Source organism: Caloenas nicobarica, chromosome 20 (genome assembly GCF_036013445.1).
Source record: "Caloenas nicobarica isolate bCalNic1 chromosome 20, bCalNic1.hap1, whole genome shotgun sequence".
Lineage (NCBI taxonomy): Eukaryota > Metazoa > Chordata > Aves > Columbiformes > Columbidae > Caloenas > Caloenas nicobarica.
In genome coordinates, this window is record NC_088264.1 from 3,354,168 (window position 1) to 3,564,365 (window position 210,198).

At 47.5% G+C, this 210,198-nt stretch overlaps 5 protein-coding genes across 13 annotated transcripts; 3 read left to right on the forward strand and 2 right to left on the reverse strand.

The window, feature by feature from the left end:
* Positions 1-19,827: 19,827 nt before the first annotated feature.
* LAMC1 (laminin subunit gamma 1) lies at positions 19,828-86,562 on the forward strand. Its single transcript, XM_065649120.1, has 28 exons — positions 19,828-20,310; positions 60,597-60,901; positions 62,599-62,729; positions 64,146-64,312; positions 66,129-66,317; positions 68,265-68,382; positions 68,483-68,581; positions 68,686-68,822; positions 69,667-69,789; positions 69,877-70,066; positions 70,911-71,023; positions 72,076-72,297; positions 72,389-72,577; positions 74,457-74,702; positions 75,018-75,171; positions 75,615-75,757; positions 76,663-76,841; positions 76,986-77,142; positions 78,970-79,175; positions 79,604-79,683; positions 80,114-80,251; positions 80,447-80,591; positions 81,169-81,318; positions 81,737-81,851; positions 82,149-82,348; positions 82,544-82,702; positions 83,222-83,321; positions 83,675-86,562. Exons 1-28 carry the CDS (start codon positions 19,926-19,928, stop codon positions 83,929-83,931), a joined length of 4,797 nt encoding a protein of 1,598 aa, XP_065505192.1. The 5' UTR covers positions 19,828-19,925; the 3' UTR covers positions 83,932-86,562.
* A 4,497-nt stretch (positions 86,563-91,059) lies between these two features.
* Positions 91,060-111,093, forward strand: LAMC2 (laminin subunit gamma 2). Its single transcript, XM_065649121.1, has 24 exons — positions 91,060-91,141; positions 95,294-95,299; positions 96,156-96,344; positions 98,381-98,510; positions 99,482-99,580; positions 99,810-99,946; positions 100,336-100,458; positions 100,589-100,778; positions 101,379-101,491; positions 101,801-102,019; positions 102,837-103,016; positions 103,902-104,135; positions 104,332-104,468; positions 105,030-105,183; positions 105,285-105,490; positions 105,767-105,846; positions 106,306-106,443; positions 107,497-107,641; positions 108,154-108,303; positions 108,656-108,770; positions 108,853-109,052; positions 109,645-109,803; positions 109,892-109,991; positions 110,673-111,093. The coding sequence occupies exons 1-24, from the start codon at positions 91,060-91,062 to the stop codon at positions 110,921-110,923; spliced, it is 3,537 nt and encodes a 1,178-aa protein (XP_065505193.1). The 3' UTR covers positions 110,924-111,093.
* Positions 111,094-115,496: 4,403 nt separating this feature from the next.
* On the reverse strand, positions 115,497-135,315 carry NMNAT2 (nicotinamide nucleotide adenylyltransferase 2). The gene is made up of 11 exons (XM_065649117.1): positions 135,231-135,315; positions 121,357-121,445; positions 120,572-120,639; positions 119,807-119,885; positions 119,214-119,346; positions 118,482-118,562; positions 118,335-118,379; positions 117,119-117,195; positions 116,027-116,128; positions 115,729-115,796; positions 115,497-115,599 (listed from the first exon to the last, which is right to left on the reverse strand). Exons 1-11 carry the CDS (start codon positions 135,313-135,315, stop codon positions 115,497-115,499), a joined length of 930 nt encoding a protein of 309 aa, XP_065505189.1.
* Positions 135,316-145,889: 10,574 nt separating this feature from the next.
* On the forward strand, positions 145,890-199,125 carry SMG7 (SMG7 nonsense mediated mRNA decay factor). 6 transcript variants are annotated; one of them, XM_065648959.1, is made up of 24 exons: positions 145,890-146,236; positions 167,098-167,129; positions 168,458-168,575; positions 169,510-169,642; positions 172,683-172,854; positions 173,690-173,761; positions 174,473-174,623; positions 174,973-175,108; positions 177,542-177,704; positions 178,770-178,926; positions 181,847-181,917; positions 182,250-182,310; positions 182,978-183,097; positions 183,344-183,779; positions 187,442-187,586; positions 188,640-188,780; positions 188,898-189,028; positions 189,728-190,093; positions 191,578-191,727; positions 193,836-193,916; positions 194,576-194,735; positions 196,068-196,238; positions 196,324-196,475; positions 196,988-199,125. In XM_065648959.1, exons 1-24 carry the CDS (start codon positions 146,208-146,210, stop codon positions 197,099-197,101), a joined length of 3,462 nt encoding a protein of 1,153 aa, XP_065505031.1. In that variant the 5' UTR covers positions 145,890-146,207; the 3' UTR covers positions 197,102-199,125. The 6 variants fall into 6 exon arrangements, with proteins under 6 accessions (XP_065505031.1, XP_065505028.1, XP_065505030.1 ...); XM_065648956.1 differs by having other exon boundaries at positions 188,640-189,028; XM_065648958.1 differs by having other exon boundaries at positions 178,770-178,923; positions 188,640-189,028.
* A 759-nt stretch (positions 199,126-199,884) lies between these two features.
* NCF2 (neutrophil cytosolic factor 2) lies at positions 199,885-209,774 on the reverse strand. Of its 4 annotated transcripts, XM_065649026.1 has the most exons (14): positions 209,601-209,774; positions 209,045-209,127; positions 208,604-208,712; positions 208,267-208,401; positions 207,528-207,635; positions 206,954-207,013; positions 205,835-205,878; positions 205,478-205,619; positions 204,947-204,989; positions 204,453-204,562; positions 202,634-202,785; positions 202,451-202,562; positions 202,044-202,206; positions 199,885-200,003 (listed from the first exon to the last, which is right to left on the reverse strand). In XM_065649026.1, exons 1-14 carry the CDS (start codon positions 209,772-209,774, stop codon positions 199,906-199,908), a joined length of 1,533 nt encoding a protein of 510 aa, XP_065505098.1. In that variant the 3' UTR covers positions 199,885-199,905. The 4 variants fall into 4 exon arrangements, with proteins under 4 accessions (XP_065505098.1, XP_065505100.1, XP_065505099.1 ...); XM_065649028.1 differs by lacking the exon at positions 208,267-208,401; XM_065649027.1 differs by lacking the exon at positions 207,528-207,635.
* Between the last annotated feature and the right edge of the window lie 424 nt (positions 209,775-210,198).

Below are 210,198 nucleotides of genomic sequence, written 5' to 3' on the forward strand. Positions count from 1 at the left end.
GAAATTGCAGCCTGTGGATTCCAGACACTCCAAGCCTGGTGCTTGCAGAAGAAAATTGACAGAGAGGGAAGAAGGAGCCTGCAGTGAGGTGTGGTTCCCTCTGCGCTGCTCCCAGCGGCACAAGGGAGTGACCAGGAGCAGGGGGGTGTGACACGGGGTACCCGCAGGTACAGATCTACTCTCAGGGCAGTTGGGCTGTGCTGTGCACGGCGCCGGGGTGAACAAGGTGGGCGAAGCGCTCCAGTTGATGATAAATGTGCACGTACGAACAGTTTTTGGGGTTTTTTTTTGGCCAAAACTCCCTTACCTCTCTTACAGCGTGGCCAGCAAACCAGGTGAGTGAAGTTTAAAGCAACTCTGATGGTTTTTGTATTTCTAATGAAGAGTTCTTAAAAGGAAGGTAAGAGTGAAGCACTGTTTCTTTAGTCAAAACTGCTAAAAGCCAAATGCCACATCAAGCTTAGATGTCCAGCTATGAGTTACAGAGCTATATTTGATATCAAGTGTATCATTATTCATCTCCAAACTTAAACCTAGGATTAACCTGGAGTGTATATCTGCTTCTGCGTCGCCTGATGCAGTGAACTCCACAGTCCTTTCTGCTGATGTAGACTTGCTTGTAGATGGAATAATGGTCACTCTGTGCCATCATTACTGAATATAGGATTATTTTTCTTCTCCGGGAACAACCTGTTACAGAATCAGAAGGGATGGACCCTGACAGATGTGCTGTAATGTTAGCCACTGCCCCTTTCCACAGCTGGATTTATTGCATCCAGATGAAACTTGCTTTCCTTGGCTTGCCCCTCAAACTTTGCCTTATCCCACTTGTTACTAACACAAAACTGGAGACACGAAGCAGACAGAATTACCATTAGCTTTTTCCTGCTTCTAATTTAGTAAGTTCTAGCCGGTAGACTAGGATACCATGGGTTGTCAAGTATATGGATAATATTCTATGATACTGCCTAAAAATGGTTTTACTGGGGGTGCTTTGATGTTAAATCCTAGCTAGAGAAACTCCCTGTTTAGCGTGAAGTTGCTCTTTCTCAGGTTAATTTACAAAAATGATTCTGATTTGTACCTGTAAAGCTGAAAAAAGACCAAAAAACATTAATGCCACCCAGGCTATGATGGGAGATCTCGCTGGTTCTGGTACTATTGCAGTGATTAAGTTTGTAACTCTGAGGTGTCAGCGCTTCTCGGATACAGCTCAACACCAGTGCCCTGTTCACGCACACTAAGATTAAACCTGATTTCGTGTTGGTGTAAGAATTGTTAAAAAAATTAACGAGCGTTCAAGGGTACAGCCAGATGTAATAACATATGAAATTGTGTAGGTCACACACCTACATCGGGAGTTGCTGCTGGGATGGATCTTGCAAGAAGAACCCATCCTGAGGTTGGTCAGCTGGCACGTTGTGGTGGGGGAAGGCGCCACAGACTATTTAGCATCTACAAATGACAGCTGAGTTGGTTTTATCGACGTGCTAGTGTTTTACATAGCGTCATGCATGAAAATACTGCTTAACAATGTTCAGTCTGGTTTTTAATATCCATCAGGACCAGCTAAGTGGGAAAGCAATAATCCTTGCCTACATTTCCCGTGCCAGAGATGAACAGCGCAGTCTAAACAAGGATTGAGATGCCAATGAGGAGCTTAAACAGCCTGGGTACAGAAAACTGAAAATTAACCTGAAATGACACGTACATTTTCACAGTAAAAACTGAGCTTGTGCTGAGTTTACCGTGCCAGTAGATTGATCTGTGCTTTGTTTCAGAAAGGCAGCTTGTCAGAGCGCTCGTCCAACAAACATAATGATCTGAAATCCCGGCAGGACGAACTGCCTGAGCTCCAGCAGCCGCACGGTCTGCAATGGTCACGGACGCCGGTTCCTTCGCTCCTTCCTACACAATTTGCTGTAGCCACCTGGAGACATTTAGCAGCCGTGACACCCCCAACCTCCGCTGTGCCAACCGAAGGTGCGTTGGAATTTTTTCTCTGTCTTTTGGTAGCACCAAGCTCTCATGAGGGGGTTTGGAAACAATGACGGATTTTTCTGGTTTTCCAGTTCCCAGTGGAAAAGGAGAAGAGTAATATCGACATTAGTGTCAGGACCGTAATATGGAGGATAGTACTTGTCGGTTGGTTGCTTTAATTTTTATCTTGCTTGTTTTAAAATGTCTTGCGTAAATACTAACGACGCTACCAACAAATTACAAAGTTGCCATTAAACACGCTTTTTATCTTAATTTCTGGCCGTGGCGCTTGCCCGCCTGGCTGCTGCATTAAACACAACGTGAACACTCAGTGTCAGCAGCTGGGTGAGCAGAACAGGTCGGGGTTGGAAGGGACCTCTGGAGATCATGCAGTCCAACCCACCCGCTAAAGGAGGGTCACCTAGAGCAGATCGCACAGTCTTGCAGACGTTTTTATCAAATTAGATAAATCTGAATGTGAATCTTATCCAGCATTACTGGCCATACACAGATATAGATGAAGATTCTTTAACCAGTTTATTTAGTTGTTGCTCATTAGGGTACTGATCTGCTTTTATGGTAAATATCGATATTCCAGCACCTTTATTCCTTTATTCTCTGGTATTATAAACTCTGTTCACAAATACTAACTTTCCAAATTTGAAAAAAATATTAAATATATCAACATTAAACCCCTTAGCTCTACAGATATTTTAAGCTTTTCCTTTTCCTGTTTGTTATGCCTTGTTATTTATCATGAAATTGCATTATCCATGTTCATACTGTTTCAGTCTCCTTTTTTTTTTTTTTTAGCAGTGGAAAACATTTCTTTATATAAATGTTTTATGCGAATAATCATAGAATCATTTTGGTTGGAAGAGACCCTCAGGATCATCAAGTCCAACCATAACCTAGCTCTAGTACTAAACCATGTCCCTAAGAACCTCATCTAAACACCTTTTAAAGATGTAAAAAGGATGTAATAATTGCTTTATATTATTTTCCTGCTGCTCTGCGGGGAAAATAATAAATGTCCATATACTTTAAAGAAAATTAAAAGTCTAAATCAAGATGAATAATATCAAAATCTCCGTATCTCCTTTCCATTCTCAGCTCTGCAGTCTTTCCGAGTAACATCTTTAGGTTTAGCACGGGCTAAGTATACAACCAGAAATTCACCTTTTCAGGTTTCATGTTTCAGTTTATACAAAACTCATTACTTCATCACCTGCAATTTTTTTTCTTGACTGTCAGATTTTATTTCAATGGACAAATCTCTGAAGATTAATCTCTATTAAGACTATAATACTGAAGTTGTATCGTCAGAAATTATAAAGGTGTAGGTTGCATGTCTCAGCACGAGGGAGATGAGGAACAGGCCGTTCCCTTTGTGTTTGAGGTGATATCCAGAGTCAGCCGCTGAGGAAGAGTCTTTCTCTGGAGTTACTTAGAAACATTTGTTCTTGATCTGTAGAACAAGTGTTAAAAGTGTGCCCATACTGAATTTGTTCCTGGTTTTTGGAAGGAGGTTGGGTCTAGCAGGAGGAGGAGGTCATTTAAAGAAGGAAGAGATGCTGCCTTAGTGTTGGCGATGCACGTGCATCTTAAGTGTGTCTCGGCAGAAAAGGGGGAGGACTAAAAGCCCGCGGTGCAAGAAATAGCTTCAGTTTACCTGTATTTCTGCTGGGAGCTTTATGCTGCTTTAAAATACATACACTTTTTATAGATGTATGTTTTATGAAACTGATTTTTTCACAGAATTCCTGCTATGCAGTATACCAGTCGCACAGTATTTTTTCCCTAGGTAGTAGCTAACAAATAATACTCTGCTGTTTATGTTCACACTGGAAGTTTTTAATCCCATTAAATCTCTGGGAAATGTAGTTTTCCCTACCATATGCTAAGAACCATTAACCAGGACTGCTTTTGAGCTATGGTTCGTAAAGACAGAGGTGAATTATAGGAGAACACAACACTAAAGTCCAATAACAATGTCTTCAGTTAACAGGGGTAAGTTTACAGGCTCGTATTCTCCTGGGAAAGTGGCCGCTTCGTTTCCACTGTGCTGACTTTCTAAAGCCAAGTTCAAATTATCACATTGCTGAAACGGAGTGTCCATAGAAAAACCTCTCACCCGCATGGGAAAGAGCGAGCGCCGCTTCCTACATTTGAGCAAGCTGGGGCAAAAAAAAGGCAAAAAGTAAAGTTTCAAATTTAAGAGCAATTTAAAAATCTTTTGGCCCATCCTGTTTCCTGTCAGTTGGTTTTGCAAAGAACTTTTTAGATACCAGGACTGTAGTTTGGAATTCCAAGTTTTCCTCCCACGCTGCTGTCTGCAAAGAGACATTCAGAAACACTATACTGGAAAATACATGAAAAATTGCCTTTTTTTCCCTAGCTACTGGTTTTTTGCACATCTAAGCTCCTGACCTATAGTCAGTGTCTGGTGTGTAACTCCCCACCGTTCCTCTTGCTTCCTACTAAAGGAATTAGTTGCTCAATGTAGCCGACTCTTTTCTGGGAAGAAAGGGAAGTAAGGGTTGTCTCAACTGCATCAGCATGCTTTCCAAGGAAGGAAATGGCAAGAAAAAGAAAACTCTCAACTACGGTGGGCAGAAAGAATAATAATGTTTGGTCATACAGCTCTGGGCCACCTTCCACTATTCCTGTAATCTTGGCCCAAAATTCTCACCTACAGATGGCAAACGAGAAGTTGAAGGTCCAGTCCTGAAAAGACATGTAGTAGGTGGTACCCAGGAGTGTAGGGAGACATCCAAGGAAGAAGAAAAGACACCTCAACTCTGTGGGGCTTTGTGGATGATGGTATTTATTGTGAAGTATCTTAAAAAAGAATTCCTCTTTCAACCAATTGCCCGTTTCCAGGCTGCGCTCTGGATAATTCCAGCGTGATAATGACTTCAGTCGGTTATTCCTTTTGTGCTCAGCTGCTCAGACCACCTGCTTGCCACATCCAGGTCCTCAAAATAAACTCTGTCTTCCTGAAATGTCAAGGCTCTGGGCTTTGGCTTGTGTTTGAAAACAAGCGTTGAAGTCTAAACACGGCTCTTCCAGCAACACCGCCTTTATACCGCTTGTTTGACAAACCCACACAGACAGGCCCAAAACTGCTTTGATGGAGTTTAAGTATCACGTAACCTAGATCACCATTTCACAGTGGATTTATCGTAGTTTTAATTAGGTTTAACTCTATGATTTTGTACATAGGAACTCTGCTCGATTCCATGCACTGCTAAGTGACATTTTCTGCTTGGCCTCTGCTCTTCACCCCTTTGCTCTGCACGTCTGATCAATTCTGGGCTCTGGTGGCAAGAAAGAATTGGAGGATTTGGGATGATCCAAACTCTGCACAGTGGGAACTGTGTCAGCGTGGCCAGCCAGATGCTCTCAGAGCAGAAAACTTCTGTGAGAACCTCCCAGAGATGTCAGATTTTCCAAGGCACCATTATAAACTTTTTTTTTTTTTTTTTTTTTAAATGATCAAGTGACTCAGAAATCTGGCACTGTGCAAAGTATGAGCTTTGCTGGTGTGATATGAGCATCTGTGCTGGGAGGAAGGGTAAACTTTGATGTTAGGAGTTCTCCTATTCCAACTGAATTTAAGGAACCGAGGTGGAAGAAAGAATCCATAAATACCAGGCATAAATACCAGGTGCTAATCAGAGCTCAAAAGCTTCAGAACAACCAAAGAGTATGGATATAAGAGAATTAAAACACAGTACGTTATCTAATACAAGGATACATTACGATAAAAAGCAAAAAAACCCACCATTATTCGTTATTATACTGTACCAGATACCACATAGAACATTTTGCCCAATATACTTCTGCACCACTACTCGTCTTAAAATATAAAATGTTTGTTTGTGAGTACTTCTGGTACATAATCACTCAAGTCATAATTAAAGAATTAATATGTTCATTTACATGAGGAAATAACTTTTCTCCCTGACACTGCCAGATTTCCCATGTCTTTCCAGACAGAAGATTTAATCCAATTTCACATTAATTGTACCTTCTTTATATTGTGTGCAATTTTCAAAGCATCTGCATGTTAGCTGTGGATACGCAGGCAATGAAAGCTGCAATTTCAAACTACTTACAAATGGGTAGATAACCTGGAAAACAAGCCCCAGATTGTTTAACCAAAACAATCTTTTTTTTTTTATTTATTCACTGAACAATTTTTACCTTAATTGTTACCTCTAATGTGGTCACTAAAGAACTCTGCTCCCTAAAGCAGTGGAATAATACATTCATTGGTTTTCTTCCTGAACCACTGTACCTTCCCCTGAAGACTATAAGGAGATTGTTAGTTCCTAAATAATTTTAAAATCTTAACCTCATTTATGTAGCCTCTTTAGAGCATGAATCTACACCCACACTCTCCTGAGATGCAGCGTAGTCCTGCAGCGGCTAATTCATTATCACAGACCAGTCCTTCACCAAACTGTAACTAAAACAGAACTGCTAGAGATTTAAATTTTACCTTTTTAGTCGCCCTACAGGAGAGGGCAACATTCAGGTGTTTTATTTCTTTGTAATAATGCCATTTTAAGTGTTACAAGCATCAGGCATAAAACGTACAAATTTTGTAATTTACAACCGTGGCACTTGTTAACAAAAAGTAATTTTTAAAAGATAATGAGCGACAAATGTACCTTGGAATAGTTTTTTAATGTTTTTTCTATTTTTTTTCTCCTAATTTTTCAGGTAGCTCATGACTGCGAAGGGTTACCGGAGATGTAGGTCCCCTATATCTTCAGCAGTTCATATAGCACAGGATATTTTCCAGTATTCATCAGCTTTTCCGGCTGCTGGTTCTTCTTTAACACTGTTTTGATAATGAGTCAGTTCCAAGCACATGATTTAATATGTTTCCAGATGTTTTTTTAAATAGTTCCTCAGCCAGAGCTGCCTGTTTCTCACAGTTTTCATCATCATCCCAGCCTCTCCAAATGATGTCACTGAAGAACGTAAATGGGATCTTAACATTATGGTATATAAGTACATACAGCAGCAATAGAGAGCAGGAAAAGGTTGTCTTTTTCTTTTTCAAACTGACCTGTAAAAAGTTTGCAAATGATTTTTGTAATATGGAAAGACTGAAAAAATAGATGAGAGAATTCTGGCATAACTATCATTTATGGGGGGGAAGGGGAAGAGTAGGAAGCATTCCAGGACAATAAAACTTATCTGTTCCTCTGCAAAATATACTTGGTAGCTTACAAACTAAGCAAAACCTTCTTTAAGACAAGAATTTGAGACCAGTAGCATTATTGGATGTTTCAAGGCATCTCCCAAATCCATCCCTGCAGAGAGATAAGGCTGAAGGAAACGAGAACATGTAAACACATTGCAAAACCACCGATGGAAGGAGCAGGAATAATCACAACAAGGGACACTGTTTGGTTCTGTTCTTAAGAGAAGCCAAATTAGTAGATTACTAGTACATCCCTGACTGTGAAACAACCTTAGACTTTTAGATATTTATAATCTCTTGGAATGCCCCTGCCCTTATAAACAAACCAACAAAGCCAAAAAGCCCCAGACCTTGGACAGATTTATGCTGGAAAAGCAAAATGTGTGTTTTAAGACAAAGGTTTGCAAGTGCTATGGGTCTTGAGACCCATCCCATTGGAACGATACTCATACTAGCTAGAACAACCCCAAATCAATCAGCTGAGTTTTGCTAATTCTCTAGGTTGTAACCTGAATCTCAAAGAGCCAAGAGAGAGCTTTGAGCTGCTTACTCACATGCGTACTACACCCCGCCAAAGTACTTGGAGCAGTTGGGACACCAGATGAGCGGTAGCGCTGGTGTTTACCGTGTGACCTTTTACAGCTGCCATAAAAATGGTTCATCTTCCTCCCTGAGGGCTCGTGCAGACGTTTGGTTTGGCTGGTGGAGCTGGCAGGCTGCTCGTGGGACCGGCCAGAGACTCCGCAACGCTTCTGGGAGAAGAGAAAGAGGAGAGGGGTTTAAAAAATCTCCCGCCTTTGTCTGTAGAGGCCAATTCTTCTTCTTCAGGAGAGGTGCACCTGTATTAGTCCAAGAAAAGTTGGGCGGCTCTGCTACGTTGGTAAAGATGAGCAAAGGCAATGGAACAACAGATGGGTCAAGCCACAGCAACCAAAAAGAACAGACTGTCCTTTCCACAGTGGAGAGAACGAGTGCCTGTCAAAGAGCTCGCTAAGGAACATCTAAATTTTCAGCCCAGGAGAGGCCGTCAGCCTCGGGAGCATCTCTGGTGCAGCAGTTACCTCTGAAGTTTGCTTCCAAAAAGCTTTTCTGGTTTTCCACAGAAGCGCCTGTGTTCACGTGGTTACAGTGGTAATGGATCGCAAAGAACGTGGAAATTAGGTAGAAGTTGAAGGTGCAACACACATCGATCTTGGTTGTATGTAAATTAGGATAAATCACGCAGAAAGATGTTCCTCTGCATATGCTAATGACTGGTAAAAAAAAAGATCGCCATCCTCATCAGACAGTGGGAGAATCAGAACTAGACTCTAGCTTTGATATCAGTTTATTCCGAGAACTCATAGTAAACAGGCCCCAAAACAGCAACCACGGTACTCACTAACATTAAGCATGTTAATAAAGCTGAAAGAGGCAACTTTGTGTTGGATGAAAAGCCAGCAGCTACTGCGTTCGTTTGGAAGCAGATCCTGCGTGCTCGCTCTTGGTAATCACACGAGAATCTTTTTACATCCTGGAGCGATTTATGCATATGATACTTTTAATACTATTAACAAAAAAGACTTCACCAGACATGAAACCCACTGTGCAAACGGCTGTTGCTGATCTCAGCTGGGAACCATCCATTCGCTCCTATGGCCTTTGCCTACCCTGCTCTTAAGGGTCTTTGCAATTTTTGAAGTAGGTCGCGATATATAAAGTGAGGAAAACAAACCATTAGGAGAAGAGTCTGCTTACAAATTACAGACTCCCATTTGATAATCTTTATTTGAAGGGCGAGGCACCAAAAACGAAGCAAAACAACAGCTGCACGTGAAAGCATTTTCATGTTTGCAGGCTCTCAAGAGCTTCAGATTAAGATTTTTTTTTTCTTCACTCAGGACAAAGTCCAAGACTAAATTTTTCAAAACTCGGAAAGAGTTTTGTCTTGTAGTGTTCCAAATTGCATTTACTCAACAAAGTTTTCAATTTACTCTTGATTTTTTTTCCAAAGAAAAATCTCTGAGATTGAAACTGATTGCTTTAGAAGTGTCACTTTAAATTGATCATTGGGAACAAAGACAGCATTGCCACATCCTTATCTCCGGGGTGGTTCCCAATCACAAAAGTCATCAGGATCCATAATATTTCCTACCTATGATTCCTTTTCTACTGTTACCAAAACAAAATAAGCTTTAAGATATTTCTGCTATGGATACAGCTCCTCTGTTAATGTTGTATCACCTGTGAATGGCAAAATCGTGCAAAAAGCTAAATGCCTCACAACTTGCACCGCCTGGGCAATTCAAACCTGGTGTCACCCCGTCCTGCTCCGGGCTAGCCTTCCAGCAATGTTGCGCAAAGCTCCAGTTCCTCCAGAACGTTATCAACCAGTTCCCTTGGTGTATTTTCAAAATTAGAGGAAAACAGTTCAGCAAAACGTACGGAGGCTTTGAGCTGCCATGATGAACTCCGAGGTGGTTTGCAAGTAACCTAATTTAGAGCAAAGGCTCCATGTGTCAGTACCTCTTTACATTAGCACCGTCATACACACAAGGAGCTAGAGGGACAGACGTAGCTGTATGTTCTTGTCGTTCAACTCACAAAGCCACTTAAATAAATTGTGTGTAATATCAAACTAAAAATCAGTATTTGTGAGAACAGCATCTTATCTTCCTGTAATTCTTCCCAGGCAAGAATATTTTTGAGTCTATGTGCTATATACATTAAAAATAACAGCTACATCAAATAGCTATAGTAACCAACATGTACAAGTGAGCAACAAAGCATATTTAAGCTGTCCCAAACGCTGGTTTCTGAATTTACATTTTTGAAGGATGGTTCCTTCCCTCATTCCCTGTGACTCATGTATTCAAAGTTGTCTAAACAACGCAAGTAGCTTATTTAGCTTTCCCACACTATGTGACTTATCTGGAGTTGCTTCCAGCTTCGATGGAGCCTTTGTTTTTCAGCCTGAGACTTTCCAGATTGAGGCTCTGTAAAGGTGACCTTCAAACTCTGAGTGGAGACTCTCCAAACCAGACCAAAAGAGGAGGAGTTACGGTAAACTTAAAATACAAACTCAGGTCTGGTTTGTTTTGTTCCCAGTAAATGATCTTTGTCGGGAAAGCAAGTTTAGTAAAACCAGAGCTGCACAGCTGACTATGTAGAAAGCTATTTCTGAAAAGGAGTTAAAAATCACTGTAAATAAATAAGTGAACAAAAAGATGTGAACACATGGTGGCTGCAAAGACGTGCACATAAAAACATTTATGTTATTTCTGCATATACTAAGGGCAAGATTACTTCTCAAATGTACTCAATTCTCACGTGCAGCATTTTTGCTGTGTTAAAAATTTGGAGAGAGTTCAAAGTGATCACAAAGTGTCCAAGGCCAAAAATAGGTCTAATGAAAAGGCTTCAGCCTAGTTAGCTTATCATAGAGAAGGCTGGGAACTTAATCTTGAGCTGAAAGTGTTTACATAACAGAAGTCTTAAAAGAGAACATTAGTTGTCTTCTAAGAAACAAAAATCTCGAATCACAACACACTGTGCTCAGTAATGCTCATTTTATCCCACGGAAAGATTACTTCCTCCCCTGAGAAAGGCCCTTGGTGGAATTCTGTTAAAGACACTACATAGATCATTAACCTACTGATTTTGACATGAGTTTTCATGGATCATCAGGATGTGTATCATCGTGGATAGCAGCAAGGATACATAAGATAGATAGATAGATAGATAGATAGATAGATAGATAGATAGATAGATAGATAGATAGATAGGTAGATAGATAGATAGATAGATAGATAGATAGATAGATAGTTACCCCAACAAGTATTCCAACAGCAGGTGTAATTAAATCTGAACTGATGACAAAACGCTCTGGTTTAGTCTTGCAGATCCCAAGGCAGTTGTTTTCTTTCCTCTTCAGTTTCTCCAAAAGGGATTTGGCCATTGCGTCGCTGGCACTCTCTGCCTATGGCCTGTCTGTCTTCTGCTGCTCTGCTCTGGTACTAACCAGCTGGTATCTCACTATTTCAAGACTGCTACAGAGGTGGGTTCTGCCTCTTGACAGCTCCAGGATGGCATATACCTAACAGGGGTGCTTGTTCCGTGCCACCCCTGGTAATCTTTCTTCTAACCAGCCATTTACTGGAGAATTCCAACTCCACAAGCTGCAGGAAATGTGAAAAATGCAGGAAGTTATGGTGTACAGCTACAGAAACCATAACGTGCTCAGAAGAGTCTTCCTATTAAAATGGATTTGTAATGTGTCAGGATAAACCTGTACGTGTCTTGTCTGTCATTTTATAGAGATCTAGCATCGATGAGTCCCTAAATGCCCTGAATATACAGGGGAAAAAAAATACTGGCATGTTACTGACCTAACAATGAGTACGAAATGTTTTTTTCCAGTGCGCTCCCAGCCATGCAAGAGCCGTCCTTACCCAGAGCAACTGCTTGGTGCCACCAGCTCTGCTCCTCACCCCTTCACATTTCAGTCCCCCTGGAGCAGGAATCCAAGAAAAGCCAACAAAATGATCTTGCATAATTCATAAGCAGGCTGAACAATTGCCTCATTGAGCTAACTCCTGTTTATATTCCGGAACCTGAATAAATTGGCAATCCCAACCGCAGGATGCGAGGAGAGTAACACGCTGGGAGAACATCTGCCATCCCAACTGCGACCTGGAAGGAAACTTGACCGTGAGTACTTGGGTTCAGAATGAGAAAAATGCTAACTGCCCGTTGTACACTTCGGGGGACTAATGAATTCTGTGTCATCTGTGCAGCCTCGTTCATTTTTTTTTTCTCTCTCTGTTTGGAAAGCCAGATGTTGCTAAACCCAGCCCTGGCCATGGGGCTTCCAGCGACTGAAGAGTTGTTATTGCCTCTTGCCCTGAGAGATGGGATTTGTTAAGACTGTGGGCACCTGTACTTGTCTGCAGTGGAGCTGGAGATGAGGTGAACACAAGGAAAACCTTTCAAGCCTGACTTCTTCGATAAATTACATTTATATTTGCATAAAGGAGCTGGAAGGGGTTACCCTGGAGGGATGCTCATCTGGCAAAACTCATTAAATCCAGTTCACCCATTATGCAACCAGCTTCATTGTAAGAAAAAAAGACAGGTGGTCCGGCAAAATGAAAGAGAAGCTGAATGTGTCTGTGGGTTTGTAGAGCAAACAAGGGTATAAAATTTATAAAAATGGTATTCAGTGGTGTCTGATAAAACCTTAACATTCAATAAGGCAGCCTGCCCTACTAATATACATATCCAGGGACACTTCTTAGCTTTAAATACAGGAAAATGCGGAAGCAAACAAACCTGTTTAACATTTCAGATGCCATTTTAGAGCTTTGGGAGCTGCACCGAAGCGTTGATGAAAGTGGTATGCTAGGTATGTATTACTATGTAAAGATGTTTATGTTCTGGAGCCTTTTTGTTTTCTTAACCTTTGAAGTTAAACAGTTCGGGTGGCAAAAACTGGGTTGCCACCAGCCGGTGGCTGATGGGGAGGTGTGAAATGTGCTGAGAACAACTCAAGCCCAAAAATGGACCAACAAAAACTACATTCTGGGTTAAAAAAAACACTGAGCAGTCACAATGAGGTGCTATTTTAAAGAACATTCCATGAGTTCGAATTGTATAAGAAATAACTTTGGAGAAGCATGTTCTGGTATCTAAATCTCTAATGTCATTTCAATGCTAATTAAAAGATACCTTAAAAAATCCGAATCTGAGAGAAAACAGGAGCAGGAGGGATTGACATTACCATCCTATAGAGATGTGGCCTCTCCTCTGTACCCTCTCCTGGTGCTTATTTTAAGTTAAACCCATCACAAACAATTACAATTCACTGTTTAATAAATCAACACACTAAATCTTGATTTTAGCTTCTTTGTATGGTTTTAAAATAACATTCTTATAGCTGGAGGCAAATTATCATATCAAAAATGAATTGTCAGATAAACGTTCCAGTTGAACTACTGGATAAATGCTTTTAATGTAATTAAATTCTCTGATGTAATAATTTTCCTGAGCTCCAAAATTTAATAAATTAATAGCAGTTGAAGAGACTACAGATTTCCTATTCTTGAAGGATTTGACAAGTAAAAACTCAGGATATAGGTCTTAGAATTTCCCATCCCTTCACAGTCACTGCATTTTTCAGAATACTTGATTGTCTTTCTGATATTTCCATGGACTGAGTGTCAGGGATGAAAATGTGGGTAGTATGTTGAGATTCCCAGCAAGCAAAATGCAGCTTACAGCCATGAAAACTATGTTTTTTCTTGCCTACTGAGTTCTTATTCTAATACATTTTCAAATCTCCTCCATAGGTAGCTTGCTACTGCTACTTCAAAAAACAAAACAAAAAAAAAAGGAGACATTTAGCAGGAAATAGTCTATTTATAAGGCATTTTAGACATTTTCCCGTTGTTTATGGTATCAACTGACGAGTTTTAAAATGTCATTTCATTCCCTAACAAACTTAATTTTTCTCTTTGCTTTGATAATCCCTAAGTAGCAGTGTGAGTGTTTACACAGCATTTTGCATGCTTCAACCCAGGAGGATGAATTCTCTTATTATTCAAAAACTATGGACATGGAAGGAAATGGCAATTCAGTTGCTCCCAATGAATGAGGTTCCAACACTCTGCTGTGTGGATTGAGATTAATTCCCAGTCCCTGCAAAGTCGGAGTATCCTCCAGTCCTGTGATACCTATGGATGAGCAAAAAACCAGGTGGTACAGGTCTCGTTATCACTATGGTTGTTGAGTTTTTATGTTCATTTTCAGTTGAGAGCAATTTGGATCAAACAAAAACGTTAGGGAATCCATTAGTGCGCAACATACCTCAAAGCCACTGCCTGTATTTCACTGTGACACTGTTCTTTCTGAACAGCAGATCAAGGGATCGACGTTTGCTGGGGGAATAGTCTTGATGTCAAAACCAAGCTTTCAGTGTTCTTGCAAACATCTACCTAAAGACGGCTGAGTTAACAAACCTCTGAAAATTGCAGTTCATGTGTGCTTTGCAGCTTTGCAGAGGCCTGGTAGAGCTTAATTGCTGTATTTTCAGAAGATTCTGCTCATTCCAAGTATTTATTTTGCTGCAGGGGCTGAACAGATTTTCCCTGAGTTGCTTCTTTTGTCTGGCAGGAGGGCTCTGGGTACAGAGAATGTCTCTTCCCTCCTCCCAGCTGGTCATCGTCTGTCCATCAACAGACACGGAGGGGAGAACACAGTGAGATGGGGGTACCAAGAGTAGAGATGGGGCACGCGTGAGTGTCCCAAAGGCAGCTCTCCAGGTCAGAGTCCCTGCAGCTCCTCACCCTTCACTTGTCCTCCCCGTCACGCGATGGGGAAGCAGCTCTGCCCCAACCTGGTTCCATGTGAGAGCAGAGACGAGTTGCTGAGGATCTTTAGGAGGAGGAACAAGCAGTTGGGGGAGATTGGTGAACCTCCAGATCCCAAAATGACGTGCTAGTGTTGCCATCCTCCAGCTGGGCATCCAGGTATGACTCGTCTGGCAAAAACAACAGATGAGACCGCAGCTTGCTGGTCGAGACAAACGATTTATCGCTCTCAGTGGCCATCTTTATGAGGAAAAGGGGTTTACTAATGATACAAAACAGCAATGTGACTAACTATTAATAAAATAATAATCATGGCAGACTGTGCTATAAAAAAACAGGTTATGACCATAAATTAATAGTTAAGAATTAACTGGGAAGAAAATTTTAGTCCTGTTGGCACCGGGCAAAAGCAGTTATCCTACTTTCTGTTGAAAACAATCTATCTAGGGAATTCTGCTGGAAGTTCAGGAAAGATATTTGTTAGGCAACTTCATTGTGGTCACACAGGTCAACACCCTTCACGGTGAGATACCTCTGCCCACCCCCAACGCACGCGCTTCTTTCTGGGACTGTTTTATGTGGCTTGGAAGACACTTCTCCTGGGAATGTTTCGCAGTTGGTGTCAACAGCCCCAGCTCACAACGCGTGTGAAGGATTTGCATAGCTATGCACATCGGTGAAGAACAGGACTCAGACATTATCCAAATGGATCTGGGTAAACAAGCCTTGCCCTTTACAGAGAGAACTTCATCAGCGCGTTGGAAACCTAAATATTGCTGGGATTTTTCGGTGGCAGAGCATCCATCAGTGGGCTCTGTGGTGCAAGGATGAAGGCAGCACCGAGCTGGAGACCATTCTCGGTGAATTTAGTGTCCTGATGCTACTGCAAGATGTGGTTGGTTAAATTCAGGGGCTGTGTTTGAATCCACAACAGGAAGATGAAAAGCTGCACGGTCCTTTCATGTTTTATTTTTGTGTCAGCTCCTTTCTTCCCAGCCTTAGAGTCCTAAGGAGAGAAAATGAGGATACATCCCAGGCCCACTTGAGAAAGGAGAGAAAATAATCAGCTTTTGTCTTTCGTTTCTCCTGTGTTTGCAGAAACTTGTAAGAAGCGGATTATCTCTCACGAGCAGGTTCAGATACACTTTTTTATTCACCTACCAGTAGTTGCCATATAGGATTATTTAGGATAATCTGCAAGAGCCACTAAGAAAATAAAATAAACCATTTTATGAAACATCTGCTTGCCTTTCTAGTAGCTCTCTTTTTCAGTTCCATTTATAAAATTGCAGAAACTTCCTGCTTCCATAAAACCGTGATAGGTATGACTACTTTGTAGCTAGTATGGTTCTCTGATTTATTCTGTGCTTTTACTGATAGTGTGTTACCGAAACCTCAGACATTTCCCAAATTAATTCACACTCTCTACACACCTATCCTTGACTGCAGAAGAACTTCTCTAAACAGGATGGCTTTAAACTGTTTTAGCACAGAATTGCGTTTCTTATGCATTTGCAGCCAGTCCTAAGCTGAATTTGTTGCACTAAATGCAGAAATAAATCATTCAATCTTTAACCTCATTCCACCATCTGCAGTTTCTGCCATGCTTGTTGTAATAAAGTGTGAGAAGCTTTAACTCTGTACAGCTGTTCTCTCCTGTTTTAGACACACCTGTAGGCCATTGCCTGGATCAGTCAAGCTTTTTTGTCATGGGCACTGAGACTGAAGCAGAGCCCAGCTGGTAAGAGCAGAGTCAGAATCCCACCTTGCACATGGGTGCTTTGATCTTTCACTTTGGGCACTAGAATGATGTGACGGATTGCTTGATGAAATTTGCAGTAATTTATATGCTTCAGTGGTGTCACAGAGATTATCCCAGCTGGGACTGAGTCAAAATATTTAATCCAACTTGGTAAAATAAAGTTTTCAACCAAGACAGAAAAACAAGCCTAAAGCTTGTCTTTTATCTTCATAAAAATAAACGGTTTAGAGCAGGTTTATTTCTCTGTTCCCCAATGTGCTACTGGAGACTGCAGTGTGGTTTATTTTTGTATACACCTTTAAAAGCATCTGAATTCTGTCACCCAGCCATTCTAAGCTCTGATGCTTTTGCACCGACTCTTGGGTGAATCTGCTGACTCGCTCACTTTCTTTTATGTGTTTTTGGTGATTTGGTGGCTGGGGAGTGGATGTCCGCTGCGATTACTGTTGTTTTCACTGTGTCCACTGAGAAAAGCGGTGGGGACCATGGGAAGCCCCTGCGTGATGAAGGGCAGGAAACTTCTGGAAACTGTTTCTTCTGTTGCCCAAAACAGCCAGATTGTGACAAGTGACATCTCGTTAGGTTCCTCAGGTGCCTCCTCCAGTGGCTGATAACTGTGTAAGGCTGAGAGCAAGCACAGGGCTTTTCTCTCCCTCATTTTTTTGTGTGAACTGACAAGTAAGTACTGGGAATGAAACGTGTGGGTGTGCAGCACTTTTCATTTAGGGGTCCTCAAGCTACCTGTTTACATTTATTAGCAAATGCAGGTTGTTTTTCTCTGGGGGGGGTTACTTTTATCAACCTGCTTTAATAATTGAGACCCACGGAACACCAAGCTCTGCCATCACAGTCTGAAACTTCTGAGCAGTTTTCCTGAGCACGTGCACTCAAATTTTGACCGTGAGCAAATGCTGGTGCTAAATCGGTACAGGAAGACTGAAAATTAAAGTGTTTGCTGCTCTGTGATGGTTTCTAAAACCATTCTGGACTTCATGAGCCCCAAATGGGTCAAATGTCTCCGTGCTGATGAGGTGTGTTAGTGCTTGGTTGGAGCTGCTGTAGAAGGACAGAGACTAACCGTGCTAGTCAATTATTATTTCGAATCGCTTGTGAGTGCACACTACATCGTTGCAATTTTATTTTGATCAAAAGGAAAGAAAATACTGCTTCTTTTTATTTTTTCTTCATGCTAAAAGAGCTCTGTTTGAAGACTGAGACTGCCAACTTTGGGAGTTCTGGCCTTCCAAAAAATGACAGAATTTCCTGTAAGAGTTGTCTTTATAAAGGCTGTTTCCTCTTAGATTTTTATGTTGCCTTTTGGTTTTTTTTGCATTTCTTTGTTCTTACTCTCTCCCCGCTTGTTCTCATTCATTTGATCTTGTGTACTTCAAAAAAGAATCGAGCTAATAATGTGCTGGTTTGTACAGTTAACTTTTAATATTTAAATTCTTCCCTGACCACTTCATTATTAAATAGAGAGCAAATTTTCTTGAGACTTGATATCATTGTGATCAGCCCAATTTGGGGCAGCAAGTGCTTGAAGACTTGCGCCTGAAGCAGCAGCCATGTCATTTTTTCCACTTTTGTTTCATTATGCCCATGCTGCTTAAGCCCAGCACAGTCACAAACCTTACCCACAAATATTATTCTTATTTTACAGATGGGTAACTGTAAGTTTCATTGTGGTACCCATCCTATCTATCAAACAGTCCTTCCTTCCTTTCAGGCCGCTCCTGCCATGCAGGATGACTCACTCTGCTTTGTGGGACTTTCCAGTCATAAGAATTTATGGACTGAGGTATTTTTACTATTTTTCACCCCTGTAAGCATTGCAAAGTTGGAAAAGTTAGCCAGGTTCTGTGCTTTTAAGACATGGTTATTTTAAGTAAGGATGCTTTTTTTTCTGTATTGGAAAGGAAATGGGTTTATGCGGAATAGGCTGCAATGGTTTGACAGAGTATTTCAGCGGGTGAAACATCAAAAGGAAAGCACAGGTCATGTATTTATAGAGATCCGAGATTTAATTGTGGTTTTAGTTTGATGAGTGCAGGTTTACCAAATGAAATACGACTGCATTGCCTGATAAGTCCCATACTTTAACTACGTATGTCAAAGATGAAATTGCCGTTACCAGTATGAAGTGGATTTTGATGGCAAATATCAGCAGATATCTCCTCCTCAGGATTTCTTTATTAGAATCCATAACCTGGAAATGACGCGTTGCCTACCTTGCCACGTCCACTCTCAACTGCAGGCATCGCGGAGGCTGCTACTGAACCCCAGAAGCTCCACCAGCGCGGTTTCCAGAGCTTCAGCCTCGACGGCATCAGCTCGGCATCGATTTCACAGCAGAAACAGAGGAAAAGAGGGGTGAGGCGACGGAAATCAAACTTTCCGCTGGAGATGCGCGATTCCAGCCCAAACAACAGTGATGATTCTGTAACGCACCTTTTGCTGGTGTCGGGGGGACTCTTGGCACAGGGGCCAGCTCGTCATGGCCAGGTTAATTAACACTCTCTTGGGGAGGCAGAGAGAGGAATCGCCGCCCCGATGCATAGCGCCAAATGCAATAATAAAATCTACCAGCAGCAGGAACATTTCCAGGCTCGCTTACAAGTACATGCTGTGTGGAGCTGATGGATATGCCAGAAGCGAAGGGCTGGCTTCTGTAGGATACGTGTGTTTGCTTTAAACCAAGAAAGTGTATCTTTTTCCCAGAACGGACTGTATTTTTTCTGTTCTTTCCGCCACAGGCTGCATTCAGGTTTTCTCAGAATGCAACCGAGTTTACCAAGCCTTTCCTTGACTCCCCTATCGATTTCTATCTCGAGGAGCAGTTTCCTGTTTCCTGAGCAGGCTTTTGGAGGCACTTTCTCCTATAAAAGCAGTTTTGGCCTTATACAATTTCCTGGATTTTACACGATGAATCTTTTAAACGATGAATCTTTTACACAATTCCTTGACCTGCAAAGGCACGGGGAGAGCTTAGGGCGATAGCTAAAAACCATAACCCGGCCTTTGGCTACGTCTGGCAGAGCTGATCCCTCTAAGCAGCGCAGAGATCTGGATTTAGACGCGAAAATTGCTGGAAGTTCATTAAAATTTAAAGAAGCTGAGGGGGCAACACGGGTCCAGTCAGATTCACTTCGAGGAGACCGACCAGATTCAGAACGGCCTGCGTGGAAAAGCACAATTTTCTCAGATTTCTTGAGAAACTTTTTTTTTTTTTTCCTTTGAAATAATGAAACGGGGCGGCTTCTGAGGAGGCAGAGGCGGCGACTGGGCCCGGCGCCATGGCTGGGGGGGGGTGACAATCCCGCCCGCTCGGCGACGGGCGACGCCGCTGCGGGGGCGATCCCTGTCACACACGGGGTGTCCCCCGGCAGCGGGGCCGAAAGGCGGGAAAGGCGTTTCTCCTCAGGACCGGCCCCGCCGCCATCGCCCCTTTAAGCCCGCGCATTCCGGGAGGAGGGGACCCGCTCCCGGCCTGCCCCGCGCTGCAGCCCCGCCCGGGCCGGGCCCATCCCAGCCCCACGGCCAGGCGGGGAGCGGCGGTACGAGCAGCAGCCAGCGAGCCCCTCCGCCGGCTCCGCGCCCGCTCGGCCAGCCCAGCGCCATGGGTGGCGAGCGCCGGGCGCTGTGGCTGGCGGTGCTGTGGCTGTGGCTGGCGGGGCGGTGCGGCGGCGCCATGGACGAGTGCACGGAGGAGCGGAGCGGCCGGCCGCAGCGCTGCATGCCCGAGTTCGTCAACGCCGCCTTCAACGCCACCGTGCTGGCCACCCACACGTGCGGGGCGCCGGCCGAGGAGTACTGCGTGCAGACCGGCGTCACCGGCGTCACCCAGTCCTGCCACCTCTGCGACGCCGCCCAGCCGCACCTGAGCCACGGCGCCGCCTTCCTCACCGACTACAACAGCCCGGCCGATGCCACCTGGTGGCAGAGCCGCACCATGCTGGCCGGCGTGCAGCACCCCGCCGCCGTGAACCTCACCCTGCACCTGGGTAAGGGCCCCCCCGGGCAGAACCGCGCCAGCGGGGAGGCCGCGCGGGGAGGGGCTGAGGGGCCGCCCCGGGTCCTAGCGCCGCCGCTCGGGCTCAGGTTGGTTAAAGGCGGTGATTAGGCGCCGGGGCGGGGGCGCCGAAGCGGGGTTTGGGGGGGTGCGAACAGATCCCGGCTCGGTTTGTCACGGTGAAACGCTCTGGGGTGGCCTCAGCCGAGGGTTGGGTCGTGCGGGGCTGTTCTGAAGAGAAACCGCTAAATTAACGTGCGCCGCGATTAAGTTACGGAAGGCGCGCCCGTCGTTAAGCAGTCGGCGCGGTGAATGCGTTCTGAGCACCTGCAGAACGAGGGGGTGTTTTTCAAGTTTTAGATCCTCCTGCATGACGACAGACAGAAGATTAATACACTGTTTAGAAGCAAAGTGCTTAGCTTATATTTGACTAGTAATTAATAGATACATTGTAAGTAAGAAACTAATCAATTACAACTTAATCAATTATTTCTTGGTGTAGATGTATCCTATGTTAAAAATTTTCAGGGATTGTAATGAATACGTAATAATTACGTGACTATAAGCAACGCAAGAGCATCTAGGCATTGGAGCACTTATGGAGGATGATCCGCAGTGTTCTAATGAAGAATGCCTGCTTAACAGTATAATTGACTTTGCTGTTTTCTTTGTTTCACTTCACCCCAGGCTGCTGGCGTTGTCCTTGGGGACAATCACGGCTGCAAAACGGTGCTTTGTAAACGGGAATTTCAGCCTTCCGCACAGAGGCGAAGCGAGAATGAGTGTTGGAAGGGGTCGCTTGGGGTTGAAACAAAGAAATAAACTTAACATCAAAGTCATTTATACCGTTGAGCAGGCATTCTTCATTAGAACACTGCGGATCATCCTCCATAAGTGCTCCAGCAACTGGCTGCTCTCGCGTTGCTTACATTCGCGCAATTATGACATATTCATTACAATTTCTGGAAGTTTTTAACGTAGGATACATCTATACCAAGAAATAATTGATGAAGTTAGTTATAATTGATTAGTTTCTTACTTACAATGTATCTATTAGTTACTATTCAAATATAAGCTAAGCACTTTGCTTCTAAACAGCGTATTACTTAATATTCTGTCTGTCGTCATGCAGAAGGATCTAAAACTTGAAAAACATCCCCTCGTTTTGCAGGTGGTCAGAACGCATTCATCATGTGAATTGGTTAATGATAGGTGCGTCTTTTGTAACTTAATCACAGTAGACATTAATTTGGCAGCTTCTCTTCAGGGCGCGATGAACCCCAAATTGCGAAGCCCCCAGACTCTGGTTTGGGTGGTGGGAAGGCAGCAAGCGCTGCAGAGAAACGCGTGTGTGCAGATGCACATCTGCCCGCTCTGTGTTCTCTTACACCAGGGCGGCATCGTCTTTTAAATACTAAATACCGTGCGAATTAGGTTTCTCAGGGGCCAGTCAGCGTTACTGCAGGACACGTAACGTTGAGTCAAAAAAGGAAAAGGAGAGTTGTCTCGCTGGCCGGCATTCCCAGGGGTTCCTTTGGGATAAACTATTTTAGCCCTCACTTTGGTTTGTGGACGAGGTTTTGCTTTGCTCTGCTCATCCGCTTATCTAAGCTGTCGTGACATGGAGGAAGGGTGGTTGTTTAGAACTGGAAGACGAGGCATCTAAGGGAAAGTTGTAACCCCAGCTTATATTCTCACATCATTAAATAAAAACTAAAAAACTCGGTGTAACCGGTCATGGTTTCTGTTCAAGAGCTGCTCTTGAACCTGAAGTTTTAGCATCAATAATACATCTTGGGGACATGGTTTAGAGGTGGACTTGCCAGTGTTGGGTTAACGGTTGGACTCTGATCTTAAAGGTCTTTCCCAACCAAAATGATTCTGAGATTCTATCTTGCTTTTGGTGTGATTTAGAGGGTTGTTAGGGGTTGGGGAGCTGGATGTTGGGTTTCACAGCCTGAGGACAGGTGGTGTGAAAGCTCCTGTCTGCCTTTGTGAGATAGAGATGATGGTGCCGAGTCCTGTACGAGGGGTTACCTACTGACAGCATCCACCTGCCCCAGCTCCCGGAGCATCTCACTGACCTAAAAATTTTTATTTGCGTTAGGAATCTTGAAAGAAATACACCGTGTAAGCATCTGTAATCGTTTGCATAAGAAGAGGTAGTTACTAAGGCCTCTTTATCTTTTCTTTGTATGTTGGGGATTTGTATTCAGGACTGGTGGGCTGAGATTTGATCTCAACTTCTTTTGCAATAGAACATCATCGTAATTCTTCGTTATCAAGGTAAAACTTAGTTTATAGGCACGTCTGTATTGGTGCTGCCCTTGAGTCTGTACATCTGTATGTATATGGGTGTTCTTTGAAAAATGATGTTTTTCTGGCATACTGGAGCAAACAGTGCGTTGGGTCCTGGGCTTTGAAGAACTGCGCGCGTTTCTTTGATGAAAACAACCGCATCTTTAAAATACTGTAGCATTGCAACATGATTGTCATTATCACTTGGCTTTCAGGTTTGTTCACAAGCTCCTGTAGCTTTGTGAGTTTGCTCTGGCATATTTTTAGACTAAAGCCTTTTAAGAAGCAGCTGCCTGGCTGACATGCAGATATTTGAGTGTGGCTTTTATTTATTTTTCTTTTTTTTTTCCAGTTAGGTTTTTGGGTGGGGTGTTTCTAGTATAAAGCCTTTTAAGAATCAGAAGCTTGTTACGGGCATGATGGTGGTGGTGGCAGGAGTTAAAGAACACTCATAGTGAAGCATTAAGCTATCGGTGCACGTGCTGTGCGAGCAGCAAATATTCCTGTGAGACTTCGTGTGCGTCGCTGAGGTCATTGCAGGTTGAAGAAGTACCAAAAAGTGCCATTTCAGTCTCAAATGCCCCAAACTCCTCTGCCGCATTGCTCCCGCTGTCTCGCGAAGACTTTAAGCCGTTTTTCTTTGTGTGAGCTTGGATTCTGCATGCCCCCGGCACACCATGGTCTGCAGGACACTTAATTATCAGTATCGGTAAGAAGCAAAGGGGTTGACAAGTATTTGCGTACTTGGTCGGATGTGAACGCGTTCTGGGACACAGGGCTCTTTTATGCAGTTAGTTCTGTGTGATTTTTTTTTTTTTTTGAAGATTAGGCTGTGTGCTCAAACCCGTGTCCTTGTTTGATGCTGCAGTTGCCTTTATTTCTAAGAGCACTGGTTATCCTCAATGGTTAGCGCTGGTTTGCAACGGTTTGGGACTGGCAGTGTCACCTCTGAGCTTCCAGCGTGCAAATGCTGCCCTGCACTGAGCTTTTGGCAGTTTGGGATGTCTTGATTAACATCCAGCAATGTCTGTGTAAATCAGTGTAACATTTTGGAGGAGCCTTCGAAAGGTCAGTAACAGCTGCAGAACTGTGGCCAACACGTGAGCCTGGGTTTCTTTCCAATCTTCTTGCAGTTTACAGCTCAAAACGAGTTTAAAAATGTTTAGTTTTGGGGCTAGATGTTAGCGAAGAGCCTGAGGTAGAAAAGAATACAGCCAGATCGCTATGACTGAGTTAAAGGCTGGGATCCTGGGAGCGTTTAGAAAAGAAATCTGTGCCCAGAAGTCAGGGTGCTCCCTGGGGAGAGTGGGATTGGGGTAATTACCAGTCCCTGCACAAGGAGCATTTGGAGTTATAAAAGCTGCTTCTCTTTGTGTGAGAGGGTATTAAGACCCCCTGAGTAAAGAGTCCTCCCCCATGAGGCCTGGAGACATGAGTTCGCAGCTGTAAATCAGGAGGGGGGAGAGTTGTGGTGTCTGGGTAATGAGGTTAGTGGGCGAGAGGAGGGGGGAGCGCTGCCGTGTCCTTTCTTCCGCTTTTCTCAAAAGTATCCCTCTCCTTTCCCCATTTTTCTAGTTCCTCAGGTTGAATTATTTCTAATTTAGACTTGACCCAACCAGTCTTTCTTTCCCAACGCTGCCCTCCCCCCGCGTTCCCATATATTCCAGGAAGAAGGACTTTGGAGCAGTGGTGCCAGCTTTTAAATAGAAGATGAACGCTGCGGCGTTACGGTACGTAGTTAGTTGACTGCTTTTTCTGAAGCCAGAGCATCGCGTTATTTTTACAGTCTGTGCTGTTTGCTTCTGCCGGGAGCGTTGGGATCGCTCTGGCATCTCCCCGGCGCTTTGTGTGTGTACATTTTAACCGGGCTTTGCTATTTAGACCCCTAACACACCAAAGCAAAGCCATGTGTTAGAGCTGTTCATCTGAACACTGGAAGAAGGGGAAAAGAAATAACACAGAGTATTTTTGGTGCTAGGCAGTGTTGCTGGGCAAAAGGCTGGTATCATTTCGGATGTATCTTTTTTCAGATTGGATTCTTGCTTCTTCCTTCATCAGCTCCAAGTTCTCTGTGCTTTCTGTTGTTTCTACACCTTTTTTATCCACTTTTTCGCATCTGCCTCCCCGTTCCAAATCATCCCTGCTGGAGCCACCTCTCATTTTTTTTCCCCCACCGCTTTTACTCTCTGCTCGGATCTGCTCGATTTCAGCTATCGTGATCCTGGCGTTTTGTTCCTCGGACAAAGGGGCAGCGTCCTCAGCACTGAGAGCGGCTGTGCTTTCATCAACAAGCCTGCGAGGTGGGAGCGGGCCGGGCTGGCCGCCCCTGTCCCCGCGTCTCAGCAGGGACGGTACCCAAGAGATGTGCTGGACCGATGACACCGGTGGGTTCAGCGCTGTCTGGTAGATGGGAAGAGCCGATTCTCACCTCTTCTCTCGCTGCCTGGGAAGAGGAGCCCTGATTCCAAGAAGAAAAATTAAGCCGCTGGTCGCCTTCATTGAAAACCCATTGGCTGTGTTTGTGGGCTTGGACTGCGGTTAGAGCTGGGTATTCCTGCTTTTGAATTATTCTGAAATCCCAGCTGCAGACCAGCTTAGGAACACTTGTCACCAAGCCAGAGGGTCTTATCTGTATAAAATAAAGAAAAACTTGTAAAAAAAATGCTGGTTGTTAGGAGAAACGGATTGCCCATCTCCTTCACCTCCTCCTTTTCTAACCGCTCCGTCCTTTATTTGGCTTTGAGGAGAGCGATGATGCTTGGTTATATATACTTTGTCTGCAAAGCATAGTTTGGGGTATGACTGCCATTTGAAGGCATTTACAAGGAAACCCAGGCAAGGTGCCAGTTCTTTTGCTCAGCTACGGCTTGATTTGCCAGTTGTTTGTAGCAGATTAGATTTTTCTTTTCTTTAGTACGAAAAAGCAGTGCTTGCTGCTTTTTTTTTTTTTTTTTTTTTTTTAAAGGGAGGGCTATAAACTGCGCCTTAAATTAAGCACGTAGTTTCTGCCACTGGGATGCAATCAGTTGCTTTGTTTTATTTAGCACAGCGATGCTGTTAGTTTGCTGGGTTACCTTATTAAAACTTTACGAGGCTGCGGTTCGCTGCCTTCCTGGGGACCCGGCGAGGACACGCGCGGGTGTGAAGTTCTGCGTAGCCACGCCGCAATTTAAAAACTCTGAGAAATGGTGATTACGGTGTTGGGAGCGAGCGTTTCCGACACATTGGCCGGCGTCTCGGGGCACGTTGGGAAGCCCTGGCAGATGTGCCGAGCCCGGGCCGGCCCCGCGCCGCTGCAGCTTCGCCGTGGTATTTGCAGAGCCCTGGGGGGACTCTATTTTAGTTGGTCTGGCAAAGGCTTGATTTACTTTTTGCAGGTTTCGACAGGAGTAGTTGGGAGATCAGGGCTTTTAATGGCCAGCAGTTGTTCGGTGTGGTTATATAAAGTCGCTTTAAAGCTCTTTGTCGCTTCCTGCATGCCCTTTAAATTCCCAGGTTTTCTCCAATTCCTCCATCCTGCGTCTGTCTTGAGACGCCAATGTCACTGCGTGATGCCTTTGGGAATACTATACACAGCAGAGCGCTTATTTTGGGGGATGGAGAGAGCTGGGATTGCGTGGCATTCCGCTGCAAAAACAGCTGCTATTTGTGGTGCTCACCCTGAGTTGCTAGAAGGATTAATCACTGGTTTTGACACAGTCAAATAGTTGCTTTTGTAGGTTCGAAACTTGGGTTCGCTGCTCAGAATTGTCAGCTCGCCGCAAAATTTCTGGCTTATTTGGTAGCGTTTTCTCTTACAGCCCAAAGCTTTGGGAGGTTCTCCCGGCCTCTCTGAGTCTGCAAGTGAAATTCCCTGGCTGCTGCTTCCCCCAGAAATGAAAAATGGGCTTGCTCTGCAAAGAACACGTAGAGAAAATAATTTCCAGCGCAGATGGATGGGAAACTTGGGTCTCCAGTTCACTGTAATTCTTAGCCCGGTGGGGTAAGCTGAGATGTGAGGTCTGGATTGTTAAACTGGACTAGTCGCGTTAAACGTCACCATGGCTGGTTCGTAATAACCTTTGGAAGCTCAGCCTGGGGCTGCGGCCCCTTTGAAGCTCCTGCCCAAGACGGACTGTTTCAGCCCGCTTTTACAAATCTCTTAACCGTGAGATTTTGCTTATTGGTGGCCACCACAGTGCGTTTTTATCAGAAAATATTAGCTTCGTAGTTCACCAATAAATTGCAGAAACCTCGCCAGGTCTGTTGTCCTGCTGCACAAACAGGATTATATTGGGTTTCCCCACGGCCCGTGTGTGTCAAATCGAGCTTTCCAGGCTCTAAGTGAGTAATAAACGCTGGTGCTGGTGTTGAGGACCTGAGGCATCACTATCTGTGTTTAAAACTCCTTGTAATATTAGGACGAGCTCTTAATGTTGAGCCATTTGCCAAGGATGTACTTGAGTTTGCTCTTGTAGTCTGCAGCATCCCGCGAGTAACATTGGGTTTTTAGCAGCGTGCTGGTATGTTGGCGATGTTGGCTGTCACATCAGCGTTGGTAAAAATTCAACTGTAAAAAGGAACAGAAATGGCAGGGTAATTTTATTTAAATGAAAAAAAAAAAAAAAATCAGCCGTAGTCTGTCTTTTTCTACCAGTCCAGCCCTTTTTGGGAGATCGCTTACCGTAAACCCCCCACCCACCAACCAACCCCTTATATATTATTCAGTGATCTTGAGCGTTTTGTTGTGAAACTGGGTGGCAAAGCGCTCCTTGTTTCCATGCTTCTACTTGTTTTAGAGATTCCGGTGCGATAGTCATCAAAGAGCTGTTTCCAGCCTTAATCACGCCCGTGGTTCTGACACAACACAGCTGTGTTCAGTAACGGAGAATTGCAAAATTTCCTCTTTTAGAAATAGTATCCAAAAACGTTTATTGGATTTTTTGTTTTGTTTTCCCCCTGGTAGGTAAGCTAGTACCATCTTGTACGTGGGATGTAGACTTCCAGAAGGCTTGAGGGCTTATTTGCACAGTTGGTTTGAAGGGTTTGTTGGTTTTGTGGGGGAAGGAGATGATGATTTTTTCTTTTCTTTTTTTTTTTTTTTTTTTGCAGCATTTGTAGAGATGGTAGGTTGAGATCTTTCAAAGACCCAGGGCTTGTAGGTTCCCGGGCCAGCTTTCTGTAATGTTCTCGTCTCCATTGTGAACTTGGGTGAGAGAGAAAATCGCTTATCTGACTTGGCTTTGTAGCAGGTCCCGTGTTTTACAGGAGGTCACCAGCCCCATGGCAGTGGAGACAATCCTCAAACTCATTCTTGGAGGCTTGAGATGCCGATCAGGGTGCAGAATTGTTAAACGGCTTTAGGTGAGGCACCTGGGGCTGAAGCGGAACAGAGGAAGACTTGACCCTTGCATTGCTCTTAAACCTTTGAAAAGGAAAGATCGGCTGTGCCCGAGAAGTCTCTTATTATAAATAAAATGTTTAAAAAGCATATAATAAAAATAACATTAAAATAATAATAAAACCGAACAAACCAGCTCAAAAAAAACCTAACCAACCAACCAAAAACCCTAAAGCCTACCAGACATCGCAACCCGCTTGATGGCGGGTTGTTCTTCCCCGGTCCATGTGTGTTGGAGGGGGCAGCGGCTGACCACACATGGTAGCGCTTGGATTACCGACGGCTTGCCCAAAATACTCGTTCCCTCGGCCGAGGGAGCTCTGCGGACTTCGGGGTTGGCAGCAGCCCAGTTCTAAGCACTCTGCTCTTTCGTCTTGCAATTATTTTTTCGAGGTCTGTTTTATAGCTCAACCTGCTTGGCGTTGGAAAAGACCTTGTTCCCACCTCGGTGAGCTGGGGCTCGTACAGCACGTTGTGTTTGGGCTGGTTTGTGGGGGTTTTTTTTGGTGGTGGAGGGAAAAAATATCAAGAATCCTGAACAAACTTTAAAAAGTAAATACATAAATTCTTTTCTTGTTTTTTCAGAAAAATGAATCTTTCTAACCTTCTTTGAGTTAAACATTTAAAAGTCTCAGTCTTTAAGCAAATGGTTGTATTGAACCTCTTCAAGAGGGGTAAACCGGCAGTTTTCTTGGTACTTTCTTAGGCTGTACGTACACGGTTGTGGAGTAGAAGCTGCGTGGCCTGAAAGATACTGTTTGTGTTGGGAATATCTCTTACCGAGGTCAGTGGAATGAAAAACCAGTCCCTTCTGGAAAAACTACCATTAGATACTTCTTGGTATCACAGCATTCAGTGGGGCCGCTTGTCCAAGCGAAAAGAAAACGTTCTCACCCTAGGACTTCTGTGGTCTGCTTCTGATGATGGTGATTATTTATAGTCCTTTCATCTGCGGTTCTTTACGTGCTCCCATCCGGTGGGATTTCGCAGGGGGATGTTCTTCCCGGCAGCTCGCGGGGCTGGTCCCCGGGGAGGCTTCCCAGCTTCTGGAAGAAAAAAAAAGTGCTTTATTTGCGGGGCTGTGGCGTCTCCCTCTGCCCTGCCTCCTGCCCGCGGTTGTGGGGGTGCAGGGCTTGGCCCAGAAACCTCCTTTTATTTTGTTAAAAAGCTGGCTGCCTTCACAGGTCTCGTGGGTCCTGGTCGGACTGACGTAGGACGAGCAGTTTCTCGATGCTGAATCAGCTGCTCAATGAACTAGTGAAGAAGCTGATACTTAACGCTGTGGTTGCTCTAAGCTTGGTGTTTGCTTTACGCTGTGTCCCCAAAAGTAAGACGGGGTCTTATATTAATTTTTGCTCCAAAAGATGCGCTAGGGCTTGTTTTCAGGGGATGTCTTATTTTTCCCTGAACAACAATCTACATTTATTCTTTAACAAAAAAATGAACATTTGTTGAAATACAGTAATGTCATCACATTCTGGAACATCTGTCACATCTGTCCTACTGCATTCTATTGCCAATTAATTTTACTTTTTTACATGTATAGCTGCCTGGACACAATTTAAATAGACTTTTTAAAATGAACTGTAACTAGGGCTTATTTTTGGAGTAGGGCTTATATTTCGAGCATCCTGAAAAATCATGCTAGGGCTTATTTTTGGGCTAGGGCTTATTTTCAGGGAAACAGAGTACTTGTGTTTTCTGGCCCCTCTCCCTTCCTTCTCTGTTCTGAAGCTCCTCGCAGCCTCCCTGGGTTTCATCTCCCTCCTGCTCCTGTTTCCCTGGTACTGAGATGTTCCTGAGGGGGTTTCCCCATCCTGGGGATGTTCTGCAAGATCTCCCGGTGCTTCTGGTCCCAGGAGCAGCCTCTCAGCCCATGTGCCAGCTCCTTTATACACATCTTCAGGCAAGAGGCTGACAGGTCTCATTTTGATCAGACTCGGATGAGAGAGGTACAATGCAAATTCAGAATTGATAAAAGCTTAGTATTATTCTGTAGTTTCCCTCTTGCACGTGGTAGGGTTTGGGAAGGTAGGAAGCCCCTCATTGAAGGACAGGTATAAGTTTTCCAGAGTTGAAGCCTTTATTTTGTCATTAAAAACTAACACTTCTCGCTACTGATTCCCCAGCAGGGTTATGAAGAAAATGCACAAAGCACGGAGTAAAGAGACTTGGGGATGGGGCAGCTGTTGCAGGGGCCGTTCTCAGGGTGAAACATGAACTCTAAGTAAAGCAATGTCCTGCCATCATCATGCAGTGTCTATTTAATGAAATCTCACGTTTTCCCTTTGTTGCCTCCCAGCCTGCTCCCTCCCCTGTCCCCAGCTCACTGGGATTGCTGGTGGAACTGGGACGGCTCTTTGATTCCCCTCCATCTCTGCTCTGCAGGCATGAGTTAACTGATTAGATTAGCGTCATTACACGAGTCACCGCTCTCGTGCTCTCTAAGCGGAGCGGCTCTGCATACATCGTACGTACACCCTCCGTCCCGCGGTCCCCGGGCAGGGGGACGAGCAGGGACATCCCCGGTGCCTCCAGCACAGAGGCAGCTAAACCCGGGTTCCTCACGTGCTGATACAGACACGAGCTTTCTCAGGAGATTCGTAGGACTTTCAAGAAATAAAGGCCTTTTTTGCTTTTATCGTCACTGTTACAAGGAAGTGTATTTAGCGCCGTCCGTTTCTTTTTGGCAGTTTGTCTGAATACACCGCAAGTAGGTGGTTGTGGTGCCAGAGTCCCTGGATTCTGGTTAGGAAGGGAAGCTTGTGGTTTTTTGTGAAGGGCTGATATTTCAAATCATGGTAAATACCTCTAGGAAATGACTAATTGACTGACAGAGCTACAGCTCTGAAACCGGAGTTCTCTTGCAAGTGACCTTAGTTATTCTCGTCTGTCAGTATCTCAAAAAAGCAGGAATAAACGGCGCCTTTTTGCTTTTCCAGAATTACATTTCTGTAAAAAGTTGAGGCCATTGGGTGACGAAAAAGTTGCTAGAAGTTGGCAACGTAGACGATGAGTGAGCATCTGGCTGCAAGTCTGCAGGACGAGACTCTGGAGAGCAGGCAGGAATAGCAGTTACGGGTTTTGGGCAACTTAAGGTGCATTTTCCCCACAACAGATACCATCGTAGCCTTATTTTTCTGTACTTCCTCTCCTTGTGATGCGTAGGAGCCGCATCAGGAGAAGCCCATACCTCTTGCAAGCTGCTGGGAAGACAGTAAATCCTGAAATTGGGGCACCCCTTGCACCCCAGGTGGGTTCTGTCTGTCCCCCGGCAGAGTGCTGCCAGTCTTTGAGTACGGAGCACACAATTTCATGAAAAGTTACCTAGGAAGCATTCTTGAAGGACCTTTAGTTTGGTATCCACCGATACGTTTGGAAATCTCTAGGAAAAGGCGTTTGCTACTCTGAAAGTACATGGGCAGGACACTGGAAGATTCCCAAAGTTGAGTTTGTTGCCTTTCTGTGCTTTATTTCTCTGCAAATTCAAGCAAAAACATGGCAGTAACAATACCGATGGTGGTGGTTGGGGTGTTTTTTGTTGTGTTTCACTTATTTATTTTTTTTAAATGACAAATCATGTTTTACTCCTAATTCGTAGCACCTACCCTGATGCAGCTGCAGCAATGGTCACTTGCGAGTCCCGCAAAGCTTGAGAGCTTTGGTTACAGCCCCCCGTAAAGCTCCTGTTTGTGTCGGGAAAGGAACTGGACTGGCTTTCTGGTGCACTTGAAGTAGTCGGTTCTGGCTGCTTTGCGCTTTCTTATTCACCAAATTAGCGGTTAATTAGCTGGATGTGCAGTTACAGCAGTGCTATGGTCTCGGCTGCTGACGCTGATCTTTGCCTGGATGGTGTTGCTAGCTGTTATGTAGAAGAGGCTACAAGTATTTTGTAGGAATCTCAGTTCTTCCTGTTGCAAAACCTCATACCAAATATATCTCCTTGTTAATTTGGCTGTGAATTGATGGCCTTTTTCATGCCATCCATTCAGTCTGTGGCACGTTCTTCTGTGAACTGCATGGTAAAAAATTAACATGCTGCTCTGGTGGCTGGGAGGGACCCTGTCTGCCAGCCTTTCTGTCCTCTGGATCCTGCTTTTTTAAAAAATTTTAATTGCGTTGCTTCCACCCTTAAAGTCGATGTTAACTTGAGAACAGTGGGAGGGAACGACCTGTGTTTGGGAAGGGTGATCGCATCGGTGGGAGTGGTATCAAGTGCTTATACAGGGTATAGAGAGGGCTTAGGAGAAGAGAGGTGGCTCAGCAAAATGAATAGGGTCTGGAGTCGTTAATCTGCGTCGTTTCCCAGAAAATTTAAACTGTGCCTGGCTAAATTGTGTGAGTCTTTGAACCTCACAGCGGTGCTGGCGGCCCCGCTGGCTTTTGTCCTTCCTGCGAAAACGCAGCTGCCTGGTCCGGGCATCCCCACGTGCTCAGCATCCCCGCTGCCTCCTCCATCCTGCCGCAGAAAGCTGCTCACGGCTTTGGGGAAACTGCAGGAAAATGGAAGAAACCTCAAAAAAAACCCCAAGTTGGTGCTGCCGTTCGCATCCTCCACAGGACCAAAGTGTAGGGTGTTCGGTTCACGTCTTTGCTCCCTGTGCGTAATCAGCGTAACACGGGAAAACTTGCTTTATCATCCCCCTCTGAGGAGTGACGCGTGTCCAGACTTGCTGAAGAAATTTGCTGGTAACAGTCCAAAATGCAAGAGGGGCATGTGCTCCCGTAGCCGTATGTGGTCTGCAGAAACGCTTGCTTTATTCAGGTAGCTGTGCTGGCTGCTCCAGGGAAGCTTGTCTTGAAACATATAGCTATCTATCAGCTTTTGCTTTTTTTTCCTTGCTGATGTTTTCAAGTCAGCTTTCAGCACAGGTAACTCGGCAGAAAAAGTAATGGATTGCGAAAGGTTTTGGTTGGGAAGTAGGCATGGAGGCTGTGAAAGGTGTTTTACATGGAGCAGTTGCTTCAGGTGATGCTACGAGGTGTCTTGCGGGGTCTAAACCAAGGACAGCCTCACTGTGCTTTAAAAATAATAATAAAAAAAATAATCCATGGTGATTTTCTGACTGTCCTCTGTCCTGCTGCTTGAGGTGGATGCTAACACCACTTCTTTCTTCTTGCATCTGCCTTCTGAGCTGTGAGAAGGGATGGGAAAGGCAAGAGCCTCCAGGGCGAGTCATGATGGTTTTGCATATTGTGGAGTGGAACGTCATACTCTTTATATCCTAGAGTTAATGATTTTTTAATTAAGTTCTAGTAGCAGAGACTTGCTTTAAAGTGTAAGCAAGCATTTGTAGTTGGAAGAGCTCTAGCTCTGCATGGTTTTCTCACATCCTTGGGAAAGGCAGGTTTAAAGATTTCTGAAGGGGAGGAAAAGATTACTGCTCATTCTAAATCAGCAATTAAAACGGGATTAATAAGTAATTGGTAAGGCACTCCTGGAGTGTCTTCCAACAACCGCGCCTAGAGGACACATGCCATTTTGTTTCTTTGAAGGATGCTACCAAGGTAAAACAACCAAATCGACATTAAACATCTTCCTTTCAGTACAGGGTGTTAAAAGAAGGGAGATTCAGACTAAGATACAAGGAAGGAATTTTTAGCTCCTGAGGGTGGTGAGAGCCTGGCCCAGGTTGGCCAGAGAGGCGGTGGATGAACCATCCCTGGAGACATCCCAGGCCAGGCTGGACGGGGCTCTGAGCAACCTGAGCTGGTGCAGATGTCCCTGCTCAGGGCAGGGGGGGCACTGGGGGAGCTTTGAAGATCCCTTCCAACCTGAACTGTTCTGTGATTTTTCCAAAATGAAGTATAAGCCATAAGGATGAGCTGTAGGAAGCTCAGGCTTTTGTTCTGGGTGCTCAAATACTTGCCGCGAGTCTCTATGCTTCTGTCTTGTGCATCTGCTTCATCCCCTCCTTCCTCTTCCGCCAGCCCCCAGGCTTTCAGGCTGACAGTCCTGTGGCTTGTGTCCCGTTGCTGTGACAACAGGTTACAAGGCAGAAGGAGAAGACTGTCGGTGTCCTGGTGTCCCTGCAGAACAGCTGTCCCGCGGCTCGGCGGGGTGCTAGCAATTTGGGGGGCAAGGAATGAAAGGGTGGTGGCTTCACGTCTCCCAAGGTACGCTGGCTTCTCTGAGCCCTGCCCAACTCACCGCAGCTGGGGGCAAGGAATCACATCAGCTCGCTTGATTAAGTCCCAGCGGCTAATTTGATGGAAAGATAACCTTTTGGTGGCCTTGGTGGGGACGTGCCTGAGGCCACCGGAGTGCTGGGTGGTGGGGAGGAGGCACCGAGGATGCACAGCCTGGGGATGGGCGTCAGGCTGACACCAGTCGCAGATTTTGAAAACGCCTTAGAACTTTTCTTTTTCAGAAGGATTGTTGTGATAAGGTGAACTCAAAGCGAGGGCTTTGGATTCTGGGAAGCTACTGTGAGCTTTAAAAGCCCGAACTTTTGTGAAAGGAAGGAAATGAGCAATCTGAAATTTCCACTTTTGTGCCTTGCACATGGATCAGCTCATTAGTTGAAGTAAGAAACCTGAGGAAAAGATCCAGAGAGAGATTAGAGAGCATTTTTGGGGAAGAATTGTCAAAGACATTACATTCTAACTTAAAACACTGAATTCTTGTAGAGTTTAACTTTATGCCTTTATTTGGAGATTCAGCTGTCCTATCTTGTTTTAGCTGACTTTGTGTGAGCAGAAATAATGAGACTTGTTTGTTTTGGTTTGTTGGGGTTTTTTTTGTTGTTTTGGTTTTTTCGTGTGTGTGTTTTTGTGTTTGTTTTTTGTTTGTTTGTGTTTTGTTTTTTAAATAACCCATTAAAATAAGTGGGCAAACTGATATTTATGCAGCTGCCTGACTATCCTGGAAGCAGATTCAAGGGCAACAGATTGATCTATAGTGGAAAATGACTTGATAAACAGTCCGCCTGTTTGTGTTTTTCAAAGCTATTCATCACAAAGAATTATTTTAAAAAGACTAATGTGAGACTAAACCTAATTTTCATAAATGATGCTGAACATTGAGGTGGTGCATCCCAATGCAATTAAATTTATAGGCTTACTCAGAATTAATAACGCCGTAATTACTTGCTTCTCTCTTTATGGGCTTGGAGTTCCCATAGTGATGGATGGCGTAGGGCCCGTAAATGACTTTTGTGCCACTGATACTCGTTGCATATCTAAGAGTTAAACATGCGGCTGAAGGAGAGAAGGGGGCTGGATCGTCTCAGCGATTTGGGTTAATTACTAGAACAGCTTGTGCGGAATTATTGTTCTTTATGTGTCAGACTGGCTGGGCTGATGTTGCGTCAGCGTTTCTTTTGTTAAAAGGCTTCCTAAGAGATGAAAAGTTGGCATACACCTCTCCTAGGAGGAGGTTTTCCTGCAGGTCATCTGCCACCTGTGCAGAGCTGCTCGTCCAGCCAACGGGGTCAACCAAGGAACAGCGAGAAATCCTTGTAGAATGTAGCTATAAAGATGGTTACGCCTTGTGTTGTAGGGACAAAAATAAACGCCTTTTGCCCCTGCAAATGAACTCATTAATCCTAAAATGAGGTTTTTTCTTTTTTTTTTTTTTTTTTTTTAATGCAACTTTCACCTACTTGCTTAATCCTCAGTGCCTGGAGGAATGGCAAACGAGTTTAGCATACCTGAGGGCTTTTCTTACTTTACACAGGTCTCCCTTTAGTAGGTGTCCTGTGCCCACACAGATAAAGCTGAGCGAGCAAACCCCCGGAGGGATGCATTTTTGCACCGGAGGGATGCATTTTTGCACCGGTACGCAGCAGTTCCTGCCCAGGCGCCTCTTGCTGGCAGGATCCAGCCGGGAGGTGCCTCTGATGTGCTCGGAAGAGGTGGGGTGATCACATTTTGGGGGTGCTTGGGCACAGGTCGTTACTATTTTATCCCTGCAAGGGATGTTTTGGTGGTGATGCCTGACGGCAGAGCACGAGGAGGGATGCTCGTCCGTCACATCACCGAAAGCTGCTTTGCGAGCGCAGGCACAGTTTTGTCGTGCAGCTTCATCCCTCCCATTTGGGGGGAAAGGCATTGAATAGTCAGCTCTCTCCACGCCAGGTAATGCTTGAAAACGGTCCAAAACGGGCTTGGTTTGAAAAGCAGCGTGAAGTCACTGCGGTACATAAGCCGCAGAGTCCTGCTGGGAGTTCTGGAGCGCTCAGCCCTTCCTTCCTGCTGGGAGAAAGACTGGAAAACCTCCGGGTCGTTTTATTTTTTTTTTACGCTAAATGCGTAGTTTCCTTCCAGCGCCGCGAGTTGGTGGCTGTTTTGGAGCAGGGGTGTCTTCAGCCCGAGCACAAGCGGAATCCTGCAAGCAAAGGCATGTTCGCCAAGACAGCGTGCGCACATGTACGTAGTCCAGCGGGTTGTTAAGGCGCTTTGTGGACGCTCAAGATTTACAGCACGATCCCAAGGAAAGTTAAAGGGATTAGATACATCTAACGAATAACGGGCTGTTTAAGGTCAGCCGTATCCTGTATAGCGCCTGTTATCTGCGGCAGCTGTAGCAGATGATGCCTATTCCATCACACGAGCGTATCGCTCCTTGGCCTTTGCATCGGATTCGACTCCGTCATGTCCTGTCGTGCTCCCAGGTGATCGAGCACCAGTTTTTAGCATCTCTCCTGCCTCTGAGGCCGGTGTACGTTTGCAGCTCAGTAACCCCTGCAACGCATTTGGGCTGCTGAAGGTTACAGCTTGTGCTCGTGGTAATCCAGACGGCCCGGAAAAAAAAGCTTTGTTTGATTCTTTTAGTTGTGCTTCCTCTAGATTTATTAAATAGTTGTCCTTTGCGTGGATGGAAAATGTTAAAAATAGAAGTGCTCAAGGCAGGGCTATTGTGTTGGCGTTGACAGGTTTGCTGGACGCTGGAGCACTCCTTGTATTTTAAGAAGCCCCGGGTTTTGGACGGAGTTGCTCTCTGATGTCGTCGTGACCCCGCACTGAGGAGCTGCTTTTGTGAGCTAAGAAAAGATGATCTTTTAGATAAATTAGTTTTTTTAGTGTGCTACCATTCACTAGGTAGTGCGATTATTGCAAATAATAGACTCAAGCTTGGGATTTTTGAAGAATTGTTGCCTTTTGTAATTAAGAGGCACCAACTGCAAAGCTAGTCGGTGAAAAACAACCTGAAATAATAGCTGATAGACCATTTGCTTTTTGGTACAACTCTTTCCTCTACTAAAAATCTTTTTTCCTGTCCCATTGCTGTGCAGGCAAGCCCATATGTGTAAGGGAATACAGCACAAGTGATGATACAGGGGAAATAATGACTCTGTACTGATCTCTACCGTGCACCAAATAAGTAAATTTCTGCCATTTCCTTCCCCCTAGTAGCTGTAACCACTACAAAAACTGATTTTTTTTTTTTTTTTTTTTTTTTTTCCCGGACCCCTAACTTTTGCTGTGCTTGCCCCATAGGACAAACATAAATGTAAAAAGCTGTGGTGTGTGTGTGTTTGTTTGGGTTTTTTTAGTTGGCTTTCCCAAAATGGTAGGAATAAGGGAGGGTTTTGCTGAAGTTCAGGTTTTAGTTTCAGGTTTTCTCCCTTGACGCTGCACAGGTTTTATTTTTTCCCTCCTCATGTGATTAGGATTCCCTCTGATTCAGTAGAATCGTCTAATCTTCAAGGCCCCAGCCCAGCTGGGGAATGTGTATTTTGATAAGGAGCAATTAAACGGTGCTTCCTCACCCAGACTTGGAATGATCCCAAAAATCAGATCACACGGGAGGATGCTCCTCGACTTGTGCAACAGATGGTTGTACTAATATAAAGAGGTGCTAAGAAGTGCATATTAAAAAAAAAACAAAAAAAAACCCCAAAAAAACCTGCTTCATGAAAATAACCGCGTTACTTCATGCCACTTACTGGTTGTGCTTTTATTCCAAGCGTGCGAAACTTTCGTTTTCTGGACGTGGTAGGTGCGTGGCGTGGAACACCGTTCCCTGACTTCACACGGTAAAATGGGTTCAGAGTGAGTGCATACGTGTACTTTCCGCCTTCAGAAATTAAGTGTAAATGCTGGAAAATTATTTTAATATTTCTGGAGGTTTTTACTTGAAGAACAGGAGTCATTTTCGACTGCCGTTAAAAAGTAACGGAGAGAGACTCTAAATTGTGTTTTTGGGGGTGAGAAAATGCTGTTGTGGTCTGAGGCTTTTTTGGAGTTCAGATGAGTAGTTTGCTTCTATAAGCCTCTTTTTTTTTAAGTTTCTATTTATCCTTGTGGTTGTGAGTTATGAAATATTCGCTGTCATAGGTCACAATACTTCTGTGCTAAATTTGGGAATATAGCTGGCAGCTTGCTTTTTCCCTGGGAACCTTCTTGTCTGGTTGGTACAGAAAACTTTAGCGACTTAGCTGGTGGGGGAAAGAAGTTCTTAGTTTCATTCTTTTTTTTTAAATTATTTTTTTCTCTTCTTTTTTTGCTTCCACTGCTTTTGCATCCTCCACTGCCATGGAAGAAATCAAGACTCGAAGCCACTGAGCTGTCACAGCTACTTTTGATTTTCAGTGTCGTGTTTGTCTTGCCTCTGCTGCGCGAGGCTCTTTTCCTCTCTGTGGTTTCTCATGGTTTTCTGCCAAACCTCCGTATTTCGGCGCTGCCCGCAGCTTCGCACCAGCTTGGGAATCTCCACACAGTTGTTCTTTGCTTTTCGTGTGCAACAGAGGCACAACTGCGCAGGGTGTGAAATTGTAGAAAGTGATGAAAAAATCTGTGAAAGAGACTTAGGGCTTTTCTGTGCTTCTTCCCAGCTTTTTGCGTATAACTATTTTGCATTTTTTTAAAAAAATCATACTTTTTTTTTTTTTTTTTCCCCCTATGGTATTATAGCTAGTCAAACTTTTTATTTAAGAAAAGAAAAAAGGCATACCCAGAGATTAGTGATCTTAACCTGGCTGCTTGTGCCTGGACCTTGATTACCTTGTCAAATGACGTGGCTTCTCTTCCAGAGGCAGCAGGAAAAACCAAGCTACTCTTCATGCCTTTCATTAAAACTTCTCTCCAAAAGCAGGTGGGGAAACATTTGGTGGTAGAACACAAAAAAGGAACCTGGCTGATCCTATTGTTTCTGGGGCTTTCCTGTCTAGTCAGGCTGGCTTTCAAGTATTTGTCCTGCTCCTTACCAGGACAGTGCTCTTGCACTCAGCTGCAGGGTTCTCGCCTGTCCCTCTGTGTCCGATCTGTGATTTGCCTTCTGTTTTTGAAAATATTCACATCAGTTTTGAAGGATCAGAGGGAAACCTCTCTGCCCCTGCCTTCGAGCAGCAGCCCATTAAAAAAGACAAATCAAACCAAAGAACAAAAAAGGGTATTTAGTTCTTGTTCCTGGCGATTCCTGGCTTTGTCCTTTCACGCAGCTCCATAGCACCCTGCTCCTTTTTGCTCTCCCTGGGTCCACCTGAAACCTGGAGATGTCCTTTTGTGTGTGTGAACCTTATGGAAAAATAAAATAAAATCTTCCCGTTGTTACGGGTTGCTCTGGGTTTGGCTTTTGGGCTTCAAGTGAAGACTTCTTTATTCCTCCCAAAGTGGTGCGTGCAGCATCATTTGCAGCGCTGCTTGCTCTGAAAGCAAACTTCTTCCAGGGAGCTGGGGGCTCTCAGCTGGATGCTTCCTTCCTAACCTCTTGAGAAGAGCAGAGTACTCTCAGCTAAACCAAGTTTTGCCAAAATAAGCATTCTGCCTTAAACCAGTAATGTCACCAGGAGCGCTTCTGGCTTTAAAGCTGTAGGAAGGGAAGCTGCAGCTTGATTATATTTTCTTTTTTTTTTTTTTTTTTTTCTTTAAAGCACAGGCCTGGATTGCGGAGATAAGGTTTCAAGTTCCTGATCCAAAGTGAACTGGTAGGCAAGACGCCAAATCATTTTTCTTGAGCGTGGCGTATTTTTGTGTGTCTCCCCAGCCTACCCGGAGGGTGATGCCAGTGTCCTACAGACAAGGTGGTGATCTCCAGCGTGGAAAACTCACGGTTTTGTTCCTGCAAAACGTCAGGGCCGCTTTGTTTCTGTCCCCAAAAAAGAACAGAAACAAACTGCAAAACCTTGGAGGTTGCTATGAAACAGAACCGTCTTCCCCTTGGCTCTGTTAATAAAGCGTTTAAATACGCTCTCTGCTGAGTTCCCTTGCTGCTGCTGGTGGGGCGCAGTATGTGTATGTCTGATTTAGTAACTTCCCTGCAGAAAACACGATGCTGTTTGCAGAAGGACCACGTACTGGGTCCCTTCGAGGCCCGAGTTTGGCTGCTGCTGCCCCCGTGTCCGCCAGGCTCAGCCTTTCAGGTCTGGCTTTGCAGAGCGGAGCTCAGCGGAAGGACGTGGAGCCAGTGCAGAGAACTGCGGCATCTGGTTCCACCTGTGCTGCTCGGCAGCAGTCCCCTTCATTTCAGATAATTTGTGTAAAAAAAAAAAAAAAAAAAAAAAAAAAAAAAAAAAAAAAAAAAATTAAAAAAATTGGACTTGAACAAATCTGTGCTATGAAGGGAAACAGCCCAAATGAGGAAAGCTCTCTGCGTGCTTCTCAGCCCTTTTGGATCCCTGCGCGTACCATGAAGTGCCAGAGGAGGTTTAAATTAGATATTAGGAAAAATTTATTCCTGGAAAGGGTTGTTGGGCATTGGAACAGGCTGCCCAGGGCAGTGGTGGAGTCACCATCCCTGGAGGGGTTTAAAAGATGCAGAGATGAGATTCTCAAGGACATGGGTTGGAGGTGGACTTGGCAGCGTGTGGTTAACGGTTGGACTCGATGATCTTAAAGGTCGTTTCCAACGAAAATGATCCGATGTTTCATGACAATCTTGATTTTTCAGGTAGCGATCATAAAGTGGACTGCTGGTTGTTAAGCATCAAATATAAGGTAACTTCTCAGAAAACACTGGTTTGAGTGGTTACATCTGTTTAACATGGAGAATAGTGCCTTAAGGAAAAACACTAAGTGACTTGAAAGAAGAAAAAGGAGAGGCAGAATCAGCGAGGTTTTTGCCAGCTCACTCATTTTCTGTAGCTGGCAACTTGGGAACATCTCCGTGGTGGTGCAGAGAGGACGCTGGGCAGGATCAAGGGATGTCCTGTTGCCCGTGCTCTTCCTTGTGGTGGGACGTGCTTGCAGGGTCTGTGGACTTGGTGCTTCTCTACCTGTACGCTTTCTTGTTAATTGATACTTTCTGCAGACCTTTGTACTTGCTTTCAGGAAGCAAAACCTAATAGACGAGATTACAAAGCCGCGTTAAGAAATGACCAGCGGGTGCTGTGCAAACCTCTGTTGCAGTAACCGTAGCAGTGACTGGAAGGTGTGAATTGTCCTGTTCTCCAAAATGGGTTGTTAAAACCCAAATCTGAAAGGTGCCAGTGTTGTTTATGCCCTAGAGCAAGGGACTGATTCTGACATGCGGTAGAGACGAATGTGCAAGATGAATTCGGCACAATGAGTGTTAAGAATATAAGGAGTTGGCCTCTTGCGGGTTGGTGTGATGGAACAGCTATTGCATCCTCTACAGGAGCTCGGAAAGGACCTGGAAAGCCTTACTTCTGTGTCTTTCTTCAGGGCTTTGAAGTTTTAAAATAGTGGAAAGTAAAAGGAGGTGGGTAGGAAAAAACCCTCAAATGAGATTTTTCCCTTCAGACAATTGTGAAGCCCTCTCCCCTCTTCATCTTCCCTGGGCCGGTTTTTACTAATGTTGGTGGCAAGCTTAGCTCTGAATTTGGGTTTTGCTGTTGTTTTGTAAAGCAGGAGTTGTAGTAGAAATGCATCTCAAGAAAAGCAGGCTGGAGGGGTTGCATGTGGGCGCTGGATGCCTGTGGATTTTTATATAAATTGACACATCCTTTTTTCTGTCTTGTTACCTCCTGACCTAATAGCTGCAGTTTCTGGTTATATTCAAGATCTGAAGACTGCTAGATTTATTTGTTTCAATCCTCCATTGTTCAGGATGCCAACACATTGAAAATCAAGAATGGGTTTGACACACAGCTGAGGTTTCCATGGGTGATTTTTTTTTTTTTTTTTTAATTATAGTGGTGTTTCCCACACAGTACCTGTGGTTCTGCATCAGTTTGGGCAACGCAGCAAGCTGAAATCCCACCAGCAACGGACGGTCATCAGCACGTCCAAGGGTTGCACGGAGATTGCAACGTCTCGGGCTCACCCGTGAGGTGTATTTGGGGCTGGAAATGGGGGAGCTGCTCGCGTGGGCCCGTTTTGATCCATTTACCCCTGCAGATGGGATGCGTACGGCGCTGAAGCGCGGTTCAAAGGGCTGGAAGGCTGGGCAGGGGCAGTCGGGAGGAACAGATGCTGCTTATTTCTGGAGTTACAGTGTTTTCTGTCCTACCGCCACCCCCTGCGGACAGATGAAATGATTTATCTTATTAATTCCAGAGACTTCTGTAAACAGAATGTGTAAATACGTATAAACATACGCTCGAAGTGCATGTCTGGGAGCAGTGGTTTACAAAACTTGGTTCCAGCCTCCGGGCAGAGGAGGAGAAGTGGGAGAAGGAGCTCAAGCACCAGTTGCTGCTTGTCTTTGCTGGAGTCCCTCTTCTGGAGCAGCACCCTGAGCCTTCGCTACCCAGGGCAGGGTCACCCCAGCTTTTTCTGCTGGGCTGGGAGGCTTAAAGCTCATCTTGGGAGCCTGGAACAGAATGAGCTGTTGTGTCGGGGTGGGAATGAATCCTGGTCATGGTTTCATCTGCCTTTTCCATCCTTGGGAGGCTTACCTCGTGCCAGTCTCCCTTTCCAGGGCAGCATCCCTGTTTTTACTGATATTTTTGTTTATAGCTGGTGTTGACGAACTCACGAAGGGTTGATGTTGTCAGTGAAGTGGCTTTATGCCACTCTGCACTGGGAGTGATGGGAGGAGCCCTGCCAGGCGTGGTGTTTGGGGTACTTTGACCATCTAGTTGGAGGTTTGACCTTGGCAGAGCAAGTGATGTGAAAGCCGTTTTCTGCCCTTCGTTGCTGAGCTTCGGGTAGTAAATTCTGCCGAATGCCAGGAGGGCGCTCACTGTTTTTTCTAGTAAGTTTAACGGGGTTTGGATGGAGTTGCCCGTCCCAGGACAGCTGTGAAAACCGCAGTGTCACCTCAAAGTGAGGGCAACGTATTAATGTGGGAGCTCAGCTGTGGGGTGGCTGCGCTACTATTAATATTCAAGCTCTGAAGTTGTTATCCCAGATGTCTTTTAAAATGCAAGGAAAAGAAGAAAAAAAAAAAAAACCCAACCCTGTTCATATTCCTCACCTGCAGCCAAGAGGGTATTTTGATGCTTGGTGGGTTTTCTGGGAGAGGGAAGAAAGAGGCTCTTGGCCGCATTGAACTGAGAGTAGGGTATAGGACACAGCAGTGCAGTGATGCTCCTAAACTCAACTTGCCCCTTTTCAGCGAAGGAAAAAAACAAAACAAACAAGCAGCTGTCTAAGATGCATTCCTGGGATTAAAAATGAGAGCACTTGTTGGAGTATGGGGTAGGCTTGGAAAGGTTTTAGGCTTCAAGATTTGCTTGCGGTGAGGAGGGAAAAACAAGTGCAGTCACTTTTCATCAGAGGTTAGAAAAAGGATTTCTCGAGAAGCTCTGTTGGCATCTGTGGTTTTTAATCTCTTTTAAGAAGTGAAGAGCTAATATTTTCGGATGACACAGCCGCTCAAGTTAGTGCTAATGAAGTCGGTTACCTGGTTTCTGAGGAATTTCAAAAGGCTGCAGCAAGATCAGGTTATTCAGCAGCGCCTCGGCAGATGAAATCCCCCAGGGATGTGTTTAGTGTTGCACAATAAAGGGGAAATGTTTGAGCTATGTGTTTATATTGATGAGATCTGAATTAACCCTGGGAAAAACACTTAGGCGCGTGTTATTGGGTGCGCCTCCGCTGGCAGGTGGGATTAATTGCGTCTTGGCTCTTGTTTTAGTAATGGAAGATATAACCAAGTGAGAACAGGAATGTCCAGCGGCTACTACATCGTTATCGCTGTGACTGCTCCGCAAACCTCGTGCGAACTCTGTGACTCTTGAGACCTCTCTGCTGGTTGGAGTTGGCGGTCGAATTTAAGAAGTTATCGGAGAAATGAGGGGGTTGACAGCATGGACTGAACTTCAGGAAGCTGCAGAAGGGGAGGAAAAATTTTGGAGGTGGAAAGACTTGAGATGGAAAAAATCAGTGTAGGAAATGGCATCCTTTGCTGTAGTGTAGACAACACCGCCGCAGGGTAATTTGGGGAATACCATAGTGAAGTTGGGGATCGCTGCAGCCCCACTGGGCTCTAGCAGGAGCACCTGGTGCAAAATAATCTAATTCAGCATGAACTTATGCTGTACATGATTCATGACTTTACGCTGAGTAACAGTTAAAGCTCTTTGGATTGTGTGTGTGTTTGTTTGTTTGAGTATACAGGCTCAACACCCCTCCCTACCATTTTCTGAAACTGGGATGGGGTGAGTGGTAATCTCAATACTTACTAAAAGGAGCAAAGTATTCTAAAACACTGAAGAATGCTAACGATTAAGCCAGCAGCACAATGCTTTAATTTAATGCTGAATAATACCCTAATAAATTTTAAATATTAAGTGCTCAAATGAATTTTAAAAGTCTTCCATTTATGGGTTTTGTTGGAGATGGAAGGTGAAAGGTCAACTCCTCCACCCCATACAAACCCTCTTCCATCAAAGGAGTTGGACATTAATCATCAAGGGCAAGGGCAGAAATTTCTCTTGGCCGTCCTGCCACCAATCTCACCAACATGCAATCCCGAATCGTACTTTTATTTTACCGCACTGGGCATTTTCTTTCCCTTGCTCCACAGCCTGAAACTGCTGCAGCTCCTGCATGTTTGGTGAGGACCTGCAAGCCGGAGCAAGAGGCGGAGAGAAGCAGCAGGTGCTTCTCATGGGCAGGGAAGGGATGGGACACGTCCTCTGTGCTGACATTTGTTTCATTTAATCCCCGAACAGGCTCTTTTGAAGCACCGGTGATTTATTTATTGCAGACCGTGACTGATACTTGCCCTGCGAGATGCCGTCCCCTGCAGCCAGGATGGGTCCTGGGCGCTGGCGTGGGAAGCTCTGGACTGGACGGCTCGGCGAGACGGGTCAGACGTGGGTTTGGAGCTCCTCAGCGCGGCGTCCCACGCGTGGGGATGGAGGAGCTGGCTTCGCTCTACGCGTTGTTCCGCAGCTCGTGGCCCGGTGGGGCTTCTGTGATGAGAGGCTTCCCGCCGCAGCTGCAAGTTCTTAAGGGGTCAGCAGGAGGAAAAACAAAAATATTAGTACAGTTTGTGCTCGGTTGAGCTGTCCAGACCCTGAGCGATCAAAAGGGAGCAGATGGAGTGGATCTGGCAGTTCTTGTCGCACGCTCGGCTGGGTGCCGGACACTACATGCTCCCCCTTTTCCATTTCGCCCCAGACCTGAGTTTTATTCATGTCGTCTTCCTTTCTTAATGCTTTTGCTTTGGTAGAGAGAGAGTGGTGACTGTCTTGAGCAACGGTGTTGGTTTATCTGAGCAGTTTTCAGAAGGATAAACACTTGCATGTAACCAAAAAGAAAACCCCACCACCCTAACGCCCCCGTCCCCAAAGCTGTGCGGGTATCAGCATGAGATTGTCGACTTCAGATATAGTACGAGTATTAACACTTTTCTCTCTTTTTTGAGTATTTGAGCAGTTACCAAGACTAATGCTGATGCTGAAGATGTTCGTAGTCGTGCAGCCTGTGGGGGAATGGGGGAAGAAGTCTCAAAAACGTCTTGTCAGGGTGTGCTGGTGTCTCATTTTGGAAAAGAAACTTGAAACTTAATTTTGAGTTGGAATTGAAGCGTGAGGGTAGTATCAGTGCTGTTGGTGACACACATAACAGAATCACTGAAGAAAGAGGGATTCCTTAAAGTCTTTTAATACCTTGACTTTAGCTGGGAGATATTTAGTCCTTTAGTCCTTTTTCCTTTAGTCCTTTTTCCTTTTTCCGTGTAGACAAAGAAATAGATTCGGTCGAGGATAATCCAGCCCTTTGCCTACAGGTTTGATACCACGCTTTCGCTAGTTCATCATTTTCTTTTGCATAGATTGGAAGGTGGTTCTTTTTTTTTCTTTTTTTCTTTTTTTTTCCCTGCATGATGTTTTGTTTGAATACACTCTTTAAGATTTGCAGTTAATGGTGGGTATTGAGATTGAGAGATTATCCGGGGAGTTGTTGTAGCGTTTCATTGTTAGACTTGGAAGTGGGAACTGGGTGAATTAAAGGGGTTTAAAGCAGTGTGGGAAAAGGGAGAACTGTAAATCTTCTGCGTGCTGGTGCTGAGCATCCACCCAGGCTTGGAGTATAAACACGAAGGTCTCAAAACCAGGATTTAATGTTATTTATTTTAATTTTTTTAAATTTCTTTTTAGATCAGTGCTCATTTAAACACTACGTGGAGACTACCCTGTATACAAATAGACTTGGCACAGCTTGTTTGCTATAGAGACACAAATATTTGGGGGAACTTTGCTTAGTAAATACGTGAGTAAATCCACCTTTTTCAGCTGTAAAAATGTTTGTGTCAGAGGGACCTTGAAATATTTGAGAGCTCTGTATTTGGAGGGAGTTGAATCTTGAGAGGAATTGATCACAAAAAAAGATATTTTCCTCATAGCAATGTAATATATGACTGCAACTGGACAGCACAATGCTTTTCTTCTTCTGCATCTTCGTGCTTGCAGCTTTACCCACTGAAGTTCATCTTATTTCCAAAGCTTATTGGTATGTCCATGAAAAGGCTGGGAACAGCCTGGCTTTGTTTTCCCATGGGCTGGGGGAAAATAGATTATTCTTCAACCAGCCAGTCTGGGGGAGGATATGCTCATGTTAGGCAATGTGGCTTGAATTTGAAGGCCATTACTATCTGGTCACTTGGTTAATGAAGCGGTGAATAATTTGCGTACTTAATGTTCCTGGGAGATTGAAATGCCCTTAAAAAGCCAATTTGTCCGACTGCCCCGTCTCTCTACTACATAAATTAAAATAAGTAGTAACCAGACCTGGTTAGGTGATCGACTCGGCACTACTTGAGGAAAATGAAGTGGTATCCGATCCATGTAGTGACTATTTCTGTAGCAGTGATCTTTGCCTGGGTAAAAACTACTGTGAACATACACATTTTTAGCTGCACTCTTTCCTTTTTTTGTTGTTTGTTTTTTTTTTTTTAATTCTGCTCACATTTACTTACCTTCAGTACTTAGGGGTTCTAGATAAATTAAGCTCCGCTTGCTCTAGCAGCATTTTACCAGAGTAATACTGCACTTGGAAGCACAGGGAAAACTGCTCCCTTTATTCTCAGCAAAATCAGCTATTCCAGGAAAATCCTCCCCCCTGTCAGCACTATTGACTTCTTGTCCAGGATTTTACCCTTCCCCATCGTCATCACTGCGTTTCAGAGTTCAGCAGCACAGATCTGGCTTTCTTCACACACTGGTTAGAAGAAATGCACCTTGCTGTTTTTTCATCAACTGAAAATTAACTTTTCACTGCTGTCCTGAGCCTTGCAAAAAGTAATAGAGATTAAAAAGTTCAAATAACTTCTTGCAGAAGTGTCCCAGAGTGATCTGGAAGTGATTATGCTATTGCTGGTATTGATTTGAGGTTCTCTTCTTGTCATCTGCGTGAAATCTGGTGTGTCTAATCATGGGCTGGCAAAGTTTTTATAGCAGCGCTTTTCTTTGCAGTGGCTTGTGTAAGGAGACCTGAAATTAAACTATACTATGTGTAATTGAGCTTTTTTTTTTTCTTGTGTTATGAAAATTCAGCAAGTATCTGTTAGAATGCCAATAGTGGAAGTGTTGAATGAGCTTAAAAATTACTTTTTCTGTCTTTAAAGGAAATACAATGTATTTTCTTAAAAAGGCTGTTTCAGAGAAGATTTTCATAGTGATGTAAATAATCTACAGCAAAATATAGAGTCATGAGACGTCGGTGAAAGGAAACCTGAGCGTTTGTGCAACTTGTCCACACGTTTGAAGTGCTTCAAGTGTTCTTGAGGGTAGAAGCTGGTAACGAAACCATTTACTAAGTCTGCTCTCCAAGTCTTTGAAGAAATGAAGGTCGTCACCATCCCTCCAGAGGGAAGTTGTTATATCTGATATTGCTCCATTAATCTTGTACGTAAAACCTTTTTTTTTTTTTTTCTGACAGTGTCGTGAGAGGCTCATGGAGTTCTTGCGGTGACTCGGGAAGGAAGGGCTGTTAATTTTCTCTTTGCAAGTTTCTCTTGCTGGAATGCATCGTCCTATGAAAGCAAAACTCACCTAAGAATTTGGTCTGTGCCCTGTCTTGTCCCACATAGTTTCTGAACCCTTTGCTCTCCTTCTGCTTGGATGGGTAGAAGGAGGAAGCTCTTGACAATAATGACGGTTCTTGTTATGGAAAAGATCAAGCAAAGAGGGCACCTAGTTTCAAACGTACGTCTCCACCTCTCACAGTTTCTTGATTCTGCCATCAGATGTATCTCTGGAGGGATCCCTGTCAAGGAGTTCAGACAATGCAAAACTTCGCTTCTAAAACTCAACCGAGATGCTCACATATAGGAAACCGTATGTTGTTAATTCCTCTGCTCACAAGGCTCCTTCCGTCCCACCTCTCCTGTTTTACCAATACCAGGAATTGTGTGTCTTTCTGGGGAAAGTGGCTTCAAATCTCTCACTTTGCCTGAGCAGATCCAGGTTTTTGTCCTTCCGCTTGTCTTGTGTTCATCTGCTGCTCTATGGTAACAAAAGGCCTTGCGTTTAAGACCAGCCATGAAGTCCTTGGTAAGCTTTCAATCTCTAGAATCCCTTATTTTCAAACTAAAACCACTGCAGAACGGGACTTTTCACTTTGAATTTGGTGTGAAGTTTCATAAGGAAGAGTTTGAGTGGGTCTGAAGGTAGAAGGCAATGTTGATTTTCTTGTGTTTCTGGTGAATGAAGATCCTCCTCCCACTGCTCCACTGCATTTGCAGCATTTCCTTAACACGGGCAGATCCTGGATTTGACTTTTTTCTCCTTTCAGAGGCTCGTGCGACTGCTGAATGTCCTTTGGCAAAATGTTTTTTCTCTAAATTTTATGTCTTTGAAGTAGGGACCCAGTGCGATGTGCTTTGTGCCAGAAGATACCTGCTATCCACTATGGCTGATGAGTGCTGCTATTGAGGGTTAAAAACTAGGGTTTATTTTGTTTGTTTATTTATGAGTGGACCTATTAATTATTTTAAAGATAAGGACTAATGCCTTCATTTGATATCAGAAGTTTACTGGGAAATGGTAGGCTTAAAAATAATTATCTGGCCAGGCCATCAAGGAAGCAAGCCTCTAGAATTTGTACCATTCAGTATCTTCTGGGTTCTTCTCCATTTCTGTTGTGCTGAGTTACACAATTCTTTCTTGAAGTGATGAATGTATTGATTGCTTTAGCTGGATCCTTGCTCAGGAAGGAGTGATGACAATTTTTAAGAGGACAGAGGAGAGAGACATCTCCTCCTGGATGAGGCTGAGCAGAGCTCAAGGGCTTCATGGCGTTTTGGTGAAGGTGGGCTGCACACCTCCTGTGAAAAATGAAATCCTAGCTCTCAGATGATGCCATTTTCCAACTGAAGTAGCTTTGGTTTTCCGTGAGCTGTCTATGCTTCGTCCAAATTTTGGTCTTTCACGGGCACCTTGACACTTTGGTAACGGGTCACGTCAGTGAAGATCAACATTTGGGGTTGGGTGGTGGTGGCCGTCCTTGACCTCTGAACGAGGTACCTGTCTGGGCAACAGAGAAACATGGGGATACCGTGGGGTCTTCAAAGTCCAAGCCTTTGTTGCTGTAACTTAATGGTAGTTTGAAGATCCTGATGCCCTTCAGGTCTTTTCAGTTGTCTGGAGACTGAAGGAGCCAGAGGTAGGTTGGTTTGGGTTTAACCTGTTGCTAAACATAAGGATTTATTGAAACCAAAGTCTTGGGAGTGCTGTGTTGTTTGAGACTTCACAAAGGCAGCCGCTTTACAGATGGATTTAAGTGGCTGTTTCTTCTCCATTCTCCCCAAAAATACTGTCAAGAGAGTCAGTATACATACTAAAGACCCTGAAAGCAGAGGGAGGAAGAAATCTCTTTGCCCCTACTTCATGGTCAACAAGTTACTTTAAGTTTTAATCTGTGGTAGTTTATGCTACTAACTGAGCTGTGAGTGTTATCTTCTGACTTCAAAAAACACTTTATCAATTAGATATTCAACATTTTTAAAGGAATTTCACTGCCTTAGCAGTACTAGTTGGAAAAGGAATTTTTAATAGCCTCTCTCCTGAGAAAAATATCTTCTGGTAGAGTTTATTTAGGCTTTGTAGTGGTGTAGTATGCCTGAAAGAAAATCTCGTCGTCTGGCATTCGGTGCAAATGGTTAAACTGATTTTCTGTGCAATCACCCTCTTTTAGGCAGTGCTGTTACCTAAGGAGACGTTGAGCTATTCTTACACTGCCGAAGAACCCGCGTGCAGCCGGGGAGGACGTGGTCTGATCTGACAAGTCGTAGTCTCAACGTGGAGCTTGGGAACAGTAGGGTTTTGTCGTCTGCTGTGCAAGATGTTTCTTAAACACTTGCTGGAAGGCGGCTCGTCCTTTCCTGCAGTGACCTGGCTGGAAATGTCCTCTGCAGCGGTCCAGGGGCTGACGAACCCACGTCTTATGCAGCGAGTGGGTTTTTCTGTTGCGTTGTCTGGGCTCTGTGTTTCTGCAGCTGTGCCTAATCCGCGCTTTCTGTACATAAATGTAGGTCTGAGTTCTTGAGCACCGTGACCTCCGACCATCTGGGAATAAAATGTATTTCTTTTTTTTTTCTTCTTTTCCTCCGGACAATTTGGGCAGTTCTTCACAAAACAGCTGCCCCGCTGCTCTGCCGCTAACAGGGTGAATTAATTGCACACCCAGAATTTATGAGGGTTCAATTGCATTCCTGCCATTGGGAACCAGGCACTGTATGGCCCCTGTTTCAAGATAAGCTCGACAAATCCCTGTGTAAGGTCTTTTAAACATGTTAACTTTTTGTTGTTGTTGTTTCCGCCAGGGCTGTTGTAGGAAAACATGCTTTGTAGGAAACTGGTTTTATGTTCTAGTGTTTCAGCGGTATCCCAGGTGGTGTTCAGTCCACCTTCAGCGACTATGTCAGTAGCCGCTTTTACATCTTTCCTTTGTGAAGGAGCAGCAAAGTGATGCTGTCTCAGTCTGGAAATCTCCCTCTTACACAAAATGGTAAGGAAAGCTGGTGCACACATCTATTTTATTCCTTTCACAAACTCTTCTCCATTCCTGGATGGACATCCTTTAGGAATTTCGATCTAAAGACACCTTTGTGTGCAGGTCCGGTGTGGATAAATTAAGGTATTTTGGAGCCTGATGTCAAGCAAGTTTGGCTCTATTCTGGTCTGTGAATTAAACTAAGGGCTTCAGATTTTGCAGCTGCAAGTATTGAGAAGCCTGGAGTTTAGTGTTCTCTTTGAAGGGTCAGCAGAGAGCATCCAGTTTAATTTTCTGTGTTTGTGGTGTTACAAAACAACCTTGTGGAGTTGGGAAACCAGTTGCTCTAAGCCATGCTCCCTTCTTGAGTAGGTGTAGTTTTCTGCTAAGCTCTTTCTCTAGAATTAACCGCTGCATTTCTTAGTTCTCTGTCCTTCATGTGTCTCCAGGCAGAACATGTGGATGGACATGAACGTGCACCGTTGTGTGTTTAACGCACCTTTGCAACTTCCACAAGCGTTTGCAGTTTGTGCAGTTTGTTCTCTGCAGGCAGAGTTGAAGGCACAGCGTTGCTTGCGAGTCGAGAACTGGAGCCCAATTCCCTCTCTGCTTCAAGAAAAATTTGGAAGAGCTTTGCTTCTGGCTTTCCAAAAACATATTTGAAACATAACTCAGTGGCAAGCCTTGTTTTGGAAGTGGCCTCGCTCCAGCAATGGTTTTGTCGAGTCTGTTTATCCCAATTCCTTCCCTGGCTTAATAGGCTGAGAAAGTAAAACTGTTGTGTGTGGGTGGTTGAAAATGGCCCATATGGATATTGCTGTAATTTGTGTTTCATAAATAACGGTAGCTTGTGCGTAAGCCTGTAATTGACTGAAAATGCATTAAAAGATAGTGCGAACCACACAAACTGCTACTTAAAATCCATAGCGGGAGTCAATTGGGGCAGATTTCTTGGTGGGAGATGGGGAGGCTTGCAAACTCTGTGCAACTTGAACGCTGAGTTTCAGATGTGCTAGAAGTTAGTTTTCTTAAATGTTTACTGAACAATGTAAAATTCCTTAAATACTTGCGAAAATAAAGCTGTCTTGTCTGCACCGGGGCCAGGTGATGGATGCTCATAGCAACAGTATTCTTTCCAAATAGCTGCGGTGTTAATTATGGCCTGTGTCTGGAAAAAAAAAAAAATCTGTGAGTGGGAGGTGGAAGGGCAGGGGCGGGAGGGAGATTAAACCATCCGAATTCCAGTGTTTTGTGTCAGGAACATTTCTGGACCCTGCATGGCTGTGTGGGAGCTACTCTGGAAGGTCCTCTTGCTCCCGGAGCTGCTGAACTCGCTGCTGCTCCGAGCGCTTCTGTTTAGTCATATTGCTTAATTTGTTCTTAATTGGGCTCGACAGCGAACTCGCTAAAGCGGAGCACTGCGTGTGCCTTGACTTCGGGTGTGCAAGGGAAGGGCACGGAGCTGCTGGAGGGTGAGGCGCCCGCGAGGGCACGGAGAAGGAAAACAGACCTAAGGAAAACCTGTTAACATTCCTGCACTAACTATCCCATTTGCAACATTTATTTGCGTTTTTTTCCTTTTTTTTTGGTTACAAGTCAGCAAAATCTAGTTCTCCTTTAAAGAAACGGTTTTGTTATTCTCACCAGATCGTTTGATATTTAAATTTCTTTGCAATCCAATAAATTTATTTTCTTGTTAAGAGAAGTCATGTGTTTGCCAGTTGGCCAAATATCATATTTAAAGAAGCCGCAATTTCATTTTTGTTTAGCTATTCAAACTTTTACTTTGGAATTTGAAAGTGATTTTTAGTATTTTCCAGACATTCTTCCATCCCCGCAGCTTCACCTCTGAAAAGATACAGTTGGAGCTGAACGTGGGGAATATTCCCTCCCATCGTAAATTTAAAATATCCGAGGGGAAATTATAATGTAATGTGATTTGCTCGTTGTTTTGTTACTTCAAGTTGAATGCTGTGAAGATGGGTGAGATTTGTTGCATCGTTGTGATTCCTTTGGAGCTGTTTTCTTACTCAAGAAATCGCATTGCACAATTCAATTGAAAGCTTTTTGGTGAATCTCCCGGTTCTGATCGTTCGGGGGTTGTGGAGGTGATGGTCCCTTGCTTCGGTGATTACTGGATGGTAACTCTGTCTCCAACATGAGGAAAACCCTTGGGACAACTCAACCTTGCTGGGGCACCAAGGTCCCCCAGCGAGCTGGAATGGGTGGAAATTGCCACATTTAAAGGGTGCTTATTTGGTTATTACCAAAGTCGCTGTTAGCGGTGTCATTATAGTCTATCAGTGATTAAATTATGGTTGCTTGGTAATTGCTGTGCATTGTCCTGCTGGGAATAAAGGACAAAAGATGTCCTTTTTTTGGTCTTCTCTAGATAAGTAAATTTTTCAGAGCAATGTGTATATATATATGTGTGTGTGTGTGTATATATATGTGTGTGTGTGTGTGTGTATATATATATATAAAATTTTTTTTTTTCTTGGGTAAAGCCCCATTTTGTGGGGAGGAAGGGGAGCAACCCCCTGCTTTTGTGTGCTCCTTCGTCTGGGGGAGTGAGTTGGTTTCACCCAAGTATCTGTTGTACCTGCGGGTCACCGAGCAGCTTCTGGAAATCTGGTACAAGCAGCTGAACTCTTGGAGGATCCCAACCCGCCGTATCTGTCTGGATATGTAAATGAAATGGAGCCCTCCCCAAAATGGCCCGTGGTGTCCTTGATCATCTGTGATCTGGCTGCGCTTGCCAAGTGTAAACTGCCTTTTTAAAACGAGCTTCTTTTTTTTTTAATCGTTTGTGCTGAAAAAGGGCTTTAAGGCTTCCTGTGCAGATAGGACTTTTGTGTTGTACATGGGATCTTTTGAGTCCCTGGTGAATAAACACAGCTGGCTGTTTTTGGGAAATGCACTTAACATCTTTGCATCAAAGCTGTACAAATAAGGCAGCAAGCTGTACTGAATTATTAGACGACACTTTCTGACTTTTACACCGCCTTAGGAGCGATCAAAAGAAAAAAACGCATTTCTTACGAGGCTGCCTTCAGCCTGTGAAGGGGAAAATAAGTTTCCCCTTCTCCTCCCCCTAGTTCCCCCCCCGCCTTTGGAAACATGACTAAAACAAGTAGCCTGGATGACTTATCAATGTTGGATTATCGTGCAATCATTTACTGGGCAGCCTTTTGCTGTCCGGGGCCGCCCACGCGCGGGAGTCAATGGTGCCTTTGTTCGGGAGCGCTGGAAGAATGCATGAGCTAACGGGGTGGTGGGAGTTTGCCGGTCACCCTGGGCTGTGCTCGTTCCCCCGGTGTCCCAAACCCGTTTCCTTCCTCCGTCACAGTCTTAGAAAAAGCAACACGTGTTTATATCTCCATGGGGCTTTCTTAAAACCCAGGTGCCCGTCTCCGGTGGAGCTCCGCGTGCTGAAATCTTGGGTTTGGTGGAGCGTGGTTTGTGATGATGTCGCATTAAAATGTTGCAGACGTTTCTTGTTCATGACATACATGCCTGACTCTCTAGACTCTTCAGAAGAGGACAGAGAAATAAACCTGAGGTTTGTTATTAGAATCATAGAATCATTTCAGTTGGAAGAGACCCTCAGGATCATCGAGTCCAACCATAACCTAAATCTAGCACTAAACCATGTCCCTAAGAACCTTGTCTAAACGCCTTTTAAACCCCTCCAGGGCTGGTGACTCCACTGGGTGGTTTGTGTTCCCATAAGGGCCACTACTCAGCATTCGAGAGCTCGTCTGTGCTCCCACGTGGAGTTATTTCCCCAGTGAAGATCATCAGAAAATGAAAATCCTGCATCTTTTTTTCAGACCCTGGATTCCATTTGCTTGTGCAACACCAGTGTTCTCGTCTTCTCCTCCTCCTCCACAAATATTCCAAGAAAAGCTAGGGGGTGGTCATAGGAGACGGTTGCTCTAGTACTACAATAACTTCTTGCTTTTTCTCACGAGTTTGGCTTTTTCATGCACATGTGATGCAAGCAACATAACTTAGCACTTATGTGTTTTGCAGGTGTTGGACTGTTGTTGTTTAATCAAACTTCTTTTTATTCCAAAAGAGCAAGTTGCTCAGGATGTTTCTCGCTCTCCTCCCCTCCTTATAAACACTGTCCTGCTCTGGTGCCCATCTGCGTGCTGCAAAATCCTTTCCTGTTCCACAAGATGAGTTAACTGTTTGTCGTTAAATGTTCCTCTCTCACCTGCAGCCCCTGTGCTCCAGGAAAAAAGCCTCCAGGAGGGTTTCCAGAGTGGGAGGCTGAACAAAACACTGCAATAGCTGAGAACTTGGACTAGTGGTTGACTCAAGAAGCAGCAATGAGTCTTGAATAAGGTCTCATGAACTTGCCGGCGTCTGTCTGCTGACATCAGCGTTTCCATCCCTTGCAGTTTGCTGCTCGTGTGAGGTTCCAGTGTCTGTGCTGCCCTTTGCAGGTGGTGGTAGCGTAAGAGTGGAAGGTGCTGCCTCCCGCTATAGCCCGGAGCTCTTTATTTTATTTGTCGGAGCGGAGCGTTTGTGTCTTGAAGCTGCAGAGTGAGTCTGTCTGCTCATAGCTGGTCCAGCACTGCGGTTGGTGGTGGGGAGGTTTGATGGTTCAAGGTGAGCAGAGTTGGGGTTGGAGTAAGGGTGAATGGCATGGAGAATGTTCCAGTCTAGTAAACTGTGAAAGCTTGCCCTTTTTTCCTGGGAATGATGGGGAGACACGTCAGAGGAGAGCAGAAAGAAATGCCAGCGGTAGTTGCTTGCTCTCTGTCTTGCCACTGCAAAATGGAAATGAAATCCAATCAAAAAGTAATAAGCAGGCTGGTATTATTTGCTGGTTTGTTTTCAGTTCTTTTAACTTTTACTTACACAAACAGGTTGTCAGCAAGTACCTGTGTGGAAAGAAAGCTGCCTTGAAACAGGAGCCAACCAGAAGAGAAACAGAGCAAAGTTTTAACTGTTCCATTACTGCTCAGTGAATTTTGCTGAAAACAAATCTGCAAAGCCTTGGTTCCTTTGCCCAGGACAACCTTCTTGGATGGATTTCTTTTTTTTTGTCCTGGGCAGCAAAAGTCTGCAGCTGTATTTTAAAGCTCAGTGCTGGGAGGATGCACCAAGGGACCGCAGAGGGTGCAGAAGAGGCAGCGCGATTTCTTGCGGCGTGCAGGGGATTTGGGTGAACCGATAATGAAGGAGGTGAGAGTGTCCTCTGGGCTTATCTCATCCAGGCATCTGCTCACAATTCAGTGCTTGTAGGCGGCTGTGCCAGCTGGCGGGACCTTTTCCTGATGTAAATTATCCATCCATTCTGAGGGGTCTGAACACAAGGAGGCCTTTTGTGTGTAGGAACAAATTCCTAACTTGAGGGGAAAAGGGAGGAGTTTCTAAAGATCTAAATAGCGTTTGCTTACGTTTCTCCAGTCTATCTTTATGGTTTTCAGCGTTGCACATTTCCTGATGGCCCTTGGGATACAGAATTGGGCGATAACCCTGCTGAAGAAGGGCTTTGACTGCCGACGGCACCTGAGATTGGCCCAAAAAGCGTTCCCTGCATTGAACATTGCTGCACACTTCCAATGCCACTGCTGCCGCCTCCGCAGGCACCCAGACTTGCTCACTTGGTTGAATCTCTAATTGCAGTGCTGTCTTGAAGGCTTATATGTATGCTTGCTTGCTTAAGAGAAAGATATTAGGGGCTTTTCTACATCAGCCTGAATTATTAAAAAGAGCTGGTTATTTTGTCACCTTGTCTCTTGCTTCATGCCTCCGAAAAGATGCAGTTTTAGAACATGTGGCTCGTGATTTTGAGCTCTGGATGCTTTAAAGACACATCAGGTTGCGCTCCTGAAGTGCTGAGCTCACGGTCGCTAATTACTGTGCGTCGTCTTTTTACTAACAAACTTTTGTAACAAACATCCCGAGTTCTTACTGCAAAATAGATCTGCCATTTCTTAGTACACAGATGGAAATGTTATCTGATACTTGACACTACCGGGCACTTCTAAGCCAAACTGAGATCAAAATAATTACCAGCTTCTAGGAACAGGAGAACAATAACTCTTAGTCTTCCAAATGAAATGTTTAAAACTGCCTTTCACCTGGTTATTGCTGTCACTGTTTCTCAGCGTAACAGCAGTACGTGTTTATTTAGCCCCGCAAGAACCGAAAGCAGCCTAAGTGGCTTATTTTTGCAAGAAAAAGGCTCTGCGATGGTGAAGAGCCCTGCTAGCTGCCAGGCTGCTCGGCACAGCTTCTACCTTCGGTATGAACAGGGGGAAACTGCATTTCAACACTGTGTCAGCTGGTCCTGGGTAAACTCCATTGTTCCAGCAGTATTTACCCACGGCAAGCTGATAGGGCACTGGCACCGGGCCGCTCTGTGTGCATTAACTGCATTCCTGTTTAATGCCATTAACAGGATTTCTCAAGTAGTTACAGTGCCAGCTGAAAGAAATGGCTTTCACCGGATTGCTCGGTCGGGAGGGGTTTGAATGCGTTTTCTTTGGCCCGCCGTGTAAAACTGAAGATGAAAAAAAGGAGGGTCCTTTCCATCTAGCACAAGAGATTTCTATGGAAAGTGCTTTCCTTTTGTGCTGCCCCGAGTGCTGTTTGCACGTGCGGTTGCCTTTAGCTGAGCTGGAATTTTTGCAAGGAATGGTAGGAGACTTTGTCAGGGAACAGGGGCCATAATCCAGTTATAGTGGGGGGGGGGGGGAAAAGAAATCGTTTTCAGGACAAGCGGGCTGTGACCTGGCATTTCTGCTAGAGCAGAAAGTCGTGTGTGTGGAGTAAGAGCACGTGTCTGGCCCCTTCATTCCCAAGATTCTTTCGAAGCGTTTCCTCCCCAAAATCATCTGGATGAAGCCTGAACATAAGGTCTTTTGCTTCACGCTAGAGGAATGCAGTACTGGTAGGAGAAAACTAACTCCCCAAGTCAAAGTAGCAGGGTGTTCTTGACAATTCAGTTGCCACGATTTAATTGAATGATCTTTGTGCTCTTGGTTCTTTTTTTTTTTTTGTTCCCCCCCTCTTGACTTATGGAACGGCTGTCCTTGCCTGATGTCTTCACTATTTTCACTTGTCATAAAAATTGCCCAAAGAAATCCCACCAGGGCAGACTCTCAGCCTCATGTTTTGCTTTATTTTAGCACGCGAGCTCAAAGAAAACTTTCCCATCGAGCTGATGACAGTTTTATTAGCGATAACACCATGATAGTAGGTCTGGTTTTAGTTGCTGCCCATCCAAGGTGTTGGTGAAGTTCTCAGGCAGGCTGGCGAGCTGCAGGTTGCCACATCTACTAGAGTTTTTCTGCAGAAGAGCAAGGAGGCGTTTGCCTCTGGAGCTCCCTGGCTTTACTGGGAAAGCTGGGGAGTATATTCTGGGTTTGGACTGGAATAGATCTTCGTACATGTCTGGCCTGTTGGCTCATGTCAGGTGTGTTCACCTGGAGCTCACACTTTTCACCTCTGGAGCATCTTTGAGAAGAGACGATGTAGCAGGAGATATGGGAAACCTGTGGGGGAGTGATTTGTACACCTGATGTCTGCTGCTTGTCTCACATTGAGATTCATATTAAAAACACTTCCAACTAAAAGGAAACAGGGTTCATCATCTCCTGTGTTAGGCAGCGAGGGGAGGCCAAGCCTGAGCTGCACTATGGTGTTAAATGTTGATCCTTCGGAGTTTCTAGCTATTGTGGAAGCAGTTTGGCATTAGTGGTGTGACGGCTTCTCACTTGTCTTCTGCATATAAGAAGATCACATTAAATAACTCGACCCCAAACCAACAGAGAGCTAGTACCGCACAAGAGCCACAGATCGGGAATGTCTGCCTTCCAGTCTTGTGCCTGGCTCATCTGTAACCTCACACATGATATAAATAGGAAAGGGGATTTTGTGGGAAGTATCGGGGGGCTCGTGTCTGTACAAAGCCCCAGCTGTCTTGCATGTCACACACAGACAGTGCTCTTCGGTAGGTTGGAGTATCAGCAGATTTCTTTGCCTTGAAACACAGGATTGGTCTTTTTTTTTTTTTATTCTTGGGGTACATAGGTGTAAGTTTTTTGGGTGCTGCGTGTCTTGGCTTTTCCTGGTATATTCAATTCTGGACCCTCTGCTGTGCTTCTCCTGCTACTTTGGTGTTTCCAGCAGCCAGAAAGGACAAAGGGCTTTGGGTATGATGTGCCTAATGGAGACTGGTCCCAGTCTAACCAGTGAGCGTCCCAGGAGCTGGAACTGTGATTTCTGACTCGAACCTGACCCATTGTGGCCAGGTTTTCCATGTGTGTTTTGAGAGGCACGCCGTTCTTGTTGCCTGGTGCCATCTGGTCCGCTTTAGCTTGAGAATAGAGCCCCTCTTCAGCAGGTGCAAAGCCTCGTGTTAAAATTTAACACGGTGGAGTTAATTAATTTTACAAGTTGAGGTTAAACCCATGTGACTTAGGCAGAAAAAACCTGTTTCTCAATTGGTTGAAACTGCTCAGAGTAGCGTTTTTCTTGGAGGCGGTGGGTGCGTAAAAGAGCGTGGCGGGGACTAAACGCCCAAGGTTTTGTTCCGGACAAGCCTCGCGTTGTTTTAGCAAGTTCCCTACGTGCGCTGGGGTGTCCTGATCGTACCCAGCCTGCTTGCCGAGGTGCAGCAAGCACAGCCGGCGTGCAGCTGTGGATCTGCTCCTGGGAACGTGCCATGGGGATGGCACAGGAAGGGGGCTGAAGCCCGCTGGGGTGCTTTTCCCCAAACTGGGGTTTCTCAGGGGTCTTGGAGACTTTAATGATATGGTCTGCGAAACTTAAGCTTTGTTTTGTCTTGCCCTGGGGAATGAGTAGAAGAGGGTATCCTCACTGGTGGAAGAAAGGCTTCATGAGTAGTAGAAAGAGTTTGGGATGTTGTCTATTTAGGGAAGAAGCAGAGGTACAAAACAGGCTCCATGGTGTGACTCTAACCTCTCTGGTTAATACTGTTTCTCCCATACATGTATTTGGAAGAAGCATTATCAAATGGCGTGGTTAGCTTGGACCTGGCCTTAGATACATTACACCAGTTTGTGTGTATCACCTCTTGGGGTAAGGGCACTGCTGGTGGTGTCTGCTGAAGAGAATTACAGCTTGTGAGATACGTGTTTGGTTGCTCAGATGTCTGTAAGTCTGTTTATTTATCTACTCAGCCTGCCCTTGACTTCTGCCTTTGGTTCTTTCACCTTATTTTTGCTGGGAGATACAGTACGTAGAACTGGAGGAGATACTTCTGTTGCTGCTGAACAGTACTGGAGGAGATGTTTCTTCCAAAGAGAGAGTTGCTGTGCAGCTCTGTCCATTCTTCCCGTTTTAAGTTGGAGTTTTTCCTCATGTTTGTCTTCTCTCATCCACAGGAAAGGCCTTCGACATCACATACGTGCGTCTGAAGTTCCACACCAGCCGGCCGGAGAGCTTTGCGATCTACAAACGCACCAGGGAAGACGGCCCGTGGGTACCTTACCAGTATTACAGCGGCTCCTGCGAGAGCACCTACCACAAGGTCAACCGTGGCTTTATTCGCACCGGGGAGGACGAGCAGCAGGCACTCTGCACGGATGAGTTCAGCGACATCTCCCCTCTCACCGGGGGCAACGTGGCCTTCTCAACGCTGGAGGGACGTCCCAGCGCCTATAACTTTGATAACAGCCCCGTGCTGCAGGTACGTGAGCAGGACTAAGCCAGTGGGGTGGTTGGCTGCACTACAGCTCCTATTTGTACTGAAAGGCCCTCGCACAGGTGAGTTGGGACGGACAATCCAAAGAGGTGCTTTTGAAGGAAGACTTGAACTCTCGACTCTATTATTTTTTTTTTTTTTTTTTATGGTAATAAAAAGCAAAAGCAGTGGCATTAAGGATGATTTGTCATTAGGCATCATGGAAGTCTTTAGAGAGTGGATGCAAATCTCTGCCTGCTTAGAAAGCAGCTGTGGGCATTTTGCTGTCGTTTCAGATATAAGGACAGAGGAATGTAAAGCCTAAGTCAAATTAATATTTGAGGCATCTTCATACATATTTTGAGCACAAAAATTTAAGAAATGCATGATTCTTCTGAACAAATGAAGAGATATTGGAAACCCTAACCTGTTCTCTTACACGTGTGTTGGGGTGGGGGAGCTTGATTTTGTCCACAGTATTTGTTTTCTCTTGCAAGCGGTTTGGTGAGGGGGTTCGGTCAGGGCTTTTTTTGTTGTTAGCATTTGCAGCGCTGCTTGGGCACTGGTCAAGAGCATACTGGGAGCACCAGTTTGTCCAATTTACTTGCCACTTTGTGTATTCTGCTTGGTGACTTCTCTATTCCCCTGAAATGGAAAAGAACCTTGTTGGTGTAGCTGGCCCTTGCAGAGAACAGGGTCTAATCATCAAGGTGAACAGAGAGATTTTGCATTAATAACAGGGCATATAATTTTCTGATAAGCTTCTCTATTTAAGGAATAGAGACGTGGCCACCAGTTTCCTAAAAATATATACAAACCTCTGGCGTTGCTTTTCAGAACTGAAGTAAGCATGTATTTTGTGCTCAGCATTTCCATGTGTTTGTGCCAATGTTTGTAATTCAGTAAATCTTCTTATTGTACTGGTTAAGCAGTGACGCAGCTGCAGTGCAGTTGTACATACAGGGATGTTTTTCTCCTTTTTTATGGTGCTTGAAGGACAATGGCATTTGCAAAAGCTGTAAGAAAAACAAGGAGGTGTGCTAGCAACAGTCAGTGGCTGAAGGTGGTGTGAAATGTGGGGACGGGCTGCATTTGCTGGCTGTTGCAGGAGGGTAGGGTACTGCGGTGAAGATGCTGTGTAAATATTATGAAAAGCTCTTGTGTTTTAAGTTGAAGCTGCCTGTCTGCTTTTCGTCCTCAGCCTCCCCCAGCCTCATTCATCTGTCTGTGTCTTTTTGTCTGGTGTACAGGATGGGAGTGACCTTTAAGAAAGAGGGGTGCTGCCAAAACGTACAGGCTTGTACTTTATAGGACCCATTGGTCTGCAGATGAGCATACCCAAAAGCTTTTCCCATTCGTGCTGTATAGCTTTGCAGGAAAACTGCAGTCAGGTAGATATGTACAATTAGTAAGCTTGCGTAATTGCCCGCACTGAACTTTTTGCTGCCCAGCTGAGAGCAGCCAAGAGACGAAGAGGCACTGAAGAGGTACCTGGAGAGGAGCAGGGTCCAAGACCACATCCGAACCAAGAGGATGGGGTGTAAGGCCTCTTGGGCTTCCGCGGTGCAGAGGGGAAATTGATGAAGAAGGAACTTGCTGACTGACGAATGACTTTGTGAATACACCTGCTGATGACCTGGCACTGATACGCTCTTGAGGGGAACGTTTGATGTTTAATCTGACGGGATTTCTCTCTGCTCTAGGAATGGGTGACGGCCACAGATATTAGAGTGACCCTCAATCGTCTGAACACGTTTGGAGATGAAGTTTTCAATGACCCAAAAGTTCTCAAGTCTTATTACTATGCGATTTCTGATTTTGCTGTGGGTGGTAGGTGAGTAGACAATAAACCTCTGTAATTATTTAAAGCTGTTGGTCAGGATTACTAGAGTGCTTTAAAAATTTTGATTTTACTCACATGGTACCATTAGGCTCTGGTCTTTATTGACTGTCCTAAACCAAAAATGCAGCAGAATGAATCTTATGAAGCTTGCAAATACTGTGTATAATCTCTTGTGGCTATAACTTCAGGCAGACAGAGAGAAAATATTTTTTTTTTTCCTTGATTGGTTCAAATGTCAAGTGATGTGAGAGGGCAGAGAGTGGAAAGACTGACAAAAATATAAAACAAAAGAAAAAAAAAACCGCACAACTTTTTTCTACTATGCTCTTTGTGTGGTTTTTAATGTGTTCTTGTTTTCTGCCTGCATCTGTGGCTTAGAATAACAGTAAGTAGAAAATCTCAATGTCTCTGCTTCACATGTATTTTGGGATTTGAAGATTTGATGCATTGGACGATACCGTGGTTGTCCGTTCCTTTTGCCAAAGCATATTGTAGAATACTTGAATATTTTGTTGGTGATAAAATGTTTTGATAAACAGAGCCGAGGCCAGTGCAGTGTGTTGGGCGTTTGGCAGGGAACAGTCCTGAGACCAGGATTTGACAACATGGGGATTTGCACTGGCTGCACCACCGGTCTGTGGAGGTGCCTGGGCTTCTGTATTAGTCAACTTCGTGCTATTTAATTTTTACTGATACAAGCACATTGCCGTGCCTTTTCCTGGACTCTGATGTGAGAGAAGCTGCAGAGAATATACTGACCTAAAGCCAACAAAATCTTTGCTTGTCCTACTCAGCTTATTCTGTTTTAGCGACAGATTGTGAAGGAGTTGGTTAATGTTCTCGCATTTCTAAATGCCTACCTTGAGCTTGCTACACCTCTTTATTACAGGGAATGGTTTGGGTTGGAAGGGACCTTCAAAGCTCATCCAGTGCCCCCCCTGCCATGAGCAGGGACATCTGCACCAGCTCAGGTTGCTCAGAGCCCCGTCCAGCCTGGCCTGGGATGTCTCCAGGGATGGTTCATCCACCACCTCTCTGGCCAACCTGAGCCAGGCTCTCACCACCCTCAGGGCCAACAATTTCTTCTTCATGTCCAATCTGAACCTGCCCTCATTCAGTTTAAAATCGTTACCCTTTGTCCTGTCACTACAGGCCCTGTTAAAAAATCTCCGTCCATCTTTCAGGTAAACCCTCTTTAGGTACTAAAAGACCTCAAAAGGTCTCTCTGGAGCCTCCTCTTCTACAGGCTGAACAACAGCAGTTGTGGTCTCACTTTTGTTGTAATCACCTGCCTTCAAATTTGTCTCATCTCATATTTTTACATGTGGCCTTTGTTTTTGGGATCGCCCTGCGAGTGACATAGATCCTTGGAGTTTCAATACCTGTTCCTTGTCTCTCGTTAACCAGATGCAAATGTAACGGCCACGCCAGTGAGTGTGTGAAGAATGACCTTGGGAAGCTGGTCTGCAACTGCAAACACAACACCTTTGGGGTCGACTGTGAAAAGTGTCTCCCTTTTTTCAACGACCGTCCATGGAGGAGAGCGACGGCAGAGAGTGCCAACGAGTGCTTGCGTACGTACGGCCACGCTTGACGGGAACACCTCTCACGGGTCGGGTCCCATGCCTCTGTTGGCATCCAGAAGCTGGCCATGCATGGTTTGAAGTTGTCTCACTTGCAGTCAGTCAGGGTTAAGCACAGTTCTGGTGTTTTTCAGCAGAGATTTTGTGGGACTGATGGTCATTCAAGTCCTATCCTGTAAGAGCTTTCTGGTAGATCTCTAGAGAGGGGCATCTCCATTCTGGAGAAGGATGGGAGTGACCTTTAAGAAAGAGGGGTGCTGCCAAAACGTACAGGCTTGTACTTTATAGGACCCATTGGAAAAAAAAATGTATTCAGTATGCTAGAGTGTAATTACCTTCTAAAACGCTCCTCATTTAGCATCTGCTGACTTCCTCTTGTATTTGGGTTATTGGTTTTTACAGTTACTTGTGGACTATTTCATCCAATTTGGACGATGTTGCAAGAGTTCTGGACCGCAAATGCGGATCTCTGTGACCAAACGCCAATTTATTTTGCTTGGTTTTGTGTTGCAGACCACAGCTCCTGGTAGTTTACTTTATGGGGAAGCTTTTTAGACAGAAAAGCGTTGTTCCTGTCTGACCTCTGCGTGTGTTGATCAGTTCTAGCTATCTGGTCAAATGATGAAACTCGGGTCTCTTGCTCCCTGGACAGATTTTTATACTGTCCACATCCAGGGGAGAAACTCTCCTTGCAGCAGGGAGTCAGCCCTTGCCATTATCTTCTCGTGCTTGTTTGCATGACTGTGATCGGTGTTGCTGTGTAGGAGGGTGGCGTTTTGGCTGCAAGTGACAGCCCAATGTGGAAGTGAGTGGGGTAGAAAATGCTGGTTTTCTTCTGGATATAGGTGAGAACGGTCTGGAGGAGCCTGTTTCATCTTTACAGCCTTGCTTCCCTCGTTTTGGTTGGCAAAGACCCCCGAGGTCATCGAGTCCAACCATAACCCACCCCTGGCACTGCCCCCTGTCCCTAAGAACCTCATCTCCGTCTGTCCAGCCCCTCCAGGGATGGTGACTCCAGCACTGCCCTGGGCAGCCTGTTCCAATGCCCCACAGCCCTTTGGGGAAGAAATTCTTCCCCAGATCCAACCCCAACCTCCCCTGGTGCAACTTGAGGCCGTTTCCTCTGGTCCTGGCGCTTGTTCCTGGGGAGCAGAGCCCGACCCCCCCTGGCTCCAAGCTCCTTTCAGGCAGGTCAGAGATCAGAAGGTCTCCCCTGAGCTCCTGTTCTCCAGCTGAACCCCCAGCTCCCTCAGCCGCTCCCATCACACTTGTGCTCCAGCCCCTTCCCCAGCTCCGTTCCCTTCTCTCAACTCGCTCCAGCACCTCAAGGCCTTTCATGAGGTGATCCCGCCACCCTTGGTGCCGCCATTTTGAGCCCTGAGGTGATTTTGGTGCCGCCATTTTGAGCCCTGAGGTGATTTTTGGTGCCGCCATTTTGAGCCCTGAGGTGATTTCGGTGGCGTCATTTTGAGCCCTGAGCTGAGGGGCCCAGAACTGTCCCCAGGATTTGCGGTTTAGCCTCCTCAGTGCCCAGCACAGGACGGTCACTGCCCTGGGCCTGCTGGCCACACCAGTGCTGGTACCAGCCAGGGTGCTGGTGGCCTCTTGGCCACCTGGGCACACGCTGGCTCATGTTCAGCCGCTGTCACCAACACCCCCAGGGCCTTTTCTGTGGGGCAGTTTTCCAGCCGCTCTTCCCCGAGCCTGGAGCCTTCATGGGGTTGTTGCGACCCAAGCGCAGCCCCGTTTTGTGACGGGGGCGCGTGGCTGGACACGCCGTTCACCGGCGGAACCCTTGTCTCTGCAGCTTGCAAGTGCAACGGGAGGTCGCAGGAGTGCTACTTCGACCCCGAGCTGTACCGCTCGACGGGCCACGGGGGCCACTGCTCCGGCTGCTCGGGGAACACGGCGGGCGCGCACTGCGAGCGGTGCAGGGACAGCTTCTATCGCCTGGGCAGCGAGGAGGAGTGTCTGCCCTGCAGCTGCAACCCCGTCGGTAAGTACCGCCAGCAAACGGTTCTGCTTGCAGACTTCTGTGCGCAAAAGCCAGCTCTTCTCTCAGTTACGCAGCTAGTTGCAAACTACGGGGTAAAAAGAGGATTTTTTGGTTTTCTTTCCTTTTTTCTTTTTTTTTTTTTTTTTTCCTGCGTACTAAACGCTTATTGGGTTGTATTTTAGCTTAAATTATCCTTGGATCGAATTGGGATTATGCTGGCGGGGGCAGATGGTTCACCCTTGTGGCATTTACTCCTTCAAATATGTTCTGAAATAGATATTTTCATTTTTTTTTTTTTTTTCCCCCACTGCTAATGCGTTACCCTGGACACTCCCAGCACTAAAGAACCCATCTAAATTCTTAATAAACAAGATGATGTGAGCGGATATTTCTGGAGGTTGTCCACACTGAAGAATTGTAGTGAACTTTAGCCACATCAGTTTCTCCTACTGAGTATCCAAGCACTATAAATACAAACCAGTGAAACCTTAAGCATAAAAGGGGGTGGGGTGGAAAGAAAAACGAAGTAAACTCAAAATATGGAGTTAAACTCCTTTAAAAAAATAAGAAAAATATTCTGGCAGGAGAACAAATCTCGTGTCCTGAAGGGAACCACTTGACCTGTATGGAGTGATCCCATAATTACACCAGCCCACAGCAAATAAGGGGCAAGGAGACAAAAGGGTAACAGATAATAAGATATGATGTGAGGTTCCAAAATAGAGTAGCTGGAATAAGTAATTGCTTGCAGCATGCCCTAAAAGCAGCCAGGGAGAGGTCTGCCAGGGTACGTCTCCTCTCTAATTTGGTTGGAGAGTTGAACAGTTGTGAAATTTTTGACCAAGAAAGGCCTCTTTCTCTCTCCGTCTGCTTTCCCAGGTCCTCTTGTCGGACCTTATTTTAAGAGGGGTCTTTAGGGACAGTTTTCAAAGGGCTTTATAACTCAGCCGTCAGCTTGTATCCCATGGCATACCAGCACCCAGAGCGTATTGGAAGCCCCTGGGTTGGTTTAGGTTGCTAATTTTTTTCGAAATACTGTTGTTTTCCTAAATAACCATAAGTGAGACTGCAAAGAGGATTTGAACTTTGGCTGTATATGGTAAAGGTTCTGTGAGCTCTTCTGTCCAGCCAAATCATCGTATAACTCTTCACTTTGCTATAATCTTCTGGTGTGGATTGAAGTGGAAAGAAGCAACTATTTCTGTATATTAAAATAATTTTTTCCTGGTAGTTAACTCTTACAGTGCTGACAACTCCTAGGCTGCTAGCTATGCTGGTGCTTGGGAGAAAGCATTTTGTCTGCCTTGGGTTAAAGAAACCTGCTGCTGCTTTTTGTCCAAGTCTGCTTGAACAGAGCAGTACTGAGGAGGATGTCCTGCCAGAAAAGGAGAGTTTTGCTGAAGAGGATTAATAGTGACACACGCAGCCTCACTCCGAGGAGGTGGTTTAGTCTTTAAATCCAACTTGGGAATCAAGAGAGGAAATTGGAGCGTGAAAGAGAGAGGTCAGGATATCCCCTGGCAAAGGGGAGATGGCGATTAGAAGGCACACATGGGGTTCAGGGAATAAAATCTCAGAAATGTTGCATTGCAGGGTAAAACAGACGTGCAATTAAAGAGGTTAGATGCAAAGGTGACATTGAAGACGAAACAGGAATGAGGACAAGAATGCAATTGGAAGTTGAAATTATATTTATGTATAAAAAGGGTGGTTGGTAGGAGTAATTAAAGCTGAATATAGTTTGGAAGACTAGGTAAGGATTCATCTCTCTAGAGCTGCCATGGGAAACACCCCTGTGAACTAGAGGCAGTTTCTAGCTAAGCTGTCCCTTGTTGGCTTGAAGCTGTGCTCCCCACTTTCTTTTCTCGCTGATTCTGTAAAGCTGGAAGAGCTGTGGGCTGGCAGACCGGGGTGGTTCTGAGGTGCCTGTCACCTCTGTCCCCGCAGGCTCCCTCAGCACCCAGTGCGACAGCTACGGCCAGTGCAGCTGCAAACCCGGCGTGATGGGCGAGAAGTGTGACCGCTGCCAGCCGGGCTTCCACTCCCTCTCCGAAGCCGGGTGCAGGTAAAGGGAACTGCTGCTCTCTAAAAGAAAAAGCAAGTGCCTTTTTAAAGCTTTCTCTGCCTGGCTCTGAATGAGTTATCCTCTCTCCTGGCTCCTTCAGGCCGTGTTCTTGTGATCTAGCCGGCAGCACAGGGGAGTGCAACGTCGAGATGGGACGGTGTACATGCAAGGACAATGTCGAAGGCTTCCACTGCGAGAGGTGAGGTTCTCTTCCTGTGGCTTTGTTTCAAGAATGAGAAGCATTCGAACGATGGCCTGAGGTAAGCATTGGGGAAATTAATTCTCTTTCCTTTGCTTCTTCAGATGCAAACCTGGATTTTTCCATCTGGATCCCTCCAATCCAAGGGGCTGTACCCCCTGCTTCTGCTTTGGACACTCTTCAGTCTGCACCAGTGCCGTCGGCTACAGTATCTACAGCATCACCTCCAACTTCCAGTTTGGTAAAGTTGAGCCTTCTTTTATATCTCAAATAGGGCTGTAGACTCAAGTCAGAAGTGATGAAAAAAACCTGCTCCTTCCTGTCTGTGCAAGACCACAAACCTTGGGCAGGCAGGTCCAGGATCCCTCTTTTGGAAGTGTTGCATTACTGCTGAAGTTACTGGGAGCTTCCCAGTCTGCAGCTCATTTGTTCAGCCAGGGAGGAATGAATTCCCAATGTTAACATGCACCATACAGGTGCAAGCAGGAATTGTAAATGTAAATCTTTTATAGCTTGAAAGAAGTGCTGGCAAGGGCATTTTCTCAATTTTAGAACCAAATCCTGAGTTTCTGATTGAGAGGATTATAATCGCTTTATATTTGGGGTTTACATGGCTCTTAGTAAAACACAGTTGTATTTCCGATGAGTCTGTAAGCTCAGGAGACATCTTTTTTTTATACTGTCTGTTTCCTGTGTATGCATGTTTTCATGCTGTGTAGTCTGAAAAGAATGTCTTTTTAATTAAAAAGTTCCACTGGAGAACAGTTAGTATGAAGGTTGAAACTTGCATCAGGTTGTAGGGGACTGCAGGTTTTCCCATCCCTGCTTAAGTTCTTTAGAAAACAAGATTTTGAGCAAGTAGCTGTTGCAGGGTTCAAGTCAGCACTTGAGTTAGGGGCTTAAATTGGAAAGATGATGATTGCTATCGATGTTCTTCTGCACTTTCTAAAGTCTGTTAGTGCTGGTGTACAGACTATGAATTAGTTACATAGGAGCAGTGTGACATGGGAAGTATGTGCAAAGCTACGTCTTCAAAGGGTGTTAATTCTTGCATGTTTGATTTTTATTTCATTTTATTTTTCCAGGAGAGGATGAGTGGCGTGCTGAGCAGCGTGATGGCTCTGAAGTCTCACTCCAGTGGAGTGCAGAGACCCAGGATATCTCTGTTATCTCAGACAGCTACTTCCCCATGTATTTTGTTGCACCACGTAGGTCATTTGAGAATTGAGACTTTCTGTGCTGTGGGTGCCCTTTCTCTTCTGTCCCCTAACTGTAAGGATTTCTTCCTCTTTCAGGCAGGTTCTTGGGCAACCAGGTTTTGAGTTACGGACAGAACCTGACGTTCTCCTTCCGTGTGGACAGACGGGACACGCGCCTCTCTGCAGAGGACCTGGTGTTGGAAGGGGCTGGGCTGAGGGTGTCGGTGCCACTCATTGCCCAGGGCAACCCCTACCCCAGTGAGAACGTGCTGACCTACACCTTCAGGTGAGAATCACAGGGTGGTTGGGTTTGAAGGAACCTCTGAAGATCATCCAGTCCAACCCAGCTGCTAAAGCAGTTTCACCAGAGCAGATCGCACAGGATCACATCCAGGTGGGTTTGAATGTTTCCAGAGAAGGAGACTCCACAACCTGTCTGGGCAGCCTGGTCCAGGGCTCTGGCACCTCACAGCAAAGAAGTTTTTCCTCTCGTTTAGATGGAACCTCCTGTGTTTCAGTCTGTGCCCGTTGCCCCTCATCCTGTCATTAGACACCACTGAAAAGAGTCTGGTCCCATCCTCTTGACACCCACCCTTGAGATATTTATCAGCATTGATAAGATCCCCTCTCAGCTTCTCCAGGCTGAACAGCCCCAGCTCTCTTTGTCTTTCCTCGTAAGAAAGATGCTCCAGACCCCTCATCATCTTCGTAACCCTCCACTGGGCTCCCTCCAGTAATTTCTTGTCCTTCTTAAACTGGGGAGCCCAGAACTGGACACAACTCCAGATGCGGCCTCACCGCAGAGCAGAGGAGGCAGACAACCTCTCTTGACCTGCTGGCCACACACATTTGTCTTCTTGGCCACAAGGCACGTTGCTGACTCTCCAGGCGCAGTGGGGCAGCTGGGACCCAGCTTGTGGTGCCTCTGCCCTCTTAGCCCTTGAGAAAACAAACAGCATTAATTTTAGCTTGGAAGAATGGTCTTATCAGGTTGATTTGGAGCTCGCTGTCTAGCAGCATTGCGTAAGTGTATGTCGCAATAGCATACCACTGCTGGAAAGGGTGCGTTGAAAGGACGCAGCTGTTAGCATCGGAAAGCTTTGCCGATGGTGCGTGGCTCTTCTCCGTAGGCTTCATGAGGCCACAGATTACCCGTGGAGGCCTGCTCTTACGGCATTTGACTTCCAGAAGCTTCTCCACAATTTGACTTCCATCAAGATCCGTGGGACGTACAGCGAGAGAAGTAAGTTGCTGGGCAGAGCCATTCGTCTAAGGACTCTGGTTGCTTTATTATAGGGCCCGGTCATAAATAGGTGTGGCAGGCTATTTGGCAAAGCCCACACTGTTTGCTTTTCACCTGATGTTCCAGTGTAACAGCTGCTCCTGGAGAGGAGTTGGGGGGAGAAAAGGTGCTGCCTTTGAGAGTCTGGGAGCTGAGCACCCATCACCTTCTGATTCTTTGCTTCTAAACGTGGGAGTTCTGCTGTGTTGCACAACCAGTGGCTTCCAGATTGGGAGAAATATGTAGCACAGAGCCCTGAAGGACACGGTGGGGTAGATGTAGGGAGTTTATAACATTTCGCCTCAGTTTCTGCTACACTGGGAATGGCTACATCCCCTGTTTCCTCCTCTTGCCTTGGCATGACAGATGGGAAGGACAAGGTCTTGAAAGCGCTGCCTGTGCTGAACCCTCCTCTTGATGAGGATTCATAAAATTGGGTACGAATTAGGAGCAAAAATATCTGGGTCCTTGGGTATTGTCACGTGAAGAGGAATTTTTGCAGAAAGATGCAAAGGGATGAATTTGCATTTGGGGAAGGTGGAAAGAGCCGCAAGTGTTTTCTGCAGGGAGCAGAGGGGCAGCGCTCAGATGCCAGATGAAGGAATGGCTTGGGAGGAATAGCTGAAGAGTTTGCCCAAGGCACGGTTTGCAGACGCTGGGTTAGAGACGGGGTATTAAAATTGCTGGAGAGATGGTCTGTCCTCCCTAAAAAGACAGGAATTGGTATTTGATTTGGAAACGGAAACCACATGCATGCAAAGCATAACTTATTTTAACTGACTGTACTTGCTCACGTGCTGTTTTCAGCATCCTCCTCTGTGCTGTTATTCTACGTGAGCTATATTGCATCTTTTCTCACATGTCTGAGTCTTCCTGGAGGATTTTGCTCCTTGATTCACCTTACTGACTGCAAGCATCCACCTGCCTGTCTCTCGCACCGTTCAGATGTGCGTTTGGTGAAGCACTGAGAGCCTTTGTGTTTAGAAAGCGTTTCTCCTCTCGGTGCTTTCTAGGTGCTGGCCACCTGGACGACGTTACCATCACGAGTGCTCGCCCTGGGCCTGGCGTGCCCGTGGCCTGGGTGGAGAGCTGCTCCTGCCCGGCAGGATACGAGGGGCAGTTCTGCGAGCGCTGCTCCTCCGGATTCCGGCGAGAGACACCAAGCCTGGGGCCCTACAGCCCCTGCGTGCCCTGCGCTTGCAACGGGCACAGCGAAACCTGCGAGCCTGAGACGGGTAAGAGGGGCTGATAGAACAGCAGCAAGGAGGCGTTGTTTTCTTCCTGCGTTGGGTGACGAAGCAAAAACCGTGTGTTCCTCTCTTCCAGGTGTGTGCAATTGCAGGGATAACACGGCAGGGTCTCACTGTGAGAAGTGCAGCGATGGGTATTACGGAGATGCGACGGCGGGCACGGCGTCAGACTGCCAGCCCTGCCCGTGCCCCGGCAGCTCGAGCTGTGCCGTTGTGCCCCGCACCAAGGAGGTTGTGTGCACCAGCTGCCAGGCTGGCACTACAGGTGGGTTCCTCCATGAAAAGTCGTCTTTTTTTTTTTTTTCTTTTTTTCTACACCCAACGTGCCTGTGGAACTGTGTCTCCCACCAGTTCTGGGGCCGTGAGCAGCACTGAAAGCTGCTTTGTCTTCTGGTTCAAGTGCTTCTCCCTTTGGCACTGGTGAGGCCCCACCTTGAATACTCTGTTCAGTTTTGGGCCCTCCTCATAAGAAGGACATTGAAGTACTAGAGAGAGTGTAGAGGAGGTGATGAAGCTGGTGAAGGGTCTGGAGCACAAGTGTGATGGGAGCGGCTGAGGGAGCTGGGGGTTCAGCCTGGAGAACAGGAGCTGAGGGGAGACCTTCTGGTTTCTGAACTGCCCGAAAGGAGCTTGGAGCATGGAGGGCATTGGTCTCTTCTCCCAAGGAGCAAGTGATAGGACAAGAGGAAGTGGCCTCAAGCTGCACCAGGGGAGGTTTAGATTCAATAGTAGGAAAAAAAAATTTTCCCGGAAAGGGCTGTCAGGCACTGGAACAGGCTGCTCAGGGCAGTGGTGGAGTCACCATCCCTGGAGGGGATTAAAAGGCATTTAGACGAGGTTCTTAGGGACATGGTTTAATGCTAGAGTTGGGTTATGGTTGGACTCGATGATTCTATGAATCCTCAGCCCTGTTTTCTCTCCTGTGTGAGGCTCAGGGCTCCCCACGTTCTTTGTGCCCATCTCTTGAGAACAAAAGGGAAACAAAGGCTTAATCTGTGCAGAGTCTGAATGTTTCTGTGCTACACAGGTGAGCCGTGCTGACTTCTAACAGAGCTCTGTTAATTGCACAGTGTTGGGCAGAAAATAGCACAGATTTAAAAGAGCCAGGAAGGCGGGTCAGAGTGAAATAAAATTAGAAGATGCTGTTTGCCAGGCAGAGAGATGCTGCAGGAAGCTTGCCAGGGTGGGCCAGTGCCCTCTCTAGGAAAAGCAGGAGGGCTGCAGTGACTCACCAACACTGCCCAAAAAATACAAGACCAAATTTATGCTCAGCATTTTATATTAGCGATAAACCATGAAGTCCAAGCACGTACCTGAGTTATTAAGCAGAGCCTTTTTTTCTGCCTGCAAACAGCAAGGAAGCCTTGAGATGGTTGGCAGTCTCCACGCTTTCCTACTGATTTTATGCTTGGCATGGCAGAGTCCAAAGTCCAGAATACCTGTAAATGTTTGAAATGTTTAAAAAAGCCCCTGGCCAAGCACAGAGGCATCTTGTGGGGGTTCCCATGGGTGCCACTGCTTTGTGAACCAAAGCAGAGTCTGGGGGTCCGAGTTCCCTGCAGCTCAGGTGTCTGTGTGAGTTTATCTTTACACGTAGCTGCGTGATTGCACGAGAGTTCCTCCTGTGTCCTGCCACCTTCTTGGGACATGAGGGGAGAGGCGAGGGAAAAGAGGGTTTGCATGTGCAAGAACTGCCTCAGAAATGGAGCTCTTAGCTGGCTGGGGAGCTCGGATCCACATCAAGTGTCGGGAACTGCAGAGTTGGATGCTTTGGTGGCTGCCCACGGAGGTTTGGCAGATCTCACTGGCAGTGGGGCTTCCTGGAGCAGTGATGCCCCGTAGAGCTTTATCTGCTTGGACTCCTAAATTAACAACAAATTACAACAAATAGATTTGGCTTAAAGGGCTAGGAGGGAAAGAAGGAGCTGAAATAATTCATAAGGCAAAGTTCCAGTGAAAAAGCAGCTTAAATTTAGAGATGGGGAGGGATTTGTGTGTGGTTTCGTGCACCTTTCTGGCCCCAGCCGGGGATGAAGGGGGAGGAAGCTGGAGAGTTTGTTTCTCAGAAAGGGCTGTAAAGGGGATTGGGCTGGGATAGTGGCGAGGGGATTTCTGTTGCAGCACGTGTGTTTGTCCCGTCCCAGGCAAGAGGTGTGAGCTGTGCGACGATGCCTATTTCGGGGACCCGCTGGGTGAAAACGGCGCTGTGAGGCCTTGCCGCCTCTGCCAGTGCAACGACAACATCGATCCCAATGCCGTGGGCAACTGCGACCGCCAGACGGGCGAGTGCCTCAAGTGCATCTACAACACTGCCGGCTTCTACTGCGACCGCTGCAAAGACGGCTTCTTCGGGAACCCCCTGGCCCCCAACCCTGCCGACAAGTGCCGAGGTGAGAGCCGATCCCTGTCGCATTTAAAAACAACTTTGTCCTCAAGAGCTGCTGTTTCCCGATGTGTTGTTAAGACACACCGTCAGGCTGGCGTTTGTGCCTGTCAGCAGTGACGCGTGGCTTTGTGCTGGTTTGGTGGCTGTACCTTGCTAAAGTGCTTGTGTTTGTGGGTGCTTACTGCCATCAAAGCAAAAGCATTGTGCAACGCTGCGTGTTTTGGATCCAGGTCCGTTTAGGGACCAGCTAGCAGAGTACCAACGCCACAAGCAACTTCTAACTTTCCGCATGTTTTCCCACCCTTTTTGATTTTTGCAGCTTGCCACTGCAATCCCTATGGCACTGTGAATCAGCAGACAAGTTGCAATCAAGTGACAGGGCAGTGCGAGTGCCTGTCTCATGTCACCGGGAGGGACTGCAGCGCCTGTGAGCCCGGCTTCTTCAACCTCCAGAGTGGACGCGGCTGCGAGAGGTGACGGTCACCTTGGCTCGGGGCAAAGAGCTTGGTTTTGGGTGGTCTGCACTTACCTTGTGGGGGAAGGTGACTTTTGTGACAAGTGACTAGTGTACCTCAATGCTGCTGTGAGTTGGGGAAGAGCAGTGGTCAAGGAGCAGCTATGAAGGCTGTACAAAAAGCCTGACTTATAAATAGCTTTAAATTGGGGTTTTAAATAGAAAAGTGCCACGTGACTTGGTAGCAGGGACTCGTGCCGTCCTTTTTTTTTCGTGGAGGCACCAAGCGACCTTGCACAGGTCAAAGTCTTGACGCCTCGCCTCCTGCATCTACAAGGCTGGAAAAGTGACTTTTGGGAAATGAAGGTATTGAGCCGTGCTTGCTGGGGCTCTTTTGGAGAGGCGCTTCCCCTGTGCCTCACCTCTCTGTCCCTGCCTGATGTCCGTCTGTCCCCCCACCAGGTGCAACTGCCACGCGCTGGGCTCCACCAACGGCCAGTGCGACATCCAAACCGGGCAGTGCGAGTGCCAGCCCGGCGTCGCTGGCCAGCGTTGCGACAGATGCGAGGTCAACCACTTCGGCTTCAGCTCTGAGGGCTGCAAACGTAAGTTGGGGAGGCTGGTGTGAGGTGGATGGGAGGGACATTGCACCCCCAACCTTTCCTTTGCGTGGTTCTTTCTCACCTTGCTCTTCATCGCAGCAGACGTTGGCACTTTTATGTCCACATCCTGCATGGTGAAACTTGATCCTTGTACAGTGGGTTATCTCTTGTACAGTAGCTTATCACGATTTTTTCTCTTTTTTTTTAATTGGCTGTGGGAAGAAATTACTAGCTACCTACTTCTTTTTTGTGTAAATCATAGAATCATTTTGGTTGGAAAAGACCTCAAAGATCACAGAGTCCAACTGCTAACCTAACACTGTCAAATCCACCACTAAACTGTGTCTGTAAGAACCTCATCCAGCTGGTCCGGATCCCTCTGTAGAGTCTCATACCTTCAGGCAGATCAACACTCCCACCCAGCTTTGTGTCACCTGCAAACTTATTTGCTCCGACTCTTGTCCTGCAACAGTCCTGTTTCCTAACATGGAATTTCTGCACAGCTGCTGTGCAAACAGCCTGATTATAGATTCTGTCTTGAAGAGCAACAGATCCTGTAAACATGATTGAAAAACAGGATGATCCAAACATTCCTCTTCAATATCCCTGCCTGTAAAGAGCAGGAAAAATTAACAGCAGTTGGTTGCAATGAAATAGGATAGAAAATTATAATGCTTTGTGGGAGAGGCAGTAGCAACACTGTGAACAGACGCAAGAGTGTTGTGTCCAGCTAGACAGTACCGCACTGCGCGTAGATCCACCCCGATGGGGACCGGGGTTCCAGCCCTGCATTTGTGCCCCGTTGCCCTTGTGGAGTTTTTAAGGTATTTAGGATACGCTCTCACCCTGTGGGTTTTGGGGTGTTTCTGCCTCTCCTCCAGTCTGACCGAGGTTTAACTCCCCCGCAGCCTGCGACTGTGATCCCGAGGGTTCGCGCTCTCTGCAGTGCCAGGAGAACGGCCGCTGCGAGTGCAAGGAAGGCTTCGTGGGCAGCCGCTGCGACCAGTGCGAGGAGAACTATTTCTACAACCGCTCCTGGCCGGGCTGCCAAGAGTGTCCGGCCTGTTACAGATTAGTGAAAGATAAGGTGAGATCACAAACGCCGGTTGGTTCTGCCGGAGGCGGCGGCACGTGCCGGCTTGTGCAGCAGCTTTTCCACCCATGGCTGAAAGCTGAGAGGCTCGAGGTGCTTCGCCCAGTGTCACAGCTGTGCTCTGTCCCTCTCACATAGGTGGCGGAGCAACGGGAGAGGTTGCGGGAGCTGGAAAATCTTATAGCAAATCTGGGTACGGGAGAAGAAACTGTAACTGATGAAGCCTTTGAAGAGAGGCTGAAGCAAGCAGAAAGAGATGTTGCGGAGCTTCTTCAGGAAGCGCAAAACAGCAAAGGTGAGTTGATCCGATCAGTCGTGGACTGATATGCAATGTGAGCTTTGCTTGATGTTCCCTTTCTCTTAGGATGGAGAGCGTTTTATTTCAATCCCATGCTGCGCATCAGGACAGACAGCTGTTTCAGATAGCGCTGAGACTGTGTGTGGTGTTATCCCAACAACGGTGTTTGTGCTTTTATCCCTGCTCTTCTCTCAGTGCTCTCTGTTCTCCGTGTGAAGTAAAGATCTGCCTCCAGCACTATACCAATGCAAGTGTTACCCTCTTCTCCAGATGCAAAGGAGATTTTTACTTACTTTTTAAACAAGTAGATACTTTCCAGTATACTTATTTATTATTCTTATAAATTTGCTCAGATGTCGTGGGATAAAGAACTTCAACAATCAGAATGAAGGCTTCAAAATCCTGCTGGGAAGCTTAATTATTTCACCATGAAGTGTATAATGTTCTGGAAAGCACTGTTGTGGTGGCCTAGAACTGTTTTTCCTGTTAAACTCTGCTTCAAAGATAGATGCTTGTATTGTCACCTCTACCATAGGATGTCTGTGAGCAGGACATTAAGCAGCGTGACAGTGCTTTGTCCTGAGGGTCTTTTTAATGTATAAGCTGGCACGTGTTTTGAAGAAGAGCAACTTGAAGACGACCCTTGACTTTGCAGTTATAGATGTTCCCCTGGGAGTTGGTTCAGTGATTTCAGACCGCTTTGGAAGTATGCGTCCTTTCTGTGAAGCTGGAAAAAGTTGATGCACGTCTAATGCTTTTGTTTGCTTGGGAAGATTCCTGCTGGTGGGAATGATCACTGAAGCTTTTCTCAGTTTTAGCTGGCATAGCTATATGCTGCCTGCCTGGTATCTGTGCCTAGATGATAGTCCTGCGCAGGAGGGTGAGGATCGGAGAAAGATGAGGGAGTAGATTGGGTATTGTAGTGTTAATTTTCATCTTTCTTTCCACCTCTTGCAAGATAAATGCAGAAACTACCCTTACAAAAATCTGTGCACACCTGTAGCACTCATTTGTGGTTTTCTACTTAATATGTAGTTTGTAGTACGTTTTTGAAACATGTCAGACATTCACATTCAATACATAGGACGTGCTGCAAGTTCGAGGCAATCTATTTAGGAAGAGTCTTAATTTTGGAGGCTTGTGAGCTTTTGCTTGTATTTCACCCCTTAATAACACTCTCACCTTTTCAAAAGTCGTTCCTCCTGGTCACGAGGCACTTGAAAGCTCCGTTATTAAGATGGTGTTGTGGGGAGTGACCTGGTGATTAAGAATTTGGGGAAGCTGGAGGGCTCATGGGTCCAGTCTGTGACTGGAGACCCAACACTGGGTCCTCTCTCCTGCCAACTTATGTCCTTGGCATCTGGCTTGGGAGTCACCACCATTGCCCAAAGCCGGGGGGATAACACACAGCCTCACTATTAGTCCGTCTCTGCTTGCCTTCTAGGAGCTAAGCTAAAGAGAATTTGCAAAGCAGATATTTCATGCCTCTTGAGGAACAGCTCTGTTGTCTTTTTTTTTTTTTTTTTTTAGTCAATGATAGAGGTGAAACATGATTCTGAACACAAAATTCCCCATCAGAGCTGGTTCCAACACCCAGCAGGACTGTCTTATTAGTAGTTAATGACTTTTCATGTCTCGTATTTGATGCACATTCTGATGATGACTTTGATCTCGAGCTGACCGATTTATGAAATGGCTTTGCTGGTCCCCTTTCAACAGAGGATTAACCTACCAACGCGTCGCCTGCAGTGGGAAGCTGCTGCTCCAACTTTTCTTCCTGCCGTAATTAATTCAACTTCCTCTCTTTTGTGTTGTGCATTTCAGATGTAGATCAGGGCCTCATGGATCGTCTCAAAGATATCAACAGCACCCTCGCGAGTCAGCTCAACAGGCTGAGGAACATCCAGGGCACGGTGCGGGAGACGGAGAACCTGGCGGAGCAAGCCCGGGTGCGGGTGGAGGACACGGAGGACCTGATCAGCTTGGCTTCCAATCTGCTTGAGAAGGCAAAGCTGGCAGCTGAGAACGTGGTGAGTGTGCTGCTGAGGTCCCATGCAGCGAGGAGAGGACAGGGCCTTGCCTTTCTCTGCCCTCTGGGTGTGTTTATCTGCTTGTTCTATCGCTTTCGTAGCAAACTTGCAATGGAAGTATCTTCTCCCTGACCGAAGATCATGGAAAATAAATAAAGGAAGATCACCAGTGTCTGTCATAGATTGTATCGTAGCCCCCGCTGAAAGAAACCAACTGTAAAAACCCCTAAATAAATATCAACGCCTTTGTTTTTAAGGGATAACCAGTGGTGCAACCTGCATGGGCTTAAGAAAAAAATACAGAGAAGTCAGAAGTAGGTTAGACACATCTCTAAGTGTTTAGATCATGACAATAAATATTTAAAGTGAAGATGAATAAAAGATGAAAGAAGAGCTTTAAGATTACTGTTTTCTTTCTCTTTTTCCAGTCCATTACACCTCCGGAGTCAAGCGGGGACCCGAACAACATGACTCTATTGGCAGAAGAGGCCCGTAAGCTGGCTGAAAGGTACGCTGCGGCAAGACGCGCTTCTCACAGCCCACTTCAAGGCCCTGCTCTTCCCAACAGTGGGGAAGCAAAGTTTAATTTGCTTGGTACGAAACGCACACCCTTTGCCGAGTAAGAGGCTGGCGCTGCGGGTGCACGCCTGTGTATCGCTGAGGGCAAACGCCAGACATGCGAATGCAGGACATGCGTAACCGTAGCGGTGCCTTCCAGCTGGTCCCTGGGCACTGCTGGAGTGACGCCTCGATTGCCGAGTCGGTCTCAAACAGCATCCTCCATCACAAATGTTTTAGCATCTTCCATTTGCAAATCTGGGTGAGGGAAAAGCAAGACAGAATAAAACCTGGAAGAGAGAATAAAATCTGGAATTGAGGGTAGAAACCACTGACTGGTAATTCTAACATCATTGTTTTTCTTCTGTCATCTTGTCCAGACACAAAAAAGAAGCCGATGAGATTGTTCGCGTAGCCAAGGCAGCAAACGATACTTCCACAGAAGCGTATCAACTGCTGCTGAAGACCCTGGCTGGAGAAAACCAAACTGCACGTGACATTGATGAGCTCAACCAGAAGTGAGTCAGTAACAGAAAATCAGTTTTATTTCCTGGCTTTAGTGTGGTACTTGAAACTAAGATGCCTTCTGTGCTGTTGTGTGCTTTGGGTTTTATGTGAGTTGTCTTTCAATTTCTTAGCCTCTCTACTCTCTTAGTAAGTTCAGTTCTACAGAAAAAAAATTGTAGTTTAACTGGATCCTTGGGGTTTTTTAGGTATCATCAAGCAAGGAACATTTCTCGAGACCTGGAGAAACAGGCCAACAAGGTGCTTGCCGAGGCAGAGGAAGCTGGAAACAAAGCCCTGCAGATCTACGCTAACCTCACCAGTCTGCCTACCGTGGATTCTGCAGGGCTAGAGGTGCGTGTGGGAAGTGTTTTCTAAAGATCAATGAGGACAAGCATTATAGAAATTTGTTAGGTGGTTGACATACCTTGCATGTGCTCTGATAACGTTCCTCTGCACAAGAACGGTCTGTGGAATTTTGTCCATCTAGTCATCATCCAGATTTGTGCATTTTAGCTTTATGCAGGAGATTTGCGTGCAGGAAACTGCATGCGTAAACCCCACCTCCCCCAGTGTCTGAAGGTTGAAAAAACCCTGTGAAATGTTGTTTGCCAAAGATCTTGGCTTGAACAGAGAAGTGCAAAAATTTCAGTTCCCTCTGAAGACTGCAGAACTGCTCCCTCTGCTGTGCTCACTGTCGTGCAGTAGATTTTCTTGCACCTGAAACTGTTTGCGACCTCTGTCCTTCATTGCACTGACCTTTGTGGTATTCAGAGGTTTGAAGGCAAAGTTACAACTGTAGTTGTAAGAGATGGGAACCCATCGTAGCTTCTACCTCTTTGACAGTTAGAAACTCTACTGTGTTTTGCCACCTGTTTGGAAATTCTCTAACGTTCACGAATCTGTGGTTTTTACTGATTTCTACCTGCAGAATGAAGCGAACAAGATCAAGAAGGAAGCAGAGGAGTTGGATCAGCTGATTGCCAGGAAGCTGAAGGATTATGAGGACTTGAGGGAAGACATGAAAGGAAAGGAGCTAGAAGTAAAGAACCTCTTGGAGAAAGGGAAGACGGAGCAGCAGGTTAGTTCTGTTCTGTGCAGACTTTTGTTTCCTGAAAAAAAAAAAAAAAGGAAAACAAGTAATTGGCCAGATATGAAAGATTTGGTCTTATTCAGTCTTATTGTGGTGCTGCTTGTTACTTGCAAGAATCCTGAAGAACAGTCCCAGAAAGATGACGCAAAAAGCTGGTAAAAGCAATGGCATTGATGCTGTATGAGAGAACAGGGGATGTTGGCCAGGTGTGGTGTCATCTTTGTATTCAGGACAGTATTCCAAAAGTACCTAAATTCACCTTGTTTCAGAGGAAGCATTGCCACTCGGGGTTGAATGCAGTTCTGTCTGGCGTTGGCATTTCAGGCAGAGTGATGCTGTTTCCTACACCTAGATGGTTGTCATTCAAGAGGTGAGAATGTGTTGATATGTGTTTGTGTCTCCTTAGACTGCAGACCAGCTCTTGGCTCGAGCAGATGCAGCGAAAGCCCTGGCTGAAGAGGCTGCTCGGAAGGGCAATGGCACGCTCCAGGAGGCTAACACCATTCTCAGCAACCTGAAAGGTAAAGGGGAAGCACTTGCCGTGAGTCCTTCAATTCCTGTGTGACAAGTCACGTGGCAGTAGGGTAAAGAAAAAAAAAATAGAAATGTTTTCAGTGATTAGAAATCTCCTTTTTGTTGAAGTCATTTAGCATCAGAAGATGTGGAATAGGGAGAGCTGCAACCACACACCCTCCCAAAACCCAGTTTGCTCTTCGTCCCTCTAATGTGAAGGCGGCAAAGGCTGGGTAGCTTGGTCAAAGAAGCATCCTAAGGCTCTTCTGGAGCAAGGGGTAACAATCTGCTTTGCTCTTTCTTAGACTTTGATAAGCGAGTGAACGATAACAAGACAGCAGCAGAGGAGGCGCTGAAGAAGATCCCTGCCATCACCCAGACCATCGGCGAAGCCATCAATAAGACGCGCCAGGCGGAACTGGCGCTTGGCAATGCTGCTGCCGATGCCCGCGAAGCCAAGGCTAAAGCAGATCACGCTGAGAATATTGCCGGTTCTGTTCAGAAGGTGAGTCCTTTGCAGTTCTGAAGCCAACACCCCCCCAAGGTATTGGTGTGTAACCGTGTAAACTCCTCTGTTTCAGTATTTCCTGGGGAGCCCCTTGTGCTTTCTGCTGTGTTCCCCACCAGGGGAACCACCATAGGAAATCGGTGCCCATACCTTCACCACCTTTTTCCATCCCGTTCCCGTTGCTGGCTGTAGGGTGCTGCTGATACCAAAGCCGAAGCTGATAAGACATTCGCTGACGTGACGGGGCTGGCCAGAGAAGTGGACGACATGATGAAGAAACTACAGGATGCCGAAAAAGAGCTGAAGCAGAAGCAGGACGATGCTGAGCAGGACATGATGATGGCAGGAATGGTAAGTAACGCTGGCAGGTGGCAGCGGTGGCAAGAAGCTGCCTTGTCCCTCCTGTCCTGCCCATGCCAGCTCTTCTCCTGCTGTCCTGTTGCAAAGACAGCGCCGGGTGCATACAGCGTTCAATCTCTTCCACGTTTTAAGTGGGATTGAAAACAGGAGGCGAGCAAAGGAGCTCCTCTGGTGGCGTTAGCATAGGTTCCCTGCTGGAATTCGAGAGTCGTCTTAGTGCAACGCTTCTCTCTTATTGTAACTGAAACCAAACTGTAGCCCTATTGACTCTGTTCTGACCTTCCCCGGGAAATCCTGCTCAGTTGTCAGTGCTCACCAGAAAACTGATTATTTGAAGGTGGTTGTTCTTTGCGGGTGCTGTGATAAAGATCTCAGCGCAGGGGTGTTAGCCTGGAGAGAGGAGCCAGGCACGTGTGTGGCTAAATGCTTGGGCAGACCTGTGCAAAGGAGAGGCAGCGGCTTTGTAATCTCTGCAGCTCTTTTTGTACCCTCATATTTTAAACTCTGCAGGCCTCACAGGCTGCCCAGGAGGCAGAAGACAACGCAAGAAAAGCAAAGAACTCTGTGAACAGCCTGCTCGCTGTCATTAATGAACTGCTGGATCAATTAGGTAAGGTTTTCATTAGTGTGCCTTATGCCTTTTGAGTGTTTCCCCGCTGCCCAACCTTGCAGCACCAGCAGCTGGTGGGGTGTGCTGGCTTCACATGGGTCCGCTCGCTTCTAGAAATGAGGTTTATGTGTTTTCAACGAGGGTTTTCGGTTTTGCAATGGTTGGCACCACTTTTCTGCAAGCTGAGGACTGTTGCTGGGGCAGCAAAGGTGTGACCCGTTTGGTCGCTCCTGTTTTAAACACCGTTTCTAATGCAGAGACATCCCGACAGAGGTCTGGGTGTGGACTCAGCTGTGTAACCAGCGTGTCAAAGGCTTTTAAATGGATTTCGCTGTTTGCTTCCGGCTTTTCAGGGCAACTGGAAACCGTGGACTTGAACAAACTGAACGAGATCGAAGGTACCCTGAACAGCGCCAAAGACCAGATGAAAGATAGCGACCTGGACCAGAAAGTCTCTTTCCTCGAGAGAGAAGCCAGGAAGCAAGACGATGCCATACAGGCCTACAACAGGGACATCGAAGAGATCCTGAGGGACATTAGCAACCTGGAGGACATCAAGAAGACCTTGCCATCTGGCTGTTTTAACACCCCGTCCATTGAGAAACCCTAAGGGTGCGCTGGGGGTGGGGGGTGCTCCCCCGGTGAGTGCTGGTTTGGCGATGGAGTGCCTTAACACACAGTGACCTTCTGCAGATCCCCGACTCCACTGTTTTCTTTTCAAATCAGGATAAGTTGAAAGTTCGTGGTTTTTTGTTGGGTTTTTTTTTTTTTTTTTTTTTTTAAGAGAAGCAAATTAAATATCCGTCTTTGGGCATCAAAGGGGTTTTTTTATATACATTGTCTTCCCGAGCACTCCTCCTTTGCCCCTTTCTCAGACACAGTTTCCCTTTGATTAGTGCAAGGATGAGAGATGCTCTGGACTCTTTATACTGTGGTTCAAAAATAACCATGTCAGCTGCATGCAGCAAGGCAAAACTAACCCAACTTTCTCTCCTCTCCTCTCTTCTCCCCTTGACTATAAAATCCTCGGTCCTGGAGCTTTCTGTCCCTATGAAGGAAGGGGATGGCTACCAAAGTGTTACTGTAACGGCCAGTATAGCTGCACTCATTCACATCCCTCTTCCCAGCTTATAACTCTGTGAATTTATATTTTTTTTTATTGTTAAGTAGTGGCCAATCGACAATGTTGGTAGCCTCTGACAAAAACAGCTGAAGCCTCTTTCTGAAATGCTTTCCGTGATGATGCATCGCTCTGAGGAAAAAACCACAACCTCCGAGAGGAGCTCTTTGGGAAGATGGGATACTGGTGGAGCAGTAGGGCTTTACTGGTGGAGTGGCAGGTCTTGCCAGCCCCGCTCCTGGTCTGGAGAAGTTTTGGGTCTGGTCTGTAAGCAGCTGGGTAGTCCGGGCTGGAGAGTGTGGAATCCATGAGCTGCGTTCCCATCTGTAGCTGTTGCTATTGAATTGCCAGAGGATATTTTTTTTTAATTTTATTTTAGACTACGAACGTCCGATTGACAGATTAGCTTGTTCAAAGAGGAAATGTCTTGCTGAAGAGGAGAGCTGCCATCCCGAGAGCTCTGACAGCCTTTGGGTGAGGAGGAAGAGGATGAGCAGGAGGAAATGAAAAGCTCTTTCTCCCCATCTCCTTCCTGGAGGAGGACAGGGACACTTTTGTATCTCCTGGCATTGCTCTCATCTTCTGCCTGTTTTTAACCCGGCAGAAAGAGCTGGAATTTACCCCTGCCCTCGTTTCTTTTTGCTTACCGTAAAGCCGCGGCAGCAGAGGGACCTCAGGCCGGGCTGGGGTGACAGTTCTGTGTTTCACACCGCTCCTGCCACCTCCCTGGCAGGTCCCCTCCCCAGTTGTGCCTCCCAGCTGCTTACTGGTGCTGGCTGGGAGCACTGGGGAGCCCCTTGCCTCCCCTCCAGCCCTCCTCTGAGACGAGAGCATCCTCTGCGGCTTCCTCCTTGCCTCCAGCCCTCAAGATCCAGTATATATCTATCCTTAAACACTATGCAACTTTGTACGTTTGCGTAGCGGGGAAGAAATTATTATCTGACACACACTGGTGCTATTAATTATTTCAAATTTATATTTTTTGTGTGTGAATGTGATTTTTTTTCTTTTTTTTTTTTTCTTTTTTATCATGATTATAGTGTGAGGAAGTCTCTCGTGTGTGCGTATGTGTGTGTAAATATACTCAGCCATATTTCCAGAGCGGCACAGCCTGGCCTCCTCTACATGCTCTCCCCTATAGCCATCGGGGTGTGTGCACCATATATCGCTTCTCTCCATGTTATTCCCTTAGAGCTCGGCATTTCTCCTCGCTTTTCTTCCCTCTCCACATTCTCAGCATCAGCAATAACCTCTCTGCCTGTTGGGCGGCTGCTCTCCAGCCCCCCCCGCCTCCAAAGCCAACCCTGCTGTGTCCCACGTCGTGTCCCTTGTCCCCGGGGACGTTGTGCCAGGAGGGGCGCAGGGGCTGTGGCTTTGCAGTTGGGGTTCGAGGAGCTGCAGTGCTGTCAGGACGCCAAACCCGGCGTTGAGGCTTTGGGGACATCTCGGCGTCCCCGTGCGAGGCAGGAGGCTTACTGCGCCCTCAGGCCTGGGGATGCTGCCAGCAGACCCCGCATCACTCTCGCACCCCTTCTCTTAGAGATTCTGGCATTTCCCTCTGCCTACAAACATCCCCGGTACCCGGAGGAGAGTTTCCCCGTGCTTGGGACGCCAAGGGGGGTGTCCCGGCCGGCTGCTCTGGTCAGATGGCTGGTTGTAACCGCGTCACCTCTGCCAAGGCTGAGAAGAGCAGACACGAAGATGTGCGCGTGCCCTGGCTGACCTCAGGCCTTAAGGTTTCCTGCTTTCTTCTCTTTTTTTTTTTTTCTTAAGCTGTTTTTAACAGAATTTTATTTTTAAATAAAGATCTTTATAAGCAATCTCTTAATCACTACTGCATTACAGCCATTATTCATTGTATAAGTCCAGTTATTTCTTTACGTAATGTGATGATGTGAGAGCTGCTGGTGGAGCGCTGGGTGTCACGGGCGACGCGTGACAGTCCCGTCATCACCTTATTCCTGACTGTGGCCCCCTCAGGACGTGCCTTCACTCCAGCTTTTTGCCTTAATCTGTGGTCTTGCTGTCTGGGGCGGTGAACAAAAATGCAACACTTGCAGTTTTTATGTATAAAACAGTATTTCTTATTTATAATAAAGTCTGAATATTTGTAACCCCTTATACCTCAGCGTTCTTTTGAGTATTGCTTTTTCCAGCTCAGGGGGAGGGTGTTGATGGGAATGCGTCTCAGTTGTAAGATTTGCCTTGTGCTTAATTAATCAGATGAGCTGGATCAGGGCAGGATAAAAGGGGAAAAGTAATTTGGAAGATTGTGGTGGGCTGCAGATGGCTGTAGTGACTGTGGTTTCTCCCCGTGGCTGCTGCTCCATTGCCATGGCTACAATGAATGTTATGCCTCTGGTTTTCCAGGGCTTTAAAAAAATAAGATGATGTTGGTGGTGCTGATGCTATTGGAGCTGAACTGTTTTCCTGGAAAGCCCTGGGGGTGTTTCTTTGTGACATGAGGGTGAATCCTTTCTGCTTTCAGCTGAACACATGGAAAAGGATGGGGGTCCTGGTCAGAAAAACAGAAATCCTAAATAAAGAAGAGAAAATTTCTCTACAGGGAACCACCACAGATCTGGGTACTCTGTGGTGTTCTGTGGGTCCTGTCTGCCAGAGCCTGATAAATTTTGTTCCCGAATTAAGCAAGTTTTTAATGTCAGGATGGATTACCGTGATAACGGTCTGGGCAGTTCTTACACCCCTTTTACAAGTTGCAGACTGGGTTTCTTGTATTTTTCCCAGCGGAGGAAAATACACGTCTCATTAACTTGCATCAGAGCCTAATCCCTTCTCAATTGGTAAATTCAGTTCATTATTTTTCGTATTTCAGTTTGCCTAGCTTCAGCTTTTTTATTCTTCAGCTATAATTGCCACTAATGCGTTTGTTGCCTAAACCACTTTTTATTCTTTCTTTTTTTTTTTTTTGTGGGGCCAACATTGCTGTTGAGCAAATCCTGACTGGTAAAATCTGTCAGATGTCACAGCAGGACTGTAAGTAGCAAGTTGGGGCAGTGGGACGGTGCTGACTTTGTACGGGCTGTAGCTTGACGTGGAGCCTCACCATTTTGGGGCTAAAATACTCAACTTGGCAAGTGAGTCTGTGCCCTTTGCATTTAGGTCCCGCAGTGTCCGTGCTTGTCCAGTGGATCCTGGGCAAAATCCCAAATTAAGGTATTAGGTATAGGTTTCTGTAGATTTAGGCTGAGTTTTATAATACTGGATCTGGTGGAGAAGGGGATGTACCGCTGTCACTGGGCTGGGGGTGTCCTGCACTCCCCATCTACAGCTGTGGCATCTTGGACCATATTCTGATTATTTAGTCGTTCTAGTGAGCTGCTGGGCTGTATGTCCATCATGCCCCTATCCAGAGAAACATCAGGGATGCTGTGTAAAAAAAAATCCCACCAAGGTCCACAGTAAAAAACAGTGTGGGGGCAATGCTGCCTTCCCGCATCTCCATGTGTCTGTCTGTCTGCCGAAGCACCCATCTGGTGAAGGAGAGACCGAAGTCCTGGCTTTATTGCCGTGCCGCATGTTTGGCAATACCAGTGCAGCAGGATCCCCGGTTTTCCATACCCAGGACATCCCGGCGGGGAGGGTAAAGGTCTGCGGGGCTGGAGGAGAAACTCCTCGGGCTCGAAGAGGTTGGTGCTGAGCAGGAGGGACACCAAGAAAACTGGAAAATAGCTCAAGATCAGCCTGTTCTCGACAAAGCCCGAAGGAGAAGGAGCTGCAGGAGGACATGGCCGCTCAGAAGGTCCCTTGCTGGGGGAGGCTCAGGGCTGAGCTGGGCTGCAAGGACACATACAACATCCCGGCATCGTTTATCTGTTGTGAGCCACCAAAATGGGTTTTCTCCTCAGTTACAGCAATAAAGCTATTGCTTCAGGGCTTTCACGCATCCATCGCTGCAACCACCAGCAAAATTCAGATTATTTTGTGGATCCGGACTATCTTTGGGGTGGTTAATTCTGCCGCGGCCACATCCTCAAGGACTGATGAACGTGCCAGCCGCTGTGGTGGTCTCCCTGCCATAGCAGCTTTCTTAGCCCTGTGATGAAGCATGAGTGCAGGACATCTTCAAAAGGACACTCCTTACGTTGCAGCTTAAAAGGCTCGGGTTCTCTAGTGAAGAAATGCTGTTTCATTGCAATGTCTGGTGAGTGCCACTGTTCTTCACCCCTCCCATCACTTACACTTCTGCTCACTCTAAAAGGTAAGATTTCTGTTAATCATGTTTGTGTGATGAGGCCTTTTCTAAACAGCGTAGCGTCGGGTTGCAATGGGCGACGTTTGCTCGGCAGAGAGTGGTGGGCATCAGTCTGCTCAAGATTTGGTGAGTTTCGAAAATCGTGGCCCCAGAAAACATCTTTTCAGGTAGCCTTCTGCGTGCATTCTTGTGGTTTTCAGAGGTGATCTTGAAGGATGATGGAGGATGACGAGGTAAGAGTAACCTCAGTAAACATGCAGTAATGACTAGAGGGAGCTGTGTCAGCGCCCTGTTTGCAGAAGCGGAGGAAGGGGTGGGGTGATAATGGGGAGACAGGAGGGACAACGCGGAGGAAGCCGATGAGGGAAAAGCTTCCTGGTGGTGGGAGCTGGGCTTCTGAGGGAGAAATCAGCCAAGGATTCAGGCTGGGCAGGATCCCAGGGGCCCGCTGTGCTGACCACGCTGCTGGAGGAGCCGAGTCTCCTGAGCAGAGGGGTGGCGGCAGGTGGGGACACAGCAGAGATGTTCGGGGCAAATAACGTCCTTTAGAGCAGCAGGGATTAGGTGTGTTTCATTAGAGGAATAAGCAGACCCTTAAGAACTGCCAAATCAGTGGGAACACTCAGAGTGGCTTTGTCTTGCTTCTTAAAGAAAATAATAATGACTTAAAGTCAGATAAGACAACCTTGGGTGCCAAAAGCCAACAGGCCACCAGCGCATTCGTGAAGCTGGGTTCCTTGTCGTGAACTAAATTAAGATCCAGCCTGTGAAATTAAAAGGAAACAGCCTGTTTATAAAAGGCAGTTGACTCAATTGGCAGCGGCAGGTAAGCTTGGCGAAGGGAGGTGCCAAGATGTGGGGACTTGGGGCTGTTTGCGCCCATGAGCTCACCAGGAGCCGCGGAGGAAAGCCCTCTGAGTCAGCTCCAGGTGCACCAGTGTCTGGAAGCCGTTGAGCAGTCTAAGAGGCTCAGATGAGGAACTAACCATTAATCACCCTGGGTCTGTCAGCTCCGAAACGAGTGGCACCTCAGCACCGTTGTCTGCGTTGAGTTTCAGTCCCTAATGCAGAAGGTGATCTGGAAGGCGTCTTATACTGGGGACAAATTTATTAGGTGTCTTTGTTCTATCTGAAGGTTCTTACGGACCACTTATCCTGATGCATGCAGGACCAGGAGGACCCCTGCCTCCACGTTTCTCTCTTCCCCTGTGGAAGCAGTCATGTCCTCCTCCCAAAGGTCAGGAGTAAGATGGAACTGGCCTTTAAGTCTTGTGCGGCTTGTTGCCTACACTTGAGACCAAAATGCTGGTGGACCTGGGGCTATGGAGTTCCATCAGTGTCCTCAGGCAAAGCCTTCTCCCCTTGCTGTGCCCTCTCTTCATCCTCTTTCTGGCATAAATAGGATTGAGAGGAAACGGCCTCAAGTTGCACCAGGGGAGGTTGGGGTTGGATCTGGGGAACAATTTCTTCCCCAAAGGGCTGTGGGGCATTGGAACAGGCTGCCCAGGGCAGTGCTGGAGTCACCATCCCTGGAGGGGTTGAATAGAGATGAGGTTCTTAGGGACATGGGGCAGTGCCAGGGGTGGGTTATGGTTGGACTCTATGATCTTGAGGGTCTCTTTCAACCAAAATGATTCTGTGATTCTATAAAAACTGTTGTTCTAGGTCGGGCCAAGGGCCCATCCAACCTCATTTTTTATCTCTGGAGCAAAACCAGAGAACTGTGTGTGATGATTCCCGGCCTCCACCCCATTTCTAGCTCTGAGGATTTCCTGAACCTGACCCTTTCAGGTAAATCCCTGTAGATCTGCTTTCTGAGGCCATGTCCACGCTGCCCTCAGGGCCTTCTTGCCTCCCCAGCAGCCCTTGGCTGTGAGTCCTGCTGCTCACCTCATCTGGCCAGTTTTGAGCCCAGCTTTTGTGGGTTGGTTGCCCAGACCTGGCTGTGAGCCGGCAGCCCCATCCACCCTCCCCAGGCTCCCCGTGAGCTCATCATGCTGCTTCCAGCTCCCGCAAGCCACCGGCGTGCCCGGGCAGCCCCGCTCTGCCCCGCCAGCCCATGGAGGCAGCGGGTGGGATGGAGCTGGGACGGGCAGCAGTGGTGTCCACAGGGGCTGCAGCTACGTTTTATTTTTCCCCCAGGAGCCAGCAGCCCTGTGGGGGTGCAGGCAGGAGGTCCTGGGGTGCGGCACCCCGCGGACGGCGGGTCCCAGCCTGTGCTGCCGGGGCTGGGCTCCCCGCGCCGGGGTGAGTCAGCCCGCGGCACACACGTTCTTCCTGTTGGGAGTGACTCAGGTGGAGCAGCCGATAAAAAACCACCTCCCCCCCCCCAGAAAAAAATAAGTAGCAAGCAGCCGGTCGTGAGCCCCGCTGGCGTCTGCCGGAGCGGGAGCCCCCGAGCCATGGCGGGGTGCTGGCTCCTGGCCCTCAGCTGCCTCGCGGCGTCTCTCCTGCCCGCAGCCCTTGGCACCATCGGAGGAGAAGGTGAGGCTTTGGGAAGGTTGGATGTTCCTGTTTTCACGTGGCTTTGCTCGCAACCCTGCCCTGGTGCCGGTAATGGGGAGCTCCTAGGGTGCCGCAGCACCCTGCGAGGGTGCTCCCCGCTCCCACCTTGGGGATTGAAATTGGACCTGTAGGTGCTCCTCCTCTTACTTCTTCAAGGATTAAATATCCCATGAGCATTTAAACTCTTTTTTTTTTTTTTTTTTTTTTTTACCGGTGTCCCCTTTAAATAACTTATTTACGTGCAATTATTTATTGCTTTCTATATCAAGCCTCACTACATGGGTGGGATTGGGGCGTGAGCATGAGCATCGCCCGGGGAGCGAGGGGCTCATCTGCTGGAAACAAACTGTTCCCCAAGCCTGGGGAAGGGCTAGGAGCACCTGGGATCCAGTTTGCTGTAGCAACACATGTGATATTTGTATTTTATGTGAATCTGTGGGGTTTACGGACTGCTCACGGCCCCACTGCACCTCGTGGGATGTGGCAGTTTTCCCACCATCCGTAGACCGATGGAGAACTTGGAAAATCCAGAGGATCCTCTGGCATATGCAGTTGTAGCGGGGAGTGTGAATCAGGGATGTTTAAATGCGTTCAGCCCAGTGGTAACTCAGTCTCAGGGTTTCAGTCGTACTGGTGCACACTCTGGAGATGGGTGTGTTTGGCCAAAATCCGGTCTTTACATGTATTTTGTAAATACTGACTCATTTCAGGGTTTTTTTTGTCTGCAATACTGGTATTCTGAAATAAACTCACTGGGCTTGAGGTTGATTCTTGATCAGTTTTCCTTTAAGTGCAGTGCAACACAATAGGGAAAAAGTGCTGAGTAAATGGGATTTTTTTTGTTTTTTAAGTGATTTGCTTTACGTGCTACTTGGATAATTATTACAGCAGCCTTAATTGCATGCAGGTTTTAAAATACTGATGCAGATATTCCCCCCCCCACCTCCTGGCAGCATGTGGGCAAACTGCTGCTTTTCCATGGGCTCTCGAACCTGTTTCTGTGCGTGTCTAAAAGCGACAGTGGATAACCAGCCGTGCTCTGATGCTGCAGCAGGCATTTTGGGTTGGTTCGGTGGTGTAACTTAGCCTCTTGTGCTGTTACCCCTCCGGTCCCAGCGCTAGATGTATGCTTGCAAGTAGCACTCGTAATCCCATTTCGCTTGCAAATAAGCTGCTGGAGTCAAATTGGGTTTGGGTACGAGCTGGGGCGCATGTGGTGTGTGCCAGCACGTGGTGGCTGAAGGGATCTCCTGGGGTTCAGGGAAGAGTTGGGGTGTAGAGAGCAGAGGTGTCTAACTTGGGGCCCCAGCAGACACAGGCAGATCTTCCAGCAGTGAGAAAGCGGTGGAGCCGGGTGGTTGGGTAACCCAGGGCTGGGGGGAGCAGATGGGACATCTTTCGGGGTCGCTGTCCCAAAGGCACGGAGCGGGGAATGGAATGGCTTGTGTTGTGGTCGAGGCTTCGTTGCGTGCAAAGCTCCGATCTCTTGGAGCAAGGAGGAGTCTTTGCAGACCGGCTCGTGTACCGAGCTGTCGGATCTGCTCCTCGCAGACCCAGCGCCAACCTCATCTTCTGGGCTTGTGAATTTAAGGTGACAGTTTAAGAGGTCTGAAGCTGCCTGTCTCCTTCTCCAAGCCTTTCTGCCGCGGGGATTTGTCTCAGCATGGCAAACCAGTGTTTTTCATGCCTTGTTTTTTCCGGGTGGGAGTTGGGGGAATGATGTCCTGCTGGATGTGTGCCCTGGACCTCCTTCATCCTGATGTAGCGCTTAAGAAATCCAGCTGCAAACTGCTCCTCTGTGGAGCCTGTTCTCCACAGCTGCCTGAGGAATGGGTGATCTCAGAGCACCTGGATGCAAAAAGGATCCTGTCCTTACTTGGTCCTCATCTCCCCGAGCTCTGGCATGCTCCGTCTCGTTAGCAGCTCCAGTGCCTCATTCTCGGTAAAGATTAACTTGCCTGAGCTCTCGGGTTTCCAGGAGACCAGCGACAGGAACAGCTACACCAGTGAGGTGGTGGCACTAATCTGCAAGGGCATCTGAAACGGCTTCGGATTAGGGTGACCTGAACCTGTGCCAGCTGGAGAGCTGGATCCCAGCGTGCCGCAGCCTCGCGGCAAGGCCTGCGAAAAGGTTTTTGTTCCCCGAGGGAACGGTGCTCATTCCTGTAATTTAGTAACCCAGTAAATCTTCTGGATTACACAGACGCGTGGGTGGAGTTTAACAGCTTCAGAGGGAAGGGATGAGGGGTGGAAAGTAGTGTGGGCAGCAGGCCCAGGGCAGCGACCGTCCTGTGCTGGGCACTGGGGAGGCCAAACCTTGAATCCTGGGGGCAGTTCTGGGCCCCTCATGCCAAGAAAGGCCTTGAGGTGCTGGAGCGAGTTGGGAGAAGGGAACGGAGCTGGTGAGGGGCTGGAGCACAAGGGTGATGGGAGCGGCTGAGGGAGCTGGGGGTTCAGCTGGAGAACAGGAGCTGAGGGGAGACCTTCTGATCTCTGACCTGCCTGAAAGGAGCTTGGAGCCAGGGGGGGTCGGGCTCTGCTCCCCAGGAACAAGCGCCAGGACCAGAGGAAACGGCCTCAAGTTGCGCCAGGGGAGGTTGGGGTTGGATCTGGGGAACAATTTCTTCCCCAAAGGGCTGTGGGGCATTGGAACAGGCTGCCCAGGGCAGTGCTGGAGTCACCATCCCTGGAGGGGCTGGACAGACGGAGATGAGGTTCTTGGGTTAACAGCTGGACTCGCTGATCTTGAGGGTCTCTTCCAACCAAAATGATCCTGCGACTCTATGAAATGACCCCTTCACTTGCACTGTGAAATGACTGCAAATACCTTGAGAAAACCCTGCGCTGCTGCTTTCCATGGGCTGTTTGCATCGCCCCCGCCGCTTGGTCACTGGCGATGTCCACTGAGTCTCCAGATACTTTTTCATACCACAAGAGACACGACTTCTGCACCTGCAGGCCCCTTCCAGCGGGCTGGGGTGGCAGGAGACCTCCAGCCGCTGGGTCTCGCTCTCCTGGCAGCCCGGCTGCAAGGGCAGAACCGCGTTTGCCAGAGCTGGAAAAATCTCCCTCCTTGTTTGCCGGAGCATGAGGTCATCTCCCTCCTTGGCAGCAGCCTCGGCCGCCGCTTGCTGAATGCCATCGTCTGGAATGTGGGTGGTGCTGGGCGCTGCGTGCTCAGGCGGCGAGCGAAGGAGCCTTCGCCCGGAGTCACTGATGAGGAGGACAAGGACCTTGTATCCTTGGGCTAAGCCGTGCCAGAAGAGCGCTGGAAGGAGGAGCCTCCACGTGTCTGAAGTACAACGTGCTGTTTGAGTCCACGCTGCAGGTTTCTGCTTGTGCTTGGGTTTCCTCCAGCTCCCCGTGCTGTTGGAGGTGACCTGAGCTGGGATGGGGACCGCTTTTCATGCCCCAAGGAGGTCAGCACTGAGCAGAGTTTCTTAAAGGGAGGTTGAGGATCCCATGGCAGCGTCAGGGTGGTTTGGAGCAGGTCCTGCAGACCCTGCTTTGTCCCTTAGGGTGTCTCTTTCTCCCGCCTGTCTTTGCCAACCATCATCTCAACCGTGTCTGCTCTCCTCGGTGATGCTGAGGAACTCACCTGAAATTAAGGTCCGCGGGCTTGAATGCCCCAGTACTGACTGCTGGGAGATGAGAGGTGACTTCAAGAGAAGACCTGGGCAAAGCAATGAAGAAGAGTGCTGGTGCACTCATGTCTGATGAGGTGTCTGCTCTCCAGAGGTCCTGTTTGTCCTGCCTGTACTGGGATGCCAAACCTCAAGCCTGTCCTTCCTGGCATCTGTCACACAGCGATGTTGGCAGCCGCAGCTTTTCTTCCTGGGCAGGGTGAGGTGAGATGACCTGTGTAATCCTGCCAAAACCTTTTCTCGATCTCCCTCTTGGCTGGCATATGTCCACCAAGCTCTTCTGATCACAAACCACTTCTCATCACCCCTGTGCTTGGCCGGGAGGACACTTGCACCACAGAACTAGATGGAGGGACCTGGTAGAAGTTGGTTGAGCTTTTCCTCCTGTGCTTGCTCCTGGCCAGAGGCCTGGTGAAACGAAGCATAACCTTAGAGATCTTCCCCTTTTCCCTGAAGTCACCAATAAAGTTCCCCACGCTTTTATCAGGACAAGGTTTGAGGTTGTGTTTACCATCTCTGCCTACTCAAAGACTTCTTTGCGTTGGAAGGCCTCTGAAAGGACAGAGAACATCCATGGGCATGCTGCACTGTGGAACGGGGCTGCTCAGATTGTGGGGTTTGTCCATCCTGAGTTGTGTTGGCAGTGAAACCAGCCATTGCTCCAAAGCTTGAGGATGCTCATGCCAAGAAAGGCCTTGAGGTGCTGGAGCGAGTTGAGAGAAGGGAACGGAGCTGGTGAGGGGCTGGAGCACAAGTGTGATGGGAGCGGCTGAGGGAGCTGGGGGTTCAGCTGGAGAACAGGAGCTGAGGGGAGACCTTCTGATCTCTGACCTGCCTGAAAGGAGCTTGGAGCCAGGGGGGGTCGGGCTCTGCTCCCCAGGAACAAGCGCCAGGACCAGAGGAAACGGCCTCAAGCTGCGCCAGGGGAGGTTGAGGTTGGATCTGGGGACCAATTTCTTCCCCAAAGGGCTGTGGGGCATTGGAACAGGCTGCCCAGGGCAGTGCTGGAGTCACCATCCCTGGAGGGGTTGGACAGATGTGGAGATGTTCTTCAGTACATGGGTTAGTGCCAGAGTTGGGTTAACAGTTGGACTCTATGATCTTGAGGGTCTCTTCCATCCAAAACGATTCTATGATTGTGTGATGTGGGGCGTGGTGTGGACGTTGGTGTGGCATGGAGGTGGCTGGTGGATGCAGGCGTGTGGGGATGGGGCTCGCTCTTAGCAGAGCAAAAAGGGGAGGTTTGCGTCGCCTGGGCTTGTTCCTTGGGCATAATGGTGGGTTTATGGCTTTGTAGCTGGTGTCTTTATCTTGAATCACCACTTGAGATGTCTCTCTCCTCTCCCCAGTGTGCCACTGCAACGGGATGTCCAGGCAGTGCGTCTTCGACTGGCACCTCCTGCGGGAGACGGGGAACGGGTTCCGCTGCCTCGGCTGCCAGGGCAACACGGAGGGTCCCCGCTGCGAGCGCTGCCGGGACGGCTTCTTCCGCCGGCGGGACGGGGACTGCTGCCTGCCCTGCCGCTGCCACCCCCAGGGTACGTGGCTGGAGGGGACGGGGTGGGGACAGCGGGGGCTAAAGCGTCTGTGTGGCCCTCGGCCCTGCGTGGGCCAGGTCGGGCGCTGGGTCCCTGCACCGGACCAGAGCGTTGCAGGAGGAGCGAGTGGGACCACTTTGCTCCAGGTGGGGTTATCCGGGGAGGTGTCAGAGCCCAGTGCTGTGTTGCAGCACTGCAATTTGTAGCAGTTCCTCCTGGGTGCTTCACCATTTGGTGCTGGGTGTTTCGAACCCCGCAGCAGCTCCAGGCTGCGAAACCCACCTGGCCCCCAAAATAATCACAGATTCACAGAATGGTTTGGTTTGGGAGGGACCTTCAAAGCTCATCCAGTCCAATCCCCTGCCATGGACAGGGACATCTTTCCCTAGAACAGGTTGCTCAAAGCCCCATCCAACTTCACCCTGAACACTTCCAGGGACTGGATGCCCACAACTTTTCTGAGTGACCTGTTTTAGTGTCCCACCACTCTCATCGTAAAACATTTCTTCCTTATGTTTAATCTAAACCTCCTCTCTTTCGGTTTAAAACCTTTGACCTTTCTTCTGTCGCTACAGGCCCTGGTAAAAAAATCTGTGTCTTTGCACCATGTCCTCTCCCCAGGCATAGTGCTGTGAACTTAGGAATGATCCTTTTGCCTTTAGGATGCAATTAAAATCCTTTGTGGAGCCCACCTTTCTACACTGAGCCTCTATGAACCTGCTGACCCCCACCAGGGAGCTGCTTGTCTCTCCCAACTCCCATCCTTATGTCAAGGGCAAGGGCCAAACCTCAGTGCAGGGAGCGGCGGCTTTCGCCGGCTTTGTGAGTCAGGCAGATGCCTCCTGGGTGACGCGGCATTTGGCGGGCTCCGCAAAGGCTTTTAATTGCGTCGTAAAAGCAAAAAGAGAATTCCCAAGTTGGCAGCATTGCGTCTCAGGAGGGGAGGTGGTGCAAAGTGCCGTGGCGCTTGGGATGGACAGGAGCCTTCAGCCTCTGCGGCTCCTCCAGCAACTTTTGGGGAGCTTCAAGGCTCTGAAATGGGATTTCTAGCTCTGGGGTGTTTGTTGTGGGTCTTGTGGTGGTTGTACAGTAGATGTGATGGTTCCTTCATCCTCAGCAGGTTTCAGCTTGCTTGGCAAGTAGGCAGCTCATACCTCTTGCACCAAGGTGCTGTAGATACTGAAATGCCTGTTGGTCTTTGTCAATGCAAGAGGATCGCTAGCAGCACCACCTGGACATAAAATGACTGGCAAGGACAGAGCAACAGGCTTTGAAGTGGTGGTGGGGAGGAATATCTCCTTACATGCCCCCCTACTCCAGCAGCAGGACCACTGCCCATGGCTCTGACGTCCTGTCCCTTTGGTACCCACACGTGCAGGGTGGTAGGTCAGAAACTGAGGATCCTGCCATGGTCCTTGACCCCATAAAGTCCTTGTGGTGGCACCAACATCAAATTGTACCAACGTCTGCTAGGAGAGGGTCCAGCGAAGAAGAACTAGGCTAGACATGAGGAAGGAATTTTAGCCCCTGAGGGTGGTGAGAGCCTGGCCCAGGTTGGCCAGAGAGGTGGTGGATGAACCATCCCTGGAGACATCCCAGGCCAGGCTGGACGGGGCTCTGAGCAACCGGAGCTGGTGCAGATGTCCCTGCTCAGGGCAGGGATTGGACTGGATGAGCTTTGAAGGCCCCTTCAACCCAAACTGTTCTATGATTCTGTGATTTTTAACTATTTTTCCACTTGGTTTGTGTGCCCTGGAGTCTGTTTTGTTATTTCTCATGATGTTTGTAGTAGTGAGGAAGCTCCTTGTCCTGAGCATCTGATCAATACCAGCTGGGATTTGTCTCTTGCGTCAGCTGGGGAGGCTGGAGCAGCTTCAACAGCCTGACCTGGTGTCTTAGCGCTGTGCTGGGACCGCAAGGGGGTCCAGGGGCTGGGTTGCTGCTGCGATGATGGTGTGATGATTTGCTCCCCTGTCCCACAGGCAGCATCTCTGGGAGGTGCCCGTTCCAAACCTCTCTTTCCCCTCTTTCCGCAGGCGCCCTCGGCCCGCGGTGCAACAGCGACGGCCGCTGCAGCTGCAAACCCGGCGTGATGGGCGAGAAATGCGACCAGTGCCAGCCGGGCTTCGAGTCCCTCTCTGAGGCTGGGTGCCAGAGGAGCGGGCAGTAAGTGCTGGAGACCATCGGTGGTGTGGGGGCAGCTGGGGGGTCCAGCCTCCAGAGCTCTCCCAGCAGCTCTAAAGAACCCGTGCTGGCCGTAAACACCTCAAGCAGAGGTGGAGGCAGCTTATTTCGTGGCAGCACACTGATAGCCCCAAGCTAACCCTGTTGCTGGTTTGGGAGAGAGAATGCTCGGACGGGGCTGGATCTCCCTTCTGACCCACACAGCTTGCTGTCAGACAATAGCGTCAAAATCGGAGTTTAACCATGCTCCAAGGCGATTGCTTTATTATCCGAATAACAGCAAGCAGACACTGGCCAGGCGGGCCAATGTAAACAATGTAAAATAAAACCTGCCCGTGCGTGGGTCTGCCTGGTGTTCATGCCGTTTACAATGACTGTCCCCGTGCAAAGACGTACGTGCAAAAATCGATCCCTTCCTTTGCACGAAGCCCTGCTTAAACACCTTTTGAAGTATTTCTGGTTTGGTTTCCTCAGCGTTGTGTCCTCTTCTGCCTTGCTTCACCCCAGCATTGCTCCTTCGGGCCCCCCAGCAGGCAAAGGCTGGGAGTGAGGGCTGGCTGCCTGCTGCCATGCCTGGCCTCCTGCCTGAGCCTTCCTGGGGTGTTGCTGCTTGTTGGAGCTCAGCCAGGCTCTGTTAAGCTCAGCCAGGCTCTGTTAAGCTCAGCAGAGCTTTGCTTTGCTCTTGTAGGTTGGGTGTTGCTAAAGAGAGGCACCTGGGGTGGTTGCAAACTGGTGCTTGGGGGTGTCGTGAGGCGGTGGCGTTGGGCATCATCTCAGCCCGGCATCCATACTGCTGGGTTACTCAGAGACATGGCTCTGCTGATTATTTTTCCCTTTCTAGCATGGGACTGGTAGCTGGGCGGGTTCTCTGCTGTCTTGTACAACAGCTGGGGGCACTGAGCTCTCAGCCGAGCTGGAAATGCAGATGGAGGATCCCGTTGTCCCCATTGCAGGAGCCTGCGGTGCGAGTGTGACCCGGCGGGCAGCGCGGGGGGCTGCATCTCCGGCCGCTGTGTCTGCAAGGCGAGCGCTACTGGAGAGCGGTGCGAGAGGTGGGTGGCAGGGGACTTGCTGGACCACTGTGTGCATCTCCTTCATCTCCCTGGCAGCTCCATCGCTGGCAGTTGCACATGCCCATCTTCACCATCCCAGCCCGGGGATGACCTTGAACTGTGGCAATGGCTGCGTTGCACGGCTGCCACTTGAGGGCTTGTTGTGTTTGTTGGCCAGGAAGAGGAGAAAACACACTTAAACATTGTCATCTTCTTACATTTTTCCCAGGTGCAAGAGAAACTTCTATAACCTGGACGCCAGAAACCCTGCGGGATGCTCCCCCTGCTTTTGCTACGGGCACTCGGCTGTGTGTGTCAGTGCGGACAACCACAGCGTCTACAACATCACCTCCACCTTCCAGCAAGGTGAGGCCTGAGCGGGACATCCCTACAGTTACTGGGGGTGTTTGCCATCCCTTCTCTTGGATGTGCTGGAGGAGCCGCCTGGTTTGCAGCCCTGCTGGGTTCCCTGGGTTTTGATGGGTGGGATGGCTTGACCATGGGCAGAAGTAGAGTGCAAGGGTGGGGGAAGCATAGGCTTGCTCCATTATGTCTTTCCTGCCACACGGGAGGAAAACCTCATGCCCAGCCTGGCTTATTTTCAAATATATCAGCACAGGGATATCTGTGCTGGTCCCTCAGAGGTCAAGGGATAGGAAGCTGGAGGTTTTTGGTAAGACACAGCTCCATAAAGACGCTTGGGTCCTGGAAACCCCTTCCCTGTCCCTGCTGACTGCTCCTTGTTGGTGCTCCAGGTTCTGAAGGTTGGCGAGGTGTCCACGAAAGTGGTTCCCCAGCCCAGCTCCAGTGGTCCCCACGCCATCAGGATGCCTTCATAGCAGCAAGGAGACCAGAGCCGATATACTTCGTGGCACCTGGTAGGCTGTGGGATGGGTGAGGGGCAGAGGTGATGGTATTGCCTTTGCTTGGTCCGATCCTGTCATCTGAGCCTTTAGAAGGAAGACAAGATTTTAAGCCTTTAATTTTCTCCTTTCCTTCCCTTTGCAGGGAAATTCCTCGGGAACCAGCAGCTGAGCTACGGCCAGACGCTTTCCTTTGATTACCGCCTGGACCGAGGGGGACGTGAGCCATCTCCGCATGATGTGGTCCTGGAAGGAGATGGCCTGAGGATTACTGCCCCCTTCTTGCCCCAGGGGAAGGTCCTGCCCTGTGGTGTCAGCCAGACGTACACATTCAGGTAAAGGGGGGTGCTGGGGTGTTTGGGGCAGGGTGAGCAAGAAAAGCTGTGGCTTCAAAGAACTCCTGGATTCAGCTGTGGTCCCTTGGAGGTGGTGAATGGTTGCCTGGTTTGGGCTGGATGCATCTCAGATGCTTCTGCCTTGGATGAGGAGCTTACTTTGTGAGAGGGGCGGTGTATAATCTGGCTTGAGGTTGGGCTGGGGACTTTGCTCGGGGTCAGTTGCATGGGTGGAAGGTGTTCCCCAAAGCCTGGAGCTCAAGAGGGAGATGGGCAAGGGCTGCCACTCGATGAGGCCACTCAATGGCCTCACGTTGCACCAGGGGAAGGTTCAGATTGGATATTAGGAAAAAATTCTACCTGGAAAGGGTTGCTGGGCACTAGAACAGGCTGCCCAGGGCAGTGGTGGAGTCACCATCCCTGGAGGGGTTGAACAGATGCAGAGATGAGGTTCTCAGGGACATGGTTTTTTGCCAGTGTTGGGTTATGTTTAGACTTGATGTTCTTAAAGGTCTCTTCCAACCAAAATTATTCTATGATTCTATGATTTTCATCTTGTCTTCTTGAAACTGGTTCTACTTCTCCTCCTCCCACGAGCAGGCTGGACGAGCACCCAAGCAGCAAGTGGAGCCCGAGGCTGAATCACTTGGAATATCACAGGCTGCTGGGAAACCTGACAGCTCTCTGGATCCGAGCCACCTTCGGGGAGTACAGTAAGTGAGGAGAAAGCTTGCAAGCACAAGGGTGGCTTTTCATTACTGGAGATGCCAAGTCTCCAGATGGAGACACCTTTGCTAAAAGTATTAAAAAATAATAATTTTTTAAAGCACTGTAAGATGGGCAAAATTAAATTATGTAGGGATTGAGCAAGATGGCAACAGCTGGGACAGCAAAGGCTTGGCTCCAGTCTGTCTGCCCACGGGTGTTGTAACGAAACATGCAACCTGTGCTGGTCCTGCGTGTGAGGGGCTGGTAGGTGGAGCTGCTGTCACCCATGGGTGACGAGCCATATCTCCCTCCAGGCACCGGCTACATCGACAACGTCACCCTGGTGTCGGCACAGCCCAGGGCCGGTGTCCCCGCTCCATGGGTGGAGCAATGCGAGTGCCCAGTGGGATACGGGGGCCAGTTCTGTGAGATGTGTGCCCCTGGCTACCGCAGAGACGCCCCTGGCATGGGACCCTTCAGCATCTGTGTGCCCTGCAATTGCCAGGGGGGAGGAATTTGTGATCCTGACACCGGTAAGAGAAGCCACTGCCATGTTGTGCTCGTAGGGCGTGTGGGATCGCCTGCGTCCAGAATGTTTGGCTATAGCGGGGTGTGGGGAGCACCGAGCGGGGCAAGATCCCTGGTTTGTGGGGGCTGGAGTGCAGGGAACATCATGGGTAAAACTTCCTGAAGCCTAGAAATTCTGCGGCCAAAAATACAGGAAAGATGCATTGGGATCAAATCTGGCTTAGGTGATGTTCATTGGAGAGAGAAAAAACATCTCCTGCTGCTTGGATAGCATTAAAAATCTTTTCTTCTGACCTTCTGTTTTAAAAGTAAGCGTGGTGTCTGTAGATATCAATGATGTAAACATTTTACTACACATTTTGTTAAAATAGCCTGCAGTGTTGCCATATAAAGCCAAAGTAATGCAAAGTTAAGCTGTCACTGTTTTCTAAATCTGAATTGGAATTAAATTTCCAAGTATCTGAGTGTTGATCAGAAGGGACAGAAGGCAATATGTGGCTCCTCGGGAGCTATAGGAGCTATGAAAAATGAGATGCAGCCACCTTTGAGTGGTGATGGCCATCCTCTGTGCCATGGGATGGGCTTCTCTGTGGTGTCCCGTTGCAGGAGCAGGGCATGGTCCTTCCCGCATGGTGACGGACTGATGGGCAGAGGAACGGAAAGAGTATGGGCAGGCGTGGGGATCACGAGGGGTCTGGTGGGTGATGCTGGACCACGGGGGCTTGCGATGCAGTGGGTGGCGTGGCCAGGAGGTGGGGTGGTGGAGGTTGTCCCACCCAGGGAGAGAGCAAACTGTCCTAAGCCTTTTCCTTCCTCCTCCAGGCGAATGCTACTCGGGAGACGAAAACGTGGGCAATAGCATTGGCTGCCCCTTCGGCTTCTACCGAGACCCCCGGCAGACACACAGTTGCAGGGCATGTCCCTGCGGCAACGGCCAAGGCTGCTCGGTGGTGCCGGGCAGCGAGGAGATCATCTGTGACCACTGTCCTCCTGGAGCTGCTGGTAATGTCCTTGTCCAGGTCACTTCTGCTCTGCCTGTCCCTGGAGTTCCCACCTGCTTTTTGGGGAGATGCAGGATGCTCAGAGCTGGGTGGATCATCCCATCTTCTCAGCCCAGCTCACCTGCCTGCAACAGAGTGCTTCAGCCCCAAGGGCTGTGCAAATACGCGTTGCCCTGCCTCGGGAGAGGTTCTCATCTAAACAGATAATGTGGATGGAAAAAGGATGGGTGAGGAGGGAGTGGACTAGAAAAACGGGGGGAAAAAATAAAACAAAGCACACAAAAAAACCCCAAAAGAACAAACCAAACAAACAACCCCACCCCCCAAATAGGATATGACTTGTATGAGGTCAGTTGTTGCACCTGCCTTTTGAGATCCTGCCCATGTGTTGGCCGTGGTGGTGAGGGGAGTGGAGATGCTGTTGTGCCAGCCCTGATGGGGCCGATCGCCCCCGTTTCTGTGGGGCAGAGGGAGCAAGGTGGCCTCCGCTTTTCAAGCAATAGCGTGAACTTCAGCGACTTAAGTCACTTGTTTTGTTCAGGCTGGAGAACAGGAGACTGAGGGGAGACCTCATGGCGGCTCCAGCTTCCTCACAAGGGCAGGAGGAGGGGCAGGCACTGAGCTCTTCTCTCAGGTGACTAATCATAGAACCTGAGGGAATGGCAGGATGATGTATGTGCCAGGGGAGGTTTAGCTTGGACGTTAGGAAAAGATTCTTCACCCAGAGGGTGTCAGTGTTCAAGAAGCAATTGGACAACACCCTCAGACACATGGTGTGAATTTTGGTGTTGTTCTGTGCAGGGAAAGGAGTTAGACTTGGTGATCCTTGTGGGTCCCTTCGAACTCGGGACATTCTGTGAAATTCTCCCCATCCCTCTTTTCCCAGGGACCAACTGTGAGTACTGTGCCGATGGCTATTTTGGGGACCCAGCAGCTTCCCAGCCCTGCCAGCCATGCCAGTGCAACGGCAACGTGGAGCCCAACGCCGTGGGCAACTGCGACCGCCAGACGGGCCAGTGCCTCAAGTGCATCTACAACACCGCTGGCTTCTACTGCGACCGCTGCAAAGACGGCTTCTTCGGGAACCCCCTGGCCCCTGACCCTGCCGACAAGTGCCGAGGTGAGAGCTGGGCTCTGTCTTGAGCTGGAGATGGCTTGAGAAGAAGCAGGATGCCGGAAAGTGGGAGCAGAGAGTAGGAACCAGAGCGTAGGGCTAAACGGTGGGAGGAAAGCAGGGGGAGAGGGTGGGTGGAAGGATGTGTTGAGACATGAGGTGGGGACAGGCTCCTTTGAACCTGTGCTGCTCCTACACACAGCTTGTGCCTGTGACTCGGCCGGGGCCGAGCCCCTGAAGTGTGGGAGCGATGGGAGCTGCATCTGCAAGCCCGGCTTCCAGGGTCCCCGCTGCGAGGAGAGTGAGTGCCCAGCTTGCTACGGGCAGGTGAAGGAGCAGGTGAGCATCTGTGCCAGCCCCGGGGCCACTGAGCAGCAAGGGGTGCAGCAACACGCTGACCCTCACACGTCATTCACGATGAGAGGAAATAGCCTCAGGCTGCACCAGGGGAGGTTCAGATTGGATACTGGAAACAATTTCTTCCTGGAAAGGGTTGTCAGGCATTGGAACAGGCTGCCCAGAGCAGTGGTGGAGTCACCGTCCCTGGAGGGGCTGAACAGACGGAGATGAGGTTCTCAGGGACATGGGGCAGTGCCAGGGGTGGGTTAATGGTTGGACTCGCTGATCTTGAGGGTCTCTTCCAACTAAAATGATTCTATGATCTTCTGGTGCAAGTGAAGAGTGATTTTGCAGGCTGCACCTGAACTTTGGGGCTGTACTCAATTTAACTGATAAAAAAAGCCATGACCTGGAGCTGCAGGCCCACTGTGCCCTATCCAGAAATGATCCTTGCTTTCCTCTCTGTTCTCTGTCCGGACTGCAGACCTGGTTCCCACCCTGGTCTTTCCACCGTGGGTTTTCTGTCCCACTGGCTGATGGCCTGATCTGCTGTGGTTGCAGGTGGAGCTGTACCTGCAGCAGCTGGCGGAGCTGGAGCTGATGTTCTCAGAGGTACAAGCTGGTAGTGGGGCTGGGAGCCAGGAGCTGGAGGGAAGGATGCAGCTGGCTGAGGAGATGCTGCGGACCATCCTCGGAGAAGCGCTGAGCCTACAAGGTACCACCCACTCTGTGCTGTAGTAGGGGAGGGTTTTCCTCGGTGATAATTTTTGTTTTGTTTTGTTTTTCTCTTCAACCTCTCTCTTTCCTTCTCAACAGCCTCTGACAGGTCTCTAGAAAGCCGCCTGGCCATGATGAAGGGGCAAGGGTCCAGCTCCCAGGGCCGCTTGGATGAGATGAAGGCAACAGTGGAGAGGCTGAGGTCCCTGGGGAGCCGGTACGAGAGGCAGGTGCAGGACACTCGGCGGCTACTGGAGAGAGCCCGGCTGGACCTGGACCGCAGTGGAGCTGCTCTGCGTTGGGTGGTAAGAGCATCCTCCTGCAATGTGCTCCTAGTCTAGCCCAGGGCTGAAAAAAATCCATGGAGAAAGCAAGAATTTAACATGCTCCAGTTATTATGTCTGTTTTGTGAGTGCAGAAGACATTCTGGTGGCCCTTTCTGTAGCGCTGCAACTTGGAGAGGTGCTGGTGGGTGTCTCTGAGGGGCTGTGGAGGTTTAATGTGCTGCAGTTGCCTCTTTTGCGGCTGAAGTGGATGGAGGGCAGGGAAGAGCACTCACGCCTCTCTTCCTTCCTCCTCAGACCGTTCCTGTTTCAAACCTTCCCGGGGGCTCGAATCAGTTCTCGATGCTGGCTCAGGAGGCTCAGAGCCTGGCTGACAGGTGAGTCCCTCCCGCTGTTGGCCGAGAGAGAGGGGAAGGGGATTGAAATCCTGCTGGGTGCCCAGAAGGTCCCTTTTTGGGGGCCCCCAGGCTACAGCTGCCCCAAACTCTGTGCCAGGCCTGGAGCAGGGGAAGATGTGACTGCTGAGCTGGTTTCGCTGCACTATAGAGCTGTCCTCGGTTGCCATTGAGGGTGGTGTTTGGTGTATTTTGGAACTATCTTTGGGGTCAGGGTTTGTCCCGAGGATGGCCAGTTGGAACAGGCAGCATCTGCCTCCCGCCTGGTGCTCTTCTGCCCTTGAGAGATGCAGGAGGGACATCAAGGTGTGTGTCACCTTCTCAAATATGTTTTGTTTCCCAAGAGGGTCCAATCCAGCATCACTGAACACAGCAGGGAAATTGATGGAGGAACCTGGAGTGGGAAACGTTTCTCATGAGCCCCCACACTGTGTTTTGCAGCCACCTACAAGCCGCCAACACCATCAAGGAAGCCGCCAAGGCAGCGCGGGAGGACGCACGACAGGCGCTGGAGCTGGTGCGTGCAGCTGCTGGCGGAGAAACGGCCACCTCCGGGTCCCTGCAAGGGCTGCTTGGCAAGTGAGTCATGGCTGCTGTCACCTACGTGGTGTGGGGGGATGTGGGAGGGATGAGGGGAGCGACCAAGTGTCTGTGCCACCCCTCTGGCTTCCTCAGCAGGGCTGCAGGAAGGTGCAGTTGGAGGCAGGGCAAGCAGGGACTTGGTTAGACTTTGGTCACTGGCATGTCTGAGTGGTGGAGATGGAAGGTTGGTGGCTCCGTGGAGCATCTGGATGAGGAGAATAGATAGGACAAGAGGAAATGGCCTCAAGTTGCACCAGGGGAGTTTGAGGTTGGATCTTGGGAACGATTTCTTCCTGGGAAGGGCTGTGGGGCATTGGAACAGGCTGCCCAGGGCAGTGGTGGAGCCACCATCCCTGGAGGGGTTGGACAGACGGAGATGAAGTTCTCAGGGACATGGGGTAGTGCCAGGGTTGGTTTAATGGTTGAACTTTATGATCCTGAGGGTCTTTTCCAACCAAAATGACTCTATGACTCTATCTGCTTCCCACCTCATGGACTGTGATGCTCCCCCAAAGCTGGGGAAGGGGTTTAGTGCCATGTGTGTGAAGAGGCTTCCAGGGGCAACTCTGTGCCTGCTTTCAAATCTGGGCTGGGTTTAACCCAAGGATAGATTTAACTTCATGTTGTCTGGTCATGGTGGTGCCTCTCCAGAGCCCACCACGGTGCTGGGACTTTGCACACCACTGGTGGGGTGTGAGCAATGACCCCCAATGAAGTTCAGGAACTGAATGGGGACATGCAGGAGGAAACATCCCATGGTAGGACAGGGATTAGCAGAGCCACTGAAGAGCCTGGGAGGGTTCAACTGGTACGAAACACATCTGGATGTTGGAGCATGAGCAAGGAGCCAGCAGATGCCCTGCTTGGCAGAGGGGCTGTGATGCGGGACATGTTTGCAATTAGCTTGGCCAGCATGATAAACCTGTGTGGGACCCTGGAGAGGACTTGGGGAGCATGAACAAGTCAATGTAGGAGGCAGCATTAATGCTTGGGGAGAGGGGTGTTGGCAGCTTGGCTGGTACCGTGCTCTTCAACCTCACATCCGTGCAGGTATGAGGAGCTGAAGTCGCTGGCTGGAGGCCTGAAGGCCGAAGTTGATGAGATGGCCTCCGAGGCAGACAAGGCTTATCAGGGCAGCCTGGTGCTCCTCAACTCCCTGTCCCACTTGACGAAGACAGACATTGGCTCCTTTGAGGTGAGGGCTTTGTGCCTGTGGGACCAGGAGATCCCCCTTCGCTCTCCCCTGCACTCCCTGCTGCAGCTCAGCCCTTCCCAGGGCTCTGTCTCCATGGGGGAGCCATTGGAGATGCATCTTCCCACCCTTTTGCCCTCATTGCTGGCTGTGGCACAAGGAGCAAGAGACAACTATCCATCGCTCGGGACACCTGTGGTTCCTGGGTAGATGAGAAAATCCTATGACAGATGGGATATGATAGATAGATTTGATAGAATCACAGAATAGTTTGGGGTGGAAGGGACCTTCAAAGCTCTTCCAGTCCAACACCTGCCATGAGCAGGGACATCTTCACCAGCTCAGGTTGCTCAGAGCCCCGTCCAGCCTGGCCTGGGGTGTCTCCAGGGATGGGGCATCCACCACCTCTCTGGGCAACCTGGGCCAGTGTCTCACCATCCTCATTGTAAAAAATTCCTTCCTCGTGTCCAGCCTGATGCTGGGACTCAAGCAGTCATCGCATCTCTGTGTTTCAGGGGGAGGCAACGCAGCTGAAGCAGGACGCCACTGCTCTCCTGACCCTGGTGGACACCTACATGGCCCAGTACCGGCAGCTCCAGGCCCGCACGGGGCGCTGGGAGGAGGAAATCAAGCAGCTGCTGCAGAGGGGAGAGGGCAAGAGAGCGGTAAGAGGTTGGCTGGGGGGGCTGTGGCTTGAGTCATCATTGTGAGCTGGAGCCCCGGTGGAATGTTCATGGCACCACTGCTACTACGTGCTGTTCTGGCCTGATCGCCTTCCTGAGAGATACAACCCCTTGGGGTTGGTCTTCTGGGGCCGGTGGGACATCTCACCGTGTGTGCAGAGCTGCTGGTGCAGGGTCTCGCCAGCACAGCTCCGCCATGTGAGGCAGGTTGAAGACCTGCTCCTGGAAAGATTAGAGCTCAGGTGACTCACGACGGCTGGAGCTGGGTGAGAGACTGTCTGATGCTCCTGACCATGTCCTTTATCTGCCTGTTGTGTCCCTTTGGCCTGCACAGACGCTGACGCAACTGCTGTCCCGAGCCAACCTCGCCAGGAGCACAGCCCTGCAAGCCATGAGTGCTGGCAATGCGACCTTCTACGAGGTGGAACAGATCCTGAAGAGCCTCCGGGGTAATGTCCTAGAAACCTTCCTTTCCCCTCCCTTGTGGGACCTCACAAAGGCAGCGCAGCATTCCACATGCGTTTCTTTCAGAGTTTAACCTGCAAGCAGATGACAAGAGAAGGGAAGCTGAAGACGCCATGAGGAGGCTACCGATCATCAGCAGCATGGTTGCAAGTGCCAGGGAGAAGACAGACCGAGCTGAAGCGATCCTGGGCAGCGCCGCTTCCAAATCCAAGGCGGCCAGCAGCACGGCAGGGGAAGCGAAGGAGATCTCCATGGGGATCCAACAGGTGAGGGCAAGCCCTGCTGCTATTGCTGGCAGAAAAGGGTTTGGAAGGGAAAACCAGGGAAGAAGAGGAGATGATTGGCAACTCCTAAGGGTCTCTTCATGGTGGACCTGATGCATTGACTTTTGGGCCTGACGCGTTGACTTTTTGGCTGATGTTTGTCTATAGTGAATCCTGCAGAGAGTTGGCTGTAGGTGAGTGGATGCATGGGGATCTCAGCAGGCACGTTTATCCCATGAGGATCTCTGCAGCATATCTCTGAAGCCACCTGTTGGTGACCAAGGGGATTTTTCACTGCCACACTGAGTTCGTGGCAGGCTTGTGAGCTCCTGGACTTGGTGTTGGTGGGTTCAGCTACCAGAATGTGTGTTGTAGTAACCAAGGAGTTTGCTGGTGTCTGCAGGAGGGGTTGAGTTATAATCATAGAAACAACTCTCTGGATCAACTGGTGGGAGCATGTGAAGGATGCAGGAAAACCTGCAATAATTTTGAGTCCCTGCGGAAGAAACCAGTTTCCACCAGCTGCATGCCCCAGTGCACCCAGATAAATTTCAGCTGTGCTCTGCCCCTCTGAAAGTGCCTTTGCCTTCCCTAGGAAATCACACGGCTGAGGGTGGAAGCCAACAAGACGGCCGACGGTGTCCTCGCTCTGGAGAAGGTGGTGGCCACCCTGCAGCACGAGGCCAAGGAAGTGGATGGTGAATTTGAGAGGAAGCTCTCAGAGGTTGAGATGGATGCCACTGTGATACAGACGGTAGGTTCCCATCTCCCTCACCTTGCCCCTTTCCCTGTTGACGTTTGGGCAAGACTTTGCCTTACAGCTGCCACCTTGCTTTCTTCAGACAGCTCAAGAAGCTCAGAGGGTCCATGCCAAGGCTGGCCAGGCAGGGGTGGCTGTGCAGGAGACATTGAGCGCCATGGAAGAGCTGCTGCGTCTGATGAGTAGGTTTTGCACTGCTGCTGAAGGGCATGGGTGCAGACATGTCCCTGTTGAGGTCTAGGCGGGGTGCCAGGAGCTGTGCGAGAAGCTGCCTCAGTTTTGGGCCCCTCGGGACAAGAAAGACCTTGAGGTGCTGGAGCAAAGAAGGGAACAGAGCTGGTGAGGGGTCAGGAGCACAAGTGTGATGGGAGCAGCTGAGGGACCTGGGGGGTTCAGCCTGGAGAACAGGAGCTGAGGGGAGACCTTCTGATCTCTGACCTGCCTGAAAGGAGGTCATAGCATGGAGGGTGTTGGTCTCTTCTCCCAAGTACCAAGTGATAGGACAAGAGGAAATGGCCTCAAGTTGCACCAGGGGAGGTTTAGATTGGATATTGGGAACAATTTCTTCCTGGAAAGGGTTGTCAGGCATTGGAACAGGCTGCCCAGGGCAGTGGTGGAATCACCATCCCTGGAGGGGTTGGACAGATGCAGAGATGAGGTTCTCAGGGACATGGTTTGTTGCCAGTGTTGGGTTAACAGTTGGACTTGATGATCTTGAGGGTGTCTTCCAAACCAAAATGATTCTTTGGTTCTGTGATGCCTGTAAACAGGCTGGGCAGCAGGATGGAGAAAGTATCTAGAAAGATCTAGTCCTCAGCCCTCATCCATGGTTCCCTCTGCCTTGTTTTCCTCCTGTGTGACAGACCAGCCTGGTGCCGTGGACGAGGAGGGCCTAAAACAGCTCGAGATTAATTTCAGCAAAGCCAAAACCAGAAGCAACCAACTGAAAGATGAGCTGTTGGAGCTGGAGCAGACAGCCGCGCTGCAGAAGACCCGGGTGCGGACACTGGAGAGCAGGATTGATGAGATCCTGGCAGATATTAAGAACCTGGAGGATATCCAGAGGAGTCTTCCTCCGGGCTGTTACAACACAAAAGCCATTGAACTGCCGTGAGCGAGCTCTAGAAAGGCTGCAGCAACTCCCAGGCTGTGAAGGCAGGAGAGCCTGGTCCAGCTGCCCTCCGCAGACCCAGCAGGACCGGCTGCATTTGGTTGTGTTGAACTGATCCTCTACCCTCAAGCTCAGCGTGGCTGCTGAAGTTCACATTGTCATGCCAGCCCTGGAGAGTCCCTGATTTTTACAAAGTGGTCCGTCCCTCCGTCATGCGAGGAAGGAGACGCCTGGTTGTGTGAAGGTGCTACTGGCTGAAGAACAGCCCGTTCCTACATTCCTCTGAGGTGCAGGTGGGGGTTGCTTGGTGTCAACCTTGGGAGTTTGCACATTTCAGAGCCTGAAGTTCAGGCCTGAGAGGTTCTCCACCCTCTGTGGATCCTCTCTCCTGGTCTGGCACACACAGAAGGACTAGAGTCTCTGTCCTTACTTTTGACACTGCCACCACTGCTTCCTCCTCGTGTTCTCCATGGGGTCTTCCTCACATTTCATAAAGCTGCAGGTCTTCCACAGTGCTTCTTGGTGAGGTCATTACCATTTTGCTAAAGGAAAAAAAAAAACTTGCCAGCTGCCTTTGAGCTTGGTGATGTGCTGGATGGAGGAAGATGGAGATCCCAGACTAGCAGGTTGGCAGAGGAGAGAACTTCTGGGGCTCCTGAAGTGGAAAGTCTTTCATGTTCCCTTCGGCCAGTAGAAGACGACCTCTTTTCTCCTGCACTTCTTTTCAAGTCCCAACGCCCTTGAGGGATGGCTTTCTTGTCAAAGCTCCTCCTGGGCAAGCACAGGTCTCCCTACCATCCCCTCACATGCTCCAGCACAACCTTTCCTTCCAAGCCTGGCCAGTTTGGTACCAGGCAGCATCCTGGGTGTCCCATAGCCCAGGAGAAGGTGGTGTCCCCTCTGCACAAGCACCTGGGACCCTGCAGACCTTGTCACAGGAATGGGGGTTTCTCCAGGGGTCTACAGCCACAAGCTCTCACATCTGAGAGCCCGGTCCCATTCTGCTGGAGAGCCACTGCTCCAATTTGATTCACTTAAAAATATTGACGATGTCTTGAACGTCTTTCCGCCTCTGGTTTGGTGCTGCCTGTTCCCCCCCTCCATCCATCCCTTCCTCCTGCCTGGTGTTGGATATTTCTCAGAGGCTCAGAGAGGGCTTCCCGCTCTACATCTGAGCAGAGCTTGGAGGAGATGAAGACTACAGTGCTCCCTTCACCCACCCATGGCCTTTCTGTGGGCCCAGCTCCATTCTGGCACTGCTCCCAGCTCCCGTTAGGTGTCATTTCAGGGAAAAAAGAAGAGCTAGCAGGTGCTAGAAGTCAACTCCGCTGAAGCCCCCTGACCTGCGTGGTGGTGAAAGAAGATGTCCTGGATGGAAAGGGACACTGTGGGGGACATGCTCACCCCTCTGGCTCTCTGACAAAGCAGCACCCATGCTTTTGCTTGTTAAGGATATACCAAGTACTATGTCTGCCTTATAATTTTATTTAAGCGAGATGCATTCTTGCCTCTGGTACGTCTTCCTTCTCCCGTTGTGCAGCATAGGGACAGGTATTATGGACAAGGCTTGATTTTTCCACAAGTTGGGAGTTTTTCGAAAGGGAGGAGGTCAATAAATAATTAATATTTTTGGCTGGATCTTGCCTACTGGTTTATTTTCTCTAGCTCCCTGTTTCGGGTAAGTTTGGCTATCGGTTCTCCCAGCAGTGCAGCCGCCTGCGTTCTTCATGCTGAATTCAGTCTTGGGGCTGTTTTGAAATGACACCAATAACATCTTTCTTCTGTTTTGTTTTGTTTATTACATAATTTAAACATTTTGCTGATAAAGTTTTTTTTTTGTCAATGACCATTTTTTTTTCCATATAGCAACAGAAGAAAAAAAAAATTAGTCTCCAAAACTTTTGACAAAGGTGAAATCGGCGGCATGGCAATTTCAACCCCTTTCCCTCCCCCCATCTATTATTTTTTTTTTCCCAAAAAGCGTTTGAAGTTCATTTCTCTTTTCAGCAAATTGCACTGTTTAAAAGTTGAGGTTCAAAGACCAAAACCCACAAGCATCTTCCCACCCGTCCCCTGCGCCCTGGAAATCCTGGTCCTCGCTTCCCCAGCGGTCACATGGATCTTCAGGGATTATTATTTTTTTGTTTCACATACCAAACCAGTCCCAGAGCTGAATGACCTGTTACAAACCCCCCGACCTGTTACGTCCCACCCCCCCATACTGTGACCTTTACTGTGAGCAGATACACAAAGGCGCAGGTAAGACCGATTATACTCATCATCCCTACCACAAGGCTACATCTCTAAGGTGCGCTGTCCTAACTGCGGTGGGGTGGGACACCGGCTGGCTCCCTGTGCGTCCCACCTCGCGTTCCTGAGGGAAGGAGGGAGGATCTGAGATGGCTTTGGGATGCACCCCTTCTCCATCTCCTTTGTTTTATTTCCTCTTGTCTTTTCCTCAGTTCAAACCCACTGTCCTTCCACCCCCTCCAAGGAGGAGTTGCTCCCCCAGGAGGTTAAATTCCCTCTCTATGTGTGTATGTTTTGGAGGCTGGTTGCTACCATAGCTTTTTCTCCTCTGGCTGGGACCTAAGAAACATAGGAGATAGGAGAAATTCAGGCTAGACATGAGGAAGAATTTTTTTTACACTGAGGGTGGTGAGAGCCTGGCCCAGGTTGGCCAGAGAGGTGGTGGATGCTCCATCCCTGGAGACATCCCGGACCAGGTTGGACGGGGCTCTGAGCAACCCGAGCTGGGTGAAGATGTCCCCATGGCAGGTGCTTGGACTAGAAGAGCTTTGGAGGTCCCTTCCAACCCAAAATATTCTGTGATTTTATGATTCTATGTCTGGCAAGGAGAAGAAGCTGCTGTGTGAAATAACTTCTGTGCTAGGGTAAAGGGCGGGGAGAGACTGAAAAATGGAACGCACAAGAACAATGGATGGAGTCCAGCTACCTGCTTACATACGTTGGGTATTTCACAGATATGTCCCACCACAGGGATCTGCCCTGTGTGTTAGCTAAGGGAGTGAGTAGGGTGTTGGTGAGCAGCCCAAACTGGGGGACCAGCATCTCATCACTGCACTGGCCTAGGAAAGCCACAAAGCCAGCATGGACAGAAGTTGCGCCTTGGTGGGCGGTTCTAGCCTGAGCCTAGTTAGCCTGGATTTGTGGCAAGCAAGCAGATGTCCAGGAGCTACAGGCAGAAGGGCTAAAAGGTTAGGTGGAGCAAAGGGAGAGGAAAAGGTGAGGAGTAGAGCAGGACTGTACCTTCTCCCTTGCAGCTGTGACCTTTTCTAGGGGCTGTGCAGGGTCCTTGCACCCTAAGGATGCTCAGCAGGACAAGGCTGTGCTTCAGCAACCCTCCCGTCTGCAGGATTTAAATCATTTTCTTTTGCTCCATGTAACCTGCCCTGGTTTTAACGCCAGCATCTCCACTAGGCTCCTTCCCTGGCATCTGGGGGCAGGTCATGGGTGGCAGAGCAGGAGCCTGGCTTCTCCCAAGGGACGTGCAAAGTAGCCACAGCCTGTTTGGGAGGGGGAAGGTATCATGCCTTTAATAAACTCTTCAAAGAGAGGAAGAAGGGAGGAGTGGAAGTAGAAGGGAGAAGTTTCCAGACAGAAATAGAGATCTGGAGGCCAGAGGATGGGGATAGACCCAGCACCCACAAAGCTCAGCCAGATTTGGGGCAAGTTCTCACCAGAGGCTTTGGGTCACCACCTACTTCTTCTTCCCTTGTTTCCTGGCAGCATAAGGGGCAGGTCCCTTTCTAGGTGCGGTGGGCTTCCCCCTCCAACACTGGATCAGAGTAAAGCATCACCCCAGCTCCACTTGCCTAGGGGCTGGGTTGGGTTCACTTGCAGCCAAGGAAAGGTGAGACATGACCTTCCCCTTAGTAGTGCTTAGGCGATGGTGCTTTCCAAGGCCTCTGCTCCCCTTCAGAAATTCCCTTTCCGTGGTTTTTCAGGGCCAGGAGGAGGAGGATTTTGTTAGCTCGTTTGTCCTACTGCTGGCCTGAGAAGGTCCACCTGCTGCGGGACACCGAGCCGGTTGGTTACAACTGCCCACTGCCAACAAGGATTCGTCTGGTCATTGTTGCCAAAGGGCTCACACTAAAACTGTGTAAGAAAAAAGAAGTCCACCTAGATTTATTGAGCTTAAGTACCATAAGATGACACAGAAGAGGAACGCCCTGCTCTGAGCATGCTGGGAGGATGGACCAGGGGTACCATTTCCCAGTGCCGTGCTGGGAGGGGGTGCTGGAGCTGCCCCACCTCGAGTGCACCAAGCACATCGCTCTTTTACTTGTCCCCCCTCCTTCCCTGTGTACGAAGGGGAGGGCAGTTCCCTGAAAAAAAGAGACCAAACCATTCCCCTCAGGGCCATGCCATGGTTCCCTGGACGTTGCTGAACGATGGAGCGTTGGTGCTGGGAGTGAGAGGCAGATGTGGTCAGGAGGCCATGGGGTGGGGAGAGAGATGGAGACATGGACTGAGAGAGAGAGAGAAACAAGAGTGATGGAGAGCTGTGGGCAGGTGGGACACGAGGGCTGTCTCGCTGCAAGGCCTCTGGCGCTTAGCCGGAGGCGTTGATGTAGAGCTGGCTCTTGAGGATGTAGTCAATGACGGGCTGACAGAGGTAATCCACAACATGTCCATCCCCATGCTGCAGGGCCAGTCTGGGGATGTGGAGGGAAAGAAGGGGTCAGAGCCCACTTGGGTGGGTTGGGTGGCACCTTGGTGTCCACACAAATGGAGGGGCTGGCTGGGGGAACCCATCTCCCCGCCTCATAGCAGAAGTCACCCACCTGCTTTTGGTGGAGCTGACGACCGACATGGGGTGGTTTGAGTCATCCTTCACCACCAGGATGTTGTTCTGTGGGGGAAGGAGGAAGAGATGAATGAAGGGATGGCCTGAAAGCAGGTGTTTGTCCCTCTAGCCCTGCTGTCCTTTGGGGGCTGCTGTGTGGTGGCCCCATTGCTTATCCCACCTAGCAGCTCAGAGTGTCTGGGCTCGAGACATTTTGTGTCCTGTGGCAGAAGTAGGTAAAGAGAGGATGGGAGGTCCTCTCGCAGCCTTCCCCAGCCACACACGCGTCCACTTACTTTGTACTTGCGGAGTATGGAGGAGTGGTTCATGATCCGGTCGGGGTCTGCTCCATCCCGGGGCACCACCACGATCCCGAACTCCCCCACGATCACCTCCATCTAGGAGCAACCCAAAGTGAGGAGAGCTTTCATAACAGTCCCGTGCAAAACCTGCTGCCATCTGCCAACCCCTCCCCATGCCGTGAAAGCCAGGCCATGGTCTGGATGGAGATACAAAGTGAATTTGAGGCTATCTGGACAGTCTTTGGCAGAAACTTGGATTTATCAAGGAGGGGTGAGTGGTCTGCAGTGGATGAAATAAAAAGACAGAGGGTTAAATCCTATGAACAGATGTTGAGGCTAGGAAGGGCTTGTCATAGTAGAATGAGGGTGGCAGCAGAAGAGATTGTTTGAGGAGGACGTGACCTCTGCCTCACTGGAGGCTTTAGGAGCAGGATGGACGTGTTGGTCCTGACAGAGGTCTTCTGGGGTTGTTCTGCCCTGGGCAAAGCAAAGCTGAGTTTGCGCCAAGGCTGGTGGCCAAGTTTCTCACCGCATGGGGATGGCTCCCACTGCCTCACCAATCTCAAGACAATCCAGGCTCATTCAAAAGAGCTCTGGGTCAGCAAATTTTATTAAGCAAAAACTGTAGATTTGGCTGTAAATGTACTTAATTTCTAACATCGAGCCAACTTCTGTAAACCTATTTCCTACTGCCACACCTCACTCTGCTGGGACTCGCATCTACTTGAAGCCGGCTCCGTCCAAGGGACGAGGAGTGGGAGCAGAGCCTTTGGAAATCCCTTGGGACCAGCTTACCTGTACCCGGGGTGATGTCCTCTGTGTGAGGAGGAGCAAGGCTTGGGGTTGTGGAAGGGGCAGCTGGGCAGGGTTGGTGACTTGCGTGCAGGAGGCCCCATCCCTCCGGCTGCCCATGTGTAGGGGAGGTGAGGGTTGGGATGGAAGAGGAGATGGGGATGGTGGCCATGACTCCTGCCATCCTGAGGGACCTTAGCAGCTCGCAGGAGTGCTGGGTGTGGGGAGCAGAGGAGGAGGAGGAAGGGAGCCTGGGGAAGAGGAGCACAGAGGCACCCAGCAGTGGTGACTCACATCTGCCTCGTTCCAGAGACCGGGGATGCAGAAGGACTCCAGCAGGTCGCTGCCGCAGAGCAGTAAGATGCGAAGTTCTGAAGAAAAGAAGCAGAGAAGCTGAGAGGTGGGAGCAAACAACGGTGAGCACCTCCCATTGCCATCCCGCTGCATTGCTTGCGGGGATCCTCTTCCACACAGACCTCCCCTGCCAAAACAAGTCTCACTGAAGATCCTCTGGTCCTTCTCACATCCCTGTTGGTACTAAACATTAAATAACCTCTACCTTATTTTGTTTCAGATCCTCTCCTGTGCTGCTGGGTCATTGTCAGCCTTGCTACAGCTGCACTCCAGCCCTGGACGGGGGGTATGCCAGGGGAAGGGAGTAATTTCTCCATGCTATAGAATCATAGAACAACTTGGGTTGGAAGAGACCTCCAAAGCTCCCCCAGTGCCCCCCCTGCCATGAGCAGGGACATCTGCACCAGCTCAGGTTGCTCAGAGCCCCGTCCAGCCTGGCCTGGGATGTCTCCAGGGATGGTTCATCCACCACCTCTCTGGCCAACCTGGGCCAGGCTCTCACCACCCTCAGTGTAAAAAAATTTTCCACTTTGGCTGCTTAGGTGGCCAAAATCCCCCTGCTGCTGAGTGCAAAGCTTGTCAGGGCCATGGACAAAGTGAGGATGTGGGTGTCCTCACTGCCAGAGGGCAGGTTTCATGGCACTTGGCCTCACTTTGCACCAGCGGAGGTATAGGTTGGACATTAGGAACAATTTCTTCCCCAAAGGGCTGTGGGGCATTGGAACAGGCTGCCCAGGGCAGTGCTGGAGTCACCATCCCTGGAGGGGTTGAACAGACGTGGAGATGAGGTTCTCAGGGACTTGGGGCAGTGCCAGGGGTGGGTTATGGTTGGACTCGCTGATCTTGAGGGTCTCTTCCAACCAAATTGATTCTATGGGGTGACTTTCAAGGCACGATGCCACAGGGAGTCTGTGCCAGCGCTGGGAGCCAGGTCTCAGTGGCATGGTCACTTTGGGCTGCTTTTCTGCCCTCGGGAATAGGCTCTGGCCAGTTTCGCGCTGCTCTGGTTTTCCCCCTGAGCCCCGACAGCTGGCACTGGGACAGGATGAAGGTCCAGCATCCTTCTCTCACCACCAGATCTGTCGTGCAACCGCTCCCGAGCCTGTAGTGCCAGCCCGGAGGAGCCAGAGGGAGTTGGATGTGGATGTGTACTCACCGATCTCCTCGTACCTCATCACTGTCCCCAAGTTGGCGTTCTCATCTGCGGGAGGGAAGCACAAGAGAGCTGCTGGTGCCCGGCCTGGAAGGAAGGCTGGGGAATGGTGTTGAAGTCGCGGCAATGCTGGAGCTTTCCTCTACCTACCCACAAAGGTGAAGCGCTCCATGGGCGGGCGAACGCAGCAAATCCGGCTCAGGCTTTCTCCCACCTTCCCCAGAATCTTTGCTAAAGGTGAAGAAGAAAAATTAACCAGAGAGACAATGATGCCCTGGCAGACTGACCCCTACAAACACTCTAGACGCCCTGACCCTGCAAGATGCTCCTGTGCCCAGGGGTGGGAACTGCTCTCAGCATCTCCCCACCACCATCTTCTGTGTTCTTAACTCCTGAGTGCTACGTTATGCCTTGAAGAGAGCAGCTGGACAGCTAAAATCTCTTTAAAAAAATCACAAGATGTTTGTTTTTATGGGATTTAAGTAATCCTCCCTCTTCTGCCCAGCTAATACCTCCATGTCCCACATCCCACCGGCTCATGGGGGATCCAGCAGTGTCACCTCTCCTGCCAGTTTGTCCCTTGCACATACCCCACGGGTACCAGGTAGCCTTTCTCTTGGCTGCTCTCACTGCCTGAATATTATCCAGCCGAAGACCAGGGAGATTTCACAGACATTTTAAGCTGTTCTGGGCTCCCCTTGCTGTGCTGGATGCTAACCAGTTCCTCCATCGCATTCCACCCGGGCTTGGGGCATGGAGCCCAATAAACCGACCTGACCCAAAAATAAGATGATGGAGCACTGTTTCTAACACTTGGCAGCCCTGGCTGGGAGGTGAGGGGTGGGTGGTCATTCCCTCCTTCCATAACCTGCTGCCACCTGCCTGCGGTGGGCTTGTTGGAGACGTTGTTGTTGTTGTTTTGGTAGATGGTCTGCGAGGACTCGTTCTGCGGCTGGCCGATCACAGGGGTGATGGAGGGGGTGTTGACGTTGGAGAGGATGCAGCCGGTCACTCTCTGCAACGAGGGAGAGATGTAGCTGGAACAGGACCTTCACCCCAGCTGCCTCCCAAAACCCGACCCCTGTATCGAGCCTTCACACCCCAGGATAAGGTCATCTCCAGTGGCAGGAGCACAACAATCCCTGGATGCGCTACATGTCTTGCTGCTTCTGTGCCTCCTTTTTGGGCTGCCCGTGAGTTTTTGTGGTGTTTCCTATCCTTGGTTTGCTTGCTATATCCACGTGATGGCAGCAGCCCTTCCCTCCATGTCCCTGCAGTCACCTCCCGTCCCATCTCTCAGGCCTGCCCGGGCTTTGGAGGGACTCTTCCTCCTGGGTTTTTTGCTCCCCACCTGCTGAACTTTCCCACCTCGCTGAGTCTGTCCCAGCCATATTTTGGTGTTCGATGTCCACGTTCTGCTGCAAAAGCAGCCCTGCTCCCACGCTCTCCCCGCACCGCAGCCAGGGCTGCCTCACCTTCATCAGGTCCCGGTGGTGCTCCAGCACGCTGCAGGTGGTCTGCCAGGTGTCCTGGTAGCACTCCCAGGGGTCCACCCTGCGGGGAGCACAGCAAGGCAACAGTGTTCAGCGATGACCTGCCTGGACCTCCTGGCCATGCTAACTGCTCCCCACCGGGCCAGCCAGCAGCACCGTGAGCAGCCACCATCACCCCATGATCTTCCTCCAAGCCCTTCCACCCAGCTGTCCCAAACAGCTTTGGGGACCTGAGCGTGCGCCTGGACACCGTTCCACTCTTGGTATCCAGCTAACCAGCTTTTATTTGGCTTGGTTGTAACCACATGTGTTACAACCCTGTTTCCTGAGATGTTCGTGGTCCCACCTCAGCCGCCAGATGCCATGTGGCACGGCTGGGAAGAGGGGTCAGCAGGCTGGTGCTGCAGGGGTAGCAAAGGTGCCACGGCACAAGGCTGGGGTGGGCTGGGTGACCTTGCGCCTCACTTAGACATCACCGACTCAACAAGTGGCTTGTGAGACCCACCCCCCCGAAGCCAAAGGGCCCCCTTGAAGGATGGTGTAACACTCCCATCAGTTCTCTGCTGGACCAGGAGAGGAAGGCCTCCAATCAGGCTTGGCCTGGGAGAGGAGAAAGTCCATCCTGGACCTCTAGCAGCTGGTGGCATCTCCACTTTGCATGCAGGACTTTGCCCCCACGGTGCCAGGGAAGGGGCAGGGGCTGCCAGGGCCGCCGGTGCTGTGGTGGGTACGGACTCTGCCCCTCACCTGATCCAGTCGGAGGACTGGACGGCCAGTTGGCACATGGTCAGGCGGTGCCGGCTTGAGACCAGACCCTGCAAGAGAGGGTGATGGGGGAACGGTTATGGGATGCAAGCATGGTGCCCTGGCCAGCCTGGGCTTGCAACCCTTCCCGGGGCAGAGCATCAGGCTCGCTCAGATGAGACAAGCCAGACGGATATGTTCCTGATCGCAAAAATTTATTTAAGCCCCTGTTTGCCGGAGAGGAAGAGTCCCAGCCTTGCCTCGGTCCCAGCTACAAAACAGTTGGTGAGGTCTGCTCAGCACCACCACTCCCAGCCCTGAGCTGGTGGGGCCAAACCCAGCGATAGTGGTTTCTGATGAAATTCCTCCAGTTTTCAGAAGAGGAGGAAACTCTCTCCTATCCTAAGCTGGAATTTCCCCCACCGCAGAAAGTGCTTTTAAAGGTCCCTGTTTGCATTGTTGCCATCCCCACAAAAAACTGTCTTTGAAATTGTTCAAACAAAAAAACCCCAACCCTAAAAGATGACAACTACTATTTTGGGTGAGAACGTTTGTCTTTGCTGTCTAGTACTTCAGCTGGTTGTAGGGTCTCACTGCAGTTTTTATCTAAAGAGTGAGAAGTTTCATCCTTTCCCTCCTCTCAGAGGCTTTCCCATGGTCAGGAGCTACCCTGGGCAGAAGAGGTCCATAAAGGATCATAGATGCAGGTGGTGCTGCCGACTGCTCCCCCCCGCTTCAGAGATACCATCACACACAGGAGAAAGAAATGGGAAATGAGGACAACCCACCGTCTTCCCATAGGAGTCGTGCACGGGTGAGACGATGCCACCGATGACAATGAAGCGTCCGGTCTTGTGCAGGTAATCCCGGGCTCGCTCTGAAGGAGGAGGACAAGGAAAAGGGTGCAGGTGGATGCAGCTGGACCCACTGACCCCTCAAAACCCTGCTACCACCCATTGGCTTTGCCCAGCACCCATGGAGCGGCTCATCATTGCGTAGATGAGGTTCTTAGGGACATGGGTTAGTGCCAGTGTTGGGTTAACAGTTGGACTCGATGATCTTGAGAGTCTCTTCTAACCAAAATGATTTTATGATTCTATCCCAGTGCAGGAAGTGCTGGGTGGGGAAGGCAACCAAGGGCAGGGCTGGATGCATCCTGACTGTCCATCTCAACCTTGGTGATGCTGAGCATGGACCTTCCTGGGGACCTCCAGACCTTGCAAGAAAGAGGATTTGGTGGGGAGAGGGCAGGTCTTTAGCAAAAGCTAAATCACCTTCAGACCCCAGATTACCTTCAACCACCTCGCCAGGGTTCTTCTGGTAATCCTGGAACAGCCAGACAGAGCTTGTGAGGTGATGCATGAAGCTGGTTCATTCCCTGCCTGCAGACAAATCCTTTCCTTTTGATTTTTCATTGCTCATGAACTATGTGCACCCCTTCTCTCCTTATAACTTCTCCCTTCCTTACCTGCTCTGGTTTGCAGCTGACTACCAGCCAAAAGTTCCCTCAGCACCTGAAAGGTGACCGGTGGCTCTCCTGACCTAGACCGTCACATTTGACAAGGGCTTCTTGGAGTGGGCAAGATTTTTTTTTTTTTAAAAAAAAAGGTCAATAACAAAACCTGCTCCCTCTGCCACCACTGGGCTATGGGAAGAACCAAACCCTCAGGTCCGTGCCCTTAGAAAATACCTTTTTAAAAATAAAATTTGTTGTGTCTTTCATGCAAAATACGCTGCTTCTGGGGACCAAGTTCATGGTCTCCTGGCAGACATGACTAAGGCCAAAGACACTGCAGCAGCTTTTCATTCCTCTTCTTGTCTGTTCCTTATGGTCTGGCATCCGTGCAGCTCCCAGCCTTCCCTCCCTGCTCATGCACAGGTTTTTTGCCTGGGAAAGTGCAGATTTTGATTTGAAAAGCCATCAACCTCGGGAGTCTCAGTCCCATTCTCTACCCGTTTGAGGGGTTTCTGGCCTATTTGTTGTTGAGCTCAGCTTCTGCCACGACTTCCCAGCCCATTTCTTGCCTGTTGAATACCTGTGATGTCCAGAGACCGCCTGGACCCCAGAAAACACCCTCAGGTATTTTTATTTTCTATGAGCACTTTATAGCCTGCAACACTGACGCGACGATGTTGGGTCAGAAAAGAAAAGCTCATTTCTTTTCCGGTGTAAATTGTAAATCCAAACCCTTAGCACTCCAGCCAGCCTTGCATGGCTTTTAACCGTTGCAAAGTAAATAAACTACCAGTGACGGACCCTGCCAAGAGGTGCATTAGCCCACCGGCAGCGTGCGGTGCGGTGGAGAGCTCTCAGCTGCGGCTCCGTGTCCCCCAGCACAGCCCCGCTGTGACGGCTGGCGGTTGACCTTAACCTTGCCGCGGTGGGGACAGACGGGACAGGGGTGACATCTGAACCCTTCCCAAGCGCTGGTGACACCTCAGCCTTGCTCACTGCCCCTGCAAATGCACTTCAGATAATTTCTGGCTGCACCGCTTTCCTGTGAGGTGACGGTGGGGAAAGGCTGGCCAGAAGATACACTCCGGGGCGGCAAAAATTGTAGGTGATGATTTTCATCCTGATTGCATGAAAAAATAGTGTCCTGCTTCCCCAATAGGAGATCAATGCTTATTTATGATGTGTTTCTTTTTGGTGAGTCTTACTGAGTATATTTAATCACATCATCTCAGCTCCTCTGGCACTGCTCTATCACCTAAACTTATGTTAATGAAATAAAATATTCCTCACGTTCAGTTTTTCAAAGTGTAATTTCAAATAGTATTTGCTTTGACTTTGTGCGCGGTTCATCCGCTTCCTTTTTCCTTTTCCTTTTTTTTTTTTTTTAAATGGGGGAGTCCCACTGGCTGACTCTGATTTATGCCTTTCTCCCCCAGGGGATGGAAGCTGCAGCCCGCTCTGTGCCAACCCTCTGAAAACACACACGAGACAGCGAGGAGGTGAGAAAGTTTTGCACAACGTTAATCGCTCCTCCCTGAGATCTGGGGCAGGGGAGGGTGCGCAGCCATGAGTGAGGGAGAAGGCAAAACCATTTTCCTGGGTGTCCCATTCTCCTTTCAAGCAATTTGGCCTCTGACATTCTCGGATGGGAAGAGGGATGTGGCTATGAGGTGACGAGGGCAAGGCAGGAGCTTTCCCGCTGTCTGAAATACCTTCTCCTGCAGGGGAGAGTGACCCAGATAAGCCAGCACAGTTTGGTTTATTATCGAGCTAGCAGCACTTGCAGGACCTAAATGTTGCTTCCTACCCTGAGCCCAGCTCAGGAAAGGAGCCAGCAGTTGTTCTCCGTCTAATTGAGTGGTGTGTGTGTATATACATATTTTTAAAAAAAAAAAAAAAAAGGAGATATAACTCTGAATGCCAAATCAGTGATGTATTCATCAGAGACGTAGTCATCTCTGAGCACAGCTCTTCTCTCCCGCCTGCCCCAGAGCCACTTTCTCTGTCCCACCTCGTGTCTTCACTGCCATCGGCACCTCCATTTCCTTGACTTCCCAGAGGGACAAAACAACTTTTCTACTAGAAGAACAAGCCCTGATCGCGCCTCAAGACAAGTTTCTCTTTAGGGAAGAAGCAGGCGGAGGGGTCAGAGTGTGGTTCTTTGTCGTGGGATTGACCCTTCCCAAGGCGACCCTAGGGAGATCCCAGTGTGTCCCACCAACCCAAGCAGCCTGTCCCGCCTTGAGCTCTGTGCCCCTTTGGTGATCTCAGTCAGATTCCCAGGAGACTTTTGGTTGGTAAAAATATCCCGTTTAACCCCCTAATGTTTGATGATTTTTCATCTCCAAGCTAATCGCTCGGTTATGTTTTTTACCCTGCACCCCATTAGCTGCTTCCAGGCATTGTAGAAGCAAGAAACTTGGAAGAGACTTCCATGCTAAACATCTTCGGTCTTTGCTGCACATTTGTTTTAATGTTTTTTTCATAGGCACAAAAAAGCATTGGCCACCAAGTACCTGGAAACTGCTGGAGGCTATGAAAGACCCCAGAAAAATGTTGCTGCTGGTCCCCCCACCTTCCAGCCTACCCAGGCACCCCACCAGCACCCAGCTCCGAGAGCCACCCAAGCGATGACTAATGCAACTCACGTTATTGCCATCTGTTGACCACTTCATGGCAGAAAAGGGAAACTAGAAGTTTAAAACAAACAAGCAGAAAAAGGTTGAAGACTGAGTCACCGTGAGCTGACCTAGAAATAGCAGAGCGCTTGCTGGAGACCTAACAAGATGGGGCCTGGGTGGGGGACCTAGCTGGGCCCAGGTGACCTGGGTTTCTTAGATAAAGCTGTAGAGGAACAGCCTATTTGATGTGATTGAAATAAACTTAAACTGAAGGCATCCTATTTCTCCCTCTTTTTTTTCAGAACTGGAGTATTCCAAGTGGCAACGAGTGCGAGAAGGTCCACAGGAGCCCAGGAGGAAACTCTGGATCCCAGAGCTTGAGCAGAAGCATCTGAGGAAGAGCCTGGCAAAGCAACCCAGGCCAAAGTGCTTTTTTCCTCCCCCTGGAGCATCCCACCTGCTGTGATGGAGCAGGTAATGCCCATCAGGTGAGCAACATGAGGACAAATATGGGGAGATGCTGCTTGAGTTGAAGCTGCCACCGGCTCCTCCAGGTACAGCCTGGACCTACTTTTATGTCACTCTCACCACGTCTAAGGAGAAGTGATGTTATTTATTGCCCAGAGATCTCCATCCCGGTATCACAGGGAGAGGACGAACGTGCTCAGCAGCTTTCTGTTTCTCACCTGAAGGATGGGCCAAGGTGGACCACCCTCCACCTGGTATTTAACACCCAGAGCTTGGGGCTGATGAGCTGTGGGGAAGCATCAGACCTGGTAAAAGCAACTCTTAGCAGACAAAAATGGATGAAGAAGATGACTTCACGTAAAGAAGGATATTTTGTTGAGCTCCCTGCTGCAGGACAGCACGGAAACGCCTTGCTGGGAAACCTTCAGAAAAGGATTAAGCACCTCTAGGTAAGGTGAGCGTCTGTATACACAGTATTGAAATGAAAAGTGAGAGGTGGTAGAACTTTCCCTTGTTGGTGTATTATCTGGCTGACCCAAAATTCAGCAAGGGCTGTGCACTCTGTAATGTGGTGCATGGTGGAGGGGAGAGACTTCTAGTGTAGTATTTTCCTCATATTTTTTAGAGAGAAATGTACCAAAACGCACACTTTCCAGCACTTGGTGTAAAATGCCCCCCTGAGCACCAGGATTTATTTAAGTACAGACTGGGTTAGGGGACATCAATGCAGCTGGGCTGGGCAGAAAGCAGTCGGAGCAATTTCAGCTGAAATCCGTCTCTCCTATAGGGCTTTTGAGACTAAACAGCTCTCCAGCTGGTGTAAAGCGATGTAAATACGTTGCCTGCAGTAAAGTGACATCAATTTGTGGTGTGAATCTGGCTCGGAGCTGGTATTCTGTGGCTGTATAAATATCAGGAGCAAAAATAAACTGGCAAGCAAAGGGGAGGGTGCTCCAGATAGTCATAACTGCTCTGTTTTGAAATGATTTTTCTTGCCCTGGGCCCATGGATATAGTCAAACAGGACAAGGGTAGCAGCAAAAGGAACCTGGCAAATATTTCCATTATCCTGCCGTGGTCTTATTTTCCTTCCACCAGGATGAGGGTGGGACGGCCAAAGTAGGACAGGCACCTCCGTGTTTGTCCCTGGGGAGGTCCCAGTCCTTATCTTAACCAGCCACGGGTTGAGAAATCAGTGTCATCTAGTGCCTTTTATTTCAAAAAAAGGAGGAAAAAATCAAAGCCAAACCACAACAGATTTCTCCACTTGTTTGCCACTGCCCTAATTTCCCTGTGCAAGTGCTCTGTTTTCATTTCCAAGCCATTGTAGCACATCAAAGCCAGCAGTTTGTACCCCTGGGCATGGGCTGATGCATGGCAGGATCAGAACCCTACCTGGAGCTGAGGATTTATGGTTCCCAAATCCCCCTGCAGCATTTGTCCGGCAGCTCTTTGCTGGTCTTGGGTTGCCTCAACACAGGGCTGAGCCCCGTGCCGTGACTCTCACCCCCTGCTTGTCTTTGCTGACAAAGTGTCTGGAAATGCTGCCCCTGCAGGGGTCTGTGTTGGCTGAACGGGGACTGTGTGGGCAGAAAATGTCCCACCTACAGAGATGCAGAAAGGTCAGGGGGATGCTGGTGATAGCATGGGACAGAGGAAGCAGCCGAGGGAGGACTTCACCTTCATGGTGCCACAAAAGGGATGTCACGTTCCTATTACCACAGCTGCACAGCTCAGCAAAACCCTCTACTCTTCACTGATCTATTCCCAAGACCCCTTTTCCCCCAAAAGAAGCACTGACGCTAGCTTTTCACAAAGCAAAGGTGCCAAAAGCAAAGCCACAAGCCATGCCTTCCAGCATCCCCAACCCAGCTCATGAGTCTTGCTGGGAAAACTGGATTTTCCTTCCTTCCCTTACCAACAAGCCCCAGCAAAATGGGATCTCCTTAGCGAAGGGGCTGTTGGGTTTTCGATGAAAGTAGAAACCTTGGTGGAGCAGAGACTGAGCAAATCCTTCCTAGCCTGGCTCAGGGCTCTCTACCCATCCCGTGGGGAGCTCCTCTGCATTTGCCTCCTTCTACACCAGCTCCAAACTAGACGTATCCCAGTTCATCTCCTCCTGGGGCAAGCCCTATAGTGGCTCTTGAAAATATGTATTTCGAAAGACTATAGGTTTTTCTGTTCCCAAAATATGGATTTAGCAGTTTTCTGTGGGTGTGAACTTCAGTAAGCTCGAGCTTACTAAAGTAAACTAGTTGATTCTGGAGGGGGAGAGAAATAAAACATGCTCCCGAATTATGCTGTCTTCTCCAGGTGTGATGCACACCTTCAACACCGGCGAGCAATGCTGCTTTGGGGAGATGAGAGCTGTGCTTAGCCCTGTTTTGTTTTCAGAGCTGTGATGGGCACTGCAGATTTTTCCCAGCTTTCTCCATGCAGGCGCATCCCAATAAATCCAGCCCTGCTTGGCTGGGCGCTGGTGGCACCATGGGAGCAATTGCAGTTGGGGTTATAAATGCCAGAGTGGTAGATGTGCTTGTCTCCAAGTCCAGAGCTACCCTGGCTTTATCTCCATTTTAGGCTGACTTTTCTGTCTTGGAGGTTGTTGGGTCTTTCTACAGGTGCTTTAGGCTAGGGTTAAGGTTAGGATTAGAGCTAGAGGTGGGATTATCTGTGCTGCACATTTTATGCCACCGGACTGTTTCTGTTTGCTCCTTGTCTTCTGGCCACAAGTGGTGGGACATGGGCTTGGACCTGTCTCTGATCCACCTCTGTGCCACCTTCCATATCTCTGTGGACCCCTCTCAGCCCCGCTGCATTGCTGCCAGAAAGTATTTCAGAGGCCAGGACGTGCAGGGGTGAGGGTATTTATTTTGGGCCAGTGGCTGCACAAAGATCAGCCTCATCACCAGCTGCTCCTACCCGCATCCCCCATCACCGCGGTACCCGGCACAAACCCACAGCAGCCCGGCAAGGAAAGCCAAGAGGCATGCCCCCCACCATTGCATCCATAGGGAGAGATTAAGTGACATGCCCAAGGTCGTGTGAGAGATGTGGGCTGCCACTGCTGGGGTTTAACATTCAGCTAATTGATACCCTCAGTATTGCATGGGCTGCTATTAAAAAGTATCAGAGAAGATGATGCGGGAGGTGCGAGCATCTTAGTGAGCTTGAATGGTTTTTAAATAGAAGTGGAGCCCCTGTTTCTTTTTTGAATGAGGTTGTAGGACTGGATTTGTCACTGCTGAGTTTGTTTATAGTCGGTGGAAGTAAGAGAAGGTACGTGGCACATTTTGGGAGGTGGCATTGTCATGGAGACAATGTAATGTCTCACAGACCATAATAAATGCTGCTAAATATTTAAGAGCTTATAAATATTTTAAAAGATTCCTTGAGTAGTTATTGATGGAGTTTAATACGGTGCTTGGGAAAACTCCTCCTCTCAGTGGGTCATAAAGAGGAGACAAGATGCCTGAGATGCAGGAAGCTGGCAATAAAGGCCGTGAAAAAAGAGTCTGTATGGGGTGCAGTGATGGGAATGTGACTTTAACTGATATATAATGGCATCCGAAAGCACCATGGCTGCAGTCCTGCTGGTGCTGCTCAGTCCTCCTGGCACAGCATCCCAGAAACTGCAGTTTTGGCATGTTTTGGGCAAGTGCTGGGAGTGGAGGTGTTGGCGACACCCCTGCGGCACAAGGCTGGGCTGACCAGTTTCACCGTATGACACTGCTCTGAGCTGGGAGCACTTGGTTGGGCAAGTAACAAGCGACAGGATGAGAGGAAATGGCCTCAAGTTGCATCAGGGAAGGTTTAGATTGGATCTGGGGAACAATTTCTTCCTGGAAAGGATTGTCAGGCGTTGGAACAGGCTGCCCAGGGCAGTGGTGGAGTCACCGTCCCTGGAGGGGTTGGACAGACGGAGATGAGGTTCTCAGGGACATGGGGCAGTGCCAGGGGTGGGTTATGGTTGGACTTGATGATCTTGAGGGTCTTTTGCAACCAAAATGATTCTATGATTCTGTGTCTTGCCCTCCCAGACCCTTTCTACCTGTGAAAGCTTTTGGCTGTTTGCTGTGATTTCAGCAGCTTGGGTGTCAGCAGAAGCTCCCCATGGCATTGCAAAACCTGTCCAGAATTAACTTTAAAAGTTGCTGAGAGGTGGCATGGATGCTGCAATTCCCTGCATCCAATAAATCAGAGATGAGATGGAAACACATGGCAGCCTCGCAGAGGCCTCAACTTCTTATTCGTGTTGCAGATGGCAGAGGCAAAGCCTCTCTCGAGCTCCTTAGGAGCTTTTGCGAGACGGGGAGGGGTTGGAATTTTGATTCTGGTCATTTGCAGATATATTTGCTTTTAAGCAAAAGGGGAAAGTGCAAGCTGGCATCCTGCTCATCCTCACAGCTCTGTACCAGGCAGTGATGCTCTCATTAAGCTGCCCTGCAGGTTAGTCATCTCAATATACTTAAAAAAAAAAAAAAAAAAAAAAAGGTGATTCTTGAAATTCAGGATATTAAAACAACACACCAGAAACAAAAGCCCCAGCTTCTGCCTCTCCCTCCCTCTTTACTCGCAGAACTCCATCTCTTCAGCTCAAAATCTTCTTCAGGTGATGCAGCAGACCTCGGTGCTGCTCCTCTGGAAAGGCGGCCTTGAATCATCAAAAGCAGCCTGCTGGGATTTTTAATTGCTCAAATTTTCTTACAAAGCCATACAGTGAAGAATTTTACTTCTGACAGCAAAGTCTTCTTTTGTTGTTATCCATCAGAAATGTTTTTTACCCAGCTATTGGTTGGGATACAGACTCTCTTCAGTAACAGATGCACGTAAGATATAGGGACAATTTAATTCTAATCAGAAAAAAAGGGTGAGGAAAGGAAAGATGATGGAGACTTGCTGAATTTCTGGATTCATCTTATTATGAGCTATGGTTTTTTTGCATGAGTCCAGGTCTCAGTGCTGTTTGAAATGAAGCGCGTGGGAAACCCTGTGCCTAAAGAGTTTCAAACATTGAAGGTACCAAGACTCCCTACGAGGAGGGCACATCTGAGCAACACAGGGTGTTTCAAAAAGACAGACCCAATTCAAAATCATGATATCTTTGAAACCAGGCCCATCTTTTTAAAACACCCTGTACTGCACAAGCCCCTTCTGCATGAACGGACCTGGAGCAATCCCTCACTCCATAAACCAACGTGCAGGAGATGAGACAGTCGGGATACAGGTAGACGCCACAGATTTGATTCAAATCTATTTGCTATCTAAGGCTTGATAGTGCCAAAAAAAAAAAAATAGGTGTAAAAAAAAAAAAGACGGATGCTTTTGATGGAGTGAAATAACAGCACTCCAACCCTTTCCTTGGGGGTGACCCACCTCTGAGCATCCCCACCACATCGCTGGACCTCACGGGCACCGTGTGACCACAAGAGGGGAAGGACGGTGTGAAAGCATCTTCTGCAAGGGAGGGACATCCCCAACAAAGCTCTGCTGATCAAAGGCTGACAATCAGAGGTGGAAGGGGGACAGAGACATGTCAGCAAGGGTTGGGTTTGATGGGTGACCCAAGCCCCAGAGGTGAAGCTGTGTCAGGCTGCTCTTAGAGCTGGACAGAAATAAAACCGCGTTTGGCGAGCAAGGCTGTTTACTCGAAGCCAGAAGTTCACGTGTGAGAGGATGGGTTTTGAGGAATTTCAGGACCTTAAAAAGGCAAGAAAAAAATGCCTACCCTGCCAAAATGGGGAATTGGAATTTACAGAGAGGTCTTTCTTCTACAATTGAAGAAAAACAAGTAAAAAGAAAACAGAAAAAAAAAAACCACCACAATATCAAAACACTGCATCTTGATCAACCTGATACCATCGCCCCCCACCAAATCCCTCATGCTCCTGTTTGCAGAAATCACCAGAATAAGCCTCCAGTTCTCACATAGCCATGTGACGGCACAAGCCCTTTTCCCCGCAGAGCTACAAAAAACCTCGTTCAGCATCTTCCCTCCGACTGCCAGCTTGTTGGCTCCCTCTCCAACCCTGAACCACCACGAGGGAGAACCGTGCAAACCTTGGAGCCTCTGACCTTGCGTGGTGATGCCTTTAATCCCAGGATTTTACTCAAGACCACCTTCAGGGTGAACCATGGCTTTTTGATCGAAAAATGTACTTTCTACCTTCCTCTGCAGGGCTGCCCTGTGGTTTTCATGCTCTGACCCTCAGGTAGGAGGAGGACGCAGCTGTGTTGGGGTTCTCTGAGCTGGTACAATATGGGGAAATGATTTAGTTGTCAAAGCAAGCACCAGCTCCTCAGCTGGAAGAGTGCCAATGCGGGCTATGGTGTGTTAGCAGGGCTGTGCAGATTAGATTTTGCTTTTCACATTGGCTGGTTGGCTTTTGTCCTTTGGGTGGCATCACTTGCACAGGAAGGAAGCAGTAGGTGACCTGTGGTGAGGCCAAGATGAAGGGGGATGTTCTTTAGGCAGTAAATCTGTAAATCCCACTGCTGGCAGTGTTGTGCTGCTCCATGTGTCCCCACAGGTGCCAAAGCCACCATGGGAACGTCTCAGAGATTCCCCTTCTGAGCTGGCTGCAAGGGAGGAGGGTTAAGCATCTACCCCATGCTCAGGTCTTTGTTCTGAATCTTGTTTTTCTCAGATTATTAAGACTTTTTTTGCATGACAGCTGCTTTTCCTTCTCCCTGCCTCTTAAGAATATTAATGGATTTTCATTTCAGGCTGAAGCCCAACGATGTTCACAGCAAGTTTTAGAAACAACCTCTGCCCTCTTCTCTCCCTGATATTAGCATCCTAATCTGTCTCCCATAGCCACATAAAGCTAGAAAATACAACTCCAATTTGTGACTCAGAACATACATACATCTCAAAGCACATCTGATACCACAAATAACTCAGAGTGTATTCAGGGCGATGTGGGTGTTTCTCTCAACCGCTTGGTATGGATGGCTGTACAGCACTGCATCTCACCTACTTTTTAATTATATATTATGTATCTTATGCGAATTATTAATTTGTATGTATGATATTTGTTTTATATACACAGACATGAATCAGCCTCATTTGGGGAGCCCTAGTGACCCAGCCTGGTAACCGGCAGAGGATGGAGGGAGCCCTGTTGCAGTAAGTTCAGTTCCACACGGGTGCAAGGCTTGGGTTGCATTTGTAACAAGAATTCCACCTTTCTGGAAACCCAAGGATAATGATGATACTGAGTCTTAAATCCATATGACTGGTGGAAAAAATAACCCAGTGGTAACCTCTCCCCCACTAGAAGAGATTTCCAAATAATTAACCCATCTCCTATTCAGGCAAAAATCCTGTGGGCAAAGGTTGGCTTTTGGCCTGAAAAAAAAATGGCAAGATCCAGTCTGAGAGAAATGATGGTTGGCATACAACGGTATGTCTACAGTGGCATACCAGTGCAAATCTTATATTTTCCTTTGGCTCAGTGCCATGTGTCAAATAAATTGTGTCTCTCTACGTTAGGCAAAAAATGCCTTTATCAGGCTCATGATGCCCAAATTTCTGTCTGAAAGATGAAGTCCATCTTTTTGCACCAATTCAGCATTTTGAAGTACAACACTTACAGGATGGAGTACTGTTTTGGTTGGACTCCTATAGCACAGAGCTAAAGGAATAATGCAGATTTTGGTGGAGATTCCCACGGCTTCACATGATTATTCTTTTAGGCTTGGAGGGAAGCGTTTCTCAAACAAAAAAGAACAGGGATTTAGAAGCTAAATTCTGTGTACCTTCTTTGTAGAAGATTCGTTTGTCCCTAGTAGGTATCTCAAGACTTATATTCCAGTATCCCTACAGGATATATATATATATATATATAAAATTTCCACATCAAGCCATCCTCTTTGAGCTAAAACATGTCTTCCTGAAAGATGTCCGAGTCTTGAGCTAACAGCCTTCAGGTGACCGAGCATCCATCAAGTACCCAAGTACCTTTTCCTGCTACTTGATTAGCTTCACTCAAAACCACATATCATATTTGTAGGTTGAAACCTACAATTTCCAAACCTGTTCCTGGTATCCTGGTATCCAAATCTGTTCCTGGCACCTCTCCGGTCTGCTGAATAAAGGAGTCCCCTTCCGTCACACAGCACGTATCCCTCCCCCATGCAGATACTTAAAGGCCACCATCAAGTCACTCCTTAACATTTTTAAGGATGGATCTAGGCTGAGCCCCTCTAGACTCTTGCCACAAAGCCTGGTTTCCAGAGCTAACTTAATTCTTGTTCCTGTTCTTCCAAAAAGGGTTTTGCTAACACTGTACATGAAAATAATACAACCTTTCTTCTGCTGCTTGATATTCCTCTGCTTGTATCTGCAAAGATTGCATTTGCTGCCTTATTTACAGTGTCACATAGACTTTGTATTCAGCGAGCTACAGACAATCGCTCCTCAGTCCTCGACACAGTCACTGTTTGGCAGAAGACATTTGCCTGTTGTTTATATTTGACGTGCATTCCTCCTTGCTGGACATATGACTCTGCATTTGACTTCACTGTTTGAACAAGCCCTTTTGACCAAACGACCAGAGTCAGGAAGCACAACCGACTCGTTACCATCATTAATTGCTATTCTACCTGCTTTGGGGTCACCGGCACTTTTTACTGGCAGGGATTATATATTTTTTTCCAGGTCATTGATAAAGATACTGAACAGTACTGAGTAAAAAAATTAATCTCATCAGGAGTCTACTAAAAACACTCACTGTATACCAATATCACACTAATCCTTATTTTCTAAAATATATCTTGTTGGTGGCTTTTAGTCCATGGAATATGTGCCATGTTAATATTTTTAGTATTATTTTTCTTAATAAAAATATTATCTAGGACTAAATATGGATTACAGAAATCTGTTTTATCAATAGTTGCTTCTATCAGTGCAGTCCTTGTAATTTCATTTAATTATTGTTTTTATTTTTAAGTAGTTACTCTTGTTCCTTGTTGTTTGCAATTGTTTTAACCTTAGAGAATAGGCTTTTTTTGAAGTTTCAGGTATATTGATGCCTGGGACTACATTTTGCTGTCATTTATGAAATGGAATAACAATGTGATCATTTGCATCCAGAAACCCATCATTTTCTAGCCTGCTGCCCAACTCGTTATGATCAACAAAAACAAGGTCTGACTCAGAAATACCCCAAGCTGCTTTCAATTATTTTTGCACTTGCAAACTTATCTACAGCTTCTAGAAACCCCAAGGATGCTTCTCCAGCTGTAGCATGAGACCTTCAGCATCTGCTCCCCAGCCTCAAATCTCCTGTCAGACATCAAGGATGGTTCCTCTCTCTGTGCTCCAAGAAGGGATATTAGAGGGGCTGATTTTTCTACTCCCATGTTTTATGTGGTCTGCAGCAGACGCTTCACCCTCACAGGGCTTCTCCCCACCCAGGAAAGTCACTGTTTGTATAGAGATCTCCTGGCATTTTGAGCTTTACCCCAACCGTCAGTATTTATGGCACGTCAGACTGTCTTTGACAGAGACTGCCCTTCCTCCATCCCTCCCTCCCTCTTGTCTTGCCTGAACAGGCTGTAGCAGTGATTCCAGCATCCCCATCATTTGGATCATCTCACCGATGCTCAGTAATATCAGTCATCTCACACGAACGCTTCGGATTCCTTCCTACTATTATCGATCTAAGGGTTGGGTACCTTAGTATTTTAATTAACTGCCTGTATTTTTGTTCACTTCTGGTTTTAGCTGCTTGGCCCAGTCCCTCCCTCGCTCCCCGGTCAGAGGACGTAGAAGTGCTGCAACGACCGCAGACTTGAGACCTAATGGGCAAATGTCAGCTTGGAAATAGCACCGGGAGCGACCCCGGGGGGTTCGTGGGGGGCTCCTGGCGCTATTTTAAGCTGCGTGTCTGACAAGGTGAGTGCAGAGGGGGAAGCCCGTTATCTGAAGGGAAACAGAGCCCACGGCTGGATGCCAGCCTGGGGGCCGAGGGTCGGGTTCCGCCTCCCCCCGCGGCGCCTTCAGCACCAGCTGCCGCGGACAGCGCCCGCCCGGGGTCCCCGCTCCCCGGGGACCGGACCGCGGCTGCGCCCCCCGAAACGTCCTCCCTCCCAAACCCCTGCCCGGGACTGACCGAACATCTGGATGTGGCCCTTGGTGATGGGGTTGAAGCTGCCGCAGGCCAGCAGGATAACGTGGGTCTTGGTGGTCTCCGTCATGGTGGCGGCGCGGCCCTGCCCGGCCCTGCCCCAGCCGCTTTTTGTGTCTCGGTGCGGCTGCGGCGGCGGGAGGGAGAGGAGGGAGAGGAAGGAGGGAGGGAACGGGGGCGGTGCCGCTGCTGCGGGAGTGGGGCCGGGACCGCCCCCCCCCGGCATAGCCCGGGGCACGGACACCCCCGCGGGCATAGACACACACGGTGCATCCATCAAATGCCCGGGGGTGGGGGCTGCGGCCAGGAACCTGGGTGTGTACACGCACATATGTGTATACACACATACATGTATACATGTACACGTATGCCCGCACACCCCCACCCCCCACATATGCACACGTCTACCTGCACAGGCACAAATATGTGCACACACATCTGCAGAGACATGGACACCTCTACACATGCATGTACACACAGGCATGCACACATAGAATCGTTTTTGTTGGAAGAGACCCTCAAGACCATCAAGTCCAACTGTTAACCCAACCCTGGCACTGAACTACATCCCTAAAAACCTCATCGGCGTGTCATCGACGTGTCAGTTCAACCCCTCCAGGGATGGTGACTCCATCACTGCCCTGGGCAGCCTATTCCAACGCCCAACAGCCCTTTCTGGGAAGAAATTGTTCCTATGATCCAATCTAAACCCCCCTGGTGCAACTTGAGGCCATTTCCTCTCATCCTATCATTTGTTACTTGGGACAAACAAGTATGTACATGCAAACATCCACACCCCCTGTATGTGCACAGGCATGCGCGCTACTTCACATGTACATGTACACAGAGACGCATCTCCCTTCTCCGCAGAGGGCTGGGGAGAGGTGGCAGATACCTACACACACACACACGCAGGGGCTATGCTGCCCCCCCAAACAAAGGGAACGCGTTGGCTTCCTCAGGGCTGAGGAGATGTAACACACACCTGGTCACCCCCAAAACGTGGTGTTTGACAGCAGCCACACTGTGCTTGTCCCCTGTCCTGCTCAGATGACCCCAGACACCCCAGCACCCACACCCTCAGCCTGGGACACACTTGGGCCTCCCGGCTGCCCCAGCCTCAGGGCGGCATCGCTGCAACGGCCTTCTCTGGGGGGACCAAGGGGAGGCCAGCTTGGGGGGGCTTCAGCTTCACCCACCACCTCCATTTCTGTCTGAAGGAAGCCAACATCACGTTAGATGTGGGTGAACCAAAAACTAGTCTTTATGGCAAGGTAAACCAGTACCAGACCAACTGACTGTCTTCATTCCTCATTTGCATGATTGCAGCATCGCTGCTCTCCACTAATGAGGCTTCTCTCTGGGAGAAAGGGCCACCAGAGTCCTCTCTGCTGCCAGCCACTGCTGGCAGAGCTGCAGGCAGCTGCCTTCAGCCACCTCCCAAAGGCTGTTTCTGCCTCTGGCCTCTCGCTTCTCTCCATCTTCCACACACAGGTTTCCCTTTCTCTTCCTTCAGCTGTCCTCCTCCCTCTGTCCTTACAAGTACCAACACAGGGCTCTGAGCCACTGTTATCTCCTCTCTGTCTTCCCGGAGTGCTGGCTTGCAGTCCTGCCCTCCCCAGCAGGATGTATTTCTTGCTGTCCTGCTAAGACAAATTATATCCAGCCCTTTGCTTGAAAACTTTTGCCAGCTCAGCCAGGTGCTGGGATGCTCGTCGGTCCTACCCCCAAGTGATATGAAGGAGCAAGACCCCCAGGGGATGAACCCAAGAAGATATTGAGGCCATTTGCTCAGAGAACCCTTAAATCCTTGTTGTGGAGGCCCTGGCTGCAGTCATATCCCCAGAAGCATGTGCTGGTCTCTTGCTGCACAGGGGTGCGGTAACACACCCCGGCGTTATGTTTTTAAGCTGATTTTTAATTCAGATGAAGCTGGCATTGAGGGAGAGGGATGCTGAGACAGCCAGTGTGCTCTGCTCCTTGCTCCCTGCCTGCCCGCTTCAACTCCATCCAGATCCCCAGGGAGACATGGCATTTGTTAATGGGGGGGACTCCTCTTTGGCAACAAGCCGGCTGAAAACCTGCTGGTGTCTGAGAACTCGCAGCCCCCTTTGAATAGATTTTGCAGGTTGGAGGCTGCAGGAGGAAGATTGGGAGGGAAGCAGGCACAGCTGCTAGAATTGAAATAAACCATTAAAAACCCCACCCATGCAGCACAGAAAGGAGAAAGCAGTTTACATGCATTAGTCAGAGGTTCTTCTAGCCAGGAAAAAAGTAAAAATTAAAAAAACCCCAAACCAACAACAAACAAAACACTAGGCAAATACTCTCAAGTAGGAGGAAAAAAATGGTGTTAAGGGTGTAGATGTCTGTCTACAGGCAAAAATCCTTCAGGGAGTCTTCTTTTCTCACCAGTAGAGATCCAGGTGTGGAGCTTGCTGCTGCAAACACCAAATTATTTGGGTTCTCGGAGGTTCGCTCTCGGTGCCAGTCTCAGAGCCAAGCAAAGCCCACGACAACAGGCTGGTAGGTGGCACAGATGCGGCAGATCGGCTGCAAGGTGGGCTTGGCTGGGCAATGAGGTGGGACCAAGAACAGCCACCCAACCATCACCCTGCCAGGGTCGGAGAGAGGCTGCCAAAACCAACCTGGAGGCAGTGTGACCCGGGCACAAGCCTGGATGAGGTCAGCCACCAAATTAGATGCACACGGTGGCCCCCAACCTGTGCAAAGTGTCCTGACCGTGTCCTAAAAACATCGGCGTCATCTTTGCTTGCTCGGCTTAGCTGCAAGAAACACCAGGGGAAGCAGATCCATTCCTTTCCATCAGCTGTGTGGGGAAAGGGTGGTAAATAAATGAACGGATAGCAGCAAATTAGTAAAGGTGTGGTATCCTCTTACTAGCTCTGTTTAGACATTTGGTGATTCAATGGGAGGAGATTTTGGGGGTCATGCTGGGGTTTTTTGTGCTGCTCTTCTGAGCTTACCCCAAAAGGGAAAGACTTGCTGTTTTAGGAAAAGCTGTGGCTCTGTGCAGTTTAACACTGGTGCTGTGCTCGGTATAACTCTGCCTTTATAAACCATAGGCTTTAATTAGCATTTAGAAGCCTTGGGGTAACAGCAGAAAAAGAGGACATTCCTCAAGCCTGCCCTGGTCACACGTGTGTGCTGACCAACCAGTTCTCTGTGTGCACATGCGTGTGTCTTTCTCTGTTTTCACAAAACTTGTTCTCCGATTTTTTTTTTAAATCAGCCAACAAGTTGAGAAGCGGGAGTACAACCCAGCAAGGGACAGAAACCTCTTCTCCTTTGGAAACCTGATGTTTCTGGGTAAGCTGGTTTCCAGACTGCCAAGACGGGGATAACGGTGCTTGTTTTCCATTGCAGAGGCTCCAGTGTCTCTACCAGAGGTACCAATCGTCGGTTGTGTGATGGAGCAAGCTGCAAGCCACTATGGCTCCTGCACAAGAGCTGAGGTGAGATGCCTGAAAACCAATTTTTTGTTAATCCTAACTCCATACCCCAGTAATTTTGCGAGGGACGGGGGGCATCTTTTCCCTTCAGCCTTCCATAGGTTGGCAGCTGTAGGAGCATCAAGTGCTGGTATTGCAGAAAGCACAAATGGAGAAAACCATGCGTGACTGAGCTCTCCTGCTGCATGGTGAACCCCACCGCAACCCAGCAGGACTGCCAGCTCCTGGCGTGCACAGCCAAAACCATCTGCCCTCTCCATTTCACGCTGGAGTTTGACCTTAAACACAGGAGAACGAAAGGTGAAGGTGGCCTGTCCAGATGTGGGTTACGCACCATCTGGCCATGGCAGGGATGAGGTCTGGCCAGCGCTGGCTGTATCCATTCCTCTGCTCTCCTGCCGTGAGCCGGGGTGGGTAAGCGATGTGGTAAATCAGCTGTCACTTAGCAACACGGCAGGTTTTGGTGCGGGAGCAGCACCTGCCAGGCAGTGCGGCGGCTCAACCAGCCCAAGATGTGCACCCAGAGCCAAGCGCCCGGGAGAGACTGGGGTGCACGGGGAGATTGCTCACCTCCAACACAGGCTGGGTGTGCGGGAGAGGGTCAGATCCCCCATTTTCCCCTGATGTTTTCCAGCCTAGTCTTGATTTGCTTTTCCTTTTGCTGCTTTCCCTGAATGTGCGGGTGCGACTTTCCCACCACCGCAGCCAGATGCTCCCTGCCAGCCCTTGCTGTGATCGCAGCGCCGGAGCACCCCGAGCCCCCCAGCTGATTTGGGCTTCAAGCCAGCCCCCAGCGGCAAGCAGACATCTGCGTAGCTGGTACAGCAGGACAGACAGAGGGCAGAAGGATGATCAGCTTGGTTTTATCCTCTGAGGAAGGAAATAGCAGGGAGAAATGCACCGACGTGCCCACCTTGATGCAGCTAGTAACAGCCCTGCAAAATCACTGCCGGCGGGACCCAAGAGGTGAGGCTGGACCTGTTAATGTCACTTGAGGTTCACAACCGAAATCTATTGAAAAAAGGGGCCGGGGGTAGCAGGAGTGAGCTGCTCTGCCAGAGCAGGTGAGCAGGGAGCCGAGCTTAAAAGCATCTCCCGAGCAGAGGATGGAGGCCCTGAGGAGGCTCCTTTAGCTGCGGGCTCATCGCAGGCGGCACCAGCCGTATGGAAGTGACCCTGACCTTGGTCACCTTTTCATGGCTCTCCTGTCTCTCTGCTGCTGGACCCAGCAAGTACAAACTGCCTCAAGTTCTTTGGCCATGTTAACCACAGACAAGTGATTGCGAGGTCCAGCTGAGGAGTAAGAGGGGCTTAAACCAGTCATGAACCCATCCTGGCACAATTCAGAGCCTTTGCTGGCTACAGCTAACAGGGGGGGTTCGGTTCTGCTCCCCACATGCTGGCCCTGTAACATTTTTTAATGCAACAACCCCCATCTAGGAAAAAAAAAAGGTACTTTTCTTGAGAATTAAGATTAAGGAGCAAAAGATCTTGAAATAGGGAGGTACTCGCTGTGTCGCTCAGTTGGAATAAAACCCCCAATTCCCACAAAGCAGGTTTTTCGTGTACACCCCAATTTGAGATGCCATCTGAACGTATCTAAACAAAACTCAGGCCTGCAAACCCAGCCCCTAGGAGAGAAGGGATTTGCAAACGTAAGGAAGCCAGACTGGGCTGGCAGATCGGGCCAGGCTGGACCCACCAAGCTCGACCAGCTGGTCATGGAGACACCGCACGGGGTGGTCGGTGGAAGCACACGAGCAAGGCTTGGGGCTAACTGCTGCAACGGCAGCCTGGCTGAGCTGGAGACCACGTCTAAGGCCACATGGGATGGGACAGCCTGGCCCAAAGGAAGAAACCTTCCCGTTCTCATGACCCAAGGAAGGAGAGAGCAGCGCTTTTCAGCTGGTGAAAGAGATGACTTATAATCGGCATCTGGAAATTCCTGAGTAGCCCGGGGAGCGTGGCCAGGGACCATCTGGTGACCATCTCTTCCAGCTCAAAAGCTTTTCTCAGGGTATAGTTCCTCATTCCCTGGAAGAAGCTGCTAAAAGAGGCCAGGGCATAAAGCTCCTGGGGACATGGCGAGTTTGTGGACCTAACATCTCGCTGTGGTGGCCTCTGCAAACCGATCCCAAGCGCTGCGTGACGTTTCTAGGACACCGGGCTGACTTTTCAAGATATCTCCTCGGGAAGGTCAGCTCGGTAGCAGATTGCTCTCTCGCCCGTATTCAGCAGCTGAGCGTTGGCCGCAGATGCAATTGGCTCCACGGGCGTTTTAATGTCTCTAATTCTGTCTGAGGTTACAGCTCAGCCGTGCAGGATGGATCGATCTGCGCAGCCACGGCCTGAGCTGGGCTCTGCGGGATGGGGATGCGAGGAGGAGGCGCTCGGTGCGGCTCCCCAGGAATGGCTGCTTTCTCCTTCCCTTCCGAGATTTGGCTTCTGTTTAGTGTGAAAGGGTGCTGCTTCTCGGGATGTGCAGCACTTAACCTCAAAGAATTAAAAGTAAATCCATTAGATACCTTATGAATTATAAGGATTAAAAGGGATTTCTTTAAGAGGTGCAGCCTGTTCTACAATTTTTTCTTTGTCCTGAATGATATTTGCAAGGGAATGATGAAGACTCGACAAACCTCTACACAGTCAAAATTCCTGAAGTTTTGCGTATAGGCCATATTTGGAGAAATGAGGTCCTAATTAGGGTAAGATGAGGCTTTTGTTACTCACAATTAAAAATCTAAGCAGCATAATCTGGAATGACAACAAATACATTTTAATCACGGTAACATAATTACAGAGAGTGATGAATACAGGGCAAAATCAAGATTGTTTAGGTATCTTCATACTTTATTTCTTCCTTCAAGTTCTTCAATTGCTTTCAAGTGCTAATTTCCCACGTTCACATCATTCAGATTGAAATAATCACCAAACCTGCAGAGAACCTGGCAGAAGGCCAGGGTACACGGCCGTTCACAGGGTCTCTGGTCTTCTGTCCCCATCTGGGCATCAAATCCTTCCCAATGCTCTGCAATTAACAAAATGGTAGGCCACGGTTATTGACTCTTTTATTATAAAAATGAGAATATGTGTTGACCTCTACAAAAAAATCTGCTTCTTTGAAGATAATTTTCATCACAAATCTCTTGGAACAAAACTGCGGGGAGACTGACTTGCAGCTCCCCCTTTAACGTAAGGAAATTAGCCCCTGTGCTGTGTGCACCAAAAGGTTTGGAGTAGAATTTCATAAGAGCAATCAGCAGCGACACTGAGTCTTTGAAAATGCCGTGTGGGAGAAACTGAGGTCAAATCCGGAGGTGCGGGGATGTGGAAGAGGTAAAAGGAGTGTGCAAGGGAGAGAAACTCTCTGCTCCAATGGCGGAGAAACTCAGAGGGAGGCAAAAGACTCCACAATTCAGACAAAAAGCCCTGAAAAACAGAGAAAAACCTGTGCAGGGTCTGACATCCTTTCCTTCTGTGGCTGGGAGATATTAGAGAGGAGTGAGAAAAAGCAAAAGCAGGCTTTGTGGCTGGGCAGGTTGCCCTGACAGGCCAGAGCTTCCCTCACGTCGCTGCCTCGAGGCACGGCACTGCTCAGCAACTTATACCGGTGCTAAACAGGTTAAATAACATCGGCAACAACAACCTCCGTCAGATTCACTTGAAAATGCTTGAGGCTGCATGTTCCCCACTGCTCAAGACTTGGAAACCAGCTCTGCCCCATGCGAACCTCTTGGGCATTTTGGGGTGGCTCTGGAGGTGGCGTGGACTCGGACAAGACCAAACAAGAGCCTTTGAGTCAATGCTGCCCACTGCTTGCTTGAGCGTGATGCCTCGAGGAATCGCTTTCTGCTCTCCTGGATGAGACTTGTGTTCATCAGACAAAGAGATACTGCAGAAAGGCAGAATGTGCCCTGGCCAAAATACCCCAAATCAACCTTTTGCCTTCAAATTTCCCCTCTCCTATTCACACACAAGCGCAAAGGTCAGGGAGATGTAGCCCTAAAAACTCCTGTTTGCACAGATCCAACCTGTGGAGCTCAGAAGTGTCTTCCCAGTTGCACAGGACAACCAGCCTGCGCTCCAGTGACTTCGTCTAAGGTCCTACACAGTACTAAAATGGACTGGAAAATAAATAATCGCCTTTTATTTTAAGCAATAACAGTGCAGGTTAACTAATTTAATTTTAAGCATTTTTTAAGCAATATTGTTGCTGCCACAGGGGACACAAAGCAGAGGATGTGCCAGAGGGCTTTTTGAAGTTTGGTGGCTACCTTATAGTTGGGCTGTACGATATTGTTGTGCCTGGCAGGAAGCCTCTGGCAGGGGATTCTCTCCAGAAAAAAAAAAAAAAAAAAAAAAGGCAGAAAAAGGTAGAAAAGTGAGTTTGTTCAGCCAAGACTAAAGAAGGAAGTCCCTGGAACAGCCTCTAGGAGAAAAGCGATGGAGAAACCAGACATGAAAATCCCAAGTCAGCTCTGTGGGAGGCTCACAGGGAGCCTGCGTTCCTGTCAGGTTTTGGCTTTTGCTGCGTGAGCCAACGTAAGCTGCTCTCATGGCACCACTTTGCCGCTGTGGGACACTGCTAACGTGGGACTGGGGAAGGATCCGGCTGCAAATGGGGAATGGAACTGAGGGGCTGGTGGAAGGGCAAGTGGCAGCAGCTTAAGGTGCTTCTGCTTTCAAAACCTGGCCTATTCAGCTCCTCTGTAAGGAGAAGGAATGGATGGAAAAATATGGGAAGAGTAGAGATAAGCATGAGGTATCTGCACAACAGTATGTGCTGCCTGGTGAGTCTCCTCAGAGATCATAGAATCACAGAATCGTTTTGGTTGGAAGAGACCCTCAAAACAGAGTCCAACCGTTAACACAACCTTGGCACTAAACCAGGTCCCTAGGAACCTCATCTCCGTCTGTCCAGCCCCTCCAGGGATGGTGACTCCAGCACTGCCCTGGGCAGCCTGTTCCAATGCCCCACAGCCCTTTGGGGAAGAAATTGTTCCCCAGATCCAACCTCAACCTCCCCTGGCGCAACTTGGGGCCATTTCCTCTCATCCTATCACTTGTTACTCAGGAGAAGAGACCAACACCCTCGATGCTCCAAGCTCCTTCCAGGCAGGTCAGAGATCAGAAGGTCTCCCCTCAGCTCCTGTTCTCCAGCTGAACCCCCAGCTCCCTCAGCCGCTCCCATCACCCTTGTGCTCCAGCCCCTCACCAGCTCCGTTCCCTGCTCTCAACTCGCTCCAGCAACTCAAGGCCTTTCTTGTCACAAGTGACCCAAAACTGAACATAATATTTGAGCTGCAGGGTGGCCCCAGCATGCTGGGTCAGGAACCAGAAGGTCGAGGCTCCAGACAACGTGAAGCATCCAGGGAGAACCCAGGACAACATGCCCTGAGAGATGCACCTTCTAAGAGCTGCATTTGTGTGTTGATCCAGGAGATACAGAGTCCCTGTGGCAGCTGTGCAAACTCAATCTGTCTGTTTTAGCTGAGGACAGGCTGTGGGCAGGCAGGAGCAGCCCCAGTTTGCCCAGTGCTGAACCAGTTTGCTCCTGCTCTGCAGCCAAGAGCCTGCAGGGATGGAGGCTGAGCCCCGAACCCTGCTATGGTGCCTGCCCGAGGTGCCGTGCAGCGTTCGACGGGAGGTTTGGGAGAATGGCTCCCTGCCCAGCCCTGATTGCACCGAAACCAGGAAACCGATTCCGCAGCCTCAAGAGGCTTCTGTTTAAACATGTGAGGCCCTGAAAATCATTTCCCTAAACATGTTCTCGTTTCAACCTGAAAAAAAAAAAAAAAAAAAAAAAAGTGAGGGTTTTATTTTCGAAACACGATCTTTCGTTTTGTCCTCAGGGTCACTTATGTGCTCAAATAACATGATCTGCATCAGCCAGCCTCTTCAGTGCTCATCTGATCCCCAATTTTCATCTGCCTCATTTCTTCGGCCCGCCATCAAATGGACACTGAACTCAGTGGGATTTTTTCTGCCCATAAAGATGAGTTTGAGCATAAAATGAGTCACTGAGTAGGCACAGGAGGCAGTACCACATGGTGTAGATAGTGTAAATATTTACATGCGATAGGCTGGGGCTGTTTAGCCTGGAGAACAGGAGCTGAGGGGAGACCTTCTGATCTCTGACCTGCCTGAAAGGAGCTTGGAGCCAGGGGGGGTCGGGCTCTGCTCCCCAGGAACAAGCGCCAGGACCAGAGGGAACAGCCTCAAGTTGCCCCAGGGGAGGTTGAGGTTGGATCTGGGGAACAATTTCTTCCCCAAAGGGCTGTGAGGCATTGGAACAGGCTGCCCAGGGCAGTGCTGGAGTCACCATCCCTGGAGGGGTTTAAAAGGCACATAGATGAGGTTCTTAGGGACATGGTTTAGTGCTAGAGTTGGGTTATGGTTGGACTCGATGACTTTGAGGGTCTCTTCCAACCAAAATGATTCTGTGATTCTATGATTCTATGGCTGCCATACCGAGGTGCAAGGTCACCACCCGACGTGCCCGTGTCCCAGCTCCACAGCGGGACGTGCTGCCCGCGGTGCCAGGGCCACGTCCGGGGCGCGGGGCTCACGCCGTGCCCGAGCTCGCTGCGGTGATGGAGGGACTCGGAGACGAGGGCTGTTCGGGACACTTTGGCGTGACCCTTGGGGCCGGACACCTGAGCAGCTGAGCCATGGGGATCCTGGGGTGTGGGCAGGGAACGGGCAGCCTGGTTTATGCGGGAAGCCCAGGCCTCCCAGCGTTGTTCCCGCCAAACCGCTTTCTGCCGGAAAGGTACGAGGCCGCCATCACCACCCTCGCATGGAGGGACGGGGCCTAATCCACAGCTCCCTGTGCCACCGCTTGTCGGCAGGCCGACCGTCCCGCCTCGCCGAGCTCCGCTAAGGGGCAGCGGATAACACGGCGCCGCCGCCAGGGCCCCGGGGCGGCCGAGCCCGCTGGACGCCGCGGCTGCAGGCCCGGGCCCGGCCCCGGCGGGCGGGAAGGCGCCGCGGTTGCCGTGACGACGCCCCGCTGCCCCCTCGGTTGCCATGGCAGCGGGCGAGCCAATCGGCGGGCGCCGCCGCGGGTCGGCGGGGGGGGGGGGGGAAAAGGCGCGGGGGAAGGGTTTGCCGGTGGCGCCGCCGGAAGTGGCGGCGGGGCCGGGCCCGGAAGCGCGGCCGGCCGGCGGGAGGGTCAGGGCGCCTCAGCGGGGCGGCGGGAGGGTCAGGGCGAGGAGCGGCGGCCGCCGCCGGGGCTGCTGGCGTTGCCGGGGCCGGCGCTGCTGGGGTTCCCGGGGCGCGGGCGGTCTCTGCCCGGCCGGAGCGCAGAGCGGGGACACCCCCGCCCCTTCCTTCCTGCCGCCCCTCCCCCGCGGCGGCAGGCCCTGCACGGGAAGATGGCGGCGGCGGCCGGAGGCGGCAGCGGCAGCAGCAGCGGCGGCGGCGCGGGGGCGGCGGGCCGGCCCGGGCTGTGAGACCCGCGGCGGGACGGGGCGGCGAGCGGCGGAGGATGAGCCTGCTGTGTGCGCAGTATCTCCGGTGAGAGCCGGCCGGGAGCGGCGGGGTTGGCGGGGGCGGGTCGCCGGCTGCCCTGAGGCGAGGCCGCGGCCGCCGGGCCTGAGGGCGGCGGGGAGAACGTGGGTCAGGCGTGAGGAGGCGAGGAGCTCGGGGGATGTGAGCCGGGGAGCTGCGGGGGTGACCCGGCCGCCACGTTACCGGGCCCCGCGCCGCGGGCGGGACGGAGCCGCGTTCCCCGCAGGCGGACGGCCCGAGCGGCTGCGGAGCTCAGGGCTCCCCGGCAAGGTCAACCGGTGCCTCGGAGAGGGAAGGGAGAACTCACCGGCTTCCCTTCCCGAAATCCTCCAGCCCCTTTGGAGTAGGTGCCCTGATCACCCGCCGCTGCGGAGCGGCTGCCAAGTGTGACCCCGGCCAAGTGAAACCTGCGCCCGCAGCCCCCGGGGGGCTCAGGGAGAAGGGAAGTAGAGGAGTCGTGTCTCAGCCCGGGCGTGCTGCAAATCCTCTGTGGCGGCTTGAACAGTCCATCGGTTTTGGGGATGGTCAGCAGAGGGTTTGGGGGAGAAGCGAAAGTCAGCCGGGGTTGTGCTTCTTGGAAACTCTTCGCTGAATGGAAGCGCTCCGGAGCCCCTGAAGTGGAGAGGGTGAGGTGCCGCATGTTGGTCTGAGCAGAACTTTGATAGGCCTTTGGGGGAAACTTATCTTTTGGGGGAAACTTATCTTTTGGGGGAAACTTATCTTTTGGGGTATGAAGTGCCTTTTCTTTAGTGATTTTTGGAAAGGAACATTGTGAGATACCAATAGCTTTTCAGTAGCTGTAAAATCCTAAATACCTCGTTGTCCGTGATGTGTTGCCCTGCTCCAGCCCATCCAGAGCACCTCATGGAAAAGGTGTAGCGATGCCAAAAGGGTGCGTGTGCTCTTTCTGAAGAGTTATGGGCTTGGGAAGGACTTCTAAGGGATTAATTTAAGGAGGTCTTTACATTTTGAAAACACTTTCTATCCAGGGTTCTGAAACACTTCTACTGTCTCCTCTTACTGATTCTTTAAATCCTTCTCTTCCTACTCATCTTCTCTTGTATCTCTGTCTGCCTCCTTCTGGTAGTCTAAATCCTGCCTCAAGTTTATCTTTTCAAAACAGAAAAAAAAAAAAAAAGTTATATTTTTTTCTCTAATAGCAAGCTTATGAGCCTTTTTCTCTTCCAGGCTGCTAAACTAGGCTGTCCTAGAACGTTCGTCTTTCTTTCCTGTTACACTATGGAAAAAGCTCTTAAATGCCTTATTATTAGCTCTCCTCTACCAGTAAAAGACTTGCTTTTATATTTTAGTATATGTCTTCATAATGTTTTAACTTCTCGCTCCCATTTCCCTCCCTGTGACTCGAGTCTTTGGCTGCCTTGCGTCATTACAAGAGTTGCACTCGTCGTGCCCCAGTCACCTTTCTGCACCACCGGACTCTTTCTTAGCGTTCTGAATTCTGCCACACCAAGCTGGAGGTCCTCCTTGTTTGCAAGAGCAAGTGGGCAGTAATCACCTGTTTCTCCTAGCTTTGTTCCTCCAACACCGTAGCTCATCCTGGGCCTTCACTTCATCCTGACTGCTTTCTTTGTGTTGGGCGTAATACAACAGGACTGAAACATCTGGGCACTAATGTATTACACGTAAGGACTCCTGTCTTTTGTCATCAAGAACCTTCTCTCCTCCAAAAAAACCAGGACAATCCCCCTCCCAGACTTTTCAAGGACTTTGTAGTCAGTAATCTTCATTTTTTCCCTCTAAAGAAGATTTAGGATTGTTCCTCTGTGTAGAAGGTAAGCTTGGGGATGGTTTCCTTAAAAGCTGTGAAATGCTTCTTGCATCCCCAGAGTGTCTGTTTCAATTGTTTAATTTACATAGGGCAGAAATTGAGCTGCGGATTACTGCAGCCCAAGCTCATAAAGAGAACTGGGAATAAAGCCTGGAACTCTCAGAGCCAGTTCTGTTAGTCCTTTGCATTAAGGAGGAAGGCATCCTCCTTCTTACTGCAGCATTACAAGCTCAATCCAAGTATAATGAGAAAGGAGTAGACAAAAGTATAATGATATGAAAGGGCAGCTTAACAAAACATTGTGCCAAGTGAAGATGTGGAGTGATTAGTCTCTGCTGGTCTTTATCATCTCAAAACTAAGGAGAGACAGGAAAGTTTTTGTGATTAGACAGAAGAGAGCTGAATTTTTAAGGTGACCACATAATGGTCGAATAACTAGTGAAATAATGACTCTGCAAGAATCGAGACGCTGAAAAAAATGAGCAGGGAAGAAAGGACTTTTAGCTGGACTTACCTTAACTCCTCCACTACCAGTCTCTTGCTTTCTGTATAAGTGTATGTAAATCAACTGTTTTAAAATGCCATCCTTAAAGGATAGTACCCTTTCAGTTAAAGTGCAAGAACTGAGAAATACCTGAGACTCCTACAGAAGTCTTCCAGAATGAACAAAGAAGGTCAGATTTCATGTGCTGAGTCTTTTAAGTTGCGGGAGAGGCTGTTTTTAAGTCATCTTCATATGTTGTAACAAAACATTGAGAATTTTGCCTTTCTAGTCCTACTATCCTTTTCAAGGTCACCTTTCAAGCCTACTGGAGTGTATTTCGTCCCATCCAGTTTCTTAGATACTTCTCTTGGGTCATTGTTTGAGTCATTTCTTCTCGGGTCATTGTTTGAGTCATTTCTCCAAGATTTGCATTACATCTGATCAGGTGAGTAGACCTTTCAGAAGATTCTTTCAAAGAGTTCATAGGAAAAAGAGGCACAGTTCGCACCTCTCTGTTCAGGTGATCGCGTTCTTCTCATCTGGCTAAAAATTTGTACCCATACCATTAGTGCTGCTTTGGCAATCTGCAAATACTCCCCATAAACGAATTTTGTGGGGCAGTCATCTTACAGTAAACATTTCCTGTATCCTGCTAGGTATGGAAGAAGTCACTTCTAAGCAAAATATCACTACCTATAGGATTTCTAACATAATACCACAGAAACTTCTGAGTACATCCTTTCTATAAGACAGTATTGAACTTTAGTTCATGTTTGTTCACTTTAAGGAAATTATCTTCGCTGCCAATTTTATATGTTGATGTTTGAAACCTAGTTAACTTGGATTCAAAAGTTTAGCAGTTTGACTGTGATCTGACTGTCTCAATTGCATTTCACAAGGATGTGAACTCTAGTTACTGGTTAAATGTTCCATTACCCTGGTAAATTGTGGCTTTTAGCACTCTGTAAACATAGAATCAAAAGTACTTGAATTACAGGGCTTGAACACTGCTGAGAAATTTCAGTGCTGACAAACCTAGTAGTTTCCTGTAGTCTTATGATGAGGCTATAACCAACTTCATTAAAGGTTTGACTGCTTTAATAATTTAAATTGTGGGTCTCTTTTCAAAGACTCATCAGTAGCTCCATTAACTTCTGCATCTGCCGTGTTTCTTCATGGTTGCTCCTTTGCTGTCTGCCAGCCCATGACGCACCTCTTGCAGTGTTTCTTCACTGTTAATGGAGGAGGGTAGAGCAGAGGTAATTTAGTGCTGCAATCTGTGCATGTGAGTGTGTTCTGGTACCAATTCCTGATCAGGATTATGTAGAATCATAGAATTGTTTAGGTTGGAAAGACCTTTAAGATCATCGAATCCAACCGTTAACCCAAGACTGCCAAGTCCACCTGTAACCCATGTCCCTCAGAACCTCATCTCTGCGTCTGCCATCCAGGGATGGCAACTTCACCAATGCCCTGGCAGCCTGTTCCAATGCCCAACAACCCCTTCCAGGAAGAAATTTTTCCTAATATTCAGTTTAAACCTCCCCGGCGCAACTTGTGGCCGTTTCCTCTCATCCTATCGCTTGTTACATGGGAGAAGAAAGGTAAAGGTGATGTTTGCCAGTGCTGGAAAGACACAAAACGGAATGCTCTTTGAAACCCACAATGAATCTCACCAGGACAGGCAGAGCGAGTTATTTAATTATCTTGAGGGTATATGGAGGAAAAAGTAAATGTAACTACAGTGTTAACAGAGAATCTTGTCACGGGTGCCTGCAGCGCGCTGCCCGGAGGCCATAGGATCACAAGGTAGCTTGGGCTGGAGGAGATGTCAGGTGGTCCCTGTCCAACCTCCTGCTCCAAGCAGGGGCAGCTCTGGGGTCAGACCGGGTTGTTCGGGGCTTGGCAACCTCTGAGGATGGAGACAGCTCAGCCTTTTGGGGCAGCCTGTGCTACTTGACTGTCCTCACAGTGGAAAAGATTTTCCTTACATCCAGTCTGTTCCTCTGATATTTTAACTGATGCCCATTGTCTCTCATCCTCCTGCCCCATGCTGCTGCAGAGAGCCTGGTTCCACCTTCTCAATCCCATCCCTGCAGGCATGTGGGTGCTGTGGGTGCCCTGAATCCTTCCCTACCTCAGGCCAACCATGTCCTGCTCCCCTTCCTCCAGCCCCAGCCACCCTGGGATCCTCTGCTGACCTCACTCCACTTGATCCATGTTTTTCTTGATTTCTCTTGATATCTGAACAAGACCAGTTAGTCTCGGAGAGTATTCCCTCCAGCTTTTTTATGTTCTGAAATGATTAGTGCTACTTTCATACATTGTTTACTCCTGAATTTTAAACAGGAGAGGAGTAGTGGAGAGATCACATACTGTGGTGGCCTTCAGGAAGCACCTCGTAGCACACTGTTTTCTTTGGGGGAACATGAAGGGGAAGTGTTCCATCTTCTTTTCTCTGTGTTTTTTTTTTTTTTTCTCCATGCAAGATGTCCCTGGCATTTGATACCAAATATTGGCAGCAATTCTAGTTATGAGCAACGCTTCTCATCCCTCTTCAAGGGTGAGGGTAATGGTTTAAAAAGGCAAATAAGATTGATGATTACTATTTACTACTGATCAACAAGCTTTTTGTGGTGACCTGTGAAGTAAAAAAAATGACAATTTAGAAAGTGTTAAGCAATTCCTGTCGGAGCTTTCTGCTGAAGGGAATTCATCTTGCTGAGAGCCCCAAGACATGCACTGTACCCCTGGAGTCTCCAGGCAGGTTCCTGCCAGCCCTGGCCACTGGTGGTGGCTGGGACAGCCAGGCAGTGGTAGCCCAGCAGCTATTTTTTCCTTCTGTTGTGGAGATTTGCATTATAGAGCCTGCCACCCTGGGACAGCTGTGTGCTAAAGTCACAGGTTGGTTGGATGTGCTTTCATAGCTCTGACACTTTTTTTTTTTAAAATCAAGCCTAGATTGCAAAGGGAGCAAAGCTGGTGTGAATGTACCGCTTATCACTCATTGCTCCCCTTTCTCAAATGGCTTTGACAAATTTTAAATGTCTTCTACAGAGGTATGGAAGATTCAAAGCTGATTGTTGCCATTGACTTTATGGAAGTTAGAAGAGCAATCCAAATGAGAGGCAGAGCTCAGCTGGTGTAAATCAGCACATGCAGAGCTTCACGTCCACTTTCCTGTGTGTGGTGTTTGAGTTTGCCCCTCTGTATGGAGCTGGAGTGTGGGTTGTCGAAAGAGTGAATAGATTCGCATCCTTAGAAGCGAGGATTTGAATGCATGTGCAGTTCAGCAGGTGGTGGGCTTGTTTTTCCGCTGAAGGGACTGGTGGCATGGTGGTGACTATGTATGAATGTATGCCAGTGGGAAGGGCGCTGCAGTAATCAGAAAACCTGATCCTTCTTGCTTAGTACTTGGCAAAAATTTGGCCATGTAGACCAAGGGTGTGTTTTAAGCTTGAACTCCTGACAGAAGCTTCTCACCCCTTCTCTCACCCTCAGCCCTGATTTGATGGTGTAAGTCTATGGCCAAGTCTTCAGTGAAGTGGACTGGGGAACTGTGCTAGGTTAAAATGCCTCTTTTTTTTTTTAAACCCACGGAGTTTAGCCTGAGTTGGTGTCCTGATGTGCTGACAAAAGGGGTGAGGTTGTGTACAACAGGAATGAGGCGCTAATAGTAAGGGCAGGGTGGGACCACTGCTTCTAGTGATAGCACTGTTATCATTAGAGTGCTCACTGACCCATAACACCAGTAAATAACACCCCATTTCCTAGAACATAGCTGTAGCTATATATAGAACATATATAATGCAATATATATAGAATGTAGCTGGTATCACTGTCACAAATAGTTCTGTTTTCAGTCCAAGCTGAGTCTCCCCCTTTTTTTTTTTTTTTCTTATTTTCTGCTGCAGAACACAGCTTGTTATGGGTGCTGTTACTACGCTTGCTTTGAGGTTACTTGCAAAGCAGTGTTCCAGTGACCTAGAAGTGCAGGTTAGTGTAAGTAAAGTTACAGCTGTATTTATTTGTGATGGCAGGGGTGATTCTTGTAGCCCTTAGCTCTTGTTCTAACCTGTGTATTCCTACATAGTTTGATCTTTTATTGAAAAGGTTTTGTTGTGGCAGTGAAACCAGGTGATGCTTATCTGTAGTTTTGATGAGGCCCTTAACCTGCACTGAAAGCCTTTTGAGAAGGCTGCCACCTTCCCTGAATATAGGGTTTGGAAGGGGTTTTTTGCCCATTTTCTTTTCATTGCATGGTAAGAAGATGCATTTGCTTGGTGAATGCCTAGCTATTTTATTTAAGTGCTCAATATAGAGTATACAGTGATATTAATCTCTTACTTCTGTCCTAAGAGTGCATCTTCCATATAGCAGTTTCATAACAAGTAACCCTAGCCTGTTCCTGTGAGATGATTTTGCCTCCGAATAAACTGATTTGTGTGCTGAATTGTATCACTTAACTTTTACCTCAGACAACTCAGAGCTTTATTTAAATCAATCTATGTGGATTAATTGCAGATCGAGTGCATGGTGGCTGGGGAGGGTGGAGAGGATAGTTGGTAGTCGTGTCTGATTTTGTTGGATGAGGAGCTGTTGGGGTTTGGAGAGTTTTAAGGGTCCTTCATATCTACTGTTGGATCTTCACAAGAGCAGCAGAGGTGCACTAGTAGGAACGTACTCCTTGGGGTAAGGAATGGTGGAAGAGCAGTTAAGGAATGCAGCTGTAATGTAGAAGGAGTATACGTGGGAGGACATTAGGTGTTGATTTTGTTACTTTGAACTTGAGGCTTGTCTTCATCTCACTCGAAAGCTGCGCAGCTGCTGTCAAGCAGGTGGGGAATAAAACCACATATTTACTTCCTTAGAATCATTAGCAGAATTGCATACTTTGGCCCAGCACTTTTTAATACATTACTAGAGAGGTCATAGATTTCAGTGGTGTTTGGTAAAGCCAAAGTTTTCCTGTGCTCAGGAAGAGATATGGCATCTGAACTCTATTTCTCGTAGTGCAGTGAAAAGACCAGAGAACCGTGGAACTGACTCTGGGCCATAGTTTTTCGCTGTTTCGTGCAGGAGGGAGGGGGGGGTGTTGTGTTTTTTGCTTGCTTGTTTGTTTGTACATACCTCTTGAGTACTCATGTTGTTGCACATGGTATCTCGTTGAATGTGGCTTTACAGCTGTACTGGTTCCATCACCAGCTCCTGCTTGTGCAGCTGTGCTCAGCGTCCCGCCTTTAGCTCACATTTCTCGACTTGTCTGGCCACTACTTTTCTTCCCATTTGAATTTAAGAAGAACTTCTGATCGTAAGCTTGGGGACTTCCTAGACAACCAAATGAGGGGGAAATGGCTTAAGCTGTATTTTGATATTGTGTATTTCAGTTCCTCTGAGATAAATCAGTAGCTACCCGTTCAGATCAATGTAATGCTGTGAGTTGGAATGGAATAAGAGCTTTTTTGAATAACATTAGGCCTGCTTTCTCTTCTTTCTGTATTCCAGTAGGATTTTTCTTGGATTATTCACACTGGCTTCTGCACTCAAGGGATTATCATAAGGAACCAGAATGCTGAGGAGTCTCTTGGGATTGTAACACAGCCGTGGGCGACAGACTGAATTTCACTGATGGGACTCAAATCAGAGATACCCTTGAGGTACTTAGGAGTCCTGCTAGAGTTAATCTTTTCTTCCACCTTTAGGGAAAAGAAATGTCATTTTTCTGCAAGTACTTATCATGTCTCTAACACACCAGCAGTCTGTTTCTCATATTTTAATTTAATTGTCTGTGGTGTTGGAAGTACCCTCTAGCGCTCAGCTCTATTGAACAGTTTTCTGCTTCATCTAATATTGGTATGTGTAAGTTGATTTTTATTTTTTTCCTGCCTTCTGAAGCATTGTCTGTTTCGAGTTTGTGGAACCACTTGTCATATGACTGAATTATCTCAGAGAGCTGCTCTCTAGAGGTGAGAAATTAATGCTGCATGTGTTTCCAGTGAAACCTTTATGATTGATACTGCCAAATTAACATGGGGAAAAATTCTTGAATTACTTTAAAGAACCTTAGGCAAAGATTAGACTTTTTGGATGCAGTAAAACAGACATTTTGGACATCGAGAATCTTTATTCAAGACTGACTTTGGTGGTTTTTGTTGCCTTGATTTACTGAGGCCTTGATAGTTGTTCCTGTTTGATCAGGTTACAGCATAGGACAGTTTGGAGCCAGCATGTTCCAGGGTCCCCGGGCTCCCCGATGGTCTGTGCTATGTTATTTATCCCAGTTTGACTTCCCTACAGCTGTTGTCAGGAATAGAAAGAGATTAATTTTTTATAAATCCATTGGGAAGATCATTTTTCCCCCCTTTGTTTTATGATAATCTTGTAAATTCTGCTACTGTACTTACTGTTAGAATGAAAGTCTCCTGATATTTGCTTTGCTGTGTCCTGTCTTGGTCTCGCTGTGATTTGAAGAAAGCACGTGGATATTGCTATGTGTCAAACAGCTGCGACTGTGTGATAATCTTTTCTTAAACCAGGGTTTCCTGTAGCCAGCAAGGAACCTTTGACAGACTCCAGCTTCAGTTCCTTCTGCAGTCGGTGCGGGTTTTGGCCGTGCCTTTGAGCATTCATACCCTTAATTTGAGGTACACTTGAGCCGTTAACAGGGGTCTCCAGGGTAGTCTCTCCAGTCTAGCCTGATAATAACTAAAAATAGAAACGCTAATCTTCTGCACCTATGAAGAGGGGGAGAAGGAAGGATGAGACAAGAGTTTTGGCTGTTGAATAGATGCTGGTTGTTTGTCTTGAAGTGGTGTAAATACTTGTTGAGGACAACACCGTGACAAAACTTCTGAGCGTAATGGCTTGATCTAGCCAGCTATTCCCCCAAAAAGCCGATCTGCTAGTGGGTCTGCTTTTTGTGAATAGCAATAAGAATAGCACCTAAAGGATTTAAGCTACATTTTTAATACTAAAGAAAAACCTAAAACCACCGAGAGTGCATAAAACCATGAAAATTGTAGCAGCTCTTAGAGCTTCAACACCCAGCTGCAGTTGCTAGTAAAATAGAGGAAAAATTATTTCAATATGAAGAAAAAGGTGAGGTTTCTATATATGTTATTGATTATAAATTAAATTATTAAAAGGTGGAGAGTAAACTTGCAATAAAAATCTAGAAAGTGTTTCAGTTTGTCTTAATACTATCAATATGCACAAAGTTGAACACGTGAAATCTTTAACTGGAAAAGAAGTGATAAACTGCCTAATTTGCATTATCAACATTCGTTTGAATTAATACAGGAGGTCTTAATTCAGGAGTATGTCGCATAGATGATGCTAGGACATGAACTTCTGGCAGTTTTTCCACCCAGTTTGAACATACTCGTTCTATTTCATTTTAGAGGTGTTTTGGTTTGAGGTAACTGGAGGACTTATGGGGCTTGGGGCAAAGAGCCTTGTAGGGGATTGTGGCTTGTCAGGTGTGCAGTCCAGCTTCAGCCGAAGTATTCCTCTTCTCCTGGCTTTGCTATCAAAGACCAGAATAACCTCTAAAACTTGAAACTATTCCAGCATATATACTCAGAATTTTAGGTTATCTCTCAAAATCAGGTAAAGTTCTGCACACTTTGCATTAAAGATGGTTATAAAACTTTATTTTGCATCTTGTGTAACTGATTCTGTTAATTGCTGAAGTAATTCTTTGTGGATTACAAAAGTAGAAACTGCTGTGCTGGAGTGTTAAGTGATGTGGCCCAAGAGTGTCTTGTCTTTAGGAATGACGCGTGAGAGAGACATGAAAATATTTGGGCCTCTGAGGACACAGCCGCAGGAAATTTTATTTGTATGGTTGAAAATGCCGTAGAACAGACGGATTTCAGATTTGGGGTTAGGGCAGCGTGGTTCATGTAGTTTCCATGCTTTATTGTCAAATACTGAAATAGAATGCCAAAGTTATTCTATTTTGAAATTTGTTTTGGACTTGCTGCTATCCTATACAAAACTTTTGACGAGATCCAAGCTATTGTGGTGGCAAAGTGAAATGCTGAAGCTGAGTTGGCTTGTGCAACTAGTGTTGAGTTAATAACCGGTAATTGTGTAGTCACGTGCTGAATCTTTTCCCAGCATCGTCCCTCCTCGCTTAATATATGGCAAAGCTTCAGAAAATGTCTTCTCAGTCTAACCAGGTGAGGACAGTCCTTGCCTCTTCACTGCCTTAGGAAGGTCGTGGTGGGTCGAGTGAAGCTGGTGGTGTTTGGAGGATTTGATGAGGAGAAGGAGCCAGAGTGGGTGAACCCAAAGCAAAACATAGTGGCATGTGGAAAAGGTTTAGCAAGGTGGCTGAGATGGGCTGCTTTGGGATATGGAGGTGTCTGGGCTACGTAACCTTTTGAGGTCCCTTCCGGCCTTAAGGTTTGATCTTCAGGCTTGGTGTGTTAGGCCATTGCTTTGGAGCCTGTTCCTCAGCTGTTACAGAAGGTAAAAATGCAATGAACAAGTCTGGTGTGAATGTTGAAAGGGAGACTGCAGTCTGGAAAACTGTTCTTGGGTGTATGTTCTGTAAAGATCTGCTAGACCCCCAGAATTTTCCATACGTGGTTCCTGAGGCAGATACTGATTTGTAGTTGGCTGAACATCACGTGAACTTCTTGAAGACAGAGACCTTTTTAGTTCTGCAGCTAAGGTGTTGAGATTTCAATTAGTTATAAAATGTTTTTTCTAAAAATGTTTAATCCCCAAAAGCAGCATTAACCTTGGAAGTTACAAATTTGCTCGGCCGCTTGCTCTGAACCAATTTATTAGTTTTTAAGACGGGAAAGGCAGGGGCTGTTGTTCTTGTAGCGTGTCCATACCACTTTGCTTCTCAGCTAATAAAATTGGCTAGATCTGAGCTGGTTGGATTGGTCGCAGGTTGCTCCTTCAGCTGAACACAGATGAGAGCAGGTAACTTGTGCATATTCCAGGAGTACATGTGTGTTGGTGGTGGGCTCTTGAGTTTTGTAGGAGACAGCCTGTGCTCCTGTACTTGGGAGAACCAAGAGCTGGGGGTGGGTTTTGTGATGATAAACCTGAAGTTGAATCTGAGGTTCAGTAACAAACTCAAATTCTTCTTCGCATAGTTCCATGCAGCTCAAACTGGTATCCTCGGTACCTTGTGTCGCATGTATGCTTTTATTGAAATATGTAGGAAATACTGCTGGTTGTGTTGTTTGAGGTGCAAATTTAATGATCATGGCTTTTGTTGTGTGTGTATGGGTGGGTTTTTTTAATTAGAAATTAATGTATTTGGTAGACCTGCATTAAACCTGTGGTGGTAGAGGATTCAACCTATTTCTTATTTCCCTACTTTTTGGGGGAGAATAATTATTCAAATATTCTCTAGGTGAAAAGTATGTTTAGAACAGTGTTGCCTGTGTGTTCCTGATAGAGAATGGGAAGCAGCTAATGAGACTCCTGTAAACTATTGGCAATATGATGCACTGAGAACCCATTTAATTATCATAAATGGACAATATAATTCTCCCTGACTGGTATTCAGTCTTCGTGCTGATGCTTCGCTTGAAGAGTGTACCTTGCATTTATTTTCAAGACAGAGAACTGAAAATAATTTCTAAGGTGCAGCTTGCACTTAGGATCATACTCGGATGTGATCTGAGTGTTATTTGTCATAGCTTGTGTAAACCCTACAGTGTCCTTTCACACTGAAAAATCTCTTAATTATGAAAAGCTATTTTAAAACTTCTGGTTATGTTACATTTGTCCATGGGTATGTTTTGTCTGATATTTATGTAGTTGTGAGTTTATAAAATGAATGGGGTTGGACAAAAACCAGCTTGATACAGTTGCTGAGTGACTGCAATTAATAATTTAAGTATCAATAATTTTGTGTTAGGCCGTATGTGTTTTGAAGGCCTTGACTATCTGGGCATAGATCTCAGTACTAGTGCTTGGAGAGCACATGCTCAAAATGCTGAACTCAATTGTATCTATCCTAGTTAACTTACTACAAGCACAGTATGAGGAGTTACTTGTGCTTTATTTTTGCCATCTGTGCTGGTGACATCTAATATATTTGCTCTTTCTCCCTCTGCTGCTTAGCAAGGAAGACAGTATATTGAATTCTCAATAACAGAGTCCTCTGTAATTCCTTCCTCCATCCACACGAGTGGTTTTCAGCTTGACTGAGGGTAAGGATCAGCATTTGCTACTGGGCAAGGAGTAATTTCAGAGGCATCCATAGAAAACACTGAAAATCAGGCAGATATCTTGGCTTTATATCCCGAGCTGTTTTTAGTGGAGGCTGGAGGCTGCGGGGCCCTGCTAAGGCTCGAACTCAGGACTTGGAGGGCTGACAGGTATTGTCACCCTTATAACCAGCTGCAGAGTTCTGCTCTCTGACTCCGTGGGCAGGTGTGAGGCTGTATTTGATCTGCGTGGCACTAAATTGGCTGTGTAATTACCAGCCCTTGAATTGAACACTGTAGACTTGCCTGGGAGATCTCCAGCGGTGGCCGGGGAGGGTTGGCATCAGAGGCCTGATCTCAGCTGGTCTGGCCTCTGCAAGGCTGACTTAACGAGCAGAACTGTCTGAAAGTGATGTGAAGATATCCAATTTGTGCATTTTCCATGCTTCTGGACATGGTTTTCATAATGCAAAAGCTGCTAAAAGAACTTAAATAATGTTCACTTGTCTTGTAATATGTTCTTGTAATAGAACAAACGAGTACTGGTGTTACTATTTATCACAACTGATATTGTGTGCACTCTAATCAGAGTGGATTTGAAAGAGCAAAATAAATTTGTTGTGGTTTTTTTGTTTTTTTTGTTTTGGTGGGGTATGTTTTGTTGTTGTGTGTGTGGTGGTTTTGTTTGGTTTTTGGGGGGTTTCTTTTGTGTGTAAAGTAATTCTGTTGCTTTTCCTTGCTTGGTCTCAAAACCTGTGGGGATTACTGTGGGAAATAAGGTAGTTCAGATGCAAACCTCTCACATCCCACTGAGCACCGTAGTCATAAGAACTAATAACCCTTCTGTGTGCTTACCAGAAGTTCCTCATTGTGGGTAGCAAGCAAGCAGAGCTTTATCATTTTTCTCTCCGCGATCTGTATCTTTTGAAGGGGGTACCTGTCAATGGTTGAGTAGCTTGCAAGGCAATCTTGAAGAAGTTTTGTCTTCACACCTTTAAGATTGCTTTAGTTTTTAAAAACTAGCTTGACCAATGGATAGTGTGAAATTTAAGGAGGTACACAGACAGATTATATATCCTGTTGAACATTTTCCCATTGACTTGTTCTCAGGTCAGCTGCAAAACTGATATGTTGTCAGCCGATGCAGTAAATGTGTTGCTGTATGGATGCTGACAAAGAAATAGACTATTCCATAAGTGAATTTATCGGCCGTTTCCTATTAGAAACTTTCATTTAAAGGTATTGCTTAAAGTATGCAAAGATATGCGTCTCTTGGAGTGCCACAGATATTGAGTATCTGTTCTTTCCCGAGTATGCCTTTATTATAGTTATGAAATAGTTTTTAATCTTTTGGGAATTTGCTCCTGATTTTTCTGTACTGCAGACGCTGTCAGGGTTACGTGTGGAGTGATGCTGTCAGCTCCTGGAAGGTGAACAGCGTCAAGGTGACTGGAGTTTGTGTGCTTTTCTTTCATGGGCAACATCCATTTGGAGGCTGGTTTTCTCCCTTATGGCTCCAGTAAAATTCCAGATAAGGAGCAGATCAAGACAAAGCATGGCATAGTCAGTGTTTAAAAAAATACCTTTACAAACCAGTGACTGTGGAAAATGCAGCTGAGCTCTTCCAAGTTAGTCTTAATGCTGCACATTTATTCCAAGCTATTTTTGTTTGCTTTGAAAAATACAGATTGTATTCGGTATTTAGTTTGCGGGTTACTCTCTACTTAAATTTTCGAACTCTATGGGATAGACACAGCCATATTACTGATGCTGAACGACTGCCTATGGACCGGATCCCATTTCTGAGGCATTTAACTCACGTTTGCAGCACCGCTCTTCTCTCAGGGCTCAGACTCGCTCCTGTGCTTTGCGAGAGCTCTCGGCTGTAAGAAGAGGGAAGCTGGAGATTTTGGTGAGGATAGCTGAATGCTAGAAGCCTGAGCAGGGTAGGAAACTTGTATTTCCCTCCCTGTAGATTAAACTGGAAAATAAGCACATATAAACTTGTCTCCAGGTAACTTTTACCTGTTGGGCACATCTTTTGCAAAACTTGAGTCAAAGGAACTGACTTTGCTGAAACTGGAGGAAAAATTGCGTTTGAGTGAAGCTGACTGTGAGGGTGCATCTACTCTTATCCAGGGAGGAGGCTTGTCAGTTCTGATCAAACTTGGAAAGAGCTGCTTTTGGTGGTTGCATTTTGAGGATGATTATTATGACTTCTAAGAGAGCCCAGGCTAGGAGAAAGGGGGATGATGGGATTAAAATAAATCCTGTCCTGTGTCCCTGTTTCTCACCATCCCTCTCAGCTGAGGTGGGAACAAGAAAGTAATGGAGCAGGATTCCCTGTGGAGAGGGTTTGAGTTTAGGTGCTGATTGCCTTGCTTTAGCAAGGTGCTTTTTACTTGCACAGTTACACTGATGCAGGATTGTTTGTGTGGCTTTGATTTATGGCTATAATCTGATAAACCCACTGGCGAAAGAAACTAGATGTACCCTGGCTTCAGCTGCCTGTAACAGGAATAATAAGCTTTAAACTAGTTAGCACATAAAATTGACAATAAGGTGATACTGCTGAAGGTGGTTTTCGTTGCCATGTCTGTGAGGACTGTCCTTTCAGTGTAAAAGGCACATGGATCATTTAACTTGGTCTCACAGTCTCCTGCTACATCAGTAAGAGCTGACATCACCAAAACCTTCCTTCTCCCAAAACAAGTGATTGCACCGCTTTTTGAAAACTATAGTCATTTAAATTAAGTGACAACACTTGCAAGTTTGGAACATTAAGAACTTGTTCCATAAAGATAAACCTGCTTGAAAAAAGTTGTTAAACAGTACATAGCTGATGTACAAGTGAGTAGGTAAAGTCTATACGCAAATAAAATCTATATCGGACTCCGTATATCGCTGCAAAATCCTGACTCCATCCAGTTACTCTTTCAGGACGATATGTGTCAGGCTGTCAACTGGACCTGCTGTCTGATGCCTGTTGTATTCAGATGATGTTGAATTAATAGATGAAGGAAATATCCAAGATGAAGTTGATGCACAAGTTCCCCGCTGCTGTTATTCAGGTATAAAAGTCTAGGTTTGTGCACAATCCCTAAGATTGCTGTAAAAATAAGTCCCTTTGACAGGTGGTAGTTAGAGATACAGTTGCTATCTACAGAACAGTGCAGGGAAGTCAGAGTTATTTTATTTCTGTATATTTCAAAATCCAACCTTTGGCGAAGTGTGTGAGCTATAAAGGATTAGTGCCCAGCAAGTCTCTCAAAACTGCTAATAAAGCTTTATATTTTAGCAAGTATTAGTGGTTATTCTTAGGAATGAAAGGAAGAATGCTTATCTTCCATAAAACTGTCAGCCACTTAGATCAGACCATAATTTTTGCTCAGCACTGAACTCCAGATGTGAATGTTGTCTTGGGAACAGTGTTTAGGGGCTTCTGGGCAACTCAACTCTCCCCTAAATCTGCTGTGGAATATTCAGTGTTTTCTATAGCTTTCCCCTGCCCTGGATCAGCGTGGGTATACTTAAATCCAAACAAACAAAAAAACATACTGAGATATTAAGCTATTATAAATTTTTCTTGAAGTTAACGACTGTTTTGAGGAAAATCTGCAGTAGTAGTTGCTGGGTGTTGCTTTGGAGTTCTCTCTGGGTGTGAGCCTTGCCAGATATTGGAATGACTAAAAAGTAATAATAATTTAAGTGTTAAATATATTTGACTTTTTTTTAGTGTGCTAGCATAGAAAATTTACCTTCTCTACCCAAAATGAAATATTTCCTACCTTTATTCTGTGTATATGTTCTATATCTTCTTATTCTTTTTCAGAGGAAGGAAAACTTTGTGGCCATGCTCTTCAGATCAGTCACCTCCTGCTAAGGCTTACTTGGCTGTGGGCGCTTTTCACTGTGGTACAATTTCTGCACTTACCTCTGGAGAACAGAAGTGCAGGAATATGAATTCCTCCTTGGAGTGAAACTGCCCGGACCTTTTAGTATGGTTTTCAGTCTGTATTCACAGAACAAGTGACCGGATTCTAATTGCTTTTGTATGCCCAGTTGGATTCATTACCCATTTTGGTACTGAATATCCTCAATTCCTTATCAAGGGGTTTGCGTTACTGTGATTTGATAAGGGAACTGATACAGCTGCCGATGCGTCAGGTCTGCCAGGGGAAAACCGAGCGGAGTTCCCCCTTCAGCCATGGTGGAAAGCAGAGCATTGTGTTCAGTATTTATTTTGTGAAATTGGGGGTTTTCCACTTTTTTTTTTTTGTAGGGCTTGTCATGTCATAGCAGGTCTTGCCTGGCTCATCCTCACTGTGTGAGTGTGGTGTAAGTGCAGCTTGACTTGGACCAGTTGAACTTTCCAAAATAGTGGATGTTAACTGTCTAACACAAGACTGCTGCTTTGAAAAATTTGGCTTAATTTTATTTGCCTTTCTGTGTGCTTGATGATGAAGCTTGTTAGCAAAACCAGGCTTCTGTAGAACTGATATTGCCCTCTTACAGATGCTGTGCGGTGTATGGAGAACTGAAATTTTTTTATTCTGCATGCTTTGAATTATAACGGAACTGAAGAATGTAGGTTGAAACACAGATGAGCTGTTTTGGGGTCAACAGTGAAATAGAACCATTTGTTTAGTGCTATGTGAATGGAGTTCAAAGGCAGGGGGTAATAAGAGGATTAGGATACTTAATTTACAAATGTTAATGTTTTGCTGTACAGGAGAGAACGGACGGTTCAGAATATGGATTTAAGCCGCTGGTTTTCCACGGGGTTGGGAGCAACACGTGGCAATGGGGTGTGCTGTGGGGAGGGCTTGCTTTGCAGCAAAGGGGCCTTGGCGTTTCAGAAAATACTTCTGGACTATCACTGAGCAATAGAATAGTTAACCAGGAAAGTTGTATGATCTTTTTTTTTTTTTTTTTTTTCATTTTAAGAGCAAATTAAGCAAACCTGTCCTAGTGTAAAAGTGTTAAGTGGGACTGCATGATGTACCTTTCAGGCTCTTGATGTGATGGTTTAAACACTTTAAAATGTGTATGGGAGAATCATCCCCATATTTGTAGGGCTTCTGTAGTGTTTATCAGCTGAAGAGGAACAACTGGCTTTCTTTGTCTGCTTGGGGAAAATTCAACTGATTAAGAATGGTAAAAACGTGAAAAACAAAATGCGTCTGTCTTGTCTTCCTCTGCTAAATCCGGTGGTTCATTCCAGGCTGAACGTAGTGTCTGGGTTCCTCTGAGTTACAGTAAGACAGGACTTTATATACTGCCAGGTTTTTAAGAGGAGTAAAGTTTCCTTTGCCATTTGTGGGTACTCAAATGTCAATATGTGTTATACCTTCAGAATGTCAGAAGAAAGTCCTGACTACTGTCTTTTAAAATGCTTAAACGTTTCAAATATTTGAATAAAGTGAAAATTCCTTTAGCTGTCAAGCTATTTTACTGAATTTGATGATAGGCTTTTGTATTTGACTTTCGAGTTGAACTAAAGCATGGGCTGAATTTATATTTGATTAGCAAGTCATAAAGAATAGCTATCACAATATATCAAGATGATGTATCGTCTAACAGATGCTTGAAATATAACTTTTTGAACTATGGTTTGTGCTTATTTGGCTTTGGACCAACAAACTCAGGGAAACTTGCCCGAGCTGCTGAGTCCAACCGGGCAAGGAGGTACCTGAGAATATTCTCAAAATGATAAAATGTGTAAGCAAGTCGTACCAAGTTTGTTGGCAGGCCACGTATTTTTGCACCAGAATGGGTCATTGTAATGCAAAGTCAACATGAGGCAGTGCAAGAAAATATATGGACAATAAGGCATGTTAAAAGCAGCTTGATGATGGAAGGAACCACCTGTACCATCAGAAACTCTCGCCATTATCAGTGAACTCCAATTTGTGCCCAGTAGAAGTCTCTGAGCACCAGCGAAGGCTCCTCAGTGACATTTTTTCAAGGAAAAGGCAATGCATCTTTTCTTCCGAGATGCTAGTATTTTGCTACTCCTGCGGAACACATTTGGTACCCAGGTTGCTCTCCCTTATTCTGGTTTAGCCACGGTAGGTGTGGCTGGTTTAAATAAAAGTTGTTTTTTAAGTGGAAATGAGAAACAGAGCATGCTAATGTCAGGCCTACTTTACTATTTCGTTTGGCCCCTAGGAAGTATTGAAATGACATCTATAAATCTTATTAAAAATCACAGTGATAATCCACTCAGTGTAGCTTGTTGCAAGCTTATGAAGTATAATAGGCAGTTTGCTTTATGGCTAGTGAAGAGATTGGCCCTAAAGGCTCTCGTTCTGTGAGCCCATGAGTATCGCCTTCCAAAAAAGGTGTTCTAAAAAGAAATCTTTTTGGTAACAGTTCTGATCTGGCCATGTTGTTAGGGATATGCATTTACAGAGCATGTCAGCAGTTGCACTGGTGTAGGGGTTGAGGCTCACTTCGTCTAAATTCTCCAGGTAACAGCTGGTCAAAACTTTATGAAAAGAAAACTTCAGAATGGTGCTACTTGTATTTCCCCCTTTAAAGATTCATACTTAACGTAGTGGAAGGTAGTTCTGCACAAGTCATTTTCAGAGGAGCGGTTCTTGGCTCTTACAGGGCAGAGCCTTTTTGCCTGCAGGAGAATTTTGGGCTCGGCTTTGCCGGAGCAGCACTGCGTGTCCCGCTTGGGCCCAGCCTCTCGTTAGGATTCATGACTTTGGCAACACAGATTGTGTTCTCAGCTCAAAGAAAAAGTTGCACAACTGGCAGGTGTTTAAAGTGCGAGCCAAACTGTATTAACTTGGCTGGCCGTTTAAAAAAGGGAGACTTCTGCACCGAAGCGGCTCCGCTCTTCTTTCTGAGCAGCAACGTTTCCAGCTGCCGAGTCAGAGCGTCGCAGAACGGGCTCAGCTTTGCGCTTGATTAGACGTGCAGGTCAGAGTCGCAGAGGCTCCTGAGATGCAGCACGCAGAGACTGCCGTCCTTCCTTGGCTCCTCTTAGCTGTGCAGGGGGAAGAAACCTGCTTTTTCCCATCCTGCTACCTGCCGTGGTGGGGAGGGCATCGCTGAGCTGCCTTTCCTGACCTCTGTGGTGACCAGGCAGAAATGTTTCTTGGGCTTTCAGCTTTCTCGTGACACAATAGCTAAAATTTTCCTTGCTTGGCTGCCAGCAAGAATAGGTTGTCTCTTCTTCCAGTGTACCCTGTTGTTAGTTGAAAAAAATGTATTAATGCGTTCTTGAAAGAAATCAACTAAAAAAAGTTTGAATTTGGAAAGCAGGTGAGGAGTGTACAGATTTACTTCTGGCACCAGTTAAGATATTCTTAATGTCCTTGGAGCATCCCATTGCTGCTTGGATGGTACACTGTGGTGAGTTGCTATAGGTAATTTTTTCATTTGATAAATAGAAATTTTGTGAAGGGACTTACCAACCTGCATCACCCTAGTGAAGCACTGACACTGGCACCATATCTCTTGAATCCTGACGTGGACCTTAAAACGTTCCCTGTAATTTGTGGCCAGTAGGTAGAACCCAGAACAACTTGAAAAACTGTTTTTACAGTCACCACAACTTCGCATTGGCAAGAGAGCGTATATGCTTGTGTCTGAAACCTCTTTAGGGGTGAGGTGGTGCTTTCTCCTGGCTCTCCGTTCTTGCCCAAGCTGTCATCCGACTTTCATTATAGACACGGTGTGATTTTCATCTAGTGGTGGTGGGTTTTTTTGTTTGCTGAGAGAGGCAGATGGAGGTGGGTATTTCACACAGTAGGAAGATGCCTGGTGCGGAGAGCTTGCACTCTGGTTACCATTCTTTTTGTGTGTTCTGTATGTTCTTTTTTCTTGAAAACCTGATCAAAACATGATTTTAGGGAGGCGGTGCAAGGGAAAGGGTTAATTGGGGAAGCCGTTGGTTTTTTATTGGCCCTCCTTAAGGAAATCTAGTGCAGGACGGAGGGGCAGGAGGGCTGTGGTGACGTGCTGACAGGCACCCATGGGAGTTTGCTTCATTCTCAGTTGGCTACTGCATTTCACTTGTGGCAACTTGGAGTTACTATCAAATTCCCAGTTACAGGTAAGCAGGTCTTATTAAAATCAGCAGGACACTGCTGCCAGGTAAAGCTTCAAATATAGTGTAAGGATTTTCTAGTTTATATTTTTTTTATGAAAGAGACTTAGGCTAAGCAGGGAAAAGGCCTGACTTTTTTTCTGATGTGAATTAGGAGAAATCAAACCGTTCAACAACAGTAGCTCAAATGCCTACTGCAGGGGTTAAACTATGGCAGTGGAGGTTGTAGGCAGCCTCTATGGAGCTGGTTCTGCGTCCTCTACTCACTGTTGGATGAATGTGCTTTAGCATAATTCAGTTATTTTGATCAGTCTGTTTCTGATTTATTGTTTTATTGCTTTCCTACAGGCAGGCAGAAGTCCTGAAGGCTGACATGACAGGTAATTGCCTTTATTATACGGTTGATCTAGCTGCTCATACTTGGTTCCTGGTTTTGTTTGCCTTTTCTGTGTTCCTTATGCTTATCATTCCTAAGAATTCTCTGGAAAGTGAGTGGCATTATTTTAAAGGTTGGTCCTCTGTATTTAAATGAATAGCACTTCAACAGCTGCGCCCTTCTTTCCTGTCTCTAGAATACACGTATTTTTGAAGTTGACTTGGGGTGTTTTAAAGCATTTGGAGATGGAGATCACGCTCCTACTCCTCTCTCATTGTGTTCTCCTTTTGGAGATGAGAAAGAGCCTCCTGCCCAGACTACCACAGGCACTGCCGTACTTGGGATTAGCCAAGATCTGGATGGTTTCGAGAGACCTGGGTGATGGAAATGTTGATCCAAATGCTACCACAGGTGTTATGAAAGTGATGCTACGAAATGCTACATTCTGTGTGTTAAGCTGTATGTGTTTATGGAAAAATCGAAATGGTTTATATAAATGTATCAGCCATGCAGTGCAAGCAGCTTGCATAATGAACCTGTGCTTAACTGTGCTCACCGCCTCGGTGTGGAACACGGAGCAGGTGGTGCGGTCCGCACAGGAACATTTTAACTGCCTGGAACCGTCTAACCCAGCGGGAGCAGCTACTCCCTCAGCAGAACAGCTTCCTGGGGGTGAGGCCACCCCCTGTGCTCCCGCAGCCCCAGCTCAGGGGGTTTCACAAGGGAAATTAGATGCGAGATAGTAGGGAACAGCGTTTGCGTTCACCCGCAGTGATGGAAAGCAGATGGCTACCAAAGAGGTAGAAAATGGCAAGCATGCAGCAGCGCTTGCCCACAGTGTTCTTCTAAATGCCAACAGCGTTGGCTCCAGGGACTGTCCTATTTAGCATCCCTTGATGAAATTTTTTTTTCTAATAATTTTTTTCAGGTGACTCTCGACATTTTTCTAAATTCATCCAGTGGCAAGAAGTTCTGCAGCTTAATGTCTTACAGAGAATCACCTCCTCCTATCTGTTTTGGTTTTTTGTGTTTTTTCTTTTTTTTGGTGTTGTGGTTTGTGGGTTTGCGTTTGGATTTTTTTTAATTTTAACTTGCCAGCTGCTGACTTTACTCGTGTCTAGTTATGGCATTGTAGGAGACTGGTCAGTTAATCAGTGATCAGTCCCTCTGTCGTTCTTGCATTTCACTGTTCTGATGAACCTATGATAAAAGCGGGTATTTGACATCTTACACTGTGCTATGTTCTTTCCTTCGGTGAGTGGAAGATCAGTTGGAATAACTCTGAGTATTACAAAAACTGTTGTGTCTTTGTTTTTTCTTTTTGTTGCTCAGATTCAAAGCTGGGTCCAGCAGAAGTCTGGACATCCAGACAGGCTCTGCAGGACTTATATCAGAAAATGCTAGTGACCGATTTGGAATATGCTTTGGATAAAAAAGTGGAACAGGACCTGTAAGTACCTCAATAAATTCGTATGTGTCTATGTAATCTGGGCTGATGCGCAGGAAACCCAGAGACTTACAGAAAGTGATTGTGTCCTATGAAATGGTTGTCTTATTTCCTTTAAAATGAGAGCTGTGCTGTGGGTGAAAGATGAAAACGCACTGCAGAGTCGATGAAGAGCGTTCAGTAGGTCAGTATTTTATCTCTGGCAGTCGGCAGCAGCTGTGGCAGGCAGGAGTGGGGTTTGGTGAGCCAGATGGAAGGGAGAGTTTGGAATTTCCAGAAAGGAGGGTGTTTGCCTTATGTAATCACCTGGAGCGCTGAGCTGGGTCTAACAGGAGTTCAGTAGCTGGTAAAGACCCTGACTTTAAGCCCTCTGAGGTAGGGCTGGGCAGAGGGAGGAATATCAGGAGAGAACTTTGCCAGGGTGCTCACGGCACGTGAAGAATCAGGGGAAGATCCTGCTGGGTTTTCTCCATGCCCTGAGTCTGTTCCCTGTTAGTTAAGATGCAGACGTGGCTTGTCACAGGTTAAGAGAAGGATGTGGTTCTTCCAGCACTGAGGGAAGGAAAATGAGTGGGCTGGCTGAGTTATCCTGTCCATGCCTCCAGATACTGAATGATTTTTAACTCGAATTTCTATACCGCACATCCTGTTTTCAGAAGAGAGAGCAATGCTGCCTAAACGAGAACAATTACAAGCAAATATTGATGCTGTTACATTGTTAGCTATACAGTATCAGGATTGGTTTCTGTAGTTGTGAGAGGTGGGGAAAGGTGGTTCGTCCATATTTAACGTTATTTCTAATCTGAATGTTGTCCAAACTTGAATATACATCATTTTCACATGTGAGGCTATGTAATAAAACAGTTTCTTGTTGCTTTTGTTGTCTGCATAAGGCACTTCCAAAGTAAAAAAAGGAAAACACTTCTTTTGTTTGCAGTTGGAATCATGCCTTTAAAAATCAAATCACAACGCTGCAGGGTCAGGCGAAAAACAGAGCAAATCCAAATCGGAGTGAAGTTCAGGCGAACCTTTCTCTGTTCTTAGAGGCAGCTAGTGGCTTCTACACACAGGTGAGTTGCAAAAAATGTTGTCTGTGGTATATTTGCATATTCTGGAAGAAAATGTGCTTCAGCCTTATGCTGCTTGCAAGTGGGTCCTTTACAAAGCTGTGGCTGTTGGATCTCCTGTGCTGCTCCAGCCACTGCTCGTGAGAAATGAGTTCTGGTATCTTACCAGCATGAAAAACTAGTTTCTTGCTTTCTGAGTATACATTTGTTGCCGCCTTGAGCTCGTTTGTACCTGAATCATCTGGCTATGAGGAGGTCTGGCCTTCACTGACTCACTAGTCCCTCTTGAAACTATTTACTCTGGTCTTTGTAGTAATCTGTGGTGAAGAATTCTGTATTTTAATTGTAATGTCTTAAAAGAAAGAACAACGAAACCCCACCCAAGCCCAACAAACATGTTAAACGATGGTTTCATTGTACTCTTCTTTTTTCACGCTATTTCTCTACAAATTCTCATTCACCTTCTCATTACTATGCCTGAATTCATGGGAGATTGTTTATCCTTCACTATATAGGGGAACTGTTTTTCAAAAGGAGAAGGAATTACAACAAAGATAATCAATTTTGTTCTTGGCTCCAGTCACTTGAGAACAGAAACAGGTGCAGAATTCCAAAATGCGGATGCACTGAGGATTTGTGTGATGGCTTAATGTGTTGTGCTTTGTTGTGTGTCTCTTCCTTGTAACTCCTGGTGCCAACGGTGAGCACAGAGTTAAATTTTCCAAGAACTGTCTATGTACATACTACACACATATCTAAATACAGCTCTTTTTTTCTGAATGATAATGATTTAGTGCCCACTATGGCTGTGTGTTTAAGAAGCGTGGATGTCTCCAAGAATATTGTGTTGCATCTACAAAATATAATGCCTTGCTGTTTTTTTGATCAAGACTCTCGGGCTTTACAAGCACATCTTCAGTCTCAATTCTAAATTTTTGTCAACCATTATTTAGAATTGCAAACTTCATTTATAGGAGCTTTTCTTCCCCTTAACCAAAGCTGGATTGTTGAGTGCTCTTGAGCTAAGTATCTTTTGCAAGGTTTTTCAGTTAATTGCAGAAGGGCTGTGACTCCTCTTCATCTATTTATTCCTTACTGTCAGTTTTTTGCCCATACTGTCTTTCCAATGGTAGATTTCAGCTCGTAGATTATGGAGATTAAGAGTCAGTGTGTGGTAATGACCTTAATAAAGATAACTTGCCTTTCTTTCCTTTTTTCCACCTCATTTGGTGGATGCTTCAGCAACATTATCACTGCTGAATCCTCTGTCTCAGGTATTGGTCTGACCAGACTTTGTGGCTGCTTTGCCCCTGCTTCAGGTTACAACATACACAGCAGGTCATTCTTACCACATCAGTTCCTACCTTGATTCTGAACATCTGCAAGACAACCCCAAGTTGGTTGGTTTGGTTTTTGTTTTGTTTTTTTTTTTTCCCCTTCCAAATCTATGTGATTATCATTATGATTTCCCCTTTGGCATTGTTTTCTGGAAAGCTTCTTATTTGAAGCAGCCAGTTTGACAGGCTGCGGTGGGGTTGCCAAGGGTTTTCTTCCATCTCCAGCATTTGTCTTGCAAAAGCCTTGTTCTACCCTACAGTGTACTGGGGAATTTTGCTCATTTCATGTATAACACCACAGACTGCATTGTCTTTCTCCATTTGATGTGATGTTAATCGTCCCATTTTTAGTTTAAAGATTTTGCTCAGGCAAGATACCTGCTCTCCATCTGCGAGGCCTGTGTAAATGACATCCTTGAAAGAGAGCGTGAATTCTCCTAATTCAGCATGTAGGAAGCTGTCAAGTTTCTCTCTTTTATCCAGCTTTCATCTGTGAGATCCCTCTCATTTGGAGATTTTTATCTACTGTATAAAAGACAGAGCAAAAGGGGAGGGAGGTGTAACACAAACCTTTTCCTGCAGCAAGCAAAAGCACCATGTCGCAGGTTTTGCCATTGACAGAGCGCGCATCTCTGTCACCCCTGGGCTTGCAATGTGCCTTTATCTGCAAGCAGAACCCTCCTGCAGGTCTGTTTTATTTGGAGACCAAGTATGTTCCCAGCGGGGAGAAAGTCTGTCAATTCTTACTTTCATTTTCAACCTTATAACATAGTAGAACAAACACTTTTCATCGCTACGTGGTTACTGTTGCTTTCCAGAGTGTTTGCTGGAGTTTGTTGTGAAAAACTTCAGAAGTGCTAATTAGAATGGAAACGTTCAGATTTTCCTTCAGTCAGCTTTTGAGATATTTGATCAAGTAGCTGATGCCTTGTTCTTTGAAAGAGTCTCACTGTTGGCTTGGCACAAATATTTCCTGACAACTCAGCCACTGAACTGTGAGCCGCTCTTGCCTGGTGTTGCTCACAAACTTGGTGTTCAGGCTTCTCCCTGAAGTTTAAGTCAGAGTAGTGCTGTTTCTTATGCTGGAACAAGGTGCTTTGGAGGATCGGTGGCATTCCTTTCCGTTATTTTCGGAGAATGGTGTCAGTTCGTCAAGGGATTAAAAAGACTGTCTTCCTCTTGAGTGCCCTGTTTACAAACCAAACAAGAAAAAAGACAAAGTCAAACAACAACAGCAAAACACTACAAAAGCAAAAAAACCCGCAAACAAACAAAAAAACAACCAACCAAAGAGAAACAAAAAACCCCAAAACAAACTAAACCAAACACAACAACAACAAAACAAACAGAACCACAAAACCTGACAAGATTTGTAGATCTCCGATAGTCAATCTCCGCTGATGCACGCTTGGTAACTTAAATATCATGGAAATTAAGTTGCTTGCTGGTTTGGGATGCACAACTCTGTTTTACAGGAGTAAAACTTCTCCTCGTGGTTCTGAGCAGAATAATGCAGCACGGAGCTCGATGACTTCTGTACGGAGAATGTAATTTAAAGTTTTGCTTTCAGTAACCGAGGCTTGTTCACTTCAAACATGGTTAACTAATCCACGCCTCCGAGTGATGCTCTGTTAGTTTTGCCTGTTGTTTCGATGCTTTTCTGATTACTGTCTCGAGCTGCTACTAAACTAGACCTGTTTTTCTAGTTATTACAGGAATTGTGCACAGTTTTTAACGTAGACTTGCCGTGTCGTGTAAAGTCTTCCCAGCTGGGGATCATTAGCAATAAACAGACGCACACCAGCGCCATAGTGAAGCCGCAATCTAGCTCCTGCTCTTACATCTGCCAGCACTGCCTTGTCCACCTGGGAGATATCGGTGAGTTTTTGAAGGAAAAAGAGAGAGGACGCTGCGTCTGAGTTCAGCCCTCACGAAGAGGGATCTGCGCGTACCCTGGGCATCTGCGAGACCAAGCGAATTAGCAGCTGGTAGCTGATTGTACATTTGGTGGTTGCTGCAGGGAGAAAGGTGTGGAAAGCGATGCCATTAGACCTTTCTAATGTGCGTTACACATTAACGCGTGGGGACAGTTAATCACAAGTTTTCTAGTGATTTGCTAGAATCTGTCTTCTGGTGTACTAATAATTTTATAGCTGGTAGGCACAGCGAAATGTTGAAACCGGTAACGATTACAAAAGCTTGTTGCAGCAGGTTAGCGTACTTCTCCATTTCAGAACATTACTTTTAAATCTTGTGTACAAAGGCCACAGTTAGAATTCCAGCCTTTCATAAACAACGTTTCTCTTTTACTTTAAGTTCAACAGGGTTATTTCTTTGTTTATGAGAGTAGAACTACGTGTTGTAGAAAGTTCTCTTTTCACAGGAATCTGCAGTTGCTTTTGTAATAACCTAAAGGTAGATCTAGTTGCTGATCGTGCAAAGTAGTATGAACAATATTTCTCGCTGTCTGGAGGTGATACTTTTGGCACAACATCTTTCTAAATAAGACGTGATAATAGGATCTGAGGAAAAAGAACCACCTTAAAATTCAACATTTTGAATTTCATGCTGCTTGGTGTAATTATATGTTCTTCTGATGCCTATTTCTAAAACGATAGTAAAATGCTCTTCAGGTAAACTGGGTTGTATTAAGGTAAGTGCAGGAGAGTTGAATTTTTTGTCTCATCTTGTTTTTATTTTGTTGTTTTCTTAGCTCGCTATAGGAATCAGACCAGCCAGGCAGAGTCTTACTACAGACATGCAGCTCAGCTTGTCCCTTCTAATGGTGAGTCTGGGATACCTTTTATGTTCATAATTCCAAAGGAAGATTTAGGGTATTGATTTTCTTGTATGGCAGTTGGAAACTGGGGATTTTATATAAACCTTTCTCCCCAAATACCCAAAACAATCCTGCAACAAAGCCTGTTGGTAAATCATTAAGACAATAGCTGTTTGCTTGATCTGTCTTGCTTGTCTCCTTTTTGTGAAGATTAAAAAAACCCCAAACAACAAAGAGTTAATGCACAGCTTCACTCTAAGGCTTCATAAATGCTACATTATACTGTGCAACATTCATATGTTATAAAGTACAATGAATGAAAACTTGTCTACGAGCAGAATTTTTTGTTTGTTCACATGCCAGTTTGTAAAGTTCAGTCGCTAAAATTGTACTTTTCGAGTTGCTCGTGCAAGTTAAGAGCTTCTTTAGTTCAGGTATCTAGCTTTTTACACCATATTTATTGTTCAATTTTAAAGCATATGTTTAAAAAAAAAAAAAAAAACACACCACCACCAAACAAGGTAAAATATACTGGAAGTTTGGACACTTTTTCATTTCAGTAGTACTGATGTGAGGCTGGAGTAAAAGAGTCAGCAAATCAATCTGAATCTCGTATGCTGAAGATTTTAGGACTTTGTGCTCCCTTTTAAGGTGGCCACACTTATTCTGAAACCTAGCACACTCCACTCCATGACAACTTGTCTTTTTCTCCATTAGGTCAGCCTTATAATCAGTTGGCTATTCTAGCTTCCTCCAAAGGAGACCACTTGACCACAATTTTCTACTACTGCAGAAGCATTGCTGTGAAGTTTCCTTTCCCAGCTGCCTCCACTAACCTACAAAAAGCACTTTCTAAAGCACTGGAAAGGTAAGACTAAGCATAATGTACTTCTGCTCGGATAAGGTGGTGGAGACTTCTTCCAAATGTACCTGCCTTGCCAGAAGTTATTCGTATTTGGTAGTAAAACCAGAAGTTTCTCGACCCCCTTCCAGTCAGAGCATCCTTACACATGCATGGAACAAAAACCTGTGTTTGTCTGGGATGCTCCCGAGTGTGAATAATGAATGCAGAAAACAAGCGTATTGTGCCACCATGAAATAGTAGCTTTGCATGGACATTCCTCTTTTCTTGAACTCCATAGGAAAACTTTGTAATGTTATATGCAGCTGTGTTTAACTCCAAAGACTGAAGTCGAGTGTTTCTGTTCTGAATGTAGTCGTGATGAGGTGAAGACTCGATGGAGCGTGTCTGACTTCATCAAGGCATTTATTAAATTCCATGGCCATGTGTACCTGAGTAAGAGCTTGGAGAAGCTGAGCCCTCTTCGAGAAAAGCTGGAAGAACAGTTCAAGGTTAGTTCTAGCAACACATTAATGAGTGTATTGAGGAGACTATTTTTAGCAGCTGAGTTCTGATAATAACTTTTTCACATATTAAAATACAGGAAGCTCAAGTAGCCAGTTATGGAAGGTTTGTACCGCAGCCGACACTGGATAGTTCTGTTGACTTCTGCAAACTGTAGGATTTTTTTCCCATGTGGCTTGTGCTGCATTATTAGTGAAAATACAGGAGAAATCAATTACTACAGTTGATTTTTCTGCTCTTTAACCTGCTGTAGTGAGTTCAGAGAAGGGAACGGAGCTGGGGAAGGGGCTGGAGCACAAGTGTGATGGGAGTGGCTGAGGGAGCTGGGGGTTCAGCTGGAGAACAGGAGCTGAGGGGAGACCTTCTGATCTCTGACCTGCCTGAAAGGAGCTTGGAGCCAGCGGGGTCGGGCTCTGCTCCCCAGGAACAAGCGCCAGGACCAGAGGAAACGGCCTCAAGTTGCCCCAGGGGAGGTTGAGGTTGGATCTGGGGACCAATTTCTTCCCCAAAGGGCTGTGGGGCATTGGAACAGGCTGCCCAGGGCAGTGCTGGAGTCACCATCCCTGGAGGGGCTGGACAGACGGACATGAGGTTCTCAGGGACATGGGGTAGAGCTGGACTTGGCAGCGTGAAGTTGACAGTTGGACTCGATCTTAAAGGTGTTTTCCAACCAAATGATTCTGTGATTCTTGGATACCTGTGAAAAGCACTTGATTCATCTGGGAAGTCTTGGTGCAGTTGCCTAAGGAGTTTTGAGAGCTTCATTTTTGGATGGCGTTCATCCACTCCCACTGGTTGTTAAGACTTCTTTTAACCTTCCTCAGACAACTTGTCTCTCCTGACCGCGGTTTGCATTTGAAAACTATGTCCAGTACAACCTTAATTTGTGTGCGGACTAGAACTATTCAGAGCACGTTTCCTCTGGAAAATACAGGAGTACCCATTAATTATATAGCCAGTTGATTAAGTTGAACAATACAGCAAAGACTGAAACAAAGAATTTTGTAAGGAATTTATAAAAGGTAGTACAACTTCAAAGTGGGCGTGTTATTACCTCTTGTGTGCCTTTTGGGAACTGCTCTGCTTTAGCGTCTTCATTTGTGGAAAATGAGCAGGTAGTATGGGTACGTTCAACAGAGCAAATGTAGTAGGTGCTTTTCAAAATTAAGAAAGGGGGAAATGGTCTTAGCAAATAAAGAATGGCAAATGTTCTTTACAGTGCCTGTTCGCATTTTTGCGTTGAATTGGGCTGCTAGAGCGACGTCCAAACATTCCTTAAAATAAAAAAACCAAAACCCACCACTTGTGAATTGCAGGAGCTTTGAATGTGAGCTGCTTGAACACTGGGAGTTGAAGCAATGTTGTTTTAATTTTAAATAATTCTTTCTCTTTTGTTTGTGGTGTTGGCTGTTGAATGAGTGCTGCTTTTTCCACAATGCTTATAATCAATAATTATGAGCATTGCTCAGGCATATGGAAAAGTCTTATAAGGGAGCTAATTGAGCCCTGCTTTGTTGCTTAGATTACTTTTTTGTTTATATTATGCAACATAAGGCTTAATTTACTAGGAGAGCAGTGGTGGAGTTAGGAGTGTTCAGCCAGGCCCATGGTTCTGCTGCTGACAAGCTCTGCTGGTTTGAGTTGTCGGCTTCATGCCCTTCACTAAAAATCAAGGTTGAGCATGGAACTCAAACCTCTTCCTGATGCTTATGCTGGTTAATCCACTTGTCTCCTTGGCTATTGTGTCTGAAGATAAGTTTATTGTGGTTTAGGATCGCTCCTTTTTTTTTTTTTTTCCTCCACAATGTTCAAAAAAAAAAAAAAAAGGAATTCAAGTTTCCTTTCCTGTTCTGAGAAAGGTGCCTTTTACAGAATAGTTACTGAAATGCATTTGTGAATAGCCCGTGCTGTTTTAGTCCACCGGGGCATTCCATGATCCGTGAAGTCAGATGTGGAATTAGTCTTTAATGCATAACCACACAGTAGTTAAATTTTCCTGGGGTGGTTTTTTCTTTTTTTTTTTTTTTTTTAATGTCACCTTCTTTGTGCTGTTTCTTCGAAAGACTGAAAAATACATTGGATATACATGCCTCCGCAGTTCTTGCGTTGCAAGGCTGTCATTGCAACATTAAAGTCACACTTGGTCTGAAAGAGAACCGTATCCAAGGGGGTGTTGGTTTGTCGTGCGTATGAGTCGGTGTACGAGCAAAAACCTTCGGCTTAACAGTGCGTGTCTGCCTGTGTCCCCTTGGGAAGCCCAGTGCTTCACTAACATGGATAACCTGAAAATAAAATCTAGAACTAATGTCGCCTTCAGGGCGGAAACATTAGTCAAGCAGTGAAGTAGCAACTACTAATCCTTTCAAGCGTGTGCTTTGCCAAATAAAAATACGTATTTTGTACGTGTGTCTTTGTTGCAGAGGTTGTTGTTCCAAAAGGCCTTCAACTCTCAGCAGTTAGTCCATATTACTGTTATCAATCTGTTCCAACTCCATCACCTGCGAGACTTCAGCAATGAAACGGAGCAGCACAGCTACAGCCAGGATGAGCAGCTCTGCTGGACGCAGTTGCTGGCTCTCTTCAGTGAGTAGGAAAATGAATTCTTTTTTTTGTATTTCTCTTTACTAATGGATTCCGTGGGAAAACCAATTTGCTGTCAGCATTGAGCTTAATGGCTGTGTGAGGTGAGTGATGAGAATAGACATTACAGGAGACAGTTAGGAGATAGTTGCACAGAATCATTTATGTCTAGGAGTGCTGACTGCCGCTGGATTTCTGTGCCCTGCACTTAGTCCGTTTGAAACCTCACTGAACTCTGCACCTTTTTCCTGATTCTGAAAGAGCATTTTAACCTGGGTGCCCAGGTGGATCTGATTTAACAGAGGGTAGTCCCTTGCTTGGGGGCTGCTTTGCAGTCAGCTGCAGTGTGGGGTTTGAGTTGCTTTGAATGGAGCTGATTCTGATTCAACAGGACTGAACTAGGACCTCGAGTGCTTCTGTGCTCTCGGTAGTATCAAGTAGGAGATAAGAGGGACTCTAGGCACATAATGCCGATTTGCTTAACCTGATCCAACAGTTTGGCCTTGTTCATAAACACCTAAATCTCTGAATAATTAAATTTCTCCAGGTTCTAACCTGGAGTTGATTCTGAAAACACCATGGTCATGCTGTGGCTACTGTTTTTCAGCTTGTGTGCCCTAATAGGTCTGAGCTGGCTGCCTGCAAAGCCAGCTCCTCTGGATTTGTGTGCCTGCTGACCTGGGAAAGCAGATAAAACGCAGATAGATAGTTGAGTTGATCATTTCTAGTAAATAAATAAATGAATGAATATTTTTGTAAAGGACTTGTCTCAGCAGATTTTGTTAACTTACCCAAATAATTTGCCATGACACTTAAAAAGGAGAAGTGGGGGAAACAACCACTGAGATTCTGCTTCATGGTAGAAAATTCTTTATCGGAGAAAAAAAAAATTGTTCTTATCTGCTGGTGGATTGTTTAAAAAAAAAAGTAATTGGGCAAGTTTGTTCTAAAGAACTAGCTCTAGGGTTTTATGGGTGGGATGTGTTTGATTAGGTTATTTAGTCAACTTTCAAGTGTCATTCCCTCATCTCTCTTTATTTTTTCTTTTTCCCCTGCTCTGTTTTCTAGTGTCCTTTCTTGGAATTCTGTGCAAGTGTCCTTTACAAAACGACTACCAGGAGGACTCTGGGGCTGCATATCCTCTTCCAGCTGTGAAGGTTTCGATGGACTGGCTGAAACTTAGGCCCAGTGTTTTCCAGGAGGCCGTGGTTGATGAAAGACGGTAGTGAGTGTTACTCTTTCTTTTGATACATTTAATTGCACAAAGTAATAATAACTGATGCTATGCAAATTAGTAATGGGAAAAGTGATCGTATAAAACATTATTACAGACATCAAAATGATATAGAATGTGTGTGCTAAAAAGTTAATAAAACACAAAATGAGACTTGTGGGCTACGTGAGCAAATTCACTGTTTTAATTGGCTTTAGGTTTGTATGTAACTTTTTTTTTTTAAGATCAGAGGGATCTACTTTTAAATGTCTGGCTTGAGCATAACTACTGAGTGTACCCTTAGTCTAATCTATTGTAATGATTTCTCAGCTTTATTGAGGTAGGTGGTGGGAGAACATTTGCCTTAATTTCATGCACTAAGCCATCTCTTGGGCAGTACTGGAATCCAGTTTTCCTGGCTCATCATCTAGGAATTAAATTTAATTGAGCAGAGGAGGAGTCTTTAAGTGTCAGCACAGGCATGACTATTCTGGACTGTTGCTCTGATTTTTTTCCTTTTTTTTTTTTCATTTCTGCCTCTAATCTCATAATTTTATGCTTAAATAGTTCAAAACTCGCCAAATTTTTTCATAGCCTGTTAACTTCTCATAAATTATAGCAATTCAATAAAGTGTTTCTGACTAGTAAGATATTACTGCAGATCAGAGTGACTGTTACTGACACAGTTGGATGAGTATTTTTTCTAGGATGGCCGCTTTAGGTAAAACAGTGTGAAAACAGCTTGCTTAGCTGATCTTGTGTGATGTGCCACAGTGCTTTCAGGTCTTCTGGCGGTGTGTGATGTAAGATGCCATTCTTGCCAAGGCTCATTTTCTGTACATTGATGTATAGGAAACAGGGGTTCCTAAAACCTCCATTTGCTAAATGAGTAATAAGATTCGCTCATATGTGCAAAACCTAAAGCCCTGGAGCTCTGGGAACTTCAATTCCAGAGTTCCTGAAGGCAAGATTAAGGAAGAGTTCACAAACTGTTTTGAGATGGTAATAGGTATTACTGGATGTGTATTCTGAAGGAGGACTTTATACTGGTATTTAAATAGGGAAGATTACTACTTAATATAAGGTAGACCTTTCGGAGAGGAGATGCGGGCAGTGCTTCATGGAGTGTCAAAATAAGTCTTCAGGTGAGAATGTATTATATTTTGAGGTAGCCCGAGTAGGTCCTTCTCCCCATAAAACTATCAGGCTCTCTTTAAAGAGTGTGCCTGGCTTTTAAATCTGTAGGGTGATCCTGTGATGTTCTCGGGTGCTCATTGTACAAGGGAGTTGTGAAGTGGGCAGCAAACAGCTGTAAAACGCACAGCCAAACTTGAAAAGAAAGTTAAATACTGCTAAGATTTGTCAAAATGGGCGTTAATTAGTAGCCATTAAATTTGTTGGCTCTATAAAGTTGAGATGACTGTCTGTCTTCCCCATTATTTGTAAGGATGAGAGTTTTCTTTTTATTTCTACTGGAAGATCCTAATAAAAGTCATTCTTTGCAGAGTATACAAAAACACACACACACCCCTTTATGGGCTGCTCTTTAAAACCGGGTGTCCGTTTTATATTGAAAAATCTTCCTTACTCTGAATTCATTCTTAATTGTGCTCTTGGTTCTATAAATAATCCTTGTTCCTTTTTAAACTTGCAGTTGTCCTCACTTTGTGCTTATCATTTTCCTGGAGATAATTAATCCTACCCCAAACTGAACGAGCATGTGAAATAGGAAGGAAATGTGTTTACTTGGAAAAGTAAATGAATCTGAAGGCAAGAAATGAGGACAGAAATTACTATTATCTATATTAGTGTGTGCTGTTTGGAAATGGGTTTTCCGAGCTTGCTCTGTGCAACTGTGGGAGCTACTTTAGGTCTAGTTTTTTACATGTTTCACTACATCACTCTTCTTAAGAGATCTCTTCTTATGAAATCTCACTATTTCAAGTGTTGTGCAGGAAGCTGGCAGTTCACTGTAGGTTGCAACAGACCTGCACTCTCCCTTTTTTCCTCCTTCTGTTCCTTGTCAGTCATGGGAAGGAGCTATTGCGTAGTTTAGTGCAGAGAATAATCACAAACATCATGTTTTGGGTGCACGTTGCATTCTCCAGTCCAGGTGCTGGATGATGAGCAAGAGCCTTGCTGACGGAGGATGGATTCATTTCACTAAAACTCAGCGCAACGGGCACCTTCCTCAAATAGTTTCCTGTTGCCTCTGTGGACTTGGTGCCCATTGCTAAGCCAGAAGGGAGATGCTTAGATTTTTGGCTTGGAGCTTTTAAAAAACAGGAGAAAACAGCTTGTTGGTCACAGTTAAATGTTAACCATCTATGGAGCGATCGTTGTGATTTTTAAATTATTTGCTCCAGGGCCTTTGGAAAGAATTTCCAGTCGCTGGTTGCACTGGTATTGCCAGTGCAGGGTAGGGAAACTGCCAGTTAACCTCTAGTTTAATGGTCTTACCCTTAGTGGGACCTTTTTACCTTTCTGGTAACTGTTTCAGTGCTATGGTACGGTGTTAATGTTCACAGAACAGAAGTACTTCTGCACAGCTGTATCCTGATAAATTGTTTTGCTTCCCAACTGACGAATTTACTGGTTTTGGGAGCAGTCAGCTTTGGACTGGAAAACGGGAATTGCAAACAGGTGCTCTGAATGTTTGCTCTTGCAATAGGTTTGTCTAATTAAATTCATAACTGGCTTTCTGACTTGCTGGATAACAAAACGTTGTGCTGCGAGAGTCTGGCTTCCTTGGTAACTTTAGGTTGACTTCTTAAAAGTTTTACGTTCTTTGAGAAAGCAATCTGTTCCCTGACACTTGGAAATCAAAGGATTAATGGAAGCTGTGACTCTGAGCTCAGTGTTTCCTTAGCGAGGGGGTAGATTCCATATTTTGTAATTTTCACTTATAGTTTGTCTCTTTTCTGGTTTGTAGCATATGGCCCTGGCTCATCTCTCTTCTAAACAGCTTCCAGCCTCATGAAGAAGATCTATCCAATAATAATGGTAAGGATGCTTCTAGGCTGTGCTGTAAAGAACTGGGAACTTTGCACATTTTTCCTGATGTTGTGGGGAATTGCAGTTGAAGAACAAATAAGGGAGCAAGTTAACTTCTAGTACTGGTGCATGTGAATGCGTTGCAAATGCTTTCTCATGTCGAGCAGACTTTGCTCTGCTTTATCATTTCTGAGGTCCTCGGATTGCAGGGTGGACCAGTACATATGAGTATGTTAATAAAATTATTTGCTATCTATGGTGACTTTCCTGTGTTATCTGCTTATGATACTGTACTCAATGCATCTGTGCTTTCCTTATGCTGTTTACTGTCTATTCACCAGCAACCCCCCTTCCAGAAGAGTTTGAGTTGCAAGGATTCTTGGCTCTGAGGCCCTCGTTCAGGTGAGTGACAGCTGAAGGAAACCCTCCTCTTGCTGATGTCACTACTTTTAATAAACATTGACCTGTTCCTTACAATATCTTATTTATGAGTACTTATTAATATATGGATTGATGTAGGTATCTTTGCAAAACGACTGTAGTAGATAATGCAGTAAAACTCTAGGGAAAGTCATGAACTTATAACATTGCTCATGACTTTTTGCTTTCCTTCTGTAGTTTTCAGACTAGTAAACTGAAATGCAAAAGTATAAGAAGTGAGGAAGGGAACAGTTTGACATGAAAACTGCTTGATGTGTTTCTACTTTACTGATCTTTTTGCGCTATTTTTAACTGTGTCCTTGTACCTAATATCATGCACAAATGCTGACTAAATATTAGATGTATTCACTCAACTATTAATTTTGTGATTTTGATTATCACACAGATGAGCTTTCAGCCTTTTGTTTTTTAAAAAAGCCCACCAAACCTCTTAATGTAGATGCATCTTACCAGAAGAGAATTGCATCTGTAAATCAGACATCTGTAACACTCATGTTTTGAATAATATCTGGTAAAATTTCTCAGCTTCTAATAGAGTAATGCTGACCAGTTATATTTCTAAAGAAATGTGATGCTGCAAAGGGTAACTGTATAATTAATATTATTCCCTCTCCTATGTCAAAACTAGGAATTTGGATTTTTCCAAAGGCCACCAGGCAATTTCAGGAGATAAGGAAGGGCAGCAATGTCGGATACGGCAGCAGCGTCTGATCTTCACAGGCAAATGGATTGCTGATAACCAGCCGAGGTAATCGCGAGTAGCTTTTCTGTGTTTCATTTGCTGCTGTAAGCTTAGGTAAGGCAGGTGCCAGAGTCGGATGGTGTTTTTTCTCACTCTTCAACACAGCGATTAGATATAATGCGAATACAAGATGCTGACAGTGCCAGTAACGTGATCTGTGGGTCAGCATGCCGTTGCTGTGTAGACTGATTGTGATAAGGAGTGTATTTGAAGTAATGTGCTTGCTTTTCAATTCCTTTCTGTCGTCTTCAGGTTGATTCAGTGTGAAAATGAGGTAGGAAAGCTGCTGTTTTTGACAGAAATCCCGGAACTCTTACTAGAGGACCCTAGTGAAGCCAAAGAGAGTCTCGCCTTGCAGGAAACATCTATTACAGAGCAGTTGTCTACAGATGGGAGCCCTGGACTTAAATCAGTTCTGTCCTCTGGCAGAAGCCTCAACAACAACTGCGATGCAGGAGAAAAACCAATGGTCACGTTCAAAGAGAACATCAAGCCCCGGGAAATGAACAGAGAGCAAGGGCGAATCTATCCCCCTAAAGACGTAGGTAGGGAAAGACGGGACTATAGCAAAGGAATAGTAGCCAATAAGAATGATGGGAAGAAGGATAACAATAAAAGAAAGAACGAGACCAAGAAGTGCGGCTTGGATAAGATGCAGGAAGCAGGGAAGCAGAACGTGGCAGTTCAGGTAAGCCTTTGGATCAAAGGGATTCTGCGTCTTAGGCAGTAAAAAAAAAAAAAAAAATAGAAAACTGTATCTCAGAGATCGGGTTTTGGTGATCTTTGTCTCTCTGTCCTTTTCGGTGATGCTGTCTCAATTTATTGGGGAGGAAACGGTAGGGAGCAATGACAGGTGATTTTTCTGTGTTAACTGTCTTGTAAAACAGACTTCTACCTGTTGTTCTGCAAATAATTCAGGCTACTGAGGCACTTCACGTGGCCAGGTCTGTGACATGCTCTTACCCATGCTAAGGAAGTGGGTAGTTTGCATTTTTGGTTCAGTTGACTTGTGCATATTGAATAAATTGGACACATGGCAAAAGCACCCGGTTGTTGGTGTGGAGTGAGATCCTCCGTACTGTGTGTGCAGTCGGTTCCTCTCTGTGCGAGTCAGGAAAGCCACACTGCCCTTAAACCATCATCGTGTGCTCAGGCGCTCACTCAAAATTGCTGGTTTTCACAACAGCTGCTCTTTTATCAGGTGTGTTTTTTTCAGAGGCGTGCTTTTTTTCCTCTATTTCCTTGAGCATTGCATACAAAAAGACTCACCTCGTAAGCAGGTAGCGAATTTGCCGCTCTGGCTTCTGTCAAGTTGTAGTAAATAAGGGGTGGAGACTTTCAGGGCTGATCTGATCTGCATAGTTTGGCTGCATCTCAATCATTCCCTGATGACGTCTGGAGGCATTTAATGATAGTGATGGAGACTCTATTTCCCTAGTAAAAGCGTGTCAATTCTTCCCTGCTCTTGCAAGTGGAAATTATTTCCTAGTGCACTTTTCATCTCCCTTGCCTCTGTGTGAGCCTGTTGCTGCTTCCCAAGACAGGTCTGCAGAATAATTTAAATGTTCCTCTTTGCAGCTGCTCTGAAGGCCTGTGTAATCGAGGTCTTTATTTTTCCTAGGTGAGACAAAGCAGCTCTTTTAGTCTTTCCAGCTTGTGCTGTTAGGACCCTTGGGTCGTTCTTGTTCTTCTCCTGATTATTTGCTGTTAATCATCATTACGAAATGGAAGGTCTGAACTGGCAGGATTTATGCAGTTGGTTTTGCAGAGGGTCCTACCAAGACAGGCGTAAAGGGGAGCAGCCCACAGAAACCATGTGGCAATTGTTCGTGAGTCTGGTGTCTGAAAACCCACTTGGGTAGGTGAGTTAGAATAGCAGGTTTCTGATCTATTTGTTGAACGCCTCTGGAATGTGGTTGCAGGCCTGAGCACAACTCCGCGTTTTAGCATTCATGCCCTTGTCTTACAAAATAAGGACTTGAGGCTGATCAGACCCATTGGATCTTCTGAGGAGTATGTGTAGTTTTTTGAACAGGGAAGAAATTTTAATTTTAACCTAGCTGATTTATCAGAAGTTTTCTTGTCTTAATACTAAGAGAGAACAAACCCAAGAAAAACTCATTTCAAAACTCAGCTGTAGCAGAATCTGTTCTGATGTGGTTGATCACTCTTATTTTCTTGTTGAACAGAAATTAATTTTGACTTTTTAGTTCCATTGGCTGTATTTGTCATGGAAACTGTTCCATTGAAATGCCTTTTGGTTTATATATTTTAGTTTGGTGGACTTATTTATCCAGAGCTACTCCAGAATATGCGGAGGGTCTGCTTTCTCCCGCAGTGAGGAGAAACCAGGGTAGGTTTTGTACAGATTGGTTGCCTCTCAGTGCTTTGCTTTGGCCTTCCTGGAAATGTCAGGCTTTATCTCCTCCACAGATCATTGCCTTTGGAAGTCTAAATGCTATTATACAAATGTTGCAGCTCCTACTTAGCAAAAATGTTGAGAATGTTATACAGAAGTAATTAGTCCTGTTTCACAGATCAGTGAAAAACTTGAGCACTCAGGATCATGAAAGTGTCACATAGGTTGAATCTCTGTTCTCCAGGGAAAATAATGTTAGGTGCCGAGGGAGGTTTACGCAGATTTACTCAAGGCGTAACATAGTCTGTAGAGGTCACTGTGGTGAACGGATGCTTCTCCCGAGCACTGTGTAGGAACCTTCAGGGCAGGGTAAACGTGGTAGTATTGACACTTGGGGTGAGGTCAAGTAGGAGCAGGGAAGCAACTGAAATTTGTCTGTCTTGATTGATCAATTATAGTTTTAAAAAGCTAAATAGCTAAAAATTACGTGGAAGAGTCTTTTGGAAGCCACTTCTGGAAATGTGTTGTAGCAGCTTTGAGTTTATGATGGCCCGGAGCTCATGTTTTGAAATCCGACGGCAGGAAGAGTGTCTTTGAATTCTCCAACTTTGCTATGAAAGGATGCGTAGATCTCAGTATGGGTGACAAAAACATTTGGCTCATTGTGGAGCAAAAAGGGACAGCACGATATAAGTTAAAGATGCAGAATGTGATGAAGGGTGAAGGTGAAGCAGTGAGTAGATGCAGTGTGAGCAGGGGCTGCATCATTCCTGCTGCTTAGCATCAACCAGAACCTTGAGGTGGAGTTCCCTCCTGACTTGTTCTAGTGGGAGATCTAAAATATACCCAAACCGCCCAGTCTTATAACCTACTTTTTAAATTAAATGAAAAAAAAAAACAAACTGCACTCCCATAATTTTTAAATGGGGAAATTCAGAATTATTTGAAAAAGCACTTAAAGCATTTGAATGCATCTACCGCTTTACCACTGTATTTTGGCAGAAAAGACCTGCCCTCTAACTCCTTTCAACTCAGCCGCACTAAATGTTGAAATAAACCCCACACAGTTTTGGTTTGTTTAGTTTGGATTTTGTTTTTTAATGTGGTCCCTGATAAAACCCCTCTCTTTCAACCACCCTTGAGGCTTGGTGTCAGGTCTGCTCCGGGGCCCTTTCTGTATTGCCCGGGTTCCTTGCTTGCTGTCTTTTTCCTGCCTGCTCCATCTTGCATTCCAGGCAGTTCTGCCGAGCTGAACAAAAAGGGCAAGTAGTCTTCCCCTCTGTCTTCCTCTCCAGGAAGACCCAGACCGCAGCAGACTCAGAATCAGGTAAACATTCCATTCCATTCTTCTCTCTGCCTTTAACCGGTGCAGCTCTTTTAACAGAACATACAGCAGTTGCGCAGTAAACTGAAAGAGGTTAAGCCCTCCTGCTATTTGTCTCGTATGTTCTCTGTCAGGAGGATTTTGTAGAATGCAGGGGTTTGTGTGTACGCTGCACCATATGGATTAGGCTGAAGGAGCTCCCTAGGAAGAACGTGGTAGTGTTTGTTTTTTAAGGTCCTGCAGGTAAGTCTCATGAGTTAGTTCGAAGCAGTGCCCAGGGAGAAGCGTAGTAGCACCTGCACTTTTTGTTGTTTTTAAGGCACTACGGGTGAGCAGTGTGGTAAGTTCTTTGTATGGTCTGAGGATATTATAATTATTACGTCCGCTTCCCACTCTCTTGCTAGAGAAAGATTCTGTTGCAGTTTTCTGGGTAGGTACCCTCAGTATGCTTTTGTGAGGCAAGGAGTGCCTGAGGACAGGCAGGGTAACCTGCCTGAGGTCAGCAAGGAGGGAACTGAGTTCCTGTGTTCCAAACCTTTCCCAGTGACTTAGGGAAAAGAAAATAATCTCTCAGACAGTCTGGGAGTTCATTTTTTTTGGCTTGAGATGTGAGGTGGGTAATTACAGGAAAAGTTACCTAATTTCTTCTTACTTTCTTTTGTGTTAGGTGAAATCGCAGACGGAGATGAGGAAGACTCCGGTGCCTGAAGCCAGGAAAACACCTGTAACTCAGACACCAAGTCAGGCCAGCAGTTCTCAGTTCATCCCCATTCATCACCCAGGAGCCTTCCCTCCCCTTCCTAGTCGACCAGGTAATTTGTGTCATTCTTTTGAAGCATGATTTACTGTTGACTGCGAAGAAAATCCTGTAATAGTGGTTGTTAGAGCTTTTGAAGGTAGGAGCTGTTTTAACACACATGCATTCTCATGTTGAGAGCCTTATGAAGTAGTAAAGAAGGGGCATAGCAGAACTGAAATGAGATAAATAAGATTCCTTATGCTTTGAAGTCATGTCTGTTGTGAAATCTGCCATCTGCCGTCTTGGTTAGTGGGTGTGAGATCAAGGACCTTCACCGTAGGCTGTTTCTGTACTTAGTCAAAACATGACAGAGTCTTCTGCTAGCTCAGGAGGAAGCATTCTCTGTGCACAGGACTCCATTACAATAGAACAATCATGCTGCTTTCTTCTTTAAAGCTCAGCTTCTTTTGTAGTGGTGCTCATGTTTCAAGCTGTAATTTGTGTGGTCTGATTTGCCGTAGTTGCCACATTGCGTGTTCCTGTTTTGTTGTGGAGTGTTCCTGTCATGCTTTGCTGTCTGTATTTGCTCACAAAGTAGCTGGAAGCTCCATCTTCCCTGCAGCGATTATGTGTAGTCACTCAATATATGATGGAGGGATGTCTTCCCTGTCCCAAAGTCAGCATAAAATCTGGACCGAGACACAAAGAATTAAAGCTTGCCTTCTAAACCTGGCTTTTCAGTGTCAACTACAGGAAAAGAATTGATCTTGCTTACCGTCTGTCTCTGTATCTCAATTAATCCAGAGACTGGTGATCCTTTGGGAGAGGAGGCAGTAGACTTATTGATTGCTTCTGTCTGTTGCTCCAGAAGTTTAGTCCTTGAAAATGTGTGTTTGAAGGGGTGGGAACTTATCAAACACACCCCCCCTTCCCATTCGGGGGATTGGACTAGATGATCTTTCGAGGTCCCTTCCAATCCCTAACGTTCTGTGATTCTGTAATGGTGAAGGAGAAAAGCAGCGTGGGGGGGCGGGGGGAAAGGAGGAGATTGGGAGGGGGGATAACCTGTGACTGTTCCAGATACTCTGCCAAATTGCGATTAAAGTTGCGTTTTTATCTTCTGCAGGGTTTCCACCTCCAACCTATGTTGTTCCCCCTCCCGTGGCTTTCTCCATGAGCACGGGGTACACCTTCCCAGGTGGTGTTTCTGTCCCAGGAACCTTCCTCCAGCCCACAGCTCACTCGCCTGCGGGAAACCAGGTGCAAGGTGGGAAACAGTCCCACATTCCTTACAGCCAGCAGCGGCCCTCCGGACCAGGGCCCATGACCCAGGGACCTCAGCAAACGCCACCTCCTTCCCAGCAACCCCTCTCATCTTTACCAGCTCAGGCAACAGCGCAGGCCCCAAGCCAGTTACAGGTCCAAGCTCTGGCCCAGCAACAGCAGCAACAGTCCCCTACAAAAGCTGTGCAGGGGCTGGGGAAGAGCCCGCCACACCACTCCGGATTCCAGCAGGTAAACTTGACTAACGCAATGTGCTAAGCTTCGTTTAAAAATAAATGGCAACATTCAAGACTTAACGTTCCTGGATTACCTTTTCAAAACTGTCGTTCAAGACCTTAGTGTGGAATTTTGATCTGTGAACTGGGCAAATTTGAAAAAGGATGGAATTTAGTGGGTGCGAATGTAAGATTCTGTAAGTGAGGGGAAGGTGGTCATCTCTTTTCTGTGTTTATAGACAAGGTATGAAGGTGATACTTCTGTCTTAGTCCTTTCTAGTTTTCATGTGTGAGTAGAGAGGCCTGAGTCTGAACCTTCACCTGCCCTCTCCCTTTGGCTAACTGCGTTGCAGTGTCCGTTCTTAGTTTTATGCTCATGTCATGCTGGAGAAAATCTCCCTTCTGGCACGTTTGGGCTCGATGGCGAGACCCTCCCGGTGTTCTGGGCAGCAAAATGCTGGCTCAGTACCTTAGTAAAGGAGTTTCTAAAGTACAGGATTAGAGTAAGGATTATACTTGGCTGTTGGCTTAAAGCCTGACTAGGGGGTGTTAGATGTCTATCGAGACTGTGCGTTTTGATGAATAACAGAGCAAATCAGGATGTTTGTGGAATGTCTATGACAAGTGAACCAGACTGACAGTTTGGGTGGAGTTAGGCATTCGGTTAACATTAATTGTTCCTACCTGCTGGTGAGATTGTGCGTCTCTGCCCCAGTATCCGCAGACGGACTCGTCAAAGCAGCTCTGGAACCCACCTCAAGTCCAAGGCTCACTGGGGAAGATGATGCCTGTAAAACAGTCCTATTACCTGCAGGCCCAGGACCCTCTAAAATTATTTGAACAGTCATTACAGCCTCCTGTGATGCAACAGCAACCTCTGGAGAAAAAAATGAAGCCTTTCCCAATGGAGCCATATAACCAGAACCCCTCAGAAGTCAAGGTGCCGGACTATTACTGGGACTCTTCCTATGGCCTGGCCGACAATCGGGTGATGGCGCAGCAGCCCAACATGGACCGCAGGGGAAAACGGCAAGGAGTCTTCCGCCCAGAGCAGGACGCTGTCTCCAGGATGACCTTTGAGGTAAAAGATCCAAGCTATAAGTGGGAAAAACCAACGAGGCTCTGATATTCCTGACAACTCTAGGAGTTTCCCTGTTTCAGGGGTGCCCTGTAGCCCCAAGTAGGTCAATGTGAGCTTATTTAGTAGGAAGCTGGGTATCAATAAATGGCATTCCAGCAAACAGTGATGAATTCTCCATTTTAGTTGGCTGTGTGTGGGGTCCAGCTCTTGGGGGTTTGGTTTCAAGTAGGTGTAAGTCTTGCTCAGTGCAGATGCGACATCGATCTTTGCACTGTGTCTGTCAGGTCGAGAAACATGGCAGCTGATAGTTTTGGGGGAAATTTCTTGTCTGGCAACTGATGGCAACCATAAAAGCCATCCAAATAATTGCAGTTTAATTATTACCCTCTAGATGAACTCTTAACTCCCGTGTAGTATGAGTGTGTTGAATGGCTGAGGCTGCAATAGTCAGATTGAGGCTGGAAATTGAGGGTGGCAGGAGCAGTCTTGTCTTGGATTATTTTTGTTGTTTTTCCTGCAAATCCCACTATGCAGTGAGAGCTGAGCAACTTCCTTCGCTCCCGGTTCCACTAATGGAATACTTCTGTTCATGCAGCTGTGCCTCACGTTGCTGTTTATAAAACCTGCAATCTTTGTTATTTATTAACAGTCCTGGAGTTGCATGTAAGTGCTTTTGGTGATGTTTATAAGGGAACTTAAACAGAGGCCTCTTTAAACCTTTGGTCAGATGTGTCTCTGTAAATGCACTGGGGATTTTCAGAAGCTCAGCTGAGATCGCTTGGCTTATCCCTCGGAGAGAAAAGCCAGACAATATACATGAGGCTGCCACTACTCTGGTGTCAGGTTGTGGTTTATAGATGGAGATGGGGTTAAAGCCTTGTTCTCATCCCTAAAAGGGAAACCAGCGCATTACGGACAGAAGCTGCTGCTATGATACTTGTGTTTTCAGCATCCTGCACGAAATTTGAGATGTCAAGTTTCACCAGCACTTTGCAGGGTTTTTTGGTCAGCCATACGTTGCCGTAGCAGCTGTTAGCAGTGGAAATAAGTCTCCTGGGATTTAAACTCCACAAATAGAGGAGGGAGAAGAAAATGCAAATGTAGCTTTACTTGAAGCCTAAATTACTCCGAGGTTAGCTGTAGGAGAATAATTTTAAAATTCTGTGTTCCTTGTCCTTGAAGGTGCAAACAGATTCAGTATTTGGCATGGACTGCAATGGGAAGCACACGCTCCACTAATTAAAACGAGCTGCCCATCATTTTGATGATGCAGTGCTACTCCCGGTGTATGTCAGACCACAAGGCTAGCTGTTTTCTGCTCAGCGTTTTCTCTGTGCACCGCTTTCTCACCTCTGCATGCCGCCTGCTGCCTTCCTCTTGCTCTTTGCTCTCCTCCCACTGTGCTTTTTTAGCCTCTCCCGGCCACCTCTTGCTGTTTCCCTCTCTGCTTTCTGTTGTCTCACTGTGCTCATTTCTGTCACTAGGACCCCAAGAGCTCCCCTCTGCTTCCTCCGGACCTGTTAAAGAGTCTGGCTGCCTTGGAGGAGGAGGAAGAGCTGATTTTCTCTAATCCTCCTGATCTTTACCCAGCTCTGCTGGGGCCTCTCGCCTCTCTTCCTGGACGAAGCCTCTTTGTATGTATTTGACGTTAATACTGCTGCTTCTCACTCTTAACTGGCATCTCTTTCTTCTGTGAAATCGTAAGAAATGTGCGGTTCCTTTCTCTCCCCCATCCACTTCCTTGCCTCACCCTTGAGCTACTCTTCATGCCAGAGCTCAGACCAGCCCAGGGTGTAGCTCCCAGGCCTCCAAATTTGTTCAGAAATCTGAAAACCCGTCTTTTCTAAGTACAGTCCACAGGAGAGACGTTGATGCGTCATTTAACGCACTCACTCTTCTGTAGTTGTACGGGCTTAGAAAAAAGGGCACGGGGGAGCACAGATTCAGCTGCAGAAAGTCATCTGAATAAGTGTGGCTTATTAAAACCTGTGTATAAAAATTCCATAAACACAGGGGAACCTGCCCAACTAAATGCAGAAGAGATTGTAAAAGAGCAAGATGATGGTTTTAGAAGAAAATTGCAAGCAACTGCCTAAATAAACAGAAACTCCTGTAGAAATACAACCATTTTTGACAGACTGAGAGATTTTTTTTTTAAAAAATTTTTTTTCTTTTAACATTTATATATTAAAACCTTCCTAGCTGGAGGATCTGAGCTGCTGAATTTATAAATTGCCTCTGAAAACGCAGTATGCTTTTCTAGTATGCCTACAAGCATGTTCATTAAATACTAGTATTTCAGATTAGTAGCAGTAACAAGGAAGAGTTCTACTCAAAATCTCTGATTAAAGTCTATTTCTCAATTATTTTACATGCCATCCTGAGGAGCCGCTAGCAAAATAGACACTCGTTTCTGTCTCATTAGATACCTTTGCTGAGAAACTAATAGCTGCTTCTTCAGCAGCTCCCTTTGAAGCTCTTACAGTTGCTGTCTGCTGACAAATGGAAGGAAATTCTTCTCTATGCAAGCTGTGTGGATATGCAGAGTGTGAATTTTGTCTGCCTTTTAAAATGTGCTTTCAAAGTATCGAGTTGTCGCTTTGGAAATCTAACAAGCTAGGAGCTGCTTGCCAAGAAAATCAGGCTGTTTGTCTTAGATTTACAGGATAAAAGCAAAGATGTTCCAGATACTGAGACCATGTTAGAGAGAGGGACGCTAATTCAGTTTTTTTGATGTTTGAACAATAGATTTAAAAACATCTGGCGTGAGTGTAAGAGAACTTTTATTTGGAACAAGACTACAGCTTTTGTTTTGGATCACAGAGTTTAACTTGTGGCTTCACTAGTTCTATGACTTGGTGATCCTGACGCTAAATTGGGTGGTGTTTGTTTGTCTACCAGCCAAATTTTATAATTTTGCTTCAATTTCTGTATCAGTGATAACTGATCCTATTTCTTCCCTAAATACGCTTGTTCCAGAGACACTATTTTTCCTTGCTTAATCATAATAAGAACCCAAGACAAAGCTGAGAAATATTATGCTGGAAATAACAGCTGTATGAGAGGGGGCGTAGATGAAGGAAAAGGTCACGGTCCATCATATCTTAACATGGAAACTCAGGGGAGTTTTGGAACCTCTGCTGTAAACACTGGGGTTTTTTCTTCCTCGCCACAGTCACTTGTAATGAAGATGAGAGAAACTTGGACTGTTTAGCCCAATTAAAAAAAAATTGCAGCGCTTGGCTGCTCTTACTCTCTAGGAATGCCCGTACAGCAGGGATGCTTTCAAAACTGAAAAATATTCCGTCAATAGCAACGTACAAGTGTCTAATTATATTTGAAGGCGTCCCCTCATCACTGGGAAGGATCTTGTCTCGTTTGTACAAGTTTTTACATAACCATAGTGTTGGTTTTTTGGCAGGAATCTCTCCTCTAGATGTATCAGGGTATTCCACTTAAAATTTGAAAAGCTGTTGTGGTGGTGGGGTTTGCCTGAGACTCACAGCTGTCATGCTTGTTGGTTTTTTTTTTTTTTTAGGTATTAATTAGTTAGTAAGGGAAAATAGTGATTTTATTTTTTTTTTTTTAGTTTGCTTCCGCTGCCCTCCACGGTGCTGGAGCTAAAATACCAGGAATGTTTTAAATGTGACCAAAAAACCCTTGGTGGTTTCTGCGAGTGTACTTTCCTCCTGCTCACTACACTGGACACTAACTGCTATTTTCCCCTTTTTGGTTTCTGAAGAAGTCCCTGCTGGAAAAACCATCGGAATTGATGTCTCAGTCGTCATCTTTCCTGTCCCTCAGTGGATTTTCTCTTAATCAGGTAAGTCAGGACTAGAGTCTGCAGCCCTTTGCTATTTGAGCTTGCCATTTAGCTATTAAAATAAAAAATAATGTGGCTAATAAATAATAATAAATAAATATTAATGTGGCAGAAATATGGTAATATCCTTTAATTCAGGCTAATGGAAAAACTGAAAGAAATCCATGCGGGTGCTTAATTTCAGTCCATATCAGCAAGATTATCTTTGCCTTGATCACTTGTCTTCCCAAATTCATCCTCGCTATGGTTCTGCAGACGTACCGGTGAATCTTGGAGCTCGTGCGCCCCTTGCTCTTGGTAGAATCCAGGAGCTGACTGAAAAGATGCATCTCAAAGTGTTCTGGTGCGGAGGGTTTTATTCCGAAGCAATGGGTTACCCCTTCTCTTCCAAAGAACCGAGCAGGATCTTGATCTGTTTTGCATGAGTATTGGGAATTTAAAGATTCTGTGAAAGCTTTGCAGTCCAGCCAGGAGAAATCTGTCCCGATCCAGAATGTGATGAACTTTATGTTAAATAAAATGAGCAAAGAAAATGGGGCTAGGGAGTGAAAAAGGAGTTAGGAAAATACTTTGACCTGTAATTGTTTCCTTTGTACAGTGTCAGTGTTTAAAATAAATCCAGCACCTAAACTTTTACATTCTTTTTTTTTTTCCTCCAGGAAAGGTATCCTAATAACAGCATGTTCAATGAGGTATATGGGAAAAACATGAATACCAGCACAAAAACAGAAGTCACCCCTTCAGTTGCCCATCAGGAGACTTCACTATATTCTCTCTTTGAAGGGACTCCGTGGTCTCCATCCCTTCCAGCCAGCTCAGGTAATTCTGCTATGGTTTTACTTGTGTATAGTGATTTAAAAGGATTTGAGTTAATTCTGAACCTACTGTAAGTTAAGTGTAACTGGAAATTAAAAAAAAATAAAGCTGCTTAACTATGTCTGAAGATTTCTGTTTTTCTTTATATATCCTCAGAAACATGAGGGGATTCTGTAATTAGTCTAGCCTAAGAACCTGGATTTTAATAGAAGTAGTTGAGTAGGATAAGTTGTAGGATGTATTAAATCCTGAAATCTCCTTAACTTAGATTCCTGAGAAGCATTTGGGAATAAGGCTTTAGTAACTCAAAAATCCGTATGCTTTCAGTGTTGCTTCATTGGAAAAAACAGGAAGAACCGCATTTCATAATGTAGATATTTGAAAGAGAAACTGTATGATTGAAGAATATAGAGGAATATATGACAGTTCTGTGTTTGTTTGTTTGCTTGTTTGTTTTTTACTGTAAAGCAGCCTACACAGCAAACCAGCTTTTTCCTTAGTAATTTTCTTAAAGGCATAAAAACCATTATAGTTACATCATGATTTTACTCTAAAAATCCAGAAGAGTGTGAAGGAAGGAATTAGTTGAATCTAAGAAACAAGTGGATTTTAAATAACATCTGCACTGGATGAGGTTTTTTTATTTTTTGGTCACACTAAGACTTTTGAAACCACCCAGGAATAACCGTTATGGGTGAAATGGAAGGAGTTGCAAAGTGCTTTTATTCGAGCAGGACTTACGGCTCACATGGGTTCAGCTTTCTCTCCCTTCACCTCGTTCAAGACGGCAGAGTATCCTCTGGTGTCTTCAGGCATCGTTTTCTTCCTGCCCACAGTCAAGTTTTTCTGCACTTGCTGTCCTCTTTTGCTCAGGGTTACGTTCTGGTCTGAATTGCTTTAAGATCCACAGAGGTATAAAACATTCCCAGCCTGGAGAGTTGAAGCCGTAAACTTGCAAACTCCTCAAGGTCTGACTTTTTTTAGCAGCTTGTCAAGCCTGGAAGCAGATATTTATTATTCTTTTTTTAGTTTGAGAAAAGTTATTCAAGAAACATAGGGAAAACCCACTTTGAGTAGCCAGCCCTCTTGAGGTTTCCTGGATTTTGGTTTTCTGGTAAGCATGTGGATGCATTAAACATAGTCATTCTGTTCTTGTGTATGCACAAAAATTTTCACTCGCAACTTAGGAATTTGCATTATGCTTGTGTAATGGAGGGAACAAAGCACTGGAGAAAACTGGGGAATGGCAGAATTTGCAGCAGCACTAAGAAACTCAAACTCGGGAGGCTCCTGCGGTTTCTGTTGACCTTTCTCCTCTTGCCTTGTCATCACTAGATCATTCGACACCAGCCAGCCAGTCTCCTCACTCCTCCAACCCCAGCAGCTTGCCGAGCTCCCCTCCAACCCATAACCACAATTCTGTTCCCTTCTCCAACTTCGGACCCATCGGGACTCCGGACAACAGAGACAGGAGAGTTGCAGACCGCTGGAAAGCCGAGAAGCCAGGCAAGTGCTGGGCTCCCGACTCTCGGCGTTTATTTTGCAATGGTTTTGCTACATTCCTTTGAACTTGTCTCCCTCCTGTTTTTAGCAATGGGAGGGTTCGGTCTGGACTATCTCCCAGCAACATCGTCGTCTTCGGAGAGCAGCTGGCACCAGTCCGGTGCTCCCAGTGGCACCTGGGCAGCCCAAGGTCCCCCCACCATGGAGGACTCCTCAACTGTGCTTATGGAGAGCCTGAAGGTACGTTTGGCCAAAACTCAGCTCAGGGGGACAGGTCCTTGTCTGTGGGGCTGGAAGATCCGGCGATGGGCTTTAGCCTAACATGCGTCAGAGTTCAGCGTCAGAAATGAAAGTTTTTTCCTGCAGATTCACTTACACAGGCAGCGTGGGAGGTGTTGACCGCTGCTGGAAGGTGTCACAGTTTTCCAGTTCTTGCTGTTCTAGAATATTTTGCGGAACAAGGCCAGGCTGGCAGAACTGGAAGAAATGATAGCATTTGTTTTGACTAGTCTAAAATTAGTAATCGTTAATGTGGGATGAATTTTTATGGTGATGAGGATTCTGGAGGAGGATCGGCTTCTTCTAGGGGAGCCTCTCTTCAGAAAGCCTTCTTTGAAGTCTGGCTAACTTTCACGATAAGCCAGGTAGGAATGATAAAGAGGGAGAAAATAGAAAACTGTCTCCGCTTTCTCATCTGTAAGAGGAGGGCTGTGTAAGGCGAGGAGGTACTAGTGTTGGCTGTTTGTTTTTAGTCCATCTGGTCCAGTTCCATGATGCACCCTGGCCCCTCAGCCCTGGAGCAGCTGTTAATGCAGCAGAAGCAGAAGCAGCAACGCGGACAAGGCACCATGAACCCGCCGCACTGAGGAAGGAGGTGGCGACCCTCGCAAACGAAGGCTCCATAAACCATGGCATGTTGGGTTTGCAGGCCTGGCCTGTGCGGGTGGCAGCCCTCTCTTCTGTTCCTTGCTGTCAGGAGGGCGTAAGTGCTCCACCGACCCGCTGAGTGTGCACAAAACGTCTGCAGCGCAAGAAAACCGACACCAGGAACTCTCCCATCCCTGGGGCCACTGGAGGGAGAGAGGAACTGCTGTTTGTCTCACTCAGTGACCCGATATCACCGCCTCTCACCTTCTCCATCGTGCATGTCCCCGGCCACATGGGAAGCAAAAGCTGAGAACGAAGAGCAGATGGGAGAAGCCAACGAGAACTTCTCAATCCTTTTCCTCTCTTTTGGGGAGATAAAAATAGGAATCCATTAATGATTGCTTTGCTGACTGAGAATGTAGTTGAAAAATTACTCCTAAACATCTTTATTACTATCTCAGTAGTAAGATCACACTGAATTCTTCCGTACACGGACGTGCTTTGTAGTCAGTGTGTAGCAATGAAAGCCCTGGTCGCTGCTCCGGTCGGAGGTGGTTGGTGACGAGGTGGGGCTCTGTCTCTTGCGCTAGCAAAGGAGTTCCGTGAAGGAGAGTCTGGCACTTGACACCACTTCACCTGTTGCCCAAAGGCTTTGACCAGCCCGTGGGTTGGGTTAGAGACTCCAGCATGAAATGCCCTCCTCTCAGGAGGTGTTTGAGCTGTCAGCGGTGACGCGGGGCATTGCAGAACTCTGCTGGACGAGCAAGTTAACTGCTACGGGGTTTTAAATTAATGTTTGATTCCTGTACATTTTACTGTAGCATAGTGGCTAGCCCCACAACGGGCAGGCTAGTCTGTGCACTCACAGCCCGACTCATTTTAATAGGTAGGTAGAAAGCTTTCGATGGTTTTTGGTTTGGTTTGGGTTGTGGTTTTTTTTTTTTTTCCTTTCTCTCTCCATCCTCCCATCTTCGCTGGACGCTAGTAGTTTCATTACCGACATGCAAATCTCGCAGAAAATAATCAGGGGTCCAGCAGGGCTGGGTAAAGCCGATACCAGTCGGCCCGGACAGTGCGGAGTGTATGCACCCCTCATCAGCTCTGCAGAAACCCGTCCCCCCCGCACCCCAAACCCCCAGCTGCAGCCCCAAACTTTCCGTTCCAGAATGAAATTCAAGGCACCCGTGGACCCACGTGTGTGAGCCACACGCGGAAGAAAGCGTAGTGCTGTTCATAGGTGAAAAGGTGCAGAAGGGAAAAGGAAAACGTTTTATTTGCTATTTATTAGGGGGAAGGAAGACTGGAAGCTTCGTTAAAGAAAAGGACAGCGTTTTTGTTAGGTTTCCCAGGGAAGTTCCGGAAACAATCTCCATGTCCGTGTGCTGTGTTTAGCAGGAGGGGTTTTGTGATGATTCAGGATCTCTGGGCTGGAAATCAGCTGCAGGGCAAAGCACATGCAGGAGCTGAAGTGACGCCCGGGCAGCCCCAGAGAACACAAAAAGGGAAGAGGGAGGAGGCACGATGCCCCCCTGGGGGTACGAGCAGCTCCCCCACCATCTCCACCTTAGCAACATCCCCGTTCTTTGGTGCATTTTGAAGCTGTATTTCCTTTAAAAAGTCCAAAAAGTGAAGTTCCCACCCAGCGGTAAGATGAACCGAACCCCTCCGTACTTCTCTCCGCCCCCCGCCCCGGTTTGTGTATCCAGCTGTGCACCCAAGGCAGCTGCCACATTCCCGTCTTCGAGCCGTCACCGACTCTTGCACCCCAGACACGCTAACCAGGTTCAGCGGCTCGCTCCCGGCAGCACCGGGGTCCCGGCCGCGCAGTTCCATTTGTGCATGAGCGTCCGACCCTCGGCTGGGAACCCCCTCCGGTGCCCGGGGGAGGAAGGGAAGGAGCCCCCAACAGAAACTGGTTTGTGTCGTAAGCTTTTTTTGTGTTTCTTGTCTGTCTGTGCAAGAACTGCAGCTGCTGAAATCAGCTTTGCCTTTAATTAAACCATGTTCTCTCCAGGCCCCTGTGTCGTGTTTTATTTCCTGTGTAACTTGGCTGCGAGCTTTTAAAAACGCATTATTTTCCTGGAGAAGTCAGAAGAAGGTTTGAAGTTGATTTTTTTTTTTTAAATTTATTTTTATTTGAAAGAAAACTAAATAAATGGCAGAGATTCTGACTTAGGCTCAGCGCAGATAATTGGATCGTGAGTTTGTGTGGCCTGTATGCGGTGCATTTTACCAGAAATTGGGGACGGGAGTAGCTTGCAGAGCTCTCTGGTTGCAGGCTGGAGTAGTTGAACCTGGTGGAACGCAGTGGCAGCTGCAGGAGACGGATCCTTCTGCCATTGACCTGTACATCGGGATGTTGGCTGTTTGCAGCCAGTTTCTAAATGGTAAAATGTGGCAAAGAAAACGATGGAGGTGCTCTGGTTTTTTAAAAATGATGGGTGTTTATTGTATCCAGGCAGCTTTTCAGGATAAGCTCCCTTAAAAATAAAGGTGAGATTTAGGTTTTGTCCAGAATGTGCGGTAGGATCCAAAATGGGGAAACTGCTGCCCTTGGCCTCTCGGAAGCGAAGTGCTGTACCTGCAGCTTGCACGTTTTGAGGATGGGGCAAGTCTCTCGGTAAGCACAGGGGTTTTTTTAGAGAACAATGCAAAAGGTAAAAATAACAAAGCTTTTAGTACGAGTAGCAATAATAATGTAAGTCCGTTTTCAGATGCAGTGATTAATATGGGAACTTCTCAGTTGCAACGGTTGAATTATTTTTTTTTTTTTTCCCCACAACTCCTTTTAACTCTTCTGAAATCACATCTCCGGGTCTTCAGCATTAGGCTTTTGAACAAAAGCGGAGGGGAAGATGCCAATCTTCCCATTGCATTGCCCTTCTAACCAGTCTTCATTCACTGGAAGGAAAAATTAACACCATTTTTGTCACCCCAGGGCTGTACAGCAGCACAGTAACCTCCACATGCTACGGACAGGCCTGAGATCTCCATTTTAAGGTTTTTTTGCTGATAAACCTTTTAGCCCAGCCGAAAGTTTGGTAGAGAGAGGAACGTGGTGGAAAGGGGCTGAGGAGGAGGGAGAGCAAAGCTGTAAGGTAAGAAAGAACGCGCTGCCAAGCACAGGTGGGAAAAATAGATCAAAATAGGGGTTTAGAAACTGCCTCGAATACAAGGAAACCGAGTGTGGAGAGCAAGGAAATGGTCTGGGACGGGTTCCGCTCTTCAAGGTGTCAACTGAAGTGGATTTGAACCTGCTCTTCCACAAAAAACGCCTGTGCTACCCTGGGTTAAGTAAAGCTTAGGAGCTCTGAAAACTTGCTGTGAGGAGCCAAATGAGGTGAGGGCCAACTTTTTAATGGGAAATATTTAGCTCAGCAGTGACGGAGTAGGATTTTGTGCTGGGGGGAGTCATTGGTGTTGCATGGTGCAAAAACTCAGCCGTGCAGCGGTGGAGGGGACCGAGATGGCGCCAGCCAGCATGAATTAGCGACAGCTACACAGAGCAAAGTGTCATCGTTTGTCATCCCGTCTGTGCGCTCTGCACAGACGTGAAAGGTTCCAGCTCCAAAATGTGTGCTAGATCTTGCTGAGGCTTGGTCAGTATTTAAGCCTTGGTTCTCATAGACGCACTAAAGACTGATATTAAAAAGACTGAGGCCAATGGTAGGTGGTACACTTAAAGAAAAGCAGCCAGAAAAAGGTGCCAGGTGAGGGGAGCGGGAGTAAGATTGTTCTCCCATTGTGGGGGTGGCAGTCAAAATGAGGCATCTCCTTTAAAAAATTATCTGTGATCAGTAAAGTTAAACACGGCTCGAGTGAAACTCTCCTGTCTTGGAACTGTTTGGGGCAGGGAGAGGCAGAAGCAGGGCTGTGATGAAAATGTAACTGAGATGTGGGTGGGAAGCCTCTGGTAGGGCTGGAGGAGCAGCTTTGGTGGAAGATTCTTGAAGAAAGCAGTCTTGAAGATCATAGAATCACAGAACAGTTTGGGTTGAAGGGCCCTTCCCAGCTCCCCCAGTGCCCCCCTGCCCTGAGCAGGGACATCTGCACCAGCTCCGGTTGCTCAGAGCCCCGTCCAGCCTGGCCTGGGATGTCTCCAGGGATGGTTCATCCACCACCTCTCTGGCCAACCTGAGCCAGGCTCTCACCACCCTCAGGGCCAACAATTTCTTCTTCATGTCCAATCTAAACCTGCCCTCTTTCAGTTTAAAACCATCACCCCTTGTGCTATCACAACAGGCCCTGCTAAAAAGTCTGTCCCCAAAGCTGTTGGGTCCTGCTTGTCTTGTGGCTCCAGAGAACGGTCTTGACAAGCCAAAAGCCCTGTGGTTAGTCAGGACCGTGCAAAGCAGAGCCTGGAAACACTTCAGTAGGTTGGAGCGCCCTCTTCTCTATCAAAGGTAGTGAACGGCAGCTTGCAGGAGAGGTTTGCTTTCAGTGAAGCTGCCTGAGCCAGGCTGCTGCTCGGCAGGTTCCCAGCGTGAAGCAGGACAGGAGGACTCGGGGGAAGAGATCATAGAATCACAGAATCATTTTGGTTGGCAGAGACTCTCAAGATCATCGAGTCCAACCGTTCCCCCACCCCCGGCACTGCCCCACGTCCCTGAGAACCTCATCTCCATGTCCAACCCCTCCAGGGATGGTGACTCCAGCACTGCCCTGGGCAGCCTGTTCCAATGCCCCACAGCCCTTTGGGGAAGAAATTGTTCCAAGATCAAGATCCCTAGTGATGCTTTTAAGCTCCACTGAAGAACCTGTGTCCCATGTCTGACCAAATTCCTGAGACTTTTTGGCCTGACCAGCAGACTCTGGGAACCCACAACTTGCACTGAACGGAGCAGGAGCTGCTGCCGTTGCCCGGCATCTCAGGCGCAGGCCCGAGTTCTCACCAGAGCCGGGAGGTCCCTCCCTCCCCGTGCAGCGGAAGGACCAGATTACCTTTGGATAAAACGAGTATCACATCTCCTGCCTGAAACTCCAGGTCTTCAGGTTGGGTGGCTTCGTAATTGTACTGCGCTACAACCTGGGTTAGTCGTGTCTCCTCCAGCATTGCCTCTTGTGGTGACTCCTCTGGTTTGCTGTCAGGTAAAAATCCCTCTCCCTGGGGTGGGAAAGAAGCTGGTAAGGACACCTTTGTCTTCACCTTTTTCTTTGTACCAGGGTAAGAGAGACAAGCTCTACTTCTCCTCTCCTCCCCGCTTTGCTCCTCTGCCTTTCCAGATGTCACCGGCTCGCTTTGAAAGCCCCGAGCCTGCGCTCACAGCAAGGAAAGCAGAGGCAACGTGCTGAGGTTCCCTGCTGGGAGCGGGCAGAAGAGGAGGCTGCCGCCGCGAGCCGTCGCTGACCTCCGTGATGTCGCACCAGACCGTCAGACAGTTGTCCTTGCTCTGGCTCCAAGCCTGCCCGAGGTTCTCCGTGCTCAGAGTCACCAGCGCTTGGCTCTCCGCAGGCTTGTACCTGGGCGGACATGGGGTAAGTAAAGGAGAGAGCTCTGAAAACACGGCTCACCTCTGAAAGCAGGACCTCACCTCAGCTCTGTGTGCTCGGGCTGGAGCTCCAGCTTCTTGCAAACCAGGTCCAGGAGCTCCCGGTAGGAGAGGTCTGGCTCAACTTGCAGGGCGACCGTGTATTTGTGATGCACCTTGAGGACGTGGGGGCTGGGGACAGCTGCTTCGGGCTCCTGTGGGTGGGAGACGGGGTGTGACGGCGCTGGGATGTGGAAACTGTGGTCTCCTGAGCCAGAACGGAGCTGCAGGACATCAGGAGGGTCAGGAGCCATCTCGGCCAGCGTGTGCAGCCTCGGGCATGTCCCCCGGGGCAGGTTGTGCCACCAAAGCTGTGGCTGGACGCATGGCTGGTTGGCAGCCCTGGGCTTGTCCCAGGAGACAGCACAGTAACGCGTTGGGCACTTATCAACCAAATTGTTGCTTTTGGGTGGCCACATTCATTGTGTGTCCATCCCCCAAGCCCCTTGTTTTTTTTTTCAGTTGGGATTGTCAGTTTTCCCATCTGCACAGCGTGACCTGCTGATGTGCTGACCCTGCCCAGGAGCACACGCGTTACAGCCAAGCTCTCTCCTGTTTCTCCTTCTCAAGTGCCACGTGAGTTGAACAAGCGTTTTGCCAAGAGCCATGGGGGGAGCAGACCTGCAGGAGACCTCCCAAAAAGCAGCTCTAGTCACCCCGTTGGGTCCTGGTGACCTGCTGGTCCCTAGGCTTGTCATTACACTTTGGAACGGTGAAAACCTGGAACACTTTCGGGCAGGACAGCACCTTTTAGTGCATAATAAATATGGGTTTGTAGTGCAGACCTCGGGATTCACGTTCAGGGATGTTACCTTGGCTGCTTCTCTCGGCTGCGCCGCAGTCGCAGGAGCGTGGTCTGTGGAGGAAGAAAGAGATGGGATGGGAGAAATGTTGCTGCTCTGTGCCTAAATATGCGTTCAGATCTCCTGCAGCCCTTCTCCTTGACACCCGTCATTGTCTGCAGCACCAGCAACCAGCCCTGGAGCCACCAGCAGTGGTCCCTTGAGTGGACGCAGCATCGACTGCAATGGGATTCATTGGTAAGATTTAGATAGGACCACCCAGCAGAGGTCTGGGCTCTGTGCCTTCCTTCCTATAGGGACAGGAGCTTTACGGGTGGGATGTCTTTTTGGGTGGATTTAAAAAAAAAAAAAAAATTCTACATAAGCTGCTGGTTTTAGTGTCTTTGCTCTTCTGATCTCCCCAGGTCAACACTGAAAACCGGAGACAATCCTTGTCCTTCACTGTGGTTGTAAAGCTAAATGTGGACCTGCAGGCAGGGCGATTCGATGCAGGTTTGGTGAAATCCTTTCACAAGGAGCTGCTGTACGTTTTGTCAAGGCTTTGACACGACCGTGCTCGTTGTGAGAAGAAACAGAGCTTTGCTCTTGAATGCGGTCCCGCTGCTACATCTGTGATGGCTTTTGGTGCCATAAAGATGCTCTTTGAGGTTGTTGGGTCCTTGTGATGTTTGCCCTTAACTCCCATGAGCCGCAACTATCTTCTCTGTCACTTGGATCACCTGGGTCACTTGCCCCATTCCTATCCCCAGGCTCTTTTCCCAATTAGTCACTGTGCTAATTAAGAGCACGGAGGGACTTATTTTCCTCAAGGACTCACATGTTCTATTTTACTCCATCCTCAGCGCTGCAGTTGCTGTCTCTGCCTCGTGCTTCAATGTCTCTCCACCCTTGACTGCAAATGAGCCCCAGAACGAGATGGAGATGAACCCCAGCTCTGGTCTCAATGTGCGAGGACACTGAGGAGATGGTGTCAAACCTGCTGCCAGGGTTTTGTCCCTAAAGCACCCCTGTCCTGTCACCTCCCTGCGCTGACCTGGTGCTGGCCGCCGCGGCTTCTCCGGAGCACTGGAGCTGGGTGGCTCTGGGATCTCGGCTTCTGGAGAGTTTTCTTCCTGTGGCGGGTGGGAACAAGGTAGAGCTGCCAATCCCACCCTTCCCAAGGGAGCTGGGGCACTGCCGCCTCGTGGAGCTTCCCCTCCAACCCAGTTTCGCAAGGTTTGTTCAGGGTCTTGAACCGAGGAGGGCTGACCTCGCTACCCCTTCATCTCCTCGGCATTGCCAACCACTGCCCATCAGCACAGCGTCTGCCCAGATTTCACAGGTTTCTGAGCTCACGTTAAGACACTGTGATCCAGAAGAACCAATTCCAGCATTACAAGGGGGAGGGAGTTGCAGTTATGGGTCCTGCTGCAAGGCCCAGAAATAGGTGGCGGTGGGTGAATATGTGGACATCTGCCCTCCCCAGGACACCATCTCCTCCTGGGTCTCCTCACCTGGATGTGCAGCTTGTTCTGGAGCTCCATGGGCTCAAGGAAATTGCAGGGGACAATTCCTTTCTGCAGAGGAAAGAGAGATGAGTGGGGATTCCTTGGCAAGGAGGCAGCACACTGCTGGAGGATGCAGCTGAGCTTGTCCCTGCCCTGACTCCAGGGGAGTCCCTGAGGTGCGAAGGTTTGTTGCTGCACGTTGGATGGGTTTCACTGAACCCTGTGGCCTCATCCAGGTGGACAGAAGGGACTTAACAATGAGGGTGGTGAGAGCCTGGCCCAGGTTGGCCAGAGGTGGTGGCTGAACCATCCCTGGAGACATCCCAGGCCAGGCTGGACGGGGCTCTGAGCAACCGGAGCTGGTGCAGATGTCCCTGCTCATGGCAGGGGGGGCACTGGGGGAGCTGGGAAGGGCCCTCCAACCCAAACGGTTCTGATTCTGTGACTTGAGTCAGAAACTCGGTTGTTGACAGCAAGGCTTTGTTCTCCAGGTCCTCTGCAGAACCTCGCAGCATCCACCCCATCATCCTCCCCACCACCAAGTACCCCCCCGGTACCTTCCCGTTGAACATCACTGTAGCCCAGTTGTCCTTCTCTTTCTTCAGGACGAAGACGATGTTTCCCGGCAGGACCTGCAGCTCCTCGCTGGTCTCGGGGATGAACTCGTACAGTACGCGGTGCGGCTGCCCTTCGAGAGCCCTGCGTGCGGGAGCAGCGACCGGGTCAGGCAGGTGGGTGACATCGCTGGCTTATTTTGCAGGGGAACCCAGACCTCTGGCTCCTTGTTCCTATGGTCCTTTCCCCGTCCCCCCCCGAGCTTTGGGTGCTGCTGGGTGCTCAGGTGTGATGGTGCAGGACGGGGTGGGGCCTGGCTGCACAGGTCAGCAGCGTTGCCCGTCCTTCATCCAACTTACCTGAGGATTTCTGGGGTCTTGGGCCTGGGCGGAGGACCAGTGGCCTGCCAACAAGAAGACAAAAAGAAAATTATCAGTAATCTGGAAGATTTCAGTTGCTTTGCAGAAATGTCCTGCAGCCTTCTACCGTCACCCCGACATGGTTCTTTTTTCCCTGAGCTGGTGTTGGGGCAGACGATTTGAACCCAAAGTGATTTTTTTGCTGCTCTGCAGCTGGCTGCAGTATGTTTTTGGCAACTGCCTTTTGTGGCTCTGCTCCTTCAAATGAGCACTTTCCAAATTCCTCCACCTGCGGCTGGTTTTCAGAGGCACAGTCCTGGTGTCAGTTGTGACTTTGGTTTCAGCTCACAGAGGGCTGAGATTGCGGATTTGAGATCCGCTGGTTTAAGCAGTGTTGTGCTTCCCTGTACCTTCCCTTTATTGTGCTTGTAAAATCCCCAGCTACCGTTGTCCTGCTTTATGGTCTCTCCTGCCTAAGTATTTTGAGGTCTCTGGTGGATTTTATCAACCTCCTGAAGAAGCTACTTGAAATAGTCCTGACTCCTGCAGCGACGTGTCAACACTTGGCTGCGTGGAGATGATGTATTTTCTCTTGCGTAACGGTGCTGTGGGCTGCAGCAGCTGCACTTCCCCGTATCCTCTCGAAATGCTCCTGTAAAAACTCCCGGGCACCTTTAGGTATGGAAAGATGCTGCTGCTTCATCAGGAAAATGGCAATGAAAATGCAAAGGGCTTTGGGAACCAGGAGGAGGATGGAGCTCTTGCTTCTCTGATGGCTTGAGCTGAGATAGATGAACCCGATTAATCTTACAGGGAGGGTCTGAGACCGCTCCCTGCCAAAGCTGTTGCCCGGTGGGGGCAGAAGATGTGCTGCCCAGCCGCTGCTTCCTTGTTTGGGGAACCGGCTTGGCCTCGGCCACAAATGTAGGTGGGTTTGATGATGAGGAGATCAGCTGAGATGCAGGGGCAGCATCTGCCCCCTCTCCGTGCAGTAGCAGAAAGTTCAGGGTGATGATGCTGCTGTTTGCTCCCTGCCGTGAGACAGAGCTGGGGGGTGACGCCCATCCCTGTGTTCTCCTGAACCTTCACCAAGGTCGCTGTTCATCACTGGTGACTTACCTGTGGTTGGAGCGGAGCAAATCCTGAAAAATCGTCTTTATCCACCACGGATGCCACCACCTAGAGCCAAAGACAGACAGACAGTGACTTGATGACCTCTGACGCCCACCCTCCTCCTTTGCTGTTGGCCAAGTCAAGCTCCTCGGGATGCTTCAGGTTCAAGATTTTAGGCAAAGTATCTTTGACTACAGGCTGAATGCTTTTGGTACCAAAACTCTCCTCTCAGCTGTGGCAAGGTCTCAGCTCAGCCTCATCTTTACTGCAGTTAGAGTCACTGTAACCTCAAAGTTTCCCTTTATATTTTGATTACAAATGTTGAAGCAAGTCAGAGTTCAAATCAAGCCCCTACCTCCTGTAGGCAACTTTAAACATTGTTTGGAAAGTTCATAAATGTTGGTGTTCTTCAGGGAGAGAACTGGAGATCACTTGTGGGTGTCAGATGTTAAATATCTTCTTTTCCCCTCCCCAAGGCACAGCCCAGCAGATAGCAGCTCGGAGGGGTGGTGAGAGGGTGGTCAGCACCTCACTTCAACCTCCAGGCTTGGCCTGAATGGAGAAGATCCTTCTTTCTTACCATAGCTTTTCCCAGGTAGTCCTTCTTCTCCAGCTGAGCCACCTGCTTTTCGTTTGGTCTAAACAGCTTCCCCGCAGGAATGGCCACCAGCTCGCACACCTTCTGCTTCTATAGCACAGAGATGTCATAGAATCACAGAATCATTTTGGTTGGAAGAGACCCTCAAGATCATCGAGTCCAACTGTTAACCCACCCCTGGCACTGCCCCATGTCCCTGAGAATCTCATCTCCGTCTGTCCAACCCCTCCAGGGACGGTGACTCCAGCACTGCCCTGGGCAGCCTGTTCCAATGCCCCACAGCCCTTTGGGGAAGAAATTGTTCCCCAGATCCAACCTCAACCTCCCCTGGTGCAACTTCAGGTTGTTTTCTCTCATCCTGTTGCTTGTTACTTGGGATAACAGACCAACACCCTCCATGTGCTCTTCAGAGGTGAGAGCAGTGACTGTCCCCTTCCTCCTGCCCCTGGGGCTAAGATCTTGCTCCATAAAGTCAAAACTCCACCGTGACAGCCCTGATATGGTCCGTTTAACCTGGTCTTCCCATCCCTGCCACCCCAGGGACCCAAAGCTCTTCCCACCGACTCACGTCTCAGTACAACACCCACATTTTGCTCAGCCGGCTGCATTTTTCTCCTGCTTTGCTAAAGCTGTAGCTAAAAGTTGGTTTCTCTGTCACTGGGATTTTTCTCCCTCCTCCCCGTGAGCAAACGTGGTGGCTGTGGGACCCGCTCCTCCTTACCAGGATGGCTTCCATCGCCCTGTCGATCTTGTTGTGCTGGGGCTCGCTCTTCATGCTCATGGCCAGCGTCAGGTGCTCCTCAGCTTTCTTCCAGTCCTCCAGCGTGGCGAACACCAGCGCGATGTTATAGAGTATCTGCCGGAGGGACGGGAGCAAGGAAATGAGCTCTTGGAGCAGCCAGACCCTTGCCAGGTGAAGGGCAGGACAGCAGGGTGGTGGCACAGAGCTCTGCACCAGCTTGCTCGCTTTATTTTGCAAGGCACAAAGAGAGGTTGGCTGTCTTCTCCCGAGATTTCTTAAGATGGTAAAAAACCCTTTGGGGCCAAGCCTTTCTCACCTCGCAAGCGAAGAGCCTGTACCGCAACCCCAGGATCTTGTAGTCGATGAGCTGGTTGCCTCGCAGCTGCGCCAGCGCCTCTTTGAAATCCTCAATGGCCTTTTCATGGCTGCGGAGCAAAGGACAAGGGTGTCACCACCTCATGGTGGCACTCTGGCTGCCTGGTACCCCTCACAAGTGTCTCCAAGTCTTTGCTGAAACTTGTTTGGGTTTAGTTGGGTCTCTCCTATCCCCTCGTAGTGTTTTTGGACACGCCAGGAGGAGGAGAGATGCTCTGAAGCTGGTGTTAATCCCAGCTGCGCTGCTGAGGAACGGGAGCCTGTTTTACCTCAAGGGGTTGCAGTTTGGCCCCCGGGGTACCACCCCAGCTGGGGCTGTCCCCAGCCAGAGGTTGGCATCTCCGCAAGCCGCAAAACCGAGACGCTAAGTCCTTCCACTCACTTCTGCCTGCGGTAAAACACGGTCCCCCGCTGGAAATAAGCCACTGCCAGGTGCTTGTCGCAGCCGATGCTCCGGGTGAACGCCTGCACGGAGGTAGGAACGGGGCAAAAAGATGGGGAGAAGAGCAAACCTTTAAAAATCCGAGGGTTTTAGAGCGGTTATACCTGTCCTCCCTTAGCCAAGGGGCCTAAGCTGGGCTCTGTGGGCGATGTCTCCCTGCAGCGTTGGGCACTGGGTGGTAGAGCCTGTCCCAGGCTCCTAATTTTTTTTGAGCTGGAAGCATCTGCCACTGCTCGCTCGGCAGCTCAGTGCCCCGCGGTCACTTCTGGGAGGGAGAAAACACCGGCGGCAAACTGTGCTGCACCTCTGCTGCCGCTTTGCCTCTGACTCACCAAGAAAACAGGTTCAGCAGGAAGAGCCCGGGGCTGTCATGCTTTAAAAAGTCCCGAATCCTTCCCTTAGACCGCGGCCCTTAGTTCCTCCCTTTCCCAGTGCGTCCATCTGTCTGGCAGGTCTCCGTGCAAACTCGCCGCTGCCTGCGGGCGCTGTCCCTTACCTCCTCCGCCTCGGCCAGCTGCCCCAGGACGAGGTGGATGCAGCCGATGTTAAAGCAGATTTTGGCAGGGGGGTGCTGGACGGCCGTGAAGGCGTCCAGGGCTGCTTGCCACTCCTTCCCATCCGCCGCGCACACCCCTTCTTGCCACAGACGGATCGTCTCCACCAGGGACATGGCCACTGGCAGCGGGATGCAGGGTCCCCGGCCGTGTCTTGGGTCTTGTCCCTCTCCTCGCGGCGCTGCTCAGCCTCTCTCTGTCTCCTTTCTGCCTCTGCTTCTGCCTCTGTGTCGCAAAACTGCCAGGAAGTGGCTTCACTGGCGTCACCCCAGGCGGCCCCGCCATGGGGAAGTGGGGCAGAGGCTGCTCTGCCGCAGTGGGTTTCCACGCCGAGCTGCCGTGGGTTGTGCGACAGGTCCTCTTTGGGCTTTGCTTCTCTGGGTTTTCTCATGAAAAGCTGTAGATTTTGTCAGCTGGGTGGTTGAGCAGGTCAAATTTAGGGTTGCAAAGCCGCAGCAGCTGAGCCTCTTGTTCCCTCCAAAGCGTGGTCCTTGATGGAGGTGGTTGCCTGGAGAAGAGGAGGCTCCGGGGAGACCTTGT

Coding starts and splice junctions, on each gene's coding strand:
- NMNAT2 (XM_065649117.1), bottom strand. CDS start 135,315: ATGACGGAGACCACCAAGACCCACGTTATCCTGCTGGCCTGCGGCAGC. Junction 120,640..121,356: donor ACGACTCCTATGGGAAGACG/GTGGGTTGTCCT, acceptor CCTCTCTTGCAG/GGTCTGGTCTCAAGCCGGCA. Junction 116,129..117,118: donor GTCTCTGGAACGAGGCAGAT/GTGAGTCACCAC, acceptor GGTTGCTCCTAG/ATGGAGGTGATCGTGGGGGA.
- LAMC1 (XM_065649120.1), top strand. CDS start 19,926: ATGGGTGGCGAGCGCCGGGCGCTGTGGCTGGCGGTGCTGTGGCTGTGG. Junction 60,902..62,598: donor ATAACAGCCCCGTGCTGCAG/GTACGTGAGCAG, acceptor TCTCTGCTCTAG/GAATGGGTGACGGCCACAGA. Junction 62,730..64,145: donor GATTTTGCTGTGGGTGGTAG/GTGAGTAGACAA, acceptor CTCGTTAACCAG/ATGCAAATGTAACGGCCACG.
- LAMC2 (XM_065649121.1), top strand. CDS start 91,060: ATGGCGGGGTGCTGGCTCCTGGCCCTCAGCTGCCTCGCGGCGTCTCTC. Junction 99,947..100,335: donor CACCTCCACCTTCCAGCAAG/GTGAGGCCTGAG, acceptor TTGGTGCTCCAG/GTTCTGAAGGTTGGCGAGGT. Junction 108,771..108,852: donor GATCCTGAAGAGCCTCCGGG/GTAATGTCCTAG, acceptor CGTTTCTTTCAG/AGTTTAACCTGCAAGCAGAT.
- SMG7 (XM_065648956.1), top strand. CDS start 146,208: ATGAGCCTGCTGTGTGCGCAGTATCTCCG. Junction 183,780..187,441: donor AGCAGAACGTGGCAGTTCAG/GTAAGCCTTTGG, acceptor CTTTTGTGTTAG/GTGAAATCGCAGACGGAGAT. Junction 193,917..194,575: donor GTGGATTTTCTCTTAATCAG/GTAAGTCAGGAC, acceptor TTTTTCCTCCAG/GAAAGGTATCCTAATAACAG.
- NCF2 (XM_065649026.1), bottom strand. CDS start 209,774: ATGTCCCTGGTGGAGACGATCCGTCTGTGGCAAGAAGGGGTGTGCGCG. Junction 205,879..206,953: donor TTGCTCCGCTCCAACCACAG/GTAAGTCACCAG, acceptor TCTTGTTGGCAG/GCCACTGGTCCTCCGCCCAG. Junction 205,620..205,834: donor AAGACCCCAGAAATCCTCAG/GTAAGTTGGATG, acceptor TCCCGCACGCAG/GGCTCTCGAAGGGCAGCCGC.